This window comes from Python bivittatus, unplaced genomic scaffold (genome assembly GCF_059951505.1).
Source record: "Python bivittatus isolate LINGU-HERP-01145 unplaced genomic scaffold, Pbiv_v1 ctg000850_np1212, whole genome shotgun sequence".
In the NCBI taxonomy this organism is placed as follows: Eukaryota; Metazoa; Chordata; class Lepidosauria; order Squamata; family Pythonidae; genus Python; species Python bivittatus.
Genome location: NW_028277112.1, coordinates 65,692,804 through 65,981,161, shown reverse-complemented (window position 1 = coordinate 65,981,161; position 288,358 = coordinate 65,692,804). Strand labels below are relative to the sequence as shown.

General features: G+C 39.9%; 8 protein-coding genes and 1 long non-coding RNA gene across 23 annotated transcripts; 6 read left to right on the top strand and 3 right to left on the bottom strand.

Moving 5' to 3' along the window:
- Nucleotides 1-61,441: 61,441 nt before the first annotated feature.
- Nucleotides 61,442-105,145, top strand: IGFBPL1 (insulin like growth factor binding protein like 1). The gene is made up of 5 exons (XM_007421560.3): nt 61,442-61,995; nt 98,610-98,719; nt 99,629-99,745; nt 103,171-103,321; nt 104,962-105,145. The coding sequence occupies exons 1-4, from the start codon at nt 61,551-61,553 to the stop codon at nt 103,315-103,317; spliced, it is 819 nt and encodes a 272-aa protein (XP_007421622.2). The 5' UTR covers nt 61,442-61,550; the 3' UTR covers nt 103,318-103,321; nt 104,962-105,145.
- A 2,264-nt stretch (nt 105,146-107,409) lies between these two features.
- On the bottom strand, nt 107,410-109,469 carry TOMM5 (translocase of outer mitochondrial membrane 5). The gene is made up of 2 exons (XM_007421559.3): nt 109,243-109,469; nt 107,410-107,827 (listed from the first exon to the last, which is right to left on the bottom strand). Exons 1-2 carry the CDS (start codon nt 109,361-109,363, stop codon nt 107,793-107,795), a joined length of 156 nt encoding a protein of 51 aa, XP_007421621.1. The 5' UTR covers nt 109,364-109,469; the 3' UTR covers nt 107,410-107,792.
- Nucleotides 109,470-124,685: 15,216 nt separating this feature from the next.
- FRMPD1 (FERM and PDZ domain containing 1) lies at nt 124,686-201,243 on the top strand. Of its 9 annotated transcripts, XM_025172815.2 has the most exons (19): nt 124,686-124,862; nt 148,977-149,114; nt 158,336-158,425; nt 161,580-161,734; nt 163,690-163,792; nt 165,505-165,550; nt 169,094-169,201; nt 172,850-172,945; nt 173,863-173,988; nt 175,607-175,726; nt 177,489-177,625; nt 182,920-183,046; nt 184,236-184,331; nt 193,739-193,921; nt 194,009-194,044; nt 194,766-194,913; nt 195,566-196,318; nt 198,397-199,332; nt 200,347-201,243. In XM_025172815.2, exons 3-19 carry the CDS (start codon nt 158,340-158,342, stop codon nt 200,712-200,714), a joined length of 3,624 nt encoding a protein of 1,207 aa, XP_025028583.1. In that variant the 5' UTR covers nt 124,686-124,862; nt 148,977-149,114; nt 158,336-158,339; the 3' UTR covers nt 200,715-201,243. The 9 variants fall into 9 exon arrangements, with proteins under 9 accessions (XP_025028583.1, XP_025028554.1, XP_025028579.1 ...); XM_025172786.2 differs by having other exon boundaries at nt 124,690-124,862; nt 198,397-201,243; XM_025172798.2 differs by lacking the exon at nt 124,686-124,862 and adding an exon at nt 124,950-125,149 and having other exon boundaries at nt 198,397-201,243.
- Nucleotides 201,244-201,380: 137 nt separating this feature from the next.
- TRMT10B (tRNA methyltransferase 10B) lies at nt 201,381-213,681 on the bottom strand. Of its 2 annotated transcripts, XM_088130137.1 has the most exons (9): nt 212,884-213,681; nt 212,101-212,298; nt 211,002-211,110; nt 210,521-210,645; nt 208,798-208,950; nt 208,294-208,372; nt 203,796-203,863; nt 203,398-203,521; nt 201,381-202,759 (listed from the first exon to the last, which is right to left on the bottom strand). In XM_088130137.1, the coding sequence occupies exons 2-9, from the start codon at nt 212,278-212,280 to the stop codon at nt 202,656-202,658; spliced, it is 942 nt and encodes a 313-aa protein (XP_087986263.1). In that variant the 5' UTR covers nt 212,281-212,298; nt 212,884-213,681; the 3' UTR covers nt 201,381-202,655. The 2 variants fall into 2 exon arrangements, with proteins under 2 accessions (XP_087986263.1, XP_087986264.1); XM_088130138.1 differs by lacking the exon at nt 212,884-213,681 and having other exon boundaries at nt 211,002-211,108; nt 212,101-212,233.
- A 1,754-nt stretch (nt 213,682-215,435) lies between these two features.
- LOC103057247 (uncharacterized) lies at nt 215,436-224,173 on the top strand. The gene is made up of 5 exons (XM_007421552.4): nt 215,436-215,593; nt 217,820-217,996; nt 219,306-219,405; nt 220,733-220,863; nt 223,879-224,173. The coding sequence occupies exons 1-5, from the start codon at nt 215,540-215,542 to the stop codon at nt 224,146-224,148; spliced, it is 732 nt and encodes a 243-aa protein (XP_007421614.1). The 5' UTR covers nt 215,436-215,539; the 3' UTR covers nt 224,149-224,173.
- Nucleotides 224,174-230,534: 6,361 nt separating this feature from the next.
- On the top strand, nt 230,535-236,689 carry LOC148213869 (uncharacterized). Its single transcript, XM_088130249.1, has 5 exons — nt 230,535-230,692; nt 232,689-232,865; nt 233,739-233,838; nt 234,805-234,935; nt 235,812-236,689. The coding sequence occupies exons 1-5, from the start codon at nt 230,627-230,629 to the stop codon at nt 236,088-236,090; spliced, it is 753 nt and encodes a 250-aa protein (XP_087986375.1). The 5' UTR covers nt 230,535-230,626; the 3' UTR covers nt 236,091-236,689.
- Nucleotides 236,690-236,864: 175 nt separating this feature from the next.
- On the bottom strand, nt 236,865-280,572 carry SLC25A51 (solute carrier family 25 member 51). Of its 6 annotated transcripts, XR_015793856.1 has the most exons (4): nt 280,225-280,572; nt 278,106-278,179; nt 239,086-239,172; nt 236,865-237,801 (listed from the first exon to the last, which is right to left on the bottom strand). XR_015793856.1 is itself a non-coding variant. In XM_007421548.4 (3 exons), the coding sequence occupies exon 3, from the start codon at nt 273,324-273,326 to the stop codon at nt 272,445-272,447; it is 882 nt and encodes a 293-aa protein (XP_007421610.1). In that variant the 5' UTR covers nt 273,327-273,363; nt 278,106-278,179; nt 280,225-280,515; the 3' UTR covers nt 260,894-272,444. The 6 variants fall into 6 exon arrangements, 5 of the variants coding, with proteins under 5 accessions (XP_007421610.1, XP_007421612.1, XP_025028522.1 ...); XM_007421548.4 differs by lacking the exons at nt 236,865-237,801; nt 239,086-239,172 and adding an exon at nt 260,894-273,363 and having other exon boundaries at nt 280,225-280,515; XM_007421550.4 differs by lacking the exons at nt 236,865-237,801; nt 239,086-239,172 and adding an exon at nt 260,894-273,363 and having other exon boundaries at nt 280,263-280,515.
- On the top strand, nt 239,407-260,857 carry DCAF10 (DDB1 and CUL4 associated factor 10). Its single transcript, XM_088130248.1, has 7 exons — nt 239,407-239,825; nt 248,821-248,934; nt 249,977-250,174; nt 251,160-251,362; nt 252,881-252,991; nt 253,285-253,430; nt 254,477-260,857. Exons 1-7 carry the CDS (start codon nt 239,488-239,490, stop codon nt 254,843-254,845), a joined length of 1,479 nt encoding a protein of 492 aa, XP_087986374.1. The 5' UTR covers nt 239,407-239,487; the 3' UTR covers nt 254,846-260,857.
- Nucleotides 274,280-281,494, top strand: LOC148213868 (uncharacterized). The gene is made up of 4 exons (XR_015793857.1): nt 274,280-274,399; nt 274,722-274,830; nt 276,528-276,553; nt 281,278-281,494. It is a non-coding gene; the product is annotated as an uncharacterized LOC148213868 (long non-coding RNA).
- Nucleotides 281,495-288,358: the final 6,864 nt, after the last annotated feature.

Below are 288,358 nucleotides of genomic sequence, written 5' to 3'. Positions count from 1 at the left end.
TCCCCTCCCTTGCTTCTCAGTCCCCCCCCCCCAACAAAAAAAGATATGCATTGGCTGCCTTTAAAACTTTGACTCTTGAAACTTTGGTTGGGATAATTTTTTAAAGATTTTTTTTTTTGTCCCACCTTTATCATTTTTATAAATAACTCAAGGTGGCGAATGTACATAATACTCCTTCCTCCTCCTATTTTCCCCACAACAACAACCCTGTGAGGTGGGCTGGGCTGAGAGAGAGGGACTGGCCTGAAGTCCCCCAGCCGGCTTTCATGCCTAAGGCAGGACTAGAACGCGCTGTCTCCTGTTTTCTAGCCTGCTGCCTTAACCACTAGACCAAACTGACTCTATAGCACAATATTCTTCTTATTTTTTTTAAAAAGACTTTAAAATCATCTACTAATTCAGTTTCAAAAGCAGGACTGCATGAATTGACATATGATGCCGCTATCATTTTAACAAGCCTGTTTCAATCCCTGACCTATACTTGGGGAAAAGGGCTGCTATTAATTCTGCACAACCCAAATCAAATGACCCATCTACTCTGAAAGTGTGTTTTTCTCTGTAGGCATTACAATTACAGCCCAGTATAATGGCAAGTCCTATTATAGGATTGGAAAGCAGTCATACACGAGGGCAAGAAAGCACTTCAGGGCAAGGCTTTCTAATGAAAACAAAATGACAGCCTCTCCAATTATTTTCAAACCCTTTGAAGCATTTTGACTCATCCCTAAAATATAATTTGAACAAAGCTACCAATCTTTTTTTTTTTTTTTGGTAATAATTTTATTAGAGATTACAGGTAAAAAAGATACCAACTAATACAAACTATAAAAAATATAAAAATGAAAAATGAAAAGTGTAGAAAAGAAAAAGAAAAAAAGTAACTTCCCCCTTCATCACAAGTAGAAACGATTTTAGTAACTTATCCCCATCCCTTAAAATACAACAAATACTCTCTTCACCCTCATCTCTTAACTAAAAACAAAATCCAAAGCCTTGACATTCATTCCTTATCAGCAAAAGTCCATTCAGGGTTACCAGAAATAACTCTGTATCTATTTTAACCTTGATTAAATAAGCCAACTCTATATTCCTTTCCCGTACTTTTAAGAATCTTGATTTTTAATCCCTTCAGATAACATCCCAGAGCTTGATTTCTACTGCCAACCTTGAGGGGGGTAAAACAGGTGAGAAAGCCTGCTAGGTGTAATCTAATAGAAAGCTGAGCATTTCACCTTTCCTTTTAAAAGGGGTCTATTGTGGTTCCTCATCATTCATTCCCTGAACGCAGGGCAAGGGAGTCGTGGCATTTAGTCTTACAAGAAATCTCGTAGGCTGCTTAAAACTGAAGGTGGCCCAGAACTGTGCTCTATCCCATAGTTCTCCCACGTGATGGCCCATCTGCATTTGGAGCATCTCTAGTAGATATTTTCATCTAAATGTCACTTAGTGCTTTCTGTTCCAGAACGGAGACTTCCCTGCAACACCTATATTATGACAAGCCATGGCTTATTTGGGGCCTAATTCACCATATGAATATTAATGCATGAAGAAACCAGGAAAAGATCCTTTCAGGACAAGGCATGGTAGCCTCAGGCAGGTGGGGGGAACTGGAGTAGCCATAAATCTGAATATTTTACCGTGGTCCTTAAAAATAAATTAAGGCTGGGGAAGGAAGATTCATAATACTACACTTTCAGACCAAATTGGGGAAAAGAACATGGCCCCAAACTCTGCTCTATATGATAACAAAACAAAGTTCTATGAAAAAAATCCTAAATTCTTCTAGAAATCGCAGGAGATATTTTAGTACTTGGGGATATGAATGCGATTCCCCCCCCCCCCCAAGATAAGTCATCTTATTTCAGAAATAAATGTTGGAAACACCCTTCTAAATGGCTTACTATATAACATTGCTTTCTCTCTTGAATGCTTGGAAATACAAATATCCTGCAGGGATAGAATATGCTTATTTCTCTTCAGTCCACAAAACATATTCAAGAATAGACATGCTTTGGATTTTTAACCCATTGCTGACCAATCTCCTCAATGTAGAAGGGGCAGTTTCACCCTACACAGACCATAATCCAGTACAGAAACTGTATGATTAAACACATCAAGAAAATAAGTGTTAAATCAACTACACACAAGCATAAATTGAAATTATTTGCTATTGATATTGTACTTACACTTACTCAGCCCAGAGAATTAATATTGTTGACAGAATATATACAGCAATACAATTTGGTCTTGGGCTACCACATTAATAAAAAAAAACCCTCAAATGCTGGTGTGGGATTTGACAGAGGATAAAAATCAATGTGCCTATCAAGAAACAGGCTTTAACATTCTGTTATTATTTCTGCTGAACAATTACTAAAATCAGTAAATGTTTTGACAAAAAATAATAAAGATTTATTCCAGAATAATTATCTACCAACTAAAAAAATATATCAACAGATATTTTTAGATGGAAAAAATTAAATCTTCTCCTGGTTACAGAGAATTTCCTCTGTCAGAATGAATATCCTACCAAAGGACATTATAATAATTCAAATGATTCCAGTATTTACTGAGGCTAAGGTATTAAATGTTTGGCACAGTCAAGTTATGAATTATATATGGTCCAACAAGAAGCCAAGGATTCAATTTAAATATCTGCAGGACTTGACAGAACAAGTGGCCTCGTGGCTCCAAATTTAAGACTGTATTATAGGTAGTCCCTGGGTTAAGAGCACCTGGGTTACAGATGACCCTTAGTTAAGAATGGAGCCTATTGTAGCAAAATTCAAGGTAAATACACAATGGTTTGAGTTCAATACACAATGGTATTACACAATACTACTTATACAGCATTATACAATAATACTGTTCCAGCTTATATACAAATTTGACTTAAGGACAGACCTTGGGAATGGAACTCATTCTTCAACTGGGGACGACCTGTACCCTGCTAGCTGTTTAACATGGATTTCAAAATGGATTATATCTCCTTATGGTTCTATCATTTCTATGGAAGGGGCAGGTCTTCTGGAGGGGCTGCACAGAAACATTTGGACCAACACAGATAGAAATAAACAAACTATAAGAGATTATGCAATGCTAAGTAACTTACTGTCAACCCTATATGGTAGACCAGACTAAGAAACCAATGCCATATACATCTAAAACTACTTTTACTTGAGCTAACAGAATCTTGCAAGTCTGAATGTGCTTCCCCCTCCCTTCCTTTATCTTCATGTGAACTAGGAAGGGGCTTGGCTGAGACATTTTCTCAAACGAGTTTCTTGAAATGGGTTCAAGCCACGCTTGTCCGATCAATGCCATGCTAGCAGCTTTTCCTTCTGTCCCTCAAGGCCATTCCCTATTCCCTCTATACTTACTGAATGTCTGGGGTAAAAATGCAGGAAAATAATAAGTCTGGACTTTTCCCCTCTTGCTTCATTGTTAAATGTTGATTTTTACAAAGAGGAAGGCTCTAAGAAATTTGCTCAGTGGAGAGATAATTTGTTTAAATAAAAGATTTTATTGATAAGAGGACAAATATAAAATCTCTTGAGTCTCTTACTAGTGTTTACAGTGTCCTACGTTTAATTGATTTCAGTACTTCAAATAAGCAGCGCAGCAGTAAAAATTTACAGAACAAAGAGTTTTGAGAAGTTTGATTGAATTTGAAAATCTTATAAACGCAGACCATTGATAATTTGCAATGCATGATTTATGCATTTTTAGTGAAGTATGATTCAGATTACAAACAAGTTAAAGATTGTATGATTAAATGGATGCAGAGCATGGATATAGTTATAGAGATGCAACAATGGGAATTTCAGTGGAAGGAGAATATTAAATTGACTTCAAACACCGTACCCAGAGAGAATTGGTATAAGATGTTTTACTGTTGGGATAGTAGTCCAGTTTTTATTGCTACAATGAATAATTTTTTCCTAAAAAATGTTTGAAATATAATGAGCAGATTGGATCCTTCTTTCATAGGTGGTGGCCATGCTGTAAAGCCCAACAATATTTGAAAATGATTCACTCTAGAATGGAACAAATTTTGAAAGTTACAATCCCATTGTAACTGGAGATATTTTTATTAAATCTTACCAAGCCATACATCCCTGCAAATTATACTGAATTGGCCTGCAGTGCAGCCTTTTAAGACACTGGGTTCACTCCGAGCCTCTTTCTTAATCACATTTGGATATAATCAATTTATAGTTAGAGAGATCTTCAGACCAGCAGGACAAGAAAAAAACCACTTGGTGAGTCAGCCTTCATTCCAGATTAAAGAAAGAAAAAAGGAAAATAATAATTTCAAGAATTTTAAATTAACAGCAGAAAGCTTAATAAGATTCTGACCTAAGAAAGTTATAAATAGATAAAGGGGGACAGTTCAAATTTGAAAGATTAATATTTTGGCATAAGTGCTTTTGATACTATTTAGAAATCATTAGACAAATAGACCATGCTATTGTGGGAATGCTGATTGTTTAATATCAAAGGGAAAAGACAATTGAAGGATTTTACAAAACAAAGAGATAAATGTAATATGAAGTAGACTGTGTGACCAGAACTATGGAGTGCCTTAAGGGCATAGAAAAGGCAAAGAGAAAAAAAGAGAGAAAGAGAGAAAAGCCTACCTTTTAGTTTCACCTTTGTAATTGACTCATTTTTCACTTTTGGTTTATGCATAAAAAGAATGGCGACTACCAGGAAAGCAGCAAAACTGGGTGAAGGGAGAAGAGGATTGTCACAGCAACCAACAGAAAAGGGGACTCCTCCAGAGATATTACAAAAAATATTTGAAGTGATGGGGAAGAAGTTATCTGAATCTGTCAAATCTGTTAAAAGTGATCTGGCTGCATTTGAAGGAAGAAAGGAAGACAAATTTGGAAAGAGGAAAGAGGAAATAAAGGAAGTTAAAAGAAATGGAAGAATCTGAAGCACAACTGACTGGAGAAGTAAAGCAGATTGAACTGCAGTGAGATTATTGTATCCACAAAGATGGAAAGATTCTGAAATACCCACAATGGAGGAATGGTTGGGGAAGATGACAGAAGCTGCAGAGATGGCAGAATTGACTTGCTTGATTAGGGAAAAGACAATATCTACATTTGTCAATGACTGGAAATCCTTTATGGACTTTTTGCTGAAAATGGGGGGAAAATGAACTTGTGATTTATGGGTCTGAGAGTTAGAACAGGGAGAATATGGAAAGAAGGGAGCCACAAAATAACCAGGGAGAGAGAGGATAAAATATAAATGCATTTTATAACTGCTGTAAAGAAGATCAGAAGCCGTTTCTTTATATCTTTTTTTCCTTTCTTTTCTCTTTTATTTCTTACACTTACCACGTTTCTTCACTTTTCTTTTTTTCTTTAAATTTGCATTGTTTTTACTCTAAAAAAATCTTGATTTTACACACACGCACACACACTGAATTGGCATTGCATATATTAGTGGCTGCAAAGATTTGATATGCCTTTTATTGAAAAAGACCTTTGTTGCCCTCTTTGGAAGAATGGTTGACTAAACAGAGGGAGTCTGCCTTGAGTATGTCTAAAATAATTTTGTTTTTAAAAAATAAATCCAACACAGAATTTAATTCAAATTGGAAACCATTCTTAGTTTATAATCTTATATATGGAATTGTGCTGCTTCCAAAATTTAGTTTCTAGAGCTCATATTTTTACTGGTTGTATAAGTTATAGTGCTAATGGAATGCATTATTTACTACTTATAGCTTCTCTTAATGGCTTGAACAATATTAACCAAGTGTTTCTTAGTTTATAGCCCAACAGAAATATGTGGATTTTGACTGGAAAATGATCTTAAATATCTCATAATAAGTTCCTAGTGATGAATTGGAATATATTTATGATATTTCAGATTGGTTGTTTATCCACCCGTCATCTATGTCTGATTGTATTTAATATGTTATTTATTCCTTACATTCTTTTAAAATATATAATAAAGGACTGAAAAAAGGACAAGGCATGATTAAGTAATTCCCTCCCTTTGACTGCTAATTGTGGTTTTTCTGGTACTAAATATATAAATGAAAAAATATATGAATCAAAATGGGGAAAAAAAACCCTACTTAGGCATACCCTTCTGTCCATACGACTGTAGCAAGTAGATGCATCTAAAATGAAATGATACATGCTATTGTACAGGATGGAGATAAATCCTACTGCAACAGGTTCAGATGTGAAAGAGTTAATCGATCAAACCTCAATCTGTCAGTCTAGATGATGGGCAGAAACTATCAATGCCCAGGAAAATTCAACTCTGAAGCAACAATCAAGTACACAAGAATGCCCCTCAGGTGGCCTTTGAAAAGAGGACAGCATCTCCATTTTGCCTTTGTCCTTTTGTCTTGCATCCTAGGAGAATGGGACATCTCTTCCCAGACTGGCTCAACCAGGTAAAAAAACCTGCCCTAACCTGGAGAAGAGAGGAAGAATCAGAAGAAATAACCCTAAGGAGTAGTGGAGCTAGATGTGGACTAGGGTCCTTTCACTGAGCTATTTTGCAGATTGATCTGAGTTGTGTCTTTGCATCCTGAATTCTATTTTATTCTGTCTGTATTGGTTATGTCTATTCCTGCCTGGAAAAGTAGCTGCTAAGGACATCCAGGAGAATTGTCTTTTCCTTTTTCCCTTTCTTCCATAATTTTCAACTAATTCCTTAACCTTATTCTAGATCAGTGTTTCTCAACCTTGGCAACTTTAAGACGGGTGGACTTCAATACTCAGAATTCCCCAGCCAGCCATGCTGGCTGGGGAATTCTGAGTGTTAAAATCCACCTGTCTTAAAGTTGCCAAGGTTGAGAAACACTGTTCTAGATCATGAAAGATGTGTATCTTCTCCTGGAGTTAGTACCTTTATTTTGACAGGAGATTTGACTTCTTACACATGCTGGCTGCTCTGCTAAGCTACAAGAAAAGGAGATTTTTTACTCTCTTCCTACTGAATAAAGGGATAGAGAACATTTTGTTTCTGGTAAAAGAGTGGATTGTGACACCATACCGAACAGGTCCTTCTGAGGTGTATGGAGGATGCAATAGTAGGGATTGTGGAAGCTAGGAACACACACACACCAGTTGAATGAGCTAGAGAGGTCAATCCACCACTTCCTTCTGCACGTGTTTGCAAGCACTTTACACATATAGAAGAAAGTTAAGGAAGTACTGTTTGAATCTGATAGCATTCCAATGAGCTATTGTTAGACAACTATGCATAGATAGCCAAGGCTTCAGTGGGGCTGGTTGCAGAAGTTTGTCAAACAGGGTGGTTTGTCAAAGAAGTTTACAAAATGACACAAACTGAAGTCCCCACAAGCTGGCAGCATCAGCTTTGATTCTTATCGCTGCATTATTCATGCGCTGCTGCATGGGTCTCCTAAGTGTTTATATGAGCAACTGTTTTGCCCATCTGTAGTTGCATATGCTTAGTTTTTTCTTTTTTAAAGTACAGTGACAAATTACCAGCATTTTTTAGAAGAACACAGATCTGTTGCCAGAAAATGTATGGTGGGAAAGGGAGCTGAAAGCAAGGATCCAGCAACCCAGGTCATCTATTGCTGGTACCTAAAATTGTAAGTGGCATAATTGCTGGAGAAAGAATGAAATGTGCTGCTATTTGTGTTTCTGCGTGCCCCAGTATTGTTCTGCAAAAATCAAGTTGCAGAGGGTGCAAAACCTTTGCAAATTCAAGTGGGCTGTTAAGTTTTGCAAAATTTTTGCACCCTCACCCAAGGGTACACTAAAATAGAATCATCAATTGTTGTGAAACTGCAAATGCTAAAATATGTAACACTTAACTTTCTAAGCTAGCAACAATACATTGGAATAGAAATAAATGTGTAGCACATATTCAAGGATCTGACCATTTTCCTAACACATAGGAAGAATATATGTTTCAAGACGTCTAGGAGTGGCATTGCAAAGCAATATTCCCTTGCTTTAGTGTGTACAAATTTAATAAATAAATAAATAAATTTCACCAGTTCAAGCTGGTTTTCCAAAGGTTTGAAACACTCTAGCAGTGGTTCAGAAGGGCTAGACTGAAGACTTTTGAAATAAATTTCAACCCCCTGAAAAAGCGAGGACCTTGTCAACTCACAAAGCTATAGATTATATTTTCCCAAGCCAGTGCCCTAAGTAGTATCTTGGACTACAGTTTTCACAATTCCCAGCCAGTGTCCATTCAAACTGTGATAAGTTTTAATTTACTGTATCTGGAAGGTGCCAAATGGGGAGAAAGACTCTATGTATACAGTAGATAGAGAGTAGTAGAGTAGATCTGTGATTGGGATCTCTTCAGTTAATGAGTTGGATCTAGTGTTTTCCCAAGCAGAAGAGTATTCCAAGGATTGCCCCTTTGGGAGAGGCTGATTTACCCTGTTCTGTGTTCCCCCATGGGGCCTTCTGGCCATCTAAAATCTGCTGTGCAGAGTTAGAGAGTCCCCCCAAGCTGTTTGGAAGATCTGCAGGAGCAACTGTCCTGGCAAAGGGGATCTGGCAAAAAAACCCACCATCCTTGGGATTACAACCCTTCTGCAAGACATGGGGAGGGAGGCTTTGAAAATTGAGGAGGCATGTTCTGGAAGAGGGTGCTAAACCATCCCATGATGCAATGTATTCATATACCAAAATTGTACTAGCACTCATTAGAGTGGGGCTAACTGAACAGTGCCCAGTTATACTGATCATTTTTTAAAAAGAAGGAAGTGAAGCTGATTGATTAATCCATCAGTCCAGAAAGCATTGAATACTTGCTTCTTCCATGAATTGGCTTGAATCTGTGTGCATTCAAGCATGCTGATAGTGCTGAATCAGGATGATCACCTCCTTTCTCTGACAGGCTTTTCATCTTTAATAGCTATTGGCCAGGCAGATGCAATATGGCTTAGCCAACTGACAGATTCATTCTTCTCTTGCATTAGGTCACTTCTAGGCAATCAGTGAGCATCAATGCTTTTCCCTTTTCCATCTCTTTATAGAAGTACTCCTAATTTGGTGGAGAGCACCTCCTTCGGATGTATAGTTCAAAATTCAGTATCTTATATCCCCACTTAACAGTTCTCTGAATGCAGCAGGTAGAAAATGCCTTTGGTGGAGACATAGGATTGCCTTACTCATAGATAATATTTGGCATGAGAAGCCTGTAATCTGACTCCATACAAGACAGCTTCATCTGTAATCCAGTGCAGAGGCCTAATTTACGTCATTTTGAAATGGTATACTTGGTACAAAAAGATTAATACCTTCCTTCTCCCCCATCCCCTCCACTTTGCATTTTTCAAGTTTGCTACAGGATTATAAAATGAAACATGATATTTATGGCTCACTTCAAACTATTCCACAAATGTACAAATGATGCCAAATTTCTGTCATTGTTCTATCATTCATTCTTTCCCCACAGGGTTTTCATATTCTAAAAGACACATTTACACAATCAAAGCAGGTGTCAGCATTAGGGTTGGAGGAAAAATTCATTTGATCTCACATTTTATATAAATTTACCCAGCATCCAACTCTTAAAGTACAAATCCAGAACACATTTCTAGACTGAAATTATACTTTTCAGAATCCTGTGACATACATAAAAACTAAATAGTAGTAATAATAGTATATAGAAAATATGTACCTTAAGAAAAGTGCTTGATACAAAATGTTTGTCATAGAAAAACTGGCTCAGAAAAAATGTAGACATTTGTTTGTAAAAATGATTTTGTGCGAAGAAATGTGAAGGAAAAAGAGGAAAGCTAGACACACAAGTTGTTCTAGTAATGCAACCAAAGCGAACATATGATGGGGAAGATTAAAACGTAAGTGAAATGAAACTGACAGATTCACCCATTCTTAATTCAGAGGTCAGTATTATCGGGTACCTGTCAAAGGCCCATTCAGAAGCCATGGAGCTTCTGGCCCTGCACCATCTCCTCACTGTCATCACCTGTTCATCTGCATGGAGGTAATACAAGATTAAGAATGGGCAGCATCTACTTTATACCTTCTGTTCTCCCTTTGATGTGCCCAGAAAAAGAAGATCACAAATGAATGGTCCTTTCCATGAATGGCAAGAAAGAGGTGGAGCCACCCAGAGTTGGCAACATCTTCCCAAGCTCTTTCTCCAAAACCTGAAATGTCATCTCCTCAGTCTGGTACCCTTTAGGTGCCTTGTGCTACCACTTCTGCCATTGACCATGCTGGATGGAGGAGGCTACAAGATGTAGTCCAATACTCCTGGGAGGCATCCCATTGGCAAAATTTGTATCCAAGCTATCTCAAACAATCAGCCATTCAAAATGAACTGGATAATGATTTGTTCTTGTTTCTTTGGCTATAAAACCTATAGCCCAGTTGTTGCAAAATGTTCACTGTTTCAAAATTATGCAACACATAATTCATCTATCATTCATAAACATTTATTAATTACAGTAATCAGATTTCTAGAGAGCCAGTTTGGTGTTGTGGTTAAGGCACCAGGCTAAAACCCAGGAGACCATGAGTTCTAGTCCCAGCTAAGGCACAAAGCCAGCTGGATGACCTTGGGCCAGTCACTTTCTCTCAACCCTAGGAAGGAGGCAATGGCAACCCACTTCTGATATCTTGCCAAGAAAATTACAGAGACTTGTCCAGGCAGTTGCCAGGAGTCAAGACTGACTCAAAGACACAAAAGAAAAAAGAAAAAAGAAAAAAGAAAAAAGAAAAAAATCAGATTTCTAGGGTTTCCGGATTATATGTTTGGCTATTAGGAATCATTGTTACATATAGGTACCTGTATAACATTTCCCATTTTAAATGCTGAAGTTCTAGCCCCCACCCCAAGCAGAAGACAGAAGACAAACACTTTTTGCATCACACAGTAATGAGCTTTTCTCGGCCTTTGACTATTTTTTTTCTTGGCTGAAAGTTCTATAAGAGCACAATATTGGCTTAACTCTTTTGAGTGCTTATAATACACCAATATTCCTTTTTTTTTTTTTTTTACAACATACAGTGCAATTACTGAGTCTTTCTGCGTTTAGGAGCATCCCAAGGGAAGCATATTTCACAAAATGCTAGAGACAATATTGATTTCACTGAGCCTCTTGCATTTGCTAAACAGTTGGCCTCCGCCATGATCAATCCATGAATGACAGAGATGAACATTTGTGTACCCTCTCCATAAACACATTGCCCCTCAGTAAAGCAAATCCAATAAGGAACACCTCTGAAATAGATCAAATATGAGGGCTGCCTGATAGCTTATGCCTCAAGCCTTCAGGTTATCTTAATACAATTCTGTGGATTTACCCGCACTAATGCGCTTTATAGGAAATATAAAGACTTGAAAGGGAGGAGATGCTGAGCTGTGCCTTTCCCTCAGTTTAGTCTTTTTATGTAATTGGATTTTTCTGATTATACTGCTATAGATGGAGTGACTTGGAATTGTCTCTGATGTGCTATTGAGCCTTTTCAACGCATCATCTCCAGTAACTTTTTGTCTTTCATAGTAGAGGAAGGTCAGAACTTGAAGGCTCACTCCAACAGGCCTAGAGAACCGGTGGCTCTCCCCAGTGAGATTCTCACTCCCATGAGCCACAGCTGGCATAATTATTAGTCAAAGGGATTGTGGTCCATTGCCTGGAGAATGAGAGCTTCCTTATTCCTGCCTTAAAATATTTGACAAATGAAAAAGGAACTTTGCTTGCCTACTCATAGCATCCCACCATTCACAACCTCTAGTTTTAACCTTGTTATCTTGCTTGCTTGTTGTTTTGTTCGGTTCTGAATTCTCCATATAGCCAGTTTAGTATCAGGAAACACAAACAGTTGGGTGGAATAAACAAACTGCAAATCCAACATTTTGCATCTTCAAGTCTTTACTGAAACAACCGGACAGTAAGCAAGCAGGTCTCTTCGTTCCTAGAATGGACACTGCAGAGCAATTTCCTAACAGAAAAAAGAAATCAAAGTTAACTAATTAAGCATAAATGTGACTGGCTCTTTTTCCCCCTGGTTGCTAGATTGCACTCTGCACTTCACACTTCAACTCTTAACTTTCAGACGGAGTGACCCCTGCTGTTATTGACCAGTTTTGACCTGCTAGTAAATAAATCTGTTTTATTTTCTAGCTTCTGGTTTTATGTTTTTTGATATATCATTATGAATTTAATGTTTGATATGACACTTGGATGGGAATTGAAATCATTCTCTGTGTGTATGTGTGTGTGTACATATATCTAAGAGCACACAGATGTTTACTGCACTGCTTATAAGACAAGTATTGTATTTTATAATACAAAAAGAAAATTGTTATGTACATGGTCATACAGATGTGGTCATTCCAATTACAGAATAGTTCCCACCAACAATACTTATGGTCTGATAGATAATTATATGGGGGAGACTGAATTGGAAGAGAAGTTTGACATTTTAAAACAAATAAGCTCTGGTATACTCATTTTAATAGCTAAAATATCTCTTTTTTCCCTTTCATTTATTTATTTTAAGGATTTTACATTGCATATACTGCATTGTAACAATGGCAAATAATCTAGAACTCTGCACAATTCATGGCAAGATTACAGGGAAAGAAGGGAGCAATGAAACTGACAGAACAGAAAGTTGGAAGGATGTTATTTTATTTAGCAGTTAAATTGTGCCAATGCATCCTTTTTAATTAACTGTAAAATAAAAATAGGGCTTCTTTGTCATATCTTATCTGAAAATTGGGTAAGTTCACTTGGAGGGCTGCAGAGAAGTACAAACCTCAATACTATTAAATATACAGAAGTTAGAAGTGGAAGAAATTCATTGCGGAGTCTAGCTGAAAATAAAGGGAGGTTATAGGATGTGCTCCCTCTTTAATTGCCTATAAAACAAGGCCTTTTGGTTCTGTCTACCTGAAAGTTGGCAGTCAGGTCTGAGGAGGTAGGAGAAAATTGGAAAAATGTAGGCAGGAAAAGACTAGTTTACTCGTCTTCTGATATCCGTAGAAAATGTGAAAAAACAAACTTAATGAATGACTGCAATTCAAATTCATTGGAAATGAAACAAATGAATCTTCAAATGGGGTAAACTACTAAATAACTCCCTTTAATTTTTTGCACACTCAGGATGCCTATGTGTAAATGCATACATGCACGTATATTAAATTTATCATCCACCTGCCCTTGGGCTGAGAAAGTGAGACACAGAGAGACTCTGAGAAGGGAAGATCATGTTATGCTGCCTTGAGCTCCTGAAAGAATAGTAGAATATAAGGCTCTAATGCTGGAAAGGTAGAAGGAAAGAGAAGAGGATGACCAGCAGCAAGATGGATGGACTCAGTCACAGTGATGATGAGTGCACCATTGAAAGACCTGAAAGACCCAGTTAGGGACAGATCATGGAGAAAATCTATGTGGTCACTAGGAGTCGATAATGACTTGATGGCACATAATCAATCAATCAATCAATCAATCAATCAATCAATCAATCAAACGAATTCACTAGCCAACTAATTAATTCTCTCTCTCTCTCTCTCTATATATATACATATACAGTATATATATATATATAATATTATAATACAATATAATATATATTTATAATCTTTATTTAGAGTAAATTATAATTGCATTCTGCCAAACTCAGATTTGATCTTGAACTTCATCAGCGGGTATGAATAAAAGCTCAGTTTTAGTTTACTGCCAAATCTTCTGCTGAGAAGCCACATCACTGGTTCGTTGCACGGCAGGAGCGTAGAATATGACCCCACTGCAAATCTTTGTAACGGGAGGAGGGTGCCGCTGCAGGGATCCTCCACGATTAAACATACCCTTTAGAATGCAAACTGTTATTACCATATAATCTTCAATGCTAAGGCTGGCAATTTCTCCCTTGGCTGCTTCTTTAGATCTGCATGCGTAGAACGGTTAGATGCCTTCAGGAAATCTGTGCTCCAAAGCTAAAGACAACAATTTTCTGGCTTATTATAATTTTGGTGCATAAATTACTTTGAAGTACAGCAATAATTGTAAAAAATAATGATAACATTTATCTCTGGAGTTGGGTCAAAAGCAGCTGATCTGTACTGTATTCCTGGGTGAATAAATCTTAAGAACTCAATTTCTCTGGAAAACTTGGTCTTTTTTAACTATTTCTTTTAATATTTTCAAGCAAATTCTATGCAAATGTAAACAATTTAAGAAACATGCCTTGATTTACACAAATACTTTGGTTTTTAAGAAATGCCTTAAAGAAAAACTGAGGAGATAGTGTTCTGTTTCATAGGACTGTATCCCATAAAATAATATATACTGAATGTGAATCAGAAATTCAAATCATTGATTGTTTTATTTTTATTAGGGGTACACAAAATGTTTCAAGCCCTGAATGCTCCATTTCAAATTCAAAAGTGTTGTTTCAGATTGGAAATATGGTTATGGCAGAAGTGATTTGAGTTTGAAAAAGCTCAGTTTCAAGTTACAGGTGTTTTCGCCTCAAATTATTTCTGGAGTAGTCAGAAGACCTCATTTCAGACTTGAAACAGCTGCTTTGAACTCAAAACATTTTCAACCTCAAAATACTTTGTACTCCCCTAAATTTTACTTCTGGCTAATTTAAACTACTTGTGAATCAAAACACGGTTTTGAACTTTCTTCCCAATTTTTATAAATGGGAAACAGAAGACAGAAATGGGGTGAGGGGAAACAGGGCATTTTGCACTTTCACTGACAGCTCTGCTTCCCAGCCAGAAATGAATAAAATTAATAAAGCGTTATAATATTTTTGGAAGGAATGTACAAGTACATATCAAAAGCTGCTTTCCATTTTTTGTATCTATCTGGTCCTACAGCTGTAGTTAGGTTCTATGCAACTCTTTTAAAAAAACCAGGAAGGTGGAACAGGTCCAGTGTGTCCATATCTTGAACCAGACTGAGGAATCAGGAAACTATGCCTTCAATTCTGGAAGTTGTACTTGCAATACATGTGGTCATCACTGGGCTGAGGAAGGGTTATATATTATCATCATCACCTACATAAATCTAAGTGCATGCCTATAGCTTGGGGTACTATATCAAAGATGCAGTTCATCACTTCAAACAGAAGTTGTCACTGCACGTTATCTAGGCAGGCTTTCTCAGCAGGCAGCCAAGAGACCACTGTGGCCCGAGACTTTAAGGAGAGAAGGTACCTGAACTACGATTGTTTCCCCTTGAGTCTGAAATATGACTGTTATCCTCTTGGCTTTCATTCCAAAAGGGCATGTAGAAAACAGAAGGCAGGAAAATAAAAATGCCAGTTCCTATTTATATGAACTTCCCATTTCTCAAAACCACATGGCTGTTAAATGTTAAATGGTTAAACAGAAGATGTTAAACATTAAAGGATTGGGAATGGGGGGGGGTGTTATTTCATTTTTCCACTAATGTTTTGGTACTCAGGTAGATAGTACTTTAGCTCAGCAGGTACAGAAAAAGTGAGAAATTGAATTCTGTTTGGCAGAACTGAACCAGCAGTAGCAGTACCCACACAATCCACATGATTTTCCAAGTCTTTGGACACCCCTCAACAAGGACCAAAGTCCGCTTGGTTTTAAGAAAGTTTGGAGACAGAGCACATTCTTGGCCTTAGCTTTACAGGTGAGAAGGAAGAAGGTGATGTTCAACGTAGAATGGTTTTAATATATCAGAAAAAACTGGCCTCAGTATTGCCCACCACAGCTCAACAATTTAGGGCAGGGATATCACCTTATTATTATGGCAGTGAAAAAGTATCCCTCCCTTCAGTTCACTAGTTCTGTGCTGGAGATTTCATCCCTACCACCCTACTCAAGATCGCTAGTTTCCTTGCTGATGGCCAATGGAGAACTAGTGATTTTAAGCTAGGTTGAAGGAGAAAGGAAAGGAACTCACTTCTTCACTGGATCCCTACTGCTAACCTAGGCTCCCTTTCAATATTACCTGACCTACAGCTTGATCAACTCTAATATTTCACAGGCCATAAAAATTGTGGGCAAAAAATAAAATTAACTTGGCTATCTCCTGTTGGCTTGGGAATTAGGTAACTTGGCAATAAAACAGGAATGGGCCAAATTATGTCCCATCCTTAGAGACAAATGTGTAGTATCCCACTGGTTGAAACTAGGAACCTGCCACTATCTTTGTTATAAACACACACACACGCAAACATATACCCTGTATATCAGATTGAGCCCAAGAACATTTTCCATAAAAGGACCTCAAATGTTAGGCATTGCAGTTAAAATGGACCAGTGGCAACTCTCTACAGAATACCATAGATATCTTCGTATTGGCCATCACTATGATCAGTCTGAGGTTTGTGTATACTCAACAATCAGTCTTCAAAGTTGGATTCAAAGCCGATGCTAATGATTGCAGCAGGCTCTCATTTTGCCCTCATGGCTGCTTAGCAGGCTTACGAGACCTTTCTGCTAAATAGTATTGAGTAACTGCCTTAAGGAAAAAGGCTTATTCTGCCCATTTTGCTGACACCGGGGAACAGCCAAGATATAAGTGTAAACGAATGATTGAGAAAATCAAGTATTAATGCAGCACACACAGGGAGACACACAAACCATCAAGAATGGAGAGGTTCCAAGCTACTAGGGGATTTAAGCTCCAGCATCCATTAAAATGAGTGACAGGTAGGTATAAAAAAAAAAAATCTCTTAACTGATTTCAAAGTATCAATTCCAACATACATGGAACATACATACATTCTTTTCTTATAAAAAGAAATGCTTCTTTTTTCAGTTGTCAGTTTCTGAAAACGTAAACTGAAGATTATTTATATGGGTTGACACATTTCATATCAGGAAAAACAGTTGGATTGACTTAATAGGTTTTTGCTGTTAGAACATGAGTTAGAGTAGAATTCTCCAACCCGATGTCCTCTGCTCTTTTATCCCTATTACAGCACCTATCAGTTCCATAGACAGCCTGTGGCTAGCAAGTTCTGGAAATTGCTTCAGAAAAACACAATGTTGGGGAAGACTGATCTAGCATACCAGACTTGGAAGCAGAAGTGTGTTTGAGCCCCCTAGAAGTAAAACTCAACAAGAGGAAGTTTTGCACAGGGTGGACTAGTTAATTGTTCAGCACTTGGCAATAATAATAATAATAATAATAATAATAATAATAATAATAATAATAATAATTTAAACTTGTATGTTGCTTGGGTTGTGGAAAGTTAACATGCCTGCTGATTGTGTGGGATAATATGCTTTGAGCTGGCTAATAAGTACATTGCAACTTTCCAGAAGCCTTACTTTAGCCAGTAGTCACAATGGCTGGGGATAGTGGGGATTGTAGCCTAACGTAACTAGAAGGTGCCAGCAGGCAATGAATGGTATCTGACTATATATTATTACTGTTTCCTTGTTATATATTAATTGTAAGGGACTATGGCAGCCTCCCCCTTTACACAATTCCTTTAAATTGGGACCAACATCCTCCTGGAATTATTTGCCTGGCAAGAGCATTCTCTACATTTCCCAGTATAGGATGTTAAGTATGGCTTAACACTGTCCATAGCTCAGCGTCTGCCTCCTGATTACAGGCCTGTACAACCAAGGACCAGCCAACCAAATGGGGCTTATCAGCCATGTCCTGCAGCCAGTCCTGGTACTTAAATCATGCTGCCTCCCAAATTTGAAGTTAGTAGATGAAATGTAGAAAGATACTTGCTTCAGAGACAAGTATCTACATCCTCCCCATGTGTTGTTGTGGAAGAATAGCTTTTAAAGATTTTATCTAAATGTTATCCAAAACCTTGTAAAATCTGTTATTGTTATAAGGTAACAAGTATACTGGTTTCTTAGAGTAAATAAAAGAGTGAGAGTCTATCAACTTCTGCCATGGATGACTTTCCAAAATCCATTAACTTTGGATGGATGTTTTGCATAAAATCATAATATAGCTGTTAGAGATTTATCCAAGAGCACTTTAGTTATTAAGATAATTATAAAGTCAATTAGATGGAGTAAGTAAAGAAAAAGAATTAATGAGTTAATTAATTCAACTACCATCCCTTTACTAATGGAATGCATCTGTCACCAGAAAAGGAAAGGATGACATCTTCAGATGATTCCCCTTCCTCCTGCAGGCCTCTGTCCACTTACCTCCATCCCTAGATCAACTCTAAAGGCATTTTTACACATCAATTAACTGCAGCACCCATTGTTATAAAGAAACCTTGCAAGTATGGAGAAGAATCACTGATGCAGGCAGGAATGCTTAAAGAAAGCAAGGTTGTCCAAATGCTGCAATTAACTAGACAATTAGAGTAAATGGAAGAAAACCAAATGGAGCTGGAATTGTCTCAAACTAATGTGCATATACTTTGAGGAAAAGAGAAGAACTGCAGCAACTGAGATGGGATTAGCTTTTGCCATCAATATCAGAGTAAAGCTGAAAGATTTGGTTGGGTCATTCACTGGACGTGTAACCAGCACAGTTCTCTGGCTATGATGCCATGACTAGAGAAAGAATTAAACAATTGCAATGAATTGTATATTCTGGAGAAAATCTATGTGGTTACAAAAAGTCAACAAAGATTTGATGGCATGTAATCAATTAAAAAAACACGGTTCTTTCCCATATTTGGTATTCATTTTCACTCTTCAACTTAGAATGGTACTGCTAACAGTGTGCAGGACCCAGAATAACTTGTAAATGACAACCCTCTTCTTTGTGCCACAAGCATTTGGCTGCTAACACTGCCTGTAGGTTTGGAAAGGATGTATTTTGCTACACAGAGGCTGAATTCCCACTGTAATCCTCCCCATAATGACATGGTTATGAGCTAAATCTCTATATTAGGAATGTACCATTGTGGAGATCAGTGTAAACTCCATTAAGTCAGGGTCAGGATGCCACAGCTGTGCCCAAATCCAGACTTATCTTCTCCCCAGAGACACTGAGTTCAACTGAGAGAGAGAGAGAAGATCAAGGGCAAGAACCTAAATACAGCATGCAGGAGAAAGCAAAGCAAGGCTGGGCCCTTGAGGTTTCTAAAAGGCTTGGCCAATCGGAAGGCTTCAAAATACTTACCAATCTCTGGGGCTCTTCTTGCATTTTCTTCCAGCCCTTCTGAGGCTAAAAGGAACCGTTTAATCACAGGTCCAGTTCACATCAGTATACAACTTACTACGTTGTAAGCTCTACTGCGTATTTATGCAGTTCCTTTTTCATATTGATGGGTTTTGCACAAGAGGATTTCTCCTAAAACAACCTTCCCCAGTCTCACATTTTCCAGATATGTTGAGCTGCAATCCCAAATTTCTTGCTGGGAATTCTGAGAGTTGCCATTCCAATGCATCTGAAAGGCATCTGTTTGGGAAAATTCGTCTATGGAAATCCTCCTGTATACTTCCCCTTGAATTAGTTCTGCCTGTTTCTTGCTTTGCTAGTCTTAATTCCACCCAGCATTCATTACCCAAAGCAGCGACCTCACTTGATCTTACAACCGTGCCTCCCACCTCGCTGAGTTACTCAGGGAAGGTGAATAGATACCATTTATTTTAATAATTATCCCTATTCATTTTTCCCTATTTGAGAACATAACTGTTGTATTTAAAAGAAAAAACAAACCCTCCTTTCCTCTCAAACTTATCCAACAAGTAAATATCAAAGACTACCGAATTATTTATAAAATGGATATATTGGATCATGTCATAAAAAATAATGGAGTAAATCAATCACTGCCCCTATACTGCAGACTGTAATTTAACAAAAGCAATTCAACACTGATTTGGGAACATTCCTGCATGTACCACACAAATCTATTGACATTAGCATTACCTAGCAAAGAAAATAACGTGTGAAGTCTAGAATAACTACAAAGAATCCTTTTTGACACATATTCTTCACTCAGGTATATACTACATATATCTTCACTAAAATGGCCTATTTATGGTTGTTTGTCAGTCTTTGAATTGATATTTATATCATAACATAGCATAATCTGGGGGTCCTCCTGGACTCACGACTCCTGCTTGAGGAGCAGGTGGCAGTCGAGGCCAGGAGGGCCTTTGCACAACTTCATGTTCTGTGCCAGTTATGCCCCTTCCTGGATCTGGAATCCCTCCAGTCTGTCACTCACACCCTGGTCATCTCTCATTTAGACTACTGCAATGCACTGTACATGGGGCTACCCTTGAAGAGTATCTGGAAGCTACAGCTGGTTCAAAATGTAGCCATGCGGGCAATCTTGGGTGCCCCAAGGATGGCATGTGTAACACCTTTGCTGCGGGATTGGATTCCAGTTTGTTTCCAGGTCCAATTCAAGCCCTACATGGCATGGGACCGGGTTACCTAAGGGACCGTCTCACCCCCATTACATCGACCTATCCCACCTGCCCCGGCAGAGAAGGAATGTTGCAGATCCCGTCAGTGAGAGAATGTCAACTGGCAGGTCCTAGGAGGAGAGCCTTCTCTGCCATTGCCCCCGCCCTGTAGAATACTCTGCCCCCAGAGGTGAGGCGGGCCCCTACCCTCCCAATTTTTCGGTGGGAATTGAAGACTTGGCTCTGCTAACTTGCCTGGGGCGAGGAAAGATCCAATCGACCCTGAGGATGGTTGGCACCTTAACGATGCTCCCTGAGTTTATTAACACCTAATTAACATCTGCCTCTTGGAAGTATTATAAAGGAAGTGTGTTTTTAACATATTTTAATTAATTAATATTTATCTATTTTAATCAATATTTATTCTATTTTTACTGTAAACCGCCCAGTCACCCCACAGTAAGATGGGTGGAGACAAATTTGAAATATAAATAAATATAAATAACAATTTTGAGATCTACACAGTTCTTTCACTTTTGTTTTATCCCAGTCATTTCATATCCACATGGTGGGATACAGTACCATGGTTTCTAGAGGGTTGATTATGTTCTGTAGCAACATAAACAACAGAATCTTGTGGTTCTTTAATGCCTAACTTATCATGACAAAAGCCTTTTTGCATTTGCATTTGCATTAGCCTCAACAGATGCATAGATTATCCGGAACAAGACATCTGAAGGCTAAAAAACAGTGATTTCTGGCAAATGAAATGAAGACAGTTATATTTATCTATTGACAGAGGCTATATGCAAAATAATTTGTAGATCTAACATATGCATTCTTTCATTAGTAATGTGTTTAGCGGTGTGATTTAAAGTTATCTCTAATTTAATCCATTGGTAACATTGCCAATGAATTCTGACCCAATTGCTTCGTAATAAAATCATCTTTTATACTATCAGGAGTCATTTGAGCTAGGCAGTATAGAAATACTTGCAAAAAATAAATACTTCTTTTGCTCAGGAAATGCTACACTGAGGACCTTTGGGAAGTGTCCTGGGAAGTTGAAGGATTCTTCAACTGTTGTTCTTATCTTTAATATTCCTGATGTCAGATTTGTGACATCAAGTAGTTGTTTCTATAAACATGCCAATTTCTCTGATGTAAAGAGCAATGGGGCATTGCTGGCACGTGATGGGATGTGTTACCTTGGAAAATGAGCAAGCATGTGAACAATCTATGTTGTTGGTGACATTATTAAGCCCATTAAAAATGTTAGTACAGTAGATGTAATACAATATTGTTCCATTCCATTCCTACTTGAAAAAAACTCCTATTTAAAGTATATGCACAAATTATCTATAGAACAGAAACATATATAGAGAATCAATAGAATTGAAATATTGCAAGGATCTCTTCCTTGCAAAGTTGATACAAACCAGCCTTTTAATTGACAGAATTTATATACTCTTAAATGACAACTGAACAGATTGAGGCGGGTTTATAGGCTACCAAAGGCTGTTAATCTTCCATAAGAGATTTGGTTTAGCATTGATGTTTGTGTGTAAGATATTATAGGCAGAACCTCTAGATCAGACCTGCATATCACACAGCCTGCATGCCACATGCAGCCCACCAATTTCACTTGCACTTTTTAACCAATCCACTTGCACTTTTTAAGTAATCCACTGACGCCAAATGTCGCTATCACCAGGAAGGATCCACCGCCTAGGTTTTTGCAGCCACTTCTTCCCTGAAAGACATACTGCTAAGTGCTTCCACTCCTCATGGACACTGCCAGCTCCATTGCTACTGCTGTGCTGCTAGCCGCCAGCTCTTCATTTGTTGCCCACAATTATTTTTAAGGTATTAGTCTGGCCTGCTGTAGCTTCTATTCTGAAAGTTTGTTAAAGAAGAGGAAAGGAACACTTGAAACTTAAACTGGCAGGAGATCTAGGGAGTTACAGTCCCAGGATGTGGCTTTCCTGTATAAAGCCCATTGAAATACAAGGGGAACTGCGTAAGTGTGAAATAGTACTCACAATCCAGCGAAGTAATGAATGACTTGTAACCAAGGGTAAACTAACATCTGTAAATTAAGAGGTGTTTTGGGGTACATGTTCAGGGCTCTCTAGTAGTAATTTTACTATGTTATTGTAGAAGATCTATTGCCCTGTTCCAGGCTTCAGCTTTGCAAGAGTGTTGGCAAGACATGAGGCAACCAGATTGCATGTTTAAGGACCTAGGTCAGCTCCAAATGGAGCAGGTACGAATTTCTACAAGCTGCTCAAAGCAGTAGGGAAAGATGTTGTTTCATTACAAGTGGCAGATTGTTCTACACACAGCCGCAAGTCAAAGATGAGGACAGCCTACAAAGGAATTGCTGGCCATGCTGACTTCTGGGTTTCTCTGGCAATGCTTGTATTTCTGGGGTTCTTTTCAGGTTTGTCAACACTTCTCAAATTTCTCCATCATCTGTGCATCAGTGTGAGGCCAGAGATTCTGATACTAATGTACCTGCATGTCCTGTAACATTCCCCAAGTCTTCCTAATCCTCATTAAGACCTTCTGGATAACAGCGAGTCTGAGGACACAACTATATATTTGGAGATAGCCGCTGACCATGGCATTTTATGAGGATATTTCTTCTTCCATAAATTATTGGAAGCAAACTCTATCCTGATGTTATCACATGTTTCCTTCCCTTGATCATTATTAGCCAATAGTATGGAGGACTAGGAAAAGTACAATATGATGTGGTTAAACAAATGTTTACATATTAAAGGAGAAGAGGGGAAAATTTGAGATCCAACTGTGATTTATGGTAAAGCTCAGTGTTTTTTGGTTCACACTAGCAGAACAATCACAAATCCAAATCTCAGTTGTTTCCACAATTCTACAAAAACTTTAATTCAAATGGATCTATGGTATATTCATTACTGTGTATCTGGTGATCTTAATTAGAAACAATATCAACACGGCATAACAGTGGCATTAAGGCTCCAGCCAACGACACTTCCAATTTAATACAAAGCACAAAAGTGTCAGTTTCCCTGAAACTTCACCAACTTCTGTGACCTAACATTTAAATATCATTGACAAATATCCATTACTTCAACCCCTCTTCATATTTTTCTAGTCATTTATTCATCTGATACGTTTTCAGATTTGTTTTCCATGGGTATATTAACATATAAAACACATCTGTTCCACTTAATTCATTTAATATTGACTGATCACTGCAATCTGACAAAATACCTTTATTTACAGAGCAACACATATGGCAGTAGACACTTTCACTTCTAAAAACTTCCTCATTCAGTTCAATGGACATTTCCATCGCTTTCATTGCTCAGAAGCACCCCCTCTGCAAAGAAGCAACTTAATGAATGTACTGAAACACTAAGCATCCATTTGAACCCTAAAATACAAAGAACAGTTAGATTAAATAAATGTTTTTCAGGAAAAAAAAAAAACTTGACTGGTTCTTTGTGAACAAGACTGCATGGTTTTGTGCTGAACTTGATATCAATTTGAACAGTACCATATCTAGGATGATCACTATATTGTCTAACATCTGTCTGAGTAAATTTCATAGTTTGTCTCCTAGGAAGTGGATAAGCTTCTTGGATTTGTTTGAGTCATTACTTGTATGTTGGAACTTCCTATGGCTTAGCTTACAAAGCCTGTGAAGACTTCAGCCGTGCCAGTGATCACTCAGATCATTAATAATTCCTTTTTGTAAACACTGTTTCCTACCACTTTAAAGAGGGAAGTGGTGAGTTCCTTGCTTAAGAAATTCTTGGATTAATCCAATTTTAAAAACTATATAGCCAAGCTGATGGAGAAAGCACATGTCTGCCACTACTGGACCTGTAATGAAATGGATTATCTCACTGGATCTAGATCCAGGTTTGGCCTAAGGATGGTCTCGGTCAAACTGGTGGATTATCTATACCAGGAAAAAAGTAAGGGGAGTGCGATTTTGTTGATACTCTTGAATCTTTCATCAGCTTTTGATACTATTGACTACAGTATACTACTGAAGTGCTTAGGAAGCTAGAGGTGGAAGGCATTTTGTGATGGTTTAGCACCTATATTTCAGAGCTACAGGAAAACAGTGCTGGGAAGCTTCTGTTCAACCCCTGAGAATTAACCTGGGAGGGGCATCCCTCAAGGCCCTATTTTTTCTCCCACAGGTAGTCCTTGTTTAGTGACTGCCTTGTTTAGCAACTGTTTGCAGTTATGGCAGTGATGAAAAAGTAACTTTACAAACAATCCTCATATTCATGATCTTTGCAGGTCTGTAAAGCAAAGGAAAGCTGAAGTAAGATCATAAGCAGAGTCATGGTTTCACTTAGCGACTGCTTTGCTTAATATCTGAGTTGCTGGTTCCAACTGTAATTGCTAAATGAGAATTACCTATATGTATATTAAACTACTTACAAAATCATTCACAGATTGGAATAGTGTCATCAGTATACTAATTATTATCAGCTGTACTTGTTTCCAGTAATTCAGGGTTGGACACCTCCAACCTGTCAAGAGTCTCCAAATTAAACAAGACTGGGCAAAGAATAATAAGCTAAAATTAAATGCAGACAAAATAGAATTATGATTGGGGGCTGGACTTTTGAAATTTGGGAGATACATTGATTTGGGATTCTACTCCCTTAAATTCTAGGTTTGCAACCTGGAGATCCTCCTGGATCCAGTATCAACTGGGGAGCCACATAACTTCAGTGACAAAGAAAGCCTTTTATTATCTTGGCTGATAAACCAAATGCTTCACTGCCTAGAAAACAGAGACCTCCACATGTGCTACCAGCCTCAAAGTTAGATTATATCTTATGTACTTACGATGGTTCAGAAGGTGGCAGCACAAATAGTGAAAGCCCCACATAACCCCTGTGTTGAAACAGCTTCTTGGGATCCTAGTCACCTTCTAAGCATACTAAGTCTGATAATATATTCAGGGCTTCTGTAGTAGAACCAGTTATATGCTCCATGCCTTCTATTTATATAATTTTGTTCAAGTGTTATCCTTTTCTCTCATCAGCCTTTTACAAAGAAAGGCAGAGAGCCCTTTGCTCTTGTGCTTCATGCAGAAATGTAAGATGTAAGACACGTCAGGCTAAAGCAGTGTCTTTAGACAGACCCACCTGATTGCATTTGACCTTGGTCCTTTTTTTCATTATGAATGCGTCTGAGCCCAGGATGGATTCACAAGCAACTGAGCAGAAAATCTGATGTGTGCAGAAGCATTAATTTTCTGTGCATACCAGATCAGCACTGCTCCTAAACAATGTGCCCCTCAATCCAATTTAGACAAGTTGCATCTCCTAGAAGAAACAACAGGTAGCCCACATCGGATGGAAACTCAGAGTGAAAGCCATAAATTAGAACTACCCAAATACGCCTGCTGTAGTGGGAGAGTATTCAGACTTTTAATTTTCAATCCCTTCTCATTCAGAAGGCAATACATGAAGAGCAATTTATCTTTCGATAGGACAGGCTTTAAATTTGGGACAAACAAGAGAGATGCTTGACAATTAGAAGCATTCAGCTGAAGACATGATGTGGATACATGAAATTTCATACACCAGCAAAAGAATCAACAAGGGACTGAATAAATACACTGATAAGCCGTGGATGTATTTTAACCATTCACATGACTCATAGCGTTACTGATATTCTATGAAAAGTTCTGAAAAGGCATGTTCTGTTGCAAACCAGGACATTTGCCAATCAGGGGTGCATTCCCTGATGGTTTGCAAGCTCTATATGCTAAGAAACACTTTCTAGAGAAAAACAAGGCCAAGAAATTTTGGAACATAGTGGCTATTTTTCTAGGGTTTTTTCAACTTTAAACTGGCAATTTTAAGCTAACAAATAACAGTAAACATAATGTTTCTCTGCCATGATCTACTTCTCTCCAATTCACTCTAAGCTTGTTTCATTTTGTTTTTCAACTATATGAGTTTCAGACGCATTTAGTGTCATGACACACATTGGGAATCCCTCAAGAAAGACTCAGCAGCCAACAGATCAAACTCCTTTTTCCTGTTCCTGAGCAATTTCTCCATTCAGCTGTTTCCCTCTAAAACGAGAAGGGAAGGGAAGGGAAGGGAAGGGAAGGGAAGGGAAGGGAAGGGAAGGAAAGGAAAGGGAAGGAAGGAAGGAAGAAAGAAAGAGAAAGAAAGAAAGAAAGAAAGAAAGAAAGAAAGAAAGAAAGAAAGAAAGAAAGAAAGAAAGAAAAACAAGAAAGTACAAGAAGCAAAAAGGAGAAGGGAGGGAGGGAGGGAAGGAAGGAAGGAAGAGAGAGAAAGAAAAACAGGAAAGTACAAGAAGCAAAAAGGAGAAGGGAGGGAGGGAGGGGGAAGGGAAGGGAAGAGAAGGGAAGGGAAGGGAAGAAACAAGGACCTTTGAATATATCTGCATACAGTATAAACAACACAAAACAATGAGCAGTGTCAAAAATGGAAGCTTGGTTGAGATTTGGCTAAATTCCAGATCCTGAATTGGGTTGTTTGGGACAATTTCAAGAAATGTCCCAACTGAAACAAATCTGGATGAATCCCAATCTGAATCTTTCTGAAGTTTTCTTAGCATTTCAGAGTGCTTTAGGAACAAAAGGCAGAGATATTTTATCTGCAAAACTTTATGTATTCCTCCCTCAGGTTCTTCATAAAAGGAAAATACTACTCATCCCCTTCTTAAAGGATGATGGAGAACGGAGTAAAGAAAAGAATGTTGCATCATGCAGTAATATGAAGTAAAAGAGATGGGGGGAGGTCTTATGCTGTAAATGAAAGTATGGTAATTTTGTTGTGTTCTGTTTTGTTTGTTTTTAAGAGTATGCTGCTATCTTCTCCAGATTCCCCAATTTTCAAAAGCTATCTTGCATATTTGGTTGATCATTTTTCTTCCAAGAAAGAGTTTGATTGCTGAACACATTTCATTGCATCCACAAAACATTTATTATCATTACATTGATGGGTGAATAAGTGGAACCACGTATTACACCACTTCCCACTTCTGCATAGGCTCAACTCTTCATCTGGGTACCATCACCCTGGTGTCCATTCTTTTATAAAGTGGCAGAATAACAGAAGGCAATGGTTTTTGTTTTTTATTTTTTTAACACCAGGATTGCTTGTAATATATTCTTGGATCAAACTATTATTGGTATCCAATAGCTTGTTTATTGCCTCTAACTCAGACATAGGACTGTAACCTCTTAAGTAGAGTAAGCACTACTTCTGAATATCTGCATGAATTCAGTATGAAACTATCAAGCAGTGTTGTTATCCTCCTTAGGGTTTTACTGTTCTACTGAAGAATAGTAATCATCATTAACTAAGCATAAGAGAATTCCTGCTGAGGCAAGATTGGGCAGACTATCTCAGCCAAAGGGCAACAATCCCTCATTAGTCACCTTTGGATGCAACTTGATATTAACAAAGGTCAAACTGAGGAGAAGCAAAGCCATTCACTGTTGAATGATCCACCCAATGATACTCACTCACACAGATATGGAGATAAAATGCTGTACCAATAGAAGAGATTTCTTCAAATGGTTACAAGGGCTTTGAGCTCCCTAATTTTAGGAGTAAGTAGAGGAAGATCTGGACAATGTGGATGTAGAATTCTAAATAGAAAACTTAAGTGGACTTTTCCTCCAAGACCTTCCCAGCATGGAGACGATAGAGAGGGAAGAGAGTATATCTAAAATCCTTAAACAGATTGACAGGCAAATGTATCAAGTGTTCCTGTTAAATTTCTGTGACTTTTAAGATAAGGAGAAAGTAGCATTCCTGGGTTGGAAATGAGGATCATACATGAAGAAAGGAAAGAAGGAAAAGGAGAATCACTCTGATTGCAGAAACATCCAACCAAGAACACTTGGTTGATGGTTATGGAGTGATTGCAAACATGCAGAAGAGCAGCCAAATTGCCAAATCTGAGTGGGGGAGGGAGTGGGAAGAGACTATTCATTTCAGAGCATGCCAGATGCACTTCTCAAATAGCAGAGGCCTTTCTTGGAGCCACCTAAGAAACATGATTAAAAAACCATGATTGCTCATTATGACCCAAGGAGAATGTGAAGTGAAGCCCATCTGTATGCCTGTCCCATTCATAGATAAAAAGGGGCAAGAGGTTCACAGAGTCCCAGACTTAGCTTTCTCTTCCTTTTATCGCTTGCTCGAATACTTTCAGCTGTGTTAATTCCAACCCAGCTCCAAACCCAAAAGCTAGCTAAACTGCAAGAAAAAGATTCCAAGCAGGCAATGCTGAAAACAGTAGTAAATGAGGGGCTAGGTCTTCTCTCTCCTCCCCCTTTTTCCTATAAATCTTGGTTTCCATACCTACTTTATGTAGGTTAGATCAGCAGTAGGCAACCTTATAACACTCCAAATGTTTCTGAACCACAACTATCAGCATTACGAGGTGGTGGGGCAAATTCTGAGGGATCTTGGGAGATGCAGTTCATCAAACAGATTAAATAGAATAAATGCAACTAGGTGAAACCACCCAGCTGATGGCTCCCAAAGTTACAAAGGTGGCCAACCAGGTATACTGGGAGAAAGGTGGTTTGTAGATCACAGATTACTAGTTGGTATTAATCACGTCTAAGTGAAAGGTATTTTGGACAAAGCCAAGCATAAGTACCATGACATATGATTTGCCAGAAAACAGATTTTCCCTCAAGGACTAAAGTATATTTCACTGGATCGTCAGCTGTTCCCCCCTTCCATGTGCACACATAGACACACAGAGTCTCTTTTTATTCATTTTTATTTTAATTCATTATTCATTCATTTATTTTATTCCCTGTGGAATGGTGGAAATAAATTGTATTTCTTTAAACAAAAGAACAGAATGGGTCCAAATTTGGTGTGGGGAGAGAAGCCAATTAAAAAAAGCCCAAGTTTGAAAATGGGCCAGGGGCTACACGGGGGGGGGGGGGGACCTTCTCCAAACACGCACACACCATTACTGTATAATATAAGGGCCTCCTATGGCCACTGCTGGTCAAAAGGTTGGAAACAGTTCCTGAAACCATGCTGTACATGCCTTCCCCACCTTGTTTTTCCTGAAGAGTTGCTATCAGTCTTGGACACATGCCTTCTGTCACACAAAAACAAGGCAATCCATCACTGTCATATCATTTATCACTCCAAGTTGTTTCTACACAGTACTTTTTTTTCTGGGAAAGTTGCTTATTAACATCAAAGCTGCCTCAGCGAACGCACAAGACATCAGAGTTGGAGTTTATACTACAGTCAGACTGGCTAATGGCCAGTTGAGTCCTGATTGGATTCTGTGGATGTGATCTACATGGAACCTGCAATGACATCATTCCATGTGTGTATGTGGGAAATGGAAGGTTATTAGTTGCAGTTTTCATATCTTTGCATTGTGGATTGCATGTCTGAGGAACTGTGGGGCAAATCTCCTTGTTGGAGCATTGGAAGGACATTTTTGGTGCTTTCAGACTCAGAATTTGATTCTTAGAGCATGTCTCTTACCATTTTTGAAATGGTGTTTTGTCACTGGCTGGGGTTTTTTTTTTTTCCTGGAAACACTCCAACTCTGCCCACTGGTCCAAAACGTTTGTGGACTCCTGATCTGAAGCACTTCCTAAGTACCAATCACATTATGGAAGCCACTGTAAAATAGAAATCCAATGGGACAGACAGGGCACCATGTTGTGGCTCCTCCCAATACAACCCTTGGGTGAAGTTGATAAAATGGAAGATGCAACCCCAGGAATAATGATGTTTATACTTTTTATCCCCATCGCCATTAAAAGCTTTAGGAAAAGTCATAGCAAGCAAAGAGCTCATTTTTCTTCTTCTCTTTGTTTCTGCTCCGCTATTCCTTGATTGAATGATGGAAGTCGAAGGGTCTCCCCTCAGTTTGCCTCCTAAACGAAAAATAGTATTTCCTTCCTTTCTTCTCTTTTCTCCCACCATGAGGTCAGAAAGCTTCTGTCAATGCATGTAATTTTTTTAATAAGTTTGTCTTTTTGAAGCTGCTGTCTATAAATGCTTGGGACCTTAAGCATTTCTTCTACTCCCACACATATGGTCTGCTAAATCCTCATAAAGAATTCCAACCAGTGTCAGCTGAGAATTTTCCCTATAGTGCCTACCTACAGCATTCCATTTGCGTGCACATTCATCTTACACTTAGGTAATTGGAAAAGATTGCACTGTGATTGAAACTACATTTTGTGACTCATTTACAGTTAAACTAGCTTTCCTTCTTTCCACCTTTGGAGACCTACATTACTGAAAGAGCCAAAAGACTGTCAGGCTCAGGAGAGAAACCATATTAATCTATTATTCCTTTGGAGCTCTGAGTTTAGACAGAAAGACATTGATAATTCTATTCTGCCATGTTATTCCAAACTGGGTTTTTGAAGTTAATACAGTAGTTAAACTGGGAAGAAGCATCTGCATAGTGATTCACATCAAAGCAACTTCATGCTATCACATGCACCTCCTCTCAAAGATAGAATTGCTTCCATCAGCTCTCTTTTGATAATAAATGCAAAGGGAACAGAACAAGCACAGTGCAGAATAGGGTTGGCAAGAGAACAGACTCACCCACATGGGTAAGCACAATTAGAAAATCCAGGACAATTTTGCAGAGAACAACAAGAAAAATATGGCTTTGATGGGGGAAGGAAATATCTAGGCATTTGGGTCAACTTGCCCGGCCTTCAGACACACAAGATAGAGTGCAGGAAGAGACCTCAGTCAGAGATGAAAAGGGAAGGGAGGTGGCATGTGATAGAAAATAAGAAAATGGGTGCTAGCTGTTTACATTAGAATATATTAGACGGATATGCAGGCCTGGAACTTTCATTTCAGAATTGGCATCTGAAGAACTATGTCAGACAGAGGTGATAAAAGCTTATGATATCAAGCAAACAGGCAAATTATGAATTACTGACTACTTAGGTAAAGAATACAAATATGGGCAAACATGCAACATGCCACCAAAGCTGGCCTTCTTATCAGAAGACTGTAAGCCTACCAATATATCAGGAAAGAAGGATGCAAAGGAGATTCCTTAAATTAGAGACCTGTTACCGTGACATTTGTTCCAGATCAATTTGCAAAAACTATAACTAACTCCAAGATGGTTAAATGGAAAGAAAACATCCGTAAAGGGGACATCTACTTCATCCTGTTAGAATTTTGGGAGAAAGGAAGACTTGAAAAAGCTTTAATCTCAAATCCCCACCAAAAAGACCACTGTGGGATAAGTGAAAGAGCCTCTTGCAGATTTGAAGCCTTAAGAGGGTAAGGAAAACTTTTGATTTTTCACAACAGAGGTCATGCAGGATGGCCTATTTTGAGTGCTGCCAACATTCTTGCGCCTGTCTTCATTGCCTCTACTTTGGATGCCAAATCAACCTTGTAGAATTCCTCAAAGAAGCTTATATGCCTGCTCTGCAGACCTCCCAAACTCTGTTCTTGCCTGCCTTGCAAGGTCTTTGCTCTGCTGGCCAGTTCAGCGAGTAGCCCCATGGTGGGAGTTCTGCTGCATACCTCAGGAAAAAGGTCTGTTGACATAAGCCTGTACATGTCTGTCGCTAAATAAGGACTGGCCAATTTATCTCCCTGCTGATGCTGATGCTGCTTGGTTGAAACAAAGGCATTTGGCCATCATGACCTCCTCCTAATACTGCCTGGCTAGAGGAAGAAGTCTATGGTGATCTCCTGTTGGTGCTACTTGCCTAGCTAAAGGAGAGGGATGACTCTTTGTCATCAGCTGCTGCTTGGCTGAAAAACAAAGACAGGCTCTTGAGAATACCAGTTGATTCTGTCTAGTTGAAAGAGCCATGGCTATTGTGACATCCACCTATTGATGCTGTGACCAAATGGAATAACATCAATATGATTATCTAGCTGCTCAAAAATTAAGAACTCTTCAGCCAGCATCCCATGAAACTGATACACAAAATGTGATTCTTTTTGCACCTACCAGACTCCCTGGCCCGATTGTACTTAATTAAAAAAAGAGTAACTGAAAAGTGCCAGCCTCTAGTGCCACCTTGATTTCCAAGAAACCCTCTAGGCCTCATAGGAGCTCCAGAAAAGAAGCTGGTTGCACCAAGTCTTGGTTTCTGCAGTATACCATTGCCTAATCTGATAAAAAGAATCAGGCCAATGAATCCCAGGAGGCATGCTGGGGAACTAGGTGTGGTGGGGAGTCCTCATCAGTCTACCTTTTGGGAAACTGATATTTGTGACTGGCCACACCCAGCATGACAGTCATTTTGCAAATGGCCAAATCCCTACCCTAGTGGCAAACATTCCGTGAGACCACCCATGAAATTCTTCCAAAATTCCAAATGTTCCTGTCAGCTCTACAGCACAGCAGTTCAATTTAAATAGCTACCAAAAGCAAAAACCATAAGAAGACATTTCCTTTCCCTCTTCTTTTATTAGCTTTTGACAAATGAGAATGTAAGGACATTAAACCAATAAAAGTGTTTTGAGATTTTTGTGCTTGGGACAAGTGCAAAACTGAAACATTTCAGTACAAGTATAAATCAACGTCGAGTTGCTCCTTTGTGTACTCCTTTGATGTTCTCTTTCTGAATTCTAATGAACATCTTGTCTCAGGATGAGTCAGACAGATCTGTACACAACTCCAAATCCCTGTATTTCCCCCCAAAAAACAATGTCTAGGAATCTCCAACTCAGTTGATTCTTGTACAAATGAGATGAGGATTTGTCTTCTCCCTAACGGCAAGTCCAACTCATTCTGACACTTTCTCTAATTTAACTAATGCAGCCTGTAATTTGGAGGTAGACAGAAAACAAGATGTATCATTTTCAATCAATGCTGTGTTACATGGGCTGTAATTGGACTCAAGCTGCCTCGGGATCTTGGAATTCTCCCTTCAATCAGACTTTTCTGCAGTAAACCTCCCCAATGTAATGACAAAGATGGAATGGATGAACTGTAATCATATGGTAATAACATACAGTTCCTGTTGATATATGATACACAGTGGCCTGGATAAATAAAAATGGTACATGAATGGATCCTACTCTGCATATAGCTAGGCATTACATTTGCACTGAACAAGCATTAACTTAACAAGGTGCATGAATGCAGAAATATCTGTATTAATTCATTTCTATTTTAGGGAAAGATGACCTACAATTTATTTTTAAATTGGCTTCGCTTGCTTTGTGAAAGGGACCAACTGTTTTTTCTCTTCCTGCCTGGAAAAATTAGTATAAATCTTATATACAGATTTGGCTCTTTGATCATTCAGAAATGGCCATTCACAAGTTCTACAAATGGAAGTCTTCCAATTACAATTTTGAATAAGTGGAAGGTACGAAGAATAGCAAATGGCTCAGGATAGATACTCAGCCTTGAGGTATGTAAGCAATAGAAGAATCTGTCTATTTGCCTTCTATAGACTTCACTTTCTTCTAGGAATATGTTCATTCCACTCTGTTTCCACATCTGGTACATCAATTATGTGTATGCAGTTTCATGTGAATGTTCACATGTATGAAAATCATAAATATTTTGTATGGAATGTAATATGTACACATTTCCGGGCTTTTCCCCAATAAAAAAGGGAGGGTGACCCTTTCTTGGAATTAAGATTGATGAAGGAATGATGAAACCACCACACACATAATGTGGTCCCAAGCAGTGCTCTGCTGGATCACACCCAGGCCCATCTAGTCCAGCAGTTTGTTCTCACAGTGACCACTGAAGCCCCTTAATTTAGAAAAGACTTGATATGCTTCACCATTATGTACTTTGACTTTGTAGTCTCTTTGAAACAAACAGTGGTTTAACCCTTAGGGAGGCGAAGAAAGGTTAGGCAGAGTACTCACCCACCCAAGTCCACTGAATTTTGTACCAGAAACCTATTCCTAGGCCCAGAATATACTCGGAGACAGCCTCTCCTTTAATTCTAAGATGTCTTCTTTTGCACCTGGTTCTGCTTGCTGGAGCTAGAGAAGGAGTACACAACTGTTGTTGCTCCAAAGCTACACTTCAGAAGCTATGAAGATATTACAGCACTGTGGACTCAGCAACTTTAAGATGTGTGAACCAACTCCCAGAACTCCCCAGTCAGCGTAAAATCCACACACCTTAAAGTTGCTGAGGTTAAGAAACACTAGGTTAAAGGATGCAAAGATTAAGGCACCTAGCCACAAAAATGCACAAAAGGACCAACACTTTTGGTCTTTGGGGGTTGCAAAAAGAAAAAGAAAAAAAAAGATGCTGGCTGGCTGCATTAGTTGCATCTCTACAGCACATAGCACAATGCACAATCCAGAGGCTGTACACTGTGGGGTCAGGTATGGCCTCTAACATCTTTCCAGATCCCTTTGCCAAATTACCCTGCCTAACTGTACTTAGTACAACATTCATGAGCTACATCCACCCACCTGCTGCCTCTTCCCCATCCAGATTGACTGGCTGCTTTTTAGTACTTCTTCTGTTCCATACAATGTTTCCAACCCCTTGTGCTCCTTCCCTGCCTGCATCCAACCATCAGCTTCTGCATTCTCTGCATTCACCCTCCAATGTTCTTCTGATCCTTCCCTGCAGGCAAACAACTCCTACCCACCCCACCATGTTAACACCTCCCTTTTCCCCCCAGTCTGTTTCTGAGCTGTTTACCCATTTTATCTTATTTTCAACACTTCCTCCTCATGGCCCCTCAGATGGAAACTGCCTCTTAGTCTTGGTGTTACAGCCCTCTCTACTGATCATGAAACAATTTACAGCTTTCTCTTTCATTGTTCTGCTTATAATTTTACTACAAACAGAAAGTATGAACGTAAGGAATAAAATTCTACGGAACACATTGATTTTAAAACCTGAGCAAATTAGAGTCTCTCTCTCTCTCTCTCTCTCTTTTTCTCCACATACTCTTGTGTATCTTAGAGAAAAATAAACTATTTAAAGATATTTAATTAAAAACAATAAAAAGTGGCCTTGCCACTTTGAATGCAGCCATTCAAATTACTGGAAGCTGTGCCCTCCTGAGCCAGAGGTTTAAGTACAAAATAATCAAATCCAACAAGGCCAAAGTCTGTTCCTTTCTACTACATTGCACCAGACCATTGATCCAGAATCAGAACTTTTACTTCTGACATAGCTCCCTGAGAGTTCAGACAAAGAGGTTTATTAAGTAAACAAGGTAAAATGGGTAAACAGCTCAGAAAGACCTATTTCAAGTAAAAAATGTTAACTTAAATTCAGCTAGACAAAAACTGGTGTCCAGGACTGTCATCATCAACAGTGGCTATTGCCTCCGCAGGTAACATGGACTTCTGCTCAGGCAAGCATGTGTAAGTGCTAGCCTGGATCTGTTGATGGCTAGGAAAGGGCAAAAGAAACCTGCGCAGCCTGGGGTAAGGGATTGTGTTGAGGACTGGAAGATTAGCATGTCTTTGTGCTTTCTCTGCTACAATCTGGTTACCGGTCATATTAGCCTTCATAAAAATCCCACGGCAAGGAGCTTATGGCCCAATAGAACATACTGAATACTGAGTGTAGATTGTCCTAATCAGCTGAATATTTGATGTATATCAGAACTGAATTATGTATGACTTTCCAGATGTTGCTGAACTATCCTTCATTATTGACTAGCCTGAGTAGGTATGCTGAATGTTGTAATTCAGCAATAACTGGAAGGCCATAGTGCCCTGGGGTATATAGTGCTCAATTAACTGCAGATTTGAACCATTCTTGCCCTGAACAAGGTCTCCCCACTCCAGCTGTTTATTTTTCCTTACCCACAAAATGTGCTGCTTTAGCCAAGCAACAGTTAAACTGCTTAGCCAAGAGTTTCTTCTTGTTAAAATCAAAATAATACAATTCATATGTAGTTTCTGTCATCTGAGACTTTCAAAGAACTTTATAAATATTCATGTATTAAAAAAAAACTGCAGTTATGCGCAAACAACCATCACTCACAATAACTGCAGGGTTTGGACTTATTAATCTTCTCTCTCTCCCCCTCCCCACTGCACACCATCCCACTGTATTTACATGGAAGTAAATTCCTCTCCTACAACCCCCCCCCCCAAAAGGAATAATTTCTAACCTACGTATGCACATACATATTTGAGGGATCTTTAATTTATATACGGCTGGCTGTATGCACTGGGCAGCCATAAATTTGTTGATTTGTGCTCACTAAATTTAATTGTAAATATAGATGGATTTTTATTTATTTTCTCTCCACCCCCCACCTTGATTAGGTATTCATTGTATGGGTAAATCAGTTTTCTCACGCCGATCATTTAGCCATGCTGAGTGGGAGTTGCAGTCCTGGAATATCTGGATAGGGGAACCATCATTTAGCGCTAGGGGTTCTGTGATTTCTAGCCACCACAATGTAATTTGGGATCAGCTGTACTGTCACTGGAGATGGCCAGCGACTTGCACTTGCTTCAGTTCTTGTGCTGATGATTTGAAACTGTAATCCATAACCAGGACAGAAAAGAGATACAGTATGGCAACCTTTCCAAGACCAGCTTTATTAGAAGAAGTATGGATAAGCAGCATTTTTAAAAAGCTGGTTTTGATCAAGTTTTAGATGATGAAAGTTCTGGAATGAATGCCATTAACATTTGAGTACAATGCCCTCTGTTATCCCTTGGCCTCTCTCAGCTGTGGTTGTTCTGATATTTTTAGCAGTCTTGCTGTGAAACTAGTTGTTTGGGGTTACAGCTGTAACTGATCGCAGCCGTCCCACTTAGACTCCTTCTTCTACTCGCCATTCCACTCTCTTTTCATAGGTCGTCCTTCCCGCAACCAAATCTCTTTCACGTGTTGGACTATAGCTCCCATTATCCCTGGTCATTGGGCTGCAATGGTTGGAGATCTATGGAAACTCTAATCAAACCCAACTGGAGGTCTTCCAGTGGGAATGCTACCCTAGATCTTCAGATTCCTCTCCCCACATCCTTCTCCTCCAGCAATCCTCTCCTCACGTCATTCTTCTGAAAAGTGAATTTCCTTCTTAACGTTTCCTTTGTCATTATCCTTTCATCTGTCATTTATTTCATTCAATGTTTCTTTTCTTTTTGCTTTTACCTGTTGTGTTCTTGCTTTTTTTCCGTATTCCCTCCTCTGGTCATTTTCTGCCTGAATAATAAACTTCTTGTCTTTAAACTCCTTTTTGCTGTTTGGTCTTTCTGTAATGTTAGAACTATTTAGCCAACGACAAGAGATGCCTAAGAGCTTTAACAGCTATACCCAGTAGATACAGTACAGAGGTTTACAGAAGTCATAATGCACAGGAGCCTTTGACAGACTGGCTCACCTGGTCCTTGACCACAGGCTTTCATTCTCTCGTCCTCATATACACTATATGTCATTAGCTTTTTAAAAGTATTTTTAAAAAAATAGCAGCACCAACAGAATTTCAGCATTGTGCATTCATATCTTTATGTCATTTGCAGATGAATTATAACAGAGAATTGCTTTTACAGTAAATATGCTACATATACAGTAAATATACTACATATGCTTTTACAGAATTGCAGTTTACCGTATGTATATAAGAACCTTTTTCATATTTTCCTTTGTGCTAAATGAAAGTGGATCATCTCCTTCCGTTGCAAGAAGCCTTATGAAAACATTAGCCTGCCATTTATTGTGTTTAGCTGTTCCTGGGGTTCTATAGTTACAGCGGAACTATAAAATGGGTAGCAATTTGGTCATAAAATAAACAGTTACTACTTTAAAAAAATAAAGAAGCTGATTATGAGATCAGTTTCACCTTCATGTTTGCCTTGCAGGTCAAACTAGATTAATTCTTTGCTGTTGCTGTACCTTGAACTGATAATAAATAGGCTTTTTTTAAAAAAAAAAAGACTCTTATCCCTCTGAAAGCTACTTTTATGCTAGCACTGTAATTTTCTACTTGAACTATCTTATGGCTATGACTGCTAAGTATTTGTATTCTGAGATATGATCTCTATCTCTTTATTCTTCACTGAGCTGCTTATGTTATCCCTCTTTTCTGGCAGGTATCAAAAATAAGTTCATCTCGTTTTTTAAAAATGGAAAAAGGCAAAAGGCAAAAGGGGAAGGAAATGGAGGGGAGGGGGAGGAGAGGAAGAAAAGACAAGCAAAATGCTGGCACCTAAATGCAATCCAGGTCCGCCAATGTTCCCATCCTGGACTCAGGCCTGAATAGCAGTTGGTGGTTTTTGCTCCCTCGGCCAAAATTGTGGTGGTGGATGCATCAGGCCAATATGTGCTTCCTTTTGTCTCTCCAGCCCTGTCTGAATGTAAGTAAGAGCTGGCTGTGGATGCTTCTAGCAGGCTGAGAGGGGCCAGGCAACCTTCCTTCAGTTGTCCTTTTCGGAATATTGGCTGGGGTCCCCTGAGAGGCAGCAGGAGAAGCTTTGCGATAGCCTTTGGTGCCCTAGCCGATGGATGCAGTGTGAATTATCTCAGCTGCTTCTGATTTCTGGATCTCTTTGGTGATTTTTGGATCTATTTGGTGGTGATGGTATTTTTAGTCTAGGGCTATGCTCTTCCACACAGCTGCTCTATTTTGATACCACCCCCCAAACATTTGCTGTTGATGGATTGGGTAGGGCAAGAATAGAAGGAGGATGTGAACATATTGGCTTCCCTTTCTGTCTTTGCCTACCTCCTTTTACCACTTCCTCCCTCTTTCTTCATAGTTTCCTCTCCCTTCTTTCCTTTTTCATTCTTCTTCCTTTTGTTCATATCTCCCCCAACTTATTCCCCCATCCCTTCCACTCTCTCTCATCTGCCCATAACTTGTATCACCATGGCATTCAGACTACCTTCAAGAGTTGTTCTTGTTTTTTTTTATTTTCTTACCAGAACACAGATGTCCTCTGAAGAGAAGGAATAGGTAACGTGGTGGTATGTCTCCCAGACTTTAGCAGATTGTAAAATGTAAGACTATCAACAAAACATTGCAGCAAATGATGTTGATACTGATGCCCAAATCAAGGAGCATAGGACTTTACTTTATTACAGTGACTGACCAGAATACAAGAAGTTAACAGCAGACAATCAATCAATCAATCAAACAATCAAACAATCAATCAATTTATTTATTTACAGCGAGATCCTTGATGCAAACAGAATGTGTCTGTTTTTACAATGAGTCATTTGCTGAAATGGGTGTCTATATAAATTGATTAGACAGACAGACAGACAGTAAAATTTGGCCACATTCATAGAAACTGAATCATACTGGTCTGATAATTGCAACAGTACATAGAAAAAAATCAGAATTGCCTGGGTGCTTCATTAAATAGAAAATTATAAGACAGGCCCTTGCATCCTTATAAAAAATGCAATATAACAGGACATGGACTACGAATTCAATAAACTCTTCTCCACTAGGGCACAGTTTTAGCTCATAAAGGATTGTTTTATATTTTCCCTCAAGGACCACTGCAAGGAGAACGTTAAAATGCACTAAGAGTAGCATCGTTTGTAGTTTCGGGAGTTATATAGTGTAAATACCTCACTGGCCTAACAAAAGGAGTCTGGCTGCTCAAGAAGACAGTCCTGGGTAGGGCACATCGATCCACTTGAGCTTCCAGATCTTAGGCACATTGTTTGAATGCAATGAGTGTTTGGTCATAGCCTATCAAGGAGCATAGTACTCAGTATTCGTCAACCTTCACTTGACCAAATATTTAAAAAGAAGTGGAATAAAAATCTAGTAATAAAAATAATAATATTCTGGCACAAGGTACAATAAATATAACAGCAGCAACCAAATAAACCAGAAACAATTTGCTGCCATTTCATGATGTCTCCAAATCTACTAATTGAGGCAGTAGCTTCTTTCCACCTCATACTCAGAACTTTGCCTACAAATATGAAAGGAACATGGGTCCTGTCCAATTTTTTATCCAGTTACATCCAGATAAACTTGCAGGGTAACTGGATTGATCAAGTGCCATCAAGTCATTGTTTATGACCACATAGATTTTCTCCATGACGCTCTGCCCCTAACTTGCAATGACTCATATAGTATGGCCAACAATCATGGACAACATGTGTAGTCCAATTAATGTCCAATTTATTAATTAATTAACCTCTGCCATAGATGCAAGGAAGATTTTTTCCCAAATGCTTTGGGAAATGAGTATATTTTATTGTGTTCAGTGGCACTTACTTACTTGTTAGCATTTGGATTTTCCAGTTTCTGGCATCAGAATATTTGGACTGTTCCTGAGTGCAAAGACAAAAATTACTGAGCAATTTGTAGCAGAATAAGAGGAAAGCCCAGTGCTGCTTTTTGAACCTTGGCATTCTGGGAAGTCAAAAGAAGAATAACAGCATTAAGGCTAGACTTCAATTCTACCTACTGATAAGAAAAAGGTTTCTCCTAATTCCAGTATTTGATTTTCATGTAACTGCAAATGAATAGAAAAGGCCCGTCGATGAGCGTTCTATGCCAGTCAAGATGATTGTTAGCCTTAAAAAAAGAGGAAGGAGAAGAAGAAGAAAAGCTTCTTAGGAGCAAGCAGTGCCAGTAAATGCTAATTTACCAATGCCAGTTGTAGAAGTTTTTCTCATACATACATACACAGAATTAATCCCCTCACATTTAGAGAATTCCTGGCTTCAAATTATTTCAGATTAGACTTGTTTCAAATTGCCAATGCCTCGTCTAATCAGTGAGGGAATTAAAATAGCCTTAAGATGCATTATCAAGGCAGCATCGCTTATAAATAAAAGCTAATCCTTCACATGTTGCCAAATAAACTCTCTGCCCCAAATTCCTGGGCTGCCTTCCCACTATATTAAAATATGTGGGATTTAATTCCACTGAAGTCCATGTAAAGTGATCCTTCCAGTCATGGTTCCTTCATAACAACAGAATTTGCTTTCAAGGAAGCTGGAACCTGGGTTGTAGAGAAAACATTATGGAGTTCTTGGGGTTCTCTGAGCTTGGTTGTTTTCTTGCAAACATTTCATTACCCAGCTAGGTAACATCTTCAGTGCTAGCAAGAAAACAACCAAGCTCAGAGAACCCCAAGGACTCCACAGTTCAACCCTGAGCTACATATATTCTCTTCTAGAGAAAACATTTTTTTTAATTGCTCATATTTTTTAAGTACTTATAAATAAAGATATTAGAGAAAGATGGCCAGTTTCTGCTAGTGCAGTGTAAGTGCATTAGTGTGGTGGTGGGTTACCCACCATCATAGCTTTTCCTGCCCTCCTGCTCACTTGACATAGAGGGGATGACAGCAAAGGAGATTCTGGCTGCCATTGCCTGCATTGTTCTAATCCTGAAGAGGAAAAAATAACCAAGAAGGTCCAAAGAAAAAGATTAAAAAAGGAGGGCCAGGAAAAGGTAAGATCCTGGTCTCTGTGCCCTACCACCACCGCAAAGCATTTACACTGAAAATTATGCTGCTGAAATTAATTTTAAAAAATGATAAAAAAAATAAACAGGAATAATTATGTCAGAAAATTGCAAACAATTTGTACTTAAAAAAAAAATTCTAAGCTAGATGTGTAAAAAGATATTCTGTTCTTTCATTCCCCCCTCCCCTCCCCTCCCCTCCCCTCCCCTCTCCCAAGCCACTATCTTGCACTTTCTCTAACTGCTCAATCTCAGTAATCTTTGCAAGTGGGGAGACTGGATCCCACCATTTCAGAATCTGCCATTTCTGATGTAAAGAACTACAGAAAGAGACTGAGCCAAAGAATGCCTCTTAGGTTCTTCTACAGCACTTGAGGCCCATTCTCACATCAACCATGGCACCAAGATGAGCTATTTTAGAGGACATGTCCTTATGACACAGCCTTGTCACATCCTCGGTTCACTGCAGAGGAAACTTTAATCCATCCTCAGCTGTTACAGTTTTAAATGAGTGTTTTCCATCTTCTCCTGACAAAAGTCTGGGTGTATGAACAAACTGTGATGCTTCATTCATTATTTGGGGTCTCATATCTGCTGAGCTACTATTGGCTAACTGATGCAGTTGTGGGCACACTCCCTCCTCTCTGATCACTGGACATTGCCTTTCATGACCATTTTGACTTGGGCTGCAGGAGAGACCAGGTACCTAGTTTTCATGGAGGCTTCTGCCTGCATAATACCTGACCAGTAAATTGGTGTCCAAAAAATAGCCTCACTGACAGACTGGTGGCCCAGGATGAAACAAGAGAGAGCTCTCTCAGTGCGCTGTATAAGCTACCTCCGACTTCTCCCTGTAATCCTGCTACACCCCACTGACCTGTCATTTAGGCTACTACTGGGCACAGGTCTACTGATCAGTCAGAAGATTGGATCTATTACATGACATTTAACCACATTATAATGAATTAATAAAAATAACTGATTGTCTTCAGAATTATGGGTTCAAATATTTTCTAAGTCTCAACAGCTAACCAAGTAACTGCTGCAGAATCTCACATACTTACAACAAAGCTTTAAAACCGAGTTGGGGCCAGACCCCAAATCCAATGGGGTCTCATCCAAGGCACTGACTGAGGTCCTCTGTTCTGACTAGGATCCTGGAGAGTCAACATTTCTCCACCATTCTCTGCCCAAAGCGATTATGAGGCCAAGGGACCCAGGAATCCTTGGCTGGAATCCAGTCACACCTTTAGACCCTCTAGTATAACCCCAAGGAGCCAAGAGTCTAATCAATTTGTGCTGAAGAACACTGTCAGAGACCAAATGTCCCTTGGGTAGTCTGAGCCCCTCCTGTTATCCCCAGCTCGGGATTGAGGCTTTGCTGAATTCCTTTAAGAAGGGAAACAGAAAAGATGCTGTGTAGAATTCTTCACCTCTGCCCAATAGCTACTATTGTGACTGTGAGAATATCTCCTTTGCTAAGAACTGCGGTCTTTGCTCAACTCCTTGCTGAGTAACTGCTCCTGGTGCTAAAGTCTTCTTACCCAGATCAAGATTGCCAGAGTCAGACAACAGTTAATGAAAATGCAGGCACACACACAAATTCATGCCTATTCTCTAAATCTGTCTTCCCCAACATGGCATCTTCTGGATGTGATTGGGTTATAATGCCTATCATCCTTGACCAGTGTGTGATGATAGATGAGGATGTCTGACCCATCTGGAGGGTGTCAAGTTAGGGAAAGCTGCCATAGATGTTGCCACACAAACATTCTGAGCATTGTGCTTAGATTATTTATGGATTTATTTCATGGAAAGCTTTTTTTAAAGTAAAAACTAATTCTTCAGCCAAAAAGGTTCCCACTGTAGTTTAGGAAAATAGTAATTAGACCATCTCTGCCTTTTGGGTTTATAATTCAAAGATACAAGGAAAAGAACTAGAGAGTGAGGAGAAAAGAAAACATTATGATTGTTAGTTCAATAGCCACAGAGAATGGAAATACATGTATTGTGGTCTGATTGCAGTGTGTCTTATTTTCTTCCTGGGCTGGCCTGTCATTCTTTGCATTCTCCTTCCCCCCCCCCCCCCAATCACTATTATTTTCCTTCTTCTTTTGCTTCTTCTTCCCTTTCTTCAGGGTAAAATGGTTCTTCTGGGTCAGTCAAGCTAACCTCTCGCATCTAGGTGAGCTGTTCTTTTTCTGTCAGCTGATTCAAACTCCTTCTCCAGCTTTTGCTGTATTCCAAGGAAGCAATAGATTTCTAGTCGTATAAATTAATTGTCTTTAAAACCAGTAGAGCTCTCAAAGTCCATGCTTTAATGACCTCTGAGAGGACCCAAACCAATGGCAGGTAGAGTGCAACACTGCCTTTATAGTGCTTTTACCCAATATATATTGCAGCTCTCGTAATTAATCTGATACAGTGAGAACACTCTCATCAGGCAGAAGAAACAACTCTGTAAGGTCCTTGATAGTGAAGCAGTGTCTCCAATTAGTGATTATCACACATATGTTTCGCAAGATAACACGTGGTTATTAAAATGTTCTCTCCATGGTACTACAATCTGGAATGTCATTGTGTCACATTATCCTACCCTAATGATCATCAATTGGCTCATTTTTCAAAATTAGGTCTGTAATTAACTGATGGATTGTTAAGACTTCTGTCTGAGCGCCTTTCATTTACTGCCAAAAGCATAGCTATTGAAGGTATGATTGATGATGAGACTCTCAGGCATTGACAGCCAATACCTGATGCATCATCATGTTTCAGTTATCCATGGGAAACAAATAAGTAAGCCCAGATCAGGGGCTCCTGCAGAAAAAGGGAGATGAACCAGGAGCAACGGGAACATCCATAGCTGGTAACAGAGATGTGGCTGAATTACTCAACCACCCCCATCCCCAGGGAGTTTCACTGCAAAGAACAGTGATTCATGCAGGGACTACAAGAGATTTTCATTAAGTTCCACTTATTAAGGTAAATTAGCTGTCTCTTTCAGCCCAATAGCCCTGGGAATTTCTATAGAAAATTTAACAGGCTATATGGACAGCGGAACAGAATATTGTAACTCCAGAAGTAGACAATCTCTTTAGCTACATGCATTATTGTGTGGTGAGTTGGGAAGAGTACATCTGCATGCATACATAAACATACACACAGTGATGCTAATGCACAACATCTCTTGCCCCTGTAGCTATCTCCCCACATGTCTGATTCTTTCAGTCTTGCTGCTGCTGCAGTTTGGACAGCACCAGCACTTTACTGAACAGTCCTAAATGGTCCTGAATTGCCCAGCAATTGTAGAACCTTCTCAGTGCAAAAACAGGAGTATCAAAGAGTAGAATAACAGGTGGCAGTAGCAGCTGCAGCACTGCTAAAGCAGGAAGGGACAAGCAAGTGGGGAGGGAGAAGTGCATCAAAAGCATTCTTTCTGGTCCACATCAAATCCCTGGAGCATCACGTGCAACTTAATCTAAAGTAAAAAAATAAACTTATTTACTTTAGATTAAGTCATTACTGAATTAAATGAAAACTGCTTATAAGTTGCCACATACAGAATAGGACTGCAGTTTTTCTTTTAGGATTACTGCATTGTGTCACTTTTAGAAACCTACAAACCCTAGGAACTTTGGAAGAGGAAATCAATAACTGACTATCACTGATTGGGTTTTAAGCAGTTGATGGATGGTGGTTTGTATCCACAATGAAACAGCAAAGCTAAGCAAGATAGAAAATATTTCATTTGCTGACATATAAATTCAATTTTATGATCTCATGTTTAAGAGATCTGGATATATAGTCATTCCTTTCTACGATTAGAAATCTGGGAAACTCATATCCTGGGTCTCCAGAACAACAGAGTAAGACTGAGTTTATGAAGTAGCAAATCTTGTATCTAATGCAGCTCAAAATAAGGTGATTAGAATAAGGTGCTTGCAAGGGAGATGAAATTGATTTTTTTAAGAAGTGGCACTGCATCTCAAATGGATTTCTGTAAAGGGAAAGTCATAATAGATCCATGATTATTACAGAGTTAGATAAGTTACTGAGTTAGAAACATGTTAATGAGGCACCCACAGTGCCGCAGGAGACGACCAGATGCTTGTCACAACATGTTGACCATCAGGTGGTAAAGAAATAAAATGGGGAATGGTTAGGAGTGTGAAAGAGAGAAGGTTTTTATATATGTGCATGACAAATGCCTGTAGTGTGCAAAAGTTAACATATGAAATAGAAGAAGAAATAGTTACACAAATTACAAGATATGACATATCAAAGCCATCGCTTTGATAACTGGTTTTCAGAAGTTATTTATATGTCAGCATCCTTGTGCATATTAAAAAACGTGTGCATTTCCAAAGGGAAGATTAGATAATATAACTACCTGCTCAACTCTAAACTCTAATCCAGGTGTAAGTGTGTACACAAATCCACATGGGGGCATAATAATGGCCCACTTGGATAGGACAATCAATAAAGGCTGCATACCACACCTGTCTCCTTTTACATGGTTCCCATAGTCCCCACCCCCATCACACAGCCAACCTCCAAACAGCGGTAGTGAGATTTCCTGCAAGACATTCAGCTAGAAGTGAAAGGAGCATTATGTCTCTAATAAGTTACCTTTCTCAGAAGAAGAGGAGACAAAGAGGAAAAAATTCTTCCTTAAACCCCTCTAATGACATTTCAGTTTTCACTGCCCTGCCTATAGATGATTGCCTGCCCCTGGAGTTAAGTAGGGCAAGTGAACCGAAACTGATTTGAAAATCCAAACTCTCAATCTCAGAGGAAGGTTTAATGTAAGGCCTGGAGGGTTTAAACAGCAGAACTGACTCCCAAAATAGATTCCCTCGATAGCAGCAGAAGCATCACTGGGCACCTATAAAGGCCCTTATCCCCATAAGATGTCCTTGGTCCTTCCAGCCTTTCTCCCTTCTTCCTCTTCATCTTCCCACTCTGAGTAACAAAACAATAAGAAGTAATATTCTCTCCCTAGGAGAGCTGGTTCCTACAGGGCCCAAAGAGAAAGGTAAGCGAGTCTACTGCTATGACAGTGATAAGGAGACCAGACCCAGACCCGTGGAGAACATCTGCCTCACAGATCACCAAACCTGAAACCAACCCCAAAGCCTACTGTATTGAAATAGAAGTTGTATATTAAAGATATGTGCACAAATACAATCTTACTTGTATCAAACACAACTCTATGAGAAAGCAGTACATCTCCATCACTGCCATATAAGGCTATCAAACTGCTGGTTTGTGTGTTTCTAGAAAGGTATCCTGGGATACCTTTTAGATTCAGGACATAATTTATAATAGAAAACCTCTCTTATTGTAAATCAAATAGTAGAGCGTATTGCTTTTTGGCTTTCCTAGCCAATGGAGGGTTTGTCTGCTCATCCTTTTGGTTATCTCAACCAAACACTTAAGGTCGTTTATAAATTACATACTCTTTAGTGTAAACAGCAACACCAAGAATCTTAACTACATGCATCTACTCCTCAGTTGGTTGCTTTGGGTTTAACAAAACTGGGACATTGACCAGGGAAATGTTCTTTGCCCCCACCCATACACCCTCAGAGATGCATGCAATTATTATTTCCAAACTGTGCCACTCCTTCAATTTCCTAGGAAGAGAACTGTGCTAGTCTATGGTAGCAAACACTCGGAAGGATTCTGCTAGCACCTTTTCTGACTAACACATTTTATTAAAAGGTGTAAGCTTTCATGAAAGCAGCTCATGAAAGCTTATACTGTTTAATAAAATGTGTTAGTCAGAAAAGGTGCTAGCAGAATCCTGATTTTTTTTTTTTCAATTTCTAACCCTGATTTCCAGATAAAAGTCTCAGAACATTCATTTATCCTTCAAGTAATGCCACTGGAAGTCGCAGAATAGTTTTCATGCCATCTAATCAACAGAGATGGGACTTTATAAATGTAGTATAAACGAAGTATAAAAAAGAGTAGTGCTGTTGAGAAAAGTCAGGAATTTAAGAGAACTTTCTGTAAGAAAGCATAATGATATTCTGATTCTACAGAAAGAAAGGAACAACTTGCATTCATAAGCATGTACTGTCCTCTAGTGGTTCCTTCAAAATGTTGGTGATATTCTTTCTCAGTTGAATGGAAGAGAATTATTTTATGTATCTGTAACATGCTCATCTTCCATCAAAGGTCCTGAGCTAAAGGATTTTCCCATATCTGCATATCGGAAGGCTCTTCTGTAATCAGTGTATGTTACATTGCTTTGATAATCTACATTTGTTTTCCTTGGTTTAATTAAATAAGGTTTAATGTTAATCTCACAGTTCAGGTGAGCATAATCTGTTGAGGACCAATTCCAATTGTGAAAAGGGCTAAAATCAATAGTGGGCAGGGCTTGAGCTGAAAGTGAGTAGGCTGTAATTATTTTTCTCCCCCGTTTTTTCCTTAGACAACAATTTGCCAAAGAGGAGACAACTCACTCTTGTTTCCTCTCAAAACATTTTTGAATAAAGCCAAAGACCACTTGACATTAGATCTTAAGACTGTAGATTGCTTTAGGGTTATAGGTTGTCTGTTTTGATAAAAAAAATCTATTGTGCTTATAAATTATTAACCCTTTCAGTATCCTTATCTTACTTTATCCATAAATGACAGTGCCAGTCTTACATACATCCCAAATCTCCTGGAAAATTACTTTATTTTCTCCAGCTACAAGCTTCCTAGACTCCACAGAAACTTCTCAGATCCATCCCTTGGTGTTCTTAGTACTGGCCCCTCATTCTATTAGCTTCAAGATCTTCCCCTTATTTTAAGAGTTAGCAACTCTGCCTGGCTTTTTCTTCTTTAATGTCTTGCATCCTCCCTTTGCCAGATTCCTTGGCTCCCCGTATCTTCATTCCAATGCTGCTGCCGATGGACTTTTCAGCTCAAAGTTGGTCTGTGGTTGAGCCTATCTCTACAGACTTTTCTATGTACAGTATCTCTTTGAGATTCATTCATCCAGGGTTTGTCTTCGCATGCTCAACTGCAGTGATGGCAGCAGGACTCTATCTATGGCAGGATATGGCAGATAGAGAGAAGGAGGGAAAATCCATTTTCCCATCCCTTTCTGGTACCACAGATCTTGCTATACATTTATCATCTGGCAAATATAGACCTACTGACATTGCAGCAATGCTTTGGTGAAATCATGAGCAATTTAACCACAGTATAGGAAAATAAGAAAACAATAAGTGGGCTGGGAGAGAAAAAGAAAAGAATTGGTAGATTGATGGATGGGAGTAGAAAAGAAAGCTGCATGGGTTGGAAGCAGGATCATGTGGGATGGTTGATCTGCTGGAGAAGAGGATAATTCTTTGATTTTAAATGCAAATTGGGGAAAATATTAGTGCTCAGTTCATATTTCAAACCAAATTATAAGCTGCCAAAACTCTTATTTTTAAATTCACAAATGCACTGCTCTGTGATAGCTGTACTGTTAATATTGGTAAAATTTTCTTAAGTTTATCAAGCACCTTCATGTTATCTGTAACACATACATGCATCTGTACATCTCCAAAGTTCATCTTCAGTGTGCATTGTAAATGCCTTATATATATAGCAGTTGAGATGCTTCTAGGCATATTCCCAAAATTCCTTTTATATTAAACTTCCTGAACTTCTTTGCTCATTGCATTGACCTATATCCTCAGATCATGTAACCAGCTTTATTTGGTAAATGTGGGTCAGTTCTTGTAAATGCATCAATATGGTTGTTATGCAATCTCCTGATATGTTCAATACAAACCTGCTTCAGATCTAGCATATGCACTCTTGCTGTACCTCCATAAATGGCCACACTTTTTTCCTAGATCCACACAGCAGCCAAAATATGCGTTTGAGTTCAGGAGATGGTAAGGAGGCAGCAACAAAGTGTGGACATGCGGTTGTACCCTGTCACCACTCTGTAACATCTCTTGAACTCAACCCATACAGCTACAGTATGAACACAAGAAAAGGCACCGCTTTTTCCTCTGGCGAGTATGGCCTCACACCAGATCCAAGGCACCCTTATCTGCTTTGCATCTTGAACCAGCAAACCTCTACTATCCTGCACCTGCTTCAAGTCACTCCAGTCCCCTGGCTTCCCACCCCCAACCCAAGGTAATGGGGGCAAAAACCTAAATAACTTTACAGACCTTGAGGCTGCCCATGGTTGATGCTGGAGAAGGAAAATGCTACTTTAACACCAATATAACTAACAATGATTTAAGCCTGTCTCACTATAGGCTAGGGATGAGATAAAACAAAAGTCACCAGTCATGGCAGAAAAAGGATGTTGTTTATACATGCTTATGCCACGGTTAGGTGAGAGCCAGTTTGGTGTAGTGCTTAGGGCACCAGGCTAGAAACTGGGAGACTGTAAGTTCTACTCCTGCCTGAGGCACAAAGCCAGCTGGGTGACCTTGGGCCAGTCACTCTCTCTCAGCCCTAGGACAGAGGCAATGGCAAATCACTTCTGAAAAACCTTGTCAAGAAAACTGCAGGGACTTGTCTAGGCAGTCACCAGGAGTCAACACTGACTTGAAGACAGAAATAAATAAATAGGTGAGAGTGGGAAAGGGCCCACTATATATGAATACCAAACAGCACAATCCCACCCACTCACTCCCAAAGGACTGAAAATTTCATACATCACACTTTATGCATAATTTGAATTTTAAATGACTACAAAACAGAAGGTGTAATGGGTAACAGGATACACATATGCATTAAGTTTTTATATGCTTTTATATCAAGATGTGCACATTAGAAATAATTACTGTGGTTTATTTAACTTCATAGATAGTTAGACTAACAAATTAATTTCTCATTTGGTTTACACCAAATAAAATAAATCTTTCAATTAATCTGCACCCCGTCCCTGGATCACCTCAAAGCACTTTTTTCCATTTTAAATTATAACTAATTTGCAATTAATGAGCAGGTGTGAAAAAGTGCACTGGAAAAAGATTGCCTGATAGCAAGCTCTTTTATACACACATGCACATAAAAATACCAACTTCTGCATCAAAATGTCATTTTGAACATTTAATGGAACACTAATCCAAAAGCAAGCCAAGGGCAAATCAAGGTGCTGCTCACAATTAATTTTGCAATTCTCACCTACATCCTACAGTAACCTTTAATCAGTTCCCTTCCAGTTAATTACTTTATTCATCAATCATTACCATCTCCATAATTAAATTCAAAATAAAGTAGTGCACAATACCATTCTGGGGTGGGGTCCAAATGCTAGGGATTTCTGGAAGAAGTGAAGTCTAGAGAGTGGGACAGAGAGAAAGTTTGGGAAAGAAAGATCAGGAAGGAAAACCGAGGCGGAAAATGGAGATACAGACATAAGAAGCAGGCTTGAAATGCAGTTAGACGCATGTGGCTAGTGAATGGAGAAGAAAGATCAGCCATTAGGTATTTGGTAGAGAAAACAAAAACCATTCATATCAAATCATCATGCTGTTCTTTTTCAGAGTAAGGAGCATTACGCAAAGTACATAGAAGGCATAAGAAACTGTAAACCAAATTAAGCATGAGATAATAAAAAGGAAAATAAAATGCTAAATCTGTCCTTATCTTTCAATCTTTTCACATCATCTTTGTTTCCACCACAACTGTATGCCTCTTCATATTTTGCCAGACTGCTCACCTCTCTCTTTCTGAGGATTTCAGTTCCATCCAACCACAGCTTTTCAGTCCTCCTCTTCCTCTCAACCCTCCTCTCACTATACTTGTTTTGCAATTCAGTCCTTGTTCGTTCTCTCTATATGACTGAACCACCTCAGTGCACTTCTTTCAAACTGGTCACTCATTGTTACATTAAGCCCACATTCATGCAGCATTAGAAAGTGCAGCGCCCTGGGTCCAAAGCCAAAAAGGTGCTTTGGGGCAGCCATGGGCATGCATACATGATGTAGCACTCATGAATACCTCCTTAAAGAAGCAGCACTTTTTCCTGGGTTCATGCAGTAGTCATGCAATCCAAAGGAAGTATGCATTTAAGTTAAGGAGGTGCCCACAGTATTCCCATGCCTGCTCAAAACATCTTCTCTCATCCTGTTGGGAAGGCCAGAGGATTCTGGATGAGATCCAAGATTCCTGCAGTTTTCATTGTCCAAGATATCCTAGGCACACCAAAGGAGGAGATGAGGAGGTCTTTTGCAACCTTGTATGCCGAACGCTTTGCATGCTTTTGAGCCATCAAGATCAAGTTTATTTTGTAAATACATTTTATTTCGAAGAGCAGCATTATTTATTTCACACACATATATATGGTTATCAACCTGAATCAATCCATTACAGGATGAAGACCTCTTCACTGAAAGTTATGGACCATAATCTACCACACTGGTACAGTGCAGGTTGATAGATGTTTTTCAACTTCGCATTATAGGGCTGAGACAGTGACTGGCTTCCATGAACCTGGGCCTCTCTGCTCCACATCCAGCATCTTAACTATTACAACACTACTCTGGCTCTCATATATACACAAACATACAAACACATACATGAGGGTTGTATGAGAAGAATGCCTTCAATGTTTTCACTGGCAGTACTGATGCACTACAAGTTTTGATGTGTTCTTTAGTGTCTACTCTTTCACTTAAGTTGGTAGGAAGTTGCTGTGAGAAAAGTTTGTGTTGCTGTTTTCATAAAATGAAAGCCTGCAGTCACATCTGTATGCTTAAAGCAATGCATTGTGATTGAATTTTTAACTGCTGAAGGAGGTCCTCCAATGAAAATTCATTGCTCATTGTAGGTTGATTATGGTGATGATAGCATTGACATGAGTACTGTGTGCCATTAGGCCAAAAATGTAAAGATGGTGAACCAGGAAGAGCTGGTTTGTGGAATCAAGAATGAAGTGGATGACCTATGATAGCAACCAATGTGTTTCAAAGGAAAAGGTTGATGAACTGATTAAGGATGATCAGTGGATCCCTTAAAGGGAAACTGCTGTCAAACTTGGCATTTCACAGGAATGTTTGTTTGTTTAATAGGCCATTCGACTCCTAGATGACTCTGGGCTGCTTACAACTAAAAAAACCAACATATAAAAAATACAGCTGACCAGAAGAGCAAAATACCAAAACAAAAACAAAACAGATCAGATCAGATCAAAATAAAAGAAAGCAAAACAGTCACCCTATCCCCAAGGCCCGGGAGAAGAACCAAATCTTCAATAATTTCCTGAATGACATAAGGTTGGAAGCCACACAATGCCTCAGGAGGAGATTATTCCAGAGGGCAGGAATTGCAACGATAGGCATACCTCCTGGGTTCCGCAAGATGACATTCTTTAATTGATGGGACCCAAATTGGATGGGCAAAGACAACTGAGATAAAAGGCACTTCATGTCATGAATGGCTTAAATGGTGATAACCAGCAGCTCCAATTATATCAGGAAACCAACTGGCAACCAGTGCAGCTTGCAAAGCAGCAGGATCACACATGTGTATTGCAGTGTTCCCATCACTGTCCACACCTTCATGTTCTGGACCAGCTGTATTTTCCAGACAGTCTTCAAGTGCAGCCCCATGTACAGCACATTACAGTAATCCAATTGTGAGCTGACTAGGTATGAGTGACTGTCCAAAGTGCCTCCAGGACTAGCAAGGGGCTCAAGTGGCACACTAGATGTACCTGCACAAAGGTCCTCTTGGCCACAGCTTCTACCTGCTCTATCAGCAGCAGCTGAGAGTCCAAGAGAATCCCCAGATTACGCATAAACCTTAAATGGGGAACGGCAACCTCACTGAGAGTCAATGATGGAGTACCTCCGGATCTGGGGGTTGGTGTCAAGTAGACATAGATTTGGTCTTGTCAGGCTTGAGCTCTACTCCCCATCCAGACCTGCACAGCCTCCAGGCACTGGGTTAGGACTTTGGCTGCATCACTCACCCGGCCAGGGTGATGTACAGCTGGGTATCATCCTCATATCGATGATACCAGACCCAAAACTGGTAGATGACCTCACCCAGCAGTTTCATGTAGATGCTAAATAGAAGGGGAGAGATCACTGAACCCTGCAGCACCCCACAGGTAAAGGGCACAGGTGTGATTTCTCCCCACCTATCAACACTAATTGAAACCAGCCACAGAGAAAATGGTGACTCCCATCGCCAACCCTCAAAGCTGGTCCAAAAGGATATCATGGTCGACAGTACTGAAAGCTGAAGGGAGATCAAGGAGCACAAGGATGGACATTTCTACCACCCCACCCCCCGCATATGGCTTCACAACAAATGCAACCAATGCCATCTCTGCACTAAGCCCTGGCCTGAAACATGACTGAAATGGGCCCAAATAACTCCTCCACAGTGCTCTGGAGCTGAAGCCCAACCACCCTCTCTACCACCTTCCCAAGAAAGGGAAGATTGGAGACTGGATGATAATTATCCAGACTCATTAGATCCAGTTATATCTTTTTGAGAAGAGGGTCCATCACACTAAGATTAAATATAAAGAAGACCAAACTTATAAGAACAAGTACAGAAACTCCCCTTAGAACTGACAATGAAAATATTGAAGTAATGGGTAACTTCTGCCTTGTAGGATTGATTATCAACAATAAAGGAATCAGCAGTCAAGAAATACACCACAGACTAGCACTTGGTAGAGTAGCAATGAAGGCCATGGAAAAGAAATTCAGATGCCATGATGTTTCTATAACTATAAAGATCAGAATACAGGTAGTCCTCACTTAATGACAATAGGGACAAGAAAATTGGTCATTAAATGGGACAGTCATTAAGCAAGTCACCACATGACCAGACCGGATTTTACAACCATCTTTACAATGGTCGTTAAGTGAATCACATGGTTGTTAAGCAAACCACGTGGTTGTTAAATGAATCCAGCTTCCCCAATGGACTTCTTTGCCAGAATTCACTTAACAACCACATGATTCTCTTAATGACTACAGTGATTTGCTTAATAGCCATCATAAAAAAGGTCGCAAATCACAATCACATGACCAAGAGGGTGGTGCAATGGTTTGCGACGGCCATAAGTGCATGTATAGGTTGTAAAGCACTTTTTCTGAGGCTGTCATAACTTAGAACTATTGTGAAATGAACGGCTGTTAAGCGAGGACTACCTGTAGTGCAGGCAATGGTTTTTCCCTGTGACACTCTATGGAAGTAGAAGTTGGACTTTGAAGAAGCTGGATAGCAAGCATATTGACACTTTTGAACTTTGGTGTTGGAGAAGATTCCTGAGAATACAATGGATGGCAAGGAAAACAAACAAATGGATCAAATGCGCAAATCAATCCAGAGTTCTCACTTGAGGCACAAATCACCAGGCTCAAATTATCATTATGTGAAGCTGTTTTGAGAAGTCTATAATGCTGGGACAATGAAAGGAATGAGGAGAAGATGATTAGCAGCAAGGTGGATAAACTTTACAGCAGCAATGGGTACATCATTGGAAGCCCTGAAGGACTAAAGTGGGGACAGCTTGTGCTGGAGAAAATCAGTGTGGTCTCTAAGAGTCAACACCACACACATGTATATACATATAGTCTTTAGCCAATAGTTCCTACCCATGGAAGAAAAGAATAAACAAATATAGAGCCTCAACCATAAAACGTTTTCTTTGTAAAACCATCAAATATAATCCAAATCCATAAAAGCAGAAATACGTGAAAAAGCTACAAATGTCATATAAATATTTCCCACTAGATGGCAGTCAATTCTTAGCTCAGAGAATATAAGATCCTGGTCATTCATTCTGCAGTGACCTCTTGTTCTTATTTGCCATGGGGTCAAGTGAGGGCAACATACTTTTCAGAGCTGCACAATACCCCAGGCCCTGGCATCCGATGCAGTTAATGCATTCAGTGATAAACAGAGTCCCAAATATAACAGTAACAACTACCTCAACTGAAAGTACAAAACAGGGCCTCTCATCCATTAAATGCTGCTTTCTGTCCTTTATGTGACATAGTCAAAAACTTCCAGGCTACAGGATATCTATTCATCACAGGTGGCCATAGGATCAAAATTGGTGTTCCTTTCTAATGTCCTCTTTCATAAAGTAAAATCTCTTTTGAGATGAGCAAAACTACACATTCATGTAGTTTGCTTGGCAATAATATGGAAGCAACTTGCTGAAGCCTTCTTCCAGGGTATTTTTTTTTTTTTTTAGACTTTCGCTTGAGGCATAAGTAAGCATCCCAACAATAAATTATAAGTAGAGAAATCTAGTGACAGTAGACAGCAGCCAGTACTAAAAGTGGTATACCACCTAATGTTCCACATCTTTTTTGTCCATATGACTTCTCCTGGATTGCTTCACTTGCACAAGCAGCTTCCTGAAAGTGAACAACCCAGTCCCCCTTCCTCCCTTAATGGACATTCTAGAGAAGGATTCTGTCAGCTTATTTCTGAAGTATTTTGTATTTGTTTTGTAGAGCTGTGTTGTGCCCCATTTCTTCCAGCAGTAAAACAAGTTCAGAAAAAGTCAGTGAAAGCTTTACTCAAATGGGACCCCATTATATTTACTGAAGCTTACTCCCAGATGATGTGCTTAGAACTGTAGTCTCAGTATTAAACCTAAAAGTTGACTTAACTGTACTTGGAATAGTCACCCTAACAATACAGATTCCATGGAACATTAGGGTGTGGTTAGGTGACGGGTGGTGAGTGAGAAAGGAAAAATCAGAGGTACTATTTCTGTGTTAATTGCAGGGAAAATCCATCATCATTGCTGACTGAATGGGGCTATGCATGCTTGTTGCTATTCTGTAGTGAAGTTGGGTATCAGTGCATAATTCAATGCAAATGGCACTCTATTTAAACATTGCAGTTTCAAAAAAGCACTGATGACATGCCTCCATTATTCTGTACTAACTTGTCTTCAGCTTACTAGAATTCAGAGTTAAACCCCTCCAACATAGGGTACTCTCATTGACCATTAAGTTTTGAGATGATGGAAAGAAAGCATCATCTGGGAGGCACCAGACTGCAGATCTATTCTAAGCACACTAAGGTAACTGTTTACATCCTGCTTACATTTTTTTTCAATGTCCTTTTTCTTTCACCAGTCAAGCAAGTTCTAAATGTTAAAAAATCCCCCAAGCTTACAATTAGCTTTGCCCCTCTCTTTTTAACAGCAAGTTGACCCTAAGGTATTTACAGGTGAAGCTTCACTAAGCAACAAAATAAAAGAGATGGGGAGAAGACTGAATTTGGTTAGTGTCTTCATGTGCCAACCTGCCATTAAGGGGATAGGAACAAGAGAAAAATTCCCCAATCCTCACTAATAGTTGCTAATCCGTTATTATTGTATTTATTCAAAATGTACAGCTGCTTTATCATATATGGACATGGGGGAAAAAGCCAGCATGCTCAAAAAATGTCAGGCACTGCCCACAATTCTCCAGGCTTCCTCTGGCTTCAGCCGTGGCTTACCAGATTCTTTTCTGGTGCCACTCCAGTTCTCTTATCAGAAACTCAATCTGCCAAGGATGTTTGGGATTATGCTTCCACCTTTCTTCCAGCTTTCCTACAGTGGTTACAATATTTCACCTAAGAGGAAACTGAAGAATCATCCCTTCCATGATTCCATGCCAGCTTGGCTGCGTACCTAATCTGCCTATAGTTTTTTTATTTATTTATGCATCGCATTTACACAGCCGCCCATCTCACACAAAGCAACTCTGGGCAGCGTACAACACTTAAAATAAAATAACAAGTGAATAAAAACAGGCCTATAAAAAGATAAAAAGTTATTATTAAAATAAGAACATTATCAAAAAAAATTTTTAAATTGGTTTTAAAATATACAAACTTCACAGAGAGAGCAGAATGTCAATTACAGTGGAGCCATCTAAGAATGTCTCTGGTTCCCAGAGACCCCCAGGCCTAATGACACAACCAGGTCTTGAGGGACTTCCTAAATGACAGCAGAGAAGGGGTAACCCTAACTTCAGGGGGGAGAATGTTCCACAAGGAGGGAGCCACGGCAGAGAAGGCCTGCCTCCTGGGACCCACCAAATGCAAGTCCCTGGCCAATGGAATGCGTAGCATGCCTTCCCTGCCAGATCTAATGGGACGGGCTGATGTGATCGGGGAGAGGTGGTCCCTCAGATAACCTGGCCCCATGCCATGAAGGGCTTTAAAGACCAAAAACAGCTCCTTGAATTGGACTCAAAAGCAAATTGGCAGCCAATACAATTAACAAAGCAGAGGTGTAATATGTGCTTTTCTAGGAGCACACATAACTGCCCACCTTGCCACATTCTTCCGGATATTCTTCAAGGACAGCCCCATGTAGAACGCATTACAGTAGTCCAATCTGGAGGTGACTAGGGCATGAGTGATTGTGAGCAGAGCCTCCCAATCCAGGAAGGGGTTCATGGGGTGCAGAGATGTGTGAAGGCCCTCCTAGCCACGACTGCCACCTGCTCTTCGAGCAGGAGTCACAAGTCTAGGAGGATCCCCAAATTGCACACTGGGTCTATCCAGGGCAGTGCCACCCCATCCACCACCAAAGATGGTATACTCCCAGAACCAGCGGGATCCTGAACCCAAAGCCACTCAGTCTTGCCAGGGTTCAGTTGAAGCCTGTTGTTCCCCATCCAGACCCTCACAGCCTCCAGACACCAGGATAAGGCGTCCAGAGCATCACTTACTTTGCCAAGGCCGTATAGTTGGGTATCATCAGCATGATACCTCACCCTGTGCCAACAGATAAACTCACCCAGTGGCCTCATGAAAGTACAGTACTGTAGTTCTTCCTTCCTTTCCTGTCTGGGATAAAAATAGATAGTTCCTCAGAATGCAAAGAAAGGCTTGGAGAAACGTTTTTTCCTCTCTTATTCTAGCAGAGCATTTAAGATTGCCCATTCATTTACTTCATTCAATAGTAATTTCTTCCTCACAGATCTTCTTCCTAGCATTTTTCCTGCAGGTGCAGGGTCTGCTTCTTTTTTTTCCCTCAGATCAACTGAATGTTGATCCATTGGTTGACAGGAATTGACCAACCAACTTGTTGCCTGAATCTGATGTCATGGGCTAAGAGAGCGACTGGCCCAAAGCCACCCAGCTGGCTTTCATGCTTAAAGTGGAACTCACGGTCTCCTGATTTTTAGCCTGGAGCCTTAACCACTAGACCAAACTAGCTCTCCAATGATAGATGACTTACTAAAACAAGGTCCTGACAGTAGCATTGCTCAGAATACCTATGAAAGTCTGAGAGAAGCAGACTCCAAGGCAAGATAGAAGGCAAGGCAAGGTTTGAGAGCTACAAAAAAATCCCTGATTTACACATTCTCTTTCCTTCTATTTTTGGAGATTCCTCTGTTGTTTGCATATTGGAATCAAGGCCTCCTAGAGTTCATCAGGCCTAACAAAAACCTAAATTATGTGAGTTGATTCTATTGAGCCATTGATCTATTACCGGATAAAGACTGATAACTAGAACTCAGTTTACAGAAAATTTTAAGTCATTTTAACATTTTCCCCTTGCAGCTATAATTTTTGAAAATACTAAAGGGATATAAATTTCACTTTTTTTCCCCAGGGCTTTGCCCAGGTCCAGATTAAAAGTCTTTGTAGGCCCTTGACATTCTCATAATAGATCAGTAAATAAATATCATGCAATATATACTGTAGGTCTCTTTTTAGGTTATCTCATTAAGGCTCTTCCTTAATTCTTTAGAGCACTTCTGGTAATAATGGCTGGCTTATTTTTCTTATCAGGTTTCTCACAAAAAAAAAAAAATCACAAATCCCACATCTGATTTGGCTCTAGTTTCTGATCTTGCCACTAGGCAATGCAGTTTGATCATTTTAGATTCTGAACCTAATGGCTTTACATTTCATTTCCCATCCTTTTTAGATGAATATAAACCACTGGCTTCAAAACTGGCAAATGGAGGATCCTTCTGTCCCTGAAGTCGATACTGCAGCTTTAGATTGATTTTAGGCTTCGTCGTTTGAACAGTTCTCAAAGCCCTCAAGTTGTCCACAGCTTGACTAAAGAAAAATCTGGCAGAAATGGCTGGACGCAACAGCCCCCTCCACATTAAAAGCACTAGGCTGAAAACATTAAGCCCAGCCCAGTGATAACCAGTGTGGGAATCTGCTAGCCATTATGCCCATCACAATGCAACTCTGGAAGCTTTCTTTGTAAGCAATCCATTGCACAGAGCAGGGATTAAGCACAGATACTGAGGAAATGAATGAGCTGAGCAGCACAGAAGGCTGAAGGTCTCACCTTTCAGGACTCCAGCAATAACTGGCAGATAGCTCTGTGAGAACTTGGCACACAGTTAAAACAAAAAAGAGCATATTTTAATCCTAAAGACCAGACTCCAAACTGACCTGAATAAACCAAGATCAGGTTATGGTCAGTAATTAAGCTAATTACTTGATGCTTCCACACCTGCTTTCTTCTGCAAGTCAGGCAGCTATCTTCACTAGACGACACTGATCTTTCCATTCCTGCAGTAATGTATGGGTTTGAACTTTCTCATTTTGGGGAGGGGGTGCCTTCGAGTCAGTTTTTGACTCCTGGGGGGCGTGCCTTCGAGTCAGTTTTTGACTCCTCGTGACTGCCTAAACAAGTCCTTGCAGTTTTCTTGCAAAGATTTTGGAAGTGATTTGTCATTACCTTCTTCCTGAGGCTGAGAGAGAGAGGGACTGCCCAAGGTCACCCAGCTGGCTTTGTGCCTAAGATGGGACTAGAACTCACAGTCTCCCAGATTTTAGCTTGGCGCCTTAATCACTACACCAAACTGGCTCTCTGATTATTATTATAATTATTCTAATTATTGCACCTAAATTATTTCACACTGAAGCAATGAGCATGAAACTGAGCAAACTCAGGGAGGCACTGAAGGACAGGAAGGCCTGGCGCGATGTGGTTCATGGGGTCACGAAGAGTCGGACATGACTGAACAACAAATTATTTCAGAACTGAACTGACCATTGCTTTTGTTCTCTTTAGACAGGGGAGTGATCAACAGCATTGCATTCACATCCTCTCTTGTATGCAATGTAAAAATCTCACTTTGCTTAACTTTCTCCCTATAGAGCACTCCTGGTAATACACGGGCCATTTTTTTCTTCCCATGAAACTCACTTCAGAAACAAGCAAACCAACAAGGTCCGATGTTTAATACTGTATTTTGTTAACTGGAGCTTTGTTAACCCAGTCTTCTCTAAACTGCATCTCTGAGTTTTGCCGTTCAAACTTCGTCAACTTCACCGTCTCTCAATCTCTTTTCTCTCACGCTCAATCTGAACAGGCAAATGCACCTATACAAATGAGCAGAAAGCATCTGGGCGGCTGAAACAAACGTGTATTCTGGAGCCACCTGGAGTGGCTTCTTGCTTTTTTTTTTTTTCTAACCGAGGCAACCAGTTGGCGACCTGGCCAAATACATGGTTCCTTTCGCTCAACGTATTTCGTTTCCTTTCAAAACCCCAAATGGCGCTTCTTCGCGCGTTAGCTGTGCGCTTCCACTGAGTTAATGCACCTGTTTAAAAGGGAGGAGGATGCCGGGGTCTCAAATCCTCGAGTTGATTCGCACCACGGCGCCCAGCGAGCTACGCCGCTTCTCCCCTCTCAGTTCTCCGTCTAACTCTTCTCCGCGAGAGCCCAGACCTCTGTTACGCCTCGCGCGGCACCAACGCCGCCAAGTTCGGCGCCAGACCTGCTTCTCCACGTGGGCTCGCCCAGGCGCCCGGAGGGGAGGAGGCGTGGTCGTCTAGGGGGCGGCTTTCTCGTCGCTCTCCGCCGCTGTCTGAGTTACCGTCCCCTCAGACGGCCGCTTCAGCGCGAGTCGTCGCAGCCGCCTGCCCTGCTCCCTTCGGATCTCGCAGCATGAGCGCCGGAGGCTGGGCTCCATGGCTGTCGCTGGTGGCCCTCTGCTGGGCTCTGGCGTCGAGGGGCGCGACCGGCTCGGCGTGCGCTCCCTGCAAGCCGGAGCTCTGCGTGCCTGTGCGCTGTGTCGCGCCGGAGCTGACCGCGCGGGACGAGTGCGGCTGCTGCGAGCGCTGCCTCAGCGCCGAGGGGGAACGCTGCGGCGGGACGCGGGGCGCCCGCTGTGGCCCGGGGCTGGTGTGCGTGAGCCAGCGCCCGGCAGAGCCGCCTGAGGCCGACGCCGAAGAGGGAACCGGGCACTGCGTCTGCAAGGAGGACGGCGCCGTCTGCGGCTCCGACGGCCGCTCCTACGGTAGCGTGTGCGCTCTCCACCTGCGCAGCTGGCGCGCGCTCCTCGACGGCCGCGAGCGCGTGCGGAAGGCCCACGACGGCGAGTGCAAACTTGGTGAGCGGAGCGGAGCGGCGCGGGGGGGCGGGCGCGGAAAGTGCTGCTGCGGGGAGTGGTCGGCACCTGACCCCTTGTCTGTCTTTCTCTCGTTCCCGACTGCCCCAGCTTCCCAAACATTATACTCTTGATGTTTTAATCAGAGAGATAAATACAGGTCAGTCTAAATAGGAACCATGAGTTGTTCTTTACATAACCCTTCACACGCGCACACACACACACACACTTTCTTCGTTTAATGTGAGCCAGGATAGAGAAAGAGAAGAAGTGATCAAGGCAAAACCTTGCACATGTGCAGAGATTTCTGCAGTAACCACAGACTTAGGCACCATTCTTAAGACTTTATATACTATCTATTAAGCCTTTTGGCAGTTTACAATAATCTACAATTGTAACATATCTCTTGCACATATATAGATAAGGACATAGGAATCACGCTGTTTCATTTCAGGCAAAGCAGTAGTATGCAAAATGCAGACAATAAATGAGAAATAATGGGCAAAAGAAATCAAGGTGGGGGGATTCTAAATCTAGAGGTCATTGTATTTCTCAATAACTTTCTATCCTGACAACTAATCTTGCTTCCATCCTATCCTTTTGTTGCCTTTTGTTCCTTGGACCTTTCCCCAGGATAATATATAATCTCTTCAGAGGGGTAGCATCCAGTCCGCTCAGGGAAGGAGATACCACTGAATTCAAGTTGGGGAGTTTAGAATTTGGACAGTGTCTGTCTCTGTTACCAAAACAGGAACTGTCTGTGAACGGGAACTTCAGATGGCTGTGGGCTGTGGGCATTCCAGCCAACCTGCATTTATCATCCTGGACATGCTGGTTTCATACAATACTCATAATTTGGTTACCAAATGAAATCATGTTCTGGGTTCAGACAAAATGGGTTAGGTTTCCACAACAGGCTCAGCCACATATACCCATTCCCACAGGCACAAATTAACCAAGCCTAGCATTTTGCATGAGATCTCTGGGTCTTTTAGTGAACTGGTTAAGAATCCCTGCAAACCCAGCCATGCAGTTTGTACCCTAAAGCTCTATTGTCTTGGCTGAGTAAAAGAAGGAAAAAGGGGAACGATGTTTAGTTGTCACGAGGCATCTGTAGCGTGAAGCTTTGAATGCTACCTAAATGTGGGGGTGGGGTGAAGTTATACTTTTCCTGTTCAGTAATAAATCTTAACAGGACCTAGAGTCCTATAAAAGTAGAAAAGTGGGCAGAATAGAGTATACAAATAAAACATGATAGCTCAGTTGGGGCTGAGCTGCTTGTCAGTTCTATAATTATGGAAAATCACATCCCTGCCTGCTGTGTTAGCTCCTTTCCCCTTTATTGAATATTAAGTGCTCTCCACCCTTGAGTTGACAGAAAATACACTGATAGAAAATTCGCTGCTTTGCAAATCCTTATTCCATCTACTGCCTCTATGTGAGTCACTGCTAAGTGGTGTGGTCCTGATTTATGAGGGTACTACTCATTACAGCCAAGTTTTCCTTTCTGCCTTTGCTGCTGTCCCACTTCAGCCTGGCAGAGGAGACATCCAGCAGTGAGCACTGCAACCGGAAAGAGGTGGGACGATCCCCAGGTTTCTTGGTTGTTTGCCCTTCTGCCCTCATCCTGCCTGGACATCTTACAAGTTAAAATTATGGACATAAAGAAGCATATTAGAAGACAGTAGAATAGAAATGCAGCTAAGTCCTGTAGAGTGGAAGAACTGACTTGACCTGGACCGCTCCTCTTTTGCTTCACTGGAAGTCTGAGACGTAGAGGGGAAGTGATTGAAACTGGTAAATACAAGGAAACTGGCAAACATCCCTCACTCTTTTCTGAACACTGCAGTAAGAAAAGGTGGAGTTGCTGTAGGTTAAAGTAAAAATATAACTCAGAACACAGTTAAAACAGACTAGCACAAACACTCCGCATCTTCTTCCCCAAATGAAGTAGCAGAGACCTGCTTTCCATTCCTCTACCTGGAAGCATGGTGAGAAGTTGGTGTCAAAAGAGTAGGGGAGGTTACAGGTATGAAATGAAGTGAGCTGAAGAAACAAAGCGCTAATGAAGAAGGCCAGTGCTGGGCGAGAAATGGCTGGACTAGTGACCAAATGGGAGGGTCATGCCTCCATTTCTCAACAGTCCCCAAATGCACATTTGATCACACCCAGAACACCCAGACCGTGCCTCCAATAGAACGGTTGACAAAGCATTACAGATTGCATACAACTTGAAACTGGGATAGAATAGTGTCAGCTTAAGGGGAGGAAATACTAGTTTTCCAGTTCATCAAATGAAGACTTAAGCTGTTTCACTTAGGGGTGGAGATGAGGTGAGGCATCATCTTAACAAAGAGAAAATTGATGTTGTCAAGGTATGATTGTGCCATAGTAAAGGGCAAATGCAAGTGGGGCAAAATCCTAAACGAGGAGTCCAATGCCATCTTAGCCCACAAGGGATCATCCCCATAGTTAACTTACAGAGATTCTCCGCTGGCTGAGCTCCGGTGCTCTCCATCCATCCATAAGTTGACAGGAAACTACCAGCAGTAAATTTACTGTCCCCATCATGATCCCTATCCTACCTCTGCTGCTTCTGTTTCACATTGCTGCAAACCATCTCAGTGCCCTCTAGTGTAATGGATGAAAAAGCCTAACAGATTTTTTACACCTTCTGGCTGCCCTTGCATGGGATCAAAATAATAGAGAAAAAGTACTATAACCCTAATACAGCTAGGACAACATACGCCTGTATCACTTGTGGGATGGGGATAAAATTATGGTAATGTCTTGGACACAGCAGGAAAAAGACAGCACTGGAGCAATTATCTGTGGTTAGGTACAATTAAGGAAAAGCCCTTAGTATCTTCTAGCGTCATCCAACCATCATGATTCCAATATAACAAGAACAAGAACAGGCTTTATACTGTCTCAGTGATGGCTGGATGATGCTAGAAGATATATAAGCCAAGGGTTTTGAAACTCTGTGCCATGGAACCCTAGAGTTCCATAAGAAGTTGATGGAGTTCCATGAAAGACCAAGATTCAGTTGAACACAGTCAATTTTCTATCACTGGAGTTTTGCCTCTTGATCAGGGAGGGACGGGGAGAGAAAGAGAGAGAGACGATCAAGTTCTGCAGCCTGAAAAAGTTTGAAACCTCTGCTGTAAGTGACTAATGGGGAAAAGGCCTTTGGTCTTGAGGAACATTCTGAATTCTAGAATATGTTATCACGATACATCTTTTTGTTTTTCCTGCCTGCTGTCCGAGGCAGGCAAACCATTAAAGAAGAGAAGTAAGGAAGTGATGGATGCTAGAATGAAAATAAGAGTGTCCTGATCACATCTTCACTTCTGGAGCAGTGGATTCCTGGTTGTGCTTACTCAGAAATAAATCACCCTGTATTCAGTGGGGTTTTCTTAAGAGTAGTTTGCAGCTTCATGGAATGTTCTTGGTCTAATCAACTTATAGGAAGATGCAAGACAAGATAAGCAGTGCAACAAAAAACAAAAATATTCCAGTGTCAACTATCTCTGGTTTCCCATCATCAGCTATCTCTGGGTTTTGGTATAAGTACAGCGAGGGGGGAGGACAGTAGAACTGATGTGAAACATAGTGTTATATTTTTAATTGTTCTAGGTGCCTATTTTGATTCTGCAGATCAAGACTGATTACATAAGTTACCAGCAAGTGGGACATAAGGTGTACTTTACGGGGACTGGAACTGTGAAGAAGGAAGGATCCTCTGGAAAAATTAGGAATTAATGAGGAAGATTTACTTAGGAGGCAGGGAACTGTAGTTTGTTTTAATGTTGCTTTCAGAAATCAGTGTAATGCTACATTTGACTGTGAATATGAGGTCAAATGAGGAATTGTGGATGGTTAAAACCACTTTGAGAAATCTGCATTCCCCCAGCTATTGCTAGACTGAATATTCCCTTATCCATAACCATTTAACCATGGTAATTAAGATTGATGGGAATTAGAGCCCAACAATGTGTGGAGGGCCATGGTTTTCCCACCCTTAGGTTTAGAGGTACTTCACAAAGTTCAATCCTCTGTGTGTGTACAAGAAATTATATGGAATTTACTGTTGAAAATGTATAGAAAGATAGCCTTTATCAGCACCTGTTATAATTCCAATAATGCTATTTTTAGAGCATTTAACATGTATAAGGCACTTTACAGTAGATATAAATTCACACTCCTAGTTTAGAGGCTGACATTTTAAAGATTGTAAAGAGTGGCTTGGGTCATATATAATGCTAAAGAATAAAGAGGTTTGTTTTGCCCTGTGATGTGAACTTACCATTATGGTTTAGTATTAGGAACCCAGCAGCTATGGCTTGTTAAACAAATCAGGGTAACAAAATCTAGAATTCTATTACATGTGAACTGAGTGTCTATCCCATCCCTGTGGTTTTGATTTGGGGAATAGATGGTGTTTTCCTTGAACCTTCCAATTGAAGATATACATGGTGTTCCAGTCATTATAGGTCTCCTGATGTTATATACAGTGGCTGGCTGTCATAATGAGCAGAAGAATATCCTGGGAAGAGGATCCCTGCATTTCGAATGGGGTTGAATGCTTTCTGTGGTTGGGAGTTGCACTGAGCAACTGGGGTATGGATGCTTCCTTTAGGGCCTACTGTAATTAGGGTTTGCCAACCAATAGTTGCCCCAGGTGTTGTGGCCAAAAAGAAAGATTCCCTTCAGTATACTATGATGAGGACTCATATATTTGCTTCGTATTGTTACATAGTTGTTCTTTCTTTTAAAAAGCTTTTGTTTAATTAAGCATAATAAAAGAAGAAAAGGCGAGCAAAACAACAGATATATACTGTACAAGGGCTTCTCATACATGTATATATGTATACAAACTTTAGCACAACAGTTTCAATAAAGAATGACCATACTTCATTGTAATCATCCATACAAAATCTATGTCTGTAGGTTATATAGTGTCTCTAATAATTTCTGATTTCAAATCATGGCCAAGGAAATATAACTGTGGCTTGATCTAATTATCACACTGGATTGACCAATCAGCCAAAAAGCTAGCATTGGGAACCATAGTTTGAAGAATTTGTGCAAATCATAGTTGTATTCAGTATAGCCTGGTATGGCAGGATGGATAGATGGAGTTACAGTGGCAATGGGTGCACTATTGGAAGATCTGAAAGACCAGGTTAAGGACAGATATCATAGAGAAAATCTATGTGGTTGCTAAGAGTTGAAACCAACTTCATGGCACATAATCAATCAATAGCCTGATACGATGTCTGAATTGACCAATCTGATCATTGTTCTTCATTTTTTAAGTTCTTGCGTATCAGGAAGGACTGAAGGATGACATCACAGCATCCTGGCACTTTGGCTTTTGGAGGGAGGGGAAATCACAAGAGGAAGCAGGAACTCCCACCAGTACTTACCCAGCAACTCTAATGGGGCACTGAATCAACAAACTGAGCTCAGTTGGTAAAAACTTATGTACCCAATGGTATTGTGGGAACACAGTCATTTGGCAGTGATCTCAAATGGGTGTACCCCTTGCATGTGGAAAGGAGGGCTTTGTCAACTACTCACAATTTTCACTTAAGAGTCACTTGATTTTTTTTTTTTTAATCCAGTAGTTTGTCTCTAATATATAAAATCCATTTTAATTTTGGAAGTAAATTAGCAGGATCCAGACCCTGAACATATCTCATTCTTAGAAAAGAAAATCTTAATTTAATAGCATGGCTTGAATCAAAAGTGACTTACATACTGAAGACCTGCTGATGTGTTTAAACTATATATGCCATCTTAGTGAAATGGCATTATTTAACATTTAAATAGCACTCTGAAGAGTGTAAAATCTATACATTATCTTCTCAACAGCCCTGCATAGTAGGACTGTATTATTGTTATATTGCAAATGGATAGAAGTAGCAAAAAACTAATTTGTTAAGGCCATTGAAGATGGAAATAGAAAAGATTTTTCTCAAGATAGTGGAAGGATAAACCCAGTGTGGTCCATCATCTGTTTTATATGAGCATTTCATTAGGTTTTTTAATTGTCTTTGGCCAAATAGGTCTTGCAGGTTTTTGTAATGTTAAGGCGATAATGGGATAAGTGCACAATATATTCCAGCGATGAGGATATATTTCTACCAGTTACATGAAGAATTTCCACTTGTGCGTTAGGATAACTCATTTGTACCTTTAAAATACTTCAGGGCATCCTATAATAGTTACATCTTCTGTCATTGTACAGAACCCTCCTTATTACAATAGATGGATATCTGTCGAAAATATTTTGGGTTCATGGACCTTCATGACTTTATACCTGAAACAAATTTGAGCTAAGGTCACCCTAACTCAGAGTTCACCTTCTTTTGCCACTACAAGATCTAGGCACAAGTTTTCCAAACAACTTTCCATAAACACAACCCGATGGGTTTTACAGAAAAAGTGTTCCATTCACCCAAACTAATCAGCCTGGGATTTTATGTGGCATGCTGGACTTGGATGAAGAAGATTTATGTTCACATCCCCCTCACCCCTAAAGTTCAGTAGCTGGCCCTCAACCAACAATTCTCTTTCAACCTGACTTAACTCACATGTTTGTCATAAAAATAAAACAGGTGGGGGAAGGGGGAATGATCGCATATAGAGGACGCAGGGAATGGCCTTGAAAGACAGGAGGAAGAGCCGCTACCAAGGTCAGATGTGGGGCTTGACCCCAGGCCAGGAAACTATAATTTGAGAAAACAACCCAGACAAGCCACTCCATACTTCACACGAAGATAAAGTGAGGGAGGGGGAAGCACATTCAGATATGCAAGATTCTGTTACTATACAATAGCTGTTTCAATAAAAGTAGTTTTAGATTTACATGGCATTGATTTCTTAGTCTGGTCAACTTATAGAGCTGACACGTGTGCTATTCTGACATGCATAATAAATAATTGTTTAAATGGAGCTACTGTTGCTTTTTATTGTATTAATGCATGCATCTTCTCAGCTGTCCTTTTGGATGGCAATAAAAGTATGGACGAAGGGGGGACCCATTTCTATGTTAGTAAGTACTGTACTTCATTATATCTTAACCCAAGGGCACTAATTTACTCACATATAATCAGTGGGGTAATATTTAATAGCCCCCTTTGGGAACCAGGCTATGTATAACAGCTGCTTCTCTTTCTATTTGTAATCAAGCCTGTTCCTTTTAATTTGCGGTGTGTGTACATCATTTCAAGAATACAATGCATTTTTTTTCTTTCTCTCTTTTTCAGTTTTATTCATGCAGTTTAGCACATTACTCTTAGAAGTAAGTGGCCTTATTTCAAATATCTATGGTTCGGTTAGAGACCCCCAAACATCGTTTGGGCGTGCCCTATGTTATTTAATGTAATGCTGCCCAACTGGAAGGTTGAAGTCCTGGATATGTGTGAAGAAAGTTATATGTTTTCCCTGTTTTCATTTTAATTAGAACTACTCATGAATGGATATGTAGCACTTTCTTTAAACAAAGCCAGGCTCTTCCCCACCCCCATAAACCTCAATCAATCTTGCTTAAAACAGGAGTGGGAGAAATGGGAATCTTACTGGAGACAGGACTCTTTCAAAAGGGTCTGTGTTTCCTACGAGCTGCTCCCTCCCAGGGCCAGCCAGCTTTATAATACTCTGACTACTGTGTCAAGAAAAAAAAAATGACAGGTCTCTTTTTGTATCACCAGCAGTGCTTTTCACACCCCCTAATCCTCTTGCTGACTCAACCAGTTTGAGATTAGCTTGAAATTTGCTCATTTTACTGCCACTTGTGGTTACAGATTACATTTCCATGAGTTGTGTATATACATGTCTGTGGATGAGTAGATTTCAAAATCCACTTTGATTTTAAAGGAAGAGAGAGAGAGAGAGAGAGAGAGAGAGAGACAGACCAGTTACCAGTGCATAAGAGGACTTATCTGATAATTGCAAAATTTATTCAATAATTTTTGGTACAACATTTTGTCAAAAACTTTTTGAAAATCCAAGATAAAGAGTATTCAATTGGTATGTGTCTGTGGTCTGACTTGGGGTTTAACAACTTTATGTACATCAATCTTTCACAGATGACACAAACACAGGAAAGATAAAATAAATGTAAGGACCAAAGGATAGAGCGGTTTTATCCGTCTTTTGCTTTAACCTCACCCATCCTGGTCCACAATCCTGGAAAGATTAGCCATGAGAAGATGCAGCCCTTGGCCTAAACAAATTGCTTATCTTGACTTCACCCTTTTCTGGTTGTTTGAAACTTCTTCTACCAGCTACTTTTTTTTTTTTTTTGGCTTTGCAAGCACAAGTAAAATCATCCATAAGAGAAATTCAAGGGGATAGAGCTACCAAGTAGTCTTATTTATTTATCCAGTTTCTATCCTTCCTTTTTAAACAACTGGCCCTGTTCACAGAACGTACTTAACACAGTCAGCCAATAACCCAATCAGATCTTCTAACTAGTGATTTTGGCACACTAAGTAGAACAGGAGTCATCATTTGGGAATACACAGTTCCTGACCATTTTCTCTAGGAAGTTGTGGTATCCCTTGTTCATCTACCCACAGATAAGACATAGTACTTAAGAAGCAACAAGGGGGAGAGAAGGGGGATATTGGTTTCATGGTTTCATTTTCAAGGAAAATGACCTTGACAGAGATATGCCAGAAATGTTACTTGGGGAAAAGGGGCTGAAGCATTTTTTTACATCCAGAACAAGATAACATTCAGAAGCAGTTCAGGCAGAGAGCTCCCTAATTCACTGGAGTATAAGAAGGGGGAGGAGGAGGAGGTACACCACAATCAGACTTGCAAGGTTCTGTTATTATAGCCAATCTCAGTAAAAGTAGTTTTAATCTTCCTGTAGAGTTGATTTCCTGGTCTGATCTACCTAGTGGGGTTGATGCATCCTTTCCTCCATCCTTATCTCACTCATGGCAAGAGAAATATAAAAAACAACAGAGAACAGCTCCCTTGGTGCCAATCCTCTGATTCCATGGAGGCATTGTACGCCCCACTTCTTTCTTCTCTCTGCTCCTGCTATGAACAGAATCTCTATTCTACTTCACTGCCAATGGACAATAGGGATTGGAAGTATGGTTTGTATTTCCTTAAGACGGCAGTTTTCTACTGGATCCTGTACTACATATTAGCCCTGTTGTGCAGAAAAACTCAGAAATTGTTTTAAGCTAAATCTAACTCCCATGGTGTTAGTGAGCTCGGTCTATTGATCCCTTTTTGGTGTTTCCATAACACATGAACAGTATACTGTCTGCAATACCATCACCCTTCTTCTGAAAGAGCATTGTTATAGGGCTATTTTGGGGCTGCAAAAAAATCTGGATCACCACTAGCAAAGAGACAAAATTAACTCTTTGAAGCTATGTAATAGTCATCCAAATTTCTGCAATCCAGATCTGATAGTCCTATACTCTCAGGGCTTCATTATACCTGGCTGCTGGGTAACGTACATCTGCCTTAACAGATGCTCAGCCATTCTGTTTTCCACAATGCAAAACTGTCAGAGACCATTAAAGAACTGAAGCTGTGTTTGATCTGTGTGGTTTCAGAGATCATATTTAAGGAGACTCCAGCTCACATGAGGGTCTTTAAGAAAATACTGTTTTCCAAATAAAGTCTGTATCTCACATAAAGCCATTTCCCCAGTAGTGATTAGTGGCATTTTCTAAATCAGTCAGTGTTAAGGCAATAACACACCTATCCACATCACTGTTATATCAGCACAGGAAGGGTTAGAATGGCTGCAGAAGGTACTGTGAGTCATAAGTACCTTGGGATCCTGCCTAAGTAGACATCATTAAGCAGACATAAAGCAATTCCACATTACCTTTTTTTCTTTCCAGTCCTTAAAAGTGGTTTAAACCCAATCCCAGTTGTCTTCACTTCTGCAGACATTATCGCTGAGAATAGACAGAAGATATCATGAGCCAGTCATTGTTCCTTCCAGATAACCAGGGAGGTGAAGGGTGGGGACAGCATTTAATCAGTGCCCTGGCTCTTGAACTGCCACAGCTCCAGACATTACAAGTTTTGTTGCCCCTACCACCACTCAGAAGAGATAGAAAATAAATTGCTAATGCATGTATTTATTTTCAGTTCCTGTTGTGTGGATTTGTCTGGTCATCCCCCACCCCACTCCCAAATCTCAGCAATTACTACAAGATGATTGTACCCACCTGCCAAGACCCATTCCTTCTCTTTTCTTTTGAAAGTCACTGTTAGCTGTGAAGCCAGAAGGAATGTAGGGTCAACATTTTGGCAGCCAGGTGTTTTTCAGAATAGCACAAATAATAGTCGTTTGCTGTAGTGGCAGAAGGGAGGGAACAGAGCCAGAATAATAATAATAACCCAAGCAAAAGGAACAAGAGGGAAATCATCAAGAGTTCTGTTTCCCCCTTTCTTTAGTGCCAGACCAGCTGGCTGCAATGCACCAGGCTGACAGGTCTTTTTCTCAAGGATGATTTTAAAACAAGGTCCTTAGAAATACAGGTAGTCCCCAGTTTAAGAACGAGTTTCATTCCCAAGGTCTGTCCTTAAGTCGAATTTGTATGTAAGCCAGAACAGCATTATTGTATAATACTGTATAAGTAGCATTGTGTAATTAACGCGAACCATTGTGTATTTAACTCAAATCATTGTGTATTTAACTTGAATTTTGCTACAGCAAGCTCCCTTCTTAACTATGGGTCATCTGTAAAGCAGGCATTCTTAACCCGGGGTCTACCTTATGTCCAAACTGAAGCTGTACAGGGGAGAGAGTCAGGGTTACTTCAGAAAGACCTTGGGAATTGTCGCCCATTTGCTTCTGCTTTGTGTTCAGTCTGCGTGTCCTTTCAAACATGTCCTTTCCTCAACTTAGGAAATAATTTCAAAAATTACCAATATTATTTGTATGAGCCTGTCCATATGTGACCCTCTGTTAATTACCTTTTGGCATATTGAGAGCCTCTCCCAAAAAGGACAACTGAGGAAAAAGCTTTACTGCTCAAAATACTGGCTACTGGACATGAGGCTGTTAACTGGCTGGGCAGCACTTTGGACTTGAAGACAAATAATGCTTCAGAGCAAACAAAAGAACTCACGTTGTCCTTGTCTGCAAGTCTTTGAAGCAGCTGCATCTTTTCCTGGCACCTTGCAGTTATTCTCTGTAGTTGTGATATAATCCTGACAAAAGATGTGTTTGATGGGTGCCCCTGCAGGCACCAAAACACTTTGGTCTTAAAATCTGAAATGTTGGACAGCTCTGTTTACCTGAAATTTTTCTTTAAGCAATCATAAAACCTTAAAATGCAATTTACGAACCTAACAGTAAAAATATTAAAAAGAGAATCAAGTCATAGTTTCTCAAATGGGATTTTGTTAGCTTGGAAGGCAGGTGGGGCAATGAAAATTGAGTACTTTTTTATTTTTTAAGTCATTTCCAAAGCAGACATTCAGTACTGCTGTGCATTTGTTTAGATGTACCTTAAAATAGTTCAAAGACTATCCTGGAACTTTGCAGCAGGTTGTAGTTGCTTCATGCTATAGTTAGCATATATATAAAGAGGAGCTTAGTGATACTATGGCCTCACTATGTTCTGCAGCAGTATCAGTAGAGCTTAAATCAGTATCCTCTGTATTTCCCAACACAAAATGAAAAGAGAGAAAACCATTGAACAGAACAATGTTAGCAAATGTATTCCATCTCTATGACATCTCTGCAGGGTCAGATTGATTGCAAGTCTTCAGAGCAGGGGCAAACATTAAGGACAGTTTTATATTATTATTTGTGTCTAAAACATCTTGAACTCCCATGCATAATGTTTTCTATTTTAAAAAAATGCAAAAACAAAGGAAATGTTCAAGCTTTGGATTTGACTGGAAGATTTGGCATATGCAAGAGCGTAAAGAGTACCAGCCTGAAACTCACTAAAGCAGCCACACCTGTATCCAGGATAGAACAGGTGTGCAGGGGTCAGAGACGGTTCATCATATACCGAACCCTCCCTAGCAAGTAAATTGGAGTATCACCTTGAGCCTCAGAGCGTTGAAGGGGCTTTATCTTTTTTTTTTTTTGTCATGATCCTGACAAGAAACCTGTAAAGGAAGCATAATTCAACAATGCTGCAATAATGAGGTACTGTGACTGAAAAAGGAAAACTTAAGCAAAGGGTAGCTTTCCTATGAGGAACAAAACAGGTGGGAAGGGAAATTCTGAAGGGAAAAGATCAGGAGAGGGGGAAAAAATTTTTTTCTTCTATTGAATCTGTCTCCTCTGGCTGCTTTGAGGGGAGAGGGAACTTGACCCCCACTTTCCTACTCAAATATGCAGTGTAAAAATAGTTAAGTGCTAGGTTATCCCTATACTGTACAGTATTTTTTTAGGTGCACCCAAGCATGAGCACTTGAGGAGAGCTGTGACATTAGCATGCTTGAAAATGATGTCCTTGAAGTCTCTCTCCCAGCCCTTTTCCTGAAGATTAGAGTTGAATTTTCTTCTGGAATGTTGTGGCTGTCAAACAGTATTATGGTTCATATGGCACTTGCATAACCCTTCTGGGATTTACAGTTTCTGCTATGAGTTTCTTGAAACATAGTTAGCTTTAAGGTATTCAGTACAAGGTGGCTTCTTCCTTCCTTCTAGTATTCTAGGAGATCATAACTATGGGGGTCTGTGAAAATATACAAGGTATTAATATTAATACAGAAGTTTGGAGTAACACACACACAGAGAAGGTTCTATTGCCCAAAGTAGCCTGACTTCTCTCGAGAGCTGTTAGACTACAACTCCCATCAGTTGATCATTGAAGAATATGTGTATTGTAGCTTTATATGTCTGGAAAGGTCACCTGATGACATAGCACCTATAGATTAGTCTAATATTGAAGAGAAGAAACAAGAAGTTTCCAAAGCTATATTTTAGAAGAATAAAATATATTTACCTGCAGCAAGTAATGAACAATTTAGTGGGGTTTTTTTCCTTTTAAGTGCTTATTCCAGATTTCTTGTTCCCATGAGTATTTTCAAAGGTTTTCCTGATAAAAAAAAAATAACTCTTTTATTTTTAAAAGAATTCCCAACCTTTTTTCGGGCAATCAAGATGGTATATACTGTGGTGAACAACATTTTATCAACTCCGGGCCATTCTTACTGGTTTGGGATGATCAAAAGACTACGGTGGGCAAGACAAAATTGGGTGGGGATATTCCTTCCTTGATTTGGAGGTGGTGAGACTTTGTGTGGGTCCCTTGTTTTTAAACTACATTTAGCCAGTTGTAGAACTTCTGTTAAAGGGTTGGTGTGTTTCCTGTTTCTAAATGTGTCAATTTATGCCATCACTAGTTTTCAGCCTTGGTGATCAGAAGAGGCTACAGGGCCAGATGCTTGTTCTTGTAATAGCCTGCTATGTAAGATAGGCTGACAAATAAATAGTGAGCTTCATAGCTGACTGGATCTTCAAAGCTGAATCTTCAGGATTCAAGTCCAGTGCTAGATCTACCACAAATAAGGCTCAGAACTAATGTTATTGGGAAGATAAAGATTCACAGGGCTAGGTGTCTGCACCTTCAAGTCATCACCCCCATTCAGGTCCAAGCACCATTTCCCATTCCTGCATCAGTGGGACATTAACTCAGAATATATCGCATTTCAGCAGCAATCCTTTCCTGTAACTTAAGAATGCTACATATCAGAACAGAAAAAAATTCTAAAGAGATGTTGGACATGCTTTTTTAATGTATCTAAGAGCTACTCAGCATCTTTGAATGAAATAACCAAATCAATAGAGCAACTAGTTACGACAACTGAGGTATTCATGCAACCATACTTTTTGCTAATGTGAGCAAATGTTACCTTATTTTTCTATTTTGTTTTCCTTCTTGTGGTTCCATATATATGTAAAATGTTAGACACCAACCAACTCTCATTCTGGGAATATGTATATGTGCAGATGTCAAAAATCTTATTATCCAAGCTTTTTTCTCATGCTCATTTCATCTTAACAATTGATGTGATCTGAAATGAACATATAACTTCAATTTCCACATGTTGTGCAGGTCTTTACAGGAACAAGACAAGCAATGGAATTGTGCCCTACTGATTTTTGAGCTTCTTGACATCTTCTTGGGAATAAATAGGTTTTTGTCCCCATTGTGAAATATTTCTGTAATATCATACAGACACCATGGCATGGTTACCAGTCTCTCTTTTGAAATCCTAAGCATTAGTCTAGTAAAGATGAGCATCAGTTTATATATCTATATCTAATAAAGGAGCCTGGCTATATTTACATTCTGATGGTTACCATAGGTAGTAATACGATATGCAGTGTCTAAAGTACAAAAATAGAGAAGCGGAAATTATAAAGGGAAAATGTCAACAACTGTGCAAAGCTAAATCTGAAAGATGAAATAATAGCTCACTGTAGAATTATTATTCAGTAAGGAAATGTTTCAAACCCAGAAAAAACACACCATGATCCAGACCTTTTTCTAAATGATTCCAAATATGGTTTGAAACAAAACCTGGAGCAATTTTGTTATTCCAAGTTTCAGCTGAAACAAGTGCTGCAGAAATCCTGGAGTGATTCTGTGGGGTGAGTAGGGCAGGTAATGAGCCTCATCCCTTCTCTCCCCTCTTTTAGAAACAACGATTCATGATGTCATAATTTCTTCCTTTGGGTGGCCTGCGAACCTATCCTTTGATGGTCGCCACAGCTTCCGGTGCATCATTTAACAGTAGCACATCAGCCCCCAATTTTGACAATATCTTCCCTTCTTTCCCTTCCCTTAGCTGTCACCCCATCTTAGCACAGCATATCTCAAGGCCCACCTGCCACTGATTTCCCCAGTGCCTTCTCTGCCTTCCATCATGTCACCAATGAAGCCCCTCACCCATAGCTTTTTCCCATTTGTATCTTCCCCCCCCAAAAAAAAAATTCTGCAGGGAACAACCACATTTTGGTCTGTATCTGGGAAAAAAGGCTCTGTTCTGTATTGAGACCACACACATCTCAGTTTGAGCATGAAATATCCCTAACCAATTGTTCTGCACATGGAATGATTTTGCAAGTAACTATCATATTTTCAAATATCTGTCTTATTTTGCCTGAAATCCAAAGGCAAGCCTCTGCTTAACCAAGTATGTTATCTGAAACCATCATCATATTAACCCAGGAGGAAGTATGATGTTAAATCTTATATGTCAAGTGACTGAAAATAGTAGTCTAGAGGCAGGTTTAAATATTCACTGAAATGCAAGATGGTCTCTGAAAGATCTAAGGAAACAGAATATGAAAGGTTACTGTGCTCTAGGTTGTAAGGTGCCCCTGTAGTTAATACTAGAGAGAAGTGAAAAGCTGAAAGAGTTGATGCCGCATAACCTTTTTCTAACTAAAGTTTATCTACAGAGGATGGCAAAGACATAAGAATATGTCAATAGCACAAAACAGCATTTTTTCCAGGAGAATCTCTTGCTAAGTTGTATTAGATCGTCTTAGCTGAATGTGAAGACTTTCAGGTCTTTATTCCAAATAGCTGTTTCAGAAAGTATCTATCAAAATTCTCCAGAGAATGCTCTGTAATTATTTATAGGTTTGTTATGTTATTGTTGTATGTGTCTGTCTTTTGGACCATCTTTGTGGGGGAAAGCAGGAAATTCTTACTGTAAGTAAGAATGTAAAATAAATTCTTACAATCCAGTAAGAAAAGCTTTTTAAAAAGAGAGGGGGAAATGCCTGGCAACACTTCAATGAAGGAATCAAAGCTTTGTCTGGATTAATTTTATTGGGTCTACTTTTGGTCCCAGGTGTATTATCTCGCTTTTGAAATTGCTGGATCTCATGCTTTCTGATCTGTCCTGGCTTTGTCATCTGCATTTGCCTGAAAAACTGAAGCTTCTGTAAGCAGATTTAATGATGACCTAATGAGCAAAAACAGATTAGGAACCAGTGAAAGAAATGGGTACCCTTTTGAACTAGTGGCACTTTTCCATAATCTCTGTACATATGCCACTCCAACTAATCAATTCCTGAATTGCAGGGCTATATTCCAAAGATACATTTTTGTGGACTTATTACTAATGACGGGAGAATTAGTAGTGAGGCGTGTTAAGTTTAAAACCTTCTTGCTGGAGGACAGCATGGCTAAATTCACACATTGGTTTAAGCAATATGGTGATTTGCTTGGTTTTGTCTCAGAACCTGTGAGATGTAAACACAGTTTATGGCTTAAGGTATTGTGTCAGTCCAGGTTATTATACTTCATGCAATATGATGAAGGAAAAGTCTTCTTCAATCAAGCTTGACTGAATGCAGTGCTTCAGCCTAGTCTATCCCATTGCCAGGGTTCAAACAAGATTCTCTTGCTAGTTCTGTTGGTTTCTGTACATGGAAGGAGATGCAGTGCCATCTGGTCAACCTCAAATGTCACTGGAGACCCTGGACATTACTCGTTTATAATTGCCATTCATCCAATTGAAACTGTAGTATTAATTTGCTTGATTTTTTTTTATATCCTGTGTTATTCCAGGGTTCTGTTTTTAAGGTGTGTTACAACTGAGAACATAACAGATGTTTCTTCTTTCCTTGTTCGTTTAAGTAAAACATTGATTCAGTTGGGAAAATGAAGGTGGGCAGAAAGGAAGGAGGCAAATAGTGCACTGAATGTTTTCATAATGAAACTCTTTGAAACTAACCATCAAATGTGTTGATTTTTATTCTTTGTTATGTAAATTATGAAATTTCAATACTACAATTATTGTTAATATCGTGGTATTTGCAGAATAACAATGATGAAGTGTGCTATGATTTAATCAGTATCTGAGGGGTCTGAATTAGGAAATACTAAAATGAAAAAGGAGTTAAACACTTCTTAATCATGAATTTTCTTAGTACTGTAAACTGCTTAAAATGGCAAGGCAAAATAAATCATTTCTTCACCCAAATTTTTTTTTTTTTAAATTTAGGAGCAGCTGTAGGTGTCATAAATGGGAAAAAAATCTAAACATATCCAAAAATGGAATTTATACTTCATAAGCTTTTGTTTGACAGCTTCAGAGGTTTTCCAAGGCTGTGTGAAATAATTGAATGATTCTGGATTAAGCCAATCAAATTTAATGCTCCAACAGTTGCCCCTGTAAACGATGAATATTTTTAAGTTCATCTGTGTAAACCTTTAATATAAATTAAAACATGGGAGTCCTTAAACAACTTATTCTTTTTTGCTTGTGTGGCAACTTACCAAGCAATTACGAAGTCTTGAATGACCATTATATGTAGGAGACAAAGGAGGAAAAAAAAATCTTCACATATGAGAACATTCAGATGTAATTGACACTCAAATGAAATAACACAGCAAGTTGCATTCAGAAATGTCTTGTTCAGAGTAGAATCTTGCCACCAATTAGCAAAGCTCGTAAGCATTTGTTATCCACTGAATTTGTTGAAATCAGGGACAAATCCAGTAATAGTATTGCATTTGCAGTATAGAGAGTTCCTTCCATAGTCGTAAAAAAGAGATCTGAAGATTTTTTTAAGTAATTCAATTGGATGGACTTTACCAAACTCCTCCTATTTCTAGCATAACCATCATAACCTGTTGTATTGTTGAGTTAAAGCACCCTTTCCCTTTCAAGCAGGTGTGGTGGGGGGGTGCATTTGGGGAAGGCTGCAGCGAGATATAGAACATTATGATTCCTTGTTTATTTTGCAAGTTCTACGGGCTATGACCCACAGTATTACTACCTTCTTAGTGCCTTAGTGAGAAGTCCCTGCTAATTTTGTGCAACCCAGTCTTGCTTCAGGAGCAGGGGGAATGGCAATTGCTGGATCAGCAAGACAACAACAGGAGGACTGAGACAAGGACTTTGTGTCACTGGTTCCCAAGGGCCTTCAGCAGCGTCCGTTAGAGATGGGAAAGCTAGGAGATGCTGAGACAAGGTGTCCAATGAGACTATAAGACATCAGAGGCAAGAAAACAGCCTCAATTCCAACTACCAGATTAGACTATTCTGTAATCTGTGTTTCTCTCTCTATTGTATTGCTTCCTCCTTAGAGATATGGTTTTTGTTCTGAGCTGCATCTTTCATGTATCCCTTTATCTCTTTTCCTCTCCCTCTCCTCCTGCATTTTTCCTCTCTGGCTTACATACCCTGGCTCCCTGCTTCAGACTGTCCCTGCACCAATCTAGCTACCCCGTGTGATCTCCCTCACTTACTTCTGTTGCTCCTGTGCTCACCAGCCACCTAAGACAGGGTTCCTCAACCTCAGCAACTTTAAGATGGGTGGACTTCAAGTCCCAGAATTCCCTAGCCAGCTGGCTAGGCAATTCTGGGACTTGAAGTCCACCCATCTTAAAGTTGCTGAGGTTGAGGAACCCTGACCTAAGGGGCCTCTACATAGTTCTGTCTCATATGTCTCCATTAATTTGTCCACTTGTTGCACAGATACTGAAAACTGAAACTTCCCTGCGTTTGAGTTGTCCTGCCAGTATGCTGTCCTTCTGCCCACCAGCATCCTGTTCATTCATAACTTCTGGATTGTTCTGGAGGGAACTCTGCCAATATTCTTGTTCCTGTCCCTTCTCACATTTCATGCCGTGACATCCTGCAGTAGAAATTTGACTCTGTCTGTTGTTTCTCCTTACTCTAAAAGCGAGGGGACTGAATGTAACAGCCCAGAGCTCCACTAGGAGTTGCTATCCAAGGAGGAGTTTTAATTTGAGGTGGAGCAATTATTTAATACATAGAGAACATTTATTAACATGTTCTGTAATGAAGCTGTAGAGTGATGGAAAATGGTTTAATACGAAAAAGGACTCTACCAGTAGCTCTTTCAGTAATAAACTCAAAAACTCCATTGAGAAAAAATGTTTTAAAAAATTCTCAGGCCACCTGAAAATAAGGCAAAAAAATCAAAACGGGATTTTGGAGGCAAGGAAATTTTTTTTAAAAAATTATAAAATGGATTTCAGCTTAGCATTATATTATACCAACAGTGTCACATGAAGTTCACTTTATGCAAATTAAATCAAATATATTCTGTATCCAGGCCCCACCCACTTCTTCCAACTTTGCCTGTATTTTGGAGGGCAAAGGCCACATTCAGCCTTTGGGCAGGAAAAAAGTATTCTCTCCAGGCTACACTATCCAGGTACTTGCTGCCCATTTCAAGGGGAAATGCTAATGGCCCCTGTGCCCACACCATGCTGCTGCCCAAATCAGTGAAAAACAGACTGGCTCCTACACCTGATTCTGCTTCTCTGTGCCAGGGACAATATTACTTTTATGCCTGCGTCTTAGTGTGGCCTAAAGATTATTTTACTCAGGAGCTAGGGATAAGGCGAGGGTCAAGGGGGAAATGGGAACTCCAAAGGCCATGCTAAACTGCAAGTGGGGACAGGCCCTCCCTTTGTTGCTTATAAAGATGGCAAAATATCATTACGATATTTTCTTTCTTGAACAGGCAACCTGCAGCCTAGGGCTCCCTGTGGCTCCGCAATCTCTTTTTGCAGCTCTGGAAGCCCCATCCAACTGCACCACCATTAATTGCAATGTTTCTGAAAATAGCTGGCAGTTTTCCATCTTTTCCCAAACCAAAAGGAAGAATAAAGAAAGGAAAATTTAGCACACCTAGTGTGTGATGCAGGCTTGCTTGATTTCTATCACTGCTGTGCCTAGTGTGGTCCTCGATAGCGCCACTCCAAATTAAGTATGGTGCCTGCCTGCCATATACTACTTATTCCAGTTGTGGGTAATCGTTTAGTCAAGCGAACATGTATAGAATGCCTTTTTTTCCCACTATCTGAAATTGTCTGCTGCTTTAGGCAGATATTTTGTACAGAACATACAAAGATTTTAGCCATCATAATACACTGATTATTGTTGTTCCTGTTTGTTGAACAGTTCACCAAAAAACAGAGCCAAAAGAATAGAAAGACTATGCCTGCAAATGTTACTCTGAATAAGGGGAAAGGGTGATATCAGAGCTGAGTTCAAGGAATCATTCACCCTTTCCTGGTTACTGAGTGACAGTTTTGAACCCAGCCGGGCTAATTATCACTCTTTCTGTTCACCAGATGCCAATTAGCAAGCTATCAGCATGCTGAGGTCAGAAACGCTAACAAGAGCTCCAGAATTTCTGCTTGCAGTGTTTTTATTGAAAGCGGAGACGTTTGCAGTGAAGTAATCATAACACGAAGAGTTTCTGCTGTTTAAATAAATGTGTTTGTATACAGTTTGCATAAAAATACTCATAATTCAAAGGGTAGAAAACGTGATCCAAGAATGCCATAGAGCATCAGTGAGTCTCCAGATTTTGCTGTCAGGCTTCCCTAGCTGACAAGATAAAAACAATAGGTTTCCAAGAACACGAAGGCTCAAATAAGTAGACTTGTTGTAGAAAAGCTATGAATCGAATCAGTTAGGAAATCATTTCAGCAACTGCTATGTATCAAAGGTGAGCTCTGTTTATACTGAAATTACTGTTCACATGCTTGTGCCTGTTTCTCATACCCATGCAATGGAGAGAGCTGGAAGCCACTCTCTTTGGGGTAGGAAGGATTGTTTTCATCTGTTTCTGGACTGAATAATCACACCTACTGATGTAAACTCACAGCATCTCTCATTATTGGCCTGGCCGGCAAGAGACTGTGACAGTTCTAGTTTGCAAACCACCACAGCATTACAGCTTCTCTATCCCTTAGAACCTGTTCTGTGGGGACAGTGGTGATGAAAAGGAAATGTTCTGCTGTGTCATCCAGCAGAGATGTTCCAAGTGCAAAAGGTCATCGGCAAGGCCTCCAAGCGATATCGGTTTGCAGATCTTTTTGTAGATAAAGTCACATGAAATTGCTCAGACTTGGACACCATGCTGCTAGGAAAACCAAGGGTGGTTGCTTCTTGTCAGCATCATGTAAACTTTGGTTTTTGCAATCTGAGGACACTGTTGTGGTTTTTGGAAAACTGAAACCGTATATTTGGCATCTGGATTCTTGTCTGCCATTTTGATGGCTACAGTGTTCTGGAAGTTTACATTTCTTCTCCATATTGTATCCTGTTCTTCTTTGTTAACCATTCTGATTGCTTTCAGCTCCACCAAGCACCATGACACTCTTCCTTCTCACTTCATTTTTCTCCCCAGTTTTTCACTGTACCACACTCCTTTATTCAGGAATTCCATAAGGCATCCCTTCAAGATTGTGTGCCCCCCGCCCCACATAACCTGTCTCTCTAGCAGCAGCCACAGTACTTCTACAGAATAAAATAAGCAGGTTTCCCTTAATCGGAGGAGCAGAGTGGCCCAAGAGAGGACCTTTACTATTGGGAAAAACATGTCACAGAAGTCTGAAAGTCTGTTGATCAAGAAAATCACTTGCCACATAATCTTGACATATAACCTGTGTCAAGCAACTATAACTATACATGCATGCATGAATGGTTTCAAATGATGATTACTGTGAAGGTAGGTAAGGTGATCCTGGTGTTATATGGGGGAGTGGGGGTAGACTAAAAGGCCTGGCATTTTTTTTTAATTAAGATTACTATAGGTAAATAGCCTAAAGAAGTTTAGAAAAGATTGGAGAATATAATCTGTATTTTCCCAACACATATACAGATATCCTCCATCCAAAGACAAGAAGGTACAGTAGCTAGGTAAAAATGGAAAAGCAGTAGATGTTTTTTAGATCAGGCTGTAACCTCTGAGAGACAAACTTTTGTAAGAAATTTTGGTGCTTGTAGGGTCTGTAAGTCGGAATGTAAAGTGTGTCCACTTATAAAAGAGCAACCGCATCTCTCTATATATGTGAATAAATAACTACCTAACCTCTTTCTAACAGAAATAAAATCCACAAATAAGTGCTAGGCTCTAGAGATTTCTCAGCACGTTGGTGCAAAATTGTTCACCTCTTGGAACAATTGGAGAGCATAACCCTACGTTTATAGCAGCCCCCTTTGGCATTAACTAATTCTCACATAATTTCACAGGAACAGCTATGTTTGCAAAGCAAATTTTTGCAAGGAGGCAAAATTCTCTTCAACCACATCAGCCTTGTTTTCAAAAATAGGGAAAAAGTAAGGAGTATTGCTTCACTGCCTAGTCAGTGCAGCCAGATGAATCCGACAGTGGCTGTATTTGCACATTACATTAAACAAGGATTTCCTGCCCCTTTTAGGCAGGGGCCATTGAATGGGCTCAGCAAATGGCTGTACCTAGCCAATTTTGTCTGGGCTGAGAAGGATGGGGCTAATTAGTATTTGGATGGGAGACTACCAGGGAACGCAAGGTTTGTAATCTAGACCTGACAGTTGAAAAACCTCCAGGGCAAGGCAGTGGTAGGACATTTCTGCAGTGCCAAAGTAGCATTGTCAATACTACGTGGATGGTGTTGGAGGCTGTGCTCTATGTATTCGTGTGAGTATACCTGAGAGCAGGAATCTGACCTGAGCAACGACTAGTGAGGCAGGTTTTATAACAGAACAGATACTATATGGATCACCAAAACCTAGCACCTACCTGACTACATCCTGCCAGGAGAAGAATCAAAGAGTGTGTGGTCTGTGCTAATGTGCCTAGGAAAAAAAGTAGAAGGAAGTGACCTCAGATTAGTAATCTCTTAGACAAAGAGCTTGCACAGCAGTAGATAAAAAGGGGGTGCAGAATAAACATTTAACACACTATCTACACCCCACTGCCCCTTTGTGCTCAGTAGATCACAAAGTTTTAAAGAATCAATGCCATTGGACTTGGATCCCTTCTCAGTGCCTTGAGTACCAGTCCACACTATCTGTTGATAGCCAGTATTTCAGTTCAGTGAGTCTCTCTTCTTGAGCATCTAACACATAGTGGTACTTGGTGTCTGTTTGCTTTGTCTTGGATATAGCATTCTTTTGGAAAGTTGAATGCTTTCTTGCTTGTCTTCAAACAGAACAGTCAGTTTTGGTTCACCTATCCCAAAGTCCATTAAAAGTTTCTGTAGCCACATAGCTTCTTGGCATACTTGTACTGCAGATATATACTCTGTTTTGATGGATAATAGAGCAACCATTGACTGTTCTTTACTTGCACACCTGATCACACCACCTCAGTACAGGAACAGCTGTTTCAACCTGCCCTGTCTTCTGCCCAGTCTGCATCTATGTAGCCTATCAGTTTGGTATTGCTACTGACAATCTAAGATCTTAAATGTACACTGCCCTTTAGGTACAATATCTGCTCAGCCTTTTTATTCCAATCCAGCCCTCTGTGGTTGGTGCTCTCATCTTCTTACACAGGATTCTGACTGCTACTGCAACATCTGGCCATGCTACTGCAGTTAAGTATAAGAAGTTTTCTCCTGCTAGTCCTGGGAATTCAAAATCCTTTCTGTCTTTGGCTGAAGAGTAACTTCCATCCTCCTTTCTTTCTGTCTGGTTGCTAAGGTTGTAGAAGACACTTCCCAGCTTTTTCATTGTTATTGCCTTGTTAAGGTTCTTTACAGTCATTTGGCTATCCTTATCTCGATAACGCGTGACTAGATCATCCACATTGGGAACCTATAACATTTAAGGTTGAGAATGGAGCCTGAACTCATCTCTCCTTTTTCCAATATACCCAAATCTCTCTGGACCTGTTTTAAGGACTGTATTGTCCTTTGACGTGGGTTTCAGTGCACACATTGATGACATGTGAGAAATTGTTACATTACAAAGGAAAATGAGAAAACTTATCTGTACTGAATTGTTATAAGGTATTACATGACAGCAAGCGTATCCCTTGATGGGGCTGCAACCAATTTCTGAAAAATACTGTATGCTTATGAGACGTGCGTGGTAGCAAATATACTTTGCTGAATTCATATTTCCCACTTGTTATTAATACATTGTAAACTCTTGAATTGCCCCTTGATTTTTAAAGCAAAGAGATCTATCTGTATGTCTGCTGGAGGTCCAACACCAGTTACTTTGGTAAGAGAGTTGTTGATTCTCATGGTGCTAGCAGATCAGCAAAGGGCAGAAAATTGTGGTGGGTGGGTGTCTGTATGTTTTTTATTGTCATCTTGTAATCATGCAGAATTTTATAGCCCAGATATGAAAACCCTAGGCTTTGGGGCCTTTTTTACACCTAGCTGCTGGCTTACACTCATCACTCCCACATAAGGGATGTTCAATCACTCTGACTGCTACACAGCACAAAACCATCATAGACCATTTTTGAACCGAAGCTGGGTTAGACCTATGTTGTTTTGTGAGCTCAGGCAGCAAATTTAAGGAGACTCTGCCACTCACGTGTGGATCTTTAAAAACGAAATTGCTTTCAGTAAAGTTCTCTGATTGAAAAATCGGCACCTCACTTAAAAGCCATTTCTCTGCTTGTGATTTATAGCATTTTCCAATGCCACCAGGCTGTTTACAGCAACTCTTCCTTCATCCATAGCATCCCAGACAAAATTGGCAAGAGTTCTGTTTCCCCCTCTCTTCAGCAGGGGACCAGCATGCTGCAGAGCAGCAGCACACTTTTTTTCCCAAGGACATCTCAAAAACAACATCCCTGGAGATACGTTCTAAGCTGAAACTGTATGAGAGAAAGAAAATAATGATTTTGTTGAGTTAAGAGCCAGGAGATGGGGTGAAGAATTCCCTCCAGCAGACAATGAGACTGCCCACAAACTCAGCTTTTCAAAAGAAACTGTTTGCTTCGCTATAATTTCAGCCAAACTACAGCTAAGCCAGAAATAAATCAGTTCACCTCTTGAATATTGCCAACATCACTGGGACATTGGGGTTTGGAGCTGCTTTCACACTATTGTAGAATCCTTGCTTGGAATTGCCCCATCACTGAATCTGGCGGGCCCAAAGCATGTGTGAGTGGGCACCAAGGACTCCCCAACCCCTCTGCCTATACTGGAAAGTGACTGGAACATAAATGCTTTGGGGACTGTTGCCTTTTAGCTGCTGCTTTATATTCCATTTACTTCTCTCCAAAAAAAAAAGAATAAATCAAATGGTAGGCAACAAGCAGTCATTTCCACAGTCTAGGAATTAACTTCACACAAAAAAACCCTATGTATATTTTTATGAGAGAGCCACTTGGTGTAGTAGTTAAAGGTACTGGACTAAAAGTGGGGAGATCTGAGTGCTAGTCCCGCCTAGTCACAAAGCCAGCTGGGTGACCTTGGGCCAGTCAGTTTCTCAGCCCTACGAGGAAGGCAAGGGTGGACCACTTCTGAAAATGTTACCAAGAAAACTACATGGACCTGTCCATGTAGTCACAGGAATCAAGACTGATCAACAACAACAACAAAATATTTTTATGATGCCACTCATATATGAGCCTGTGTTAATTCTCTGTTCACATTTTAAGAGCCCAAAAGAGAAAGGGATGACTGAAGTGTTCCTACTCAGAATAAAAGCTAGACTATCCAACATAGAGCTTTTTACTATGGCTGTGCAGCACTTTGGAGTCAAGGCAGAAAAATGCTTTGGCAGAGGTACCTGCCTGTCTGCAACTCCTGAAAACAGTTGCATCTTCTCCCGGGATCACGCAGCTGCCTTTTCAGTTGTGGAGTAATCCCAGGGAAAGACTTGTCGGTGAGCTCCCTACGTGCTCCAAAACACTTTTGGTCTTCAAATCCAAATGGCTGCTATTTCAATCCAAATGCTTCTACTATTCCCTTAAAACCTAGCTTAAAGCCAGAACCTTAACAACCAATTCACAGGGCATCCAGATTAACATAAAAAACATCAATGGGGTGGCACTGCCTCAGACAGAACCAGTGTGTCATCTGGGGGTCTTCCTGGACTCATGGCTCCTCCTCGAACAGCAGGTAGCAGCTGTGGCTAGGAGGGCCTTTGTACACCTTCAGTTTGTGCGCCAGCTGCGCCTGTTCCTGGACCAGGGGGCCCTGCTCACTGTCACTCATGCCCTCGTGACCTCTCACCTGGACTACTGCAATGCACTCTACATGAGGCTGCTCTTGAAGAGCATTCAGAAGCTTCGACTGGTGCAGAATGCGGCAGTGCGGGTAATAAATTGCACCAGATATTCAGCACAAGTAACACTATTCCATGAGCTGCATTGGTTGCCGGTGTGCTTCCGGGTGCAATTCAAGGGGCTGGTTCTCACCTTTAAAGTCCTTCATGGCTTAGGACCAGGTTACTTGAGGGACCGTCTCTTCCCAGTTATTTCTACCCATCCGATCCAATCAGGCAGGATAGGCATGCTCCAAGTCCCGTAGGCCAAAAATGCCAGTTGGCGGGACCTAGAAGACATGCCTGGTCTGCTGTAGTGCCCACCTTGTGGAACATTCCCCCTGCAGAGATCAGGATGGTCCCGACCCTGCTGGCCTTTCATAAGGCCCTAAAGACCTGGTTCTTTGTCCAGGCCCGGGGCCCTGAGGGGGTGCAGGGACCCCCTTCTTGGTTATGCTAGTGATTTGGGTTGATGTTGCTCAGCTACTGCGTATTTTAACTTTTGTAATGTTTCTAATTGTTTTTATTTTAGTTTAACTTTGCTCACCACCCAGAATCACTGGTTGAGATGGGCAGCCATATAAATTGGATAAATCAGTCTATCAAAGAGAGAATCAGGTCATGGTTTCTCAAACTGTTTTTGCTAAATTAGCATAAGACGGGTTAGTGAAAGCTGAGGAGTGCTTTTTTTAAAAAGTCATCACCAAAGTGGAAATTTAGTATTGCTGGTACTGCTGCGCTTGTCTTTCAGCTGTGCCTTAAAATAGTTCAGAGCAAGTCGTACTTGCTTTCTGCTGCTAAAGCTGCATTTAGCCATTATATCAAGCTGAGCTTTGCAGTGCTATGGCCCCACTTTGTCAGCATGCCACCTACTCTGCTAGTATCAGTAGAGCTTAATCCACGTACTGGGCATTCCCCAACACAAAAACGAAGGGAGGAGAGCATAATTCCATGGAACAATAGGACAGTCCTGTTCTGCAACGTGCGCTTCTCCTTTCCAGAACAGCACTGCAAGCTCAGAGCAATGCAAGTCAGCGCAACCGTGAAATTCCCAGAAGAAATACTTGGGGCATTTTCATACCGTTTTCTGTTATCCAGAGCAAAGCAAATGCTGGAGGCTTGCAGTGTTTTGGATTTTATTGTATTTATTGTATTTAATGTATGTATGTATGTATGTATGTATTTATTTATTTATTTATTACATTTATATGCCGCCCATCTCCCCCAGAGGGTGACTCTGGGTGGCTCACAATTAAAATAAAACCCCCAAACAGGTAAAAATATACATATCCACATTAATTTAGTTAAAAAGTCAAACTATATTAAAAAGCCATATACATAAAAAGAGTAAAAACATTCAAGATGACCGGGCGGGGGGTAGAATCAATTACCCCATGAGCCAATTCCAATGGTGCGAGCCCACCAGTGATTCAGTTCGGAAGAAACACTTCAGAATGTGCAGGAGCATTAAATCATCATCATCCTGTCTATTTTATATATATAACTCAAGGCGGTGAACATACCTAATATTCCTTCCTCCTATTTTCCCCACCACAACAGTCTACAAATGTAGGCTCTGTCTGGGACTATTTAAAGCAGCTGCGTTTGTTTTCTAATCTTTTGAAATCTTTCATTTTTCTTATTCCACAGTGTAATGTTACCTATTGAGAACACTCTATGTGTTTATCTCTCTTATCATATCTGACATTCTTTATATTCTTTTTATATAGACTTTTATCATTAAACCCCAAGAGCTCTCCCTGAATATGAAGGGATGTAGCCCTAATTAAATGTAGGATACCAGCTGAATATTGTTGAATTTGCATTTACAGGCATGTTAATTGGACTTCGTTGGTTTAAAACCAACCTACAGCCCATATGAACCTTTTTTTTTTCTTTTTGAAATCCAGTTTCAAAGTCTTGTTTGTTGGCTCACTCCCAAGATCAGCTATTACCCTTTCTCTTCCAAGAAATATAAAGCTATGTTAATAACTCACCTTTTTCTTCATGTTTAATTGAAGAGAAATTGTGGTATTTGCTGCTAATGGGTATTTTACATTAACAGGATTTATTTGAAATCTTTTTTTTTTTTATGTTGCATGGTTTTTATGCTGTAAGCCATCTTGGAGGACTTGAAAAGTGACTAGAAAATTGATTAAAACAATAAAGTAAATCAATTGTTTGCAGAACTATTTGGAATTGTGGAGTAGGTTAGTGAAGAGTTAAGATTTAAGAAGCTTGAAATATAAGAATAGTCCAGATGCAGGGAGACTGACAGTATAATGGACTCAGGAATTGCATAAAATAACAGAAAAGATATGACACGCCGGGTTGTCATATTGTGTGGTTTCAAAAGAATTAAGAGTGGCTTGTTTGCTTACATTTGTGCTATGAAACTGTCATACTGCAGATGTTGCCCCAGAAGTCTGCATTATTACAGAGAGAGTTATTGATATAGATGTCATGAAAAACAGTTTGTGAGTTGGGTGGGGTTGGTAATTCTTTCTGGGGAATCTGAAATATTGCTACATGCCAGCTGCTAGCAGTAACCACTGTATGTGTTCCTTTGCCATAGAATGCCTTGCCACCCAACCGCAAAACTAATGCCATTACACATTTTTTTGGCTGCGGTCTTCAACAAGGACCAGGTTTTTTGGGGCAGGGAGGGGGGGATTTAGCCTAGGAAAGCTAATTTTTCTTGAAATAAATGGCCTGCAAGAAAAGCCTGAACTGGGTCTTTGTGTCTACTGCATGGCTTCCACTAAAGCTGCTCCATCTACAGGAGTATCTTGGGGCAGGGGGGAGGTATAAAACATCAAGATTGCAGCCACAACCAACCAAGCATGATGCACACAAAAAAGGGATAGGGGTTCAGTTTCATGGTTGCAGCTGCCATCTTGACTTTTTTTTTACTCCTACTTTTACACGGTGTTCTCACTTAGCAACTGCCTCATTTAGCAACTGTTTGGAGTTACAACAGTGATGAAAACGTAACTTTGCAACCAGTCCTTGCATTTATGACCTTCGCAGGTCTGTAAAGCAAAGGAAAGCGGAAAGAAGATTGTAAACACAGTTGTGGTTTCACTTAGCGACTGCTTCACTTAACAACTGAGTTGCCAGTCCCAATTGTGGTTGCTAAATGAGGACTACCTGTGCTACTTTTTTGGGTACTCCTGCTCTTCTACCAGTTGCATCCAGCGGCATGTCTTGGATAGTTCAGCACTAATTGAATAGGAAGGGCTATGAGGAAGATAAAACTAATAAGACTGTCATCCACCACCACTGAAACCTCTCTGAAGAAGTCACTTTATTATACGGGATGAAATTGGCAACAGGTTTAAAACAATAGTAGGCATTCTTGGACAAGAACTGTGTCAGCTTCACTTTTACTCTAAGCAGTATTTTTATTTAAGCCTAAAAGGGTATACAAAGCACAGATATCTGAGTAAGCAGTTTCTTCCCAATTTTCCATTGTAAAGTGGGAGTGGGCTTCTGTCTCCCTACTATTTTCAACCAAGATCTCCAACCTGGTGCAGGATGTGGTCCATTTATCTCCTTCCTTCCTTCCTTCCTTCCTTCCTTCCTTCCTTCCTTCCTTCCTTCCTTCCTTCCTTCCTTCCTTCCTTCCTTCCTTCCGCATGTCTTCATCATCTGTTTCTGGCCTAACCTCAGGCTTCTTTATTGAGCCTTTTTGTGACTGTAGATGTGCATACTAGAAATTACAAACAAGTGAAAACTTCTGGTACTCTACTCAAAAGAGTTTTTAAAAACAGCTAAGCTTAGCTGTCTGGGACTGATTTATTGTTCCCACTAACATATCTGATTGGTCAGAAGATAATAAGAATTTACTATCTAATCCTTGCTTTCTTCATTGCAAAAAATAAAAGGTGCCAATCAGCTGGGTGAAAAAATAATAAGAGATTCCTTATAATAATAATGATTAAAAATGATTATAGAAGGGCTTTATCTAAATGTGCTTTACATAACTCTCACAGTTGATTAATACTGGCTACAAATGTATGATAATTCTAAATGAAATCTCATATTTAACACTATCCCCTATTCTGTTTTATTTATTTATTTAATTTATTTTACAGCCAAAAGGCCTGGATCCCCTATTCTGTGCTAGTTTCTGGGAATGATCAGTCAAAGTTACAAGAAAAAAGTTTGTTCGTTTGTTGGATTTGTACCCTGCTGTAATCAACTCTTGTCAGCTTACAGTGAATTCAACAAAATGACAGTTAAAACACCTACGTTGAATACCAACCTAAATAACAATAAATAAAAGAGAATGAAATAATAAAAATGGTGTAATTAATTAAGTCAACAAAATCATAAAAACACTCTCCAGAGTGATTCAGTTTTTGATTGCTTCCTAAAGGCCAGTAGGGAGGGGACATGTCTGATTTCCAATGGGAGGTCATTCCAAAGCAACAGTGCTACTACAAAAGTAGTGTCACTTGGTCTGGGTTCTCCTCATCTCCCAGAAGTGTGAAAACAGTAGCAGTTCTTCCTACAAGATCTAATAGGGCAGACCATGTAGGTGGGAGAAAGTGGGAAACCTGTAGATACCCAGGTGCCAAGCTATGAAAGGCTTTATAGGCCAATACCAGCACCTTAATTGCACTCTGAGACTTATTGGTAACCAGTTCAGGCAGGGACAGTAGAAATGGTGTTATATGTTCCCAGTGTAGGAAGTTGGTAAGCATACAGGCCCCCACACTGTGGACCAGTTGTAGTTTTTGAATATTCTTCAAGGGCAACCCCATGTAAAGCACGCTGTCCAATGGGGGCGGGGTGATGAGGGCATGAATTACTGTAGCTATGTCCTCCTGCACCTGGGTCACAACTGGTGGACTGGCTGAAGCCAGGCAAAGATGCCTGTAGCCACAGCCTTCATCTTCCAGCAGGAGCCATGAGTCCACAGGGAGCCCCAGATCATGAACCTGCTCTTTCAACCTGCCGTCCAGAGATAACACTGCTGTCAATAGAGAACCCCAGTGTATAAACAGTAACTCCGTCTTGCCTAGGATTCAGGATCTGTCTTGCTAGGATTATTCTCTCCATCCAGACCCTTTCAGCTTCCAGTCCCTGGGACAGGACTTCAGTATCATCTCCCCTGTGGCCCAAGGTGGTGATATAAAGTTGGGTGTCATCAGCATATTGATGATACCATCCTCCAAACTATTGGATGATCTCATCCAGTTGGTTATATAAATGTTTAAAAGTGTATAGTTTATTTAAGCTTCTCCCTCCAGATCTGTTGGGATTAAAACTCCCAGAATTTGTACCCAGCGTGTCTGTGTGGGGTGTAAATTCTGAGAAGCACAATGGCTGCATTATTTATTTTGATTATCCTTTAATTTTATGAGTGCATTTTAAAGAAGGCCCATTTTCATAGGTTGCATTTATTTAGGGTAGGAAGGTGGCCATGCAGGGGCTCATTCTGGCCTCCTTCTCAAGACCGACCTGATTCACACATCGTGATAACCATGGTTTGCTGAACAAACCACAGCTGGTTGGGATGCCTAACAATGTCCTGAACCAGAAACCACTGTTTATAAACCACGGTGGCTGAGTTCAGTTAGCAGACTATGCCAAAATATAACAAACCATATTCTGGCTCATTTGACTAATTCATAGCTTAGAGTTCAGTGGGTTGTGTGAGCCTGGGCACCAGAGTTAATTCTGTAAATCACAATATGGATTACCATGAGTGAATGTCTTGCATGAACTGAAGATCATCCACCTTTGTTGCTTCCTCTGGAAGAAACAAGCGTCAGGCTGTTTAAGCCTTGGCCTGGAGGGAAGAGAAACATCTTTCCCCTGAATGTTGGCTGCATTACATGGAGTAGGTCTCTTCTAGAATCTCACATCTTTCACGAAGGGACTTTTTGAACATCAGCTCAGTTCGTATGAAAGTGACTCAGTGGCAGAGCTAATTTTCTGGCTCTTCCAGGACTTCTAACAATACTAAACATATTTTGGAGTTAAATCAGGTTAGGTAAAACCACATAAGATAGTAAAGGGCTGCATATCTACTCAGATGTGCTTACTAGTTGGCATCATTTAATTTCTATGAGTTTAAGTATCAGCAAGGAAAGGAGTTGTGTGTGTGTGTATGGGAGATGGGGGAGGTCTTTAATCAATAGCTGAGATTCAGGAAAAGATGCTGATTTGCATCTCTTCTCCACTCCCCCCCCCCCAGGTTTTTTGGCATCTTGAGTAAACTAGGTTGAGTGCTCATTCTAGCTGCCTCAATTTAGACTGTTTAGTTTACCCAGTCTCCTGCAACTGCAGGAAATTCTGCCTAGGCTGAATTGCATTGACATCTGTGAAGCTTAGCTCTGTGGATGAATAACTGGTGTCTGGGAAACCCCACCTATTTTGGCTCCTGTGGAAATGCATTCTGCGGTCGGAAAATATGGGGAGGTAGCGAACAAAGCAAACCGATACAGCAGCAGTACGGAGAAGTCATCCTTGTAATTGGGTTTTGTGGTGGATAAAATGATCTGCCAGAAGTCGGTTACAGATAGGGGACAAATCCAGGCACAATCTTTTTATTAAAATACAGAAATCTAGCACCTTACTTATAATCATGGCTTGCCTTTATTTAAAGGAGTTTGTGGGGGTATTCGTAAGGGATGCCCCATCATTGTCATCGTCGTCATCATCATCATTTAACAAAAGCTTTCTTTGTTAATGAAAGCTTAGAGGAAGTGGCACTTGCTTGTGACTGAGCAAGAATTTGGGCATTCATGTCTGCAGTTCAGTTAGCTCCTTATTATATATGCTGTATTGTTTATTAGAAAGCCAGTTTGGTGTAGTGGTTAAAGCACTAGACTAGAAACTGGGAGACTGTGAGTTCTAGTTTGGCCTTAGGCCCAAAGCCAGCTGGGTGACCCTGTGCCAGTCCTTCTCTCTCAGCCTGGGAAGGAGGCAAGGGCAAGCCACTTCTGAAAATGTTTGTCAAGAAAATTGCAGGGACTAGTCCAGGCAGTCTCCAGGAAGTCAAGATTGGCTCAAAGACCCTCCCCGCCCCCAAAAAAGATTATTAATTCTTTTTGGTTATTAACTCTTTGTTAAAAAGGTAGAATCATATATCAGAAGGTGTAAGAAAACCTTACTGTTGTCTGTATGTCCTTGCAGAAGTAATTGAACATGGAAATTCTTTCCATGAAGTCCCAGTATTTCAGTATTTTGAAACTGCTTCCCTTCCTGTTCTTTTTTGATGGATGGATAGTATACAACATATAATACTTAAAGTAATGAACAAAAAATCATTTTACTATAGAAGAACACTAAAATGATCCCACTGAAGCAACAGCAGCAAAGAAAAGTTTGTTTTTGCATGTTTTCTTCTACATTTTTGATAAACTTCTGTTACCCTATGTCAAAGAATTATGCCTCTCCCCCAAATTCCCCTAGTTCCCTACATAAGAAATACATAGTAATATTACTGAGAAAAGTAGATTCTGCTTTTTCATCTCATCTTTTTCATGTCCTGTCTAAAATGTCATTGTTCATCTGTCTAGAAGGAAATGGTGTTAAGTCTGCCAAAGCAAAAGTAGCAAGTTTTATGACATTTTAAAAACTACTGATTGTATCTTGGTATATGTTTGTCAGCCCTTGCAGGCTAAAAGATTTGAAAAAATATTGTTGATCCTGATAGTGTTGATTTTATCATGCAGTATGACCATGCAGATGGAAATCAGTTTTAATCACAAAGAACTCCTCACTATAAACGGGAGAAAACTTGATTTCTCAGGGCTATAAACATGAGAAAAGTGTTTCTGAATCTTTCTACTCCAGTATCCTTGCCCTATTTGTTCTAGGACAGTGAGATTTGTTTGTAAATCTGTTGCCAAATGTCACATTTTGCAGACAGTTTGAATTTTATTCCTTGGCAATCTAGTTTACATCTTTTTTGCCCACCAAAAGCATTGGCAGGGGACTTAATGTGGTTATGACAGTGCTATCTGTTAATCACTAGTATATATGGAAAAACTGTAAAAGTGTAAAATAAGAGTTATACCATTGCCATCTTTTGTGAAGTGTAAGGTCTACAGATTTTTCTACTACCCCTCCCACCCAAAAAATCATTGAAAGGTACAGTACATCTAACAGAGAACCCTCTCTTAAAGAGACGTAAAGTTATGCTTCCTAGTCATCCTCGTCCATGGATCAGAAGAGACTCAGCAGATATTATGGTTAGTCCTTGTTTAGTGACCACAGTTGGGACCAGCAACTTCATTGTTAAGCAAAGCATTTGCTAAGTGAAACATCACAATTTTATGATCTTACTTCAGCTTTCCTTTGCTTTGCAGACCTGCAAAGCTCATAAATGTGAGGACTGGTTGCAAAGTTACTTTTTCATCACCATCGTAACTGCAAACAGTCACTAAATGAGGTGGTTGCTAAACGAGGACTACCTATAATGCTGGCATCCAGAGGAAATTACTGGATAGGACATTTCACCTTCTTACAGATGCAGTTAAATAAAATTACTACAAACATTAATTTCTCATTTGAAATGTTACAGATGGGAGTTCTTCTAACAGATGGCCTTTCCCTCCCTCGCTCTCCCAGCATTTTCAAAGAACATTGGGACAAGAGACAGGTGCCAACCACCCATTCCTGTCTTCCGTACTGCTGTAGCTGCAGGCATCGTCTATTTGGGATTCTCCCAGCATGCCAGGTGTGGAACACATCTTGCCATGTCAATTCCAAACAGCCTAATATAGATGAGGATTCTATATTGTGTTCTCAGAGGCTGATTCAGAAGTGCCCCCCCCCCCCCCGTGATAATTGCCATCTGCAGGGGAAACAGTGCTAATGGCAAGGGAATCCAGACTGTCTGCATGTTCCTTGTGAATTGTGGAAGCTGAAAGGAAATTGGATTAATTTTATAAGCCCCCCCCCCCATCCCAGAAGGCTTGCCGCCATTCTGAAATGTTGCCATAGATACAGCTAAGAGAGAACTCTGCATGAAATCAAAAGGGGAAGATTAAGACACGTGAACCTTTGAGTTGCCTTGCTGGTTTGAAAGAGAGTCACCACCCCTGGGATGTATATTTATTCCACTTTCACTTCTGTTAAATAAGATGTAAAGAATTTTTTTGTTGTTGTGGGTGTCCCAGAACCCAAAAGAGACTTGGGAATAAATGAAAGCGTGGAGTTACAATCCTTTCAAATATAGAAAGCCAAGTATAAGTTGGCTTTGGAACTCCCCCCCCCCCACCTTCAGAGGATAATGTTGAAAAATTCTGATACTAAAAATCCTTTGGGTGCGTGGAATTATGTATCATTTATAAAGTAGCTGTTTATTACATTCCACTTTTTTCATTTGGGGTACCCAGCAAAATATATGGGAATCTTCTGTCCTTGCATTTAATCATTTCAGCGGTCGTTCCAATAAAGTAATTGGATTCAGAAATATAGATTGGCCTAAGAGTTACCCAATGAAATAGAACATGGTTGAATGAGGAATCTGTGCCTTCACAGACTTAAAATGACTGTGAATTTTAGTGACTTAGAATCACGCTCTTTACTAAGATAGTACTCAGAGGCATGCAAAATTAAAAAATAGCAATATCAATTATAAAAGCATCAGAAACATTGTTTTTTTTTAACTCCTTGCCAGAATGAACTGCAGAAGATTATTCAAAAACATATATTTTAAAATGTTAAATAATAGGAAGATGATAATTTTTAAAACCATTTAAAACTGTTAGAAACCTTGATAAATAAGTTCTAGCTTATCTTCTTTGAATCCTGATTTAGTATTAGAAATTTGGGAGGCTGCTGGACTACAATTCCCAGCAGCCCCTGGCATCGGCTATACTGGTTAGGGCTCTTGGGAGTTAAATTCAACAACATCTGGAAGTTCACAGATTGCCTGTTCCTGAGCTTAATGGAGTGTGGAGTATTGTAGTGGAAGACTGAACACTCAATTTCAATTTTTTTTTTCTTACCTACATCAGAACAAATCTGGGCATAATTCAATTCCCAAAAACTCAAACATTGCACAATTATGCAGATCAGGAGCTTCTGGGATTCTTGCTTTGTACAGCTGTAATCATTTTCATACTTTATTTCCATTCTTTAAAAGCTGATTTTTTTTCAGACCCTGGAATTATCTTTCAAAAGAATTGAGAACTCTGACTACTGTAGATAAGAAACTGTCTGCATGAGGAAGTATGACTGAAGTCCACAAGAGAGCAACAGCACCACATCCTGGACAATTGCAGCTTTTTTCTTAAGTTGTCTTTATGTTTCCTGATGCTTCTCAACAGTTGTCTCGGAAGAAGAGACAATTAAAAAGATATATAATAGTAATTTATATTCCTCTCAAGAATCCAAGTTCTGTACAAGGTTCCAATTTCAGGATTGTTCTTCATGAATTGTTGAACATCATATTTCCATGCTAGCAAATTAAATATAACTTTAAGGCAGTTCAATTTATTTTACTAGTACTGACATGAACGCAAAGAATTAAACTGACCATCCTCACCCAAGGGAACTATTTTTATAGTCTCCATTCCACAGAAAACTCACAATGCTAAAAAGTTCAACCTTCAAATGTATCTATTTATTTCCATATGGAAGCACAGTAATTCTAAAATGCAGTATCTCTCTCTTGCTTACAGCTCCTGCTATAGTTGTGCCACCAAAAAGGATTCACAATGTAACTGGAGCCCAGGTCTATCTGTCCTGTGAAGTGAAAGCAGTTCCAACACCAATCATCACCTGGAAGAAAGTAGGTTAAGGGTTCTTCTGGATGCTAGTTGGCTGAATCAGGCAGCTAGTTCAATGCCAGCCATGCTTCTGATTCAAGAGCAATATCTAACTTGTGGAAATAGGTAGTGATCTATATTCAGCTGATCCTGGATCTTCTAGAACCAGCACCTTCAGCCAAAGGCCAGGTCCTTGAGTAGATAACACTGTTTTTCATTGCCCCTTAATTAGTTGGAGCTGACAAAAGCATTAAGGCCCTGAAGATAGATGTATTTTAAATTCAATGAGTTCTGTTTATTCCTGAATGTACAGTGCATTTAGATGGCAGATCCAGGTCTTAACTGTTAAAAAAGACTGTCATGTGATGGAGGTAGATTCTCACCTATTTTTTGTTAGATCAATAGTCAGTACCTTTTTGTGGCCACAGGCCATACTTAACATTTGTGGATGGCTAAAGGATTGAAGTGAGTGAGGCAGTGATACAAGTTGTGTATGGCAAGCCTTCTCAATTATTTTTTTAAATAAATATTTGCACTGGGGGTATTTTAGGATTTGCACAACAAATTTCTTGTGTTTTCTTTCCCAGGATGCCCTTGATTTTTGGCAGCAGTGATCAGAAGGGGGTCTGATGGTGCAAAATAGTGGTCTGGGGGCCTCCAAATGTCCACCCTACATTAGATGGTTAAGCCTATGAAAAACCCCAGAAAGGGGAGTCTTGAGCAATTGTAGGCTAGGAAAAGGATTATAACAGCTACAGCAAATAAAGTGTAATAGAATACCGGAATACTGTATAAGGTTATGATAAGGTATATTAAAGCTTCAAGATTTTTTTAAATAAAAATTGTTATATACAAATATTTGAATAAAATATATAAATAATTTTAAGCCAATGAATCTGTTTCAAGTATGCTGTCCTTGTTAAACTCCATAGGTCACTGAGTCCCCAAAGGGAGTTAGGCTCTTAGAAGAATTACCTGGAGACAGAGTAAACATGGCTGTTCAAGTTCGAGGTGGTCCTTCTAAGCATGAGAGCACAGGTTGGGTTTTGGTAAGTATGTCAGAAGGTGAGAAGAAGGCAATTAGTAATGGGATAGCTACTGGGATGTGAAATGATTTTTCTGCTGAGGATCTCATTTCTTTGGTGAATGATCCATCAGGGCTGTATGTCAGCAGTGAGTGAGATTGAACCCAATGAACAGTGGTATAAAAGCCAAATGTCGGTGGTTCCATCTCTCCTTCCTTCCTTTCTCCCTTCCTCTTTTATTTTCTTCCATCATCCCATGTATTCCTACCATCATGATCCTACCCTTCCCAACAGACTATCAGGAGGTAGATAGGTTGCTCTTGCCAGAGATTGATTTGATTGCAACAAAACGGATTTTGAAATTCAGCCAAAGGCTGTGTATAGCCCTGGAGGAAACAGAAAAATGCACCAAAAAAAGAAATTGCCCTCTGAGGGCCACAGTGGGTGTAACTTGCGAATGGGCAGGGCCAAATTTTCCAGGCTTTGTGGAATTCGGATTTTATGGTGAAGGGTGCCTTCTTAGAAGTGTAAAACATTCAAAATGGGAATAATTGACTTAGTTGTGGGGTTTCAGGAATATTAGGGCATAAAATGGATGCTTAGAGCTGTGCATGGTCTAAGACACTGATTTTGCCCCATGAAGTTCCTCCTTAACTCCCCCAAATCATTAAAAAAAATGGCTAAAAGTGTTAGCTCTGCCACATGCAGAGGAGCTTTGTAAGATCTAGAAATGTCCTGGGTCTACTAAAAGGATACTAGAGGTATGTATGGGAACTATAACTTCTGCATCTATGTCTGGGTGGAACAGGATCTCCACCATTGTTCATTCTGTTTGTTATGCTGGCTTGAAGGATATCTCTCGTGTGAGGGAAGATCAAAGGTTTTTAGGCTTTGTAGCCAAAGTGCAATTCTCTTTCAAGTCCCTTTTCACTGACAGTAAGATTATCCATCCTTGCACTCCATTGCTCTTTGCTGATGGAGAATTCCCACTAGGGATATGCACAGAGTAATGTGCTGAAGTTCATTGTTTTTTGCTTGGAAATCTGAACTTGACCAACCTATAAAACCTAAATATATTATGTATAAAATAGCATTTCCTTCTGTATTTTCTTCTCCAACTGAATATTAATTGAGTTCCAGTGTGGAGCACATGCTCCCATCTATATGCTATATTTCAAACTGCATGCCTTTTTTTTCTATTTCTTTTCCCCATAGAAATTACAGTTAGTAAAGTTAACAATATAAGAAACAGAAGAATGGTGATATATTGTGACATAAAATGGTAATATATGACATGATAAAATTTGGCAGTTTATCGATCATAATTTATTTCAAGATTTAGAACTAGAATTTCAATACCATTTTCAGTAACATAAAACATTTTCATTGACTGTTGGGGGGGGGCGGAATTCAACCAAGCCCAAAACTTTGCATATATATTCAAATTACAATACCGAACCACCGTTAACAGTAGTCAGTTCAATGACAAGGTATTTTTTGGCAGCTTATGTCACAAACATGTTGCTTCCCCTGCGCTATCTCACTTTTAGACATCATGCTGTGCCCACTGCTCGGTGAAGAATGGGAACAATCTCAAAGTCTTCCCATTTAATTTCCTTCTTTTTCCAGGGTTTAATGGAAAGAATTATTTTGTTGAATCGGAACCAGAATCCCTACCTTCCTCCAACAAAAGATTTTTTAAAGGGTTCCCAGGGTTGGAGAATTAAAAAAGACAGGTAGAAAGAGGCCAGCTGTTCATGGCAGTGTGTCAGTCCCATTCATTGCTGGAACTGATGATGGCTTTGAACATCAATCAAGATGCCTTTTCTATGTAGGCCCAGTTATCTCAATTTCTTGCAAAGAAGAATTGCTCTCTTATCCAGATCTAGAACTCCAAGAAACATGAGTGTTTGTTGCAAGAGTGGGAAGGAATTTAATTTCCAAAGTAGCCACTCCTTGTGGCCTGTGCAAGAAAGCACATATGCAAAACAGCATAAGTTCACATGGACATCCACCTTAAAAACTGGGGGAAAACCTTGAAAAATAAAACTTGAAAATTATGGAGAAAATACAGTTGTGCTTAGCCTTGACTACTCCTCCTCCTTCTCTCCTCCTCTTCCTCCCTGATCTTTTCAAATTTAAACTTCAAAAACTGTTACGATTAACATTCTTTTAAAATTAACTATAATATTATATAAAAAACTAAGTGGCAATATAGCAATACATCACTACATTACTATTTATAATAAAACCATATTGTTTAGAATAGATACCTAATCTATTACTGTATATATTCTGTAAGCTTCAACTCCTTCTATCTTCAGGAAAGTCTGGAGGTTGAGTCATGGTAACTGGACTTCTTTACTTTTTGGTTAGAGATGTTTCGCTACTTGTCCAAGCAGCTTCTTCAGTCTAAAAAAGTTGGTTAGGGGGACCCCATAAAAGTTTTTATGGGGCCCCCCAGCCAACCTTTTTAGACTGGAGAAGCTGCTTGGACAAGTACCGAAATGTCTCTAACCAAAAAGAAAAGTCCAGTTGCCATGACTCAACCTCCAGACAATTCCACCTGGATGACTGAGAATCTTCATAAACATATCTTCAGGAAAGCCTCTGAATGATAACTTTGTTTAGAGCAGTTGGCAGCCCCCAGCTGTCTTTGTCTGAGTTCAAAAGTTGAGCAGGGTCAGACCAAGATGTCCTCAGGGTATGGTCAAAAAAGTAAAGATGTCAGCATGACGGTACAATCAAAGCTCTATTTTTTTTATGTGTGATGCCCATTAAAAAAACAGGTGGAACTTTGATTGCACCATTGTGACCAACATCTTACACCCTATGGACTACTCTGGGTCAGACTAGCTAGTACTTGAATGGAAGATCATGAAGAAAGCCTGCAGCTGTAGGCTAACCCAGGAAAGGCAAAAACAGCCAGGAAGAAGGCTGTAACAAACCACTTCTTTTGTTGCCAACAGATTTACCATGGGTGAGGAACTGATCTTAACTCAGGGAGCCTTTATCTGTGATAATGATTGGACCTGACTTTGTTGGAATTTAACTTTATACATGTTAATATTTACTGCTAATTTTACAGGGCCCAATACCTTGAAATAATAAATAAACAATACAGTAGACACGGTTGTTTTTCCCCCAATTGTTTGCCAAGAAAGCTCTTAATTATTACGTCTGTTCTGAACTGATCATAACAGTGTACAAGGAAAGGTGTACAAGGAGAGGACTTATCACTTCACAAGAATTATTGTTCTTAAATAGTAAATGAGACTACTGTATCCAAAGGTTCGCTAAATGGTCCAGTCAAGAAGAGTTTTTTCAGTCTGTTTCTATCGAAAACAATATAAAAACAGATTGCATGCATGCAACCACAATCACACTGCAATTACAGTAGCAAAACAAAACAAAAAAAGACTGTGTTTTGTGTGTCTTTTTTTCCCTAGATTAATCCACTGACGAAAGATGATGAGGGCGTTTACCAGTGTCATGCTGCAAATATGGTGGGAGAAACACAGGCAGAAGGGACTATTAAAGTCTTACAGCAAAGTAAAAATAAGGATCATTTCCCAGCATCAGAAGATGTGAAGTAGCGAGGTAACCTTGACCCTTTAGTCTTCCTTGTTGGTAGAAATGGCATTTTAAGGGTTAAGGTAAATGTGAATATAAATGCCTAGCTTTCTTCATAGGCAAGAATGGCATAACAAAACAAACAGAAATGGAGAGAAATATGCCCAGAGACTTACACGTCTGTTTCAACTTAGAGGCAAATAGATCTTGACTACCATGGAACATTTAAAAGCACACTGTTGCAGTTTCCACAGCATTGTCACATAGAACTCATGTTACATACATGAGCTATTCTCTGAAAAGCCTTTATCATACAATGGGTACGTTGAATTTTTTTAAAAAAGGTTAGAAGTTGGCATTCTTGCCTAGTGCTGATAAGCAGAATCAATGTACATTTCACTATAGGCAAAGTCAAAGCATTGTACGAACTATGGGAACGTTGCTGGAAATTACCACTGTGTGGCTATCTCCTCCATTCTGATCTCTGAAAGTATCGAAGCATCTCAGAAGGGAGACCTTTTGTAGCAGTGATTTATCTTCGGGTAATTGGGGGTTCTTATCCTAAACTCCCTAATGCGCATGATGGATTTGTTGTCTTGTTCTGAACACAGGAAAGGCACTATGCAGAAACATTGGAAAGGCAGACGTGTTGGCTCACTTTCTCAAAAAAGTTGGACAGAAAATTATGACAGATAGTAGTGAGAAGGGGACAGGGGGCTTGGTAACATACATGGATCTCCTGTTGCTTAAGATACAGTATAGGGGAAATAGGAGCATCCTTTCTTACCATTGCACTATGATAACCGTGTCTTTTATCTGTTTAACTGTACAGAGGCATGCTAATACAGGTCAAAATAACACAAAGATTGCAAGCCAATGCAACTCCTTTTCTCATTGTATTTGTAGTCCCTTATGAAGACTCTACATCAGTGTTTCTCAACCTTATCAACTCTAAGATATGTGGACTTCAGCTCCCAGAATTCCCCAGCCAGCATACTGGCTGGGGAATTCTGGGAGTTGAAGTCCACATATCTTAGAGCTGCCAAGGTTGAGAAACACTGCTCTATACTATTGATGATACCATCCTACATATTTTCCCAAGAACAACTACTCCATGTGCCTGAGAAATATAGCAGTTGATGCCAGGTTTTCTGGCATATGACTACCAGACCATCATTCTACAAACAGCCCACATTCATTTGAAATGTGTTTGTATGTAAATAGCTCAGGCTGTAAAAGCTGCTAAACAAAGCAAGAGCAGTGAATGTTGGCAGAAGATGAACTCTAGCACCTTTTCCACTTCCCCCTAAAAATAGAGAACCAGAACAGACGTGACTATGGTGGAAGACAGGAGAAAGCATATTTTAGGGTCTGATAAAAATAGAGGGAGCTAACAGGTAGGGATGTAAAGAGAAAGAGCATGCAGTTTGGATGCAAAAAGAAAATCAGTGATTATACAAAGAGAGTGTGTAGAAAGAGAACAAATGGAGAATGGGACAATAAGCCAGATTATAACCAATTATTTTTCTGTAACTGATGGGGTAATTCAGCCCTCTGAATCTAAACAGAAGCCCTCAAACTGATTCTGTGTAAAGCTGCATATACATAAATACTATTTGTAGATGATGCCACAAATTGTTCTCTCTCCTTCCCTTGCTTCTGTCTAGGAAGACATGTTCCAGTGGGATCGGAACTGAGCGCAATCTAGAAACCAGTGGATTAGTGATTGCTTTCTTACTTTCTGAAGACTAGAAGACACTGTCTCAATCTTTTTTTGAGTAATGGTGTAATTTGTACCCCTTTTTTAGTGTCTGAGGAATATTGAACATGTAGTTAGTCTGTAACAAAGGCATAATAAAAGCATGTTTTTTAAAACATTTTGTTTTTATTGGCAGTCTCAAGTACATCTAGAAAACACGCTAGTGTTTTAATTGCTCTCATTACAATTTACTGTAGCAACAAATTATCTGGCAAAACAATAATTGCTGTATTTGGGGCCTTTTAAAAATTGATGCCCGGACAAAATACTCATTTGAACCCTCCCTTCACTTAGCAATTTATTCACCATTGTTTTTGTCTATTAAACCAAATGGCCAACTAAATGGGAAATACCAAAATAATAGAATTGTATTTTAATGCATTAGTTTAACCACTTTGAATGAAAGTGCTAGATTTATATTCACATTTTTTCCAAGTCTCTTATGCTGGAATTTCCCTTCATTATATATCCACAACAAACCTGTAAGGTGGGTTGAGCTGAGAGGGCATGACTGGTTCAGAGTCATCCACTGAGTTTTCATGGCTAGGGTGGACTTGAATCCGGGTCTCCCCACTACTAGCCCAACACATTTACCACTACACTGGCTCAATCCGCTTGAGCATTACAAATTCTGAACTGTATTTTGAATAGGAACCCCCTCCTGTAGAACCCAGAATGTCTATCATTAACACACACACACACACACACACACACACACTTGACTTTCATTTTTTAAAGTGCACCATATTAGATTATTTGAGAACTTACTGTCTCATCTGTACCATCTGAGTTGCTTGTCTCATTATGGAATAATGCCTTTAATCTATCCATATTTTCTGCCCGAGGTAAAAATTAAGAACTTTTCGTATTGTGACAGGCTGTTGAAATGGGATGGAAAAACAGATGGAGACTCGCTGTTTAACTGCCATTTCCTGCATGCTAAATCCATTTACCAGAAGACAGAGTCACGTTATTCCATCCTGTGACAACATATTTCTCAATCCCAAGTTTACCTTTATATTTTGAGGCATAGGTATAGATAGTTGGTGCAGCTCTACACTTAAACCTCAGCCACTTAGTTTTTATTTTCTAAAAATATTCCTCAGATTTACGTGGAACTTAGAGGCATTCTTGGAAATAAAATAAAAAAGTTGCTTAAAATTGGTGGTTCATTTTGCAACAGAGCAGTTTCTCATTTCTTTAAGATTTTTTAAAAACCATTACTGCATGAGACAGGTAGGAAAGAAGCCTTAGGGTGCCAAGGTTACACTGTAACAAATTTGCTGGTATTGTTTGTGAACCAAATTCATATATATTGATATTTATTCAGAAGCCATTTTTCATTCATAGCATTGTCATGATTGCTGAATGACGTAGCAACCTATGGTTTTCTTCTTCCTCAAGGATTCATTTCTAATTTTTAAAATTACAGAAAAGCATGAAATCCTAATTTAAATATGACCACACCGCTTTTCTTGGGAGAAAGATTGCTAGTTAGCCACTGACATTTGGTGGCTGCTTTCATTCATAGAAGTGCTCACATGTCGTAGTCACATGATGTTGCTTTGAATTGTCACTAACCATCATTTTAAGAGAAATCAACGTAGGAAAAGAAAGCAGATACACATACACAGGATTGCTTTTTGAATTAAACTAAAGCCCCTGCCCATTAGTCGTTTCTGGGAGAAGCTGACATGGGTATGAAAGTGAGGGCCCTCTCCTTTTTGTCCACGGCATCTGGGTACTAAGGTTTGCTGTCTTCCAGTTAGGTTATCTGGCTGACCTAGCCTCCATTAATTCAATCTTAAAAAAAAAAAAAAAACCCTCTAAAGCCACCCCTACCTCCTTCATTGCTCTCAAGGGAGACATTATCAATAGGCCTGACTATGATCTCGGTTCATTTCAAATTGAAGTTTTATGGGAGCAGCCACATCAGTGTGACTAGAGTTTCTGTCTTTAACATGGAAGTCATGCCTAAACTAGTTCCTATCTCATTTAGCAGCAGTGATTGTACAATTCATCACTGTATGGTATTCTTCATTTCTTTGCTCTGAACTTCATTAGATGACCCCACATTTTAATTATAATCAAGACGAATTGTTCTATCTACTCCATGCATTTTTTCCTTGATTGCTTAACAAAACTGAGTGTCATTGCAAACAAAACAAACAGGATGAGTAGTCGGCTTTGCTTTTGGCTCAGTTTAGTATCACCTGTTTTTGACTTTATGAAAAGCTTCAGTGCAGTGCTCCATGTTCTTTATTCTCATCTTGAAGTGATAGAACTTAACCAAAAGGATGCAGTATGAAAGAACCAGTTTAACTGATCCGATTGGAAATATTGCAGAACACTATCATTAGAACATATACTCCATTTATTTCAATCTTTCAGGATATAACCATAAGGTTTCACATGGAGGCAGTATAGTAACGACAATATCATTGTTAACACTTCAGAAATCATTATATTCCAATGCATATTTAGCAGCTTTCCCAAATCAGGCTTGATTATAAGCTTGGAACAAGAACAAGATTGCATCAACATGAAGGAACAGAATTCTGGCACATGAAAAGAGCAGTGACAGAAATGATTTTACTTTTTCAGCTGCTCTATAATCTTCACAGGACAATGTTCAGATTCATCTGTCAGGATATGGAGTCACTTCTCTCTAGTCTGTTCTTAGAAAAGCAACCATAGTCCAGCTTGGTCTTCCATGTAGGCAACCTTAGACACTCACTGTCATATGCTATCCAGCTTCTTTAAAAGGTATGGAGCTGTGGAAAAAACACAGTTATGTTCTGAAAAAAATGAAGCATTTAGACCATGACTCCTATAATTTAAATTTTGCTAAATGAGCGAGGAGGAAAGTGATGGTATTCTCTTAGACTAGACAACTGACAATTAATGTCCTATGTAGGTATAACTACACCATGGTAGTAAATTTTCTAGTAAATAGTATTCACTTAGCTTCTTTTCCATGGTGATGAGCCACAATGCTCTATAACAGTGCACTAAACAGTCTGATGTTGAAAAGATGATCTTAAGAAACTTGCACTCAAAACAAACTGAGTTTCCCACTTCTTGCACACCCCTATTGCTCTGAAGGCTTCAGTGCATATTTAATGCCTAACTTTAAAGTCACACCATACTGGTGTACAAATCATGAAATCAGAACAGAAATAAGTTTGAAGCATTCATCAGTAATCACTGGTGTGAAGAGATTTCACCAGGGACTAGGAACAAATTGTAATTCTTGCTCAATAATTAATATTACTGGAGAGATATTAAAAAATGCAAAACAAAACAAAACAAAAAATAGCATTATTTCTCAAGACCCAAATCGTAAGCAGGTCCACTGAAACGTTTTTTCTCAACTTTCTGGATGTCTAGGTTGGCAACTCAAGGATCAAGTGGCAGTCCTCAAAGAACCGCCAACAGTCCAATGTTCTCACTTTATGAAATACTGTATTGCATAGTATAGTGCCACTGTATCTCAGCTGCAAAAATTCAGACATCTGTTAGATATGGGTTTTTTTCTTTTTCTGCTGCCAATCTAATGGCTATCAGGATTTCTGCAGCTCAGATTAATACCTCTACTACTGAAGACTGCAATGGATGAGAGTGTTATGGGCTGCATCAGAAAGCTTGGCCGTAGCACCAGGTGTTTGTTTTTGGTTTTACTATTTTTTTAATTGATTGTATATATTGTTTTTATCCTTGGGTTGTGAGCCACCCAGAGTTTGGTTTAAGATGGGTGGCCATATAAATGTTTTAAATAACTAAATTAAAGTCATTATAAATAAGATTATTATTCCTTGTATGTCCACTGGAGTTGGGCGAACAATACATTTAAATAAATAATAATCTTTTTTCCAAACAGCAAACACAGCACTTCTTTCCCCATTTTTCCACAAAACCACCCTGTAGGGGTGGACTGAGACAGGCCTGACCCAACGTCCCTAGTGACCGTCGATGACCGAGAGCAGCCTTGAACCCAATCTCCCGCGGGACCTACAGTACTTCAACCCCTCGGCCACTACTCCACTCCTGGCTCTAACGACGTGAAGTGCTGCAGACCCCGATGCTAACGTCCGTCACGAATCCCGGTCCTGCAGCCGCTCCCGAGGGGGGTCGGGACAGTTCCCAGCACGTGGCGGGCGGCCCGGATGCGCGCATGCAAGGCACTCACTGATGCGCAGCACGGCTACGTAGATGAGGAAGTTGCGGACCGAGGAGAGAACGTCCTCGCGCATTTTGCGCTTCAGCTCCTCCGGGTCCAGCTTGGGCCCCAGACCCTCAAGGCGGAACATGACCTCGGTTCCCGTCGGCGCCAACCGCTTCCCGCGTTCCTCTCCTGAGCTGAAGAAGCTTCCGAAAAACCATCCAGGGGCCCTCTCAAAATAATCCCGCCCTCCCTACGGATGCCAGTGAGGGACAAATTTCTTCTTTCTATCGTCGGCGCCCAAGGGGGTAGACTATGGTATTCCCCTTCGACACTTCCGGTACAAAACGCTTTTCAACGCTGAGTTCCGACGCCAGAGGAAGATTCTCATCCTAAGCATGATATGGGATGAAATAAAGTCTCTTAAGACTAGCAGAGAATCGCAGCTGGTTTTTCTAACGTTTCATCTCGCTCATAGCTTTATTATTACGTGGAACAGGCGCCGCTCCTGTCTGTTTTAAAATCTTTTTCCCGTTCTCTGAAGAAAGGAAATGCTGCTTAAAAAATTACGATTGGGAGAGTGAATTTATTCTAGCTGTACCCAGCTGCAGCATTTCGGTCCCTGCTTCATTCTGCAATCAAAAATAACAACAAAGATAGATGCTCTAATTGCATTTTTACAATGCTTCTGCTAGGAGAAAAAACATAAACTATCCAATACGGCAAATTGCAATATCTGTTCAACATATAGATTGGGAAGTTGAGGCTGAAAAATACTATCCTCATGTGCCAGATCTTATCTTTGCTTCCTTCTGTTTACAAGAACAGCTCGCAATGGTAATATAATTCATGGGATATTAATGGACATTTGAGTGGCAGCTACTTCTCAGGCATTGTTCAGGCTTGCCCCAAGACATTTTGCTGCCTACAGTAGAACAAGAAATGGCATCATCTGGTTGGGAAAAACCCCATTCTCAAGCCAAGGTTCATAGTAGCCAATGCTAGCCAATGGTGGAATGGTTGGTGAAGATGACAGAATTAGCAGAGATGGCAAAATTGACTTGTCTGATTAGGAAAAGGACAATAACCACATTTATTAGTGACTGGAAACCCCTTATGGATTTTTTGCTGAAAAAAGAAAAAAATTAATTTGCAATTTATGGGTTTGATGATTAGAAAGGATAGATTATGAAAAGAAGGAAATTATGATGTAACCTTAGAGAGAGAGGATAAAATATAAATGTACTTGCAACTGTTATTAAGAAGATCAGAAGCCACTTCTTTATAATTTTTTCTTTTCTTTTCTTTTCTTTCCTCTTTCTTTTTCCACTTACTTATTACTTTACTTTCTCCACTTTCTTTTCAACATTTGTATTGTTTTTATTCTCTTAAAATTTCTTTAATAAAAATTATTTTTTAAAACAGGATTGGGCAGCTGGTGAGTAGAAGAGACAGCAGGCTCTAAGTAAGAGGTTTTCACCACAAGCAATCTTTAATGGAACCCAACCCTTTTTTATTATTTACTTTTTTATTTATGCAATTTCTATAGCCGCCCATCTGAATGCAAGTGACTCTGCATTGCGGCGAACAATTTCAATCATTGAAACCATTAATACAATTACAGAACAATTACAAACCCTTACTAGGGTAATTGGAAGGGCAACCAACATAGGATTTAATTTTCCTAACTCTTGTTACTGTGTTACATGATTTGGGGCATTGAAAACAGCAGGGAAGAAACAAAGCCAGTATCATGAGGACAAGAGATAAAATTGCTAGGCCATTCCAGTGGTTCTACAAATAGCTAATGAAGAAAGGCTCAGAATTTGAGTCTTCATTCTGATGTAAAAGTCATATGTTTCCCTTGATTCAATGCTATATATTTCTTATGGGAAGAAGATGGCTTATGATGGCTAGAGAAGGTATAACTCTTCCCCTGCTTTCCTAGTGTGAGGCTTGGGAGCTGAATGTAACACAGACATATTGGATATCTGTGAAGGCTTCAAGGTTTGCCTTGTCTCACTACTTCAGGATCCCTCTGAAACTCGTGTGGTATCATAGAAGTGCTTTGTCACTGCTGTGAACATCAGGTGGACACAAACAGAGGAAGACAGGAAGATCTAGGAAGCAGCATTTATACATTGGCAATTAATGTTTATCTATAATTCATTCCCACTCATTCAGCTGGCAAAAGTTAGAAGCGCTGCAGAACCAGAAACTTGGGCCTTTGGGAGAAGAAGGTGGAGGAGCAGAAAGCATCTACAGACAGTTCATAGAGCTCTGACAATTACTGCTAAGATGAAAGGAGAAGATACTAAGAGATGAGTTAAGGATGAAAGTGAGATCTTTAGAAATTCTGTTTTCTTTTCCAAAAGCAAAAAAAAAAAGTTCACAATTAAGCATCCAATAGGTTAGTTTAACTGAATAACCTTTCAAATGTAATCTGTGAAAACATCTAATCTGTTGTTAGACACGCTGAATGGCTGTCTTGTTCTAGCCATTTTCTGTGGCTAGAATAGGGGCACAACATTTTTCAAACTAGGAGCCATACTTGGTTAATTGGCTTCAATTCGCTTTTGTTACCTAGAATAATAAATTATATCTAGCTCCGTTGTTGCAAAGACTGTCTGTAGTAATTGATTTCTCATATATTTTCCACCATCCTAGAATTTTATGTATCATAATGGGATGGGAGAAAAATTGAGCTGGAATTTCTGTTTTCAGAAATGGTGATTTCACAGACATTTGCTTGCTTCTTCCCAACAAAATTTGGACAAACTGCTTTGCAATATTCTCCTAACACTCTTTTGCACATTGTAAGATCCAGTTTGCCTGTCTAAAAGCTCCCTAACATAACATCTAAAATATAACCAATGTAGAGGTGGCCATAAAATCAGCCACATTTTTCTCTATCAAGCTTTGCAGCCATTTGGTTCAGTTGATGTAGTAAAGGTATCGCTACTATGGATTTTGAATTTTTTCCCTCATGAGTAACATAGCTACACTATTTTTTATACTTTATATTTTTATTCTCCATGTCTTTACTAATTTTCTCTACTAATAAAAATTGCAGTTCAGTGCATCCTAGATGCCTTTTAGATTACTTTATTTTAAATGAACCTAATTCTATTTTTTATTGCCTTTTAAAGAGTTGCTTTTACTATTAATGGTTTTCTTTCACATCTTTCAAAATCCTTTTCTAATTTTTTCTGAGCTCTAACAAGAAAAGCAACAGAGGAATAAAACTATGATTATGATGGCCAGATTTATCCAGAAGGAATACAAGGCTTTTTCCTGGAAGGATTATTTGTGAATTTCATGCAGGGAGATGTTATCCTACATCCACTGAGAAGACTAGTAGCAAATGTTTAATAGAAGAGAAAGAGTGACAGGTGCAAATGGCTGTAGACATTGTTGCTGAAGAGGATGATTTCGAAAATGTGCAGTTCAATCTTTTGTTTCGTTTCCTGTCCAGATATCTTTTCTGATCACTTTATCTCCATCCAGTTCTGTGCCTCCTTCTCTTTGCTTCTCTTCCCAGGGCAGCTACTTGTTACCCTTACCCCTTCTCTCTCTTGCTATTTTCCATCTTCCTTTTTGATGTTCCTGCTGGAAGCAGGGAGGAAATGATGTGTAAATGCTGGAGGAGGATCAATGATTTTTTATAAATGGGATACTTTATTTTACAGACAAGAAATTTTAATCCTTGGTTATTGTATTATTTTATTTTGGAGGGCCTCATCCTGTCCTTTTCTGGAGTATAGCTTTTGGCAGACGTATATGTACATGTATTTATATGCACAAATGTGCCACATGTACACATTTCTTTTTTTTTGGTAGTAATTTTATTAAACATTACAATTAAAAAGATAACAACTAATACAAACTAAAAAATAAAAGAATATAAAGAAATATCGAAAGTGCAGAAAAGGAAAACATAGAAAGAAAAAAGAAATAATTCTTTATATTTTTTTCTATTTTTCTTTCTTTTTTCTTTCTTTTCCATGTGCACATATTTCTTGGGGAAAGAAAAATCTCCAGGATTAGATTCAGGTGGAACCAGCAAGTCTGGATTGACAAAGTGATAAATATGCTGGATTTCTGCCAATGTGTTGCCCCTCTTTTCAGTTGAAATTCAGTTTCAATTTATTATAACCAAATATCAGCTGTTTTAAATTCAAGGACATCTTTCTTTTAGATAAAACAGGTAAGAATTTTAATAGATACTTTGAGGGCAATTTAAAAATCTCTTCTTTTTCTTGTTGGATAGGTACCATATTAATTATGGTGTGCTGTTATGAAAGAATAGATGAGATTTTTTTAACCCAGTGGTACTTGAGGTCTGTCTGTCTGTCTGTCTGTCTGTCTGTCTGTCTGTCTGTCTGTCTGTCTCTCTCTATCTATCTATCTATCTATCTATCTATCTATCTATCTATCTATCATCTTCAGGTCAGTTCTGACTCCTGTCAATTGCTTGGACAAGTTATGCAGTTTTCTTGGCAAGATTTTCAGAAATGGTTTGCCCTTGCCTCCTTCTTCCTAGGGCTGGGAGGGAGGGACTGGCCCAAAATCACCTAGCTGGCTTTGTGCCCATGGCGGGACTAGAACTCAGGTGTCCCAGTTTCTAAATTGGTGCCTTTAACCACTACAGTAAACTGTCCCTCAGAATTTATTATAATACCTGCAAAGCAGAAAGAACTGGGCTGCCTTATAAACTGGAAGAACTGAAACCGAAAAGCCTTGATAGTAGAGTGGTATAAAATAATGCAAAGATGTTATTATTTGTTGTTGCTTGGGAAATGCATTTTAAAATGCATTATTAAGCAAGGTATTTCTAACAGAGATGGAGAAGCACTGTTAAAAGGTGAGGTTTTATTTGAATCATTTTGCTTTTAAGTTAAGTACTGTGACACCATCATCTATCAAATGTTGATAATACATGTTTGTGAATAGGATCTAAGAGTTTTAGAAAATTGCAAGCTAAACATGAGCAAGCACTGTAGTGCAGCATCTAAAATGGGTAATGAAGTTCTACATTAATGAGAACTAGTTCTCCCACAGTCAAAAGTAGACATCCTGATACACAATTTGTATATTCCTAAAATAAAGACACAGAGGGGCACCAGTCTTCTACTCAAAAGAGCAATGTCTACTCTGTTGCATTACTTGAGCATGCAAGTATTTTGAACCTTAATTTCACTATAAACAGGGCTTGCATTTCATACACAGCAATTACTGGGATTATTTTGCAATGGTCTCAGCGTTTATTTATTTATTTATTTATTTATTTATTTATTTATTTATTTATTTGGTAAACTTATATGTCCACCCATCTCACATACGTGACTCTGCATGGCGTACAAAGTAAAAAACACAAAAACAATACAACAAAAAATAACCAAAAACATAACAACAAAAATCATTTAAAAACATTCAAAACAATAAAAACCATTTTAAAAAAATTTAAACACCGCATAATCTGCAATAGAACTCAATTTCCCTAGCCATACAGCCACTTTGCAGGCTCCATACTCATGTTACCAGGGTATTTATTTATTATTTTCTACAATAAAATAATACAAATTTATAATTTTCTATAATAAACCTACTTATCTGAGCTGTTATGTTTTTGTTCGTTTGTCTGCATAGCCAGCCAAGGAAAACCAGACAGGTTGCATCAGCATAAACTGTAATGTTCAGGCTTGTTTGAATGCGTGATTGATTTATATATACTTTAATCAACCAGGCTGTCTGCATAATAGCAAAATAGGGTATTATACTATACTGTAAATAACAATAACATAAATACAACATCTACGATAAAGAATAAAATTAGCAACATTCATCAAATCACAAGAATAAAATTTCAGGAATAATATCCATGACAGTTGTCCAATTTTGACATTGTAATCATTTCATTGCTGTATTCTGTCTAGCTCAGACATTGCATGGATAGTGATGATAAGGATGATGATCCTGCCTTGCTCAGCTGATGTCTACTTCTGTGTATTTCAGTGTAAGAGGTTTATCAACAAGTAAAACATGTTCAGATAATGGCAACACAGATGGTCAGATCTGGAAGCCAAGTCATATGAGCAAAGTTGATAGTTGGGTATCGTATTTACTCAAAATTTGAATAGTCCCACCTGACAATGGAACATCAAGTTAGCTAACAGTAGTCTTAGTATTATTTCCCCAAACTAAATTTGTTGGGGGATTAATATCTATATTTCCTCCCCACACCCCAAGAAAAACAGATAAGACTTTATAGTTTCCATCGTGACAACAGGCCCTCTCTTAATCTCAAGCCATTTAATGATATGTTTTTGCTCCATTTGGTTTCTGCTAGCAGTGCAAAAGTAGTCAGATCATTGCTTAGTAGCATTTAGATATTCTAGATTTTGGAAGCACTGCAAGATAAAGAACTGATTAATATGGTGCTGCCAAGAAGACTTAATAGATCCCAGGGGAATTGTGAACACTCAGGTCTTTCAACTTTTACGCCTAGGGATCTTGCTGACACTCTGTTTGATATGTCAATTGGATGGATGATTGAGATGTGGTGGTTCTTAGGCATTGTATTTCTGAGTGAAGTTTGGTTTTCTGAACTGCTTAGAGCAATGAAAGCTCAGGTGGAAAGTTAGAGGAATCTCAGGGGAAACTTATTCCAGAGGGTAAGCACAGCTACTTAGAAGCTGAGCTTCTGGGGTCCTGATAGAAGACATTGTTTAATCGAAGGAACCCAGAGCTCACCAACCCTGCCAAACTGAACCAGCTAGGCAGATACTATGGGAAACAGGCAGTCCCTCAAATAACCAGGCCCTATGCCATGTACGGCTTTTATAGGTAATGTACAGCTTTTATAGATTCAGCATCTTGAATTGCACCCAAAAGCAAACTGGACACTGGTGGAGCACACAAAGCAGAGGTGTTACATGGATATACCAAGGCATGCCCATCACTCCCCACACTGTTGCATTCTGGACCAGTTGAAGCTTCTGGGTAGTCTTCAAGGGCAGCCCCATGTAGAGTGCACTGTAGTACTCAAGCATGAGGTGATCAGTATGTGAGTGACAAGCTACCACATATAACAGCCAGCAAACTCCATCTCCCATGCACTGATGATGTTACACAGCCTGGTCATGAAATGTCTGCAGGAAGAGAAGCAAACTCAGAAAACGCCAAGAACCCAACAGTTCAACCCTGTGCTACATATATTCTCCATTGATGGCAGTTCAGTCTCCCTGAGAAAGTATGTTTGGGGAGGGGGAAATTTACTTGTCTAAGTTAATGTAATATTTTCTCCTTCATTGTGCCACCATTGTATCAACATGGTGTTCTCCAAGGTAATTGTTTCAAAAGGTAGATCCATTGTTATATTCTGGATATCAGAGTTGTGAGGGGGAGCCCTCACCAAGCCACTATGATGAGTTTGCAAAATGTCATACATCCCTTCAACACGCCTCTCACCTGAGGACAGATTCTGGATCATGATGGCATCAACTGATCCTGTTTTGAAGGATGGTTAATGTTATTGTTTCTAGTCACAACCTCCCTTTTTAATCACGCTGAACCTAGGATGTGAATGAATTGCTTGGTGAACCCTGGTAAGAATTGTTAGAGGAAGATGGCTCAGCCATCTGCCAGAGATTACAAATGCTTCCTTAAAGGATGGTTGTGTAAATAAACCTAGGATATCGTAGAAGCCCATCACTGAGAACACAAATTGTTCTTTTCTTTGTTTAAAGTAAGGTTCCCCATCCAGGCTTTCTGGGATAATGAACTAAGATTTAACTCCAAGCTTTCGTTGAGGATGCTAATTAGAGTATTTGGATCCTTTTCAGTCTGGTTTCTGAGACAATAATAGTAGTGCTTGCTGAGAGCTGGCAAGAGTTACTAGGAGAAGTGCTCTGCTGGATGTCACTGACGTTGCTATTCTTCTGGGGCATTTGGACAATACGGGATGTTGGAGGTACACTGATCTGTGGTGGTTCCTGCTCAGTGTAGCTAAATGTTCCAGGGAGAGGTTCTGGGGAAGTACTGCCTGGCCCACTTATCAGTGGGTTACTAGATGAAATATTAGGAAAAGAGTTCCTAACAGCATGAACCGTTTGAGATGGAACAGTCTGCTCTGAAAGACGATAAGTTTCTTTTATTGAAGATTTAAAAGCAGAGGCAGAATGTGCAGTAATAATGGTTTCCTTGTATCAACAGGATGTTGAACAAAATGATATCTGACTATCTCTTCTGACTCCTAAATTTCTATGAAGTATATAATGGGGCTATTTTTCAGGCACACTTCTAACATCCTATGAAATTGCAAATTGTTTGACAGTTGAGGTTAGGGTTGTGGTGTTCAAGAATTTCTGCATTTGAATGCAGAATGTTTATTTCTTTACTTACTTAATATATTTTACACAGTACATCAAACTACATGAGAGACAGTTTGGTATAGTGGTTAAGGCACCAGGCTAGAAACTAGGAGACTGTGAGTTCTAGTCCTGTCCTAGTCACAAAGCAAGCTGGGTGTCTTTGGGCCAGTCACTCCCTCTCAGTCCTGGGAAGAAGGCTACTTCCATAAATTTTGCCCAGAAAACTACAGGGACTAGTCCAGGCAGTTGCTGAGAGCAATACTGACTTGAAGGAAAAAAAGTATTTTTATTAATTTTTTGTTATTAACTCTTTATTAAAAGGGTAGAATCATATATCAAAGCTGTAAGAAAACCTTTATGTTGTCTGTACCGGCTTGAAACATAGCCAGTCTTTGTTGCAAATCCAAAGGGTTGGTCCCTCCCTTTGAGGTGGTAATTCTAGTTTCTTTTTTTATTATTATTTATTTTTATTATAGCTATATCTAGTTTCTTTAACAAATATATAAGTATTTACAGTTGGGGAAACTTTTTCTTGTACTCACATGGAATCTATACGTAAATAATGGCTGAAATTTAACACTTTGTTTATTTTTGCGTTTACTCCACTTTGATCCCATCCTTCCTGGTCCGTGGTCTCTTACAACCATCACCCATTTCTTCACTCCCACTCTTTGTTAGCTTTGCGACAACCCCACATGATAATCTAAGTTAAAATCAATGGCTTGTCCAAGTTTATCCAGTAAGGTTCAGGGCTAAGCAAGAATTTGAATTGACTTTCTTAAAAACGAATGTTGTTGGTGTCGACCCAACCAAAGAGAAGCTGTAAATGGCGCTTTCCAAAAGCAAACTGCAGAGGCATGGAATAGTACTGATGGAGTACTTTCATTACCTGATATCTATTAGGAGACAAACTTTCCCAGATATGATTCTTCCAGGAAATTCCTGACTTGCCTTGCTGACAACTTTCTCCTTCAGAGGGGATCAGGTCTCCAAGCTTGATCTTGACCAATGGCAAGGTCTTAGTGCACACATTGGAAGTAGTGGGAACATAGGCAGAGCATTATTATGTAATGCTGGAATTCTTGGTATTAATGGAGACTAAAGCTGACTGTAAATACCTTGGAATTCAAGAAGCCAGGTTTAATAAACTGAGCAATGATAAGTAGGGATCTAATGTAGGAGACAATAATGGGTAAAAGACCCCAAGGAGTTCCTAAAAAGAACATACTGAATATACTTTATCATTGCAATGAAGAAAAAAATGGAAGCGGGCAGAAGGTCACTAAAGGAGGGCAAATATAATTACTCAGGTTTGAAAAAAATGTTAGGAAAATGAAACCTCAGAATGAATTGACGTTAGTGAAGGATCTAAAAGCAGCAAGAGAAGGCTTCTTCAGATATTTTCGCAATGAAAGGAATAGAAACAGCATAGAAATTACTCAGTGAGAATGACAAACAGATAACATAACAAACTACACCTATTTTGGCTTGAACGTATTTGGGAAGATATGCATTTCAGGGGGCACTTACGAAGAATTTGTTGAAGGAGCAAGCTTCCAACTTAAGCTTGATTAGAAGCCTAATTAGGGAATGTCTACTAATTTTATGTGATTCAAATCTCCAGGGCCAGATCAATTGCACCCCAAGATAGTGGAGCAAGTGCTGTACCTATTATCTCTGAGAAATCCTGGAGAAGTATAAGATGACAGCAGAAAAACATACATTGCACTTATCTTCATAAGAGGAGGAAAGAAAGACCTACAGAACTATACACTAGTCAGACGAAATTGATACCAGAGAAGTTTCTATAAAAAAAACATAACATAATCAGTCTGTAAGCAACCTGAAATTAGTGTAGTGGTTATTAGGAATCTACAGATAAGTCAAGAACAAGCCTTGTCAGACTAACTTTATTTCATTTTTTAATTCAAGAACTTCATTCACATATTAGGGAAATGCTGCGGCTACAATATATCAATTTGAGTAAAGAATTGGACAAAAACATTCTAATTAGTAGTTCAATGGGCTGTGTGACCTGATACGGGATGGATCCAGCTTGAAAACCAATGATTCCTCACCAAACTGGAGTTTGGTATCAGATGAGCTCTGTAGCAATGATTACTCTTGGACTCAGTATTCTTCAACATTTTAATTAATTATGTGGATAAAGAGGTGGACAAAATTATTTGGTGGTGGATTGCAGTTGCAAAAAAGCAAATGCAGACTTCACTTAAGAAAAAGAAATCAAATGCCAGATATAAGATGGGAGATATCTGGCATGTTAATAGTACCTGTGAAAAGGATCTTGAAAGTGTAGTTGATTGCCAGCTGAACATGAATCAGCAGTGTGACATGGCTGCTAAAAAGGCAAATACAATTTTAGATTGCTCAGCCAAAGCAGAATTTCCAAATAATGAACCAAAAATCAGGAGTCTGGTAGCATCTTTCCCAACAAACAAATTTTATCAAAAGGCAAACGCTTTTGTGAGTTACAGATCATCATCAGATCCATGGAGTGGCTAGAAAGATGTAGGATTTATATTGGATGAGGTAGGTGGAGGGAAAAGATAGTGTTTTGACATCAGTGATGATGTTCCTGATGCCTTGAAGTCATCAAGGTGAAGTTGACACACTATGGTATATACCGACATTCTGCACAAACATGGGCTTCAAGCCATCAAGAATATCCTCACTAATGCCAAAACAGCATGCCTTACCACCAGATTGTGTGACTTTGTACTCACCCATAACTACTTCACCTTTGGCAGTAATATGTACCTGCAAATCTGTGGCACCGCCATGGGCACACACATGGCTCCTCAATATGCCAGCATCTTCATGACTGACCTAGAACAATGTTTTCTTAACTCTTACACCCTGAAGCTCCTCCCTGATTTTTTTGCCACCATAGAATAACACAGCTCTCCTCCTACAAATAATGAGTGGTAATACTCTGTATTCATCAGGCCACACCTTGAATATTGCCTCCAATTATGGATTCTACACTTAAGACTGATTCAGTTAAACTGGAATAGGTTCAATAAAGATCCAGGCAACAAGAATGATCAGGACACTGATCAAAACAAATCAAATCTTTATTACGGTCATAGATCAGCATAAGAAAGGTGGGATACAATCATTAAAAAAGCATAAAGGTACATCAAGAGTAAAAATAAAAATCTACAAATTCACGAATAAGATATATGACTTAAACACTATATATATATATATATATTTAGAGAATCTAAAAGAATCTAAAAGAAGGGTAGGAGCATTAGTTGGGTGTAGAGGAGCATAAAAGGTTAGTATGTGGAAGACTATATCTGTCAAGTTACAAAGCACTCTGATACGGTGAACTAGATGTTCATTAAATCTAGTTTATAGCACAGGTCATCATCGGATGAATTTTGAGTGCTGCCGCCCAGAACCTGGCAACATTGTATGTAGTAACAGGGTTGGTATCTGAAAGCAGCAGGATGGTATAAAATTGTCCTGTGTGCCCTGGGTATTTATGCAGTAATGGCTAGGACAAATGTCTCTGTAGTACAGGCACTGGAGAAGCACATGCTCTGTTGATCAGGACAGTGAAAACTAAGTCTTATGAGAAGAGAGTAAGGGGATGGGGTATGTTTAGCCCTGAGAAAAACCTGACAAAGAGGGATATGTTAGCCTTTTCAATTATCCAAAGACTGCGTTAAAAATCTATTTTCTGTTGTTTCCAAGTGCAGGATACAGAATAATGGCCTTAAGTTATAGGAAGGCAAATTCTGATTGAATGTTATGAAAAACTTCCTAACAGCAAAAAAAGTTTGAGAGAGGAACCAACTCCTCAGAATTTGATGAGTGACAAGTTCCTCTTTGTTGTATACAGAGTGTTCAAAAGAAGCTGAACAGACCTGCTCTCTGCCAAGGATACCTTAATTGGAATTTCTGTCCCAGAATTTGAATTTCTGTGGCATTGAATTTGGTGGATAAAATGGTCCCTTGAAATTCTGTGACTGGTCGTGTGGCTCACGAATAAGACTCACCCAGCATTTTGTGATCCCTCTGAAAATAAGGAAATTTCGACCCATGAACATTGGCAGTTTCTCATCTGAGCTTAGGGAAATTCTATTAATATAGTTTATGAATGCGATGTATAGAGTACAGTCATGCATTTTTACTTAAAAATAAAGTTCCTGTGGGTTCATGGGGTCTGTTCCCTAGTAATACCTTCAGGGCAACTTCGTTAGTTACTCAAGACTATAATATAGCCCAGTGTTGTCCAAATGTTCCCCATGGTTGGCTGGGGAATTCTGGGAGTTGAAGTCCACTCATCTTAAAGTGGCCAGGTTTGGACAACACTGATATAGCCTTTCTCAATTTCATGCCTGCAGATGTTATGTTAGAATCTTTTTTATCAAATGACTCAGAATTCTTGAAGTTTCTTTATTAATAACATTTTTAAAATCACATCAGCAGTACCCCTGTGGACAATGGGTATAAACCTATATTAAGACTATACTAATATAAATACAATGTAGAAAAAAAATTCCAACAATACAACATTAAAAAGCAGTATATCTTAAAACAGCATACACAGAACAAGAGCAGCATTGCACACAGCAATAAAAACTACATCAAGAATGATCATGCTAAAAGGGGAGATAAAATTTCACTAAAACCAACCACTTCTAAAGTATCTGTAAAAGGTGTTTTTTTTTAAGTCTTTGCTCTTCATCCAAAAGACCCTAAGATAGACTGCAGGCCCACTTTGCTGAAAAGGGTGAATTCAAGCATGGCACCCAAACCACTTCCTCCATCTGTCCCATCGTCCCAGCTCCTTTCTTGTCTTACCTTCTCAGTCTCCACTGCTGGAGATCTTCTTACCTTTTTAATGTTCCCCCTATTCCAGAAGGCTTCTGTCCAGACCACGCAATATGCCTCAGCACGATGCCCAGACAAATCAAGTATGTTTGGGCTGAGACACAGATCACCCAGGCCAGCTGTTCTATGCATGAAATGGCCCATGCACAGAACATTTCCCACATTCCTAAATTATGCGTGGTGATGATTACTCCTGCTTGTAGTCAAGATGCAAGGAAGAAAGAGGGACATATACCTTAATGATCTGATTTGGTGTTATGAGGATGAGAGGTCAAGAAATGATAAACAAGTCAAGAAACACAAGTGAAGCATCTAGGAAAGATCTCCTATTGTCGGCTCCACTAGGTAGACCAGACCAGATAAACAACTCCACAGGAAGACCAAAGCTACATTTCATTGAGATAAGTCGTACTAACAGAATCTTGGAATGTATCTCTCCTCCTTCTTACATCTCAGGGAATCAGGGAGGCATTTGCCTGAACTACTTCTGAATACTACCTTGCTTCCCAGGACTTAAGGAATGCTCCAGCCTCTTTGCCTAGGTAACAGTTCCTGCCTATTTCCATCAAGGTCATCGCCCTGACTTTCTAGGACTATTGGCTTGGCATGCAGATTGCAAAAGATGGCAACGGAGATAGAAGATAATGGATCTGAGTAAGGCTAGCAAAGCGGGTTTGAACTGTGGTGCTGGAGAAGACTCTTAAGAGTCCCCTGGACTGCTAGGAGGTCAAACCAGTCAATCTTAAAGGAAATCAACCCTGATTGTTCATTGGAAGGACTGATAATGAAGCTCAAGCTCAGATACTTTGGTCACCTAATGCGAAGAGAGGAGTCTTTGGAAAAGACCCTGATGCTGGGAAAGATTGAAGGCAAAAGGAGAAGAGGACGGCAGAGGATGAGATGGTTAGATAGCATCACTGAAACAATGAGCATGAAACTGAGCCAACTCAGGGAGGCAGTGAAGGACAGGAAGGCCTGGCGCAATATGGTTCATGGGGTCACGAAGAGTCGGACACGACTTAACAACTGAACAACAACAACAGCAAAGCGGGCATTTAAATGAACTGCTATCCTGGAGATGGATGGAATTCTTATGGATGGAATTCTTATGAACATCCTCCTCCCTCCCTCCTGTCCTTCAGAACACGTTGGTGTTGCAACAAATGCGTAGGGCTACGAGATCTGGCCTGCAACAATCCTGATGACCACTTGATGGCATCCAAGAGTTAGACTTTCCTGTCTTGCTTTGCTTTTATTTAGTGATGGTTTAGGTTTCCATGGTAGCCCTATGCGTACTAAGTCAGAGCTGACATCTACCATCTAGTCCAATGTTTTTCAACCTCGGCAATTTGAAGATGTGTGGACTTCAACTCCCAGAATTCCTCAGCCAGCTGCTGGCTGGGGAATTCTGGGAGTTGAAGTCCACACATCTTCAAGTTGCCGAAGTTGAAAAACACTGATCTAGTCATAGGTAAGAGATGTTTATTCTGGCCTGACCTGATATTCAACATCAACAGGCCAGGGGTGTAGCCTCAATCCATCTGGGGCACACTAGTAGTGGGAGGCTACCCTAGTAGTGTAGGACAAAAATCTAGAGACAGGATGCAAGCAGCCCAAATTACTAAATTAAATATTATTTTAACTGTTGAATCACCCTTCTACAGTATCCTGTGCTGTTTGTTGTTTTCCCATCCATATATGCGTTAATTATCATAATTAAGGTTTTTACACTGTAGGGCAATGCTGTTCTCCTGACTATGGTAAGGGACATTGGGAGAATAACTTAAAGTATTTTTAAAATACAAATAAGCAATTGCATGGGAAGAATCATCAGAGATGGTGCCATTTGACGATTTCGCCCTTCGGTCATTTTTGAACCCGGACGTTACTGCTCCAATATGCTGAATTGGCTTCTGGGGTGTGCAAGAGACCACCGGGATCCTCCTTTTATTTAAGCCAAACTTAATTTCTCGACGGAGTAATACGACAGCTCCTCGCGGCCTCTGCAGAAAACACCGCCGCGTCGATATACCATGTATGGCGTGAGGGCCGAGCTTCGAAGAATACGGGGCGGGGCTTCCAGCCAGGGTTGCGTTCTAGGCCCGCCCTTTGCCAATGAGCGACAGACCGTCGAAAAAGCAACGGAGGGGGGGAAGCCCAGAGGCTCCGGCAGGCAGAGCAAGGGGCGGGGCTGTTCTGGAGTTAGCGCCGCCCCTTCCAGAACGCAGCCGGCACCTGCTGCTGCTGCTGCTGCTGCTGCTGCTGCTACTAGGGAGGCAGAGGCTCCCCTCGCGCCACCGCCGCGAGAGCAGAAAGAGCACCTCGGGTACCGTAATTCCCTCTCGGTTTCGCGAGCGCGCAAGGAGAAAAAGTTCGTGGTCCAGGACGCGCCTGGAAAATAGCCGGCAGGTAAACGCGCTTTAGCCTCGCTGGGTCCGACGCGTCTCGAGCTTGAATTTGTTCGGTCCGAAGTAAACTTCGCTCTGTGGGAAGGCTTAACGGAAGGGACACGTGCCTAGGGTTGAGGCTCGACCCGCTGCATATTTACTCCAAAGCAAGCGGGGCGGGACGCATCTCTCTCAGCTCCCGAAGGAGAGGCGAGCGCCGCGTGCAGCGTGTGCTTCTGGAAGCTCATCCTCGCCCGTCGCTCCGCTTCTTGCCACCCCTGAGTGGGCAGCTGCTTTCTGGGGCTGGAGGTCAGGTTGGTAAGAGCTGGAGGAGGGTGAGGGTCCCCCCCCCAACCGAGTCTCCGTTTCTTGGTTCGTCCCTCGTTAGTGTGAATTGAAATGATCGTATGTGCTGTTAAAAGTTCTGTAGTGCTGGCACCACGCCTTGTCCTGCTTCCTCGGTTAAGTAATGCCATTAGCACATACACGTGGTGCTATAATAATAATAATAATAATAATAATAATAATAATAATAATAAATAATAGATGATCCGTGCATACGTCTTCCATGTTGGCAGGTATAGGGGGGCTGAGGTCAGATGAGTTCCATAGTCACCCCCCTTTTTGCGGGGAACATCGATCCTGCTACAAGGACTGCTGTTTAGTAACTTGGCGAAGTGCATGGCTCAACTTCTATCCCAGAGTCATAAGATTAGTATAGTTAACACATATAGTTGAATAAATAAAACCCCCAGCCATCTAGCTTGGTTGGCAGCAACATTTTGCCAGAGTTTCCAAGAAGAAGCTTTCCCAACCCAAAGCTGCAGAAGTCAAGGACTTTACTTTGTGATTTCTGTCCCCTTTCTTATTGATGGATTGATTATGGGCAGTTTCTTAGGGGGTGTGGATAAACAGAATGCTGATAAATTTAATTTTGAGGTGGAGATGAAGTGAAATTGTACCAGTCACAGCACTTCTCTTCTAGAAGGAAGGATGATGAACTTCAAGTGGCTTCCTTCTTTCTGAGTCAATAAGCTAGGACAGTGTTTTTCAACTTTGGCAACTTTTAAGATCTGTGAACTTCAGTTCTCAGAATTCCCCAGCCAGCATCGTGGCTGGGGAATTTTGGAAACTGAATCCACAGATCTTAAAGTTGTCGAGGTTGAGAAATGCTGGGCTAGGATGATGTGGCTTGCATCTCTCTACTCAGCTTAGAGTTTGGTAGACCTTGCAGTTTGATACCCTTCGAGATGGGTATTAAATCCAGTGCATATAAACCCTCAGGGTCACTACTCATATCCTCTGAGTTTTTGAGGATATGAATATATCAGATCATTGGTTCATATAGTCCTCTTTTACCTCTGCCTGGCTTCCCCAACTCAATAACTTCAATCCTCCCAATGACAGCCAGGGTGATACAGTGGTTAAGATGTTGGACACTGAGTAGGAAATCCAGGTTCTAGGCCTCCCTTAGCCACAGAAGCTTGCTGGGTGATCTTGGGCCAGTTATTCTTTCTCTATCCCACTTTGGGTTGTTTTTGGAAGAAAAGATACACTTTGTATACCACCTTGAGCTCCTGAATGAAAGGTGGGATGTAAATTGAATATATTCCTTGCCAAAGTTAACTTCTGGTTCAGACATCTTGAGAGGAACAGCTGAGGGTCTCTCCTCTTTTTGAAGGCCAAGGCACTTGCAGGACACCGGGCCTTTACTGTGGCAACAGTAGTATTAGGAAGCATTTGATCCCCCGGGAGCTTGAATAACTTTTTCCATTCTCATTTTCCAGAAGATCATTAAAATTGTCCCATTCCAACTAGCTTTTGGCTCCTGTTTACTGCTGAGGGTGCCCATCTTTAGACTTACATAATTGTTTTATGTTGTCTTATGGTGTTTATTTTAGTCTTATTTCTCTTTTGTTGTACACTGCCCAGAGTCATGAGACTTCTATTTACATAATTGTTTTATGTTGTCTTATGATGTTTGTTTTTGTCTTATTTCTCTTGTTGTACACATATAGTTGAATAAATAAAATCCCCAGCCATCTGTCTTGGTTGGCAGCAACATTTTGCCAGTTTCCAAGAAGAAGCTTTCCCAACCCAAACTGCAGAAGTCAAGGACTTGACTTTGTGATTTCTGTCCCAATTCTTATTGATGGATTGATTATGGGCAGTTTCTTAGGGTGTGTGGATAAACAGAATGCAGATAAATTTAATTTTGAGGTGGAGATGAAGTGAAATTGTACCAGTCTCAATCTTCCTTTTGATCCTGTGATCAAAAATGAATTCTGCCCTCTTTTTTGAACCTTCACTCTCTGACCTCCAGACATGCAGTTTGCAGGAATAGAAATCCATGTATAGAATTGACCATACTGTACTTTGTTGTGTCAGCCTGCCAGTTGGGAATCATAACATCAAATATTCAAAAGCTAATGATTATCCTTTCTTAAAGAAGCACAGATCAGCCACTGATTTTATTTTTTTTTAGTTCAGATGTTTAGTAAAAGCAGGATTTAATATCCTGCCTTTTATTTAAGTAGGGATGTTCTGGAGGGAGGCATGCAAGCAGCCATTGGACCATTGTGTCATACAAGGCTGAGGGCAGGGAGAGCATTGTATTGGCTTTGTACCACTGCCAATGTGAATTTAAGCCCTGGTTTTAAATGTTCATCTTGAGTTGTCAGCTCTCCCCCCCCCCCCCCCGCCTTCTTCCTGTTTCTCCTACTTTATTTCTCCACCAGCAACCTGACAGCCAGAAACTAACATGTGAAGCTTTCTCTGCCCATGGCTATAAAGTGTTATGGCAAGAGCTTTTTCACTTGCTGAGTTCCCCTACATCATTATGCTATCAAAGGGATAGGAACAGAGCTAAGCATAGCTTCTTTGTCAAGAAGAAGCATGTCTCCACCTCTCGATTCCTAATACTTTGCCATAAAAAAGAGATCCTTTGATAATGATTGTTCTGGCCATGTTCTCAGTCATAATGATGGAAAGAATAAATGTTGCTGGATTTGCCAGAGCTGTGATGGGAAAGGGTGTGGGATTATTTTCTTACAGAAAGAAATGTATTTTGCACTCAGAAACATAATGATAATACCCATTGGCCTAATGACTCTATGGTGCTGGAGAAATCTGAATCTTTCTAAATCAGGAATGTAGACAAGCAAGGCCGCCCTTCCCCCTTGGCACAGGTGATCCTCGGGGGCTGTATTCCCTTCCGTTTGCAGATGTACATGCCTCTCTCGGGGACTGCAGTGAGTTGAAGGGCTATCTCAGTTTGGATTTCACAAATACAAATTCCCCAGTGACTGAGTTCAGATGTGATACTAAGCTACAATTTGCTGATCCACTTGTTCTTGGCTGAGCTCCCTCTTCATACTAAGCCACAAATCATCGTTCACAAATTATATTAGCTGCACTGAAACAACATGCAGCACAAAACCCAAACATATCATGGTTTGGCTTACCACAGTGCTGTGACTCTCACCCCGCCCACATGTCACTTCATATTTCTCCATTGAGACAGTTGACAGAATCAGCTCTCAGTAAGCTGCCTGTGCCTGTAGGAGCTGGTCCTTAGTGTGCCGAGTTCCTTCCATTGGTTTGTGATAGCTGCTAACTCAGCCATCCAGTTATATTTCATTGTCCCAAGGCCAGCTACTGTAATCCAGGGAATGAAGCACCCAATGCTCTATTCCTGCTTGAAGTCCTAAAAGGACACGATTAAACTAAGACTTCTGAGGTCCTTGCTTTTTGATGCTGTTCAAGGAAGTTGATGCTGCTAGACCTTTGGATCATACCATGTGCAATCTGCAATATCTGGGTTGGTTGTCAGTTTGCTTCTGGTTACAATACAGAGTGTTGGTGGTTAATAGACCAAATGACCTAGGCCCCATATAGCCTAGAAGGGATCACCTTCCATACTCTTCTGACCCTCCCTAAAATTATAAGAAGGAATTCTTCTTTCTGTTCTCTCTAGGGTGGAAACATACATGCTAGAAAAAGGATGGTTTTAGAGGTCGAGTCCAATCATAAAATGCCTTACCAGTTGAAATATCCTCTTCTCCCCACTTCCTTGCTATTTCTCGTTGGCTGTTGATGTCCATTTTACTCCAACAGGCATTTGTTGAAGCCCATTTTATGCCAGCAGGGTTTGGTTCACTCTGTCACATTGGCTGATTATTGTATATTGTTTTTATGGGTTTATAATTTTAAAGCTATCCTGGGTGGTGCTTTGCACCAGAAAGGTAAGGTGTATATGGCTCAAGGACTAAGTAATTATAGGGTCATTGACTAAGTGCTAAGGAATGTGTTTCCTGAAATGACTCTGATGTGGTGGTTTGTCAATGGTTCTCCGTCTTTTTAGAATGCCTGTAGGACTATAAAATAAAGCTATTGTTTTAATTAAAGCTAAAACTGCAGGTAACATCTTTTCCCCCATGCTTTAAATAAGGGTATCAAGCAATGATGCCTAGAAACAACATCTGGAATCTCTTCTACAGACCACCAGTTGGTCCTCCTTATACTGTAGTAGCATTGGTTTAAATTTACTGAGAAAGAAGAGAGTCCCAGTGAAGAAACTTGGCTTCTATCTATCTGAGCGAAGTTAGGATCAGGCTGTAGAAGAGAATCCTTATGCTCCATGCTACATAGTGAATGCAGCCAAGCTAGTATTTAAGTTCTGGTTTCTCAAACCCAGATACTATGCTGGTTCTTAATAACGTGTTTCCTCCATCTTTCCTAATATATATTAGGTATTCACAAAATTCACAAAAATATATGACATGATCAGTATTTAGGGCACTGGAAGAGTCTCTGCTCGTTCTTTTGAATGGATATAAAGTGTAGCGTTCTTGTCTCCATTTAATAAATAAACCATGAATTCTAGTCCCACCTAGGCACAAAGCCAGCTGGGTGACCTTGGGCCAGTCACTTTATCTCACCCCTAGGAAGGAGGCAATGGCAAATCACTATTGAAAAACCTTGCCAAGAAAATTGCAGGGACTTGTCTGGGCAGTCTCTGAGAATCAGACACAATTGAACAGATTAAAAAAAAAAAAAGTAGAAACAAGCTTTTTTCTGCTAACATGAAAAGTTCTGTAATGAAAAGATCAGGAATGAGGGAGATGTTTTCTTGGAAGATACCTTCTTAATTCTTCCCATTTCCTGCAGTGTTCAACCATGGGGTTAGAGGACAATATTGAGTGTGTCCTTAGAATAAGTGTCCCTGTTGGATAGAACTTTATCCATTGAAGTGGCCCCTGGTTTCCCAGAAAGTAGAAGGCTTGATAGACACTACTACATAATACACAACACAAAACTCCTTCCTCCCACCCTTCCTTCCTTGGAAGATCAGTGCTACTTCATATTATCATCAGACCTCTAAGGTGAGATAAACTAAGAGATAGTGAGGGAGTTGAGATAGCCCAGTGCCTATCATGGCTGAATGTGAATTTGAACTGAGGGTTCCCCAATCCATCTGTAAAGCCCATTGCAATATGTAAGTTCCTCAGCTGCATAAACGTTGCTTTATGGTGAAATAAAGGCAGTTAAGGTAAGCTAAAAAGTAGATTGATCTTTCTTTGCTGCTATAATCACTTGAACCTTTCTCTTACTTACCCACACCACCTAGAGTGCTTTGGCTGAAGGATGATGAAAAATATAACAGTAGTTTTATTTCAAGAAGTATTGATCAAAATTAAGTTATTGTTTTTGTCAAGCAAGGCATTAACTGGATGAAATATTTTTTGTGGCTTACTTCTATATTGGCTTCAATTTTCAAAGCAAATTTATATTCCTGTATATGGCACAATACTTTCAGCAAATTGGATCTTGGAGAACCTACCAGCTTCTTTCCAATACTTCTATCGTTGTCCCATTAGTGAGCGCATTCCCTGATCTACCGATGAATTAACTAACACTTTACTTGTTTAATCAGGGGGCCAATAATAATTGGTAGGCCCAGTGATATGTTAAATGTTTAATTGGCTCTGCCAGCTCCATTGCCACCACCATACTGTGTCGCTAGCTGCCAAACAGCTGATCAGTGCACTAGGCAGCATTGCTCTGCTCTGCTCTGCTCTGCTCTGCTCTGCTCTGCTCTGAACCAGCTCACAAAATCCCAGAAAATTTAATAATCGACCCTTGCGAGCCGGTATGAGCCAGCTCCAGCACACCACTAGGTAGGCCTATACATTTTTAAAAAGCTCTTTTTATTCTCAGGTATTGCTGAAATACAAAATGTAAAAAGAAAATGACTAACAATTGCCATTGTTAGTCCTGAGAAGTAGCTTTATCATCATTGTTGTCGCAATCGTCATTGTCTCTCGCTTCCTGAAATATTTGAAGAATACATCTATGTTGTATTTTTTGCAAAGTTATCTGTCCCTTTAAACCAGTTCTATCAGTTGTGAGCGCTAAGTGTCCCTCATAAGTAGGACTAATGCATAGCTTACAAATGTGCCTCAGCTTAAACACCAAAACATACAGGAAGATCTATCCAGTCTGGATAGACCTGGTTCTGTGCTCTTAATAGTAGCTTCACAGGTGAAATTTCTCAGATGGAGGGTTACAGTTCAGGATACTAGAGGAACACCCCAGCCAAACCAACAACAGAAAAAAAGACGTGACATCCCCAACTCCAGATCTGCTGAATGTTTCTTACAGCTATTAAAGGACAGGGCACCCTGCCTTATCTCAGATTTGATAGTCTTAATGCAGTCTGTAATTACTCCAGATGCAATTTCCTCCCATTTGCTCAGCATTCAATGTGCCCTCCAGATTGTCAGTAGCTGCCTTCTGTGCTCTTTGAAGAGAGCTGAGGGAGAAGAGGAGGAGGCATTGATAAATACATTCAACCCTACTCATTTTCTACTAAAGAGGACTAGATGTACTTATTTCAGTCTCTTCAATTATCTGGCCTTCTTGCATTCAGAAGCTGCTTTCAGGATACCTGTCGGTGGTATTGGTGGAGGCAAGACTTAGAAGCTGGTATGAATATATTTTTAAAGGAGATGCAGGTTCAGGCAGAAGACTTCAGCTTCTCCTATCAGTTTCTGTGAAACTAACAGACTTGGGAAATTGGTGGACTGAGGATCTGGCCGTTTTTATTTTGTGGGGAAAAAAGTAGGCATTAGCAGTCTAATCCAGAACAAGCTCCTAAACTTTCAGGAGAGCTGCTAAACAGCATTTACCAGGGCAGAGATGATTTTCAGCTGGACAAGTCTAGATTGAGATAAAGTTCTGATCCTGTGCCTATAGTTTCCTTTTTCTTCAAAAGAAAAGTGGTGGCTTTGCACACATTTTTCTCTTCTTTTTCTTTTTTTCTTTTCTTTTTCAGGAAAAGCATATTTAATATAACAGTGTAGTTTGATCCTATGTCTTACACCTGCATTTTTAAGTGTCTTATGAATCACTTGCAAAACTTCCCATTCTGGTTACTGTTCGTTATTATCACTCACCAATTTTCTTTTTCCTGTTTATACCTTCCCACACCCAGTCCAATTGGTGTTCAAGGTGCTTCCTTCTTTCCTTGTCCTACATAGCAGCCTATTTAATCAGTTCTGCCGTGAAACTGAGATCTGGGGCACTAGGTGGCAAGTTTGATGCTGGGTAACTGTCTCTTTGGATTCTGCCTACCTGCCTGATGTCCATCCCATCACTTTGAGCTTGTTTCAGTGAGGCTCACTTGTGATGGAGCTGCCATGAATAGAAAACTTTGGTCACTTTCATAATATTTAACTTAAAACTCCTAGCTGGGTTTTTCACCACTGGGTAGAGTTGGGTAGGTAGAACCTTCTCATGACCATGCACCAAGTCTTATGGCTTTCTACCATTGTGCACATTTAGATGCTCATGACTTGGTTGCCCCAAAGTCCTGCAGCAGGCAACTCTCTGTCCCTGATAAGGTCGCAGGTGTTACATAGTCTACCTCTTGCCATATTCACATGTCTCTGTTCCAGGGGAGTGCTCTCATTTGACCATATTGATTCTTGACCAAGTGATCTGGGTACAGAGGTGGTTTAGGGGCTTCCAAATAACTAATGTCTGCTCTGCTTACAAAAAATAGATGGGATTGAAAGAAAAGGTCTGCAGCACTTCATGCAAAAAGCAGAAGGAAATGGAAAAAGAGAGATCTGCTTGGTTGTTACCAGCAACCAAAGATATACAGGATATACAATCCTTTATACAGGATTCAAAAAATCTGATATGTCTGTTCCATTTGTGGACAACCTGATAGGAAAAATGTTGGTTGCAGAATTAAAAATGCACCTGTTCACTGGTGACATGAAAAAACAAGAAGTAGCTGACATGATTCTTGGCCATGCAAAAAGGCAGATTGACAGTTTGCTTTTAAAAAAAAATCATAAAAGGTAAAATCTCCTATGAGTCAAGCTTTATTCTGGGTGGCATGTCTGTTTAATTTTCTTGGCAGTGATAAAAAATTGGTTTACTATTGCCTTCTCCAAGGATGTTTTTAAACCTCCCAGTCTAGCCTCCAAGTATTTCATCCAAGTACTAACCAGGCCCACATTCATATGAACCTCCTTATAATTCAGTTTCTGACTTTCACGTGTCTACACCACCAGTAGAGGTTCAGACATATGTCATTTATTTTCAGGAACATGTGCAGTTTAACTTTAGCTTCAAATCCTGTTTAAGCAAATAGACAGGTTTAGGGGTATTTTTGTAATATTTGACTGTACTCTACCACGGGCAGTGGGTAGAAAGCTGTAGGATCTGCACGCTTGATGTAAGTCCTAGGTATTGAGTTTTTACCTTTGACTGGTCAATGGGCCGTTCGTTCTCCTCCTTGCAACAATTAAAATATCAGCCCCGCTGTTCCGCTTCCAGCAGCGGACCACAAGGCTACTAGATGAAAACTTCCACTGTGGTCAGCACAGCCCTCAGTATGGGGGCTGATTAAGCCCTTACTGTGTCCAGCAGACAATCTGGCTACTAAGGAAGGATGGGGGAAGGGGTAGGTATAGGGAAAATTCTTGCCAAGCCTGGGACAACAATCCCTTTGTGTTCTGTTTCAACCCTCTAGCATTTTCGCCCACTTTCGTTTGCCAGGGATCGCGCGTTGCTTGGAATGTTTGCAAACTCGCTGCAGGAGAACTTTGCGGGATAGGCCGTGTTAAGAATAATCACAGTGGGCAGAGAGGTTAGGAGTTGAAGGTGACGAACTGGCAGGGTAATTCCTCAGATTTTGTTTACAGAAGGGCTCAGATTTCAGAAATCTCTCCCCAACTCTCTTGGTGCCAATATTCCACATATGGCTCAAAAATCAATCAATTAACTGATCTCCAACTTTGGTATGAAGTAGCCAACTGTAGGAGTTATTCGTTTGAGATGGGTTGTTGTTCCTGTGTGTTTACAGCTACTTGATACACAAATTAAATTGAGGAGGCTTTCTGTATCCACCGCATCGCCATACAAAAATCTTCACTTGCAGAATTTCTGTGGGTTAAATGGCACAGTCCTCAGGCTACGAAAGGACAACAACCTTTACTATGAAGCAGTTTATTGTTTTTGATGTCCAGCCTTTTGGCCACAATCCTCACCAGCCTCATCTAAGCATTCTGGATGTATGCGTAGCATGGATTATCTTGCTTGTCCCTGAAATCTCAGCCCCAGAATACAGCCACTAAGAGCTTATCTTGGCTCTGTTTGTATAAATCTTATTCTGAACTGCCCTTTTAGGCCTTTTGTAGTTCAGAAGAATGAATGAAATACGAAATATGGAACTATGTTCTACGGGCCTGGGGCACAGCTGTATAGTATATCTCAGCTGCAGCCGTCTGATAGCTAGTAGCTTTCCACACATTCCTTGCCCCAACACTTCAAGAATAGTTTTGCAGCTATTAGGGTTAGTAACTCGCTTTTAAAGCTGAATTCTATAGCTGCACCCTATTCTGTGGCTTTTGATGTCACTTCGGTACTGTGGCAGACACAAAATCCATGTTGTGTCCCATAGTGGTTTAAATTTTCTTGTGTTGGCTGCAATAATGAAGGATGCATGGATGGATAGGGAAGAGAAAATGGGTCTGTTTGCTTCTTTTTCCAGACTGCCTGCCTGAGAAACTGCCATCTCCCTCACACTTTGCATAGGTGTATTTTTAGACTGAAGAACCCTTAAAAAGGCAGCCTATTGATTCCTTCCATCCTAGCCCTCACGTACCAGCTTTTCTGTTTTAGAATTATATTCCACTCCTCTGGTGTAACATGACCTCAGCATCAATATTCCTATTATCTCCCATGCTTGTGTTCTGAAATAAACCAGATCCCCGTAGGGCCTTTGGCCACCGCCGAAGCATGTCTGGCGTTTTAGGTTTTCACAGGATTGTCAGCAACAACACACTGTTTGGTTTGTACCTCATGAGTATCGTTAGGAACACAAGGTCGGGAAAGAGGTCCCTTCCAGAAAGTTTCAGCTTTTACTTTTTAAAAGTTTTGATATAGCGTACTTCTGTGCAGCTCTTTGATTTATACCATGGATAGAAAATGCAAACCATTGTCAGCCTAATTGCTACACAAGAAATAAATAGGCTTCTGCTTTGTTCTAGTTGAATGAAAACAAAGGCCCGGTGGTGAACCCTAGATTCTGGGCCATGGAGCCTTCATTTTTAAAAAGCTGCATGAAACGTTTTAGACCTGTTTCTGGTTTTCGTTTTTATGCACTAATAGGGATGGGCAGCATGCACTGGCTTTGAAGCAGCTGGGCCTTTTCCTGGAATCACACATCTGCTCTCCACATCTGCAGTGCAATCCGGGGGAAAGCCATGTTTGGTTTAAGGAGTTGCCGACAAAGTGCTAAACGCATGACTACACTTTTTTACTCTATGGATCCAAAGAACTGCAAACCCATTTATTCATTTGTTTGTTAGATTTATATCTAGCCTTTCATTCAGGAGCCATCTTCTCCCTCCCTCCCGCTATTTTTTGCTACAACAACAAGCCTGTGAGATATGTTGGGCCGAGAGAGAGTGCCTGGCCTAAAGTGAGCTTCCACAGCTGAGGGTGGACTAGAAGTCAAGTCTCCCTAGTCGTAGCCCACTGTCTTAACCACTGCACTTCACTGGTTGTCTAATTTATCTATTAAATAAAGCTTATAAGTGAATATTATCCTTGTCTCTCTCACCAGAAAGTGACACATTACAAAATGGACTGGACAAGAGAGAGGGGAAGAGTGTAAGCGAGTGTCACTTGCTCTGGTCACTTCTTAGATTATATACTGACAGGCAACATTTCTCTGCTTCCATGTAAAACTTGTGTAGGTTCACATTAAAACCATAGGACTGCAGTGTTAAGGAATACAGTAATACAGGCAGTCCCCAGGTTAAGAACGAGTTCTGTTCCTAAGTCTGTCTTTAACTTGAATTTGTATGTAAGTTGGAACTCGTACTTGTGAACGGGCTACCTATTACTAAAAATGGAGGATGGCATTCTCCTTCCTCAAGCCAATGAACCACTGAAGCTGTGCAATGTTTTCATGAACTGTTGAAGCCACGCGATGTTTTTATGAACTGCTGAAAACTGCTGAAAACAGGCTGAATATTAAAACGTTGGGCTTCAGCAATTCATGAAAACATTCCGTGCCTTCAGCAATTTCTTGGCTCAAGGAAGGAGAACACCATCTGCCATTTTTAGTAATAGGCAGCCTGTTCATAAGTGTGAGTTGTCCGTAAGTCAGGCATTCTTAACCCGAGGACTGCCTGTATACAGATGCAGTGGAGTTATCAGATATGAGAGGGAGCACATATTTACCAGGAGATGCAATTCATACATTCTCCCACCTTAGCTGCATCTATGTCTAAAGAAATAATATTCAGTGGTTCAAGTCGCTCATCTTAACTTTTGGGTCTTCCATAGAGATATTTTTGAGCAAGCATACATGTTTTTTTGGGGAAAAAACAGGTTCCATCAACTTCGAAAGGATTAGCTTCTGAGCAACTTCTATCTCTTGACAGTTTGGCAACCAGAAAGTAAATCTCCTCAAAAGTGAGAGATTCTTGATGGCATCTCAGAGGATTAGCTTGAGTGGTTAGTCCATTCCCAAGTTTTCACCAGGTTTCTTAGCCAGATATTTTGACATTCAGACACTGCTCACCAGTTTATTTAGGAGAGGTTCAGTTCCTGTGAATAATAATGGAAACTAGATGAGTTCACCTTTGCTTATTGTCAGATCCTTCCTGGTTTCAACTTTAATTTTCTCTGACCAAGAGGCATCAGTCATCAGGGCTGCTCAAATGCTAGTTGTTTCCAGCATTTCCAGCTCTTTGCAGTAGGATAGAAATGGATTTGTTCTCTTTCTCCTTCTCTGCTGTTTCACATCTTGCCCAGAGGATTGGTGTGCTGCTGACTCGCACCATGACAAGTCCTCTTTTCTATCTAAATGAAGCTTACATACTATAGCATGAAAAAATGGAAAAACCACGCTGACTGAAATAACCGTTTGATACCTAAACATATCTGGGGCACATATTGCAAGGGGCTTAGCTAAGGCAGGATTCTTCTGTTACTCTGGCAGGATTCTTCTGTTACCTTTTCACACCACCTGGACCTTGTAGGAAAAGTTAATATGGTTGCAACTTTAGCAGCTCCCATTTGATAGTTGCTCCTTCCCATCAACTCCATTCTAGCTCTTTCTAGCATACTGCCTTCCTATTTACTTGTTTCTGCATCCTTGGGCACTGCCCAGCACGTTTTTGTAGCAACTGAAAGGAATGGGGAAGTCTCTGAGTTTTGCTTACAACATAAATAAAGGGCTTTCCACAAGTTCCTCTAGTAACCACCCACAAGAGCCACTATCGTCACTCCAAGCTTTCTCTTATGCGGATTGGATCTGAAGCTGCTTTCCTTTAATTGCTGGAACTATTATATTGGTAGAGCTTTCAAGAGGACAGATGTAATATTGCCAGAAGACAGATGTAATATTGCCAAGAACAGAGAGCTTTATTATATCAGAAGTTCCTGGATTGCAAAGTTGTTGGGCTAAATGACATTCTAGTATGATGAGGCACCATTAATTATCCATAATTAAAATAATAACACAGATGCTCCTGCTTCTCTAGTATGACAATTCCTTCTTGTTCTGTGTTGAGCCATAACTTGTGCCCAGATGAACCTGGTTCTGTCTTGCACTTTGTTTGGAAATAAAGTTTTCAAAAGGAACTTTCGCCACCAGCTGTTGCCTCCAAACTTCATAAAAGTGAATTGTTCTTGGGTACCAAAATAACCAAATTTAGGCCAAGGCAGAAAAAATGATTAGATAAGTAACTGACGCAATAATATAGATTTTAATCCTATTAAGGAGATTTGTAACTACCAAAGATTGCAGTTCCAGAAAGATTTGTTGTTTCAAAAAGGTTGTTTTTCTTGGATGAGGATATAGAGAGCACTTGAGGAAGAAGAAAAGAAAAATCAATCCAATAGTAACTAAGAATTAAGACAAGAAGGACCACATCATTCATTAAAAAGGGAATGGTTAATGTCCGCTCAATTTAGGAAGCTAAGAGAAAGGTATAGTTTGAAAAGAGATGGCAATCTGAGAGTACGATAGGGGATTCTTCCCTTGTGAAATGAACATAGCTGTACAAGTTGTGCTAGAATAATTTTCCATCACAACTGATAGCTATAGGGTGCTTTCAGGCAAGTTTCTTAACATTACCAAGCAAAAAGATACCATATGATTCCATTTTCCCCTGCTTAATGGATTTGTGCCTTCTTAAAAGCAAAATGGTAGAAAGCAAAGGTTATAAATGGAAGACAGGGTCATCTGCAAGGTAATTGCACGATGAAAATATCCTGGTCCATGGAAAGATCACAGGGCTGAAGGTTGAATGGGCCCCAAAGAATTGCTGTTAAATGGTACCCTCCCCCCGTGCTGCCTTGATAGCCAAGTGGTCACCTGTGTGTTAACAACAGCATGTGGGGCAGTTGCAAGAAGTCAAAAGCTAAAAGCTGTATCTTCAGACCCACTGTAGCCCAGCAAAACACAGAATATCACATGGACAGAGGAAATGGTTTCATCTAATTAGGACCGTGGTGCCCAGGTCAAAGTCAGCATCCGTATCACCTATAGTTATTGACCTTTCCCTACTTAAATCTAACCCCAGCATACGCGTGCCCTGGCAATATCCTTTTTTGGCTATTTCTCCGTGGTGTTGACTTCATCTCATCCCAGCCTGGGAGCAAAACAGCTTGTATTATTGTTAGCTGTACTGGTGTACAAGCATTCTTTTCTTGACACTATCCAAGGGCAGCCTCAAAGTGTACCAATGTGTTACTTTGGAGGGAAGTCATGTGGCTGCATGAATCAGAGGAAACAAGAGCTAGGCAGGGATTGGTAGCAGGGAGAGAAAATGTCATGGTGACAGAGTTTTCTGCCAACTCAAGGATGGGTGAAGAACACTTCAATTCAGCAGTGGGGAAAGGTTATCATAATAATCAATCCTCCTCAACTCAGACCTTTCCTGATTGTTCCCATAGCATCTCCAAATTACAGATATGGCCATCAGACCAACAACGTTGGGAAACCCTGGCATAGAAGTTTGTTCATCCCATAATGGGCTTCTTGTCTGGCTTACTCTGACACTTAATGAGAAGTCAGCATTTTTTTTAAAATCAACTCTATTAACCATGGTGTCTTGGCATTAAAAATAAAGCTATGCTTTTAGAAAGCTAGAGGAGGTTTGATTGCATCGGGTTAAAGCAAATTATTATCATTACTGATATGATATAATTAAAGACGCTTGTGAATTAAAATGAAAATTGATTCAAAAGGAAGTTGAAAATTAAAATGGGAGAAAAATGAAATATCAATCGCTTATTTACCATGGAACTAACTGCTTAAGAGATAAGTTAGCCACGCATCTTCCCCCATGCTATGTCCTAACTTAGCTGTCCATTCCCCACAATTCATACCTAAGTGGCCCACATTCACTTACAGGGAGTACATATTTTATATTTGTATTATTTATGTTTTTATTGTTTTTAAACTGTTTTGTTGTGAACCGCCCAGAGTCCCTCCTTGTGGGGGAGTTGGGCGGTGATATAAATTTAACACATAAATAAATAAACAAATAAATAAATAATTTCGGTTGTTCACCCATATTGTATAAAGCTCCTTTATGAGATGTCATAGGCACTAGCCAATATATTTCTGCAGCCACTGCTGAAAATGTGCAGAACTATGCTTTAAAAGCATTCTAAAGATTGCCCAGTTCAGAAAATGTATGAGTGTTTGGAAATAATCAGTAGTAGGAAGATTTGTATAGGTGTTGTTACAGCCATCAGTGCAATCATTGTGTCATTCCTGGAACATTCGGTCCATGTTTTCACCATTATCTTAACTTAAAAAAAAAACAACTATTTTTCCCTGACTGCTTTTATGATGGACCTTTTGGGCAATTGTGACTTTTGGGTATTGCAACATCCATCATGTTTCAAAGCTGAGGTGCTCTTCATTTTATTTGTGGGAAAACAGGGACTCTGGAGGCTGAAATTGGCCAGATCAAGTATATGCATAAGATGCAGGAATTGACAAGAGAATGAGTGAAGCCTTCAGTGGGTGATGGGCAGCGGGTGGGGGGGGGCTGATTTCTGATTCCTCCAAGGTATCAATAAACAAAAAAGAATTGATTTCTTGAAAAATTGCATCAGATGTGCAAAGAAACGATTGTCTGAGCCTCTGCATGTGTGCAAACAAATAAAAGGACTAAATGCAAAGTAGCGAAGAAGCCCAGCAGGAACTTCAGCCTGCAATAATCAAGCCTTTCAGTCATGAAGAACCTACGACTTTCTTAGCACCTCCTCCATCACTCTGAGTTCCAAGATATCTGCCTTGTGCTCCTGTTCTAAACACAGTGGACATTGTGCTGTACTGTCGGGCTGTTTGCTTAATGAGCGCTAGCTGCATTTTGGAAACCTACCACTGGCACAGTGCCTCACACACAAAAGAGGCTCCCTGCCAGTATTAACAAATCATCCCCTCTCTCGCTCTTCAAAGGTTGGCCTGGTTTTGCTCTTAGACACTTTCCAAGTTTCACTTCTGCACAGGTGCAGTCGATTTAGACATTCTGCTCAAGCTGGAGGAACCTTCTTGTAACAAGTACCTGGAGAAAATCGTGACCTGGGTTGAGCCAGGAGACATTTATCATTTGAGTGCCAGGGACTTGCCACCATTGGACCAAAATGGGCATTTTCAATTTGGTTAAAACTCAATATAGATCCACATGGCTCAGTTTTCACTCTCCAAACCCTCGGCAGCTGTTTAAAGACAGTCCATCCTTCTCTTCATTTCTGCTGACATGAAATCTGAGAACAAGGAACTGTGCAGTGTCTGGGGTTTGAAGGCAAAAGGTGTTTCCCGGGGACATTCCTGTTACCCCTCCTTAAAGATACTGGCTATTTTCCCAAAATTGTGTGACTAGCTGCCACACAAGCCCAGAAACATGCAGTTGAAAGAGTTGCTGACCAGTGCTACATCTGCCCACATGTAGCCCAAAGTACCCTTTTCCCTTCAAGTCCAAAGTACTGCAGAGCCCTATGAAAAAAACCACAGCTCCATCTGGAACTGCTGCAGATTTGACAGTCACAAAACTCCCCTCAGCCCAGCTGGGAGGGAGGGAGGAAGGAAGGCAGGCAGGCAGGCAGGCAGGCAGGACGGACAACCAGTAGCCTGGCACTTTGCTGGTCTTGTCCTTGGTGAAGAGAGGCAGGTTCTGATCAAACTCTTGTGAATCTTGTCCCGGCTCTTTTTTCAGGAGTATTGAGTGCCATCAATCTAGTGTTTCCTCCAACGGTGGGAAGCTCCACTAGTTTTGCACTGCTGAGCTGGATGCAATTCAGGTCAGTTATTTCAAACTTGCTGCACAGAACTACTTTTGAACCAGCAGAGATTTGTTGTGTAGAACAATCAATGAACTCTTTGGAGTTTTGCAACATACTATGATGTATCTTCATCAGTCTGGAATCACTTTAAATGCCAATAGAGGCGAATATGTGTAGCTCAGGGTTGAACTGTGGAGTCCTTGGGATTCTCTGAGCTGGGTTCTTTTCTTGCAAACGTTTCATTACCCGGCTAGTTAACATCTTCAGAGCTAAAATGGGATGGGGTTTGCTCTCTATTTATATACTGTGGCATGCCTTGCCAGTGCTGGTGGGGGTGGGGGTTTTGTTTTGCTTCTCTGGTAATTCTTGATTAGCATTTGTTGACTGCTTGATTGTGTGCCTGGTGGTGACCTTTGCTTATCTGGGTGGTGATTGCTGGTGAGGCGATCTTCTGATCTTTTGTCTCTTTTGAATAGTATGTAGATGCTGTTTATCCCTATGTGTCTGTTAATTGCTGCCTTGTCTGAATACCAAGCTTCCAAGAATTCTCTTGCATTTTTGGATTTAGCTTGGTCTAAAATGCTGACAGTTTCCCAGTTAAAACTATGGTTAAGTCTGTCCATGTGTTGTGAGATTAAGGAGTTTTCATCATGTCTTCTGACTGCTAGTTGGTGCTCGTGGATGCGATCTGCCAGTATTCTGCCTGTCTTCCTACATAGTGTTTTTGTTACAGTCCTTACACTGTATGTTGTAGATGACTCCTGTTTTTCCTTCTTGTGCTACTGGGTCTTTTGGTTTACTTAAGATATTTTGGAGTGATTTTGTTGGCTTGTGTGCTGCAGAGATGCCATGTGGTTGTAATAGTCTGTTGGTGGTTTCTGAGACGTTTCTGATGTATGGCAGTGTGATCCTTTTCATAGCTTGTGTGGGTTGTGTTGTAGTAGGTTGAGTGGTCAGTCACTTTTTGATAAAGTTGTGTGGATATCCATTTTGTTGGCAGATGTTGTATAGGTGGTCTTTTTCCTTTTTCTGCTGTTCTGGATTGCTGCAATGGGTTTGTGCTCGCTTGAATAATGTTCTTACACAGCTCCTCTTGTGGGAGGTCAGGTTGTTACTTTGGTAATGGAGTACTTGATTAGTGTGGGTTGTCTTCCGATAGACTTGGATTTCTAATTTGCTGTTGTTTCCTCTGCTGATGAGGATATCCAGGAAGGGTAGCGGGTTGTTGTTTTCTTCCTTTTTGGTGAATTTTATTCCTTTAAAGATGTTGTTGATAGTTTCATGTGTCTTCTCTAGTTGTTCCTTTTTTATTATAACAAATGTGACGTCTACATACCGGATCCATACTTTAGGTTGTATGTGAGGAAGTGCTATAGCTTCTAGGCATTGCACTACAATCTCTGCTATAAGTCTTGACAGTGGTGATCCCATGGGTGTGCCACTAATTTGTTGGTATATTTGTCCATCAAACTGAAAATAGGTGATGAGGCAGAGGTTGATGAGGTCCGTGATTCTGGGTATTTCAATCTGGTGTATTTGGTTAAGTCAGGTGTGTTGTGTAGTACTGCTGATATGGATTCTTTCGCTAGTTCTGGGTTTATGGACGTAAAGAGTGCTGTGACATCAAATGAGACCATAATTTCATCTTCATCTATGTGTATGTCTTTGATTTTCTGGAGGCACTGTAGTGAGGAGTTGATGGAATATTCACTGTTCTCTGTGAGGTGTTCATGCTTTTTTGTCAGTTCTTTTGCTATGTTGGAGTCCCTGGTAAAGATACAATTGGCCAGAGCAGTATGTCAGGCTTATGTATTTTTGGTCATCCATAGAAGCATGAGAGGATAGGTCCACTGCTTTTCATCCACCACTGTTCTTCCTTTGTGATCTGACGTTTCTTAGTTGGGTGGTCTCCTCCTCCTTTAAATGCATTGGGTTTTACTGCACAATCAAATGTTCACAGGATTCACTACAGATAATATCCCTGATATAAAGCAGCCTCACAGGTAAGTCTATGAAAGTTACTAGTCCAGGTGGCTCTTGATTTACAAGTTAGATTTACTTGGTTGTAAAGCTGATGTTTGGAAGATGCACATAGTAGGAGAGAGTTGTATAACATCCGTAGATGCCAGGAATTTGGTGTGCAGCTCTTGGACACGACAAGGGCATCCTTCTTACTGTTAGCCTGGACAAGTCAAGATACAGGGGAAAGGTTTTTGACTCTTCTCTCTTCCATTGGGAGGAGATGCTTTTATGGAGTCCACCTCTTATGGACTACTAATACGATAAGGATTTGTAAAGGGAGAGTTCTTCTCCAAGAGTCTTTTGTTTTTGATGAGATTGAATTACACAGAATTGGAGAGAATTGTGCCAGCATCTCCATATCAGTTGGAGAAAAGAAGGTGGCATTTCTCTTTGTTCTTGCAGCCACGGCTGCTAAAGCCAAAAGGGGCAGTTAATCTTTTTAGCCCTTCTGTCACGAGTCTCTTCCAGACCTGGGACCTGTTAAAAATTAGTTGTGTACTCTTTTTCCCTGCAAGCAACTAATGTATGCTTGCAATTTTTTTTAAAAAAGACTCTAGATTGGTCATCTGTCTACAGAAGTATCATTCTTATTAAAAAGTATAAGTTGGGAAAATATTGGGATAGAGTTTTGAATTGATGGTGCAGATGTAGCCTGTTATGCATTGAAATGTGTAATGTTTTATAATGTTCTGGAAGGAAACATGTTTGTCGGATATTTATAGACAGGAGAAGCAACATTGGGTGGTTTTTTTACTTTGTACTGAACAGATAGCTTTATACATTAGTTACTGTGCCAAGCACCCTTGTTCTAACCATTACAGACGGCACTCAAATCTTTTGTTTCCAGAGTGGGAGGACCACTGTTGGTTTTCCACTTAAAAGTAGAGTGCTGGGCTGACAGGAGGACTCCTGTACTTTTCCCACGTAAGGTGGAAAGATGAAACTTCAGATATCTGTGTCAACTAGCTTACAAAGTTACTCCAGCATGCCTGCAGTGTGGGTCAGAGAAGATTTAGGGAAATATTCAAACTGCTCATATCTGACTAGTGCCGCTCATGACCTGGGAAGATGTCTTCATGATCTCTTTTGTCATGTGGCCTCACGGATGTTGACTAGAAGGCACTGATCTGCGAGGGCAACCTCAGGGAGATTGGTCTCCCTAAGATACTCAATTCCAGAGCATCAGTGGGAATCACAGAGTTCCCTGGGGGAATATTTTAAACCCTGCAACCTTCCCTAGCCAGACAGCATCTACCAATGCAGAGCTACAACTCATGTAGCTTAGCAGGGCTACAGGATATGGGAATTTGGGAATTATGGGAGGTGTAGTTCAATATCTCTGGAGCGTACCAGTTTGGGGGAGGTTGTTGTAGGACAGGAGCAAGGATATGAACAAGAAGTAACTCTTATCAGGAAGACAAGACTGAGATGGTCTTTCACAGTCTCATCTTCAGAGGAAATAAATGAGGATCATTGCTACTGAAAGAGGTGACTATGAATACTTCCTATTCCTTTGCCTTCAGTGAAATCAACAGCTAGTTTAACTCATCTTCCATAGCAAACAGTAACAGGCAGATTTGACCATAAGTCATAAATGCTTGCCCTGCTTCACTGAACTGGCAGGTGGGAGACATGAGGGCTGGGATTCCAGAAGTGGGGTTCCTGCTTTCTCTGTTGCAACTGGAGCATTCGTCCGAGATCCCTCCAGAGTTGTGATGCAAAGTAAACCAGGCTTTGTGTGCTTTGGATTGGTGATCACACACTTCATCAGAAATGTGTGTGATTTAGCAGTCACAAACTCTTTGACCGTTCTGCGACTGCCTGCCCTGTTTTTGCGTTTCAATGGAAAGATGACTTTGGAAGCCAAGAACCTCCTGGTTGCAGCTGGGTTGCCTCACGTTGCTTTCCAAATGATAAGTGATGAGTTTCTAACAACTGGCGTGGCTAATGCAAGGGATCAGCTCAAATGGGATTTCACAGTTCTTATAGTTCATGTCCTAGAGTTGATGGAAGAGCACCATGTGCCTTTGGATGATAATTATTGCAGGCAGTGCATCTCTTGAACAAAAGCTTTTAAGCTTGCCAGCTGCACTTTTAGAATTTTTTTTCCCCTTTAGAACTGTTTTGCAAGCTCTGGCTTTTAAGGATTATTTGTTTCTGAAGAGAGATCAAGAGCCTGATATAGCAGGAAAATGGTTTTTTCACGTTTTGGGAGAAAACTATTTCTCATGAAAGCAGGTATTAATTTGAGGAGCCCAACATCATGGCATTGGTTTTTGCTTGGATTTTGTTTCTTTTCAGACCAATATTTGCACATCACAACCCTTCTGATTCTAGTATGGAGTACCCCTAACGTTGATTCAAACAATTGTGTTTTATAGATCATTCCCCTGTAGAACATTCCTTTATGTGCAATTCTTCCCTCTGGTACAGTAGTGTGCATAAAGGGAACAGGAGTGAAATTGACCCAAGTTAGTTAGCAGTAGATCAGCTTTGATTGATTGATAAACAGGCCAGCTATCAGCAAAGCACTAGGCTGTTTATTTTTGCTTTACTTAGTGGCATATGACCTTGAAACAGAAGCTTCCCATCCATAGAAGCAAGAATTGAGAATTTGGCCAATTGAAAGACCCCAGTCCACAACATTATTTGGTCATCAGGGGCGTTATCTTGCATATACCTTCAACTGAAAGTGCTCCACATTGTTGTGTATGGGGCTCAGCAGCCACTTCATGTTTTAGCTGGTCCTGATGATTGTTCTGGATCGGATCACCCTGTCTACAACCTAGGGTTTCTTCTCGGCTCACATCTCTAGGTGGAGCAGAAGATGGAAGCCAGGGCCAGAGGGACCTTTACCCACATTGGGCTGGTAGCATTGCAGCCATACCTGGACCATGAAGCCGTTGTGATGATCACTTATGGTCTCATTACCCACACATCTAAACTACTATAGCATACTCTGTATGGGGCTGCCTTTGAAGACAACCTGTGAAGTTAGCTGGTGCAAAATGAGGCAGTCAGGTATCAGCCTTCCCAGGTAGACCAGACAGGAAACACAATCAGATGAGCTAACTCTACTTTATTGTAAGGCTACGTTAATAGAATCCTGCAAGTCTGAAAGTACAAATCTTCTGCCATCTCTTTTACCGCCTGACAAGTTAGGGAGGTTCCTTTCTGAGTTTCCTTCTCTTCCCATTATGCAGTTGTGGGCTACACTCCCTCTTATCTGATCGTTCCCTAGGCAGGATCTCTTCCTCCCATCTCCCAAGGTCATTCCCATATTCCATTACACCAGGATATTCAGAGATGAGAGTTGCCATTGTAGTTTAGCACCAATTATCTGGTTACTGTATTGGCCACCGGTGAGTTTCCAGGCCCAGTGCTGGCTATTACCTACATACTGTAGCTCTATATGTCTTGACTCCAGGGCACCAGGAGAGATGTGGTTGCTTAGGGTTGCCATCACAAGAGATCAAAGGGCATGGACCTGAAGGCAATTTTTCTCCTTGGCATGAGGCTGTGAAACAATTTATCTCCAGAGATGCATCAGGCAGGCTCCTTACTGGCTGTCTTTAGAGTCATTAAAGCAGTCCTGTTTCTGTGAATGTTTAGCGATTGATTCTTAGTTGTCTGGTTGATGGTTGGTTTGTGGCTGCTATCTTTATTCTGCTGGTGTTAAGTTGCATATATATATATATATTTAACTTGTGAACCACCAGAGTCTTGTGGACTGGTTGCTATATAAATCCTTGCAAATAAATAGATGCATCACTCCTGGCTGAAGCTGTGGTACCCATATATTCATTCCCTGCAAATTTTTACTCTAGAATAATTCTACCACATTTGCACATCTGCATTCTGTAGGAATCCAGATGACACTATTTTCCAATTGTTAACTTCCTTAGTTTTCCACACCTCTACTGCCTCCTCCCCCTTTCCCCAAAAACAGTTAAGGAGAAAAAGACGGAATTACACAATTATTACACAATAATTACACAATGTAATTAACTGGAAGCAGCAGGAGACCTGTATCTGGAAGCATTTGGAAGCATAATGAGCCAGCTAAATGCATCTTTCCAACTAGAATCAATAGCTTTGGCAGGTGACTGATGGTGTATCACACCAAAACTTATGTCGTGTTAGTGCAGGCAGGGGAGAGTTTCCTCAATTTATCTTTTGACAAGGGTAGTGATTGGAATATCTTGGCCTTCGTTTTTGATTTCAGAGCTGTTGGTGAGTTACAGTAGAGGTTGAAATCATCAAAGGTCTCCCATCAAGGAGCAAGGGGGATAAAAGAGAGTCTGTCACCCCTCATTGTCAGTGTACTGCTCCAGTTCATCAAAAAGCCAAGATCAGACATGAAATGTGGCTTCAGTGCTGTTAAGACTCAGCTGTAGAAAACAAGTGTCATAACCTTCTGCCTGCTAAAGTAACCACCATTTATTTGGGGTTAAAGATAAGGACTTCCAAGCAGAAATGATTGACGCTATCCATATTTTTCTTTATTTTTCTTATATTGTGAATGAGGAGGGGAGACACTGGTTTTCACCCAGAACTTTATGGTTTTAGACATTAGGCCTGTCCTTTAGAAGGTCCTTAAGATTGGATCTTCTAGCAGCACATCGAGTTCTTCTCTCTGAGCTTTGGATCATAGCTAATTATAAAGTTCTCTTTCTCCAGTAATGCCTGTATGCCTGGTTCTCCTACTTCATTGATAACTTCTGGTCAAGGGGTAGAAGAATTTCCTTGCAACAAGAAAAATAAAAGATAAAGTAGAGGGAGAAAGCAACTATGAGGAGTTTCATAAGTAGAATAGAATTAAATATCAGGGATTCATCGCTTATGTCTGGAGTGGTACCAAATAGAAGAACCTACCAACAGGACACCATTCTTATCTAAAGGAACTTGCTGTTTGCCTCAAGAGGAATACTGATGATTATTAAACTGGCTTTGAAGAAATTCACAGACACATTCAGTGATTACTGGCCACCATTGCTACATGGAATCTTGAGGTCCAGAGTGGATAGACTTTCAGATACCAAATGCTGGAGATGGAAAGATCTGTTTCATGTCCTGCTTGTGAACTTCCAGAGGTGCTAATGGCCACTTAGAAATAGGAAGCTTATGTGGCAAGGTATTTATTATGTTGTCATAGCTGCCCCGTCCTGCCTTACAGAAATAGCCAAATTCACAAAGCACAGATGGAAGGAATCATCCTCAAACTATGCACTACTGGAAAATCCTGCCTGAATCCTCACTTTGTGCTTATCTTTCTCCACAGGTTGAAAGGCACATGGGCTGATGTCTCCTCTGTTAAGCAACAGGTGGCGCCCAGAGCTATAAACTGAACTGGGAGTTCCTAAAATGCAAAGCATATGAGTGGCTTGGCTGGCTTAAAGCTGACTTTAAGAACAAACACGTAAGTCTTGGCAAATGGTTGGAATCAATATATTTGTTTCCTACTCCTTTTTTCTCCTCTAGCTTTAATTGCAAACTTGTTTTTTCCACAACCCCAGTTGTGTCTTTGGAGATTACTAAGATTTATTGGATGTGCTTATCCATACAGGTTTCAGACGACCGAGAAGCAATTATATAGGTATGTTGGGAGCAGACCTATATGATTAAGTATACAATTGGAGCAGCATTGTTCACTCACTCCTCCCCACAGAGTCTGGGAAACTGTATTTCAGGGGTGGCAAAGAATGGCCCGTTCTCTTCCTCTCCACCACCACCACCAGATCCAATTAGGGGTACCAGATCTGGGCTGCAAAAATCTGGACAACCGCTGGGCAGCAAAGAGGTATATTATGCTGTAATACTTGTGCCTTGTAGTGGTCATGCACCCCAGATCTGGTAGCCCTACTTTCATTACTGTATGGCATTTAGCTGTCGCTGCTACTCTGTTCTTCTGGAAGTGCCCTGCATCTATTTTTGTATAACTCTTCTTGGGAAGATGAATGTTTGGCCGTGTCCTTCTCGCTTTCTTTGTATACCTGCCCCCTCCAGGTGTACAGAGATTTTGATCTGTCAACCAGTCTGCACCTTCTGACTCTCATTCTAGTTGACTGGGACATTCACATTTTCTGTTAGAGGAAAGGAACCTGAGCTTACGAATAGCTATTCGTGCAGCAACATTGTGCTGCTAGGACTTTAAGCAGCTTTGTCCTGGGGGAGAAAAACAAACAAGCCAAAGCTATTCTATCTTTTAACCACAAGAGCTTTGGAAAGATCACAGTAGAATGATCAATATTCTCTGAAATGCTGAGCTCTCACTGCAGGAGAACGCACTTGATTCAGCAATTTGCTAGGATTGTGTGCTGTAATCTAACTTTGGCCTAAGAAACATCTCAAAGGAGCTAAGCCATTTTCTCTTTTTACTGGAATATAAATGCGTTTTCTACATTGGAATGTTATCTCTTACCTCATTTCTCTGAAATGTGCTTGATTGATGAGATTAGGCATGGATAAATCTGTCTTTATCTCAAGGATTTTGTCTGTACCATTTGTTAATTTTGTCCCATTCAAGACCAAGGTTCAGATGACATGGCTGTGCGCAACAGGAAAAAAAATTGTGTTACTCTTGCCTGCCATGTAGCTGTTAAAGATGAGTCTTCATGATGAAGAAGGGGGGAAGAGGGGAGGAGAAGGGCAGGGCAGGGCAGGGCAGGGCAACACTCATTTGGCTCCCCCAGTCTGACTGAAAACACCAACATTCACATTTAGATTTTTGGAGAGGTAACTCTCCAAAGCTTTCTATCTGGCTCAACACCACCATCAGTTTTGCTTTCTTTTACTTTGCTTTTTTTAAAAAACACAAACCAAAAACCTTGTGTTCTTTCTGTCAACATTAAGAAGAACTTTGCATGTTGTGCTGGAAGAAACCATAACATTCTCATCCATCACTTAGTGGAATTCTTTGAAAATAGAGCAGACTGCCCATACAACTTGCCGGTAGTTCAGTGTGAGAAATGAATGGCTATCTATCTAAAGAATCATAGCAGAGAAAGCACACAACAGCCTTACAGTCCTTTTGTAATAGAAGCTTGTTCTCAGATCTCCCAATTAAGCAGGAGAGAAAGAGCACCCTGACAGACAATGAGGATCTGTGCGGCAGCATCTGCTTCCCAGATTCACCCAATGTGAACATCCGTTTCTTTCTATCAGTCAGTTGCAAAACTCAGCCCATGGCCAACTGTGTTGGTGCACTTGCAAAGTAGATTCAGACAAAAGCTTTTCTGTGCATGGGTAAAATGCCATCAAATAATTCATAGGCAATTAATTTGACCTGAAATCGACAACCCAATTCCGTTCAAAGATTCAGATTCAGTCAGGAGACTAATTAAACTCACATCGTTGTGTATGGTGTCTTCAGCAGGCACTTTGTGTTTTAGCTGGTCTTGGTATTTTTTTATATTGTATTCATGTTTTATTTTTTAATCTTTGTTAGCAGCCCAGCGTTGCATTAGTGAGATGGGTGGCCATACAAATCAATATAAATAAATACATAAATATCAGATATTCAAGAATTACATAGCAATATAACCAAAGTGGTAGACATATATGTCCCCTAGGCATTGTTAGAAAGTAAAGATATTGGGAGTCTGAGATTCATTGCTTTGTTCAGAAATGTACCAACCTGCCTCCCAAAATACAAAGAGAAGCTAGACCAACAGAGAGCTAGAAAGGTTTTAATGTTAGATTCTGCACAATACCATCAATATAGGGTTGAGTGGAAAGGGACCTTGGAGATCATCTAACCCAACCCCTTGCCCTGTGCATCCAGGAATTCCCCACTATAGCAGTCGGCTCTTTCAGCCTGCTGTTTTGAGATGTGAAATGTTCGACCCAACAACCTGAAGAAAGCCTAGAAAATAGTCAACTGTCATACTTATGGCAATAAAGTCATCCAAGTGTTATCTTCTCCTCTAAGATAGAAGTTGTACAGAGATATTCACTGCCCATTTCTCACTTGCTTCTTTCCAAAACATTCTGCAGCTGCTCTTTGGAAGGGTGTTGTTTGCACTCAGCACAGTGAGTGAGTGAGTGTGTGTATGTATTAGTGCTTGAGCTATGTATTCCATGCCACACTAAAGCTCTTGCAATCAAACAGATCCACTGAAAGGTGGTTTTAGTGAGCTGTTTAGTCTCTCCTACCTAATAGATCTCCAGCTAGAAGGATTCTAATTTCATGTTTCAAGAAGCAGGCAGGAACTCGTCCCAGCTTGCCATTCTGCCACCTCCTCCTCCTCTTGTTTAGATATCATGCAGTTGGCTCTGCAATATCAGCATGGAAATGAAGTCTTCAGCCAATTATGAAACTACTGAGGCTTCTGGAAGTTGATCTGAAAACACTGAAATCTGGGGCTAAGATACAGCCTCATCATTACGTTTGGTGATTTTTAATGAGGCCTCTCCCAGCTCAAATGGCCTATTCACATTCTCCCCCAAATTTGCAGGCAAAGAAATTGATCCTTTTTTCTGAATTTCTCCTGGGGAACAAAAGATTCTTGGACAAATTTATCAAGGGCCCCTCAGTGGTAATACAGTAGTAAAAACTGTCTCATCTTGTCTTCCATCGAGACTTAACTGAGTATGGGAAGCCCGGAAAGCTGCAGACTGCAGGAGAGATAATTGTAGGATGAATGATAGGAGATGCACAATGTTGGGCCAGTTTGCAATTGAATAAATGTAAGAATACCAGACTCCGGCAATAAGGATTTCACTTCAATTCTTTCCTCAAAATTTTAACACAGATTGTCTTTAATCAAACTGATATAAGCACTAGAAGAAACAAAGTACAGAATAATCTCTCTGCCGAACACTGCTCACAACTTTTTACAGATAGAGAAGGAAATGGGAGTGTACAGAACAGCTTTTGTGTTTAACAGGCTTGGTTTAAATACCCCCAAGAGCTTGGCATCCTGTACTTGCCTATTCAACTACATTATGCACCTTCTGCGTGTTTCAGAAGCTCCAGTGACTGAACGCCATGCCCTGCTCCAGATTTGAATTCTGGGATGGTCCCTGGTCTGGCTTTGAAAGGTGCCAGTAGTGCCAACCTTTCCTGGGACTTCTCCCAGGAAAAAGCTGGTGCCCATACACATATACCATTAATAGACATGTGGCCTCCTTATCACAGCTTTAAGACAACCAGTCTGGGAACAGTGGTGTTACATGCTCCTTGAAAACAGTTGATAAACCTCATAGCCTCTTAATCTCCAGCCAAAATAGAATTGTTCAGCAACACTAGAGAAGTGTAGAAAGGGCATTCACTATTATTTCACCCTGAACATGCATTTGATAGGTAATGCTTCAGTTCTGGTTCCTTCTTTGGGATTTTACCCAGCCTATCCGCACCCAGCTGACCTTGTCAGTGTTTGGAAGCTAGCAGGGTTAGCCCTGGTTCAGTCTTTCCAAGGTAGGCCAAGTCAAGGAACAGACACAGCAAAGAATCCAAGAATGCTCTTTGTTGTAGTCAGGTGGAATATCAAAACCTTAAAAGCCTGTCCAAGTTTCTCTTGGTCCCATCTTATAATGAACAAAATCAAGGCAGGATTGTTTTGAATTTCCTTCTCATACTTCCCTCTATCTCAAGATTGGGAAGTCTCTTTTCAAAATCCCTCCTTAATGGCTCACTCATATCTTCCCAAGGCCAGTTCTAAATTCCTTTACTGGCATGAGAGCATCAAAGAATACCAGAGGTGTAAGTAAGATACGGAAGTTGAAAAACAGCCCAGAAGAACGCAAGGATAAACTATACCTACTGTTGCCAAGAAAAACTGCATGGGCAGGATGCTCAACTCCCAAAGGTATCTTTACCTTTCTGCCATCCCTAAGAGAATGTCATCAACCCTAAAGGCAGATATAAAGCTGTGTTTGAAAGAGCAATCACTCCATGGTTCCGGCAACAGATGTCTCATGGTTAACCTGTGTAATGTTTGGACGTAGCATGTGGGAGAGTGTCAGCAATAAAATTAGAGAAAAAACACAGACAACAATCTAATCACCATGTGGGAGAAAGCTCTGGTTTGAACAGGTCTCTGTTCAATGTCCTTTAGCTTGGGTCTTTGTTTTGAAAGCATCGCCTGTTATACAGCCCAACTGATTGCCAAATATTCTTGAACATATTCTTTCCAAATGCTTGGGTGACTTTTTTGCTTGTGTACTGATCTCTTACTTGCTCAAAGGCTGCCTTCGCTGGTGCTGTTTCTCACTGATAGATAAGCTACTTTGGCTATTGAATTAGGTGGGTACTTTTCAGTGATACTGTGTATATGTAGGGAAAAAATAGCTTTATTCTTATTAAGTGGCCTTGAGTGCATGCTTTGGTTGAAAGGCAGAGCATGTTAAAGTTCATCACAAAATAAAGCTCCAATCAGAACACAACAGGCTAGATGCCTCATGAAATAATAAGTCAAAAAAATATACTGGTTATAATTTCACAGCAAAAGCAAACAGCCCATAGGCTTGGTGTCCAAACAGGAAGATCAGGTGTCATCTTCCCAGCTACTGATATTGAGTGATTTCCATGTCATTGAACCATGCAGTACGTCAGGGCTGCAGCCAACAGGCAATGTGATTTCAGTGTCACAAATGACAAGTTCAGCCTTGCTTTCTTTCCCATCTGTTGGGACTACATCAGGAGGGGAATGACTGGAAAGGTCTAGGGCAAGTCCCCAAAATCAGTTCAGCCTGCTGGATTTTTCTACTTTGATTTGCATAGGTTTCCCACTGCCTGGTGGTTTGATTTTCTGCTGTCACCGAGAAACCTAGAAATAAGGATGTTGGTACAGTTGCTCTGTGTCCCGAAATTCCATTCAGTATAAAATGCCTTGGAGATATGTCATGAGTTTCCTGTGCTCAGTAACAGCATCTTTGGTTAGGCATACTAATGGTTATGTTCATATGATTTATATCTTTAGCCATCATGTTTCTCTTCATCTTCTAAATGGGCCCTTATTGGTGTGATGAACTTTCATTGTAAACAAATATATTTTATTGATGAAATAAAACAATATTCTAAAGGGAGGGGGGTTAATTACTAAAATCAGCTCAGAGTTATTAAAATACCAGAGTGGCAGTACACAACTAAAACAAATTGTCATCACAAGCCTTACAAATGATACATACTTCGTTTGACTGTACAATAACAGATAGAAGCTAATCTGTCAGGACTGGTTCCATAAAATACATGAACTCTATTGTAGAATGCATTTTTATTTATTTCAGTAATCTCACTGGATTGGTATTCTTTCAATAATCTCATTGATATGGTGTGCCTCAAAAAGAGCCCCAAATGAAACCATGGATACCATTGCATTTCATTGAAGGACTCTGTCTTTCACACTTACCCTTGTTCCAAATGGTAAAAGGACAGAACCAGGATTTCTATTAAAGAATATCAGTCGTTAGAAATGATGATGTGTTTTAGATCTCATATGATCTAAAGCAGCCATTGGCAGCACTGGCAGGAGGATTATGGGAGCTGTAGTCTCACAGGTTTGGAGAACACCTAGTGAATAAAGGTTATCTTAGAGGCATTGCCACTATTCCTTCAGTGGAGTCCGTCTTGGTTCATGATGACTCGCTGAGTGAAAATGTGGCAAACCACCCCATTTACTTCAATGGGATTTTAGAAAATAATGTCTTAGTGAACTGAACTCTGTGATACAGACTTGAATATTGTCTTTTCTCCTTCCTTAATGACAGCTCTTTTTTGGGTAAGGTCATGACTAGCATTTTTAAACTATCCTCCATTCAGCCAACTTCTCTAATTAGTTTCCAAAGCAACAACTGGGTTTTGTTTCCAATACATTATGTCCTGGATTGGGGGAGGGGAGAGGGAGAGACAGAGACAGAGACAGAGAGATCTGCATTGACCCTGCATTGCAGAATTTGTTCTCTTTTGGAAACATTCTAGAAAGAGTGTATTCACCTCTTCCTGAAAGAGATTCAGGGTATATAATATTTATGGAGAAAGAGAACAGACATTTTATCCCACAATCATTTGCCATTGTGTTCCTGTTCTTCTAAAACTTTCCACTTTCATAAACTTCCGCACAAATGTCCAATTAGTAGTTTTAAACTTGTTATTAAACTCTGGCTGTTTGCTAGAGCCAAAAAGGAACTTGCCGGGAACTTAAAGGAGCTGTGTGGTAGCATACACGGTGAACTCAGAAGACTACCTTCTTCCAGAAGAAGAGGGAACAACTATTTCTGGGTTGATTTCAGATGTGATACCATAGCCCATCCCAGGTTTGAAGCCTGAGATTGAAGGGTTGTGACTCCTGGACAGGCTTAAACTATTCTTAGAAGAATTACACTCAGAGGATGTTAGATAGCAGCTCTTAACAGCAGTCTGATGCAACATTGATCTAGAACAGTTGTCATTTTTACTATTTCAGTGGAATATATTGGCTGGTTCCATAAAATGCCTCTCTGTTATAGATGGTGTCTTCATTGCCATAACCCTTCTGGATTGGTATTCCTTCTAGTGTATGCATTACAGTTTTGGGGACCACTTTGCTCATCTGCCTTCGTTGGCTGATGGAACTCCAAAGTACTTAGAAGGATATCTTGCTCCATAAAATATCATCTAAAATGGGTAGAAGAGTTGTGGCTTTTGAGTTTTCTATGTGTACAATATAAAAATCATTGATTGGGTACAAATTTATCCTCTACCACAAGATGGCAATTTAATCTTGAATAGCTGCCTTTCTATGGCTAAAGTTATATGTAGATAGATATATATTTCTTCTGTTGTTGCCTGACGTTACTTGGCTGACATTATTAATGTTGTCTGGCTTATTGCAATGTTGCAAGAAACTTGGCCTCACTGCTAAGGATTGCATTATGGGAATTTGTGACCATTTTCCCCAATAAGATAATAATAAGCTATTGTAACCATATAAATATATTAAATAGTAATAAATAACATAAAACAAATGTGAAAATAGGATAGAAAAGATAATGAGTTAAAGAGATCTGTATGGTCTTTAACCAGAAATTCTCAATTAAGCAATACATATTCCTATCTTTCTCATCAGTGCTCTTACACACTTAGTCATTATATAGTGATACATACTGGGGAAGGGAGAGTAAGTCTTGACTCCCAGTGACTAATGGACAAGTCCATGCAGTTTTGTTAGTAAAACTGTAGTTTTGGAAGTGGTTTACCATTGCCTTCTTCATATGGCTGAGAAAGAGTAACTAGCCCAAAGTCATATAACTGGCTAAGGAAAAGTGTCCTCACTTCCAGCCTAGCACCTTAACCACTAGACCAAGTTGGCTCTACGTACATGCATTATCTCACTTTTAAATATTCTTGTAAAGCAGGGAAAGGCAGAAGGTGGACTGTACACTCCAAAGCTCTTTGAGAGTTTTGTATTAAAAGGAATCTTTGATTAATAGGAGATAATTGACTCCAGGATGTTCCTGCCTATTTGTACAGGGGTTTAACAAAACCACAAGTGGATGCCATCTATCCACGCCCTAAGACCAGGCAAAGAAAGCACATAGAAGTAAGATCTGAACCAAAGGATATCCAGCTGATAAACATTAACTTGCAAGTAGTTTGCATGAGAGAAGCACTGTATAATAATCCCATGAGCTTTTCCAAGAGATGTGTTGCTCCTGCCAAGGGAACAGTGGAGCACCAAGCAGTAGCAAAGCACATGCTCTGTGTGCATGCAGTTCCCTGACCAAGGCTTAAATACTCCAAGTCAAAACAGAATTAGGTCGAAGTTGGGGGGGAAAAACCCTTTTCTGCATGAGACCCTGAAGAGGTTTTTCTAGTCAGTAAGACTGAATTAATAGACATATAGCCAGACCCAATCTCAGGTGGCTTCCATGCTCTTCATTAATCCATGAATTTTCTCCAACATAGTATCCTCCTTGTGTGATGGATCTCACACACAGACACACACACACACACAGAATTTTCAGAAATTTTTGTGCAAATGTCATGCTGGCTGAGAATTTATGAAAGTTGAAGTTCAACACATATGGATGGTACCAGATTAGGGAAGGCTGATATAAAGACTGCAGTTCAGTCCCCATGCTTTCTAGCTATAATGCTCTTTAACCCAAGATCATTCTTAGAAAAGATTTGTCCCCCCTGCCTCTGCCCCAGTCCCTCCCCTATACCCATATTTTAAACATCTTAAACAGAATTTGAAGCTTGTTATCTGCGTTGTAAAATAGTTACAAAGGTACTTATAAGATATCTGCACTGTCTTGATGAAGAGACATGTCTAATAAAATTTAAAAAAATAAATTTTAATAAATTAATAACAATTTCACCCATCTTTTGGCTTTCTGAATTAAGAAAAAACACACATATTTAGGCTGCAATGCTGTATGCACTTATCTGAGAGTATTAACTCAAAAGGACTCTCTTCTAGTACATGACTCTATAATTGTACTGTTATTTCTAATAAATAATGTCCTTTAATCGTATTTTGGATGTGGCTTTTCTAAGTAATTTAAACATGAGTATTTGGAGGGAATCTTATCCAGCCATATAAATTGGAGAGCTCCTGGTTTGAGGAAGAGGAGGAGGAGGATAGTCGCTGGGAGTTGGGCAGAAAACTGAATAAATTTAATATATAAATTTTAAAAAAATCTTTTTCCCCACCATAGGTAAATGGAAGATTTAGAAACACGCAAAGCACGCAGGGTAGAGCAGGTGGTAGCAAAATGGCTGCGTCGATCACGGGATCATTCAGGCAGGTATGTATTTTAACGTAATGTATTATTAGATGGAACAGCAGAGTGCTTCCATTGTGTGTGAGATGTCATTAAGTAGCTTCTTAGTTGCATAATCTAAAGATTTACTTGGATTTGGTCTTGCCACCCAAAACTCAGCGGACAGTTTTGCAGTGAAGAAGGCTTATGTTGCTTAGGCTGGTCCTTCTCATCTCTCCCAGGTCAAGTAAAGCAGCAAATTTTTGGACTGTTACTATGTCCTCTGTATATGATTACTCCTGGAGGTAGTCCCAAGACTACAACTATTGTGGAATATCACTATGCTCTCTCTAGGCTGAGGTTCAGAGAAAATGTATCAGTTTTGGCATTGGCTTCTGGTCCCAGGTCAGAGTCTTGGCCCTTAGCTACAGATGTAGGGTGGGATGTCAGTATTACAATAATTAAAGCCAAAGGAGTAAAATAAAACAGAAATAAATGATATTTGTAGTATTGTTTCACAGCAATCTGCTGTGAAATGGCAAAGCAAAGCTGTACACTGATTTAAGCTGGAGGGGAGGGGGAAATTTAGAGTTAGGATGATTGACATCCTCGCTAACCAACTATTGTGGCAAATTTATTAGGCAGGGCTTGAGCATCCATCATGGAGAGTTCCTGACCCCCATTTTGCAGCTACATTTTTATTCATTTATTTGTTTTCTGGCAGCAAGAACTGAAAAGGGCAGGGTGGTGAAGTGATTGCATCTTCAGAGGGGACAGGATAGAATTTGGGGCTGCATTTCCCCACCTTTTTGTTTTTAGCCAAGCGGGTCCAGGGTTTGTAGAGGCTGAATATGCCGATTTGATTTGATTTGATTTGATTTGATTTGATTTGATTTGATTTGATTTGATTTGATTTGATTTGATTTGATTGATTTGATTTGATTTGATTTGATTTGATTTGATTTGACTGAATGTCAGTGGAAAACTCTGCCATTGTCAAAAGATTAATGGGCGATCTTGAGAAGGGGCCAGGTGGGGGAGCTGTAAAAGAAAAGCTTGCAGGCCACCAGTAGCTTGCTCTTGCTGTTGAGTTTCTTCTGACAAAGCCCCATTTGGACAATATGCACTGGAGGCAGTGTGAAAATTGCCAGATTCTCCCATCAAGATTTGCTTTCCAGGTCATATTTCTATTCAAAACCCAGTCATGAGTCTCTGTGTATCAGTCTTTCCTTCCCAGCTTCTCCAGATGTTGGGGAGGTTGCAATTGCCATTCTTGCAGCTTTTGTTAATATCTGCCTGCCCTCCACCATGTCTTAAAAGTGGTCTATGGGTCACGTCGCTTAGCAAGTATGGGAAAGTCAGGTGGCAGGATGACATTTTCTCTGTAGAGGAAACTCACACATGCATCATGTGTCCCGCATGTCACAACTTACTCACACATCACAGTGCACATAAAAAGGGGCAGGGTTTTGACTGCAGGGTTGTGACCGCCATCTCAACTTTTTTTGACCCCGCTTTGGGCACCCCTGTCGCATGGAACAGGTTAGAACACTTTTTTTCATGTCTGGCCAATGTTCTTAGTTCATTCAGGGTGGAACAAAACTTTCGCATGGAAGAAATAGCTCGGTTTTAGACTTACCACTCTGGCAACCTGCGAGAACTGAGTGTCACCCTGTGGTCTGGAATGCACCTACTTTAATGATCTTTTGCCAGATGCGCATTGCAGGGAATGACAGTAGGCTACTGTAAACAGTAAGGCAAGCTGCGCGAGTGGGACGCTGATGCACCATTATCCATCTTTTTCTGTGAGAAATCCTCAGTAAGCTTCCAAGGAACCTGAGGTCACGTTTCTCGGGATTACAGTTTGAAAACACCACTTGATCATGCTCGCTGAAACATAAAATACTCAAATGTTGTTCCAAACTTTGAAAAACTTGGTGCTTAGGGAATATGATTGAAAATCATTCACAAATATTTGCCCTGCTTGTTGCACTGCAGAACAATCCTGTTAGAAATAAAATACCTTAAATTTGCCCTAATATAAATTTTGCTACTTTTCTGTTGGCCAATATGAATCCTTTGCTTTTCTGTGACTTTGGACATCTTTTCCCATGGCTTTTCAGTACTGATTTCACGAAGGCAGCACTGCTTCCATCCTGGCGTATGTGTATGTGTGTAAATATGTGTATCTGTGTGTGTGTGTATTTGCCTATACACCTATATATATATGTATTGCCTATATATGTGTGGTTATTAATTGCCTATATTGCCTATATATAGGCAAATAGACACATATATGGATATATATGCATATATATAGGCATATATATGGCATATACGTGTGTGTGTGTGTGTGTGTGTGATATATATGATAGAATGCAAGGTCACTAAGCTGGACCTACAAGGTACTGAACTATCTATGGCTGTAATGGGCTAAGTTTGGGAAATGCTATCTTCATCAAGCCTGTTCATGTTCAGTTATGTGCACGTGGATTTTCCACTTGGTTAGGAACTCCAGTTGTGTAGTTATTGCACTCACATAGTGACCTTATGCACACAGAGCTGTGCATAAGCACAACCTCTTTGCTGAACGTATGGCTAAACTGTAAGGTTCAAATGCGTCCTCCATGTTTAAATGTGCATGCTTACATTTATGTATTCATTAGATTCATAGGGCTGCCCAATTCATCTAGCCACTCTGTCTGACTTACAATTTGCCAAAACATGAAAGCAAGGAAATAGAAATGGAATGCAATACTATATAATATAATAAACATTCAGAGCAGAGAAAAAGAACAATAGAATAACAATAGAATAATGGAGTAACAGAAACAACAATAAGAACAGAATTAACTGAGGCCAACCCACACATACTTCAGTCAAGGTCTCTCTCTGTATACAACAAAGATTAAGCATCAGTATTACTTTTCAGCTTTATGGGTATATTTTCTGGATTTGCCCAGTACTATTTAAAATATTTATCAGATTGTTACTTTCCATTTTATGCATTTGGAAATAAAGACTCCGGCCACTGTATACGTCAGAGCCTCTTCCCTGTTTACTGGTTTATGTTTTGTTTTCATTAGTAATGTAGATATGCACTGATGTAAAATTATCTCAGAAGCAAATGCTGAGATTTCAGGAAATTGGAAGCATTGGATATCCCTTTTAACTGGCTTTTCTCCCCCTAAATTTGCAGAGGGAGAGCATCAGTGAGTGATGGACCATCAGATGGCAATAGGCAGCCTGCCACTGTCAAACTCACAGTGGAAGTTCAAAAAGATGTGCTACTTGGACATTACGGCATTGAAGTTTCTCATAACCTTCCTCTTTTGATCACGTCAGTTGCTGCAGGTAGAAAACAGTTTTCCCTTCTCATTTTTCCTGATGCTGACCACTGTAATATCTGAGTAAGATTGCAGTCTGGTGGGATACAAAGCTGTGGTTTTGAAAAGAAAGATGCCTTGAAAATCTGCTGATCACTGAAATATGTTATTGCCTTGGTCCCAAGCTGTATACAGCCAGGCAGAGAAAACTGGATCAGTCCAGGCTCCAGGGCTTTTGAGAGAATAGGGGCTTGGGCACAATGCTTTCAGTGGGGCATCTCACCTTTTCACTACTGTCACTTGATGACTTGCTTTCAACACAGACCTCACAGACACTTTCAGGGAATAAGTTTCTTTGTTACTCAAACCTTTTCAGTCTACAACTAAAACACAGCTAGGACTGACCCGGCTCTTTGGAGAATTGCAGTCCACAGGAGACTATGGAATGGGCTGTTTACTTGTTTATGTGACTGCGGAGTTCATAGAGAACTAATGATCAATTAAAACTTGAAATTCTTGGCCAGGGCCTAAGCACAAAGGTACATCAGCCATACAGAGTTCATCTGTTGGCCAAAAAAGAATTACCTCATCCTGCTCTCTCAGGAATCTTCTACATATCCTGCTTGCTCCAGCCCAAAGACAGCCCACTAACATTTGTTGAGAACATGAATGCCTGATGTCATCCTCAACCTGCCCCTGGTCCATCATGAAGGCAACCTCCATCCATATTTTATTGCTCTGCTGCAAAAGGGGTATTTACCCACTTCTACCAGCACAAGCCATGCCAAGCGAAAAACTGTAGCAAATCGTTCCAAGGCGAGTCTGTTGTGGGCTGGCTCCACCCATGGTCGCTGGCCACTGATAGTGAAGAACATTCACCTTTTGGCAGCAGGAGAATCAGGGCTCTCCCACTGTGCCAAAAAGCCATCTCTCCCATCTCCCATAGGTGGCAGGAAACCTGGGGAAAGAAGAAAGGGAAATGGGTTTTTTGGGTACCCACTCTTCTGACTCCAAAAAGACCCATTGCCCCCCATGATGGGAGAAAGGAGGGAAATAGATTTTTGGTCTTCAGTTTCTGTGGGAACCCAGAAAGACAGCAAGGAAGCCCTTCCCTTCCCTTCCCTTCCCTTCCCTTCCCTTCCCTTCCCTTCCCTTCCCTTCCCTTCCCTTCCCTTCCCTTCCCTTCCCTTCCCTTCCCTTCCCTTCCCTTCCCTTCCCTTCCCTTCCCTTCCCTTCCCTTCCCCTCCCCTCCCCTCCCCTCCCCTCCCCTCCCCTCCCAGAACCAAAGGCACATGAGTCATCTCAGCAGTCCACCAGTCCACTGCTGAAATATCTCAAGTCGGGGGGGGGGGGCATGTCCAGAGGCTTCATAATCTCCCCCGCTGTATGTCAGAAGCTGCTTTCCCATGGGGTCGTTGGGAGTAGAGCAGTGGCTCTGCTGTCAGCAAAACCAGGGAAGGCCATCCAGAGCTTCCTCAGAATGCTGCCCACGAGGAAGCTGATGCCAGCAGCCCCGCTGTGAAAGTGTCCGTGGTGAAGCTGTCCACGAGGCATTTCTGCAGTTTTAGCAGTACCGCCTCTTCCTCTGTGGGAAGGGAAGCAGAGGAAGGGGCTCTTCAACCACCCCTCCTTGAGGAGGAGTGGACATCCTTTTAGATACCGGGAGAAACAATGACACCCCAAAGCCCAACTTCCCCTCCTTTTTTCCTCCCATTTCTCCTCTCACCAATGGGTGGCAGGATTAGAGGGGTAGGATGGCTCCTCTGGTGCTGTTCTCCTGGGATGGAAGACTTTGATTCATATTTCCAAATGGTAAGCAATGCCAGGCCATCTTGTATGGCTCCCGTTTTTTTACATACACATATGCACGAACACATACTTGTTTGTTTGTTTGTTTGTTTGTTTGTTTGTTTGTTTGTTTTAGGGCGATGCTGTAAACTGGAAATCTCAAGTATCTCACTAACAAGGTCTGATCTTTTGCAGGCAGCACTGCTGACGGGAAACTTCTGCCAGGGGATCGCATCCTTGCAATAAACAACGATGCAGCGGAAGACATTGCTGGTGAACAAGCAGCTGCTTTTTTAAGGTGCAATATGGAAGCCTGCCCTGGGGCAAAAGTTATGGCTAAGCTTCACTCAGCCGCTGACTTTCATGCCAGGGATGCATGCTAGTTGTGGGAGCTTCACTCTCTCCCCTCTCTTCAGCTGAGCGCTCAGCCAAATCACACACTATTTTGAAGCTTCATGCCACATCGCAATCATTTTGTGTGTTTCTGTAATGATATGTGGGAATGGCCATGGGAGACGGGAGGGAGAGCCGCAGACTGGACAACCAGCGTGTAAAAGATGTCTCAGCCCACAGAAGGAGGGAGGGCGTGGGAAATATTTCGGAAGGGACCCTCCCTAGTTTTCTGGAGAGTAAAAGGAAAGGAGGGGAGAAATACTTTTAGTTTTGCAAGATTCTTACAACAAAGATAGGACTCCTGCTGGTGCTTCTTGTCTGGACTACCTCGCAGGGCTAATGGTTTCACAGGAAGTAATGGTATTCAAGAGAAACAAGTTTAAAGCATGCTGACCTGACAGAAATAATTTGGCAGTTCTTTGGATTCTGGCCTATCTTTAAATATACAGAATGACAGTTTGAAAATAGGAACATTCATTCTTCCTTGTGGTGTTTGGCAGTTGTGTGTGTATTTGTTTATGTAGCATATCATCAGGGTGCATAGCACTTCACAGAGAATAACAAGACAGGTTTCCCACACTTGGTTTGCAGTCTCAGCTTTGGCCCAGGTGAGATAACAGAAGAAGCCAAAATGGTGCAAGCCAAGAAGCACTAACGAAGTTGGTTAAGCTGCATGTGAATCAAGACTTAATCACAGGCTGAGTTATAATAAATTAGGAGGTGGAAGGACATTAGTGCCAAATGCTTCACTGAAAAAGTACATTTTGAGAAGCCATTTAGGGGCATCCTGCAAGTGTCTGGGAGGCAGTTTCAAGCATAAGGGAGAGGAGGGGAGAAAGGATGAAGTTGTTTGAAAGAGTAGGAGAACTTTGGATGGCGGTATTAAAAGAGAACTTTACTCTCATAAGCTGGGGCATGTATGGTTGGTGGAAAGAGAAGGGCTGGCTGGTGGATTATGAAAGACACTGAAGGTCAGAACAAACAGCCTGTGCTAAATTCTGGAATGAACAGGAAGGAAAACATTATAGCAATTTAAGGAGCATCCTGTGACCAGAGCAATGAGAATAGGGCATGGTTTGGACATGTGAATAGAGCAATGTGAGATGATGGAAGATCAGAGAGGAAGAGATGAATTTAGGCAAGTTTAATTTAGGCAAGAGGTGATTATGAAGGTATTGGCCAGAGGGATTGCTGGAGGGATTTTTAAAATGTCAGTAAAAGGAAAGTGATGTAGCTTGACAATAGACTGAATATGGGGGCATCAGACGATTAAACCAAAACTACCAGAATATACAACAGGGTGAATGGTAAGATTGACACTGAATACAGAAAGCATGGGGAAGGAGATGGTGGCAAGATGTTTCCTCTTGCGCATATTATGTATGAGACTGATACTTGTTCTAGGCAAAATAGAGACTGGACTGAGGGAGACTGGGAATAAAGGGCAGAGTTGGAAGTCATCTGCCTTTAGAGCTGTTGAAAGTGATGTAGTTTGATGGCATTCAGAGCAATGTCTGCAAACAAAGCCATTTAGCTGAAAAATAGGTGTGTTCTCCTTGTTCCCCATCCCTTGTCTGCAAACCTCTATTGTTTTATTTTATTATATTGTCTTAACAGGGAATCGCAAGACACTCTCCAGTTTACAGTTCTGCGATGCACCTCGGTAAATTGCCTTCATGTACCACTGAATTTCTCCTTGGAGGGTAAGGGTTGGCCTCCTGAAGGGTGTGCACTTGAGATCACAAATACGAAGCTCCAGGAGGTAATCTTAGAGATACGATGGGTGAGAGATGTGCCCAGGTGAGGGAGCTCATTTATTAGGAGATCCTTGGGCAAGGACGGTAAGATGCCTGCCAATAAAAGTGAGGGCAACCCGTGCAAAGGGTGGTCATGTTGACATCACTGGACTGTTGTCACCCAGATGTAATGTGGTGCTAGTCTAGCACAGCAGACAGAGTATTGGCCCTGAACCCAAACTACGTATTATATGCAAATGTCCAGAGTGGGATGCTGTCAGGCTGCTTAGATAGAGGAAAATTGATTTTGGAGAACAGACAGAAATAAAAACGTACCTGGCATAAGATGGTGCTTAGCCACGAGCCTTCTAGGCATTATAGACCCACCCCAAATCACCCTCAAAATACGTTCGGAGTAAAATAAAGCCTCCTTGGAGTTGAGGTCAACTCCCAGTGGCTTCAAGTCTATGTAGTCTTCTTAGAGGAAGTTTTTTCAACTTCTCTGCCTAACCTACAGCTTTGGGATTTCCTTGTAATCCCCAATATAAGTGCTAATCAGGTCTGATCCTGCTTACCTTTTTGAGATCACCCAAGATCAGTTAGGTACTGCCACCCAGCTGGGTAACTGCTACTGTATTAAAAACCTAAAACTGAATCCAGTTCAGATTCTTGTAACAATACAATGTTGGTAGTGTAATGCATTGCAAACAATAACTTTGGGTACATCCAATTAATTTTTGTTCCTTCCAGCTGTTGTTCAATGCTGCTGCCCTATGCATAGTTATAAGCCCTGCTGATTTCAATGGCTTATAAGTGAACATGCTTAGATTGCACTGTAAATACGCTACATCTGCAAATTCTGAAAATATCTTTTTTGCTGCTATAACAGAACTTTTCCTCCCCGCCCCCCCGCCCCCAGTGGTCTACCACTGAAATACTAAGTAGGCCTGACCCTCTTAGCTTTCTAACCTAGACAAGGCTGGCTAGGTGTTGCCTCTCACAAATCCAAATATGTTTTTTGTCTGCACTTAAACCCATTTAGGGAGAATTGTTGGTGGGGGAGGGAGAATGTGAATTTGTAGTAGGTAAATGTAAGTAGGAAGACCAAATGCACTCCATCCCAACGTCCTCCTCCAGAAGCAATTTCCCCTCATTTAAACATGCCTTTAAGCTAACATTTACAGGCATTTGTATTCTATAATTTGAGGGCTCCTGTATAATGCTGCAGTCCCCATTCAAATAATCAATGACTTGAGTGCCTTCATACAAACATACAAAATTGCTATCTTACACCCTTGGACCATCCTGCCCAGTATTGTTCCCCAAGGATGGGCAACTGCACCTTCTTCGCTGCCATCAGACCATGTTGAGATCCCATCACCAAAATGCTCCGTGTGTTGGGTCAGCAAAGAGTTGCAAATTAAGGAGCAGAATAAGAATGCATGTATTTGATTTTTTAAAAAAACAATCCAGACATCCTACTATGGAGGAAGATACTAGAAATTCTGCTGCTGCCGTTTTCAGTGGCGCCATCACATCATCACCCTGCCCTTTTAGTCCTTGACAAGGAAAACAAATGTTGCCCTGTCTGCAGAAGGCTTGTTTGGTCCTGGTCTGTCCCAACAGTCACACTTCTCCAGGGCTTCCAACCTGCCATGAGACACTGCACCAAATCTTGCCCTTACATGCAGATTTATCTGTGGGCAATAAAATACAAACCTCTTCTGCTCTGAAATTCTTGGTAAATTAACAGTGGTAAAATAAAACCTATTTGCTATTCACTCCAGTGGGTTGTATGGTGTTGATGGGAGTTTTGAATCATTTGGGCCATATGTGAAACCAGCCATTTGGAACTAAACCTGGTCCTCTCTGCATTTGAACTATTCTGCACTTATTTCTTGGCCCTGCTAATGCTGGGACTGCATTGTCCTGGACACCTCCCTTTCTCTCCTGATTTTTAATATTTTTAATTGTAATTAAAAATTTACCACCAGCCCTAATGCAGGAAGTGCATGCATTAAGGCATGATAGAAATTTAGAAGACATTGAGAATTGGCATTGCAATATGTTCATCAATATGTGTGGTGGGATACATCAAAAGTTCAGTTTGTTTCCAGATACTCCTGTTGCAGGAAGCTGAAGCTTGCTTCTGTATTCAGCTCGCTCCACTAACGAAAAACTCGGCTAAGATATTGCATCTTCTCTTTGGGAGAAAAAAACTTTTAAGAGGATGGGTTGTAGCTTATGGGTTTGTTTAGTTTAGAGATGGTGAAAACCATTGCAGTGAATAGACATGGGAGAAGCTGATAAATGCACAGGGTTGACAGTAATTAGAGATTTTTTTCCCCAACTAAGACAGTGCAAGAATTCAGGGTCTGGTGATGTGTTGAACAGTGGAAGATGATATGCATCTTCACTCAACACATAGTTACAAAAAACAGATTACACCGACTTGTCTTCACTCGTCGTACAGTGCAAGATTGACTACTACAAGGTGGTGTTGATGGCCACTAAATAAGTGTCACTGTGATAGCTATTAGTCATGACAGTTAAGAGATTCCACCTTTAGAAGCAGTATCCTTCCATGTACCAGTTGTTGTAAACAGGCCTTCCAACTCCTACTGCCTTCCAGATGTTTTATGCCACAGCTACCACAATTCTCAGCCATCCCGCTCATTCATTTCAAGTTGGGAGTGATGAGAATTACATGGAGGGCACCAAGTTGAGAAGAGCTGCTCCAAAGATTGAATGCGAACTGGCTTTTGTTCTGCTGTTTGGAATGAAACTCATCAGCCCTGAGGGTGAGGTTATAGGAGTTGTGGTCCTGGGCATCTGGAAATAATCTGTTAGGAAAGGCTGCTCCAAGAATTCAAATTGTACTGTTATGCAGTACTGCAACAGGCATTGCAATCTAACAAATCTGCCATGTTGGTTGGGGTAAAGGGAATTGTAACTTGGAAGGCCACAAGTTAAGAAGGGTGGTTGTGAAGAAACAAAAATCATGACCCTCCTTTTCATACTCCAGTTTGGGAACTTCAGAAGGATTAGACTGGCTGCTCTAAAAAGAATGCAGAACTAGATTGGGCCAAATGTTGATGGGCAGAGGCCACTCTTAACATATTTTGAGGGCTTGAAATCCACTTTTCTAAACCATACTGCCTATTTTAGGACTTATGCTCCAGTTTTCAAATGTCTGCCCCAAGAAGAGAGCAGGAAACCTTGCAGTTGGTTTCTGGCAATTATGGTAGGAATAAGTTCCAGGGGTTGCAAAAAAAGGGAAATCGTGGGGAGATGGCAGATTACCCACCTTTTGTACTTGATGGTCCCTTGCTCTGATCCAGCAAGCTTTTGATGGCCTTGTTCTTCTGGTGATTCCGTTTCAGTTTCTGTCATGAGAAGGCAATAAGTGTTCGCAGCATTTGTTACTGTGTTGTATAATAGTTTGCCAACCCAGTGCTGTTGTTTTTCAGGGTGGCCCTAAATCATCCTTTCTTACAGCGGAAAAAAGAGCCAGGCTAAAGACAAATCCCGTTAAAGTCCATTTTGCAGAAGAGGTTGTCATGAACGAACATAATCAGGTTTGTGCCAATGCGGTTGCCAAACCATACGCAATAGTTGGCTTTAAAATTTGACAGGTAGACCAAATTACATGCTAAGCTAACTGGGTTGGTTGAGAGTGACCATTAAACAACAGCAACTTGGCCTTTTCACAACTCTTATCCCCTGCAACTTAGAGATATTTGCATTTTGTCAGAAAGATTCATGTGTTTGGGGTCATTGGAACCAAGCAGGATGCAACTGAAAAATAAACAAAAATCTCTCATTCGTCGTTAGAAGAACAGGATATGTTAAAAGTGTATGTTTCATCCCCTGTTACAGTAAGAGTGCTGAAGTCAAACAGTCCTTGGTATTCTTGGAAAAAGAAAATGGAATATTAATGACAATGTTACCAGGGGCATCTGCAGTGGGAGGGGGAATCAAAAAAGTCAAAATGGTAGCCGTGATCATGCAATTGAAGCTCCACCTTTTTTTTTTCTTACACGAAGGCTTCAGTGGTGCAATCACAGTGGCCATCTTGACATTTTTCAACCCCCCTTGCAAACACTCCTGAATATTTCTGTTTGTGGATGTATTTTTAATTGACTGATTGATTATAAAGACATTGTTTCTCCAGTTGGGGTATTAACAGACAATGCAAAGCAGTTGTTCTTGTACAGCAGGTATGGACAACCTGTATTCCTCCAAGCTTTGTTGGAACTATAGTTCAACCTCTCACTATTGGCTATGTTAGCTGCTGTTGCTGGGGATTCAGAAATAACTGAGAGGTTCAAGTTGCCCATTTCTGCACGGGGTACTAACAGAGCCCTGGTTTTTTTCCCATTCCTTTTCTGTTCATGAACTTACGAAGACTTTGCCACAGGTTATACTGGGCAGAGATGAATAAAACCTTCCATTTTGGTTTCACTCAGTTTCCCTTTTTTCAGCCATGTTGACCTCAGTTTGAAGATTTTTCTTTGAAACGTTCTCACAAATATTCCTATCCATTTTTGTGTGCATTTCTGCTAATACGCATGGGCATTTTCCCAGTATGCATATTTTATCTGCTGTTATCTTTAATGCAGTGCGTTTTTGTATATCCCGTCCACTGGCAGAATGCACGTTTTTCCGAAAGGTACACTTTTGTGTACATATGTAAATTCACAAGCTGTGATGGAAAGATACAAAGTTGGGTGAATATCCAAATGTAACTGCAGTTCCAGTTGCATGTTTTTTGGAAAATGTGAAATCAGTAGTTTCGCATTGTGATGCAAACCAAATTAATTGTTACCCCACTTCTAATCACACTGCTTGCCATCTGCCCTTTTTCTTCTGCTCAGTCAAGGATCATGAAGCCATGGGTATATACTAGGAGGCCTTGTTTTACATATAGGGATCGCTCTAAACCCAACCACTCTATCCATGAAGGAAGGTAGCCTTCCCAGGTAATTTTTAGTACATTTCCAAACTGCACAGCAACCTACGTAAAAGGGTCCATCGCAGTAGTAATTTTAAATGGAATATTACAACTGAATGAAGACTTTTTTTTTTTTTCTGGAAAAATCCCAGAAGTGCTTTCACAGTGTTGAAATAAGAACCTTTGGCCTGAGGGCATGAATTGTTGATGAGACAAAATGCTTTTAAACCTTACTTTTCCAGGGTAAGGCTTGTTTATCACCCTGTGGCAATCCTCTGTGTAGGTCATCTAAGGAATTTGGCTACGTAGATGAGATCTCCCCTCAATTCTGCTATGCTGCCTCATCATGGTGGCAGGGGGAGGAGAGGTGTTATTGGGAGGAATAAGCAAAGAACGCTGGGAGTGTAGGCCAAGAGTATGTAACCCCAGCAGGGTCACCCAAGGCTTGAAGGTCATCTCAGCTGCCCAGCTAAAGCAAGCAGGCACCTCTGTCAGGCAGCAGCGATATAGGAAAATGTTGAAGGTGGGTGATCTCTTTAGTGACAACGGCAAAGGGATTAATTCATAGTATGTGGGAGAAGGCAAAGATAAACCACTTACATATTTTACCAAGAAAGCCACATGGATAGACAAGATAAAGTGATTGATTATATAGTGCTGGATGATGGATCCCTTGGGTCAAATGGCACTCAATATGCTACTGAGGAAGAGCTGAGGGTTTGAGGGTGTTTATGACATGGCTAAAGCAAAACCCTTTGGAACATCCTGCCATGCAGGAAAAGGAAATCTAAAGATCTGAAGCTACAAAGACAAAATTACAGTGGGAACATGGAACATGCAAAGCATGAACATAGGAGAACTCAACACAGCGAAAGGAATTGAATCGATAACACATTGACATCTTAGACATCAGCCAATTGAAGTGGGCTGGAATTTCAGTCAGAAGATATTGAAGGGGATAGTTCTGCTTGTAAAGGAACCAGCAGTTCAGAAATATGACACAGACCAGCATTTGGTAGGATAGCAGTGAAGGCTTTGGTAAAAGATATTCAGATGCTGTGACGTGTCTATACCTACAAAGATTAGAATAATGCAGGCAATGTTTTTTCACATGATACTCTATGGAAGTGAAAGTTGGACTTCGAAGAAGCAGGATAAAAAGAGTACTGACTTTTTTGAAAGTTGGTGTTGGAGAAGACTCCCGAGAACACCAGATATAGCCCCCACCCCCAAAATAACAAGCCTTGTTTCACTGACCTATTCCTTTATTCCTTGCTTTTTGTTCTGATTAGATCTATCCAAAATCGAAGGGTAAGGTTATAGTGCCTTAAAATTTCATGACCAAATTTAAAAAAATAGAAGTCATGTTTGAGCCATTCAAGTGCCAGTGAGGAGGTCATTCCTAAATTGGGACTCCACCATTTAGGAGGCCAATCCCCTTATTCCTGGTACAAGTTAATTATTCATTGTGAAGGAATTTTTAAAAAAGAATCTCCTTGGAGATCTTAAAACAATGCAAGAAGATGTTGAGCTAAAGGAAAATCCTTTGGAATTACAAAGTTACCTCCTAACTCATATTTCACTAAGGCATATCTCTTCTTAGAAGTCTTTAAATCAATGGAACGTGAACAAATAACATTTCTCAGGGCTCTGGCCTCACTGACAAGCAAAACAGAGCATGACTGCAACCTAACATTTCAGAGCATGTTTGCAGACTTGAGGACTGACTGAATTAATTGAATTCTGCCCATATAGAACAGGAAAAGGTAATAAACTCTATTCTGGGTAAGGTAATAAACAGAGAATTATCCTTTTTACTATCTCCAAAGCATGTGGCAGTGCTTTAGCTTCCCCACAAGGAGGCTGCTTTATAGCACTAGAATTAAATTTCATCTTTTGATTTGTTTGACTTGTACAAGAGAGACAACAGGAAGGCAAGCAACAGGAAGGCTGATTCTTTACTTAACAGCATTTATTTCCTGCTCTGTAACTTCTGGCTGGCGTGCTCTATAAACAGTAAAATAAATGCTGAAAACTAAAAATACCACAGCACCTCAACATGGCAAAACTTTTGTGAAAATGTAAATGTTCCCAAACCTTGCTAAGCCTTGGAAAGCCACTAAGGGACTTGGAGAAAATCCTCAGAATTAAGCAGTTAAGTCCTTTCTGCGAAGGACTCCCTTTGTTCCTCAGTAAATCGACTGCTGTATATTTAAGATAGAATTGGAGAGCCAAATGCGTTAACTAGATGTTGCCTTTTGTGTTTTTCTAGGGAAGTTCTCTTCTGTGTATGCCCAATGTTCTCAAAGTCTATTTGGAAAACGGGCAGACTAAAGCGTTCAAGTTTGAAGCAAACACAACGGTCAAGGTACCTTGAAGTATAATGTAGTGATTAGGTGCTGGATTGGGAGCTCTCACTTGGTTATGGGGCTGGTCCTGTGAAGATTTCTCAAACCCACTTCTATGTTGCATGATGTGTTGTGGGGAGAAATTGAATAAAATGAGAAGAGACAGCCATGTAAGTCCCATTAAACTCAAAGCGGAAGGCCAGAAGACAAATACATTGCCACAGCATCTACAACAACTTCAATAACAAGAACAATGAAAAACATATTGTAAGCAGGTAAAGTAACAAATCTGGTGTATGATGGAAACTGCAGGAGCATCACAAACCAAACAACATATTTCAGCATTTTTGTTCACTCAAGTGTCTTAAAAATAGAATAAGAAAGAAATCAGGTAGCCAACTTGCCTCATCTCTGATGCTTCCTGTATGTATTTTTAAAGCTGATCAAATTTGCATGGGACATGATCCACATTTGACCAAATAGCAGATTTTATTGTAGCCTATGAGTAATACCCTTCAATGCAAATTTTGTGGCTACATGCCAGTGTATAGTAATCCATACTTAATTGCCAGAGAAATCAGTAGTGCAAATCTGAATCTTCCATATCTCTGTGCTGGATTGTATTCTATATTTATTTTGATTCTAACCCATATGGGTATTTCTTTTTTCAAATGATTGTCAGACTGCATTGCAGTCAACAAGATTTTGGGGTACATTGTCAGTACGCTACACTAGGCAAGGTTTTGTGCCAAGGAATTCTTGTGCATTTGAATGGCCTTCCCATCACAGGTCAGATCTGCTGTACCATTTGACGTGTGTAGAATTGTCTCTGTGAACAGTTAAGCCCTTCAGGGATATCACTGTGTGGACCTAGGCAATTTCTTTGTGGCACTGACATGTTGCTGAAATTGTGATTTTTTTCCCCCATAATTGGTAGGACATTATTCTCACTTTGAAAGAAAAGCTGTCCATTCAAAACATTGAACATTTTGCCTTGGTTTTGGAAGAACGGCATAATATGTTGAAGATGTATCTTCTGCATGAAGATGAACTCATTGAACGGGTCAGTTTCACTGCTTTAGGACATTTCTGTTGGTGGTGGGCAAAAAGAAAGGCAAATTAATGCACTTTTCCACAGGGATACTTCCCAGTGCAGGGGTTTAGAATAATTCATTTTGGCATGGTAGTATTTTTGTCTTCTGTGCCTAATAATCCATAGATTGGGAGTGTATGAACTCCAGGTACCAACTCCTATCACCTTTGCCAGCATGGCTAGTGATCACGGAAATGGGATTTATAAATCAGTCACATTAATACAGTGTTGTCCAAAGTTGGCCACTTTAAGATGAGTGGACTTCAACTCCCAGAATTCCCCAGCCAGCCATGCTGGCTAGGGAATTCTGGGAGTTGAAGTTCACTCATCTTAAAGTGGCCAAGTTTGGACAACACTGCATTAATAGAACCACAAGTGTCACGCCTCTCAAAATGGAAATATGTATTCCTTCAAAATATTGGCTTGTGGAAAACAGGCTCTGATTCAGAACACTGCACACTTGTAAACCTGTTTGTATAGCAGCAGCCTTATTGAAACAATGCCAGTTTCCATATGCTGGTCTATGACCTTAATAAAGATTTGATTTGATTTGAATACATTTCCCTGGCATCTATTTCCATGAACACTTTTCAATACAGTGTTAACAGCTATCACTTCGTTGTTCAAAGTAAAACTTTTAGGATTCTCTTAGAGTTTATATAATCTTATATAAGCTATAAATGCTTACTCAATGCCACTTTGCTTTTTCTTTATTTAAAGCATCATTGAAATGTACTGAAGTCATGCTTAAGTGGATTTAATATAAATTGTTTTCCCTGGTAAATCTTGAAATGAAAATAATACACTGATTGTCATACAAGATCTATTTCTTCACATCCTTTGCTCCAGGATAAGAAGCACTCATCTTGTTATAATAGTAGATATTGAATGATCGAGTGTTTGAAATGTTTAGACAGGATTTTCCTTCCTTTTGGTTTCCATGGTGAGATCCACATAGATTAGGTTTCCCCAAATATTTGGGTGATCCTAAATCCCCTCTACTATATTCTTTTTGGCATCTACTATTTGAACTTTAAAGCTGGACTGTGTTCTGAGCAGCTATCCATCATTTCACCATTTGATCTCAGATGCTCATTTGATCCTGTTGCTTTCCAAAATTAGGTACAGCCAAAATGTAAGTCAGAATGCTGTACCTAGGTAATCTTTATTTTGTTGCAAGAAAGAGGAATGGTGGCAATTGCACAAATTTGCAAATAATTTATTCTGAAATATATATTACTCTGCACAATTTATTCTGCTTCTACTATACCCGAGGATGGTCAAAAAGCTAGATGGGATTCTGAAGCCGCATTCCGCTGATCACTCAAAACTTTATATGGAAATTCCTCTGCCTTCTGGAATTTCTCTAGGAATTAACCAGACTTTTTCAAGCAGCTATACAGTATTTAATACCTTGTTTGTAAAAATATGTCAGCAGATATTCACTAGAAGCTGGATTCTGGATCCAAGGGCTTATGTTATAGCAGCAGTATAGTCTCAGTATCTATCTATCTATCTATCTATCTATCTATCTATCTATCTATCTATCTATCTATCTATCTATCTATCTATCTCTTCTTCGTTTCAGGTAGTTCAGAGGAAAGAGTCTCGTGATTATCGATGCCTCTTCAGAGTCTGCTTTATACCCAGGGATCCATTGCATCTCCTGCAGCAAGATCCAGTGGCCTTTGAGTATCTCTATTTGCAGGTGATGTGGGAATGCATAATGGGCCCTCTGACTTGGTTAGGTTTTAGCAACACTTGATACAAACCCAAGATGTATCACACTAGTTTATTCATCCACAACAACTTTGGTGCCTTCACATACTGTACAGCTGAATACCGATGAGTCTCTAGTCACTCTGACTCATAATATAGACCCAACACTAATGATGCTTTTCAAATGGTTCCAACACATTTTAAAGCCATTTGCTTGTGACTTGTGAACCCAAACTCACCATTCAAGATTTCATCTAGTTCAAAAAAATTGGCTTTAACTTTTACATGCATTTTATCATTACATGACCAACAGGAAAAAATAAAAGCCAAATTGTGTGCCCAAAAGAGATATAAATGCAGAAATAAGAACGGGATAAGGATGGGATACGAAACTAGGGCTGAAGACTGCATTTTGTATTTCTGTATTAATTATTGTTTATTCATATGTGTGTTTCAGTATAGTCTAAGGATAATTATTTTAGGCTTTCCATGAGTGCACATCTCTTTGGGAGAGTAAGAGGTGGTTTGACAAATTTAACAGGTCAGTGAGAAAAGCCAGGCATCCCTAGGGGCCTAACACCATCATTTAATGATTTAAAATTTGCATCTCAGGCTTAGAGAAAGCTAGTTTTCACTGGGGACAATCTATGCTGTGATTCTTGTTAAATGCTTTTCATTTCAATGTCCAGTTTCCTTTGGATTCCACTTCCACCCTATATTTTCAGTATCTTCCCTTGTTCTTAACTGAATAAAGTGGAAAACAGAAATAACCCGTAAGCATCAAATTGAAAAGTCTAAGAAAGAGAGACAAAAAGGGCAGTGGTGGGAAGTTTTCATCAGGATCAGCTAATCTTTTATCTCCATTTGAATGGATGCCATTTTAATCACTAACATTGGCCATTGGTTAATCTTGCTTCCAGCTCTCCACTCTGTCCTATCCTGAGGGTTCCTGGCTATGTCTAAAATGTATTCAAAAAGAAGAACAGTGTGATGAAATCACTCTAACATTTAAAATGCTACATATCAAATGCACTTTTCCACCATCACTTATCTGCCTAGATAGAACTAATTGCTGCCTTGTGTTGGGACTCCAACCTCAGAATCCCAGCAGCGTAACAAGGGCTGAGAATTTTGCTAAGTAGAGCCCCAGTGTGTCTGGAGGATGCTATGGAACTTCTACAGCCACCCGATTAAAATTTAGGTTAACGTTTCATACCTTGGCCGCTACTGGGTAAGCTTCCTTCATTTCAGTGGGATGGCAGAAGAGCACACATGCGTGCACGCATGCACACACGCACACACAGAGGAGACATGTCTTGCGCTCTCCAATAAACTGCAAATAAAATCCTAAACTAACTTCCCATTTCTTTTCTTTAAAATGCTTAAAAGATTTCAGTGGCAAGATGTTCTCCCTTGGAATTAGGAAAAAACAGGGGAGCCCCATAATTGTGAAATTAAACCAACGAACTTATAGTGAATCCATTGTCAGAGTGCAGGTGAGAGATGGATGGATGGATGGATGGATGGATGGAAGGAAGGAAGGAAGGAAGGAAGGAAGGAAGGAAGGAAGGAAGGAAGGAAGGAAGGCAGGCAGGCAGGCAGGCAGGCAGGCAGGCAGGCAGGCAGGCAGGCAGGCAGGCAGGCAGGCAGGCTATAGCAAGAACCACTTCTTATGAGGACGGGATTAGAACAGCCTGATGGAAGTGAACGTCTCTCCTCTCCCCTTGTTAACCTGGCCCTGTCCATTTCAGAGCTGCAGTGACGTACTTCGAGAAAGGTTTGCTGTCGAGATGAAATGCAGTGTTGCTTTGCGGCTGTCCGCCTTGCACATCCAAGAACGGATAATCACCTGCGCTCAGCCACAGAAAATCTCGTTGAAGTATATTGAGTAAGTGAAAAGGGGTTCAGTTGTACATTCTACTTAAAATTTCTTTTTTTTTTTTTTAATATTTTTTTATTTTTACAACAAACACAAAACATACATGAACAAACAAAAACATAGAAAGGCATAAAAAAAGCATCTTCCATTTTATACCGTGTGTCAACCAGTTACCAACTCGTTGGTGCCCCTTTCATAATCTTAAATTCTCATATCATCTATTCAAAATATACTTGTATACTTATCAATTAACAATTATTAATCATTCATAGCTAATCTATAGAATCATTTTTTACAAGAAATTTTAACTTTCAATAGGATTAGTAATACATTTTCATCTATCGATTATATGTGTATATATATAATAATTAATATCAAATTTCTATTATAAAATTTCCTAATCCATTACATTACTATATTTTCTCAGTGTCATATAAAATTACTTATCTTCTTACTCTAATTTCAAATCTCAGTTTAACTCATCTCTGCACATTCCATAATTTTCAATAACTTCCTCCTGCATAAGTACTTTTTAATTTTTCCAATTCTTAAAAGTTACAGTTCTAACCAGTATCAGTTACAATATCAGTTACAGTTCTAACCGGGTTACAGTTCTAACCAGATTCTTCACTACATGTTTCAACAAAAATGTCTCTAGTTTAAAATCTGTATGTTACTATATTCAACCATGTATAAATTTTAGTCTAATCTCTTGAAACATTTACAATCAAATACAATTTTTAACTATATATCTCAGATTTATACTTTATTCCAGCGCTTGCATAATTTTGAGTTCACCCTTTTCATTCAATATCCCAAAATATCTAGCTGTTTATTCCTTTTTCTATATTATTGGATAAGAGAAAGCAATAATAAATGTCCTTTCAAACATTCTGCTTTTTGAAGCTTCTGTCAGTTCCATCATTGTTGTATTCCCCTCATTTTTTCTTTAAACATCTGAAGTAGTTTCTTTCAATATTGTTTTACTTCTTCTTTTTGTGCATTCTCTTAGTACGATTTTCCATTATAATCTTGTATAATCTTTTTCTCACCCTCAGTGCCAAGAACAAGTCTGTCCCTCTTCATTTATCAGTTGATTAACCCTTTTAATTCTCAGTTTATAGGCCTCACAATAATTCTGTTTAATGTTTCTGATTTCTTGTACTATTTCTTCCTTTTCCATTGATCCCGTTTTATGTTTAATTAAGTCCATTTTAGCTTTAATATCTTTTTTTCTTTTTTTTGCGGGAATTTCTGCAGCTCTTCTTCCAGTTTTTTATAGTCATCCTCAATAGTTTAAAGATCTTTTTCTGCATTGTGTTTCTTGTATAATTTATTATCTTGATAAACCTTTATTGAGTCAAAGGATTCTTTATCTTTGTTCTTGCCAAAAATAAAATAAAAAAAGCAAGAGGAGAAAAAAAAAAAGAAGAGGAGGGAAAAGACTAAGTCTCTTTAAAAAAAATCCAACTGAGGGGGGAATGGAGAGCAAAGCAGAGCTTCTAGCAGAAAGAAGAGCTACTGCCACTAATCAGGGCTCTTGTGACTAGCTCAAACTTTCCATCTTGATATTTTCAAAATCGCTTTCAACTCCGCTTTCTTGTTTATAGTTACGGATGGCACCTGTATAAACATGCACATCCCACTATCTTTTTAGAAAGCACAGGGTCCTTGAGCATGCGTCACAATAGAAGAAAAAAAGCACTATGTCGAGCCTCTGGATGGCAGTGCAACTTTCTTTCATTTACTTTCTCTTAACTCCACTTTCCCCATTTCAAAATCAAAAAGTATAAATTTCTTATAACGATAAAGAAATCTTAGTCAAAAAAAAAGGCTTAAGATAAAGAGTTATTGAGTATTAAAAAGAAAAGGCCAATCCAGTTAAAAATATATTTTTTTAAGAGAAAAACATCTTGCCAATTCCACTAAAAAGGGAAAGTTGAAAAGAAAAAAAATTTCCCCCCCTTTTTTTATAAGGCTCAATCTCGCCGCTTAATCCACTTTTCTTCACTTTTAAAAATCTCTTTAAGTTACTTAAGGTGTTCTCTAAGAATAGTTGAATAGTAAAAGTCCATCTCACCCAGTTGACACCCCTCTCTTCCTTCTTCCTTTGGAGCTGTCCCGGCTTTCGCAGCCATTTTCGCTGCCTCTCCTCCGCCGGCTTCAAGAGCTTCTCCCGGGATCAATCTGGGACTTGCGGCGTCCCTGAGATCCGCGGGACGCGCCCTTTGCGATCGCCATCTCTACGGGACGGCTTAGGTCCATCGGGACCGTCCAGGGGAGGAGATATCGGCTGCGGTCCTGGGAGCCCAGGATCGCCCGCCGTATCGCCACGACGCCAGCTCCGCCCTCATTCTACTTAAAATTTCTTGAGGAAAATACAAGGCTTTTTTTTTTTTAAATCAGACATTAAGTCAAGGAGTTCAGAAGTGATCTGCCATATACAGTAGGTGAGTCTTTTACTGTTTCCTCTTTAGACAGCTCTCCCATATAATATCAGCATTTCCCATAATATCATATGGGAAATAAAACACACCACTGGGCAGAATAGCAGTCAGGGCCTTCTCAGCAATGGCCCTTTCTTTAATGGAAACTCCTTCCCCTAGAACAGTGTTTTTCAACCTTGGCTGCTTTAAGGTGTGTGGACTTCAATTCCCAGAATTCCCCAGCCAGCTGGCTGAGGAATTCTGGGAGTTGAGGTCCATGCACCTTAAAGTTGCCAAGGCTGAGAAACACTGCCCTAGAATATACAAGCCAGCTATTTCCCTCTTAATTTTCAGGTGAGCCCTTAAGAGTTTGGTGTTGGTGTTTGGCTCACCATAGCCCCTTATAATCCTTTTCATACTACTGGGTGGCTCTCAGCCACTGTCCCTCCCTTCCCCTACTTGTGCTGGCCAGTGTTTGCTCTTACTAGCCAATATGGGAGCAGTAAATAAAGAAGGCCTCTTTTCAGCCTTGCCATGTTAACTTTTTGGGTGGGGTGGGTTGTTTTTTTTAAAAGAAATTAAAAAACAAGCAGAAAAGGTCTTCCTCTATTTGATGAGGAAGGGTGGAAGCGGTAGAGCCGCAGTGCCTGCGCATTTGGGGGTGGGGGAATCCTGGAGGAGGTGGGGGGTGGGCGACAAGAAGAGGTAGGGGCTCCCTCCTGTGGGAAGCTGTTCCACCTGGTCACTTCAGGGAAGTGCTGCAAAACTACCACTGTACAATTGCTTCTGGAGCAGGAACCAAGGCAAATAACTTGGGAAGTTAATCAGCTTTGCTTTGGCAAATGATCAGAATGCCCTTAACATTAGCACCCATAAGAGCAGCCCATCTCAAACCAGAGCAGCCCTTCGATGGGGAAGGGAAAGGGTTTTTAGACTTTGGCCCTGGGGCTTCCTTACTTTTATTGTTTTTCTGTCTGGCTTATTTTAATATCTTAAAGGTTGATGGCTTCTGTTGATGCTGCTTTTTATTTTGTCTCATGCTTTGATGTTTGTTGTTTGGGAAAGCCTAGGGAATATATGCAGTAAGTACAGTTATTAGGTCATCAATATGAAGCAGGCATTAATGCGTTTTCTTCAGTAGTGGGTTGCAGTGGCTACATTTTAGACTTACCGTATTTTTCCGACAATAAGATGCCCCCATGTACAAGACAACCCCCACTTTTCCAGCCCAAAATTTAAAAATCAATATTTTAAAGATAGTGCAGAACACATTTTTATTTAGTAATTAGGTAACATTGACCTGATACACTCGGTGGGAGGAGGTCCAAACCGTGTCTCTGCAGCTCTATTTCCAGGCTCTTTTGCACAACTGATTACATTCAAGCACGAGTGAAACTGCCGATAGCTTGTCTCTGCAAACAGCCTTCCTCCAGTTGGCTTGTTCAGCATCAGCTGACGTCAGTTACATCAGGCTCGTGATTGGAGGAAGTCTGTTTGGGAGACAAGCTATTTCACTCGTGATTGGAGACTAGCAATAGGAGGAAGCCGCTCTGCAGAAACAAAGTATGGGCAGTTTTGCAACCGCGCGGTTCTCGGCTGACTTCCTTGAATAAGACGCCCTTCAGTTTTTAGGGTAAGGATTTTAGAAAAAAGTATCGTCTTATAGTCGGAAAAATACGGTATATTAGGGAGATTCAGGATCCAAGCTCCACCTGGCCCTGGTATCTTAGTGTAATGGTCTGTGAGGATGTCTCTGAGAGAAGAGGAGGAGGAGGAGGAGACAACTAGACAAAGGTCAGATAAAAGGCAGCTTAGCCCACAGAAAGAAGGGGAAGTGGCAAACATCTCAGAAGGGACCCTCCCTAGGTTCTGGGACTGTAAAGGCGAGGGGGAAGAGACGTACTTTCAGACTTGCAAGATTCTGTTACTGTAATCTTACAATAAAGGTAGTGTTAGTACTCATGGTTGGTGCTTCTTGTCTGGACTACCCCAAAGGGCTGACACTTAGAGATACCATCCAGATCTTTTGTAGCTCTTTATAGCACATGTACATATGAAGAAGTGCTGCAGTTTGTAGATGTGTATGTGATAAAATTCCTTATTTTCCTCTTTATGGTAATTCCATAACAGTGTTGACCCACTGACAGATTTGGCTTCATAACAGTATGGTTTTGCAGTTGCATACTTCCCTTCCCTTCCCTTCCCTTCCCTTCCCTTCCCTTCCCTTCCCTTCCCTTCCCTTCCCTTCCCTTCCCTTCCCTTCTTCAGTATAAAAAATAGAATTGGCCCCAAAGTCTTATTTTTTGCTACGTAGGTATTCTCTGTGGATATCAGTCACTTTGCTCTTGGCATATGGAACTGAGTGTGTCACAGTCCTTCTCTTTCTTTCAGTAAAAATAGTATATTTATTTTCCTATGACTAGCTACCCCTAAATGGTCTTCGGTTATTTTAGAGTGCCCCATTGGAAAATCACAAAAAAGATAACTTTTCATTCTTCATGCACGTGAGCCTGGGCATCCAGAGCAAGCTACAGAGATACCAGAATGACAACACATACATTACAATGTCATTGTGCAAATGAGACAATTGTGTACTTGCACCATCTATCAGACACCAATACAGAAGTCACATCCTCGTGTCATTTGCATCACGACCCGCCTCATTTGCTCCCCTTGGCTGCCCACTCGGATGGGTGCCTGTCGTTGTGAACAGCGCCACTTCTGGTTCCAAAGGCAGGCAGTTGCCCAAACCTATATTGCAACCTTGAACTCCAAATCCTTCTGTAATAATTACAGGATGCAAGTTACTGCAAGTTCTGCAAGATTATCATTTCAGGGTGTTTATTTTATTTTTTATTTTTTTCCTTTATGCTACAGGAAGGACTGGGGAATAGAGAATTTTATCTCCCCAACTCTGCTCCGAAACATGAGAGGCAAAGACATCAAAAAAGCTATTAGCTTCCACATGAAGAGGAATCAGCTTTTGTTGGACCCAAGGCAAAAGGTAAAGAGGCTATAAGGCATCTGGGGAAGGCCACCTTCTGGTGGAACCTGGCTCTGCCACTGTCTTTCTTGCTAGAGCCCCGGGGATCCTTAAACTCAGCTTTTTTTCTTCGCTTGTTTGCTCCCTTGGAAGCTGGTTTTTCCTTTCCCAAATACCAGCAGTTACTGTTGGAAAGAATAAAGAAGAATGGGGAATGTGTTTCTGTAATAATAAAAGCAGTTCTTCTGTTGGTGGGACCAGGAAGGGCTAGAGGAAGATGCTTCGGCTGTTGGCGCTGGGAGGGACTAGAAAATATCAGTGGGCAGTAAAGTGTACAAAGGGGGTTGTGCGTGTGTAAATAAAAATGATCCGGTCATTGACTTAAAAGGGTGATTTGATCTGTTTGTGTGTCTGGATTAAAAAACTAATGAGATAATAAGAGTTATGTTCCAAGAACACAATGATGGTTCCATGGGGAATTTTAGGATATGCATATACTGTCAGTAAAAAAAGTAGGACAATACTGATAAAGATAGCGAATAATGCCTATATTTGTGATTTGAACATTATGGTTTTGTATTTATCGATGGGGAATCAACTAATCTCATATTTTACTGTATTGTTCAGTGCTTGGGATAACTTTATTAGTTAAGAGACAACAGAATATTCTTGTGCTGAATATTTCTCTGTGATGCTTTCAGAAATACTAACAGTTCACAAGACTACAGGTAGTCCTGGTTTAGCGAACACAACTGGGACTGGCAAATTGGTCATTAAGTGAGGCAGTCGCTAAGTGAAACTGCAGACTGTGCTTATAATCTTACTTCAGCTTTCCTTTGCTTTACAGACCTGCAAAGGTATAAATGCGAGGATTGGTCATAAAGTTACTTTTTCATCACCGTCGTAACTGTAAACGGTTGCTAAATGAGGTAGTCACTAAATGAGGACTACCTGTATTTCTGATTCAGAGATGCCCCATAATTCTGGTGGACAACTGTAACATTTGCCCCACTACTATCCCAAGAGGGTCATGGGACTGTCAGCTTGCCATACTATTATTGTGCCCAAATTTTACTGTATGGGAACATAAGAGGCCCTCAGTCCCTTACTTAGATATTAGAAAAGCATAATTATTCCAGCACTGCCTATGCCATTGGCCTACCAGTTAGAAAGATCTGGTTGTGTTAACCTTGCTTTTCAACAATTGCAGCACCACCTTTCGGCGGCCCAAGTGCGATTGTGTTACCTGCAGATTCTTGGAGACCTGAAACTCTATGGAGGGAAAGTCTTTAATGTCACACTCATGGTAAAGTTATGATTCCTAATAGAAGAGAAGATATGTAGTTCAGGGTTGAACTGTTGGGTTCTTGGTGCTCTCTGAGCTTGGTTGTTTTCTTGTAGATACAGGTAGTCCTCGCTTACCGACCCCAACTTTGCTGCTAAGCCAAGTGGTCACTAGGTGGGGAATCATGTGACTGCAACTGTGCTTTCTGGCTCAAAACTGATGAGCAATCAGCTTCACACCTTTGGCTTTTGTTTGCCTCCTAACCACTCCCCCGCCCTTTGGAATGCTCGAGTACCTGCTTACTGTCTTCTACACATGAAAATAAATGTGATGGCGCCAGCAGCCTAGGGCTGGGAGCCACAGGTGCACTACGCAAACAGCTTACTCTCTTGAAATCCCTTCCTCTCCAATCTCTCTGCTCTGCAAGGGGGGAAGAAAAAAAGCAAGTGATTTCTGCAGGCAATCTCTCCTCTGCCTGTCTCTTTTTTTCTCCCCCTTCCCCCCTCACAGAGCAGAGAGATTGGAGAGGAAGAGGTTTCAAAAGAGTACTGTAAGCTGTTTGCGTAGCACACCTGTGGCTCCCAGCCCTGGGCTGCTGGAGCAATCACATTCCTTTACAGGTGTAGAAGAACAAACAGCTTACTCTCTTGCATTCCCTTCCTTTCCAATCTTTGCGCTCTGCAAGGGGGGAGGGGAAAGAAAGAAACACAGATCAGGCACAGAACAATGTATACTGACTGTAATGGCAATCACCTGACTGAAGGACAGTGCAAAGGTCATAAATGGTCATAAATTGGCCATAAATGTATTTTTTCAGCAGTGTCATAACTTCGAATGGTTACTAAACAAGTAGTTGGTAAGCGAGGACTACCTATATTTCATTACCAGGCTAGATAACATCATCAGTGCAAGGGAGAGTGGGGTTTGCTGGCTGTTTACATATACTAGCTTACCCTGTCCAAATTAACCAAAGAAGAAAAAACAGGAGTCATCTGCACCATTCAGTGTAAGGGCTGTAACAGCCACTATATAGGACAGATAGGTAGAAAACAGGCAGACTGCATCCATAAACACCGATTGGCAGAGATAAGACATGACAAAAATGCCTTAATCTTGCAACACATGGACAGACTTGGCCATAGTTTCCACTGAAAAACTTTTAACATTTTAGATCAGGCCAAATCCAGAAACGCTGGGGAATTCCTGGAAGCTTGGCATTCACACAAATCAGTCATCAGTAGCCCCCAAACTCCATTTACATACTATTCAAAAGACACAATCAAAAGCCTTAGAAAGGAACCCTAACAGCCTAGAACACATCCCTTTCCCAGCAGCCAACACCCAGATAGGCAAGAAACAGCAGCAGATAAACCAGTGTTGTCCAAACTTGGCCACTTTAAGATGAGTGGACTTCAACTCCCAGAATTTCCCAGCCAGCTGGAAATACTGGGAGTTGAAGTCCACTCATCTTAAAGTGGCCAAGTTTGGACAACACTGAGATAAACAATCAGGGAAGAAAGCATACCTTAATCAAGGAACCATTGGGGAGAAAGCCACACCCCCACCAAGACTGGCAGGGCAAGCTATTATATATAAACAGCCAGCAAACCCCACTCCCCTTTGCATCTATGATGTTACCCAGCCTGGTAATGAAACGTCTGCAAGAAAAATCCAAGCTCAGAGAGCACCAAGGACCCAACGGTTACGATTTCTTTTTTACAGCAAAACAGCATTTTTTCAATGTATGTCTCAGCCTTCTAACACTGCTTTTAACTACAGCATGAAAGCTGCCCCCCACCCTGTGATTTATGTGGTTTTTCCCTGGGTCATTGGGAATGCCATAATGCAAGGAAACATCCTTTCCCACCATGAATTCAAGATGGTCCTCTCCTTCCTATCATCATCAGATTTCTATCAGTAAGGAAGATAAGAGTGACAGCTCACAGTAACAGCTGAACGAGACTGGAAGCAGGATCTCTCCAGTCTTGCTTCAACTCATTAACTCCTATGATAATAAAGGGTCCTTTATTTGAAATAGTGAGGTGGTATATAGGGGTGCTTGATAATGAATCAGTCAACTAAATGACACTCTTGCTGGTTTATTCATGTTTGTATTGTTCTACATATCACCATCTATAGACTAACCTATTCAGGTAAAGAATGGTTTCTGAGTTTCTAGCTCTCTGCCTTAAAATGCTTCTGATGACATTTAAGATCCCTTGTCATTCATTTGCATCTCTTACAGATTAGAGAAAACAAGGCAGTTGTTTGGTGTTTATTGATCAGCATTGAACTGATTTGCTGTGTGAGCCAAAATGAAATCCAGTGATCAAATGCCAGGGCATATGCGCACATCACAGATTGCAATACTGATTGCAGTGAGGCAACCCAGGGTGTGGCAGCATTAAGTCATCAAGAGTTCTCTGCTTCCAATGTGATGTACAGATGCCATTAAAGAGAGGAAGAGGGAGCGGCAATTTTCTGAGACCAAGGATGGCGTAGGAGTTAATGAGTTGAAGCAAGACTGGGGAGATCCCGCTTCCAGTCTCTGCTCAGCTGTTACTGTGAGCTGTCACTCTCATCTTCCTTACTGATAGAAATCTGAGAATGATAGGAAGGGGGGGACCATCTTGAATTCATGGTGGGAAGGCAAGAGGAAGATTTAACAAAGAAAATAATACAGAGGTAGATGACTCAGATTTTACACCAATAAAACATGAATGCTGCTAATTGTATACATTGTGTCCATTAAACAAATTGTATTTTGTATGCATTATCATTTTTTAATGAATTTCTTCCTGGATTATAGGGAAAATCAAAGAGCACCCACTTCTTCCCAGGGCTATTGAAAATTTTTAATTTCTTCTTGGAAATCAATAACAAAAACAATTATAACTATTAGTCTTCCTCCTCTAGCTCACATTTTCATCACGAGTAACTACATATCCTAATGGAAAATAGGCATCATCTCAGATTTAAAATATTATGGGCTATCAGCCCACTACCTCATTTGTGTAACTTATTTTAATGTGCATATAACAGTAGGCTGCTCCAGTCGCAAACAACTGAATAATGAACACCCCAATTTCCAAAAAAATGGAAACAAAACAATGCAATAAAAAATCAGTAGCATTACACAAGATACATATAGCACTGGAACCATTCATCAGTCCAACAAAAAATCAGAAGATCTTCTTGTACCAGACGGAGTAGCATTCCAGCCCCCAGGGCCTGATAGAATAACCCTGTTTAATGGCCTTCCTAAAAACCAGGAGGAAGAGGGCTATCCAGATATATGGGGAATTCTGTTTCACAAGGGGAACAATGATTGAAAAGGCTCATTTCCATAGTCCTTGGAGATGACATTTCCAGAGAGAAGGGAAACAGAAGGACCCACTCCACCTGATCTTATTAGATAGATAGTTACTAGTGGAACTAAGTGCCCCTGTAGATGTAAAGGTCCTAAACCAAGAAAGGCTTTAAAACTGACAGCCAGCACCTGGAATTGTGCGGGCAACGAGAGAGGTAGGAATAGGGAAGACCTTGTTTAGTCTTGAAAGAGCCTGGTCCAAATTGAAACAGTGGTCCATGATTGCTGAAAGTTTGAGAAACACTTTTCTTTGTTCATGCTTAACGTATAGGAGAAGGTGTTCTTTGTGGTACACAAAGCCTAGTTACTTTAAGAGGTTTGAAGTTCAATATCAGCCTCAGAAATCTCAAGCCAAGTCTTTCCTGACTATCACCTTGAAATAACCACTAATCTGTTTTTCCTCACGTGGCATGCATGATACTATTTCTGTTTTGGTTGATAAGGGAATAAATAGACCCAGCATAACCATTCTTTCACCACCATTCGGAAAGAGTCATGGTGCTACATATAGAGTCAAATGAAAAACAGACTGCTGGATGTTTGAAGGTAAAAGGTTGAGTGTCTATACTTTTAAGTCGGGATTCAACTCTTTACCCCATCAGTGTGTCTATGTACGGATAACAGATCAAGATAGGAGCAGCCCAAGAAGGCCTACCATCCGAGGCCTTGAGATGAAGCCATTGCTCCCTTCCACCCATTTATTCCCAGGACCAGCCCTGACATTCACCTGCCAATTAACTACTTGGCTGGCCATCTTAAAAGCTGTGAGCATTTCTCAAAGCCACAAACTGTGAAGAGTCCATGGTTTGATCGCATCTATTAAGCTGAGCTATGATAATCCAAAAATGGCCAATCAAAAGCAAATATGTGGAAGTAGTAATTTCCTCAATTGATCAGTAATATAGAAGAAACAGACCTGCTACCATCATCCAGTGCTGGAGGTCATAAATGCAATTACTGGGTAATTTCCTTCTTTCCTCTCTATAGTATAGATGGCCAGTAAGTTTCATGAAACATTGAATTATGTTTAAGTCAGCTGTTCAATTCCCATTTAGGTTTCTGAAATGCTTTTGTAACACTTTTGGCCGCATTCATAAAACACAGTAAGCTGTTATTTGTATAACCACAGTGTTTTGAATTAATGACAATTGCTTAATTTCAAAACAACATACTAAACCTAAACCATTGTTTAGAAAACATAATGAGTAGGCTCAGAGAACACAATAAAGGCTCATCCACAAAAGCTGTTTACCCCAGCAAAAGTACAGGCCACTGACTATTTTTATTATTGTTGTTGTTGTAAAATCTAATACAAACTAAACTTAAAGAAAGAAAAGAGAATAGAAAGGAGTAAAAAGTGTAAGAAATAAAGAGAGAAAGAAAAGTAAGAATGTAATAAAGAAAGAAAAGAAATAAGTTATTTCCAACCTTCATCACAACAAGTATAAACAAATTTAGTGACTCTTCACCTCCTCTAAGGTTACAAACGTTTATCTCTTCATCCCATATCCCATCTCTTATCTATAAACAAATCCATAAAGCATAATCTTTTCAGTCCTGGTGTCAGCAGAAAGTCCATAAAGGGTTGCCAGAAGTAACAACATATCTTGTTTTAACCTTGATCAAATAAACCAACTTTATATTCCTTCCTTTTACTTCTAGTAGTCTTAATCTTTAGTTTATTCAAATATTGTTGTAGGATTTGATTTCTCTTCATTTCTTCTTTGTCCCATCACACAGAGTTCTTCAAGCTTTAACAACCCTCTTTTGTAAATCCAATAAGAAAAAATTATCCAGGTCACCCTCTTGGTTTGCCATTTGTATTTTCCTTTTAAATTTTAAAACCTCAGCCAGTTTCTTTTGTAAATCCAGTGAAACATCATTTTCCAAGTCATTCTGTTGGCCTTTCAGTTGTAAATACACTTTTAATACCATCTCTATCGTGTCAGATAAAATTTGTTTTACATCTGTCATTTCTTCAATAACATCTTTTGGACATAGTCTATCCATAGAAGCAGACATCATTACTGACATTGTTGATATTGTGGCTATTTTCTGATTCCATTCTTCAAAAGTCTCCTTTAGTATTTTCATTGTTAGAACATTTCACAACATTTTGCAGGTTTGTAAATCTTTCCTCTACCTAAAAATGTTAGTCCCCTCTAGTGTCCAAGTTTTTGAAATCATGAAATTGCTTATCTTTGTTTTGTCTTGTAAAAACCAAAATTCCAAAATCTTATTGCAAAAGTTTCAATATTCCAATTTTATCTGGATCCTTAGTCCATTTATAACTTTCTCACATCAAATTTATTTAGTTTTTTTGCTGTTTATTTCCAATTCTTTAAATTCTTAAACTTATGATTAAAATTTTCTTTCATTCAGGATTGAAGGCAGACTCACCCAGCATTTTAAAATATGTCGTTGTGAAGGTCTCTAATAGCTTAGAAGTAGTTAATGAGCAATTTCCGAAAGTGATTAGAAAGTGAGATCTGAACTTAGTGTCCTTTAAAGTCTCTGCTGTGGTTGCGAGCAAGATGGCTAATCCTGTTAGCTCCCGGCACTCAAACCTGTGGAAAATTGCTGTCCTGCGGTCTCTTCAGGAGGAGCAGCCATCCGGAGCACATGTGAGTGATCTCCTGTCCTCTCCTTATCCAGAGAGCTTCCAAGGAACTGGTCTCCTCACTGGTTCATTGGTCTTTGCTGCAGTCATCGGCTCCACTTTCACAGAGCCATCTTCAGTTCCCTGCGCCTCCCCTGGAAGTCCAGGCCACTGACTATTTCTTGACAGCTGCAGACACAATATCATCTACCATACCTAGCCCACCTGGAAGGTAATCTCTACTGGTCTTTTTTTTGTTATGCTTCAAAAGTTTTCTGACTTGTGCTGGCTCAAGCAGTGCTGTCTGATTTGCCTGATGCTATGCTCCAGTTTGTTACTGCTGAGTCCTGTGGCTGGAAAGTTCATCTGGTCATCTCCAGTCCATCTTTGTTTCACCTCTGGTCACTGGTCACCACTCTCTGCAGCCATGTTTTTTTTTGGGGGGGGTTACAAATTCATCCACAGAATAGTGAAAAGCAGAGTTTCTTGATTTTTTTCCAAATTCAGTAATACATCAGGAAAAAGGTGAAGTTGACTTTTAAAAAAAAAAAATCAGATGAAATTGACAAGATGTCTGTCACTTTCTCCTTTTAGCCCCTATGAGAGGGAAAAAATGTAACATGATGGATTCCTCACCCCCCCCCCACACACACACTTTTTTTCTCCTACCAGGGGGGTTAAAGAAGTAGAAGAACCCACCAATCAGGGCCATAATAAATATGATCCAGGCAGAACATCAAGCTGTCACTAGGGCCAAAACAGAGGAAGGAATTAAAATCCAGTAATGGTTCTCTTAAGCCAGCTTTTTTTTTTTTCAACCAGTTTGGACATGGAAATCCCACAGTTTAAGGCTGCAATGTAGAAATGCCCTAAGCCAAAATGTGATCTGCTTATTTTTGTGACTTATTCTGTGGTGTGAACTCAGCCATGACAAAAGAGAAAGAAAGCAAAGCAAAAATCCTGTAAAAAAAATAATCTCCTCTGGGGGAGATGGGCGGCATATAAATTTAAGAAGGAAGGAAGGGAGGGAAGGGAAGGGAAGGGAGGTTAAGGTATAGCCCCCCTCATGATTAAAAGATAGAGCTCAAAGAATATGACCCGATGCACTCTGGCCCTATTGGAGTAAGGAGGCTTTCTCAGTGGGTATAATTAATCTCTCTATAATTGGGTTTGTTCGGTTGTTGTGTGCTGTTGTTTTTTGGGAGAGGGGGAGTAGAAGTGGGTAGTCACTCAGGCTACCCTGTGACATCCCCATGCAGTATCTGTTTCTTTTTTTTAATAGTAATTTTATTTAAGATTGTAATTACAACAGTAAAAACTAATACAACTGAAAAGAATAGAATAAAAAGAAAGTAGAAGGTGCAGAAAGAAAGAAAAAAGGAGGAAAATAGAGAAATAGAAAAGAAAGAAAAATAAGAATATAGTAAAGAAAAAGAAAAGCAATATATAAAGTGATGTCCCACCTTCATCACAAGTATAAACAATTTTAGTAACTTATCATCTTCTCTTAAAATACAACAAATGATCTCTTCTTTCCATATGCCATTTCTTATCTATAAATACATAAAATGCCATCATTTCAGTCCTGGTGTCAGCAAAAGTCCATTAAGTGTTATCAGAAATAACAACATATCTATTTTAACCTTGATCAAATAAACCATCTTTATATTCCTCCCTTTTACTTCTAACAATCTTAATCTTTAGTCCCTTCAAATAATGTTGAACTTGATTTCTTTTCATTTTTTCTTTGTCCCTTCACACAAAATTCTTCAAAGCTTTAACAAGCCTGTTTTGTAAATCCAATATAGGAAAATTATCCAGGTCACTCTCTTGGTTTGTTGTTTGTATATCCCTTTTAATTATTAAGACATCATTCTTTTGTATGGCTAGTGTTACATCTTTTTCCATGTAATTCTTGTAGAAATTCATTTTCAACTCAGTCTTGCTCTTGTCAGGTAGAACTTGCTCCTTTTCCATAACATATTTTAGACACAATCTATCTATAGAGGCAGACACTTTTAAAATTAACTTCTGGGTCCATTGTTCAAAAATATTCTTCAATATGTCCAATGTTAAAATATTTTGCTTCATTTTGTAATTGTAAATCGAGTTTAAACATTCTTTAATTGTAATCTTTAGTTCCCTCTAGTTTCCTCTAGTGTCCAGTTTTGAACATCTTATCTTAATATGTTTCAAAACAAAAGCATTTCCCATGGGAAGGATTCTTTATAATTAATTCCAAAATCTTATTTCAAATTTATCTGGACCCTTAGTCCATTTTGTAACTTTCTAAAATCAAAGTTTTAATCACCCTTTTGCTGTTTATTAAAAAAGCAAGTTCTTAGACTTGTAGTTAAAACTTCATTCGCTAAGGATTGAAGGAAACTCACCCAGTGTCAGAATCCCTGCAGTCAGTCACTTGCACTGCTAGTTCGCTTGCTTCGTTTCTGCCATTACAGTGAAGGGGAGGAAGGGAGGGAAGGTTGGAAGGTTAACCGTTAGGCATAGATGTACTGTTATCTTGCTCTCAGGAATGCCCGTTTGTACCAACGTGAGAACCGGAGAGAATCTTCGACATGCACAAGAGAGATTCAAAGACAGAAGGGGGGGGTGGAATTGGAGTGAGGTAAAACTAAGTTTTGGTGCACACGGGACTCAGTTCCAGGTATGCTTCTAGAGCTGTTCGCTACTTTCCAATAAATGAACTTTCCTTTGAACCTGCATTGGTTGCAATGACAGTTGCTTTCATTGGGAATTGAGTACCGCGGCTCTTACACCCGGTGCTGTAAAACTTATCAATCCAAAGGCTCTCAATAGCTGAAAAACAGTTAACAAGCAATTTCCGAAAGTGATTAGAAAAGGAAGTATGCAAACCCAGCGTCCTTTTGAAGGCACCAAGCGTGGTTTGAGCAAGATGTCTATTCCCTCATCTCCCCGAGCTCTGAACCTGCCAGAGACTGCTGTCTTGCAGTCTTCTCGCAAGGGGCAACTGTCTGGAGCATTTGTGGGTGATCTCAAGTCCTCTCCTTGTCTGGAGAGGAATTATCAAAGAGCCGGTCTACTCACTGGCTCTTCATTCTGCTGCAGTTGTCGACTCAGCTTGTATCTGTTTCAAGTGACCAGGACTGGGATCAAGTCCAGATACTTACTCCTCGCCTCTTTGGGATCCAATTCTTTGCTGGGTGTCTATTGTTCCTTCTCAGCAGAAGTAAGGATATGAGAAAATGTTAACTGTTAGCTAGTATAGAACATTATTAAAAGAGCTTCTGAATTTATCAAAAATGTCTGAGGCTAAAGTGTATTGAAACATAATGATATGAACGTTCAGATTGTGGTACTTCATCTGTGAGGGTTGATTTACGTGTCCAAATTGTTAATGTGTTATTGTAGCCATTAAATGCATAGGCATGAGTTTGTTCCTTTCCAAGTTTGATCATAAGCTACTTTTCCCCCATGAAGCTACAGGACAGAGAATCATGTATTGCCTTGCTGGTGGGAGCCAAATATGGAATCAGTCAAGTGGTTAATAGCAAACTCAACGTTGTAGCCATACTGGCGGAATTTGCTAACATAAGCAGACTGGAACTCACTAAAGAATCTGACAAAGTTAGCATGGTAAAGATCTACCTCCAAGATATAAAGGTAATTATAATTCTTAACAATTTTGATGTATTGATTGGAGATTAATTTTAAGTCATTTCCCAAAATGTGTAATTCTATTTTTAACAGAAAAAAAGAAAGAAAGAAAAGGAGCCACTTTATCAGGTAAAATCAGTGGCCATTAGCCCAAGATTGTCAAATTTTAGGATCCAAACAGCACTTTTCTAGGCTTATTTTAATAGTTTATCATGGTCTTCCTTATGCCTATACACTGTGTTGAATGGTATTATTTCACTTTACTAGACCTGTTATTGCATTGTTTTCTCTGGCTTCCTGAGTTTGTATTTTCAGCATAAAATTGCAGTTTGGAATGCATAAATCCTCTTTATGTACGTAAGATCTGAATGTGTGAATAAATCAGAAAGTGCTGGGATACCTTTTTATTCTATTCTCTCCTCTTATGCTATTGGTAATTGTTGTCCAATAGATACGGAGGGCATGATATTTGGGAAGTCTGACGTAGAAGTCTGCTCTGGGCAGGTTAGGCTGGAATCAATTAAACACACACCCAGGAATCCAGGAACTTCTAATAAGGTAGTTTTGCTATGGAAAAGCTAAGAAGTGATCACGAAAGAATTCCAGCAACTACTGTGTATCAAATGTGAGCTCTACTTAGACCAATATTCAGTATTCAAATTGGTGGTGCCTTTTTCTCTTGCCAGCTCTAGTTTCTAAGGCCATAAATGATTCTCTTTGGGTGTTTCCATCAGTTCCTTGTTTTGGTAACAGCATGATCTAGTATCAGGTTGTTACTTTTCGACTGAAAATTTACTCTCGCTGTCAAGAGTGTTTCAGCTTGTGGTGTTTCCCCTTTCTTCTTTGAAAGGTACTCACTGTGCTGCTGGAGTCAAACAGCGCCAAAGACCTGGCTTGTCTCATCAGTGGTTACTACAGGATGTTTGTAGATTCAAGCAACTCCATATTCATCTGGGGGGAGAGAAAACCTCAAATGCACCGATTCTCTGCTGAGGAAGGTAAAAAGCAAGTTTCCTTAAATAAGTAAAGGAGTGAGAGGAGTCTTCCAGGCTAAATAGCACACCTGTTGCTAGAAATACGTGCAAGTATTTAGCACAGTGGTATCACTCAGTCTGTTCTTATTTATTTTCTCAGAAAGCTTTTTTTCTCTTCATTTGTGTGGGCAGAAGCAAAGGGATATTTAGAGACACCATTGAAATGGTCATTTACAGAAAGGATGTGGGAGATGTTTCTGCCACATTTGAATGTGAAGTCATCTAATTTCACCTTTTTGAACTGGTGCATGAACCAACTTCATAGTTATCATTCAAGGCACATTCTCAGAATTTTGCGTGCAGTCACTATTCTCAGTCTTCCTTGACTTGAGCCTGAGCCTATTCCCCCCTCCCCCGCCCAGATCCCCACAGCCTCCAGACACTAAGACAGAACCTCAAAAACTTCACTTAGACAGTTCCTGTTATCCTTTGGCTATCCAAATGATGCTGCTGAGAACAGTATTCTGGTTATGTTCAGAGGCATTCTTTTTCACACATGGCTGAGCACTCATTTTAAGAGCCCTTTCAGGGACCTTTTATTTCATCTGTGTCCTAAGTTAGGTTGGAAGCAGGGTGCAACTCCAAGGAAATTGTCTGTATGTGTTTGGACTTGCAGGATATGAATCTAGAACCTGCAGTGACTCTGAAGAATCTTCTGAGCTAGATTCATCCTTGGACCGTTTCTCAGACACACAGTCGCCCAAGTACAGCAGTATTAGTCCCCCGATTGAGGAGGAAGGGGAGCAGCAAGGGCTGGAGCAAGAAAAGAAGAACCTGGAGGCCAAAGGAATGAGCTTTTGCAATGGGTACAACATGAGCGATAGCCTGTCAGAAGCCTCTGACTCGGCCAACACCGAAAGCAGGGGGCTGAAGTCCAGTGGCTCAAGTGACTCTCTGGATGCCCTGGAAGAGGATGATTTGGAAGCGTGCTCAGCAAGCAGGCCAGAGATTTTTCAGTTTTGTCCCTCTGCTCTTCAGAAATTGGCAAGTAACGACAAGATGCTTTTTGGTGCAGATGGAGATGAGGGAAGCAGAACGTTACAAGAAAATTTCTTTTCCTTCCTCCTGCCACCCCTCGGGCTTCCACAGCCAGAAGAGGAATCCAGAAGAGAAAATGGTGTGAGTATTCTAGAGTCCAAGTTGGCCAAAAGCAACACCATGGAGTACTACAGCCTCTGTGCCAATCTCTCTCCAGCCAGCAGTGCAGGGAAGAACACACAGAGTGGCAGCCCTGAGAGCTGCTCTTTGCAGGAGCCTGAAGACCCTGAAAGAATCAGTGAGGGCCAGGCTCACGTCTTTGACCACACCAATTCAGTTGATAACTTCTGTGATGCAACTGAAGGGATGGCCCCAACAGAGCCACAAGCAGGTGAGGAAGAAGAAAATCCCTGGGGTAGCTCTGCTGTGGTGTGAGTTCTCTCAAGTTCTTTGAACTGCCGTCTGGGCAATCCTTGTTGACCTCTTTCACGTTTTATTAATCATAACTGGTCTCAGAGATTTTCTCAAGTCTTCCCTGAGTTAATGAGCTCCAATGTGTTGGGACTACAGTTCTCAAAAGCCCAGCTACTGGCATACTGGGTGGGAATTCTAGTAAGCAGCAGAATGGGGAAGGCTGGATTACAGCAAGTCAACTCCAAGGATGCACCCCCACAGAGAAATACATTATTTATACTGATGTCTTCATTCTTATTAACATGTCATACTTAACAGTCATATTACAGTTCAGAGCATTCAGAGAACTTCACAGCATTATCTCATACTATGAAATGCTTGTTAAGTAGGTCAGTTTTACTGCTGTTAATTACAGGTGAAAAGTTGAAAGACTGTGGCTTGTATTGGACCACGTACTGAATCTAAAGCAGTTTTTAATAAAAAGCTTTCCAACTCAGATCACATTTATAGCCTGTCTACGTAGGACAAGAGCATCTTAAATGAATATTTTCATCATAGTTTATATAAGTAACATAGGAGGCAATGCCCATGATAACAGTATCTGAAAATTTTGCTGCCTAAGCATGGAAGTAACCATACCCTTAAAAATCCAGTCCATATTAGATCAGATTTCTCTAACTTAGTATTCTTCAATATATTGTAGTATGCCCATCTTCTTCAGCCAGCCCCGCAGGAGCAGGTTTCTGGTGCCAGGATGAAGAATAACTGCATCATCTGATAAGATACTTCTTTAAGAAAACAAACTCCAAATGTATGATAGGTTTTTTAAAAAAATTTTAGCTGAGATTTTTATCTCAGAAATAGCTATGAAGTCTACTATATTAACTCTGCACGGATTCAGAAAGGGGAACTCATAACTCAGATCACCTGTAAAATACCCACTTGAAATGAGTGGGTGTTAACTTAACCTAACTTAAAAGGTATGCCAGCAACAGACTTTGGCAAAACAAATAGTTATGTTTCAGTGTTTGTCAAAAGTAAGTCAACAGAAATTCTTACTCAGTTACCTTCCAATTAGAGCCACTGGAGCAATAAAATCCTCCTGTTTATTTCTCCTGTAATCCAGGAATGGCTGGGTAGAGTTCACCACCCAAGAGAGAAAGGAACGTGCCAGTGAGACATGAACAGTGAACACTGGGTGTCCACCATTACTCATCAGTGTCCTGCAGTGATATAGTATAATTGTTAGGCCCTTAGAATAATTAGAGTTGATTGAGTTGCTTACTGAAATCTGGCTGGCTATTAGCATTTCCTTTCATACTCAAAATGTGCACCATCCCATTATTCCTCATATCTGCCCACTATTTTGTTTCCATTTAGGCGTGGGTATCTAAGGCTGAGAGTTAATGGATATTCCATGAGACTTTTTGCAAAGAAGAACCAGGGAGCCAAAATTCCAGCTCAGGGTTCCATATCATTACATTTCTTCTGGTCTTCCATTTTCTTTTAATTGCTAGAAAAAATATATCTATATATACAGAAATAAGTTGAGGTGGTACTTACTAGCTGGGTTCATACAACTGAGAGGGATGGAATGATGTTGTGAGAACACTTTAACCTAGTGAAAAACCCTTAGAAACTAACTCCCACTACTACCCTGTGATAACACAGTTTATCTAGTCTCTCTCTTTCAACTTTTCACCCCTTTGTGCCATAGAAAGGAATGAAAGTGGATTGGAAAAGGTACAGGAAGGGTTGGTGGATATGTATGTCTCCAACTCTGTTTGCAGCTGTGATGCCCTTGAGCAATTTACAACAGAGTTCTTTTCCTTTCTTTTTTCTTTTCTTTTCTGTCACAGAATGAGGAAGGCAGGACATTAGATAATTCCAGGCAATTCCAGTGTGTTTTTGAATTAGCTTGTAGAAACAAAGGAATAGTATGCCCCTTTAAACAACCCATAGGTACCATCAGTAACATAAATATTTTCATAAGCTGCTGTTGAAATAGGAAGAAAAAGCAATTCTCCATATTGATAGCCTCTTCTTTATTTATAGGTTCTGGAGTTCTATCCCCAGATTGTTCCCCAGAATTGCCATCCTATGGCAGCTTGGATGAAAACATCCTGGCAAGGCAAAGCAGGAGGATGAAACCTAGGCCAGCCAAAGAGCCAACGACAACCAATAATCTGAGGAAAAGAAGGTCCTTCCTCCAGACAAATTATACTTCCCAAGTTAGTTTCCCCAAAGCTTCATACCATGCCCTGAAAAACACTGAATATTGCAATACAGATTCTACCATCTCAGGAGCTTCATACTCCCCAGCCGTGACTTTACTGAAGGAACCTCAGCAAGCTTCCAATCTTCTTGAAGCCACAGAGCAAATTCAGATGGCCCAAAATTCAACCTCTTCATCTGACTCAACAGAAATGGGGCAGAATTCATCAGTACCCAATTCAGTTTTGTGCCTGGCCTCTGCCCAGGCAGATGGAGGAAGTTTAGACTCAACCCGTCACTCTTTAAATTCTTTTAATATGCCCACCTACCAGAGTCGCTGTTTAAGTACACCAGGAATTACCTTTCACCTGGAAGATCTCAATCCCACTTGCAAAGAAAAACCAGAAAAGCTTACAGAAATACCTAATGGGATTCAGGGACATTGTGAAATAAAGGCAGAGTGTTCTGTAAACCAAGCACTTGATAAAAAAGTGAATACAAGCAAAGCTGTGTCTCCAACAGGAGTCAGTTATGTATTGATCGAGGAAATAATACACACTACTACCAAACCTTCAGGGTCTCAGAGCAGCATCCAAGACAAACCTTTGTCTTATGCCTCACACTTAGACCAGGATCCTTTCCCTGCAGAGAAAGTTGAGAAACAGGAACATGTTATGTTAGATCCCTGCAAAAGAGTCAAAAGTGACCCCATCTTGTATGAATCCAGCCAGGCCCTTGGAGACTTAAAGCTTGAAGAAGGTATCAGCCAGTTGTCAAGTAAGGGTGCTACACAGAAATTGGGAGATGAAAAATATCTGGGGTATTCAAATGTAACTGAACCGTTTTTCAACTGCAGTGATAAATCAGGATCAGAAACATGTTGCTGGCCTGATTCTAGTTCAGCAGTAAAAAATGCAGAAATCTGCCAGCAAGCAGATAATGAGTGCCAGGGAATTACTGGCCAAAATGTCCTGAGCATTAATCATTTATCTTTAAAAGATGGTGTTCTAAATCGAGTCCCGGCCTGCTTATCAGCCATGAGTATGTCTCAAAATCTGTGCCAATCTACAGACGTTGCTGGAGACTATAAAACAGAGGGGAAAAACCTCACAGGAGATGCTCTCATTATGGATTATAAAAAAAAGAGACCCAGTTCACTAATGGCTTCCTCAGGGGAGTATATAGAACAGAGCAAAACTGATAATTTACCTGGACAGGGCTACTGTTCATCTGACATGTTGTCTAAGGCTGCAAGGTCCAGTGAGAAAAAGTGTACTTTAGATCTACCCTTTCTGCCTTCTGACAATGCAACCAGAGATGCAATGGCATTTAATGACACAGGTCCACCAGGTGTAGTGAATTCCGAGGAGACATTTACACCCGAACCAAAACTGGAGAGATGCAGCTGCCAGTTGTCTTATGCAAGCTGTTTCCATGGGGTAGAAAATGAGGCAGAATTAGACTGCACCAAATCCTTGGCAAGTAGCATGTCTGAGGGACCCTTAACAACTCCACCTTCAACAAGAAACCCACTGCCTTCAGATTTTAATCCCACCAGACACCTTCAAGAACCTAATTATAGGGATGGGATCCCCAGAGATTCCCAACATCACAAATGTCTCCCAGAATTGCCTATCAAAGAACTCAGCTATATGAAAGAGAAATGGTCTGTCTTGCCATTTGACTTCTGCCATTTGTTAGGGAATGTGGTAGAGCTACAGGAAATGTTAAGGTGGTTTTCAGGAAACCAAAAAAAACATCCAGAGGATAAATGTTCTGCCCTTTTTTCAGAAAACAAGAATGCCTTGTATATGGAATCCCAGAGACTACTATCCAATTGCCAGAAGATTATCAAAGCACACGGGCCTTCCTCAGAGACGCAAATCATTATTCAGGAGACCTTCCAAAACCTTCTTCAGTTGACAGAGGTATGCTTAGAGTTTACAAACTGTGGCCTTTGCAGTAGTGGGCACGTAGATCTTAAAGCCAACCTGAGGGATGTTTTATGTAACTATCAACGGTTTTTGGAGGCATGTAGGCAAACTCATGAGAAGGACTACTCAAGCCTAAGCTTAAAACTACGTGTGTGTGAGTATACGGCCCTTGCTGCTTCCCTTTTTTGCCTTGTACACCAGTTCAGAGCTTCATCCTCCACCTGAGATGGCTATGCTGTCTCTTCCTGCTGCTCCATTCTTTGCACTAGCAGAACAAGTGCTGTTAAACTCATTATAAAGAGATCTAGCTATTTTGAAAACTTGCATATTTTTGTGACCTTTTGAGTTGGCCTGATAAATGTATAAGCCTGAGAGATTCTAATAAAAACGGGATGTGTAACAGTACGGCTGAAGGAACTGAAGCAACGATTGGGTTTCATTTGTCAATTGATATTAATACTCAAAGCTTGAATGAAGTCAGGGGAATAAGTCATTTCTCACATAGAATAATATACTGATGCACATCCAAATTTGCCTTTTTCCTCTGTGCCCATAAGTGAAGAACACAAGAGATCTATCTTTTCTGAAGGTCTTTCTGATGTTAACTGCTGCGGATAAATGCTACTTATGAATAGCTCAAAGAGAATGCTGTAGGTCAAACCGGACTGATCTGCTGAACATATTATCTTACAATGTTAGTGTGTGCCAATTTGTGGAATTGTTGATCAAGGTTAAAGAAACCATACCAGAGGTATCTGTGTTTTGTGTGGGACTCTTATTTCTGATGCAACTTGCAGTATGCAGCCTGGAATATGTTTCAAAGACATATTCCTATTACACCTCACTGGCTTTTTAAAAAAATATAAGATGCTGGGACTGGCACTAAGGAAACCCAGATTCTATTTCACCCTTATCCATGAAGGTTCACTGTCTGACATGGTTAGTGTTGTGGGGAAAAATAGGATGAAGGAGCACTATGTATGCTACTTTAAGCTCCTGAACAAATAAATTGATTATTGTAAAACCCTGGTGACTCTAAAATGGGGGACTGGGTGTCAGTTCACCTAAAGGCTCCCCAAACTATCTGCTGCTGTCTCCTGTCAATTGACAAATGGATAGACTGTAGCAAGTGAAATGTTGAAGGGTCACAGGAAGCGTGGTGGTGTAATGGGCTGTGAGAATAACCTTGGGAGACAGGAAGAAGAGCCGCTGCCTAGACAATGGTCCTACCTCCTGTCTCCCAAGGTTATCCTCACAGCCCATTACAGGTGATGCGGCTTTTCTGCATCCAGTCACTTTTACTTTCTATTTTAAAGGGATGCACCCCTTCTAAAAAAACTAGTTTATTATGCCAATGTTGTACTGTACTTTTACCCGATTGTTGAAATTTTGTACTCATTGAAGACAGAAATACTGCATCTGTCTATTAGTGGCACTAATATCTAAATAAGTATGTACACAATCACCACAAGGTTTCCTATACTTAGTTATCAAGAAGTAAGCTCTACTACATTAGCCTTGCTTCTGAGTACCTATGTAGGTTAGCACTGTAAAGCATCTTATAACACCGCCCCCCACCCAATTAATTTTACAAAATCCACACTCATAGCACATTTAGTCAAGCTGTACTTGGAAGAGTAAATAATGGTGGCAATGTGAATCAATCTTCAATCTGAAATTAGAGCAATAAAGTATTTATGTTCAAAAAAATAAGTTGACATAACCTCAGCTCCCTTGCCTCTGAGTGTAGGAAGTTACCCATTCATTACATTATGATAGAACCACTGATTCATCAGATGTTTTCAGCAAATTTTCTCAGCACAGATGTTCTCACAAAAAAAAGAGCTAACCAGTAATGTGCAGTTAGTTGTAATGTAAAACAATATTTTAATTCTTCTAATAGATTCACCAAGAATAAGCAATGAGTAGATCCAGTCTTTCCCCCAAAGAAGTACAGGAAGCAGAAATGAAAACTGAGTAGTCATTTACTCTCCCCACATGTCTATATCCAGAAGTGCTAGAGTCAAACTCCCATAATTTGCAGCTGGAAATTGTGATCATTGTAGTCCAAAATATCTGGAATGCAGCTGGGTAAAGGAGACTATTATAGGTTACCAAAGGCAGATCAAATCTTGTTTTCTCATATTTGTACCCTGAACCCTTTTGTCACCGTGTGTCTTGGAAGATGTATCCTTTTCCAGGAGAAACTGCAACTTTAAGAGCCTCTTCCCAACTCTTGGTATCATAGAAAGTTGATAAGGCATCAAACACTAAAAGAAATGCATTGGATAATTACAAAAATTACATGAAATTACAATGAGGGTAGGATCCAATCATGGCATAACAGGGCTTCTGTAGAGCAACAGCCATCTTCTGTGTTTTTAGACTCTCATTTTCCAACAGTGATTTAAATAGTTAATATGGAGCAAGCAAAATCTGTGGTCTTTAATGCACCATGACTCTTTACATTCAAGGCTCTCCTACTTGCCCAAGGTAGAATCCCACTGATTAATGCCCATTTGCCCACATTTCATAGGACAGCTCCCTTATGTTAGTACTGTATCTAATTAAGCTATATGTTGCCCAAAGCCTAAAGAGGAGCAACCTCTTGAACAATTCATATCATGCGGTGTGACATTCTGTTCCCTAAAAAGTACAATAAGCAAAAGTAAAGGTCAATTCAGTAGACCACTGTCTGAATCCAAAACTCCAATGTGCACAAATCAACCGTGCAAAAATTGTCAGAAAGGTGTGATTTAAAACAATGGACCAAGACCATCCATGCAAGTTAACAGGGGTTAATTTGCAACAGCTAATAGCAGCTATAGGTTATATGGGAAAGCTGATGGCAATACAATGCCTGCAAATAGGTGACAATGAGCTTTATCAACCAGCATGAACTACTCACCTTGGTTTATTGCTAAGGTGGTTGAGTGATAATTTTTTGCATTGACATTCTTTACCATGTACTCTTGAATAGGCAATCGTGCTGTCCGCAGATGTCTTTCCTGGGCAATTTGGAAAGTGAGTTTCTACAAAAACAAATTATATACATTAAAAGGAGGAGGGGAGAAACCCAAATGATTCTTTGGGCCCATTTTTCAGAAGAACTACATCTGACTATTAGAATCGAAACACAGCATATGATGTCTATCCTCCAAACACAGAAGCTCCATTTTAATTATGTTAGCTAATTGTTCACAGGAAAATTGTATTTGGAAGGGGGTAAGTTCCTGCAGTTCACCACTAGAATACTACCCAACTATTTCTGTAAGAATATCATTATAATACATGCAGTGTACCTACTTTTTGAATGCTTTCATCCACCAGCCCTCCCAGAATATGTACTTTTTGTGGATCAACTTCCTCAAGAACTAAAATGAGAAGAACACGAATAAACATCTAGTGATAAAGACAGATTGCATTATATCATCATCATCGTCATCAGACCCTTGTTATGTTTTGCCTCTCCACCTCACTTCACCTCACCTCTAGAAGGAACCAATAACAAAGGCAAAGAAATACAGAGAATGTAAAAACTGGCAGTAAAATATACCACTACTATTATGAGTGGGGAGGATTCAACACTGTCACTCTATATGGCGCTACCCTTGAAGATCATTCAAAAACTGCAGCTGATCCAGAATGCTGCAGCACTGGTAATTATGGGTGCACCTCAGTAAGCTCATGTAACACCACTACTCTATGAGCTGCAGTGGCTCCCAGTATGTTTCCAGGTGCAGTTCAAGGTGCTGGTGATCACCTACAAGACCTTCATGGTACAAGACTGGGTTATTTGCAGGACTGTCTGTCAACAATTATTTCTGCCCATCCCATGAGATCTGACAGGTGGACATGCTCTGGGTCCATTCAGTACAACAATACCATCTATTAGGATCTAGGAAGCTTAACTTCTGTTGTTGTGCCTGCCCTATTGTAATACAATAATATACCCCTCCTCACCCAAAGACTCAGAAGGCCAGGATCCCAATGGCCATTAAAAGCTTAGCTTTCCTCCTGGACGCTGGGCCAGGAACTAGGTGAACCTGGTTTTAGGGGATTATTGCGGTAGATATGTGTTTTTATTGTTTTTAGCTTCCTAATCATATGCCAGGAAGGGGAGGGGAGAGCAATACAAATTGAATACATTTTTTAAGAACATGTGTATTAGAGTTTGGGTGAAAACTTCATTGGTTTCTCCCCATAACATATGTAACCCAATCAGGTTAAACTACCTCTGTCAAATCTTATTGGTGGTTTTGGCAGCACACAGTCCTACTAACTGGATCAAAAAAATCACCATTTTGGGAATGCAGAATCCCTGTCTGCTTTCTCCAAGAAATGCCATGTATTGCAGAAGCATCTGCCCCATGACTGTTCCAGCAAGGCTCTGTGACACTACCAACCCTTTCCCCATTGGCCAGGCAGATGGAGGGAAGAATGGCTTGGCCACTTCAGCCAATCAGAATGTGGGAGCTTTGTTCTATATGGCTAGACTTAGTAGGCAATTCTGTAAGGAGACGCTTGTTCTTTCAGCCACTAGTTATGTCAAACTCTCTTTTCTTTGAGTGCTTATGTAAAATGGGTCAAAAGATGGGATTTAGGTGTCCTGTATTACAACTGACTTGGTGGAATTAGCTAGGTCTATTCTGATATACATTTAACACCTGGGGAGGGGGGCAGGGGGAGGGGTAGTTGACTGCGTTAATTGATTTTTCTGTGTTTTGCTACGATACATTAATCCTTTCCCTGAGCCAGTTAAGCATTCAGTGAGAACAGGGTCATGGAGTAATATGTTATTCCACCTTAATTCTCTAAACTGTATAGCAGACTTAAAAAAACATGACTAAAATCAGAAAGACTGAAATGCCTTGGTCCAAAACAAGATGTCTATGAGTGCTCAAATATATTAAAAATTCTGTCTAGCAAAATCTACACAGTAATAATAATAATAATAATAATAATAATAATAATAATAATAGAAGAACTGTAATAATCATGGTTTCTGTCTGACCCCAGTTTCTCCTTGTCTATTTTGTGAAGGTTTTGTCTCCTTCCCAGCTCACTCCTCACTGGACTCTTTTGAAGAATTCTCCTCCTTCCTCATAAAAAAATTATTCTTAATTATGTTTTATCTGTCTGCGAATCTTGCTGTTTTCCAAAGCTTGCTGATGCTCTCAGCAAGCTTGTGTTTAGCTGGTGATGTTATTTTGGCTAAATAAAACATTAAGTGCTGGTATCTGAGCACTGGAAATGGAGGGAACAATGTTATTTATAGCTACCTTTTACACTATCATTTTCTCATATCTCTAGTAAGAGTATTTCGGGCCTAAAGTGCATCAAACTAAACTACCATCTACTTAATATTATAGATTTTTCTATTTTGAGGTTTACCCCTCTAATTGTTGGTAGTAATTAGTCAGCTCTATTTTTGGTCTAAAGGTTATATTCCATGCTGGTCCATATTCTTCTATCATCTTTTTGAGAAATACAGAAGAAGATCTGGAGCTTTTCTTTAGGTGGCCTTTGGTGATTTTAAATCAACATTTAATTCAGTTTTGAGACCTCTTCAATAGGAAAGATTTAGTGAGCTTGGTATTTTATACTCAATCACTTTTCCTAATCCAGAAGTTTCATAAAGATTCTAGAATTAGGAACTTGATGTTATCCACAAGGTCTATTAACCTAGCACCCTCCTTGTTCAACTTATACATGAATTCACAGGCAAAGGAATTTTCAGATCCAAACTTTCACCCCTCTAGAATTGCAGACACGAATGTCCCACTCTTGCTTTATGCAGATGATGCAGGCATCATTTCAAGGGTTCCAACTGGCCTCAGGTGTTCACTTAATACTTTGGCAGGTTACAGCAAGGAAAACCACCTTGTAATACATTTCCAGAAGGCTGAAGTAATGGTCTTTCCTAAAACATTTAGGAAGCTTCAGTGGGCAACAGAAGGACAGGAACAAGTGAGGATTTTTAAATATCTAGGTGTAGTCCTGCAAGGCTCAGAGTCATGGAATGCACATATCAAATCTGTATTCTTGCAGGCTCAAAGAGGTTCTAGTTTTTTTTCCACACAAAAGAACACATCTCCATAGCTCTAGAACTATCGACAAATTCTTGGCTCAGTTGCTTATGGACCTCTTATTACACCCTTACTCAAATTATAGGCTGATAGTTGAGGAAATAGTACAAACTCAGTTTATTAGAGCAGTGCTTCAAGTTCCAAAATGTGTATTCAGTGCAATTCTAAAGCTAGAAGCTGGCCAGATGAGGACTGATGAAACAGCCTGGTTATTCATTTTTAATAATTGGCTTAAATGCCATTATTTCCCACTTGGGTTCATCCCATTTCTCTTATCCAATAAATTCCAGTCCCCTTGGACTCCAGAAATTTTTAGAAAACTTTCACCATGTGTCCTCTCATTCGGTATCCGAATTTCCTCACATTTACTTTGGCTGAGAGTTATCAGAGAAAGGCTCCTGGATACTGAATACTAGAATGAGAGAGCCCTCATTCCAAAACCTGTCCCCCTACAATTTAACCACCCTGGATGGAAGTCAGCTAATTATGCTGACTCACTGTCTCCCCATTTCAACAAAGGTTCTTCTTCAGAGCCAGATCAATAGCTGGCCTTTAGCATTTTTATATGGGAGATTTAATACAAGTTCCTATAGCTAGTCAGACCTGCCCTCGTGTTGATGGTTCCCTGAATCTATCCTCCATGTGCTGTTATGCTGCTCTTTCTAACATGGAAATTCCATTTTCCTTTGTTGTTACATGCCCCAAACCAGTCTGAGAAATCGTATGTTAATGTCCTCCTTTCAGATAACAAAACCCTTACTATACACAATGTAGCAAAGTTTTGTACAGCAGCTGTGAACATGCACAAACAGCTGGCTTCTGATCTACATGAGTAACATGTTCGTCATGTATAAATGAATGAATTGCAACTTACTAATATTTTAGATTAGATTTTAGAGTACAATTTATGTCTATATTGTTCATTTACTGAACTACAGATTGAGTATCTAGATTTAGATATCACAATTCATTTTATGTTTTTTTTTTTGTCTTATCTAATCTTGGTTTTTAGCTTTTAGTGTTAGTACAGTGCAGTGCTGTGTTATTTTTTTTATTCCTAAGTATGTTAAGCTTCAATGGCTGGATTTTGTTATGTTTGTTTCAAGCTGGTCACTGACTGAAATAAAGTTTTCTGTCTGTCTCTCTCTGTCTATGCCACAGGGTGGAGCACAAGGAAGGACAAACACATGTGAGAGACACGTGCACATGAATAGCTTTACTGCAGACTCTTATGCCTCCCTTTGATATATGAAAAGCAAGTTGCTTTTCGCAATGTGAATAGCAGTATCAAAAACAGCAAAAAACCTTTCACTGTGAAAGGTTTCACCCTCACTCCACACATCAAGACAGATTGATCTTTGGTTCCCAGCCACAATATTTAGAGAGAGGGGAAGTGCATCAAGCAAACACCACAGGCCTGGATTGGGTTGGGCTTTAGATACCCTACACACTGCTAATCTTACTAAGGACCAAGTTTACAGAACTGTTGCTTAGTTTGGGATGTGAGGCTGCTTGTCCAGCTGAATGCCACAATACGTGGCATGATGTTGACGGCTCAGGGGGTGGAAGTCAGATAGATGTATTAATGATGGAAACAAGTCTGACCAAGCTGATTTGAAACATATGTTAAGAAACAGCTCTAACCCCCCAATCCAATTATTACTCATTTAAAATAAGAATAACAAACTTTAAACAGCCCCAAAGCTGCAATATACCATTATCAGAATCTGGTGTGAGATACACAATCATGTCCAAAGGAAATAGGTCAAGATAACTTTCTGCAGTAACATCCATCTGAAAAAGAATACAACACACATAAATGGAATTTCAAAAAAGAATCCTTTTAGGAAGAGCAGTTGTGCAGGAATTAGTGTGCATCTTTGGAAATACAGGTCACTATCCATTACTATTCTATTGAAAAACAGATTTTGAATCAAAAGAACATTTTCTGCCCAATGTAAACCTACTCATATTTTACAAAGACTATTGAAGATATTAAACTACAGGGCTTCTTAAAAGCAAAGGTTCTGTGCCTAATTATGTTAGGACTGCAACTCTAGAGGACACCAAGTTAACCATATGGAATATTATGAGCAAGGAAGGCAAAACTAACAATTATACATATTTTACCTTCTACTGATAAGAGCAACTTGAGCAAGAACATTCTTTCTTCAATGTCATCACTTGAAGAAAGGTAAACTGGGGGGAAATATACTTACAAGATAATTGGAAAATCCATCATTCATCCTCAAGCATGCTTCATAAATGGGGCTGTTTTTCACAATCCCTGTGAGGTGAACCCAAAAGGGCTTCTGAGCTTTCTTGTTAGACCCATAAAGCCGCCTAACCTGTGCAGCAAGCCGGCTTATTTCCTTTCAAGAAGAAGAAAAACAGTAGCTTCTGTGAGTTTTTTACTCTAGGCGTTCTCCAAAAAGCTCCAGTTTTATTCAGGGCTTTTTGTGTTGTTGTTGGGGTTTTTTTTTAATGAAATATAAAAACCAAATTATAATGCACAGAAAATAATAATAATAATAATAATAACAACATACTGATAGGATAATAAAAAAGGAAGTAATACATAATAGTGATTAAAGTAAATTAAAACTCAAGGAGAAAAGAGATGTATATAGAACTAGGTTAATTAACATATTCTTAAAACTAGACCATATAGAAACATATTGACCCATCTTCTCATTTTGCAGTATACAGTAAAGACAATTCATAATATGGAACATATGTCTGGAATCCACTCTTTAACATCAGGACTACACATTTCTTTCCACCAAGATAGAATAATTCTCTGCCAAACTCCAGGCTTGACAGAGTCAGAGTTCTCCATAAAATGTCAAATTCCATATGAGAATTTGGGAGCATAGCTCAACTTTATGTTTACATCTTTAATTGTTAAGTTTCCCCCCCAATTTATATTAATATATTTAATGACTTGAAGTCAAAAAAGAGCCATGGAGGGACATGATGAAATCATATGAATCAAAGAACCCTCAAATTTCTTGCAGTTTTATTTCAGGGCTGATGTAACTGCTCTAAATCTCCTACAGAGCAATAGCTGTTTACAGAGTCAGTTTGGTGTAGTGGTTAAGGCACCAGGTTAGAAACCGGGAGATGGTGAGTTCTAGTCCCACCGTGGGCACAAAGCCAGCTGGGTGACCTTGGGCCAGTCCCTCTCTCTCTTAGCCCTGGGAAGGAGGCAAGGGCAAACCACTTCTGAAAATTTTGCCAAGAAAACTCTAAGGACTTAGCAAGGCAGTTGCCAGGAATCAAGACTGACTCAAAGAACCAAAAAAACAAAAAAAGCTGTTTATGAGCACCTCAAAACACTGGACTTCAAGCTCTCCCATATGTGGTTGTAATACACATTTTGATCCTCTTGCAACATTGTCCTCATCAAATTTAGTACAGAACACTCCTTTCACCTATTGCCTTTCAGTGGCTCATAAGCAAAGTCCTCTCCATTCAACTTCCTGCCCATTTCAAGAGTACAAACTGTGCTTAAAATCCTGCCAACCTCAATGTCCCCCAAGTGTAAGAGGGCTTAGCCACAGTGCAAGGCCTAAAATCTCTCACAAAATATGACTCCCTCACCCTTCATTCAACAATACCAGACTCAATGGCACACTCTCCTTCTCCATGGATGCTGCAGAGGTAGAGTTTCCTGCACCTATAAAACTAGGAGGTCAGATTCCAATCCAGGCTTAAATGTGCAGGAAGCTTTCTACTGTTCTCATGAGGAAGAATCAAATGTTCACTTCCACATTTCTAGTCTTATGGAGTACAATTCTTCAATTAATACAGCAAATAATATTACTGAATGCATCCTCTTCAAAGTGTTGTGCAATAGGTATTGAAGAGCAGAGGCACACTCACCCAGTCCTGAAAATCAAATTCCTTGTTTTTTGAAAAAGAGCAAACATACATAGTTACCTTCTTAGTCATGTGACTGGTCAAGCTCATATCAATACACAGCCGAGGCCCTGTTGCCTTGGCCTCCAGAAGACGATCTTTTGCAATCACTTTTAGCTCTCGCTTACTAAGTTGAGGAGCAGTGCCTGAAATGGAAGAAAGAAAAGTAAAAGAGACCCTCTGGTTGTTCACTATTAAACTAGGTTAAATGTACAGGTGTGGTGTAAGCCATGATTTTGCAGAGGAGCAATAACATCTTTGAAAGTGCCCATAGATCAAAACCTCCCCAGAAAAAAATGTTGCCCAGCCTGCCCTACACTTGCTTATATGTGAATATTACAAAATAGTAGTTGTAGTAGGGAATCCTCTTTCAGAAGACCTATCCGCCATTATGGATCTCCTCACAGAAGAACCTCAGTAAAGTTCCTTCAAACTTCAGAATACAGATAGCAAACCACTTCTGTAGAAGATGGAAATAGAAATTATTCTGTGTTTCTTGTACCTTTTTCTTCAGCATGCTTTGCTTTACGTCGTTCTCTCTCACATTTTCTTTTGTCCTTCTTTGCAGAAACAATCTTCTCCCAGCGCCTTTGTTTCCTTAGAACATTCCTCTTAAAGTAAAGAAAAATAAAGAAACACATACTCAAGGAGGGAAAGAAGCTATCTGCAAAGATTGTCTGGCCAGAACTGGATATTAGGGGTGCATATGAATTTGGGTGTGTGTGAATATCTGCATTTTTTTAAAAAGTTCCCAAACTTTGCACATGTCCATCTAATGCATGTGCGCACAATAGCTATTGCTTTTTTTTTTCTCCTTCTCACACACAGAAACTTATTTCAAATTGCAGCTATTTTACATAGATAGAAAGGAATGCATATTTGTGTATATGTTCCCAGATAACCACTAAAAAGTGGCAGAATAGTTATGAGTTAATATTTATATTAATAATAAGATGGGAGTATTATTTGTTTAGTGCCTTCAGTCAATAGCAGATTTTGTGTGTAATTGACATTAAGAGAATCTGTGTGCTATAGAAGCATTTTTCTAGCAACATCTTTAGCAGAATTGTGTATCATCATCATCATCATCATCATCTCTTTAGTGCACTGGTGCAGAGAAAGGCTCAGTTGATAGCAACATGACACTTTTTTGGCACTACCTTCAAAACTTTCCATTGGCTCAGACATTTAAGAGCAAATTAGTTTTGATTCTTGTTTGGATGTGTTTTGTATTGCTTAAATGATTGTTATGTTATGGTTATTTCCCATTTTCTTCATATCGTATTGATATCTTCTGGCTAAAGGGCAATAATGAACTATTTCAAAATATGTAAGTTAAAGGAAAAGGGGAACTAAGTGAAGCCTTTGTGGCTGCCCACAAACTGGGAAGGAAGGGATTAAAAAAGGATTGTTTCACAATCTTTGAGTACCTATTTACCCATCTACAAGTATGCCTTTAGCCAAAGCCAATTTTACAAGACTTTCATCCCTTTTTTCAATGTAAAATATGATCCCTATGAAACACTGAGATTCAGACCATGAAACCACATCAAAATTGGCCCAATCTGTTTCCACGAATGGCTGAATGCCACTTTACATACCGAACACCAATTCTCATTTCCTGTAACCCGTTCACTGGCTCTTTCATCAGTCCCATCAATTTCCAGAAGCTCAAATGTGTCCCAGAGGTTTTCCCCATCTCCATCCCCATAGTTTTGCTGTTGATCACAAGGATCTCCACAGATACTTTTCTCTACTTTCTTCTCAGGGTTGGTCATCATTTTTCCTTTTTGTCCAAACTGCAGTGAAAGCATAGAAAAAATGATGTTAGATGCTGAACCACAGAATTTAATTGGCAGAACTGGCCAGCTACTGAAGCCGTTCTCATCCTCCAGCACGATAGCCTCATTCTGTACTGACTGCAGTTTCTGGCTAGTTTTCCAAAGCAGCCCCAAGTAAAGCATGTTATAGTAATCCAACATTGAAGCGGTGAGGGCATAACTCACTCTGTGCATTCACTGTGTATGCAGAAAGTGGTAAGATGTGTGAACCGGTCTTAACAGGTGCTAATTAATAGCACAGAAAGGGAAGAATCATGCACTGGCAACCCCAGATACGTGAAACCCCATTCGTATTCAAACGTTGTCACAGTTGTGTAAGAATTTCAGAAGCGCATAATTCCTCCCGCCATATAGCGTCTTAAAAGGGCCGTTTCTATTTAGGACTTCTTAAGTAACAATGCACAAACAGAATCAGTGTGTAATCCAGAAGAAATATAAGCAAAATGTGCTTTATAGATAACTTTCATGAATATGCACCATCCAAAACGCTTAAGTAGTTTAATAATCATGGATTATTCTTCAGACCAAACGTCTGTTACTCACCTCCCTTGGATAGCAATTCCTCAGTCAGCCTTTCCTCTATTTTTCCGGACACTTTTTATTCAATTGTGAAACATCAATCCCACGCTAGGCTGTTTCCTTAATCTATAAGGCATCGTCACATGACACTTCCCTCTCGCGGGAACGAGACGCATTCTGGGAATTGTAGTTTTCATCGTGGGCGACGGGACAGGATCGTCTGGTTCAAGTGGGTGGGAGCGTGCGTTTCTTTGATTGGGAGACGACGGGGGAGGAGTTTTAAATTTGATCTGCTGGCCATCCATTCTGAAATGTCAGCCTGAGTTAGTTCCCCTACTTTCTTCATGAAAAGCTAAGATGCTGTTTTCAAATCTCAAACATATTCTCAAAGACGTTGTTTTTAGGACCACTCATGATTTGTTTTTGACTTTTGTAATTTTTTCTTTTACTTTTAATTGTAAGCCTCCTAGAGTCGTTGGGGGGTCAGACGATCTATAAATTGTATAATTAATTAAAGCCATGTTAAAGCCAGCTACAATTTAATTTTTAAAAAATTAACATGGGTGAGTGGTTTCCTTTTCCAAGCTCTCTTCATCAGTTAATGCAGGTTGATTTATTATGTGCTGTCAAGTTGGTGTCGATTCTTAGTGACCACATAGATTTACTCCATGATGATCTGACCCTAACCTGGTCCTTTGCCACAAATTGATCTTATATGGCATGTTGGAATAGCAATACCAATCTATAACAAGTTAAGATTTGGGAGATGAATATAATACTTCTCCGTACAACAGCAATGAGCAGAAATGGATAAGAATTTACTGGTAGATCTCTGAGTCACTATATTGGGTTTCCAAGTTGTTTTGATTGTAAATGAATGATTTAATGATTTAATTGTAAGTAAAACACATGCACGCAAACACAAAGAGACAGTTGCCAGTTATTAATCACTCTGAGTATCATTGTCAGTTGGGTGCCTTTGTATCATGGTTTTTACACCTTTGCTGTCCAATTTTAGAACCTGATATTAGAATTCCACATTTGTAGTAAGTCCAATAGGGATTTGTACTGGTACTCTTGGAAGAAAAGGTTATTGTTGATAACTGGTCCATCCCTGAGTGAATCTGACCCAACTCTGCTCAGAAACAATGCTGCATGAGTTTATGATGAGTGGGCTTCTGTGATCTAGTCAAGAACAGGGAAACTCCTACAAACCTACTCATCTGCTATAGCTTAACATGGAACCTTTGAAGAAAAAACAGAGTAGGCCTACTTCTATCCAGTAGGTGGTCTTCTCGGAAACCTCTGATTGATCATTACAGGAAGTAGGCTGCTGGCTTTAGAACTCTGTGATCTTACAAGGCTTGTCTTGTGTTCTTAACAGTGCATTCCTGAGCATATCAGCAGAGAATCAAGATCTGCCAGTTATTTGCGATTGCAGCCTAGAAGTGTGTCTTACAGAGTGTTTCAGAAGTCTGTCCTTTCCTCTGGATGCTACCCTAAGCAGAAAATCTATTCAATGGTATCTGCTCCTCACAAAAATGCACAGGATCCTTCAGGATACTCCTGAATAGGAGATAAGCATTTCTTGATTCAGATACAGGAATACCCAAAGGTCCTGATCTAAAGCATAGATCCATCTCCTCATCACTGTCTGCTCTGATTGGCCACTCTCTAGGATCACGCTGAGACAAAGGCAAGCGTTTCCCTTTTCTTGACCTAACTTATATCCGATGTAAATCTATATCTGAATGCATCTAGGCATGGCTAGACACCTATGGGTAAGATATTTTGAATTATTTTGTATCTGTGATTGGATTGCCCTTTCATGTATGCATCAGTCATGCTTATGTTAAATACATCATCTATATCTTAGAAAGGGAGATGCAGAAACACATTAACCACCCATTCTGAGTACACATAACTCCCTGAACCTTAAGCTTGTGTTAATAAAGGTTAGTACAATTGCAGCGTTCACATAATATGCGATGTCTCTCCCTGATGAAAACATATTCAGGCCTAATGTGACAACCTGCTACTTGCATGCTGTTAGACCACAGATTAGCATAGCCCAAGGACTGTTTCCAGAGGTCTTTTTGCTTCCGTTCTGATCTAGATGGTGCCATCATCTTCAGTTTCTAACTCCCCATGTTTTCTCTCTGTTTACCTCACCTAAACCACACCAGACTGCCTCTACTTGTCAAAACACATGATACATTCACAGTGACTCCAGATTTTTTTCTTGAATGGATATTCTCCGGGAAAGAAAAAATACATAGGCGCACACACCTACAGACACACATAAAACGACTTTAGGAAATAACCTAAAAATGTGTTCTAGAGGAAAAAGTGGAAAAACGGCACCGTGGCTGTTGATCTGAAGCCCCCTTCTGTAATGTTACCGTCATTCACAAGGGAACAAGCCCATTAACCGAGGCAGGAAAGGGGCGAGGGACTTGCTTCGGGCCGGGCCGGTTGCATAACTTTCCCTCTCGCCTTTTCCTGGATTGGCTGCAACTTCCCCCTTTCTGGCCCAATTGATTTTGCTCCTCTTGATTTTTCTCCTCCGGGGGTTGAGAAGGGGGCGGACTGCTAGACGCGCTTTCTTCCGCCTCCGAGACTGGGAGCCCGAAGGTCTCCAAGCCCGTCTGCTGTTGCTCTTTCTTTGGGACGCGCCGTAATGAAGCCGCTTTTCAGCAGCCTCCTGCAGCTCCGGACTCGAGGATCCGTTCTGGTGAGGATTGCCCTCAGTCTAGCCACTTCTGCAGGACTCGGTCGTCTTTTCTCGTCTTGTCGAGCGAGAATTTTTCCCCAAACACCCCGTTTGCTCCAGTTCTCTTGTGCGCTTGGCGCTGTTCCCAACCTCCCTTTCAGATGTGCGCGACAATTCGTTGAGGAAATCTTTCGAGGTAGAAGGAAACCTCCGTTTTGCAACTGGATGCTTCTTCTAAGGGGTCCAAGTATGCTGTAAAGGGCAACGGGTACAAAACTGCGACTGGGAGAAGACCCGCTTTGGGTTTCGCCGTGGAGAATTACCGCCGTGGCCACCCAACGGCGATGCAGAAAGTCTAGGATGGGACTAGGAAACAAATGGGAGCTGGGGAGATCAGCTCTTCCCTCTTTCTCGGGCTGGGCGGTTTTGGCTGGGAATCTAAAAGGGCCACAGGCTGACCCCCTCCTCTAATACCAGTGTTGGGTTAAGGTCTTCAGGCCACCCCAGACCCTCCACGGACAGGCAGGGGGTTCTCCGTGTTGGTGTCACGTGGAGAAAGAGGTCTCGAATCGCCCCTGGATGATGTCTTCATTCTGGGGAGAGGGCAGTCAGAGTAGCTAAGAGCAAAATTCAGGGCATAGTTGTGTTAAGAAACAGATTGTACCTGGCGATTATTGCAACTGGATGAACTCTGTATTGGGAAACTGCATATTGCAAGAGCAGAGGACTAAAGTAGGTAACTCTAGGTAACCTCTTTGCAGGAACTGTTACTACTTTCTTTGGAAAAGTTGGATTTAAGTGGGAGTCTTCAGGAGATTATTAGAATCACCAAAGCAGATAATTGAAAGTACCTGCAGTCTGGTAAAAATGTATATGTGAAATCTCACTGAGGTCAAAACCCATGTTTTAAAAATATGTTACTGTTTTTTTAGTGTGCACGTGCATGTGTGTGGAATTTAAATATACTATTCAGTAAACTCTGCCAGTTTTAAGGTTTTGCCCAATGTACCATTTAAATGTTGGATACCTTCTGAATACACCTGTTTGCAGATTCAGAGCTATGATCAAGGGACCTCCATATAATCTGAGGGTTTGATACTTTGTATTATTTATATTACAGTGGAGGGTGCGGAATGGGGAGGCCACAGGGAAAATTTCAGTTAAGAGATTTTATATAACTGGGACTCCACCTATTTAACCTGGGGGTCAACAGGAATGATTGGGATAAAACCTAAGTTTTTTTGCCTGAATTATTATTTTCACTGCAGTTTTCATTCTGAATCTGTGATCCATAGTCTACCATTTCTCTTTTCCTTTTGACCTAAAAGGAGTCTTCAAAGGACTCTATGTTTGTTAATCTAATGACTAATATTGCAAATATCAGCTTCATTGCCAAAAGACCAGTACGGCTCTTATGCAAGAAATCACTGGTTGTACCAGATCATGTTTTCTGGGGAGATAGGTGGGTGTGGGAAGTTGAAGCGTACACTGTAGTTGTAAATGTGGGCAGGCTGCCAAGTGCCCGAATTTTGATGATGTGACCATGGGGGCGCTGCAATGGCCATAATTTCAAGGACCACTGGTAACTATGATTCGTTCACCACCGTCGTAACTTTGAACTGTCCCTGAATGAATGGTCATTAAACAAGGACTACCTGTAGTTGCAATCTTCTAAATCTGTGCATTCATTCTGGACGTTTTTGCTTTACTCCCCTGCTGCTTCTCTGAGGCAAGTAGTTCCAATAATCAATTCACTTTAAACCCAACAAAGTCATGATTCTTTTAAGTTCCCCAGACCCTTATGCAATGTCTAGATAACATTGCACAGCAGACAGTAAGACCTATTAAAAGCCTACGAGAATGAAATCATTCTGAATAAAAAAGGACTCTACTGCATATAGTACCGGATGTGTGTGTGTGCTTTTTTCTACCTCTTTTATAAGTGATCCAAAGTTGGCAAATGTTCAATAACTTTCTTATTTCAGTAGTCCATCTCCCAGTTCTTCCATCAAATTGTCATTGGCAAGGGTTTCTCCCATTAAGTGGGCAACGTGAGTAAAATAAATATTTCCTGCAGCAGTACTAAAGAGCAGGGAGATCCAGGCCCTTGGAATTACAAGAACTTGCTAAAGTGTTTCAGGCAATAAATAACGCACTTCTAATTTCACTAAATTTGGGGAGCACTGATGAACTGCATGTTATATGCACTTTATTAAATGGAAGATGTTCTATATTTCTGTATTGTAGCTTCTTCCACGTACCATGTCTGAGAGATTTGGGGGGAAACACCGAAGTGTAACCATGAATCATGCATACAACACAAAAGGAGAAAACGCCACCAAGCCAACTGAACGGTATCCAATGCCAGATAAGAAAGATTTGCCACATGATATAATAGAACACATGGAAGAAGCAAAAGTGAAGGTAAAATTCAGTTGGAAAAATCAGTTCAAAGAAGCTTGTAGCATCTTTGTTTTTATCAACATTCCCCAACACAGTGCCCTTTCTATACACTCGACTAGACTTCAACCATTCTCAGATTAAAGGGAACTTAATCCAATTCCTGTAAGGGGTTGCTTTGTTGGAACAGCTGGTTTCTAACTATACATGTGAACTTAATGCTGATTAAAGCTAAGGGTTTAATATGCTATCTAATACATGTTTCTTACTCAGCTAAGTTATGTCTTTGGGTTTAAAATAGGTGCAACAATAGGGCTGTGGTTACATGAGAAACAGGATCAGAAAGGTAATACTTTTGTTTAGCCCTTCTCTGCTCTCCCAGGTTAGCTGGTGCCTTTCATAGTTAGGTGGCAAAGGGAAATGACTCTATGAATGGTTTGATCAGATGCTACTCATTCATTGTCACTCAGACTAATACAGTAGCCCTACAATGCCACCAAGCCAGAAGCACATCAATCCTGTATCTTCAGAAACCTGCTATAAACCTCCTTGCCATCCGGTAACTGAAACCCTGCAAGGTGATGGAGCACCTGCCAAACTCCATTTCTCTTCGTTAAGTTTCAGGCTTATTGTTTTGGAGCAAAGAACATTTGCTAGAATTTACTAAAAGCTACCTTAAAACAGGTCATCCTATTTGTCCACGTAGCCCAATGTTGTTTAGCTGGCATTTGCTTTCCATTTACCTACTCCCTGATCCTTTACATCCTTGCACTGAGAATTTGGGATTTTCTGCTTACAAAGCCTGGGTTGTGAGCCCCAGCTCCTACTTTTGCTGCCTTGCAAAGAGAGACTTGACATCATTCAGTAGCATCCTGGCGTTTGAACCCCACCTTGCTGTTTCAAAGATTTTGCAAATATTCTTGAGACCCAAGAATTCCATTCAGCCAGTTAGTGTCCACTAGGCTGCCAGACCCTCACCTGATTTCTCTCCCTCTGACCTTCTCCTCACTTAATCTTATGTACAAGTTGAGAATCAAGAACAAGTTAGGAGAGAGTTTTCATAGCAAAGCTATGTTGTTGGTTGTCTTCCCCCTACAGCTGGGGAGGTAGCTGTCTTAAAATGAAAACTCGTGCTGCTACTTTCCAGAGGAGCACTATCAGAGAAAGCAACAACAAATCAAGAATATTATGGTTCAAGAAACCCTAGTCCCACCAGAATGTCTTGCTAGTAAATGAGGAGAATAATTCTGGATCCCTGAATATTGCCACTGGATAGTCTTACATTAATAGTGATTTTAAGGTGTCTGACTATTTCCCCCTCCTTGATTCTCAGAATGGGTTTTTGCCCAATGTGTTTAAAGTGATGGCTAATCGACCAGAAGAATTTAGGGTATTCTTTACCTATCACGATGTCGTCATGAACAAGAAAACAGGTATGAATAGCAGTCAAACATGGATACTTTGAAAAGATTTTTTTCTAAATCAATTACACTATGTTGAATTCCAGATGTGTTCCTAAAGAATATAGCTTTAATTCAAGAACCATTGAAGCAAAGGTTTGAGTCAACAGAGATAATTAAACTACTGTGATGCCCAAAAGCTTTAAAATCCTCTTAAGATGCTGCAGTAGGGCTCTGATACAAAAGCAGTTAGTGTTCTAGGATCCCTAGCTTACAATGGGGAGCTAGCTCTGAACTGTTAAATGCAGTTTCCCATGTTCTTCAGCCAAGTGCTATAACCTACTAAGATGGCTGATGGCCTTTTTGAGACTATTGTGAAACTAAGAGGGGATTTCATTAAAATTTCCAATACATGTCACAAGAGTAAGGCACTTTTCACAATAAAGGCTATAACTTAACATGTGAAACTGGTTATCTCTGGTAGTACAATTGGCTGCAGCAGAGGTCCCACAGCATCTCATTCCCCCTGTTAAGTGCATGTCTCTCCCTGGCTTAATTGACTCGCCTCCATGAATAAGAACGCAACAGCAGAATTTTATTTTAGAATCCTAAAGAATGGCTATAATCTGACAAAGAGGGTCGTCACTTTTCAACATGGTCGTTTAAATTCTAATACTGTGTGGAATAGGGTACCAAATGGTCAACAATAATTAGTAACAATATAGTTGGGGGAATTATCATTGCAGAACAGATCTGAAAAGATATACAGTTGTATGGCATTGCTCTATGTTTTGGCATCACCAATTTGCTTATTTCTGGTTTCATTTTGATTATAAAATGTCAGATCAGTGGCAAAACCTCTGCATAACTATTGTGGCCTTCTTCCATCCTCTAAGAAAACCAATCAACAATGGCTGCTTTTGCTTCGGTTAGGATTTGGTCATTTGCATAATGCTGAGAATGCAAGTCTACTCTTGCTTGATTAGAATCTTACTTAACCTGTTTGTTCATAATGACTGTCCACATTGACTTAGGATTTCTGTGGGCTGACGTTTGAGTGAATCCTGTTGCGGCTTTGACTCTCTAATGTGTATTTGTACAATACACTTTGTGGGCAAGTGAGGCTTGTTTCAGGATTTAAAGAACATACACCAGATGATAGCAGACGGTAGTGTATAATTATAGAAAGGTCACCTTATTCTTGCTTCTACTGGTATAATAAAACTTGAGTATGCTTTTAAAAAGCAGATTTTGTACAATTGCATGGTATTTGGGGGCCCAAAATTCATACACAGCATCTACCTGGGCTCTGGTGAATCTGTCCTGGCTATTCACTTTTTACAACTCTCTTCCTCCACAGGCAACCTAAGCATGGCTGACAAAGAGCTCATTGCTGTGGCAGTGAGTATTGTAAACCACACTCCCTACTGTGTAATTGCACATAGTGCCTCTCATCGGAAATACTCCAAGAAACCGAGTTTGGCAGATCAGGTCAGTCCCCATGTCTCCCTTGCTGGTCTCCTGCAAGCATTTTCTTGTCCCATATTAGGATCTAGTTGTATGAAAAGACCTGTAAAACTGGAAGAAATGAATAAAAGAAATGGGTTGGTTTGTTGGTTTGCTATGTTTAAAGGCTGCCCAAATCTGTAAGGAATCTGGGCAGAGAACAGTTCCAGTATGTATGCATGTATTGGGTTTGCAAGGCTGCCCAGTTCATAATGTATGACTCCTGGCAGTGTACATCAATAAAAAGCAAAGACATAAAAAATGAATAAAAAACCAGATAAAATCAAAATAACAAAGCCCAGTCATATAGCTGAGGCAGGCATAACAAGCATTCACTCTCCTAGCAGGAAAGTGGGCCCATGAAAGCTCAATGCCCAGGAGAAGAGCCAGGTCATCATGGCTAGGAAAGGCTAATAGGGTTGGGGCTACCAACGTGTTCCAAGGCAGACACAGTAACAGAGAAGGTACTTCTCCCAGTTCCCATGAGATGATACAGCCTCAGAGATGGGACCTGGAGCATGCCCACCTTGGGTAACCTAGTAGGATAGGCAGAAGTAATCAGATAGGCAGTCCTGCTAATAATCCAGCTTGTGCCATATAGGGCTCTATACAGTGCTTTCGGAAAGTATTTGGAACAACACTTGAAATTTCTCCCATTTCTCTTGACCATTGTTGAGCTGTTTCTACACCTTGATTGGAGTCCACCTGTGGTAAATTAAATTGATTGGACATGATTTGGAAAGGCACACACCTCTCTATAGAAGGCCTCATAGATGACAATGCATACTGTATCAGAGCAAAAGCCATGAGGTCAAAGGAACTGCCTGCAGAGCTCAGAGACAGGATTATTGCAAGGCACAGATCTGGGGAAGGCTACAAAAAAAATTCTGCTACACTGAAGGTTCCCAAGAGCACAGTGGCCTCCATAATTCTCAAATGGAAGAAGTTTGACACAACCAGGACTCTTCCAAGAGCTGGTCACTTGGCTAAACTGAGCAATCGGGGGAGAAGAGCCATAGTAAGAGAGGTGACCAAGAACCTGATGGTCACTCTAACTGAGCTCCAGAGATCCTGTGTGGAGATGGGACAAAGTTCCAGAAGGACAACTATCACTGCAGCCCTCCACTGATCTGGGCTTTCTGGCAGAGTGGCTAGACAGAAGCCTCTCCTCAGTGCAAAACACATGAAAGCCCGCTTGGAGTTTGCGAAAAAGCACCTGAAGGACTCTCAGACTGTGAGGAACAAGATTCTCTGGTCTGATGAAACCAAGATTGAACTGTTTGGCCTCAGTTCTAAATGTTATGTCTGGAGGAAAACAGGCAGCGCTCATCACCTGTCCAATACCATCCCAACAGTGAAGCATGGTGGTGGCAGCATCATGCTGTGGGGGTGTTTTTCAGCAGCAGGGACTGGGAGACTGGTCAGGGTTGAGGGAAAGCTGAATGGAGCAAAGTACAGAGATCTCCTCAATGAAAACCTGTTCCACAGCGCTCAGACTGGGCCGAAGGTTCTCCTTCCAACATGACAACAATCGTAAGCACACAGCCAAGACGACACAGGAATGGCTTAGGGACAACTCTGTGAATGTGCTAGAGTGGCCCAGCCAGAGCCCTGACCTGAACCCTATTGAACATCTCTGGAGAGACCTGAAAATGGCGGTCCACCGATGGTCCCCATCCAACCTGATTGAGCTTGAGAGGATTTGCAAAGAAGAATGGCCGAAAATACCCCAATCCAGGTGTGCAAAGCTTGTCGTGTCATACCGAAAAAGACTCGAGGCTGTAATTGCTGCCAGAGGTGCTTCACCAAAGTACTGAGTAAAGGGTCTGAATACTTATGCCAATGTTTCAGTTTTTCCTTTCTAATAAATTTACAGACATTTCTAGAATTCTGTTTTCACTCTGTCATTATAGGGTACTGAGTGTAGATTAATGAGAAAAAAATGAATTTGAACAATTGTAGTATCAGGCTGAAACATAACAAAATTGAAAAAAGTGAAGGGGGTCTGAATGCTTTCTGAATGCACTGTAGGTGACTAGACAACCCTGTGACTCGTTGGGTCATCCTTTGAGAGAAAGGCAGTACAGTCTGATGTGACCAGAATGAACATTACATTTTAGGCTGACCATATTTTTTTTTACCCCAATGCTGGACGGTCCCATGATCATCTAAGAAGAGTATGTATCATAAATAGAAAAATAATTGTAGTGGCAAACAAACTTAAATAATAAGTCAATATTTACTTGCCTAAACAGATAAACAGAATGACCATGGGTGGGCAAAAAAGCAGTGGGAGCGGGAGTGACTTCCGACTTCCTGCCGGCTTCCCCGTTGACTTTGCTTATGGGAAGCTGGCAGGGAGCATTGGAAATCATGATCAAGTGACCGCAGAGATGCTGCAACGGCCACAGCTTTGCAAATAAAACTGGTCTGAACCATCATGGAAATTTCAATTCCACAGGAGTAATGGGTCCTGGATTTTTTATGCATTCGTTAAGTTAGCTCTTTTTAGGTACCTTGGCTCAATAATTGTTGCGGTATAATGCACTGTTTGGATTAACTTGAGGGTGCAAATAAACACAATTAGAGTTTTAGTAATATGTAGATAACCAGCACCTTGAATGACACCTACTGGGAGCCAATGCAGCTTGTGAAATTGTGGTGCTATATGGGTGTACAAATATGCCTGATACTATCCACCTATATTGCTACATTCTGGACCAGCTTCCACGTGGGACTTCAGGGGCAGCCTCACATAGACCTCACTGCAGAAATTCAACCAGGAAGTGACCACGGTGTGAGTGAATTTATTGCATTTATATACAGTAAGTTAAGAACAACCAGAAGAAGCAAGTTATATAAAAAGAAGCTTCTTCTAAATTCAGATGCTCTGTAATTTTAAAAGAGAGCAGCTTAAAAGAAACACTGAAAGATTACTGAAGAAAGCAAAGGCAAAAATGGAGTGTTATGCCCCAAAGTTTGTACTTTGCTTTTATACAGGTGGCTGTGAATTGGAAAATGGCTGATCTAAGTGATCGCGAAGTGGCCATGCTTGAGTTTGCCCTTGCTGTCTGCAGAGCAGATAACATAACGGAAGAGCACTTTCAGAAGCTGGAGGCACATGGATTTGACCGAGAAGATGCCTGGGACATAGGCTCCATTTCAGCCTTTTTTGCCATGGCAAATCGCATAGCTCTCTTCACAGATATGCGTCCCAACCTGGAATACTATACCATGGGAAGAGAAAAGGGCAAGGTCCAATCTTCCTAATAAAGTTTGCTGGTATTTACAAGAATATTGGCTCCTCAGTGCTATGGCTAAGTCTGGCTAATGGATGTCACTACTTTCTATTTCATGCAATACTTTTGAAGAGGTTTTCCATTTAGTTGGTTAATACTGTATTAAAAAAGTTAGATATTGTTACCTCGTCCACCATAAAAACTATGAATTATTCATCTGGTCCCAAAACAGTCAGAAAGATTGACTGGCATTTGGGCAGAATCTACAAGAAGACCCCTGTTCATATTTCAGAAGTCTCCATATTCGTATTTTAGAATTCAGACATACACATAAAGAATCCTGAACATGTGAGTCTGTAATACTTTTATTTCCACCATTATAATAACGGTAAGCTAAGGGCTATAAAAGTTCAATAGAAAAACCCTGTGTCCGACAAAGAATGGCTTATGATTTATTTTCTGCAAGACTCCAGAAAAATACTGTAAAGATTATTTAGTGTAAAGCAGGAATCTTCAACATCTGGAGGCTCTGGAGCTCCAGCAAAGCAGTGTGGATCCCCCATTTCAAAAAATGAAGCAAAACAGTGGTGTTGCTTTATTTTGAGGTCTTACCTAGCAGTTCCAGTAGCTGGAAGATGCTTCTGTACATGTACAACATAATAGCTGATTGTTAAGAGTCAGCAGAGATTTCTGCACATGGGATATAAATCACCTCAATGAAGTCAAGCACTTTACCTCAACTAGGTAAACTGTCTCCGTGACACAAAGTGTCACATCAAGGTAAAGCATAGCCACCTCACTTGGGCTTATTAATTGCATATATGGCTGTGGGCATGGACACAACCTGCAACCCTCAGAAAACAGACTTGTGAAAGTAGCCTATCTGGACTGCATCTCTTAAAGCAGCCTCATCCTTTTCCAGGCCCACATGAGGCCTGAAATATATAACAAATGTGCTGTGATCAGGTGAGGTCAAGGATTGGGGAACAGGCAGAAGTTCCCAAGGTTCCTCTCCAGACCATTCCCCCACCACACAGAGTAAAACAACCAGGCCCTCGCTACCAGCCATACCATAAAGTGAGGGGAAAACATCAAGTCTCTCTCTTGTGTGGACCAATCAGCTGTCCCTATATGAGGGTGAGGACCAACAGCCAATCCTCAGCCCACCAGGTCATTTCAATAAGCAGATTGTCCACAGTTACTTGGGAAAATCTGGAGGATTCTAGACCTGGAAGGATCAGAACCATCTGCTCCCATGGATCCTGATGAAAAAGCACTGGTGTTCCCAGTGGTCCTACCTCAGGGTTCCTTAACCTTGGCGACTTGAAGATGTGTGGACTCCAACTCCCAGAATTCCCCAGCTGGGGGATTCTGGGAGTTGGAGTCCACACATCTTCAAGTCGCCAAGGTTGAGGAACCCCGTCCAAACTCATGCTTCCTGTTTCTGAGGGCATTTAAAAACTCCTTCCTCAAATCACAGCAGGGACTTGGGGGCACTTGGATGACTACCAATCTTCACTCTTTCCTTCTGATATTCATTGGACTATTAGATTCAGGGATTTGAGTAACGATCTACCTCTATTTATTCTTAAGCTTAGGTTGAACCCTTTGTGCTTGTTGCTCACTTTCATATACTTAAGTATTTTCTACACTTTAGAAAATTTATTTCCAAAAAATAGGGCTTATTTTATTTCTGTCATATTTAGAATGATCTTGAGATCCAACTTAGATAACTCTTTCATCTCTCTGAACTTTTCTGTTTCGATCAAAAATGTAGATTTTGGGTTAGGACTGCATTAACACTTAGTACTCTTGGGTATTACTTTTCATAAAGCAACCACCTAGATTTTATTTAAGAAACTTATGCTTCTATACAAAGCTGTACGTTTAATCATTACATAGCCAAAGAAACACAGTAAGGTTTTACTTTATTTTTCACATATTCGAGTCTAATACAAAAAATCAAGTGGAATTCTTTAATTAAGCCATTGAAACACAGAGTATAAATAAGAGAACAGAATGTTAGAGATAATAAAGTCTAAATTGCAAGTAATGTACAAGAGAAAGTTAGATTCCTATCATTCAAGAAACTATGCAATAGCTAAATGATGGCTAGTCATTTCAAACATTTGCTCCATTATTTTTTTATTTTGTAATATTGATCTCACACTGCAAAAGCCATGGCAATTTATGTTCCAGTTGTTCATCCTGTTTACAGTACTTTTTTATAAAAATCCTTTATTCGATGAAAGCCTTTTTTCCATAATTTCAATTGTGTAGCTTTTCCTTGATTTCAATTTGAGTACTGTATTCTATCAATGGAGTTAAGGGAGAGAGGCTTGGAATGCGTGCTGAAAATCTTTTTCCACATTAAGCACTCTACTTGTATGAAATAGTTACTGAGTTCATTTGTTTTATGTGAGAAAAAGGATAGGTTTATATTGTTACTGAAGAACTGAATATTTTCCAGCTGGACCCACGGTTTTGTTGGAGGTTCTATTATGAAAGGAATAAAATATTAACTCAGCTGCTTGGTAATCTATTCTTAAACAAGTTATGCCCCATTTTCCTTTTTCCCTTCCCTTATCTTGAGGTCACTATAAACTCTTTCTTTCTATTCTATTGTACATTGATTTAGATCAAAATAATATTATTTTTTGCAAATTTATAAGAATTTTATCAGGAATATTTATTGGAAGAGTTTAAAATAGATACATCAGTTTGGGGAGTAACATCATCTTAACTGCTGCTATATAATTATACTGATCAGAATATCTATATTCTATCTATAACTGATTTGAAATGATTAGCCAATAATTTGAGTATAATTTATACTCTGGGTTTAATAATGAAGACGACCTATATGATGTAACCTACTGTGGATTTTTTTCCTGGCTTTAAAATGTGTAGATTTTTGCCAAGAAACAGGAAGATTCTCACCTTGATGTTATAAATTACCTATGTATAAAACTTCTGTAATTAAAATATCCTTGAACCCTTTATGGTACTCATTGATAAAACCATCTAGGCCAGGTGATTTCCCATTTTCAAAATTTTGGAACACTGTTATTTATTCTGTTTCAGCAAATGATGAATCTATGTATTGAATATTTTGGGTTGATAACACTGGCTAACTCCAAAGTATAATTCTTAATGTCCTCTGATGTTGAATTTCTAGATATATATAATTCTTCAAAGAATCTTGAACACTGCTATTATTACTATTGTAAGTAAGTATTTGACCATTAAGATCTTATATTGATTTTATAAATCACTATATATTTAAAATCTATTTGCTAATAGAGTTCCTATTATCAAAATCATAATATTTTTGCTTCGAATATAGAAGTGGTGTTTAAGGTACATGTTTTTTCAGTTCTAGGTATTTATGTACCTTTGAGGATTTGCTTACAAATCTTTAATTTCTAAATCTATTTCTTATGTTTTTTCTTTTTAATTATGCTCCTCTAACACATTCCAATCCCCACACAACGAATATTTAATGAATAATAAATATTAATAAATCAACTGAATCTTTAAGTTTGTTCTTTTTCCATATTGTTTCCCTCCTTATCTCATGCACATATAACTTAATCCTAATACAAGCAAATGTTTTAATATTCTATTAGATCTTTTACTTATTTGTTCTAAAGAGGAGGAGGAGGAGGTTATTATTATTAATTTTATTATTATTGTTCCTTTTGTCTGCCAGAATCTTCTTTCATCTGTGATCTTCATTTTCCAGCAGGGTCTAATTTCCAAGGTTGTTCTTTGAGCTTGCACCAGAGGGAGTCTTTTTCAAATCTGCCAAGGTTTTATTCCTATCCTGAATAGTATAAATTGTTTCTACTCCATATGGTTGCAATATTATAAGCTTAAGTGGAAATCTTCATTTCTATCAAACCTTTACTGTCATGCTGAAAAAGGCTTAAATGCAATCCTTTTCGTAAGATAGTTTGGCTAATATCTTGATAAAACCAAACATTGCCTCCTTCCCCCCTTTCCCTTCAGTTTGCAAGCTTCCTGAATAATTTCATCTCTAGTAAATTCATAAAAAACTTAATTGAAATATCCCATAGTTTGTTCAACTTTGCAAGTCTGAACTTTGGAACTCTATGGGCACATACTATGCCCTTTTCAGACAAATGCAATTCTAGGAAGAGTTAAGTCTTGTTACTAGGTAATCCATTATGCTGTTCTCAGCCTTTTAACTGATAGCTCTGATACGGAGGTTGCTTCTTCTGTTACTATCTTCAACATCTGCTAGAGATACTATAACATCATGACATCCTTCTCTATTTTTTATCCTAGAAACATTGTTAGTGCTTAAATTCTAAACTTGACCAGCTGTCTGAGCAATGTCTGATACTTGCCTTGATAAGTCTTTAAATTGTTTAATTCTTGCTTCTTTTGTTATAATCTTCAAAATCTATTAGATATTATAACATCATGACATCCTTCTCTATTTTTTATCCTAGAGGCATTTTAGTGCTCAGATCCTAAGCTTCACCAGCTGTCTGAGCAATGCCTTGATAAGTCTTTAAACTGTTCAATTCTTTCAGATATACCAGATAAATCTTCTAATATTCTGTTAGCCTTTCAGCATTTTTTATTTTTTATATTTTGACTTATATTTACATTTTAATCATTTTTATTATTTGTAATCATTTTCATTTTTTAAATAAATGCCCTGGATATATTACTGAAGGACAACATAATGCATAAATGCATACTTTTCTATTAATTGCCAGATCATTCAAAGACATTACTGTTAGTGTAATCTTAAACGTTAACACTTTTGGAAAGTTATGATCTCATAGCACTACTAAATAATACTCTATTTCCTTAACATCTACGAGGAAATGGGAACAAGAACCACTTCTCTTTTTATTAATGAAAGAAAATTTTCTCACCTCATATATGTTGAATGAAATTCATTAACATCTTAGTTCCCGGGACAAAAACGCATTTATTTGTAACAGAATAAATTTAAACTTCTTTCCTCTTCATATACATATGCAGAAACCAGCAGTTCCAAGGCCTCAGCAGACAGCCACTATATAAACATATTTCAAGTAACGCCCAAGGACATCAAGAAACCAGCCAAGCAGGTTTGGATAAGCAGGAGGAAAAAGTCAAGAACTTAAACTCGGGAATGTTCATGCGTGTATATCGAGCCTAGTGCTGAATGAGGGGATAAGTGTCTGGAAAGCTGTAATTTAAGTAGAGACCTGGATGAAGCTTGTCAACCCATCACACACACACCTTGCCTTACCTCTAACTTGTTTGAATGTTCAATTTACCAGCTAGGGGAGCTACTTGGAACTACAGTGCTTGCCTACTATAGCAAGCTGGGGAAGCTGGGGAAGACTTCAACTAAACACCAATTAATGTTCCATTTGTTCACAAATCTTGTAGTCTTGTTTCCTGGGCAGATGAGAAACTCTTTAGGTTAAAACTGTAGCGAACTAGCCCCATGCAATTTAACAGATTCACAGATAACTGTGGCCTGCAGTTTTTCGCACTTGAGCTAATAGTCAAATACAATGTGAAATTAATCAGATCTTCCATTGTCCCTCCTGATCTCATGCTTTTTTAATCACATTCCATTCCATACCCTGGTAAATTAAAGGAAATAAAATAAAAAGTGAATACTAAGTAAAAATAGCGAGCTTAGTGAACTCATTCCAACAGTTCGGTTTTTTTTTTTTAATTTACTTTTCAGGCACCACATACTAGATCCTCAGCAGCCCCAAATAACATTTCAGAAACATCAGAAAGCGTAATGATTGCGCTCTTTGCAGAAAATATATCAAGGGCCCTGATTGCAGGGAAACAGAACTGCCCCCCTGCTCAGATCTACAAACATCAGCACCCCCCCCCCCCATCAGGCAGCAAGGAGAACCAGCAACCACCAATTCTTGGCTGCTGTAGAGCGGTCCTTCGGATTTTGCAGCTCCGATCTGGTCGCTCTGCCGCCCAGTGTAGCGACTGAGCTTTAGCAAAGTTGCGAGTTGTAAAGCCCAACCAACGCAGCGAGAACCGCACCGATTTCCGAAAGGTCTCTAAGACCGGTCAGGGTAAACCCCTAACCTTGAAAACGGCAACAGGGAATTTCCAGGCGGGCTTATTGCGAGCCAATTAAGGCAGTCTCGGGCCACGCCCCCTCCCCAAATCTCAACTGAGTTGTCTCTTCTCGCCTAAACTGAACTCCTCCCCCGCCCCCCTCTTCCAGTCTCTCCGCTGCAACTTTTCGCAGCCCTCGCTCGGCTTCGCTCCCGCCCACCGGCTCCGCTCTCCTTCGTCCCCGCGCCACGCGCAGGGGAAGGAGCTCGGTCCGGTGAGGGCAGCTGGGCTTTGGGGGGGCGTGTTCACAATGATGTCATAAAGAGGGCGGTTTCGGGAGACCGTGTCGGGCATGCGTGCTTCCTCTCTCCTCAAAGACCCACCACGGGATCGCGTTCGGGCTGCCAGAAGCGCTCGCTTGCTCCTTTTCCCGCGGTCGCGTCATGATCAGGCGTTTTCTTCTCTCCAGCTTCCGGCAGCTCCGCGGCGGCGGCGGCGGCTCGGTTTCTGTGAGTAGCGCTTCCCCCGTCCGCCCGCCCGTTCTTTCCACCCTCCTTGCCCAGATGCCCGGGCTGCCGGGGTTGCGCGCCGCAGGGCGTTTCTCGGGGATGAGCCCACGCGTCGTCCGACGCTTTCCTGGAGCGGCGCTTCTTCGCCCTCGTTCAGCGGGGGCGCTTTCGGCCAGGAGAGCCGTGGGAGAGGATGGGGGCAGCTCCTTTACTTGTATTTACAGTATAGCTAAGAGTGGGGAGATTCCAGGGAAAACGTCAGCGAGCAGATCTTCTGTAACTGTGCTCGGTGATCATTTCAAACGAACTCTTGAACTCTTCATTGTGAAATTGCTTGTTGCAAGGTCGCGGCTGTCCCGTCTGGACAAAAGCACCATCTTGCCTATTGCAATCTTTTCCCAATAGCTTTTTTTCCGGTGTCCCTCAAAAAGTGTCATTGTGTAAGTATGGAGCAGGCCATTGCTTCGCCAAAGGAGAGAATTAAAAGCAACTGTTCCTTGACAGAAATGTCGATGAGAAAAAATCGCTTTCATACACTCACTTTCCCTTCCCCCCTCTTCCCCCCCCCCCCCACCTCAGTTGATATCTCTATCATTTTTCTGACTTAAGTGGCAAGAGGCAAGATAACCTCCTTCTCTGAATTCTTTAAGTTCCATACTGGGATAGTTTTTTCTTAACAGGATTGCAGATTAAGGCTACCATTCGCATTTTCAAAAGTGGGTATTCTTAGGCGAGTTCCCCACCAATGACTTACAAGGTCTTCATAGCATCACCCCAACCATCAGTGAAGTGGTATAAAGCCTTCCCTTAATATTGTGGTTTTGGCACAACTCTAAGAAGACGTGATAAATCCCTTGTGAGAAAATGACTGTAAAAGTGAATCTCACAATATCAGTGTCTTCTAATTTTATCAGGTCTTTACATCAAGAAAACATTGATCCTCTTCATTCAGAATTTGAATATCTCTGAAAGCTGAGTTCTAAAGTTCCCTTACTTCTATTTTTTTTTTAGAGTTCCAAAACTGGGAGATATTTTGCCATTTTTCTGTTTCAGTGGCCCTTCTGCTTGCTTTCTCCTCACATATTCTGTTCTAAACAGAAAAGAGTCTGAGCCTGAACTGTTAAAGAAGGTGGCAAGAAGGATGTCCCAAAGAGGATCTAGTGCTAACAATATCATTCATTTTGAATATTCATGAAAAGCCAGTGATGGTTGAGCCCCAAACAGCTGGATTTAAGATGTGAATCTAAATCAGTGATCAGGATGTACACAGATTATTTACGGAGTTCCATGATTCTCAATATCTTTAGGTGTAGGGTTTTCAAGTATCACTACGCATATAAAAAGCTATCTTTATGTTTGACTAGATAACCCATGACCCACTGGGTCATCATTTCATAGATATTTCCTTACCTAAACAGAGAAATAGAATGACCAAGGGCAAAAAAGTAGTGGGAGTGATTTACGATTTGCTGCCGGCTTCCCCATTGATTTTACTTGTGGGAAGCTGGCAGGGAGCATCAGAAATCTTCCTTCCTTCCTCCATCCCTTCCTTTCCACATATAATATAGGCTTGCAGCAATTTCAATCCCATGGAAGTAATGGGTCCTGGATTTTGGATGTATTCTGTAAGTTAGCCTATTTGAGGTACCTTGGTTCAAAAATTGTTGCTCTATGATGCACTGTATTGCCCAGTTGAAGGTTACAGACATGTGAGTTTTAGTAGTATATAGATAGTAGACTCAGGTTTATCACTGATGAGAGCATCTCCTCTTCAAAATGATGGGTGGAGAGGCAATAAGTTTAACAAACTCATTGCATTAGTTTGAAATGCCTATTAAGATCTTGGACCTACAGTGATACTAAAGATCTAAGGGCTGTAGGGGGGCTAAGGGTTGTAGGGGGGCAAAGGGTTGTTAAAGGTGTTTTAAACAATAAAACAATCATTTCATACCCTATGTAAGAAGATTGTAAGATTCTCTTCCTTTCTGTATTTTAGTTTCTGCCTCTCAGTGTATCAGGAAACTTATGGGGAAGATCCCAAAGTGTAGTGTTGAATCATGCAAAGAGCACAGAGGGAGAAAATACTACTAAGCCAATTGGACGCTATCCAGTACCCAAGAAGACGGATTTGCCATATGATATAGTAGAGCTCATGGAGGAAGTAGAAGTAAAGGTAAGAATACCTTACTGGAACAATCCTGCCCATTCAAAAAGGCTTGCTGTGTTTTCCCTTTTATGTTAATCTGTTCCAACATGCTACTTTATGCTGGTCTTTGTAATAAAGATTTGATTGCTTAAACGTGCTACTTTCCTTATGGTGGGACTATATTTCCTATCTCCATCCATTGCTAACCATTTTGTCCTTTGGCTCTGAGAGCTTCTGATGGCTGTTTTTGTCCGTTGTATCAGTGAAAGAGGCATCTGAAAATGAAGAATGTTTTTTAGCAGGACATGAAAATATAAAAATTCTGATTAAACATTGTCTGAATTCAGTACTCTAAACACTACTAAGCAAATTGATGTATCTTAGATTAGAAACTCAGATGAATATTGTGTGCCTGCAAAGCCATCAGGCTATCAGTCATATGCCTTCAAGAATTCAATATAAATCTCCTGTTCTTCTCACCTTCTAGAACTACAAAAGCCATCAGGATGACTGAGCATCTATTGAGCTATATTTATCTTAATGGGTCTCAGGGCTATTGTTTGGGGGAAAGAATATTTGCTAGACTTTATTAAAAGCTGCTTGATAGCAGGTCATTCTGTTAGTCCATATAGCTAAGTGTCGTCTTCTCTAGTTAACGAGGTTCTCCTGGCTCTTGCCTGCCTCAGTTAGAAAGGACAAGACTTGAGAACCAGGGATCTTCTCCTAGGAAAACATGTATTTTGCCATTGACTGATTATTGTTCCCCATTAATATCACTGTAGTTCTCCACTACGTGATCCAAAATAACTCTGTCTTGTAGCTATCTGTGAATAGAAATAATACTGACCTTGGATAAAATCTTACATAAATGATGTCTGACTTTTTTTTCTTAATTCTCAGAGTGGGTTTTTGCCCAATGTGTTTAAGATTATGGCTCATCGGCCATCAGAATTTAGGGCATTCTTTGCCTATTACAATGCCATCATGAACAAGGAAACAGGTAAGAATAGCAGCCATGCATTGACTGATGGAAACTTTTTCCTGATAAGAATTTCTTAATTCAAGTGTGGCATATGAAGTTCCAATAAATATAGGTGCAATTAAAAGTCAGCTCAAGCCTTCCTTGGTTATATAACAGGAATAATCAGCCAATTACAGTAATATCCATTAGCTTTCAGATCCCTGAAGAATCCCTAGTTTGCAGTCAAAAAGTTACTGTGGACCATTGTCATATCAAACATGGTTTTCTAGTAATTCTTGAAACAAGATTGATGATGAAAGCCTGCAGTGAAAATAAAAGGAAGTTTCATGGAATTTCCCAGTATGAAATATTGAAGAATGGTTTTATTTATTTTAAAAACTAGGCCTTCAGATGTGAAACTGTATATTAGTGGAGATTACTGCAGCAATTATTCAATTGCTGGCACACTAGAGAAACTGTAGTTCTAGTCCTGATTATTTGAGATCCAAATCTCCGTCTCTGTATTTATTGGTTGTGCAAATAGTGAACTGTGCTGCATGGATTGAGATTTTTATGAATCCTGTGGTAGCTGTTAGAGTTCAGTATATATTTAGATAGTACTTCTTTCCAAGGTTGAATAATAAAAGCCATCAGTCTCTTTTCATGGGCTATTTGCCAGTACATTCTTAGCAGAAGAGAACAGTATTTAAATATAGAAAGTTTAATTTCTCTTTGAAGTTGCTTGTCTGCATGACATGCATTGAAATGGTTAAGCTAATGCAGTAAAGCAAGTGCAGGACCAGTTCCTGATAATTTAGACCAGTGTTTCTCAACCTTGGTGACTTTAAGACACGTGGACATGCTGGCTGGGGAATTCTAGGAGTTGAAGGCTACACGTCTTAAAAGTCACCAAGGTTGAGAAACACTGATTTAGACCTATAGCACTTGCTCTGGGGAATAAGTCATGAGGCAACTGTAGAAATAAGACTCACTTTTCTCCCATAGGAAACCTAAGCAAGGCAGACAAAGAACTCATTATTGTGGCTACCAGTATTGTCAACAAGTGTCCCTACTGTGTAATTGCGCATAGTGCCTTACATCGTATCTACTCCAAGAAACTAACTTTGGCAGATCAGGTCAGGCCCATGTTTATTTCCTTTCGTGTGTGGGTTTGATTTCTGCTGTGCTTTCAATAGCACATAACCAATTTAGAGTTTGCTGTTACCTGCGTTTCCTTGCCATTGATCAAGTACACGCAGCAGCTTGGAATCTATGTGGAAAAAGTTGGGAAAACCGGGAGAAAGGAGTGAACATAACTGTTCTAAATTCACAGGCCAGCTTTCCAAGGTGTGTGTCTGCATGACCATGTTATCTTAACAGTTTCATTCTTCACTGAATTCCATTCGGAGAATATGGTTGCAAGAAGTAGCACCTGTAATGAATTGCAGTTGAAAGATTTTTAAAGAAGGCTGGGCAACAATTACAAAATAATTCTCCTTGTGTTAATCTAAATTAGGTTCTGTTAAAATGAAAGCATAGAGTAAATTCACCCATTTCTAAAGACTGCAGAAGCTAACCCAATCCTCCAACTTGCTTTGGTTATTACCAAAGCAGATGCTACTAGACACACTATCATTCTTCAAGAATGAGAAATGCACATGCCCTCATATTTTGTAATTGTTTTATAATTAATTTTAATTCAATTGTAATATTGTTCGCCCAGAGTCACTTGTTGAGATGGGCAGCCATACAAATTGATTAAATAAAATAAATAAATAAATAAATAAATATGTGAAGAAATAAAAAATACCTTGTACCTGGTTACATTGTTAGGAATATCCAGCATTGTGTTATAGTTTGCATTCATAAGTATTTTTCAAACTTTGTTATTAAGATTCTGCTTTCTTTGCCACAAGCCTGATCTGAGTGTGCATGTTTAAGAGATCTCCCGTTTAACCCTAAGTGAACCCAAATGGAAGTTTGTAATTCCTTGTGGCTTTGTTTTTGTATAGGTGGCTGTGAATTGGAAATTGGCTGATCTAAGTGATCGCGAAGTGGCCATGCTTGAGTTTGCCCTTGCTGTCTGCAGAGCAGATAACATAACGGAAGAGCACTTTCAGAAGCTGGAGGCACATGGATTTGACCGAGAAGATGCCTGGGACATAGGCTCCATTTCAGCCTTTTTTGCCATGTCAAATCGCATAGCTCACTTCACAGATCTGCATCCCAACCCAGAATTCTATATCATGGGAAGAATACCAAGAGAGAAAGAGAAGACCAGTTCCTCCTAATAAAACTTGCTGATTTATTAATCTTCGCAAACAATGAGGTCAAGCTTAACTAATTACTGAGTGAAAGTTATAAAATCAAAATGGACCAGTTTTAGATGCAGTGAAAAGAGAATCAAAGTTTACTTTTGATTGTGCAATACTTCTGAAGTAGTTTCAAGTACATCTCAATTGGAATCAGTTTCTTTAAAAGAAGTGAGATCAGATACTTGCAACTCAGTTTCTTTTTATCATAATTAATGATATGCTGTGATTAAGAGTTAACACTCATATCTTTTATTTCTATACAGCTGACTAAACATCTGCTACAAGAAGACTTTTTTTTACTCAGACATTAGAAAAGACAAATGAGGTGTGTATATATTCTCATTTCCTCTAAAGTACTGGCAAGGTTTGGTTCGTTCCTATACGCTTAGGTTTTTTGCACTGGATCAGCACCCTTTTTTATTTTCACGAGGTTTATAATGTAATTCTAATTCTGCTCTGGTTTTAACAATGCTTTCATACATTTGTGAATTTCAGCTTTTTTATTTTTTGATTTATTAAAAAAGATCCTGCAGACATAATTGGAAAATGGTATAATAAATTAGTATATGTGTCTATGCTGTTGCTCTCTGTAAAACCTTTTAAATTATAGCGATGTGATAGCTTTCCTAATGCTGATATCTCAGAGCTATGCTAAATATTCCTGTAACCATGTTAGACTTTCAAGCAAAGATGGAAAAGCAGTTACAGTGTTTTCTTTTTAAATGAAGAAATATAGTATGCTGTTGGCTCAAGATTGATATTCATGGAAATTCTAGTCTTGCTGTAAACATACCTGCTTTAATCCTAACTTAGCTCAGTTTATTAGCTTGGTGAATTAGTTGGGTCTATAATATTTGCCCATTATAATAAGTATAATAAGTAACTACAGGAAAACTGTCCAAAATATATTCTATTTATTCAGATCCCCAAATCTAATTCTAATATTCATCAAATATCACTCATGAATATTTTCTTGTTCTCTGCACAGATGAGAAGCTCTTTAATCTAAAAATTTAAGAACAAATCAGTGCATGAATATACCCAATGTTTATTTGATTGAATCAATCCCATATTGCTGCAGCCTACATGACCTATTTTTTATCATTAATTCCATAGTGATAGATAAAATAGGGATCCAATACAAATTAAAAGTAGTGTGCCTAGGAAGCTTATTGACCCACCTTTCAGAATCATTGATTGATCTTATTTGTTCATCCAACTATTACTATATGCACTATCTCCTCAGAAACCAACCATGAAATCCCACAAACTTCAGAAATGTAATGAGCTATAATGCTTTTTACAAATGTGTATGGGAGTGTGCAGCTGAGACAAATGGTAAGTTGTGGTGCAGGGTGGGATCAGGTACAATAGGAACAGGTCTCTACCAGCAACAGCCCCTGGATCATTGTCTATACATTTCATTGAGCAGAGGGTGTCCATGTCCGTGTCCTGTTCAAATAGTTGAGGATACCACATATGCCTTTAATTTTGGTTGCTGCATCAGTGACAAGCATCCCATGTGCTAAAAAGGGCTCAAGTGATGGTTTGATAGTTAAAAAGAGTAGGTGTTTCTGTAAAGTGTCTTAAGGGCAGAAGACCTCAGAAAACTCCTTTGTTGTTCCTGCCGAAGTTTTTGGACAATGACTTTGCTTTCTAAAGATCCCATGTGGACCGGTTAAGGAACCTGGAGGATGAAGAAAAAATGCATACTGCTTGTATATCCCAGGTGTTTTGTTTGTTTACAGGCCCTCAGCTTATATTTGTGGCAATCAGAATGCTTTCCTTAGCTTTAACTGGAAAGCTTGACAACTGTTTTTACATCGGTATAGTTCCCTTTTGAAGGTGTTTGACCTTCTGAAGCAATTTTGTTGTTAGATTTATATCCCACCTTTCTCCAAGTGGCTTGCATGGGAATCTCCCTTAATATGGCCACAAGTCTAACAGTATTTGCTTGTTTAACATTTCTCCATTTCCCCTTGGACACACACCAAGATACCCACATTTCATCTACTTGTTCTAGTTTTTGCCATATATGTATAACGTATAGTCATTCACTCCATTTTCCTTGTCAGTCACACCTTGATTTTTGATACATAATTTTCAGATCCATATTCCTCACTGCAAGATAGTCTTCACTTTTGCTGCACGTCAGCTGAGTTCTCAGCCAACAACCTGGCATCATCTGCATACGAAAGTGCACACGCAAGGGATGTTTGTGAAGGAGAAAATGTATATTCTTTCAAACCTGAAACAAACATGTCTCTCAAATATTCTGCTGAATCTTTCCAGATGGACTGATTCAGCAGAGCCAACACCCAGAACATTTTGAAGAGGATTTTACAGAATAAGTATGACAGGTATGGCGTGCTTCTCCCCACTTCCTTTGAATGGCCAGTCTTGAAACCAAGAACATAGATGATGGCTATGCAACTGGCCAATCTACCCAGGGCCTTCTTTTCTGATCTTCCATTAGTTACTGTTGTGCATTGCCCTGTTGCTGCTGATGTCCTTAGCTTCACTGAGTCCTCCTACATTCCAAGTCACAATCTTCCATATTTCATGGCCATTACCAGATAGGCCCATGGATACTGATTTTGCCTACCATTATGTCTTTGGTCAATAGAAGCTTTCACATAATGCTTTTTTAGTAAGATAGGGAAGAAGCAGACTATTCCCAGCCTAGGTCATATACCTGTGGCACACACAGCATTCCTTGGCAAGTGTAAGGATGGTTGCAATCAGTTCTGGCATATTTAGGCCATTATGTCACAAGCCCAATTTTTACCCCAAGCATTCTCAGGTTATGTTGTGAAAGGTTGGATCGCTAATCTAGAGAGACTAAGTAACAAGACAACATACTGCTGGCTTCCTCCTGCCAATTTGACAGACATGCAGTGTAGACAAAAAATTAATTTGGGTCTGGGTCTGTGAGACTCTTGGAACCCTGCTAGCAATCATGCATACTTACCTGTGCACAAACCTTGCTGAAAGCAGGCATTTACTTTTATATAACTCCTGAAAACTACGCTTGCATTCCTTTGACGGTCCTGAAATTCTGAAATGAAAGCAGAGGCATAAGACGACCTCGTTTTCCAAATTATTTAAATACACAATTAGCCGCTCAAAGCCCGACCGACTGCAGTGGAACAGGAGGGCCTTTCAGGAGAGCCGCGGATCCTGACGCAGCGCCTGTTGAGCGGGTGTTTCGCCAAAGGGGAAAACCATTTGGGCGGCCGCTTCCAGACAGGCTCGAGTTTGCGCCCGGTGCATTTTCTCCGGTGCTCACCGCACCGGAAGTGGTGGGGAGCCGAGGGCCGAAGGGAATGCTGCTGCTGCTGCTGCTTGTCGTGGCGGCGGGGCCGGGCTCGGGATGAGCTGGAAGGCGCGGTGGGGCCCTACCCCAGAGCGGTCGCCCCCGGGCGACGGGGACCAGTCGCCGCCCCCTTCGACCTCACCTCCCCGGGCGATGTCACCGAAGTCACCCCCGGCCTCCTTTTCTTGCACCACCCCAGTCTCGGCCCCAGGCGGGGGCCTGTTTGCTTGGGTGCGGGAGCGGGGCCTGGGCCATGGGGGCCGCTGCGTGGAGCCGGCGAGGGACACGTTCCGGGCCATGACGGGGCTCTACGGTGCTATCCAGCCCGCCGATTCGGTGTCCCCCATCACCCGCACCCACGGCGCTGTTTTCAATCTGGAGTACTCCCCTGGCGGGTAAGATGAAGAGAGGAGCTGAAGGAGGGCCGCTTTAGGGTGTCTCGACCTTCTCGTTTGTGTGGCTGCTTGCACATCGTAGGATGCGACAGATCAGTTTAGTTGCCGGTTCGCAGCACATTTTGCCTTTTTAACTGCAGGTGTATTGGTTGAGCTACGTCCACGCTTGCAACGAAGCATAGTGTCTCCATTTTCATTCTTACACTTGTTTTCTCTGAATTTAGCACAGTATAATAGATGCTCCATCTTTTTCCCCCCTGTGGCTGTTGTTTGTACATAAAGTTATTAGGAAATACTGTGATTGGACAATCAGCTGCACAAGACTAGTGAAATGTATGCAAATATGGAAATAGGAACAGGGTAGCAACAAATAAGATGAGAATGGATGTGTCACATATCACTTAGAAACCTTTGGTGTAATGAGAAAAATATGTAGTTTATGAATATCAATTATCTTGACAAGATCATAAGGGCAGTTCCATTAACCTTCAGAACTAATGTTATATTGCTGTGATTTGAAGCTGTCATCTATAAACAGAAGCTTCTTTTTATGTCTTGGTATGCCTGCTTGGTGTAACTCGAAAGTTTTTCAGTTAATTGTTTTTGTAATTCTGCTCCCTATCCCTAAGTACTTTTTAAGATGAACATAAGATTTAAATAACATGTGCAAGGCTGGAGTGTATAATGAAATCTCCACATTTTTAAAAGAAAAATTCATGGGACTCATTTGATGGGAAGTTAATAGGAATACTTGCATTGTGCTTCTATGAGGGAAAACTGCAACAGTTTTTGTTGTACTAACTTCATTATAAGATCAAAAGAAACTAAACTAGGAAAAGTATAACTTCTGAAGAATGAGTTTTTGTTGGTAGTGGTAGTGTTTTGAGTCAGTTTTTGACTCCTGGCGACTGCCTGGAGAAGTCTCTGCAGTTTTCTTGGCAAGATTTCAGAAGTGGTTTGCTCTTGCCTCCTTCCTAGGGCTGAGAGAGAGGGACTGGCCCAAGGTCACCCAGCTGACTTTGTACCTAAGGCAGGACTAGAACTCACAGTCTCCTGGTTGCTAGGCTGGTGCCTTAACCACTATACCAAACTGTCTCTCATTGACTAATGATAGTGTACATTAAATTAAGTAGATTTCCAATTGATGATACAAAATCTGGGACCCATTACTTCTGTGTAATTGAAATTTCAAGGATCTTCACACCAGCTGTATTGGCAAAGTTGTGGCCGCTGCTGCACCGCCACAGTCAGCCATGGTCACGTAATTGTGATTTCTGACACTCCCTGGCAGCTTCCCACAAGCAAAGTCAATGGGGAAGCTGGCAAGAAATCAGAAATCACTCCCACTCCCACTGCTTTTTTGCTGCCTATGGTCATTCTGTTGATCTGTTTAGGTAAGTAAATATCTCTGAAAGAGTGACCCAACGGGTCATGAGTTGTCTAGTGAATAATAGAAGTACTGCCCATGCATACTTGTGTATATGCAGTCAACTGGAACAGCCTCTGAAACAATCACATGGGCCTTCTAAAGGATGCAACTGCTTTCACATTTTGAGGAATGCTTCACTCACACCAACACACTTTGCAAAGGCATCCCTTTCAAATGCTTTCCACAGCCTCACATCTGGACTATAGCTAACATATATATAGCTGGGAATAAAGAACAGCGTGAGGAATTTCCAAACACGCATATAAGATTGCACTATTAATTACCTTTATGGAATATCTAAATATCCCTCTACTTGTTTTTGATTGACAGTGTAACAATGAACAAGAAAGCAAATAATAGAACATTTTTGTTGCAATGTATTATATGAAATGTACCAATATTGCCTTGATCCAATGCTTCAAAAAGCAAACAAACAGAAATTGTAAAGTGGGTTAATCTTATGACAACCTGGAAATACATGAAAAAGTAACTTGAGGACTAACTCGGTATTTTAAATAATGAGGGTCTCTTAGAAATAGATTTAATTTTATGCTAAACTAAGCTATATTCTGCAACACCAGAAAGTTTACATTCTTTAATGTAAATATACTTATCTTGCCATTTGTTTTTGTGGTAGAGATTATGAGGAAGGTATACTTTCAGAGGAATTAGAACTTATTTCAGCCTTTATAGTCAAGGCTCATGTACCCCTTCAAAACAAATACATCTGAACCTCAACTGAAACAACCGAAACAACCGAAATTTCATTTAAATTCACCTTCTGATGATAGTGAGGGAATTATAAATGACTTAGTGATATCACTAGAATAGAAGAAGCTGAATTCCTCTCCACCCCACTTTTTTGGGGGGGGGGTTGTTTGTTTATTTTCCAGATACAAAATAGGTGCATTAAACATTGCAGAGGCATAACAGAATATTTAACATTTTTTCACACACACACACATACACCAATACAGAAAATTCTCCAGCTGAAAATCATCAATGGATTTGCTGTTGAATTTCCATGGTGCGATTTGGGGGCATTTTGAGGATGCCCTTGTTGGACTGGAGACTGCATGTATCCCATAAACCTAGGTTACTAATGTTCATTCAGTGAATTCTGGCCTAGGGATATATGACAGCAGCTTGTGGAATCATTAAGAAACCAGTATTTCAGGGATCTCTACTTTTTTCCCCCCTTGATGTCATAAGTTTAAGAGACATGAAAGGGTTACCACTGTGCCTTTGGACTTAGAAGTCAGAAATCTAGGACTTGCTTTTTTTTTTTTAATTTAACCATTAGATCCTTCATTTCTCTGTGGTATGAAAAATCTGCAATGGGCTTTGATTTGTTAAATTTATATGGCTATATCCCAAGGGCTTCCTATGGGTTCTTGGAATTTGATAGAAACTCATTGCAAAATATAATTTCAGATAGTTGTTCAGTTGTTCAGCATTTATTTTCAGTTCCCAAGATACATTGCTTAGCAGAGCTAGCACTTTTATTTATGGCTAGCAAGTTTATATATGCAAAGTTTGGGTTTTCCAGCTTTTGTTAGAATTAATGAAGGACTTGCAGATACAGGCAGCAATTTCCTCTCTGAGTCAGTCTGGCAAATGCAACTTTTCTTTGGTTGCTAAAACCTTTGATCTTTCATCATCTTCAGCCCCCACCAACACCATCTACATTGGGTAGGCAAGTCCCACCATGCATCCTCATATTTATCTTTGGCAATCTTCTCCAGGCTTTTGGTCCTCTCCTTTTTAGACTTCAGACCAATCTCCAATTAGCAAGCCTTCAGCATCATAAACGTTGTCCAATCCAATTCAAGTTTGCCAGCCCATTTTTTTTTTATTAAACCCTTGAGCTATCTATGTGCATCTTAGTTGTATCTGTAATGTACCATTACACATCTCCATTTTAATTCTCCTTTCTAGTGTCTTTCTGGTAATATAAAATCCTACCCCTAATGCCAGCCTAGCATCTGAGGCCCCTCTCCTCTCCTTTAGGAAATTTCCCATACTTCCTACGTATATCTCAGTTTCTGTTATCAGCTAGCTAGCACGAAGCCTTTCTTTGAGCTTCTGGATGGATATATGAACAGCAAGCAGGAAGCCATAGCTGAATGCAGACCATCACAGGCTGCCTATCAAAAAAATATTTTCTAAGTGAATTAATGATCAAAATAAAAAATTAAATATTAAAATGAAAAAGAATTAATTTTCTGCTAAAGATACTAAATATTAAACCATATTGAAACAAGAGCCCAAGGAGCATTGTAACAATCTGGCTGAATTAAAATGTATTTGGTGTCAAATAAACCATAGAAAGGCCATCAGCCATGGTGCTCTTTGGAGGCTATTTCATAACCACTATTAAGAAGACCTTTCCCTTAGTAGTCACATGCTTCAGTTTGCTTGCTAGGGATTCACAGAGGAGGCCTTAGAAAAGAATCTTAAAGTACAGATAAATATATACAGGACAAGAGACTTTTCCAATTATCCTAGTCCCAAATTGTTTAAAGGCCTTTATTGTTAAAAGCATCACTTTCAGTAGGGTCCACAATTTCACTTGGAGCCTGTGCAGCTGCTAAAGCATTGGCATATGTGTTTGAAGCAATCAATTCCAGTTATTCATTTTGGAGCCCTATCTTGAACTGGATCAGTTTTGGAATCATTTTAAAGGCAGTCCCATGTACAATAGATGGTAGTCTTCTAAATGGGAAATTATTAGAACACGGATAACTGGTTAAGATAACTCCATCTAGGTGTGGTTGCAGCTGCATATCAGCTAAAGTTCATAAAAGATACTTCTAGCCACAGAAGCCACTGGGGTCTTACTTTAATTGTAATGTTTTATCCATAAGAATCACCAAACTTCAGTGGTGCTTAAAAGTTTGTGAACCCTTTTGAATTTTCAATATTTCTGCATAAATATGACATAATACATGATCTATTATCCACACAAGTCCTAAAACTAGATAAAGAGAATCCAATTAAACAAGGAGTCAAAAACATGATACTTGTTCATTTATTGATTGAGGAAAATGATTCAAAGCTATATATTTGTGTGTGGCAAAAGCACGTGAACCCCTAGGATTATCAATTCATTTGAAGGTGAAATTAGAGTCAGGTGTTTCAATCAATGGATGATAATCAGCTGTGAGTGTGGGAGGCCTGCCTTATTTAAAGAACAGAATTCTGGGTATTCACTATCAAAATCTGATCGTAACAACACAGGTATGTGGAAATGTGTCATGGCTTGAACAAACAGTTGTTGATGCTTTCCAGGCTGGAAAAGGTTACAAAACTATTTCCAAAGATTTTGGATTCTACCTGTCCACTGTTCACTATCAGGCAGATTGTGTACAAATGGAGGCAATTCAGCACCATTGCTACCCTCCCCAGGAGTGGTCAACTAACCAAGATCACACCAAGAGCAAGGTGTATAATACTCTGGGAGGTCTCAAAGGACCCCAGGGTAACACCTAAGGAACTAAAGGCCACTCTTGCATTGGCGAATGTCAGTGTTCATGAGATCATTATCAGGAGAACACTGAACAACAATGGTATGCATGGCAGGGTTGAAAGGAGAAAGACACTACTCTCCAAAAAGAACATTGCTGCCCATCTACAGTTTGCAAAAAACCACACAGAAGATGGTTCTGTGGATAGATGAGACCAAAATACAACTTCTTGGCTTGAATGAAAAGTGTTATGTTTGGCAAAAGGCAAACACTACATTCCAGCATAAGAATCTTATCCCATCTGTGAAACATGGTTGTGGCAGTATCATGGTTTGGACCTGCTTTGCTGCCTCTGGACCAGGATGGCTTGCCATCATTGATGGAATTATGAATTCTGAATCATACCAGCAAATTCCACAGGAAAATATTACGGTAACTGTCTGTGAATTGAAGCTCAAGAGAAAGTGGGTCATGCAGCAAGACGATGACCCAGAACACACAAGTTGTACAACCAAAGAATGATTAAAGCACAAGAAAGTTAATATTTTGGAATGGGCAAATCAAAGGACCTGAAGTGGGCAGTTTGTGTGAGGAAGCCCACCAACATACCTGAGTTGAAGCTGTTCTGTAAGGAGGAATGGGCTAAAATTCCTCCAAGCTGCTGTGCAGGACTGATCAACAGTTACCGGAAATGTTTAGTTGGATTAGGTTCACATGCTTTTGCTGCACACAAATATGTAGCTTTGGATCATTTTCCTCAATCAATAAATAAACAAGTATCATGTTTTTGACTCCTTTGTTTAATTGGGTTCTCTTTATCTAGTTTTAGGACATGTGGAGAACAGATCATGTTTTAGGTCATATTTATGCAGCAATATTGAAAATTCAAAAGGGTTCACAAACTTTTAAGCACTACTGTACAAAACTGATTATTTAAAGAAAGTGCAAATCTTCCTCCTCTCAACAATATCTCTCTCTTAATCTGGACAATATTTGAATGCATTCATCCCTACCTTAGCATATCCAAGCCTCAATTCCAGATGTGCACAGTGATGTCCACAGACTTGGCAGCACAACTGCTGGAAAAGGAAGATAGGTGGGCCTGATCTCTAATTGAAACCTCCTTTTAATGTGATTGGGTATCTGTTATCATAATGTTATGTGGGAAAGACCTTGGGAGAATGGGCCAAGAAACACTGCCTAGGAAACAATCACAGAAGAGACAGCATAGCCTGCAGCTGGATAGTGGGGTGGGGGGTGGGCACGAGCCTCAGAAGAGACCCTCCCTAGTTTCTCAGGCTGTAAAGGAGACAGTGGGAGAATTGTGCTTTCAGACTTGCAAGATTCTTTTAATGTAGCTTTACAGTAAAGTAGAATTAGCTCATCTGGTCATATTTCCTGTCTGGTCTACCTAGTAAGGCTGACAGTTATTCCTCAGAATTTGATAAACTGAAAAATGTATCATTGTGGCAACACAAATGATGCCAATTATATAATTACACTAATGACATAAGTTTATTTCATTACACAAATGACATCAATCACAATGAAATTTGGTACATTGTATGCAAGGTCTGGAAAATGGAGACTTCAAGTAGTTTCATATAGATGTTGAACAGTATATTGGAAAGAATAGATTCCCTGGGACTATAAAGCAATTCTGCCATCCCAGCATACTGCCTAGAATCAATCTCCATCCACCCCAGTGATGGATCCAGCCTTTTTTTTTTTAATTACCTCTTTCTCAGCTGAAAAACTAACTCTAGTGGACAGTCCAAAGTGGCTTTGAATTTAAGATGGGGAAACAGAATGAATCTAATCTATGTTCATTTGTGGTATGTTATGATATAATGCAGAGTGGGGAAGTTTTAAGTATCATGTGATTTTAGATGTGAAGGTATCTTGGATGTTATTTAGATAACTGCAAGAACATTGCAGTTACAGTATCCTTGACATGTGGCCATGAAGATTTTCCTAAAATGCTCCTAGCAAAAACTCCCTCTTGTCTGATTCCCTGTTGATTCATTGTTACCTTTAGGAATTCTCTTCTTACAATTAGCTTCAATTTATTTCCTTGCAATTTCCAACTCATTAGTTTTAACTGTGTACTTTAGAATAACAAAAAAACAGTCTGTTGTACATAACGCCCTTCACTTCTCTTGAGACAGCTGTCATTTCCCCTTACTGTCTTCACTCTAGGCCAACTTTTTCCATTCATATTGCTTGCAATTAGACCCCCACCATCACCCATCCTGGTTTTCCTCCTCTGGACATATCCTGGTTTGTTAGTATCTTCCTATAATGGGGCTCTGAGAATAGGACCTAATGTTCCATATACAGTCTGACCAATGGAAGAAAGACTGGAGCTATTACTTTTATGTTTTGGTTACTCCTTTTCTAGTAGTGCAATGTAAGATCTATTCCTAAATTATATGGATACACATGTATCTTTTGTAGAATTAGGGAGAAAAAAATTAAATCTTGCCTTTGCTGTTAGATGATGTTGTTTAAAAAAAAGGCTGCAATCTGTACAATGTACTCATAGCTTCATGGAGTATTTGTGATCACACAAACAATTATCAATTAAAGTGTTTTTGTTGATTGGGGCTCAACAATGGGAAAGACTTATTTATTCAGCAGGTGCACCATTTAATAAAGTATGGTTATTCAAGGATTGAAAATAGGTGTCTTCTAAAGGAAGGAAGGTAGACAGGTTCTTTCTCTTCCTTGAAGGAGTATGAAATACATTCAAAAAAGGCCAGACGGATGCTTAAATTATTGTTTCTTTATGTATAAATAGCCAGTTGCTTTGCAGCTTCTTTGTAATTTCATTGATGAAAAAATGATCTCATTGTAATCTCATTGATGAAGAAGTCACATGTAAAGCCCTACATGGCATAGGACCAAGTTATTTGAGGGACCACCTATCTCCCATGGTTTCTGCCCAGCTGGTAACATGTTCTCAGAGTTAGCCCACTCTGGTTCCCTTGAATTAAACAATGTCATCTATTGGGACCCAAGAAGCATATCTTCTCTGTCACAGTGGGTGTCCTTTGGAATGAAATCCCCCCTGAATTCCATGTGGCTCCCACCTTGTTGGAGCTTGGTAAAGTTTTGAAGTCTTGGTTGTTCTCCCAGGCCTTGAGATAATTTGGATGGGGCCCCTTGTTGGGTGTCTCTGTTGTTTTTGATTTTTGTCTGTATGTTGTACCTGGATCCCATCTTAGTTTTGGGACAATTTGGGTTTTTATGTTACTATTTGAGGACCACCCAGAGTCAGATTTGGGTGGTATCTAAATTGAATTAAATAAATAAATAAAATTTGAAGCCTTCTAGAAATCTAACTGGAGAGAAAGTATTTTCTCCTGTTATTAGAGTGCTGTTTCTCTGACTGAACCTTGGATGATTGTAGGAAGCATTTTCCCACTCAATTCTTTTTGGACAGTTGAGAACATGGAACTAGTTTTACCAGAAGTTCTAGAAAAGATCATGAAACAGTTTCTGCTTCATAATGCTGAAGCAAGTGGAAGAAGATAAAATTAACAATGTTTTAAATATGTAGTACATAACTTAGAGAAATATTACAATACTGTGGTTACTGAAGAAAACAAGTTTGGTGTAATGGTTAAAAGCATTGGACTAGAAGCCAGGAGACTATGTGTTCTAGTCCTGCCTTGGGCACAAAGCCAGCTGGGTGACTCTGGGCCAGTCAGTCCCTCTCTCTCAGCCCTAGGAAGAAGGCAAGGGCAAACCACTTCTGAAAATTTTGCCAAGAAAACTGCATGGACTTGTCCAGGCAGTTGTCTGGAGTCAAGACTGACTCAAAGAAACAAACAAACAAAAAAGTTATTGTATTTTTTTCTTGGGTTTATTCAGTGCACTCTCAGTTGTGTTGATGGTTGTTTTTGCACATACTAATTTAAAAGAAGGAAGAAAAATTTCTAACCCAAAAGGAACAACTTTTTCCATGACGTTATTACTATTGAGTCATTTCTAAGTATGTGTGGGCCTTTTAAAAGGAATATTTTTGGAGCCTTTCTTTTGAGAGGGTGTTGAAGTTTTTTTATGTGTAATGTACCTGCTTCTCTTTGCTGTCCAGGTCAGTGCTAACTGTTGCTTGTGAACAGACAGAAGTCTTGCTGTTTGATCCCATCTCTTCAAAGCACATCAAAACCCTTTCCACTGCTCATGAGGATTGTGTAAATAATATCAGGTTAGTCCGCTGGTGAGAATCAGTTGCCAATGACTAAAATTCCAAAACCTGTTTTGTTTAACTCTAAAACTAGTGAAGGATGAAGCTGAAGTTGTAATGTCATCCAGATCAGTTGTCTTTCAAAATATTTTTTCTTCTTGCTCTTATCAATTGGTATCATAATTTGTTATACTAATTTCATTTCTTTGTGGAGACCCAAGCCACATCCAGAGTTACTGTGGCCAAAGAGCAGGCAATGTGGATGAGCACAGTTTATTGTAGGAGCCCCAGTCTTCATAAAGGGGTTCTATGTTTTTAAGTCCGTAAATTATTTACCCCTCCTCTACAGAAGTTAGGATCAACTGGGTCTGAGAATCCCAAAGGTTGGGTAAAGAGATATGCCTTACTTCTGCCAGTTCTTCCTTCCACCCAAGGTGACCCTAGTCATAAACCAAATTAATAATTACAATGATTTTCTAAAGTTCATAAACTGTGGATAGCAATAGGAATGAATTTAAAGCAGATATAGTTCCAACTGGAGAATAAGGATCCAAATTAAAATATATAGCAGTATGAAAACTTAATTGCATATTTGACTGAACGCATTTCTTTTTTAGTAACTAGCAAACATTGGTTAAAACTAATATATATAAAAGCAAATTGAACATAGTATAATAAATCAGTTATAGTTATTTAAAATCTGTGTTTCTTTCAAAAGGAGATATTTTGTATAGATTGAGAAGTGTCATAGTAATGATACTTCTCATACATTCTTACTAAACAATCCAAATGTAAAATTGGCTATATAAGAAAGTTGTCTTCTGATATTTCTTAAATTAGTGGGGTCTTAGATTCTCACCTCAAGCACTATAGCCCATTTTTGAGATCTGCTTTAGTCTTTCACAATTCAGATGCTCTAAAAGTACTACATTGATACTACCTTATACAGTATAGGTATTAATTGGAATCAGTGCAGGGTAACACTTTTGTTGATTTAGTGATGTTTGGTATGAACTTTATTACATTAATCAGACCCTGTCCCTTTCCATTTTTTTATTTGTAGGTTTCTTGATAACAGATTGTTTGCAACTTGCTCTGATGACACTACCGTAGCACTTTGGGATTTGAGGAAGCTAGATTCAAAAGTGTGTACTTTACATGGTCACACCAGCTGGGTGAAGAACATTGAATATGACACTAACACAAGATTGCTAGTAACATCAGGATTTGATGGAAATGTCATAATTTGGGATACCAACAGGTAAACAAATTTCCCATTGATCCTTTTCTTCATCTAGAATTATTGAAATGGCAATAATCCTGCCTTTTTTGTATGTTATCTGAAAACTTGCTGGCTGCATGGAAACAGGATATGGTTGCACTTCAAGTGTCGTGGTTTATGGCTTAGTGTTCTGCAGGTGTAGGTCAAAATTTGTTCCCTGTCATCATCTGTGCTTCCATCTCCCCTTTATTGTAAGGTCAGCAAACTACCATCATTGAAATTAGCATATATGCTTCTGGGAAATGCCCACTGGAAGCTAAACTTGGAGCAGAGTCTTGAAACATGTTAAAATTCCAGTAGATGAGTGGGAATGACCATATTAAATCTTTACTATGGCCATAAAGGCAGCAGTCATAAAAAAATAAAACAGGTAAAAATAGAGAATGAGAATTTTATACTGAAACCAGTCAGGTGATTTGAGACAGCAATGACTTGTCACCACTGCATAATACCCAGTACTTTACACCAGAACATACAATATAGCTGGACTGGAAGTGCAGGAATTTCCTCCAGAATATCTGTCTCATGTTATCTTACTTTATAAGCAGCACTAGTGCTGGGTCATGGTAGCTGCTATGTATCTGAAGCTTGCTTCTCTCTGCATGTGTACTGCACCTGAGACACTGCAAGCAGCCTATGAAGGATAGCAAAATCCTGCTGCTTCTTTGAAGCTATGGAGGAGATGCTTTTGGGCTGGAGTTGAATGAGAGAGAAAGCTAATTCCTCGCTACAGCTATTTCTGCATCCATATGCAGGTTGAAAGTCACCACTACCAAAATATCAGTAGAAAAATGACAGTGTAGCCAATCTTTGCTTTTCTTTAAATTGTATGAAATAGGACAGGAAGAGGGAAGATGAGTATTATTCTTTAAGAGAAATACCAACTAAAACATAAGACTAAAAATTGGGGTTCTTAAAACTATAGAATAAAAATCGATGTGGTTTGATGGGTGCCTTTCCCTAGGTGCACAGAAGATGGTTGTCCTCACAAGAAGTTCTTTCACACCCGCTTTCTCATGCGCATGAGATTGACTCCAGACTGTTCCAAAATGTTGATCTCCACTTCTTCTGGGTACCTTCTGATCTTGCATGATCTCGACTTGACCAAATCTTTAGAAGTTGTCAGTTATCCCATTCTAAGAGCCAGGAGAACCACATCAAATTCTGGCAAGTCCTTGGATTTTGATAATATTACCACTGTTGTATATACTGTTCCTAGATCTTGTGAGATTTTTTTTTTTTTCTGCGCTCAGTCATTACTGACCCTGCAGTGACTGCTTGGACGAGTCCTTGCAGTTTTCAAGGCAATTGTTTCGGAAGTGGTTTGCCAGAGCCTCCTTCCTAGAGCAGAGCCCAGCTGGCGAGCACAGGAGGCAGGGTTTCCGTTGCTTCACGCCCTTTTCGGGCGAGTGCGGTTTTGCGCTTACCGGCAGCTGCTCCCGACTCCCGTGCAAGCATCGCCAGCATTTTTCCTCCCACCGGAGTGAGAGTACCCATTTATCTACTCACGTGAGTTTTCGACCTGTTGGGTTGACAGGAACTGGGGAGGAAACAGGAGCTCACCCTGTTTAACGCGAAGGCTGGACTCGAACAGCCGAAGCATCAGCCATTTCTGGCCGGCAACTTTCAGCATCATTAAGCCGCTGCGCCACCGCGTCCCCCATGAGATAATAGATAGTATTATATAGATAGCAGCACTGTATGCAAGAAGTAAGTTAACTTGAAAAGCCTGTACAGTATATGTTACAAAATATTTGTGGGGTAGAGGACGTGCTGAGAGTTCATGCATAGTATTTCTCCATTACCTTACGTGAACTGAATGTATACCCAGTGGCTGCATTTGTACACCGTACTAAGCCATAATATGGTTTAGCAGCATGCTTGTACATGCTGCTCAAATTGTGCCCACTGGCTGCTCCTTGTGAGCCAGCAAAGCTGATGGTCCAGTAGTGAAAGGAAGTGCTAACACTTAATGTTTAATTTTTTATTCCTATGCAGCAACACCAAAAATTAATTTCAGTATATAGATTTAGCAGCTGCTAATTTTGAATGTATTGTTTTATTGCATCTTTGTGTCTATTTTTAGCTGAATTAGTTGCCATAGGGTGACTCATACATTTGAGAAATAAACTGCAGAAGCTTTCATTCTCTTAGAATAAACCACCATCCCATGTTCATACATGTTAATCAAACTGGATGGAGCCACCTATGATCGGTTAGCCCTGTTTCTTTTTATGAAGAGCTGGCAGTGTTCTTGAGTAGCATGTGTGAACTACTATGATGCTTATTCTTTTTGTGGCTTTTTGTGCTGTGTGAACCAGCCCAATGTTTTTGCATGGCAGCTTTTTGTAGGAGAACGCCAGTATAGGAACTGCCTTACAGGTATGTTCTGCTGTTATTGATCTTGCAATAACAAGTATTCCTCAGTTTTCAAGAAAGCTGGGATTCCAAGGAAAATCATTTGTAAACTATTAATTTATAGATCTTTGTAATACATCTTAGAAATATGCAACCAAATAATCATCTAACACCAGAAAAGTTCTTAAAAATCAAGCACAGTCTTCCAGATCATTAGTGGAGCACCACATAAAAGGTTTTCAAAGCCACGAAGCTAATAAATTAGGAGAGGTAACCAGCATTGTTTCTGTGTTTTGGTGTTACATCATCTTGTTTTTCCATTCTCAGATCTGGCATCTGTCACTTCATCTGGTCCTAGAAGTGCTGGGTCACCAGGGCACCAAGGAGATTCAAGCCCACTTACTGAGAAACATACAGTACGAGTGACCCAGCGAGAAGGTATGTAAAACAGAGGTGAAAGCAGTTGCTTTTTGTGAGCAAAAGTGTTTCTTCTGGTGAAAAATTGGCAGTCTAGCTTTGCCTCTTTACTTAGGCTGGTGGACTGGTTCGTAGTGCCTGCTCATTTAAAATCTGCAAGATCAAGCAATTAATTTTCAAGAGTAAATCCCTAATTGCAATATCTCAGCCTCCTGTGTATGGCGTAGGTTTATGGTTCAAAATGTCCTTTCCTATTGGACAAGGGGGGAATTAAAAGGGGTGTTAATTGTAGTGATACTATTCTGTTCCTTTAGGTGGATCTCCACGTAATAGTCTTGAAGTTTTAACCCCAGAGGTTCCTGGTGAGAGGGATCGGGGAAACTGCATTACATCACTGCAGCTCCATCCCAAAGGATGGGCTACACTTCTTCGATGTTCAAGTAACACTGATGATCAGGAGGTAAAGTAGGGTGATGGTAATGGTGCATATGTATGTTGATCACTTCCTGTTCTTGCAGAGTGACTGAAGTTCTCTTGTCTATCAACAGAACAGAAGTGAGTTGTCACTCCACTGATAAATTATTAGAAATACAGGACAAATGTGGCTGTGTGGACAATTGTAATCTTTAGTTGCAGTATTTGCTTCATACATTTGGAACAGCGCATGATGTGTAAACTTAGCTAGGATGAATATGATGCAGTTGAGCATCTGGTTCATTATTTTGCTTCATTCTCATCATCTTCCAAGATGATGCCATGTTCTCCTTTGTGTAATGACTGAAGGGCAAGGAGAAAATCATGCTCTGAGCTTGTTTTGGTTCCAAGAATTCAGGATAGACAAAAGGAAATATAGTTCATAATGAATTGAGTATAATAGCGCAGATGCATCAGAGCCTAGTAGCTTAGGTGGCTTTAAAAGAGACTAACAAATTCACAAAGGACAAGTTTTTGTATGAGCTCAGTGGTTAAAAAGAAATGTCTGTTTCATAAACCATATTTTTCTGAAGACTTCCCTTACTACACTTAGGCAATTGTTTAGCCATTAAGAAAATGCTGAACTCAACAAATTACAGCCATAATTTACAAAGCATTGCTATTGCTTATGCCCATATAATTAACCATAACATGTGCACAGTTATGCTAAATGAGTCTAAGTGGCGGCATGTAACCAATCCTGGCTAATTTAGAAAGGTTAAGAAGGGTCAGGTCTGGTTAATATTTAGTTGGGAGACAACAGGGAAGCACTATGGTAGGCTGTCCATATTTTACAAGAATGCCTCCATGAAATCACTTCGGTCAAACTCCACTCAAATGAGACTTTATTCTATCTATCATCTATCTATCTCAAAATAATGCAAACATATTGATACAGACTAAATGTAATTTTTAATTTATATTCTCTTTTTCCCTCTCTCTATATATTGATATTATATATCAAAACATATTGTATGCAATATCTATATTGATATAACATTAAATGTTATTTTTCCCCCTACTTTCTGTTAGTGGACTTGTGTTTATGAATTTCAAGAAGGCGCACCAGTGCGGCCAGTTTCCCCTCGCTGTTCCCTCCGATTGACTCATTGCATCGAAGAAGCCAACGTTGGCCAGGGCTATATTAAAGAACTCTGTTTCAGCCCAGATGGTCGAATGATCTCCTCCCCACATGGCTATGGAATCCGTTTGTTGGGGTTTGACACCCAGTGCAGCGAACTAATTGACTGCTTGCCCAAAGAAGCCGCCCCCTTGCAAGAGATCCGCTCACTCTATTCACATGGCGATGTGGTTCTGACTACCAAGTTCTCTCCAACACACTGTCAGATTGCCTCTGGGTGCCTTAGTGGTCGTGTTTCGTTATATCAGCCAAAGTTCTAGGCTTCTCTTGCCTTTAGAGGAACATCTTTTTTTTAATTACTTCAGTTTAGTTGAAGTGTTTGTTTTTTTAAAAAATCTTGTAAATTTTGACAAGTACGGAGTTAACATTGGACTGAAAACTGATCCAAGTCCAGTCCTTTATGCGTGCTGTGACTCTGAATTTGCACATTAGACTTTTTGTGTACTTTCTTTCTCTCTGCTCCTGATAATTCCATCTGTATTTGGATGTAGCTTGGTAGCACTTGTAAGCCTTGTCTTTCTATGTGACTCTTCATGCAAGATGTTGGATGGACTTGAAAGGAGGGGAACAACCAGCCAAAACCTGTCTGCTGCTTTGTATCAAAGGAGCTGGATGTCAGCTCACTTGGCTTCTTTGATTTCTGGCTTTTGCTGTATATTTTCTTCTAAGTAATAGAGCACTTTCTTGCACACTAGATTAATTATAGCCAGCATTTACATTATTTTTTCGTGAACAACTCAACAGACTGTTATCAGTACTTTTTAGTATTTTTCTGCTGTGGTTCAGTTTGTAGGCTGGTACTCTTAAGAACTGTGCAGTGTTAATTATCACTCTCTGCTCCCACACACAGACCTCTCTCATCTAGGACCTTCCTTGACTTGCTGGAGAAAGTTTATTAGGAACTGAATAACTTAACATCTTGCTTTTACAAATTTCTCTTAAAGGAGCATCTTCTATAATATTATTGGACATAAATTGGAGAGTGGAGTATGTGCCCAACTATGTATATTTACAATCCAGCAGGGAATTTTCCTGCACAAACCTCAGTGAAATGAGTAGGAGCTTGTAAGCGAACAAGCTCTGGTGGAGCTTTAAATGAACCTTTTGCTCATTTAAAAGAGGCTGGTGCTGGGGAACATCCTGAAGCTTTGTGTCCTCTCTCTTGTGATGGGTTTCATCGCAACAAAGGACTTTGAAATTGAATAAAATCCTTTTTTAAGTGTCAAATTTTAAATGAATGCTGCTCAGTCCTGTATTTTATGTTTGCAACATGATTAAGGCTAGTTGGCTATTGATGTGCCTTGCAAGCCACTCACGTATGCTATAGCATGTAAAAAAAAAAGTAGTGCACACCTTAGCACCATATGTTGCAAGATTATAGATAATAATTTTATGTGTGTGTGTGTATATAAAATTATCACCAGCTGTATATGAAGATCAAAAAAATTTGCAAAAGTAATATATTTTCTTCTGTGCCAATAACAACACATTTTACTAGCATATTTGCATGTGACAACATGCCATAATAACATGGCAGTGACTCTCCTGAAGATGATTCAGAAAGTCAAAAGTCCTGCTGTTGCCCAGCAGTGGCATAAGCAGAATTCCTTGTACTAAAGGATTGCTGAATTTCCACTGAACCTGAGATACACAGAATAAATATTAGTCGTGGGTCAGTTTCTGCAGGACATGCAAAATAGAGTGACAGATCACTGGCTCCCTGGAATTTACATGCAAAGTGATCAGTTAATTGAGAGCCATTCTGAGACTTGAAGGTCTTGTCAGATTCCCATTCCTATCTGTTTAAAACATCTGAAGCTCATCTGCATGGCAGTTTCTGTCTAGTAAAGAAACCCTGGAAATGGATATGATTGGATGCCTGAATTATAATTTTTTTAAAAAGTGATTTTTCCAGTTGAAGGACAGGTTTCATGAGCAAGTAGCCACTATGCAAGTTGTTCTGAAAAGAATGCCAAATACAAAATAAATTCATAAAATCGCTCAGAAAAATATGTAATGTTGGATAATAGATGTCTACAAATGCTGTTCTGAAAAAAGTGTGCTGACTGATTCTCAAAGTAGTTTGTGTAGCCGCTTTATGAAGAAACTTATGGCTTATGGGACTGGAATGTAGCTGTTGGTCCCCACATGTTCTGTAGATTATTTAATAGGTTGACATAAATATGAACAAGCCCAGCGCTACACTGTCTGGAATATAGCTTAAGTTAGACATAGGATGGAATGGCAAACGACACCAACACTTCTTGTTCTTCTGGTGATTCAGTCCTCATTTAATATTGTTCATCTTCAGAGTTGAGGTTCTAGCCATCCATTTTAATGGTTAGAATGATTTTTTTTAATCCGAAGCCTGCTCAGCCCTATATAGGTGTATATAAATGGTGCTTTTGTGTATGTGATAGAAAGGTAAACACATATATTGTAGATATGAGATTGAATACAATTTGCATTTAAAATTAAACACAAATCACTCTCTGGTGGATGATCTGAATTAGCTAGATATGCCCACATAATCAATTTTTCTTGATTGCTAAGATGAAATCAGATCTAAAATCAGTTTGCAGGTCAAGCAATGTACTCAGTGTGGTTTGAGTCCAATCTTACTTCATTGTTCTAATGTATTCTTTCCTTAAAATGTTTAGCATATTTGTATTCACGCTTCAATTTTATGTATTCCCCAAAGGCATTTTAAAAAGCAGCTGAGCCAGAAAACCAAAAAATAGAAGATGGCTGACTGTCAACTACTCTGGCTGCAGAGAGAAGTACTGTAGTCCCTGGTTTATCATAGATAGTTACTTTGTAAATAGAAAATCTGTGGCTAGATCAATTCTTGGAATAGGAACTGGAGGAGAGGAGGTTGTCAAGGTTTCAAATGCATGGCAAAGCAAATAAGTAGAGAGCAGCACCACTGATACTTACTTTGGTCCACCTACACATCGAGTGCTCTCGCTCTCTGAAGTCTCTCAGTGTAAGCAATTAAAACGTTCCTCTTCCTACAGCATATTGGTCCCTATATTCCTCTTCTGCTGCACCAGATCGATACCTGCACAATTTTCTGTACATATGTTATGTATTCCTGTCTTATATAACTGAAAATCTGGCCACTTGGTTGGGTATCTTGCACGGTTTCGTAAAATACATGCTCCTTTGTTGTGGAGGTTGGGGCTGGGATGGATGGATGGAGAAATATCTTTGTAGCAGTGCTTTTGTATACTGACTCCTTGTCTCTTCTTTTTCCATTTGAAATCTTCCAGTACAGTAGCTTCTTTTTAACATGAATTCTTAAAACTTTGGATATCCAATCAGTTGTAATTGTCTAATACTACACTTTGTGAGAATTGGCATATTATACAAGCACTGAGAACATTATTCTTAAATCCCATAATTAGCACTCATTGCATTTATAGAGTAAAAAGAGTTACTGTACTCGGTTCAGTCTTTGAGTTATATCTGTAGGAAATAAACCTAAAGCTGAATGAACTTACAGAATAGGAAGGAGATTCTTGATGTGCTAGATTTTTTTTTTTAATAGCAAAAAGATGCAAAGGAGATTCATGGTGCTTAAACTGCATGCATAGTACAAGCTAGTAGTTAGGATTCAGAGCTTTGTGTATATATGGGTTCTTAATTCCGCACTAAGAGAAAAATATATACATAAAATGGAAAATGCCCTTAGTCCAACTGGCAATTTGAATTCTGCTTATCTTTTATGCAGGATAAGGTTGATAAGGTTGCATAAAAAGTGATCTGGAGATTAAAAATGAGTGCTGTGGGGGTAAAAGTGTAGCTCCCGTGTTTTAGGCTGTTCCTGTGAATCTCTGAATCACCCATGATGAAAGGCTCTTCGACCAATCATAGGAAAGTTTGAGAAAATGAATTTCTGCATGTGCCCATTCACAAGTATAGTGCAAGCTTTAATTGCATAAAGTTCCAGGTTGCATCGCTGAATCCCTAGTTAAAAGAATCAAGTAACTGATGAAGAAAATTACTTCCTTTGATGTCCTGGAAAATTACTGTGATTTGGAGCAGTAGACAGTGTAGACAGACCAGTCTGAACTGATGCAGTTTTCTATGTTCTTGACGGTCAGCCTACATTTACCTTTGGACCTCTTTTCTGAGTACAAGATCCACAGGATAAGAAACAGGGTTTCTTCAGAGTTATGGTTCAAAAGAGCAATGGTTTTCTGAAATGGAGTGCCTTCTTGCTAATGTCAATCTTAGTACAGTTCCATGGCTTTAAAATACACTAAAATGCTTATAAAATTGCTGGTAAATGTCATCTCAAAGCTGAGTTGGTTGGTTGTGTTTGTGGATATGAACATGATCCAAAAAGGGTCAGATTGTGTGTGTATTTGGAATGAAGGAATCGGCTGCCTAGATGATACTAATTTACATAAAGTACAATCATAGTACTTTACGTAACAGTCTTCACTGTTACTGGCAAGAGTTGTTTGCAAATGGGGAGCTATATAAATGAAAGGAAGGAATGAATGAATCGGTATGAATGAATCAGTATGCTATGGTTTCAAAAATTATGCTCCAAGCCTCTAGGTCAAGCTTTATGTAACTTTCTCTGCAGATAGTATTTCAGTAAGCTGGATTCTTAAAAGTGTTTTTGTTCAGTCAACTTATTTTGATATTGCAAAAGCTTCTTGCATGGCAAATTTTAATCTATTTATTCATCAAACTCCTCAAATCCTGTCAGTGTAATTATAAACTTTCCCACACAACAAAATTTGGCCCAGTAGTAGGATTCTGCAACACGTTGTAGTATGCATATGGAACAATTACTTCCACAATTGCTTGCTTGCTTGCTTGCTTGTAGTCCATTGATAAAAACAAATTGTTTGCATGTGGCCTGTCTGAGATTAAATCTCTGGCATCTCCCATTAAAAGACTTAGTCTGGCATCTGATGTGAATGGCTTCTGCCTATATGAGGGAGATGGCATGAATTAGATGTAAAAAGAACCTGAACTGGATAGCTAATGCACTGACTTGATTCAAGACTTTTTCAATCATTCCTGTGGCTTTTGCAATCTAAGAGCCAAGATATTGACCCCAGTCGTTGAAAACAACCACCCCTCCAAGCTCTAAGACCACTTTCAAGCATATTTCTGCAACCATAAGAGCTAGAAATGTTTAAAAAAAAATGTTGGGGTTCCCAGGAAGCTGACATCTGAGCCCATAAAAGCATTCTGCACTTTCCCCAATCCCTATAGAATTCTAGCATGCAGCCATGAAGATGATTTGGTGTTTGGGTTACCCCAAACTAACCCTTCTTAAAGCTTTAAAAACCTTCAGTAGAAATTCAGAGAGTAATTGATTGTGGCTTGTATTTTTTAGTAGAGCTGAATTTACTGTATTGCAATCATCACTGTAAATTAAATACTGTTTGTTAGTATGCATTGCATTTTTTTAACATCCTACCTCATGGCCTGCTTTTCTTTAAAAACAAAGCTATGCTAATTTTTAAATTCATGTAGTTCCTTTTCAAAATGCCCAAGGCTAGCAGTGTAATAAAGAGGTTGATCGTTATCTTAGGCAACAGAGAACAGCCCCTTGAAGCAAAGCGAGGCTACTCAATATTCTGCATTTAGTGCTAGGACACTATGGTGTTCTTCTCCAATTCTGAGTCCTCCAGATGTATTGAATTACAACTCCCATATTCCCCACTCTCCATGAACATTGTCAGTTTTTTTAATCAGCGCTAGATATATTGATTTATTGCTTCAAAACCTTAATTAAGTTATATATTGAATGTAACTTAATTGCAGAAATGCTCAGTGACTTAAAACTGATCTTTCTGTCTTGTAGTTATCATCCTTAAAGAACATTTAGCGATGTTGGATTAGACAGTATTGCCACATAGCTTTTTAAAATGAAGCAAAATTTATAGCGGGAATGTTTCGAGCTTAGTTATTGTTTTGGCTTAATAGAAATTAACATCTGGCTTTGTAAAATCCTGAGAACAATCTCTTCCTTAATAAGGGAAAACTTACCTTAATTATAAACATGCAGCACTGAAAGTTAACACTGTTCTTATGCATGTGTTTTCAAAGATCCCCAGTAAATGTTAACTATAACTAAGATACTTGTTCATACCATTTTTTTCCTCTTTACATCCTTCATTTACTTACATCAACATCTTTTACATCTGTGGAATGTGAAGTGTGCCCATCTATGCTTTAAATGGATAGCTTTTTTTTTTGTGGATAGCTCATATTTAAATGGATAGCTCATATTTTTGTCCCATTGTATAAGCTGTAGAAAGCATGATATATCAGCCAAAGCAGATAAATTATATTTATTGACTTTGATACATTGATGCAAAAACATTGTAAGAGTTTATCAAAATACTACTGGTGTGTACACTTGTAATTGTTGCTGTTTGTACACTGAGTGCAGTAATATACATCAAATTTGAGAATTTTGTCAAATCTGAGTACTGTATTTATTAGGGGTAAAAAAAGGCTTCTACTTATAAAACATCGTAGCTCAGATTGTGAGAAAGCTGGTCATGTTTCAGTACTGTTGAAATCAGACTAAAATTTGTTGCATTGATTTCAAAGGGATATAGAGCACATATTAAAAGTGCCACATATTCCTGGTTCATAATTCACATTGAAAACAATCAGCTATGGTTGGTAACCTTACCTGAAAGACAGATGGCCCAACAAAATTGATCTACTGTAATGTACAATTATAAGGAAATGTCAGATGTTCCAAGACACATACTTGGGGATCAAAAGGTTGAAGCTCAATAATGTCTATAGGAACGGAGTACGCATTCTTGAACATGCCCTGGAGTTAATTTCTTGGCATGCAAATTAGTGTGGAAAGTACTCCTTGAGCATGAAAGCAAATGCTTTGACATTGCATACCAGCTATACATTGACTATCAGAACTGGCAGCTATTACATATTTTGCATGTTTTCTCTCAAATATTTTTATATTATAGGATGTCTCTGAACACTTGAATATTCTACTTTCTTTCAGCTTTTTGTAATGAATGTCAGGGATCAGATTGGTTTTAGCTCTAAAGAATGACGAAGGCTGCAATTCTAAATAAACATATTACGGAATAAATGTCATTGGATGCTACTGAACCTATTTCATAGACAGAATTTCATTGTAAGAATTAGCAGATTGAGATTTGATGAATTCTGTAAAAAGAATAAGATATTTTGTAGTTATTTTTTGGGGGGTGGGGTATGAATCTCAAAATATTAATCCTAGCAGTAGATTACACTTCTCTCTACTTATATGGAGAATAGTTGCATAAAAATCTACTTGTAGGTATTGTTTCCAGGTTCAGTCTAAAAATGGATTGGGTAGGAATTCTACATACAGTTATTTTTGGAGTTTGTGTTGAATTCAGGAAGACTTCCATGTAACCATGTATCAGATGGAGCTGACCGACTGAATCTAGTATAGAAGAGACAGCCTCCCTCCCTTTTAAAGATCATTGTGGAAAACTGTTGAGTGAAACTTGGAGACCAGTATAATGGAGAATTATTTCCCAAATGTCAAAAGAGAAGAGGCTGAAAAAAATGAAGACAAGTAAATGGATAGAGCTGAGATGTACATTAATCTAAAGCCAGTTCCATAAATAATTTGCATCCTATTAATTAATGGATTTGTTGTGACAGCTTATTTGTATACATTATCTTCCCATCTGGTGCAAAAAAATTCTTTTTAAATACAAAAGTACAAATTTGTGCATGTAGAGTATTTTGAAATTATTTCATAATAAAAGGTGTACATTTTAAATACATCTACAAGAACTGTCTAGAAAACGTATTTACTCTTACATGAGTGACATAAATGTTTGAACAATTTCTCTTGCTTGCTTAATAAACACTTCACATCCATACTCTGAATTAATTTGTTGCTTGTATTTCACTATTTAACGTGCAGTTGCATTTTACGCATCCTTTTTTAAAATCTGAATACTGTACAGACTAAATGCATACAGTAATGTAGATGGATGCATTTAAGTATCTTTTAGATACTCAAAATTATCAGTATTCAAAACCATATTTAAATAATCCCCTTTAGCATGCTTCAAGCATTGTGTTTCATGCATTAGCAGAACCATATGGTAAATTTTCCCTGGTCTATACTATATCAAGTGCCAGTGTGGAGGATTTTGTGTTTAATTCTCTTCCTCAGAAACTCAAATTCATCTATTATATAGTAGCTGGGTTCATACATAGCATACCATATTTGTTTTGTTTTAGCTTGATATTATGAATGAAAACTATTCAAACAATTATTAAGCAACCACAGCTTACTGAAGTGAGTGACCCAGCTAGTAAATACAACCAGGTCCCACTGACATCCACTGAAGGAGTGATTCAACTGCATACTGACATCATTTGTTTCTTCATTTAAAAAAAAAAAAGTTTGTTTCCGAGAAACCATCCTGGTATCCCTGGGCTAGGTGAGAAATTAATACAGAAAAAGAGGAAGATGCTTAGGAAAAATTATGTTCCTAAGTACCCATCCTATGGAAAATCCTATTTTTGTTCTATGTTGTATAGAAACCATTACAATAAAGTTGGATTTAATTGACATTTGGATTTAATAGACATCTCTTTCCGTACATTAAATCATATTTCTACTGTTGAGTTCAATGCAAATGGTAGAGAATTGGTTTTGTACCACACATTTCCTGGTGGTCTCCTATCTAAGCACTAATTAGATCTAAATGCTTAGCTTTTTTCAAGAACAACATTAGTGAGATGCTGCTAGTGCTGTTATGAATAAGCCTAATTGTGCTTATTTGGGTTTTACTTCAGCTGTTTCCACTTTGATTCCAATCCAACTGTGACCTTTGAACAAGGAGAAAAGGAGCATCGGTTTAAAATAAACCAATTTGGTGTTAAGTTGAAATTCAGGGTTATGATTTTTAACCTCTTCCTCCTCCCACCCTGATTTAATCCAAGTTATTTAAACTACTGTATTTAAACTACTGTTTTTATGGTAAACTGCCGCTGACATTGTGGCTCTCCCTGGAAGTATTCCACAGGGAGTGTCTTACAATAGGCTCTGAGTGAGACATAGGCATCCTTGAACCCTTCTCCATGCCAGCATAGGACACCTCCTGCTCTATTACTATTACAGTGGTACCTCTACTTATGAACGCCCCTACTTACAAAATTTTCAAGATACGATCAGCTCTGGCCCCAAAAATTTACCTCTACTTACAAACTTGCCTCGACTTACGAGCCATTTTCCACCCGTGCCACGTGGTCCGTGGCCATTTTCCCGCCCATTCCACGTGGTCCGCGGCCATTTTCCCGCCCGTTCCACGTGGTCCGCGGCCATTTTCCGCCCGTTCCACGTGGTCCGCGGCCATTTTTCCGCCCGTTCCACGTGGTCCGCGGCCATTTTCCCGCCCGTTCCACGTGGTCCGCGGCCATTTTCCGCCCGTTCCACGTGGTCCAAGGCCATTTTCTGCCGTTCCACGTGGTCCGCGGCCATTTTTCCACCCGTTCCACGTGGTCCGCGGCCGTTTTTCCGTCCGACACACGTGGTCCGCGGCCGTTTTTCCGTCCGACACGTGGTCCACAGCCATTTTTTCCGCCTTGAGGCGTGGTCCGCGGCCGTTTTTCCGCCCCTGACACGTGGTCCACGGCCATTTTTCCGCCCTGACGTGTGGTCGGCGGCCGTTTTTCTGCCCCTGACGCGTGGTCCGCGGACGCCGGAACGGATTAATGGTAATTACATTGAACCTTATGGGAAAATTTACTTCGACTTGCAACCAACTCGATTTGCGATCAGAATCACGGAATGGATTAAGTTCGTAAGTAGAGGTACCACTGTACTTGTTTACGTGTAAGTTTCTTTCTTCACTGAGGGTGGATTCAGGCACAGGATGTCAGGGACAGCACTCTAATTTGAAGCAATTCATACATCCCCAAATCCAGTTTATTGTCCTGAGTGGCAGAGGAATTAATTTTCTCCCGTGCTTATTCTCAGAGCCAAATTGGTGTCCATTCCTCAGAACTTCAATTATCCATGCAGTAGAAATATTCAGCTAAAATCAAATTAGCAAATTTTAGTTGGGCTTGTATTATTAGAGAATTAGTCCTTTCTTCTTTGCTAGTAAAATACTCACCCTTTGCTACTACTACAGTTAACTGTATATGGAGCAACAGTCTTTTCCTACTTGCACCGAATCATACCACACATATGTTGTGGCAACCTCTTTTGTTGTTTGGTTATATTCCCATGGCATTGCCTTCATCTCATCTCCAGCTCTGTGACAGGCTTAAATGTTAAATGTCATCCAAGAGCAGCCACAAGAGCTATAAAATATGGGTTTTCAAAAATTTTTCAGGCCATGGAACTGGTTATTTAAAAAAGAAAGAAAGAATTCCAAGAACTTCTGATCAAAAGGCAAAGCACTAGTGATAGAAAACTGGCTTCATTTGAGTGAACTTTGTGTGGGTGTGTGCGTGTACGTGTGTGTGCATGCGTGCACTCTTACTTTCCCACAGAAGCCTCAGGGTTCTGCAGAAAAGAGTTTCAAAAACTCTGGTATAAAATCTAGTAGGCTTTGTCATTCATTACCAACTCATTAACCTGGAGGGAAGTCAGATGATTGCAATGAGTTGAAAAGAGGCAATGGGGCAGGGGGGAGGAGAGCAAATTTGATGCCAGTCTAGATTTCTGCTCTCACGAATGGATGCATAACACATTAACTCAGCAGTGGGAAATGGCTTGTCAACAGCAGATGAGTGGAGAGTTTGCACTATTAAATTAGCACGAAGATGAACAGCTACTTCTTTCCTTTTAGAGGTGTGCAATATTCAGGTGTGATGTAGGAAAGAACTGTCTTTTGTGGTCTCATATGGTAGCTGCACACTTCAGATCCTAATACTACAGACCTCCAGTCCAACTCTTTGCTCTGCAATCCACTAGAGCATCTCCAGGAGATGGCCTTCCAGACTCTGTTGAAATACTTCCAGGAAAAGATTCCCCCATTGCGGAACAGCTCCTTGGTAGGAAATTCTTCCTGATGTCCTATCAAAATCTGCTTTCTTGTAATTTAAAACCAGTTTCTGGTCTATTTTCTGAAATAATGCTGAACAAATCTACTCCATCTTCTCCATGGCAGTTATTCAGATACAGGTAGTCCTCATTTAGTGACCGCCTCATACATTAATCATTCGCAATTACAAAAAGTAATTTTGCGACCAATCTTTGCATTTATGATCTTTGCAAGTCTGTAAAGCAAAGGAAAGCTGAAGTAAGATTGTAAGCACAGTTGCAGTTTCACTTACCAACTGCTTCACTTAATGATCAAGTTGCCAGTCCCAATTGTGGTTGCTAAACAAGGACTACTTGTACTTGAAAATAACTGTCTTATCTTCTCCAGGCTAAACATTCTGAATGCTGCTAACCACTCCTTTAAGTTTTTCCTTCCAGGATCCTTAATATCTTGGTTATTTTCCTCAAAACATACTCCTATTCATCAGTGTCCTTCCTAAAATGCTGTGTTGAGAACTGGACCCACTGTTCCAGATGTGGTCTTACCAACTTGAACAGAGAGGAACAATGAATTATTATCCTGACACTGTACTTCTGTTGATGCAGGCTAGGACTGTGTACGCAGCTGCATCATTGTTGGTTCATGTTCCATTTGAGATTCACCAAGACATCCAGATCCTTTTCATATGTACTGTTGCACATCCTATACTCGTGCTTTTGATTTTTCCCATACAAATGAAGGGTTTTGCATTTGTCCTTGTTGAAACTGAGCTTGTCAAGATCTTCCTGAATCTTGATACTGATTTCTGAGGTGTTTGCTATCACCCCTTTGTGTCACTTGCAAATCTGATAATCCTATTTTCTAACCCTTGTCAAAGCCATTTATAAATATGCTAAACATTACAGAGCATCAAATGAGCCCTGGAGTGCACCAACTTGACACCTTCTTCCAGTGTAACTCAGAGCCAATGGCATACATTTTAAACTTGTTGGACAAATTAACGTTATATTTTTATCCAACAGGCAACATAATTAATTTGGGAGTATTTTCTTGAAGACTGTGCATTCTTATTTCTTTTTAACTGGCTAGTTACAGGGGTAATCAATAACTTTATTACTAACACTTCCATCCTATTACTTAACTTTACCATCAGATGATGCTTAAAGCCATGAATATAGAAATAACCTATTTCACATAATGTTGAATTTAATAAAATAACTGTTTAGGGCCATCCTAGTTCAGCTTAATTAGCAGCTAATATATTGGTGTTGCTAGCTGAAACATTTCTTTAAAAAGCAAGTAACTTGCCTGAGCTTTACGTACAACCTAACATCCATGAGATATTAGATGTATCCAAAATAAGATTATTAAGAAAAAAGGCAACATCAACATGCACCCAATATCCTAACATTTGTAGAGGTAGGAAAAAGGGGATGAGCCTCATAACAGCCTAATGAGTACTGAGCATACTTAGAATAGATGTGGGTGCAGGGAGGAGAAAGAGATAGAATATCCTGAAAGAACACGTCTGATTGATATGAATTATGAAGAGGGGCAAAACACTAATAATGTCACATCTTGGTGCCAATCTGTCTGATACGGAACTTAGGCCCCTCTGTTGGCGAGCAAATGAGGCTTCCTCTAATAATGTGACTGTTTCTGCCACCCTGTTCTTTGGTACCCAGAAATATTTTAACTTACAAGTTAAAACAAAACAAAACTTTTGAACTACCTATGATTTCCAAAGTTTACAGAACACTGAGATTGTGGGTGGGAAGGAGGCCTGGCCGGCTTTTAAGACTGGGAGAACTCTGTCACAAGGCATTCCATTACCTACTCTTCAAGAGGAGGTTTAAGGAGGAAAATGAAATGTACAGTATAAAGCAGCAACTTTCTGTACGTGTAGAAAGCACTACATTGCCTATAGCTGACTCTGTCCAAATGGTTATAAAACAGTAATTATATTCTAGAGATATGCAAAAAAGAAAAATCTTCAGGTTGAGCTTAATTCTTAGTGATTTCAGGGACATGTACATGTAGTTTTCCTGACAGACATGGTTTATCCTAGCCTTCTTCCAGGACGTTTTCTCAATTTCTCAGTCTAGCCACTATCCCAAATATTTTCAGTGACTTCCCAACCAAATACTAACCAGATCAGACCCTGTTGAGCTATTTGAGCAAGCACGTGTTATTAGATGCTGCCACCTAACTGGCTGGAATAAGCAATATGAATTCCATCACCATTCTTGGGTTTTCTATTCTCATCTATGAAGTATTACATTGGGAGACTTCTGGGGAAGAAATGGCAAACTTGAAGACGGCTCTGCTAAAAGTGGACCTGGCAATTAGACCAGCTCTTTGTAATTTCTCTCCAGCCAAGGAGGGAACTTGAAATCACCCACAAGTGCACCATACCGTTGCTCCTCATGAGGAGACTGCAGGACAGCAGTCTTCAGCGGGTTTAGAGCTCTGGGAGACAAGGGAATAGCTATCTTGCTCAAACCATGGTCAGTACCTTCAAAAGGACACTGGGTACGCATACTTCCTTTTCTAATCACTTTTGGAAATGGCTTGCTAACTGCTTTTCAGCTATTAGGAACCTTTGGATCAACAAGTTTCACAGCACCAGGTGAGTTTCCTTCAATCCTTAGCGAAAGAAGTTTTAAATACAAGTTAAAGACTTAAATTTTCTTCTTTTGGAATAAACAGCAAAAGAGTGATTAGAACTTTGATTTTGGAAAGTTACAAATGGACTAAGGGTTCAGATAAGATTTGAAATATGATTTTGGAATTAATTATAAGAATCCTTCCCATGGCCAAATGGTTTTATTTTGAATTCTCTTTTAAAAAATGATAGGATGAGACTTTGAAGGTTGGGCACCAGAGGGAGCCAGAAGGAACTAAAGATTACAATTAAAGGAGAACATTTAAATTTGACTTACTAATACAGAATGAAGCAATATATTTTAACTTTGGACATATTGGAGGATATTTTTGTACAATGGACCCAGAAGTTAATTTTAAGAGTGTCTGTCTCTACAGGTAGTCTGTGTTTAAAAGATGTTATAGAAGAGGAACAAATTTTACCTGACAAGATTGAGACTGATCTGAAAGTGGATTTAAAAATGACAGGCTACAAGAATGATATGGAAAAAGATGCTACACTGGAAATACAAAAGAAACCGGCTGATGTCTTAATAATTAAAAGGAATATATGAATAACAGACCAAGAGAGTGACCTGGATAATTTTCCTATATTGGATTTACAAAAGAGGATTGTTAAAGCTTTGAAGAATTTTGTGAGAAAGGACAAAGAAAAAATGAAAAGAAATCAAGTTCTAGGACATTATTTGAAGGAACTAAAGATCAAGATTGTTAAAAGTAAAAGGAAGGAATATAAAATTGGTTTACTGGATGAAGGTTAAAATACAGGTAGTCCCCAGTTTAAGAACGACTTCCATTCCCAAGGTCTGTCCTTAAGTCAAATTTGTGTGTAAGCCAGAATAGTATTATTGTATATAACTGTATAAGTAGTATTGTGTAATTAACTTGAATCATTCTTAATGCAGGGACTACCTGTAGATATGCTGGTATCTCTGGTAACCCTTAATGGACTTTTGCTGATCAGGACTGAAATAACAAAGCTTTAAGGATTTGTTGATAGATAAGAGATGGGATATGGAAAGAAGAGATCGTTTAATTTTAAGAGAAAGTGATAAGTTACTAAAATTTATACTTGTTGTGATGAAGGGGGAAGTTATTTCTTTATATATTTTTGTTTTCTTTTTCTTTACTATGTTATTTTCTTTCCTATTTTTTCTTTCTTGCATTTTCTTTTCTTTTTATTCTTTTTTCAGTTTGAATTCATTTTTATCTTTGTAATTGTAATTTTTAATAAAATTACTATAAAAAAATGAAGTATTATATTGGTGCCCCAAATGCTCATCAATCAAGCAGCTAACCAGGAAGAGATATCATACCTTGCAGGTAGTCCTCACTAACTGACCACTTGTTCAGCGACTGTTCAAAGTTACGACAGCGCTGAACAAAGAGACTTACGACCAGTCCTTGGAATTGTGGCCATTACAGTGTCCTGCAGTCACGCGATCACCATTTGTGATCCTCATTGCCAGCTTTCGATGAGCAAAGTCAATGGGGAAGCCGGCAGGTCAAAAATGGCGATTATGTGATGTCACACTTAACAACTGCACGGGATTCACTTAACGACCGCAACCGGAAGTGCCGCAACTGTTGTAGTAAGTCGGCACAGTAAGGTGACATCATGGTTTGCAACTGCATTGTTTAGCAACAGAGTTGCTGATCCCAATTTCCATCATTAGAGGACTACCTGTATTTTTACAATTAAAAAAATAAAATAAAATTGCATATGTAAATTTTAAGTTACGTTCTCTTCATAGCCTCTGAGGATACGATACAGAAAAATCTGGCAACCTAAGAAAATATGTCTATTTTCCTTTGACTTGATCAAGTATTAAAGATTACTGCTAAGGCAGAGGAAGGCAGGGTTTTTTTTTTTTCACATAGAAGTCCGCTGGTGTTCACAAAATATTTTGGATGGCTGCATGAATGGGTAGGGCTGATAGTGTACACACGCGCACACATACACATCACCGTTCATACAGCCACATCTCCCCACTGGAGGCATAATAGCCACAGGATGGGGGGAGCTAAACCTTCTTCCTCCATTGATTCTGATACTTAAAAAACCACTGCTTTTGCAACTCTATTTTTAAGCATGCCCTCATTGTGTTCCTTGCAGTTCCATTAAGGGCTGTTCTGTTGGGGTGGGTGAGAAGACAGGACCAAGACCCCAGCCATACAGAGTGGGCAGGAAATGCGTATGGCATGCCTCCAAATATTCTCAGCCTTTATGGCCAGGGAAAAACAGAAACAATTATTACAGAACATTCATTTCAGGAAACTGGATTTACTTGTATTTATTCCACCAAAGAAGTTGCCAGGAAAAAAAAAAACACCCTCTGGCAGAATTATATTTTACCAGTTAAACATTCAACAGAGATTTTGTTTATATGTATATAATTACAACATTCAAAATAGTAAGCATTCTTCGTTTTGTGCTTGGCAATCCAACTGTGAAACTAAGTATCCTAAGTATCAAGAAATCTAGAAGATGAATTAAATGTTGATCTGGGGCACTCTTGTAGGGGAGGGACAACAGACAAGATAAACTAAAAATCCTACCATCTCAAACCTACTGTTAACTAAATTTTAAGAAAATAATTCTAACACTTGGAGAATAATCAGTTGAGTTTGGGAGAGCTTTCCTATAAATCATAAATAGGAAATATTAACTCCTATTTGCACAAAATCTCCCACCCCAAATGATTATTTTGACTGAATTTCCTCTCGCTAACCAACCTGTTGCTTACTATTTCATATACATAAGTGTTTGTTGGCATGATTTAAAATTCATAGAAAATCAGCCTGAGTAATATTTGCAGAGACTTTTTTTCATTCTTCCTTCTTTTTTAATATATGCATGGTCCTTCACATCACATTATGAGGCTGGTTCATAGACTGGGAAAGGATAGGCTATATATAAAGGATTTAGACAAATTTGTCAGTTGTTAAAAGTGGATGGATGAATCTCCTATGCCAGACTTTCTTGGATGGATATGGATCTACATTAAAAGATTCCAGGAAAAGCAAAGGGCAAACTAGCCTGATGCAAACTCACATGCCCTCAGTATAAAACACTCCTGAGTGGTGTGTGAAATAGCTCTGTAATTTCTTTTTCAACAGAGTGGAATACCCTGAAAATGGCAATAAATATTTTATTTTGGTATAGTAAAATTCTGCTTCACTAGACCCTAGACTGATGTAGAGCATAACTCATTCAGTCAGCTGTACTGTACCACTAAGAAGTAACTGGGATTTTAGCATGCTTACTTTTGGTTTGCACCAGTTGTGATTTGTACCATAATTTTTAAACCTGAAAAAAAAGGGGGGGGGAGGGTAAAAGAAACTACACTGGTTTAGAGTATCCATTTCACCAAAATTAGCAGCTTAAACACCTGACATTGAAAAATCCAGTGACAGTGCAAGATAAATATTTTAAAGCTTTTCAGACAGCAGTGCTTTTCTCACTCTTTCCTCCACAGTTGACACCCACTATTTAGTAGTAGCGATACATCCACCAGTTTCTAAAATTTAATACTAATGTTGACAAGATGTCACTTACATCAATAGTGTTCCAAAACTACTTGGAACCTGTTTTAGAACAAGAGTTTTTTCTTCTACATTTGGCAGTCTCTTTTCAAAGTATAATAATATTCATCATAATAAAAAACAAGAGGGGGGACATGAAGCTTCATGGAAACTCAAGGTCCACTTATTACAAAAATGCTACCATTTGTTACAAATGGTCAAGCAACAAATTAAATATCAGGTTTTTTTGCTCTGTTATTTTCTACGAAGTGCATTCTTTGGATCACCAGGAGTGTTGAGTAAAGCTGAAGGTGATCTGGAACAAACTGTCATAGGCCAGCATGTTTAGTTTATTAAGCTTTGACTGTATCAACCTGCTGGCTTCTTTATATTTCAGGAAACTTCTCAGTTAGTTGCTTTAGCCATACAGCTGCCACATCCATAGATTGGAAGGCCAAGAACAAGAGTGAATACAATTATGTTTTGAACTAGTTAGGCACTGTTTAAATAACTGACATCCATACCATTAGTTGTTGGCAATTTAGTTTCTCAAATGTTATGGAGTCAGAGATACTTGCGAGTGTTTATTTCCTGGAAACTAACAGCTCAGGATCGTCCGATGTTCAACCAGAGAGAGAAAATTCATAACCAATTATAGTAATTTAAGCAAGAATTCATAGGTTGCGTTAATTATTCCCCAAGAAATCAGGGACCGGTGATAATTCAGATGGGCTCCTCGGAAGAGATGTGTCAGTTTCCTGTCACGCTCCAGCCAAATCTTCATAAAGACTGTGGAAAAAGACTGGAATTCCCCACCAATTTGCGACTGCATGCGGGCTTTTACAACATTCACTGGGAAAAACAGAAATCCCAACATAGCACCCAATACCCCTCCACATATGAAATCATTGATCAGATGAGTACTATAAGTTGTTGCTTCTGGCAAGCACTGCTTGATGGGTCCTCGCAGGCCAAAAAACAGAGCATTGCTAGGACCATTCCGAAGCAGGATTGGCACCAAGCCCCGATAATATTCCCTGGCCCCATGCTCTCGAAGAACTCTGAATGCTTGGAAAGTGTTTGTAAATTTGTCATGATGTTTGTAGTCCTGCAGAAGTGTCTGCACACGCTCAAAAGGGGTCAGGACAGCTTCTGTGGTCCCAGCAAGCACAGCTGCTAAGCTCCGGGCCAAGATTTCAGGTGCACTTATGTGTCTTAGGAGCACGGAAGACAAGTCCTCATATAGGCCAAACATTAATGCCAGGGTTGTGCTCTTCTGCATCAGTGGAGGAAGGATACCTCGGTACAAATTTCTGATCCCATCTTTCTGTAGCTGACATATTGCGTCTCTGGTTCGTACCCCATACAGCTGTTGCCGAAAGAGGACTTTCTGGATTGGAAAAGTTATTCCAACATTTGTAATGGCTGCACAATAACCACAGAAGTAATGTTTGCCTGAGTTCACTTTTACAATGCAATTACCAGTTTGATCTGCCTTTGACTTGTTAAGAAAAAGGTCTTCTGAATCCATCATGCTGCTTGCTGTGTCCTCACATAGGTATTCTCTTCTCCTACAAGAAGTAAAGGTGATTGAACAAAGCCAGAAGCTACTTGCCTGCACTTTAGGTAGAAAAATAACCACATAACAAGAGCTTTAACACGCCTATTCATTTGTTTTCTGAAAGGTCTCTAGTTCTCTAAATACTGAATTTCAGAGAACATCCTTCTTCAAAAGTACTGAGAGTATGTTCTCAACTCCTGCTTTCCTTGTAATAATATAAATTACCATGAAAATATTTCCATGGAACGCATTATAAAAGATTTGAAAATATTTAATTTCCAGGGTCTCTGCCAACCAACCGATACTATACCCTTTCCCAATGGACACACCATTTCGGTGTATCCAGTGTCTTCTCAATGGAATTAATCCTTGGACAGTATCCTACATATTAATACTGATCAGCATTTTACAATATTCCTTACTCCAGCAACTGTTCCCCTGTTCTCTTTCATAATGAATTTATTTCTTTAAAAAATAAAAATAATTTTTGACTTCCACAGAGCTACAGACCTCCTACTTCTATCCTGTCCTTCTTTGGATTTAAATAAAATACTAGATGCACAGACACTCTTCAGCATTTCCAACATCTTTTAAAAATTAACCAGCCTAAAGAAGTGCCTACCTTTCTGCAATTAATCAAGAGTGGAAAAAACTGCAAGCCAAATAAAAGAAAACATAAAATAAAAACAAGAGCTTAATGTGCCTCAGTTTGCTTTTCTTTTGCCTTGTTACAACTTGCTTTTCTTTTTGCAAACTCAGTTTTATTCAAACATATTATACTAAAATATGATTTAGGAATAGCTAGTGACTAAGCCAGTATGTATTTATAACTTTATTTTTTATTTAGCCTTGTCTCATCCACCCTTAATTTAATTCCTTAATTTATTTTTTTTCTTCTTTCGAGTCAGTGTTGACTCCTAGTGACTGCCTGGACCAGTCCCTGCAGTTTCTTGGCAAGGTTTTCGGAAGTGGTTTGCCATTGCCTCCTTCCTAGGCTGAGAGAGACTGACTGACTCAAAGTCACCCAGCTGGCTTTCATGCCTAAGGTAGGACTAGAACTCATGATCTCCCACTTTCTAGCCTAGTGCATTAACCACTACACCAAAGTGGATCATCACTACTTATTATTCAAAATAAAAGAGGGGGGAAAGTAAGTCAATCCAATGGAGAAAGAGGTTATCATACACAGCCTTTAAAAGGGAAAAGCTCTGCAGGCATTGCTTCCTTTTTTTTCTTTCTTGCTATCTTCCTGCACTTCACTCAGCTAAACAAATATATAAATTGCTTCAAGTCCACTCTTCTTTCTCAGTTTCATTTTCTGGTTTTCTTTCCCAACCTTGAGTAAACACCTTTTTTTCTTTTTTTAAGATCACTTTCAGAAAGAAAGAAGGATAAAGACATCATGAATTCTAACCGCCATGGTCAAAAGGGAATTAACAGAAAGCCTCAGCTGCAGATTAATGCTCCTCCCACCAAGGTACCTATTCTCTGGATTAGTAATGAGGGGAGGGGCAGACTCAGCTACCACCACCAAGTTTTCTACTCATTATTTAGCAATTAGATTAGCCAACAGAAGAACTCTATCGTTTTACTGAGGCCCATAGGCTGCCACCTCTCCCTTCCCTATCCCATGTATATAATGCAGCACTTCAACCCAGTAGAAATCTGCCTTTTTTTTTTTTAAATTGCTGTGAATTGCTATGGGTCCTTGAGTGCCAGGTGGCATTCAAGTTTAATACATTATTATTGTTGTTGTTGCCTTAATGGTTTAGGGCTATCTTTCTGATAGCAAAAATATATAAATGACTGTACAGGAGATATATACACTCCCATGTTGAGCCCAAACTGCAGAAAGGGACTACATAATGATGACTCATAGGTGTTTTGTCTTTATTACATTTTGGTTTAAACTTCCAAATCAGCAGCCACCTGAGCAAAACAGGAGTATCCTGTGCCAGATTCTGATGGTCCTCAACGATTCTTGATTATCTATAATTATATTCTTCATTAGCAATGCATTTTCATTTCCCATTATATATTAAAGCACATAGTAAACAAGAAGGCCAAAAACATTTGGCAACATAAATACAAAATTTATATAATACAGGTAGGAGTGTGTGATGACATGTGTGATGTTAATGATTATTATATTGCATTCTGGCCAATTCCAGAAGTAGCCTCCATCTATTCCAGAGCCTCAGTATCAATTGACACGTTACCTTCAGCTTACTTTCTATCATCTGATCTTTTGGCTTTGCAATAGAATTTTATTATTAATGAGGGCCGAGTTGTCTAAGGAACTGCTCCAAGTCTTTCCAGATATTCAGAATAATTAGACGGTGTTAAAATAATGATTACTTACATTTCATTAAATATTTCTGTAGCTCTCTAACTCATTGGGTAAGCTTTACCCTAAAACCACACTGAGGTAAAAAGTACCTTAGCTACTTTCTACTCTGGCCCAGTCATGAACAGAAACATTGATATTTTTAGTGTTCTGAGTAGGGAAGTATTCCTACTGCAACAGAACCTTCTGCACATGTAAAGCCAGTTATTGATAAGCTGTATTATTATGAAAGTTAACAAGCTTTTAGGTAGTTAGTCTGCTCATTGCAAAAAACAGCACTGTTTCAGTGTAGAATAATTGGGAAACTGCAGTTAAATACAGAATGTAGCTGGTTAGCTGATAAACCCTGAGAATATATAATACCTGATGGAGTAAGTTCACTGAAGTTTATTTCTGAGACCAATTTGAAATGCTATCCTCCCCTTTTAAAACTCTACCCAGCCTGGGTCCTGGATATCTAAAGGAATCTCAGTTTCCCTTGTATTCTCCATTTTCTTCTAATGAGGCATGACAGTAGAATTAGAACTCTTTCTAATGCGGCATCTTAAGGAGCATAACTGGAGCCTACATTCATTTTTTCCCACTGCCAGACAAAGGTGGTTTTTGTCTTCCTATGTGTTATCTGAATAGCTTTATCATCTGCACTATCAATAAAAAAAAACTGTCATGGTAACCAAGTATTTATATCTGGCAAATAAAACTGCACTGTACAGTAGTCTGAAGTACAAAGCAATCCAATTTTTTTTAATTATCCTTATTTTCTCTATTACACAATTAATTTGTTGCATAAGTCTGCTACTGATCTACCTTTAAACTTGTCTTTCCAGCCCCATTCCTGTTTGAGCAAAAGCAGGTCAGTAGCAATCATTTTAAATCTTCCTCTTACTTTTTTTTTATCCATGCGTTATCTATTTTTTTATACGCTTTCACCTCCAAATTCTGCTTGGAATTACCCTGACAGCTTTCTCTCTCTCTTTCTCTCATCCCCTATTTCCAACTCAAAAAGAAAACAAAATACAAGTTTTATCCCAACTCAATTCTATCTCTAGAAGAGGCTAATTTAGGAAAAATAAAAAGACAGTTGAGGAATGGGAGTATTTTTATTGCAAATAAATACAGAATTGGAAACTAGAAAAGTACAAGACTGGATTTAGAAAAGGAGGAAAATCCATCCTTTAGCTTCATATATTACTCTTAAGAGGAAGGGTAGGAATGAGTTGAAGTTCCACAAACAAGTAGAGATGGAATACAATGCTGTCTATTCTATTAATGCTTTTCCTTAATTCTGCACTTCCTTGGAAGGCACTCCACAGAAACTCCAAGATGCCTGTACTACAGTATATTCCTATAGGATGTAGGAATTGGTTGGTTGCTCTGATTTTCCACTTTTAATGTTGCTTTCATTTACCTTTTTATGTTCAAATTTTTACTGTTCTACCCCAGTAAGGCAGTATAGAAATCAAATAATGTAAAAGGTTAGATACTAGTTCCAGCAATTACATTCTACCAACTAAACGCCCAAAAAAAATGGACAATGATGAAAGGCAATTGTTTTAGTGAAATAGAAAATATTGTTCTAACTACACTGAGGAAGTATCATAATACAGTGATAATTTATCACTATATTGATAAATTATCAATAGAGAGGGAAGAAAATGGACCCACCAATATACAGATAGACCCCAGTTTAAGAACAAGTTCCATTCCCAAGGTCTGAACTTAAGTTGAATTTGTATGTAAGCCAGAACAGTATTATTGAATTAAGTATTGTGTAATGAACTCAAACCATGGTGTATTTAACTTGAATTTTGCTACAATAGGCTCTGTTCTTAACTATGGGTCATTCATAAATTGGGAGTTCTTAACCTGGGGACTACCAGGTTACTGCATACCCAAATTCAGAGAAAACAATGCCTGCCTATTCAGCATAATTCAGACTGCATTCATGCGACATACAGAGAGAACAGTGGAGAATTCACTAAGATTCACACCTGCTAGTAAGGACAGAAGAATATTAAAACTTCCTTCACTATCCTTCCACTGGGGCACAGATTCATTAGGAACCAGTCTACATGTTAGTTTATCCAAGCTCTATCTGCTTTGTCAGGCAGCACCACCTTTCAAGATGTGATAACAATAGCTTAAGAGATAGTGATAAGTTACCAAAATTGTTTGTACTTGTCATGATAAAGGGGGAAGTTACTTCTTTTTTTCTTTCTTTTTCTTTCTATTCTTTTTCTGCACTTTCTGTTTTTCTATTTATATTACTGTAGCTTGTATTGGTTTTTACTTTTTAAATTGTAATCTTAATAAAAATTATTTGAAAAACAATGGGATAACGATAGCCTACATGGGGGTGTAAACTTATTATATCGGACCCATCATGGTGCAAATTAGATAATTACCTTTTCTATATGATACAAAGCAAGATTTTCTCTCTATAAGTAGCATTCTGGATCAGGTCTTCAAACTGTTCTGCCTAAAAAGGAATCAATAGTCTTGTTTTATTAGGACTACCTGATTTGGCTGCAAAAATTAGTTGAGGAGAAGATGGCAGTAAAGAGACATAGAAAATTAGCTCTACTGCCATCTAGTGCTCACGATGACTTGTTTATTAAAAGAACATTTAATTTATACTTCAGCATTTGTCTGAAATTCTTCAATTCACCATCTCCATTCATAAAATATTCTGTCAACTTCTCTCCACCCACTGTGGTAAATTTGCCCTATCAGTTGGGTAGGAAAAAAACTTCCTGTAACTTTCTTCTTGAGCATGATGAGATAGAGATTTTTCATGAGAGTACAGTCATAATACATGCCCCCAAATCACTAAGTTTTAGAATTTGAAGGGATTCTGAATGCTATATACTATAATGCTATATATTCCAATTACACCAACATTAACTTAAGGCCCATCTAGCCTCTGGAATCAAGTTTGTTTTCTATTATCTAACATTTAGCTAATGCCTGTTTCCTTGCTATTTCTATCCATTAGTTGTATTCCATCATAACGATATTGGCTTCCCACTATACATCCTTCCTCAAGTATAAGCCTATGAGAAACAAGTAGAAGAACACCTGTTATTCTTTTCTGATTTCATCCTTAAATTTTGCAACATGTTTTTGGAAGTTGCCCATCTTTTTCTTGATGCAAATTTCATATCTAACTAAAAGCAAATGGTTACCTATGCTGACATTTGCTACTTATCTGTTATGATTTACTTAAACTACACATGCTCTATACTTCAAATATAAGCCAATTATATTTTCATAAAGACCTATGAAGGTATTCAAAGAATTTCACAAATAATCCCAGTCATTTATTTTTTTAATCTGTTCAATCGTGTCCAGTTCTCAGAGACTGTCTGGACAAGTCCCTGCAGTCTTCTTGGCAAGTTTTTTTCAGAAGTGGTTTGCCAATGCCTCCTTCCTAGGGCTGAGAGAAACTCAGTATTGTAATGATGAAGTACATATGATTTGCCAGTGAGATATTAAAGCTTCACATAGCTAAAATTATTATAAGTATTATATTGTACAACTATTAGTTCCCCCCAAAATAAAAACAAATATTTAAAAATCCATGTTAGAACTACACTTTTATTTAGCCCACACATCAGTCATAAAAGCTGTCCTGATTTTGAGATCTTGCATATTTTTGCAAATTTGGAGTTGGTCTAATAAAGATTCTATCATGATATAAATGTGCAATTTCTTTTACAGCCAATACTGCCATCGTGTTTTTGTAATACAGTATCTAAACTGTTAAATATAACGGGGCCTAAGTGCAAATGAAAGCGGAAGTCTCTGCTATAAACTCAGAGAGGTCAATATTCTATACTTTTAAATCCTCTGCAATCCAAAAAGTTTTATCTTAACCTAGTAAAGATATATCAAATTACCAGGTGGACATCAGGAAAAAGATTTTTAAAAATGCCCATGGTTTAATTTAATGGATGGTGACTATAAGCCTAAGATCCCAGACACAGTATGCACATACAGTACACACATAATTTATGAGGCATTTTGCAACCAAATTTGATTTGGTCCCTGCAAATTTGGGGATGCCATTTTGGGAGTTCATATGGATTTACACAACAGTATGTCCCGAGTTCTACAGGATTAGCCCACCACGGGACTGAGTAGGTATTTCGAGGGCCGCATTGTTAACCTCGCTGCTCTGCCTTTCCAAGAAGGATGACCCAGGTTCATCCCATTTTTGCCCTGTATCGGTTTTCCACCTAGGAAAAGCAGTTCAGGCCGACAAAAAAAAAACACCACCATAAAAGGCAGGATGCAATCCTGTTTGGAGGTCAATATATTAACAGAGTCTGGGATTGGTTAATCTGAAACGCCCTTATTCTCCTCACCCTGCCTTTGCCCGACGTCAGCCGCGAGTACTTGCAGAGCAGCCTGGCCTGCCGCCGCTCCTTTCCTTCACCTCCTTATCTCCATTTTGCCCGCCTGCCTGCCTGCTTCTTCGCTTGCCTGCCGCCGCCTTTTCTCCTCCTTCCGCCATCTCCTCACCTGAGCTACTCCTGACCAATCCCCGCCAACTCGCTCACCCGCGCGGGCTTCATGGCGGCGGCACCGCTGCTCCTCACGTGCATGTTGCGCTCAGGCGGACCTGGGCGCAGAAGCGCAACGCGGCGGCCTGAACTGACAGGAGACCCCGGACCGGCCGGGGCGCAGCCCTTCGCCACGCCCTCCCCGCGCGCCGCAGAGACGCGTGACGCCAGCAAGGGAAGGGCACGTGACTGGCGCCTCCCGCCCGCTCCCCTTCCGCGGAGGCCGGGTGGCCGTGGCGCTCGTGCTTTGTCTGCATCAAAGCAAAGGGGGACCGCTTGGCTGCTTCTCCTGCAGAAAGAAGGCGGGCCGGGGCCGGGCGCTCTCGCGAATGCCTTGGCTTTAAGGGAGGGAGGGGAGAAAAGGGCTTCCTGTGTTGCCTGAACGGAGGCGGCGCAGAGAAGGCTAGGGGCAAATGCAGAAAGTTCAGGCGGCTGTCTCGCGAGGTCCCACCATTCATACCCCTAAGAAGGATGAAGGGGGGAAATAGTGGCAGGCTATAGGACGGGGTTCCCCAGGGAGCTCAGTAGCGACCCCCAAGGGTCGATGGGACAATCCCAGGGGTCGATAAAGGGCTGGGGGTCAAAAGGTGGTTGATAAATGATGCAAGGTAGTTTGGGGCCAGTTAATCTTTTGGGGTCTCCATAGGGCTCCGTGCCAGTCCCCAGTCCTGAAGGTAGGTGACTAGTGGTGAGACAGCGTTACCCAGGGCTGGATGATCAGCCGCCTGCAAGAGTAGCGTTGAGTTGTCTCTATTATTGTTGTTATTCGTAATACTATTAGTTAAAGTAGTCTTTATTAAATTATTTTCATATAATAAATGCTTGGGGGTTGATGAACAGTCTGAAGCTTCATGAAGGGGTCAATGAGCTGAAGAGTGGGAATCCCTGTTACGGGAAGTCATGTTGTGTAACTCTGACACTGTAGCCTCCTCATGTTGGCTCCCTAAAAAGCTGTTCACATGTGGATTCAGGTATCAACTGACAGAAAATTTCTACACCACTTCCCTTCCAGAGCATTCAGACAAAAAACTAAGGGACTCCTGCCCCCCAGGTGACACTCCGCTCAAGGCATCTGTTGAAGTGGACTCATGCAAGCAACCACAGCTGTTGTAATGGTATTAGTCTTTAAAGTGCCACAAAAACACACAATCCGTTGCATCATTTATGTGGTACCCAGGAAATGAATGTACAATAAAAATTATAAATGCACAATAAAAAATTATTTACAAGAGGGAAGAGAGAGTGTCTTTCTTGCTTCTTAGGAAGGATTTCTATAATATGTCGTTCTTAAAAATATTACTTATTTACTTGCAGTGGCTTAACACCATAAATAATAAAGCTACTACTAGAGACTCCTGTGTGTTGAAATGTACTCCCTAGCATTATTTTCTATAGTGCCACCTCAAAATATGCATAATTATTTTTTAACTTAAAACAGGAAAAGGAAAAAAAATTGCAGTCTGCAACACTGATTTGTTCCCATGAAATAAATTTTCATCTCAGTGAATTTCTTCTAAGCAAACTCTTCATTTTTTAAAAAATTCTTCAGCGATGTCAGCTATTGCTTCACAATGGCTAAAATATTTTTTCCTTTGACTATGTCTTTAAACATTACATAGAATAGAATAGTAGAATAGAATAAACTTTATTGTCATTACACTATACACCAAGTGCATAATAAAATGAAATTGATTGATTTATATTTCAATATAATTATCATATGCATAGGAACTATCAAAACTTGTGCAAAGCAATTGATAAATCTGTTAGAAATTACCATAAGATGAATAAGAATGTGAAAATGGATTGCTGATTTGGTTTCTCTCCTGTGCCATTATCCATCAATAATAAGATCATCGAGAGTTTTGTTTTGTTTTTTCACACAAGCTTTTTAAAATTCTAAAATTCTAGAAAAAACAGAATTTTATGTCACCAAATGGCAGGAAAAAATGCATCATAAAGTTCTTCCTATGATTCATTTCATCAGGAATTTATCATACAATATCACTGTGTTTAAGGGTATTCTGGTACAGAGGCATCTACAGGGAAGTATCAAAAAAGTCAGGATGACAGCTATGACTGACCAAAACCCTGCCCATGTTTTATGTGTGTGGCAATGTTTCTAACCATTACAACCATAATGTTCAGCCATATTATGGATCTTGTAGAAATAACCCACACCAACTAAACCCTTTCCATGATTGCTGATGTGGTTTATCCCATTGATTTACAAAGGGAAGGTCTCCATATCTTGTCATGAACTTTTCATGTGGCAGGAGATAGAGATGCATTTTAGGGCACATTTCCCATTTACAAGGGGAGAACTAGGCCAGCTTGATTTGCTGGAATGAATAGTGTGGCCCTGAATGATTTCCTTATGGTATTAGTGAGCATTTAAAATGCACACAGAATGACTTAGAATGGGGCTCCTCAATCTTTTGGGGTTGGTGAACACATCTTGGTTTTAGGCAGTTCATTGTAGGCACGTTGTTATAGGTAGTGTGACCAGCCAATGCTTCAATCCTATTTCCCTTTGCACAATACAATAAGTATTTCTCAGAAAACCGCACTAGCAAAGTTCACAAAAAGTTCACACAGGGAAATCACTGGCATACATGTATACAAACAAAACAAGAGCAGATGACACCCAGGCAAAACCCACTCCATAACAAATATAAATAAACCATCATGGCTGGGTCATGTATGTGCTGGAGCCCTAATTGGATGAGGGTGCTATTGCTGTTTGGATCGCTGTTTTATTGTTTCATTATTGTTTGTAGGTGTGTGTACTGCGATTTTGTATTCTTTTCATTAGGGTTTGTTGCTTTTTTTGAAGCCACCCAGATTAACCTTGGTTGAGTTTGGCAGCCACATAAAGAAATAGCTTTGCTCCCCTCCCCCAACCCCAGGTGTCCATCAGGACAGTGTATACCTATCATAGCTGAAGCTGGCAAGGAGGGAACCCCAATTCTTGGGCCAGATAGAATCATGACATAAACAGCAGGAATTCCCACTTATCTTGCCTACCAAATATGTGGACGACATTGTTGCATTGGGAAAAGGGACAGCACTGCCTTTGGTCCTCCCCATTGATGCTGAACTATCAGTCTCATCCCTGGAACTTGGATTCCCCTCCAAACACCGCTAGGCAATGTCAAAGACAGTGTGGCCTGCCCAAAAGTTTTATCAATTATAAGTTTTAAAAAAGCTTTCTTCATCCCTCCTCTTCCCACCAATTCTTCTACCTCTTTTATGAAGAAAAAGGATGGCTCCTTATGTGTATTGTAGGCCATGATTACAGTACCAGCTCCTGAATTAAGGATTGTTACCTTCTTCCCATCATCTTTTGTTGACAGCTGCAGAAGGCTCACATTATCTCCAAATCTGATCTCAGGGCAGTTTATAATTTGTTTAGCAGTTTAGGCAGTTTAGGTGGTTCATTGTAGGCACATTGTTATAGGTAGTGTGACCGGCATGAAAGAGAGACCTAAATATTAGCTGCCTTTTGTACTTGTTATGGGAAGTTTGAAGTAATGTTGTTTGGATTAGGGCCTAGTTTGTCAGTCTTCATGAGATTTAGAAATCGTATTTTTTCACGATCTTGTGGTCCTTGTTTGGACAATTTGGCTACTTAGAGGATCCTATTCTCCACCCTGAACAAGGTTAGGTAATCCTTCAGTTTCTTCATTAATGCAAGCTGTGTGCCAGGGGTTCCTACCCTTTTTGCCATCACACCTCCCTTTAGTGTAATCTTAATGTACGCACCTCCCCTAAAAATCCAAACACCAAAATAAACACAAATGAACAATGAAAACAATGCAATGAAGCTTTGGGAAAGGTGGATTTATTGTAACAATGTATAACTAAAAGCTTCTTCACACCTCACCTGGCCTCTGTCTGCATCTCCCCAAGGGAGGTACGCCTCACAGTTTGGGAAAACCTGCTCTATGCTAATCTAGAGAAATGTGCCTTTGATCTACTGTTTAGATTATTTGGATGAATGTATTACCTTGAAAAGAGTTATCCAAATGAAGTATACTGTATTCTGTGGCTAATTTTGCTGTACTAATTGTACTGCTGACTTGAGGGTCAAGAGATTCTCTTGAGGTAGAATTCCATACTTGCTACAGGAAGTACGGGTAGAATTCCAAGGCCCAGCAAGTCTTTATATTACTCAAGTTGACATTAACTTCTCAGCTTGTCCTCCACTTCCAAATGCCCCCCCCCCCCTTGGCTGTACAGACTGATGCTTCCAATTTTGCCTTGGGAGCTGTACAGTTACAGCTTGCTCCAGAGCTTGGAGGTACCATCTTTTTTCAGCAATCTCTTCCAGCCAAAAGGAACCATGATGTTTTAACGAAGATTCTAGGCTTATTCCTAGAGAATATCTGTATTCTCACCCCATGCTCACTCAACCATACATCTGCTTTTTGACTGTTCTCTCTTGCCTCTTACACACATCTCCATTCCACTATTCACACATCTCAGTATGTCAAAGAGGAAAAATTTGAGGATGAACGTATTTTGGACTCCCAGCACAAGAGGGGCAGACTGGAATATTTGCTTCATGGAAGTGCAACCAAGCCACAGGACGATCACTGTAAGTGGCCAGTGACATACCCACCCCTGCCTAATTCAACAGTTACATTTGCAATACTTCCACAAGGCCAAACCAACGGACTAGCCCCATGTTCCAGCTTTGGTGCCTTCCAACAGTTCTAACTCTGAGCAAGAGGGGAAGTGGCTGGGGAAGGTGAGGGAGACATTTCTATGACTGTGGAGGAAGAGATGGAGCTTGCTCCACCTGAAGTTGAGAGGGAAAGTTCTGAAGTGGGGGGATGGTGAAATAGTAGAGACAGAACCCCCGCCCCCCAGCCCTTTCTGACATCCCAGGGCACCAATGGGAAGGGTTGGAGTTTTGAAAGGGGGAGATGCTGTTGGCTCTCTCCAAAAAATAAATACAGTTGGAAAGAAAGACACAGCCAGTGAAAGGGAAGGGGAGATGCACCTAGCATCGCCAGATGCAAAATAATAGGGGAAGGAGAAAATAGGGAGATGGCATAGGGGCTGAACTCAGCAAGACAGATATCAGAACTTGTGTCATTAATGGCAAATTAATTGTGGGCTGATTCTTTGGGCTGTACTATGTGGAACAGAGTTCTGCATACAGCACTAGAGCATTATATTGTTTTTACCCTCTTTTATAATACAGTATTCCCCCCCCTTTTTTTATTTACTCTTATCTCTCTGTTGTATTAAATGCAATTGTATGTTGGGCCTGTGACCTGAAATAAAGTAATTGAACTGAAATCGAAAGGCAGAAACAGGCAATTCTTAGGCCATACAAAATCATTATCTAAACATGCAACAAGTACCACTGATGTAGATGGAGTCCTTTATTTCAGTCATTGACCAGCAAAGTTTACATTCAATGTAAAATTAAAGCTGTCCCATTATGCCAATAATTTAACCTGCGTTCTGTAAGAATAACTAGGGTCTAAAGTCCTAGCACAAATATAGAAATATAATACCAATACCATTAAGGTTATATATATAAAATTAGGATTTCAAATCAATGATAAATACAACTGTATTATGTAACAGTATACCTGTGTAAGAGGTATGCTATTGTATAACACTATATAATGCTGAAAATTACAAAATACAAATAGATAGACAGTATATACAATCACTAAATTACTGAAATCTATTTCAAACTGAATTTTAAAGGTATGATTGTAGTACTATGGAGCAGAAATTTAGGTATGGTATAAAAGGGTTGACAGTATCATTGATGCTGAAGGCTATGAAAAGAACAACCAAAGTCTGATGACTAGAAAGAGTGAGGGAAAAGGCCTAGGATTTAAACTTTGGGACTGAAATGCATATTCAGCTTGATTCCTGTGTCTGCAGTAGGCAGATCCTCTGCATATATATGATTTATTTCTTGTCTGCAAGAAAGCAACTTATCTTGCTATAATAAATTTATGAAGCTTCTGCTGTTGATGGATGTTGGTTGAGTTTTTGGAGAATCAAAATCTGTTGAGTTCTTGGTGCTCTCTGAGCTTGGTTGTTTGCTTGCAGACATTTCATTACCCAACTAGGCAACATGATCAGTGCTAGTGAGTGTGGGGTTTGCTCCCTGTTTATATACAGTAGCTTGCCCAGCCAGTATTGGTGGGGGTCTGGTTTTCTCCTTGGTAGTTCCTTGATTAGGGTATTGTTTTCTGCTTGATTGTTTGTCTGGTATTAATCCCTACTTATCTGGGTGTTGGCTGCTGAAGGGAATATGTTCTGGTCTTTTTTTTTGTCCTTCTTAGCTTTCCTATTGTCTCTTTTGAATGGTGTGTAAATGTGGTTTATCTCTGTGTGTCTATTGATGGCTGAATATCAGTAGACACTGATGGCTGAATATCAACAGAATATCAGCCATCAATAGACACATAGAGATAAACCATATTTACACACCATTCAAAAGAGTATGTTCAGTGAGACTTCCAGAAATTTTTAGCATGGGGTTGAAACTCAAAGAATTAAAGTTTTACTGCCATCTGGTGGCCTCTCAAGAATTTCAGTCCTGGAGGGGGGGTCATCTGCCCAAATTCTTGCCCTAGTACAAGAGTGGCCCATTAACCATTTGTTGAGCACCCGAACATCATCTTCAACTTATTCCTGGCCCACCATGGAGACAACCTCCTTCTGGCTTCTCCTGCTCTACTTCAAGGTTTTTGTTTTGTTTTTTTTACTTCTGCTGGCACAAACTGAGCCAAACCATCAAATTGTTCTAAGATGTTTAGGGGTGAAGGCTCTGGTCCCTGATTTTCAGTGATACTTACCTCTTGGCAGGGCTGTCCCATTATCCCAAGAAGCCATCTTGCTTACTTCTCTTGCCAACCTGTAGGTTGCAGGAAAAGCAGGGAGAGGAGGAGGAGAAATAGAACTTTTGGGTGCCAAATCTCCTGGTAGGAAAAAGACCCACGTTACCCCATGGAAGGAAAAAGTGGGGAAAGCGGGGAGATCTCTAACCCCACAGAATAATTACTCCATAAGATCAGAGAACTGGCAGCAAGGGATCTGTTCTCCCCTGCTTCTCTCCCCTCCTCCTCCTGCAAAATGGTCCATGTCTTTGGACAGCAAGATCAGCGGAGGGAGGGAAATGGGAGAGAACAACTCTGCTGCTGGCACCAAAAATGAATTCCCCCCACAGAAGGTCCACTTTGTCTCAGGCATGCTGTACAGCTGTCCACCCCCATAGTTTGGGGGGATATTTTGCAGTCTGCTGAAGGCCACTGCTAACCAGCGGTCTTCTGGAAGACCACCAAAGAAGACACATATCAATCAGGAATGCTCCCTGTGGCTTCAGCCCTAAAGTTGCAGTGGGCAGCTGTGCCATAAGGCACACCAGCTGTACTCCAACTCCTTCATGTTTTGGCATGCCAAAAGCACGAGGTGGGGATGTTCCTGACATGTGTCAAACAATATTCTAGAAGATCGCTGGACACATGTATATAACATAACCCAGATGGCAAGATATCAATGGAACAGACAAAAATAAAGTACGAATAATTAAGTAGAAAGTAGAAATAAATGAGAGTCAGTTTGGTGTAGCGGTTAAAGGCATCAGGCTAGAAAGTAGGAGATTCTGAGTTCTAGTCCTGCCTTAGGCCCAAGGCCAGCTGAGTGACCTTGGGCCAGTCACTCTCTTTCAGAACTAGGAAGGAAACAAGGGCAAACCACTTCTGAAAATCTTGCCAAGAAAATTGCAGGGACTTGTCCAAGCAGTCACCAGGAGTCAAAAGTGACTCCAAGGCACCCCGCAAAAAGATCTAATATTTGGACCTGTTTCTTTTCCCATGCCCTGCTCATATGTACCACTCTGGCTGATTATGAATTCTGAAGAATTTGACGTTTGCATAAATATACAGTGGATTTTTTTTTTCTGTTCATGGAGCAAGGTTTTTTCCCATCATATCAGGTATGTTATGCAGACAACTAGTTTCCCAAGATCAGCCAGTGAACTACATGGGAAATAAACCCCGATTTTCTGAGTCCTACTTGGACGTTATTTCACCATCCTTGCATTTTTTTTTGTT

What these genes read in the sequence shown, in the direction of transcription:
- IGFBPL1 (XM_007421560.3), top strand. Translation starts at nt 61,551, where the DNA reads ATGAGCGCCGGAGGCTGGGCTCCATGGCTGTCGCTGGTGGCCCTCTGC. An exon ending in CGACGGCGAGTGCAAACTTG is followed by an intron (nt 61,996 to 98,609) that starts GTGAGCGGAGCG and finishes TCTTGCTTACAG; the next exon opens with CTCCTGCTATAGTTGTGCCA. An exon ending in AGAGCACAGGTTGGGTTTTG is followed by an intron (nt 99,746 to 103,170) that starts GTAAGTATGTCA and finishes TTTTTTCCCTAG; the next exon opens with ATTAATCCACTGACGAAAGA.
- TOMM5 (XM_007421559.3), bottom strand. Translation starts at nt 109,363, where the DNA reads ATGTTCCGCCTTGAGGGTCTGGGGCCCAAGCTGGACCCGGAGGAGCTG. An exon ending in CGTAGCCGTGCTGCGCATCA is followed by an intron (nt 107,828 to 109,242) that starts GTGAGTGCCTTG and finishes TTTTTTCCACAG; the next exon opens with CTCCATACCTTTTAAAGAAG.
- FRMPD1 (XM_025172786.2), top strand. Translation starts at nt 158,340, where the DNA reads ATGGAAGATTTAGAAACACGCAAAGCACGCAGGGTAGAGCAGGTGGTA. An exon ending in CAGTTCTGCGATGCACCTCG is followed by an intron (nt 165,551 to 169,093) that starts GTAAATTGCCTT and finishes GTTGTTTTTCAG; the next exon opens with GGTGGCCCTAAATCATCCTT. An exon ending in CCGATTCTCTGCTGAGGAAG is followed by an intron (nt 194,914 to 195,565) that starts GTAAAAAGCAAG and finishes TTGGACTTGCAG; the next exon opens with GATATGAATCTAGAACCTGC.
- TRMT10B (XM_088130137.1), bottom strand. Translation starts at nt 212,280, where the DNA reads ATGATGACCAACCCTGAGAAGAAAGTAGAGAAAAGTATCTGTGGAGAT. An exon ending in CACACCAGATTCTGATAATG is followed by an intron (nt 203,864 to 208,293) that starts GTATATTGCAGC and finishes TTCTCATTTTAG; the next exon opens with TTCTTGAGGAAGTTGATCCA. An exon ending in CACCTTAGCAATAAACCAAG is followed by an intron (nt 202,760 to 203,397) that starts GTGAGTAGTTCA and finishes CATTTCTTTTAG; the next exon opens with TGTTTGATGCCTTATCAACT.
- LOC103057247 (XM_007421552.4), top strand. Translation starts at nt 215,540, where the DNA reads ATGAAGCCGCTTTTCAGCAGCCTCCTGCAGCTCCGGACTCGAGGATCC. An exon ending in CGTCATGAACAAGAAAACAG is followed by an intron (nt 219,406 to 220,732) that starts GTATGAATAGCA and finishes CTTCCTCCACAG; the next exon opens with GCAACCTAAGCATGGCTGAC. An exon ending in AACCGAGTTTGGCAGATCAG is followed by an intron (nt 220,864 to 223,878) that starts GTCAGTCCCCAT and finishes GCTTTTATACAG; the next exon opens with GTGGCTGTGAATTGGAAAAT.
- LOC148213869 (XM_088130249.1), top strand. Translation starts at nt 230,627, where the DNA reads ATGATCAGGCGTTTTCTTCTCTCCAGCTTCCGGCAGCTCCGCGGCGGC. An exon ending in TGGAGGAAGTAGAAGTAAAG is followed by an intron (nt 232,866 to 233,738) that starts GTAAGAATACCT and finishes CTTAATTCTCAG; the next exon opens with AGTGGGTTTTTGCCCAATGT. An exon ending in CATCATGAACAAGGAAACAG is followed by an intron (nt 233,839 to 234,804) that starts GTAAGAATAGCA and finishes TTTCTCCCATAG; the next exon opens with GAAACCTAAGCAAGGCAGAC.
- DCAF10 (XM_088130248.1), top strand. Translation starts at nt 239,488, where the DNA reads ATGAGCTGGAAGGCGCGGTGGGGCCCTACCCCAGAGCGGTCGCCCCCG. An exon ending in CTGGAGTACTCCCCTGGCGG is followed by an intron (nt 239,826 to 248,820) that starts GTAAGATGAAGA and finishes TTTGCTGTCCAG; the next exon opens with GTCAGTGCTAACTGTTGCTT. An exon ending in GATTGTGTAAATAATATCAG is followed by an intron (nt 248,935 to 249,976) that starts GTTAGTCCGCTG and finishes TTTTATTTGTAG; the next exon opens with GTTTCTTGATAACAGATTGT.
- SLC25A51 (XM_007421548.4), bottom strand. Translation starts at nt 273,326, where the DNA reads ATGATGGATTCAGAAGACCTTTTTCTTAACAAGTCAAAGGCAGATCAA.